The 278,641-nt window shown below is 43.1% G+C and overlaps 6 protein-coding genes and 2 long non-coding RNA genes across 23 annotated transcripts; 5 read left to right on the top strand and 3 right to left on the bottom strand.

Moving 5' to 3' along the window:
- The first annotated feature begins 3,641 nt into the window (after positions 1-3,641).
- Positions 3,642-173,953, top strand: gabbr1b (gamma-aminobutyric acid (GABA) B receptor, 1b). 5 transcript variants are annotated; one of them, XM_056398721.1, is made up of 24 exons: positions 3,642-3,881; positions 40,172-40,252; positions 45,393-45,457; positions 45,892-46,030; positions 54,731-54,916; positions 55,229-55,246; positions 100,456-100,616; positions 112,894-113,028; positions 114,605-114,775; positions 117,906-118,007; positions 119,655-119,720; positions 121,044-121,235; positions 128,941-129,186; positions 129,279-129,342; positions 137,503-137,580; positions 147,213-147,363; positions 148,706-148,838; positions 151,324-151,440; positions 154,086-154,196; positions 155,164-155,257; positions 155,457-155,584; positions 165,765-165,893; positions 167,056-167,199; positions 167,844-173,953. In XM_056398721.1, exons 1-24 carry the CDS (start codon positions 3,878-3,880, stop codon positions 168,129-168,131), a joined length of 3,003 nt encoding a protein of 1,000 aa, XP_056254696.1. In that variant the 5' UTR covers positions 3,642-3,877; the 3' UTR covers positions 168,132-173,953. The 5 variants fall into 5 exon arrangements, with proteins under 5 accessions (XP_056254696.1, XP_056254698.1, XP_056254700.1 ...); XM_056398723.1 differs by having other exon boundaries at positions 3,642-3,875; XM_056398722.1 differs by having other exon boundaries at positions 3,643-3,881; positions 154,089-154,196.
- LOC130183388 (uncharacterized) lies at positions 60,945-62,564 on the top strand. Of its 2 annotated transcripts, none has more exons than XR_008829832.1 (3): positions 60,945-61,529; positions 61,865-61,950; positions 62,465-62,564. It is a non-coding gene; the product is annotated as an uncharacterized LOC130183388 (long non-coding RNA). The 2 variants fall into 2 exon arrangements; XR_008829833.1 differs by having other exon boundaries at positions 60,946-61,529; positions 62,470-62,564.
- A 5,721-nt stretch (positions 173,954-179,674) lies between the features above and the next one.
- tnfa (tumor necrosis factor a (TNF superfamily, member 2)) lies at positions 179,675-181,633 on the bottom strand. Its single transcript, XM_056399575.1, has 4 exons — positions 181,405-181,633; positions 181,264-181,294; positions 181,011-181,067; positions 179,675-180,755 (listed from the first exon to the last, which is right to left on the bottom strand). The coding sequence occupies exons 1-4, from the start codon at positions 181,573-181,575 to the stop codon at positions 180,280-180,282; spliced, it is 735 nt and encodes a 244-aa protein (XP_056255550.1). The 5' UTR covers positions 181,576-181,633; the 3' UTR covers positions 179,675-180,279.
- A 7,322-nt stretch (positions 181,634-188,955) lies between these two features.
- Positions 188,956-193,542, top strand: LOC130184299 (uncharacterized). The gene is made up of 2 exons (XR_008829958.1): positions 188,956-189,102; positions 189,800-193,542. It is a non-coding gene; the product is annotated as an uncharacterized LOC130184299 (long non-coding RNA).
- A 4,785-nt stretch (positions 193,543-198,327) lies between these two features.
- atat1 (alpha tubulin acetyltransferase 1) lies at positions 198,328-218,849 on the top strand. 8 transcript variants are annotated; one of them, XM_056398909.1, is made up of 13 exons: positions 198,328-198,775; positions 199,080-199,140; positions 200,530-200,621; positions 200,918-200,975; positions 201,144-201,257; positions 203,158-203,259; positions 208,181-208,226; positions 208,704-208,749; positions 211,091-211,165; positions 211,877-212,090; positions 214,385-214,470; positions 216,861-216,945; positions 218,040-218,276. In XM_056398909.1, exons 1-13 carry the CDS (start codon positions 198,684-198,686, stop codon positions 218,124-218,126), a joined length of 1,158 nt encoding a protein of 385 aa, XP_056254884.1. In that variant the 5' UTR covers positions 198,328-198,683; the 3' UTR covers positions 218,127-218,276. The 8 variants fall into 8 exon arrangements, with proteins under 8 accessions (XP_056254884.1, XP_056254883.1, XP_056254885.1 ...); XM_056398908.1 differs by lacking the exon at positions 216,861-216,945 and having other exon boundaries at positions 198,329-198,775; positions 218,040-218,849; XM_056398910.1 differs by lacking the exons at positions 216,861-216,945; positions 218,040-218,276 and adding an exon at positions 215,083-215,107 and having other exon boundaries at positions 198,333-198,775.
- A 2,448-nt stretch (positions 218,850-221,297) lies between these two features.
- si:ch211-152p11.4 (regulator of G-protein signaling 1) lies at positions 221,298-236,762 on the bottom strand. Of its 3 annotated transcripts, none has more exons than XM_056398918.1 (6): positions 236,520-236,762; positions 233,550-234,092; positions 229,741-229,790; positions 229,365-229,498; positions 225,328-225,494; positions 221,298-222,767 (listed from the first exon to the last, which is right to left on the bottom strand). In XM_056398918.1, the coding sequence occupies exons 2-6, from the start codon at positions 234,045-234,047 to the stop codon at positions 222,597-222,599; spliced, it is 1,020 nt and encodes a 339-aa protein (XP_056254893.1). In that variant the 5' UTR covers positions 234,048-234,092; positions 236,520-236,762; the 3' UTR covers positions 221,298-222,596. The 3 variants fall into 3 exon arrangements, with proteins under 3 accessions (XP_056254893.1, XP_056254891.1, XP_056254892.1); XM_056398916.1 differs by having other exon boundaries at positions 236,385-236,762; XM_056398917.1 differs by having other exon boundaries at positions 233,550-234,166; positions 236,385-236,762.
- Positions 236,763-237,304: 542 nt separating this feature from the next.
- bag6l (BCL2 associated athanogene 6, like) lies at positions 237,305-260,124 on the top strand. 2 transcript variants are annotated; one of them, XM_056399338.1, is made up of 25 exons: positions 237,305-237,603; positions 237,796-237,880; positions 237,990-238,107; positions 239,558-239,772; positions 239,873-239,944; positions 240,041-240,163; positions 242,398-242,582; positions 244,518-244,647; positions 246,371-246,574; positions 247,504-247,732; positions 248,295-248,357; positions 248,485-248,795; positions 249,156-249,234; positions 250,170-250,486; positions 250,764-251,013; positions 251,124-251,293; positions 252,092-252,145; positions 252,283-252,385; positions 253,838-253,962; positions 254,059-254,193; positions 255,150-255,212; positions 256,416-256,613; positions 257,375-257,482; positions 258,294-258,440; positions 258,810-260,124. In XM_056399338.1, the coding sequence occupies exons 2-25, from the start codon at positions 237,800-237,802 to the stop codon at positions 258,906-258,908; spliced, it is 3,579 nt and encodes a 1,192-aa protein (XP_056255313.1). In that variant the 5' UTR covers positions 237,305-237,603; positions 237,796-237,799; the 3' UTR covers positions 258,909-260,124. The 2 variants fall into 2 exon arrangements, with proteins under 2 accessions (XP_056255313.1, XP_056255315.1); XM_056399340.1 differs by lacking the exon at positions 255,150-255,212.
- A 2,369-nt stretch (positions 260,125-262,493) lies between these two features.
- c16h6orf136 (chromosome 16 C6orf136 homolog) lies at positions 262,494-276,347 on the bottom strand. The gene is made up of 7 exons (XM_056399379.1): positions 276,116-276,347; positions 274,288-274,535; positions 272,866-273,537; positions 270,564-270,652; positions 270,242-270,442; positions 269,993-270,062; positions 262,494-267,062 (listed from the first exon to the last, which is right to left on the bottom strand). The coding sequence occupies exons 2-7, from the start codon at positions 274,384-274,386 to the stop codon at positions 266,919-266,921; spliced, it is 1,275 nt and encodes a 424-aa protein (XP_056255354.1). The 5' UTR covers positions 274,387-274,535; positions 276,116-276,347; the 3' UTR covers positions 262,494-266,918.
- Positions 276,348-278,641: the final 2,294 nt, after the last annotated feature.

Consider the following 278,641-nt stretch of genomic DNA (forward strand, 5'->3'; position numbering starts at 1 on the left):
TGAAGTATCATGAACAAAGCACCTGAATAAATTCACTATCATTAACTCAACAAAATCGAGCTTAGATCGTAAAGTTAAGTCATTTAGAACAAAAACATTGATTGATCGTTAGCTATGCGCATTCACAGCTTATTCATGTCTCTGCTTGGCTGCTCATTGGTCGACTGAACGTGCTGCTGCTCTGTCCCGCCCACTGAAACACTGTCAGTCCAGAGCTACATCAGAGCTTCTTCACTGAGGAGGAGAGGAGATAATGTCAGTCCAGAAAGTCTTTATATGCTACCAGCTGCTTTTATAAAAAAAAGAAAGAAAGAAGCTAAAGGATTTGAAAGTGGACAAATCTAGAGAGAAAACCACTGAGTTTCCAACACCACTCTGTAGTAAGCCTACTAAAGGGACTTTATATGTGTTGATGAGCACCAGCCTTATTATGAGGGTTATTTCTAATATGGCAATGGTGAAGTTATTTACTTATTTATTTAGGTTTTTATTGTTCTTTATAATCTATAGTTTGAAAATTACAAGGTTTTCCATGATCTTTATATTTTGAAAATTACATGTTTTTTTTTTTAAATCCTGATTGTGAACAAATGTTTAGATTTTGTACATTTTTCATTGGTGTCAAATAATTTACTACATAGCGGTGATGAAAGCTATGTTTTGCTTTGGACCCCAATGGACTCTAGAATTGCCATTGCACTGAATATGCTGTACATTGCTCACTAATTTCTAACCGCTGTCTGTTCTGTCGGGACATTCGCTGTCTGGGCTGAATAAACAATCAAATTCACACAAATAATGCAAAAAAACATTTGGTTTACATTCTGTCTGAACACAACACCTGCAATACAACATATTTGTGTGACAGCTCCGCTTACCTCATTTGCATAATGAAATCCAAGTACAGTTCAGGCAGAATCAAGATAATGAAAATGCTTATTAACAGCAGGTGTAAATGCAAATGCCTGTGATCAAATGCCATCCTCTGGATTACATATCCAGATGAGGACCATGGGTTAACACCATGGTGCTGGAAATCCCACACCACTGACGATCACACATATGTCATCATCTGTTCTTATGAATTCAAAAAGAATGGTGTGTTGATGAGACTCAAAGAAATGGGGAGGGACAGAGCAGGCTCACATAGCAGTCTGTAAAAGTTCACCTAAATCGTCAGCTGCTCCATCGACATAGTAGTTATGAAAGAACCAAACTGAAGCTTATCCAAAGGTAAGTGACATGAAAGGAAAAAAATAAATATAATTAGTAATAAAGTCATTAATTAATCAATGATGGAACAAAGTCTGGACTCTCTGGATCATGGATGCCTCGCTGTAAGACATCCTTAGTCACTACATCATTACAAATGATACAATGTGGTCCCGAAGTGTAGCTAAGTTTGTGGTCAGTCATAGTGTAATGTAAATGTCACAGAAATAATGTCATTGTCTGCCACATTCTTCATTAAATGCATATACACTGAGTGGTGTCATAGCTATGTTGTCTACGGGCAATTTGGTTTGTTTAGATGCTACTGGTGACACGATAATGTTGCTATACTTTGGGCAACGGTGTTTACCATTATGAAATAGCCTACTGAGGATCAGCTTTGTTGTTGCTGCTGTTACTAATTTATTGTATTATTATTATTAGTGCCACGGGTGCTCAGCTCCGAGGCACTCCTCTAGAAATTTTCACCTTTTTTCTGAGTCACCTAGCTCTCTCATACCTGCACGTGGAAATGTGATTCAAACTATAAAACGGACGAAAACTTGTGCTCCCTCCAAAACACAACAACTGTTTTTACATAACATGTAAACTTTTCAAACTGTGAGCACTCAAAAGAGGAGTGGAAATCACTTTTTCTTCAAAGTTAGAGTGAAAGCGTCAGTTGGCTAGAGTGCGTGAAGCAGTAAAAAATAACCTTTATTTTTATTTTTAACTCGAGCTTGCGGCCAAACCGTAAAAAGGAGACAAATAATTCTTTCTCAAAATGTAGACATAGTTGTTGGGATTCATAAAATGTAACTTTGACAGGCAGGGTCTAAGAAATTTCCGGCTTCAGTGTCTCTCACGGTGTTGTGGGTTTTGAAAAGAAGTAACGGTTTTCTCATAATTTGCAATTGTTTGAAGCCATATAGAAACCAAATTCTGGGCAGATTTTCACATTGCCATGGCAACGGCAGCCACTGACCTGACCTCTGACAGCCAAGGGCTGCGTGATGTCATCGCTACAGTGACACAGAGAAGATTTTTAACCCTAACCCTAACCCTATCTCGGCAGTAGCCACCGTGGCACAAATTTCCCTGGAATTTTCTAATTATTATTATTATTTTATTATTATCATTGATTTTCCTTTGTGTGTGATAAACAGTGGAGATCATCAGTCCAGTCTGTCTGTTTAATGGTTTATAACCATAAACGTCTCCCAGTTAGCACAATGAAACTTCTCACCCAACATGTCCCTGGGTCCTCAGCCCAAGTCTGGCACATACACTTCCACATCTGGGCAGATTCCAACTGTTATCCTCTATTGGCTGATAGCTGGAAGATTTCCTCTGTGTGCGCCAGAATGATTCCGGCATCTACAATCATGTCGTATATGGGCTGGATTTGGGCTGTGGAAAGTGGTGTATCCTGGGCCAGAAGAAAACAAGCATCTGGCCCAAGTGTAGGCCGGATTTATTTTGTGTTCAACTTCAAACAGCGTATTTGTTTACCTTATTTAAGTTTTAAGTTTTATATTTCCTGGGGCTTGTTTCACAGACATATTTCAGATCAGTCTTAGTGTTGGTCCTCTCTTAATGTTGCTCAAAATAAAGACTGACTTATTTTAAGCCAAAAAATATTAGACAATTTACCCCCAGGCTAACTCAGGTCTTCGAACAATGTTACCATGGTATATGGTAGTCAGTGACACCTGCGCTGACCAGTAGCACCCAACAATAGGAAAACATGGCTCATATGTGTGGTTTGCTAACAATGAGAGCAAAAAGAAGGGAAACAAGTTTTTAGAGACCACAGTTTTTTTTTTCCAAATCAAATATTCAATTTATAATCAATCTAATTTCTTTTTATTGTTTCACTCTTCAAGTAAAATGTCCCTCTAACTGTTGAATTGTTCCTAAAGACAAACATTTTCTGCTGGGGTAAACGAAGCTGAGCGGTTATACCAAAGACTGGTTTAATATAGTCAATAACTAAAATGCTTTGTGCAACAGATGAATTTAGATTCAGTCTATCTGAAGTCTGACTATTCTATCTAAGACACAGTCAAAGTCTGCATTCGTGAAACCAGCCCCTGAATTAATGCAGTCATTTTGCCTCATTCTTGGTTGTTAATGATTAAAAACGACGGACGTATCACTGCTAGCCGCCTTGTTATAATTAGCATCTCGTGACCGAGATCAACCACAGCTTTTGTTCTGTTGCTTCGGGTTAAAATAACTTTGAGGTCCGATCTACAGTCTTTTCCCACAGGAAGTGAATGCAGCATCTCAGGCTGCATCTCTCAGTGACGTCACCAGAGAGCAAGGGAGTGGGTGAAAGAGGGAGGGAGCTACAACGTGAAACGCTGTTAGTGTGTGTGTCAGGTGTGTGTGTGTGTGTGTGTGTGTGTGTGTGTGTGTTGTGTGTGTGTGCGCGCGCGCGTGTGCGTATTTGTGCGTGTGTGTGTGTGTGTGTGTGTGTGTGAACACACAGTGCCGTGCTTTTGGAGACGGCTCTACAACCGTCAGTGAGCGGACAGGATCTACTGTGGCCCGCGGAGCTGCCGTGTGATGAGCTCTCACTTTTCCACTGTGCTGCAGACACTGGCGCTTCACTCTCTGCCCTACCGTCTGTGGGAACCCGCCAACACAGCTGGCATCTAGTATGTGTGAGTACGACTCTAATACACAATGTGGTTCATATGTGACATGTTGAACTTTGGCGTGAACGCCGTAGTTTAAATGACAGCGGCGCTGTGGCAACAAACGGGCTTCAAAACCACATCTGCACACATGTGGGCGTCACTAATTCACAGCTGACACCAGACAGTGAGTTTGGCTTTAATGTTGCTGCACTGATTGCTAATCACAGGGCAGCGCCGGGCTGCCATGTTCTCACACTAACATAATGCTGTTAAGGCGGGTTGTGTTCATTTTCACATCACACGGTCCCTCGCAAGGGAGCCCCTATCCTTGTAGCAGTCGCTCGTGGGCATCATTTTGCGCTTGCACGTGCGCTCTCATCACCTGCGCACGCGAACTCCGATGCGCTTTCACGCACGCGCGGCAGCCTCTACATCAGTGTGTGTGTGTGTGTGTGTGTGTGTGTGTGATCCTGAGACTTCAAAGTGGTGTTGCTCTCTTCATGGCGATGCAGTGTGGTCCATTTATCTCCCTCTGTCATCAGCACACAGAGGCTGGAGGTGTGCAGCTGTGTGGATGATGAGGTGAAGCAATGACTGCCAAGCCATCTCTTGGTCAGTGTGGCAGAGCACAACTTGGCAGTGATAATCAACCAGTCAGCTAAAGTGTGACCTCTAGGGGAGCCTAATGATTCACTGTTAGAGATAAGCACTTACATGCTGATGTTGATCACAACATATTCCACTTCACTGGTTTCACAAAGACAGACTTGACTGTGTCTTAGATAGAACAAACAGTCAGAATTCAGATAGACTGAGTCTTAATTCATCTGTTGGACAAATCCGTTTAGCTCTTGTCTATATTAATCCGGACTGTGGTACAATGAATTCTGGGTAAATTAAGACTTATTTCAAGATCAAAAAAAAAAAAAACAGGCGACCAAGGAACCACATCCAGCTCTGCTTACCCCAGCAGAAAATGTTTGTCTTTGGGGAGACTTCGCCAGCTACAAGGACATTTTACTTTGAAAATTCAGTGAAGAGCGAAACAATAAAAAAAAAAAAAAAAAAAATCTGATTAGGAAAAAAAAAAATCTCTGTGGTCTCTAAAACTTTCTCATAACAATGTTAGCAAACTACAAATTATGAGCCATGTTTTCCTTTTTTTATGGTGTTGAATGTTACTAGTCAGCACAAGTGCCATTGGTCGTTACCATGGTAACATTGGTCTTAGACCTGAGTTGGTCTGGGGATAAGGTGTCTAAGATGTTTTTGGCCAAAAATGAGTCAGTCTTTATTTTTGTGAAACAGTCTGACTAACATTAGACTGATCTATGACTGAACCAACACCACAGACCAGGCTAAAGCATCTTTGTGAAACCGGCTGCCAGTGTTAATTCCCAGTCAATACACAGTATGATTAGGGGAATGCTTTTTGATTGGCAGCTTCCTCAGTTAAAGCAGTGTGTTGTTTATATTTCATTAATTCTGCTTATGAACTTATCATCCTCAGAAATACCAAACTACATCAAAAGCAAAAACCATCTTAATTTTCAGCAGATTTTTTTTACACGTTAAGTGTAAAAACATTTTCAGGAAGTGAGGTACCTTACCTTCATTTTGTTATTCCACCACAGTTCATGGCCTCCAGATCTGTTTTACCAGTTTGCACAGCGGCTAGCAGCTCACTCTGTGTGTGTGCTCTGTAAGTGCATGTGATGACATCACTCTTTGTAGTTGTGTGCGTCCTCAGTCCAAGCAGAAAGACAAACTCGACCGGCAGTGGAAAAGGGCTCAATCGGCTTTTATTAGCGGATTTACCTGTGTTTAAAAAATCTGCTTATACCTGATAATGTTGGTGAAAAAAGGGTATCAGATGACCCAGGAACTGTTGCGGAGAGATCGCAGTGCTGGACATCTCTTATTATTATTATTATTATTGGTCAAGCACAAACCTCAACTGCAGCTTTGAGGTTCAAATACTTTGTCCAGAAAGGATGGACATTTCTTTGTCATGATTATTAGCTGTAAAAACAAAGTTATGTTGTCAGCCTCCTGACTTCTCTGAAGAGTGTGAAAATGGAGTGACACCACAAGTGTGAAAGAGAGGAGTGAAGATGGAGACAGCTAGCCGGTGAAGGTTGCTGTTCTAAAGCAGAAATAAATATCCATCAAAACACTGTGGAGTTTTTCAGAGAGTTTTCCGTGTCTGCGTGTCTCCTTCACATCCATTCACACATCACAGCGAAGCGTTTCCAGTCCTCCAGCTCACACCCATCTGATGGAACAGATACGCTCCTATTTTAATCAGTGTTGCCGTCTACACACGCTGCGTAACAGCTCGCTTGTCACTCACTTCCACTCTGTTTTTCTTCTGTTACAGACAGGACTGTGAAAGTCACTTTCAGGGTTTGACTTCGCCCCTGACTTTAGTTCCTCTGCTTCTGTATTTCCTGGAACTTATTGGTTGAATAAGCTGGTTGTATTTTATTGTGGATTTGTTTTTTGTTTGTCACTGATTTTAGGTCATTAGTAGCATCAGTTTTAGGAATTGATAGTAGATCATCTGTGAGGAGAATTTTTTTAAGTTGGACAGAGAAAAAGTTGTGGTTGTTGAACTTTCTCTTCAAACTGGACAAACTCAGGGGTTTTTAAAGTCTTAATTCATTATAGAAAATTAACACATTAATCGCACTCGATGATGCCCCTTAACACAATTGAAATGAAACAATCGCTTCACAAAATAAAAGCTCGTTCAGACGCTCCTCTACCACCACAGTCCCAAATGTGTGACGAGGACAGTTAAGACCAGGAACCAGCAGGTGATGTGAAAACGACAAACACCTCACACAGTTTACCTGGCTGCTCGACATTTGTGGAGAAACTACAATAAGTTTGTGGACTCAACTGAAATCTTTAAACATGAAACAACAGCATGATGCATAAACTATGCAGGGACAGATGCAGTGATGGAGCCTGAATTTAGATAATTAATCTCAAAGCATGTAATTAATTAAATTTTGAATTGCCAGAATGAATACATGTATGTATAACGTGCATGTGATTAATCTGTTTGTATTGAGCTGGATCGAGGGACAGTCAGCGTCACGTTATTGTGTCACACATCACGCCTCTGATTCCTGAACGCCGGCATGCGATCTAAAATTACACAGGGAGGCAGCAATATGGCGGCTTTGTTTGGTTCAATGTAAAGAAACAAACAAGGGTTGTTCCTCATGGCAATATAGGAGGATCTCTGTGTGAAAGGGGCTGCAGACACACCAGTACTGGTATTTCACAGTGTAAGTGTGCAAATTTACTTTGGTTAGAATAAATTTTTGGCTGGACCGCAACAGCAGGGCCAGCCCTATAATTGTGATGTCACTGTCTGATGATATTTCAACCACTGGTCAGCAGAGTCTGACCGCAGTCCTCTGAGCTGCTTTGGTTTCCCAGCTGCTCAGGAACTGCAGGGAAGAGGAGAAGCGCTTCCAATACACTGAGCCACGCCTCCATTACAGCAAATAAGCTACTTTCATTACATGTATCATTATTACTGAAGGAGGCAGAGGAATAACTAAACACCGAGCAGAGAGAGCAGAGGGAGGGAGAGAGAGAAGTCATCTGTAACGAGGCTTCGTACTAACGACAAAGACCAACTCTACATATCAAACAGAGGGAGTTAGACATGAAGACCTGCCTCTAATAAAAGTCTCTGTGTGAGAGACTAAATAAGAAAGATTGTCTGTCTCGGGCCCCGGTGTTCACCTGGTGGAGCGTCTGCCATTTGGTCTTAGCCTGTGTTCCAGCTGCTTATCTCTCTCTCTCTCTCTCTCTCTCTCTGTCTCTCTCTCTCTCTCTCTCTCTCTCTCTCTCTCTCTCACTATGACTGTAATAAAGGCAAAAGCCTGAAAAAATAACTTTGAAATAAGAAAGATATTGTGTCTCTTCTAACTTTCTCTGTGAGTGATCATGTTACAGTAAATCCAGCTGAAATCACAGCTCAGTCTTTGTCTTTCATTTATGTGTTTGATTATTTTGTCAGACGACATCACAGTTATAAAATCAATTTAACCGTAGGTCCAGACTTACAGCAGGTTTAGACCTGGTCTTCTCGAATGTTTGTAGGAGTTTTTGTTGAAGCTGAACTGGTTTGTTATGTCACTCTTTAAAGTGACAAATAGCAGCTGCTTGAACTTGCAGTGGCAGCTTCTAGCTCTCCGTCCAATACAGTTTGATGCCAACCAATAAACTTTATGTGTGTGTAACTGTATATATGTATGTATGTGGTGGAACATTTTTAGTTTGCATACATTTGGCTCTCATTTCCATTTCCAGTGGAGACATTTAGCAGCTGCTGCCCCAGACAGAGACTTATGAGAGGGCAGGTAGGGGGTGTCGGTTTCTTGCCTGAGGACACACGGCTCTTGCTGGGATCAAACCTGGCATTGTGTGGTGATGGGAGGGCCTCTAGAATGGTCTCTGCAATAGAAATCAAACACCATACAGCAGTACTCATCCACCATACCAACAACTGCTTTCACCGAAGAGCAGATTCTGTCTGGAGTGAGTGAATAGCACTTTACCCTCCCTCAACTTCAATGGCTGAAGTTCCCTCGAGCAAGGCCCCCAACCTGCCCAGGTTCTCTCCATGCAATGTGGTGCAGCTGCCCACTGCTCCAGGTGTGTGTGCGCCCACTGTTCCAAGTGTGTGTGTTCCCCCTGCGTCTAGTGTGTGTGTGCCCATTGTTCCAGATGAGTGTTTCCCGATTGCTCCAGATGTGTGTGTGTGTACACGTGTGTGTATTAGCTAACACTTGTTTCAGGGAACCTCTGCCAAAAGAGCATAACGTCCATTAAAGGCAAACCTTTACCTAGTCTGGTCCTGTGTGAAAAAACAGCAGCTGACAGAGGTCATATTTGACTTGTTGACTTGTTTTGGGAGTTCCGGGTGAAATCTTCTGCCTTTTGTACTTTTGGATAACACAACAACTTTCCTCCAGTCTCAATGTAGAAGAAAGGATTCTCCATCAAGATGGATTCAAGAGAAACAGGAACCCAACTTCACTGTTGGACAAACAGAACCAAGGCACTCACTTGAACACACTTCCCCGGATCTCAAAGCCCTGCTCCTTCTGATGACCTCTCCTCTACTCTGCCATGACTTTTCTTATTGTATTTATGTGTACAGTCCAGGCAGAGGACTGACTGACTGACTGAGTCAAAGAATTAGATTTGTTTGGCCAGCCGGGCCCCTTGGTTTAGAGCAATCTGTTGTGTCCATGCAAGATAACCGATCTAGTCAAGGTTCGCAGCCAAGTTTGAAGCGGTTGGGATGATGGTCAGCTCCTCCAAGTCTGAGGCCACGGTTCCCTGCCAGGAAACAGTAGATTGCTCTCTTTGGCTTGGGATGGAGTTTAAGTATCTTGGGGTCTTGTTCACAAGTAAGAGTAGGATGGAGCAGGAGATCGACAGATGGATCAGTGCAGCGTCAGCAGTTGTACCTGACTGTAGTCGTGAAGAGTGAGATTTACCTGTTGATCTTAGTTCAAACCTCACTGATGGTCATGAACTCTGGGTAGTGACAGAAAGAATGAGATCATGGATACAAGAGGCTGAAATGAGTTTCCTTTGCAGGGTTTCTGGGCTCAGTGTCAGAGATAGGGTGAGGAACTCTGACATACAGAGGAACCTCAGAGTAGAGCTGCTGCTCCTTCATGTCAAAAGGAGCCAGGTGAGCTGGTTCAGGCATCAGGTTCGGATCCTCCTGGGCGCCTTCCATTAGAGGTCTACCAGACATGTCTAACTGGGGGGGGAGGCCTTGGGGAAGACCCAGAACACACTGGAGAGATTATATATCTCAGCTGGTCTGGGATCGCCTCAGGAGCCCCCAGGAGGAGCTGGAAAACATTGCTGGAGAGAGGGACATCTGCACTACTTTGCTTGACCTGCTGCCACCACAACCCAACCCCGGATAAGCAGAAGAAAGTTGATGGATGGATGGATGGATGGATGGATGGATGGATGGATGGATGGATGGATGGCTACATCAGTTTTATAACAGGCAGGGTTTTGATGGGTGGGAGGTGAATGATGATGTTACCTTGTGGGGGCATGGTGGACATTGTCTCAGTCATACAAAAGGGTAGAGTTCATGTTTGTGGAGAGCATGCCATGGTTCAGATGTTTGTAGTAATCACTACAAAAGATGGAAATTGTCAATGACCCGGGAGAGAAAGCAGCTGCACAGAGATACGTGAAATGGGACTAGTTCAACAGACAGTGGAGGTTTGTATTGTATGGATGTGAGTGTTTGTCTCCAACGGTGAGGTGACCGGTACATGCTGGGAGGGTCTCCAATCCCCCCATTAGCTTGAATAGAGCTGGCTCATCATGTTGTATTGTTGCTTAACAAATGATTTTTCCCATGTTAGCCACTTGTCTGTCTTCATTCTGCTCATTCTGCTGTTGATTACAGCTCATCTGTATCAAGTAGGCTTATTATCCCCGACAGACTGAAGCAAGCTGCAATTACGTGACCGCCATCATCAGCGATATTTACTGCCATCAGACACTTGTATGACCATCGCATACTTACATGAGCATGATACCAATGGCAGTGCTGTCGTGGTAAAAGCGGGGTTTTAAAGCAGCATAGAGAGATTCAGATGTTTTTGATTAAAGCTAAATCTTTTTTTTTTTGTGCAGGGCATAATGTCGTAAGCATGTGTTCTACACCTGATTATTTTTCTGTGATGTGCAAAGATGCTACAGAAAGATCTGTAGCAATAGTCCTGCATTTTGGAAAAACTAACAGGAGTATGTGGTTAGCCTAGCTTAGCATAAATACTGCAAGCAGGTGTAAACAGCTAGCTGGGCTCTGTTCAAAATCTACCAAGATCCTAATTAAATGCACAGTCTGCAACTTCTGCCTCTGGGGGTCAACAACAGACGTTGTTTGATGAGGTGAAACAGCGTAGGATCATGGGAGTTGTTGTATTCACCATCATTAGCTCAGACTCCTGTCTGTGGCTGGCCTTTAGCTGTTTGTCACAGAGCCACAGAGAGCGCACTGACAAATACAGCTGTTAACACACATACATACAGGCAGGCACCAGCATGTGGCAGAGAGAGAGGCTGAAGTGAAGCTCCTCAGGCCTTTTATACTCCAGGTGAACTAATAGGCTGCACTGATTGGCTGCAGGTCCTCAGTTCCTCAACCAATATCATGAGGAGAGAGGATCCGGAGCTCAGGTCCACAGAGCCTGAGGAGCAGCACAGCAAACACTTTACATGCAGTCAGACACAAAAAAGTCTGTGTAACTGAACAGTATCAACTTATTTGTGACTTGCCAAATACATAAATGAATATTTCCTCATTGTGATAATAGAAAACTTTATTTGGTCAGAATTAGGGCTGAACGAAATGCAAAAAAAATCATATTGCGATTATCTTTGCAGATACTGTGAAATGAGTCATTTTTCATTTAATTTTCAATGTGTTGTACCAAACACACATTCCTTTACATCTGGAGAATATGATTTTTAGTCGGGGTGTCTCTGTAGCACCACAATGCTTTATTTCTGGTCTTTTTCCAGATCGCAGTTCCTGTGATTTGGATATTGAACTTGAACATATTGAGATTTTGATAATATATCCGTTAATTGTTCAGCCCTGGTCACGATTACATCTTCTTCAAAATGAACTTACTGTTGCAAACTAGTTGCATATGAATGACACGGTTGGACTTCATGACTTCATTCCTGGGGGGACAGAGTGTGAATTTACAGGTAGACGCTGAGGTGGATGCAGGGATTATGACGTGGTGTGGTAGCAGATGTGGCAGAGCACTGACGGCGATATTTTTATTCCTCCACGCAGGCGACAGTCAGAGCCTGAGCCATTTATAACATATATGAAATACTCACATTAAAATTTGTATATGTACATATATTAAAAATATCGATACAATGAATTTTTGTATGTTACATATTTGTGAACAATATATATTTAGTTTATTAAAACAACATACATAAGAAATCTATGTTTTTATGTGTTCTTTTGTATTAAATTTCTGCCTTATAATTACATATATAATATCAATATATACTGACAGGCTTTGGGATGGATGTATGTAACATGACTACAATATACGTACAATTTTACTGTTTCCATGGAGACTGTTTGTTTGCTGGCATTAGCTTGTGATACCTGTTATCACTTTTGGGAAGGCGGCAACATTAAAGAAGCTGTTAACTCATGCTCCTGTTGTTTTGACAGTAACGTTTAAACCCGGTGAGTGGCGGCGAGGAGCTGGAAAAGCACAGCCGTGGACAGTAGAGTGATCCAGCTGTAGGTGGTCGGAGAAATCGTAAACTGACCTGCCGGTCAAATCTGTGATGTAAAATCAGTTCCTCGTCGTTAAGGGTGTCCATTGAGTTCTCTCACTCTTCTTGGGATGTGTTCAGTTTCTTCATTTATCACTGTAAACTCAGTCATGTTGCAGTGAAGACGGAGTCAGAGGTACCTTTAGTTTTTTTTCCATACTTTGGTTGCTAAGGTCTTTTGTGCAACAGTTAAAGTGATTCCTTAAGTATAAGACTAAGATAAGGAGAAAAGGAGCAACAGTTTTTATTTTAAGGAAAGGTTTCTTGTGCAACGGCCAAGAATGTGTAATTATGACATGAACATGGCATGAGGCATATCTGCTTTGAGCCACATGTTGTAGCTAATGATCCAAAAGGGGTTGAAAAGGTAATTAAACTCGTCACCATAATGGAAATCAGTGCAGGACCTTGATCAGGCGGCTGTGCTGAATGAATGCAGGAGGGAATAACTGCAGAGGAAACATGCTGGAGGAGTAAACAGAAAGGAGAAGTCAGGCGTGTGCAGTATTCAGCAGCTTATCACAAAACAACCTGTTATCATAACAATGTACACATCAGTCCAGAAGGAGAGGTTTCACAAGTGGGAATACATGAGTGGAAGTGCAGTGAAGTGCCTCATCAGGAGTTTTTGCTAACACTGTCAGATGCGCAGCACTGTGGTGTACCTTCTCAATAGAAGAGGGCAGCGATAACAGCAAACGGTCCTTGAGGTGCTCTGTAATGGTGATGTGAGTACTGGGAGAACAGGTATTACAGCTGGCTGTTGGAAGATTCAATTTAGATTTAAAGGCGGACTGACTGATGTGTCGAACATACTGGTGATAAGTATCTGCACAGTGTTGGTGACATTGCAACACAATCAGTCTTTTTCTTTTTTATTAGGGCAAAAATTTCTAGACTATAACTGACTTCAGCCAATCTGATTGACTTCTAAGTGATCCAATAACAATAAAGAGGATTTCAGGTAAACACTCAGAGAAACCAAGTCCTGCAAGGTATGATGGTGGGTCCAGGTGGGCGGGGCTTGGGGCGTGGCTGAAAGCGGTGACTGCTTTGTTGTGACATCACAAAGTCCTGACGGCTGGTTTTAAGGCTCAGTTTCTGAATACAGGCTGTGTGCATTTCTATGTGGACTGAGGCTTTGATACTTTCACAGTATTAATATAGAAGCTAAACCTGTTTTATAATCACCTTTAAGTAATTATATGATTTTTTATTCTGGCTTTTAGAAAACATGAGAACCTACCTACACTAATAGCTGAGTTTGGGTGATATGACGTCGGTATATAACAGTGCTGCAGAGATGATTTATTTTTGTAGTCCAACCCTGAAGTCAGTGTCACCCTGGTTCCCTCCACAAAAAGCCAATGGGATTTTTCCATTGGGTTTTTGGTGAGAATAAACAACAGTTTCTGATCCTGACAGGTTCAGTTCAGCAGGATCATCTTCACTAATGAACATCACTTCATGATGTTTGAAGCCTAAATATATTCAGCAAAAGTAAAAAGCTAATGCTAGGCTATAAACCAACGACACCACGGTCACATGACTTCAACGTCACCAGCATTAAACTACAGCTTGTAGTTTGATTTAGCTCAGACCTCTTCTACAGAGTTAGTGACAGTTTGTATAAACACAACGAGGCTGTAAAGGTGGACTGGTGAGTTGATCAGTTTTCATGTTCAATGTGATGAAGTTTAACATCCCTGACAACCTCTGTAGTCTCATTTAGACACTTGTTAGCAACCAGCCTTTTTTATCAGATGTAAAAGCTTGAAGAAATCAGGACTGGAATATTTACTGATGCATTTTATGTTGTAGAATAAAATGTGAAAATGTCTTGGACTTGGAGACTTCAGGACAACAACCATACTGAACAAAAATATAAACGCAACACTGTTTTTATTCCCAGATACACACACAGATATTACTGTGACAAGATCCTGAGGCCCATCGTTGTGCCATTCATCTGCCGCCATGTTGCAGCATCATGCACACAATTCCTGGAAGCTTCAAACATCCCAGTTCTTGTATGATCTGTGTCGTCACCAGACACGTCACGCACTGAGCACGTCTGGGATTCTCTGGATCTGCAACTTCACACAGCCACTGACGAGGAGCCATCCAACAATCAACGACCTGATCAACTCTGTTCAAAGATGTGTCACTGCAGGAGGCAGATGTTGCTCACACCAGATACTGACTCGTTTTCTGATCCACGACCCCTCCCTCTCAAAAAAAAAAAAAAAAGCACATCTGTAGCCCAGGTCACACAGTTCACACCTAATAAATATCTATTTTCAAAATAAAACTGCACATTTGGCCTTTTAAAAGTGGCCTTTTATTGTGACAAGCCCAGGTCACACCTGTGCAGTTATCATACCGTGTAATCAACATCTGGATATGACACACCTGTCAGGTAGAGGGATGATCCTGCTCACTGACACTCATTTAAACATATTTGTGTTGTTAGAAATAAATCTTAGATCTTTAATGTGGTGTTTATATTTTTGTTCAGTGTAGTTTCCAGGTATTAGGACTTATTCTTGCAGCTTGTTTTTGTTCGGCGAGTCACTGGATCTGAGACTGTTTTTCTAAATTATTCTTTCAATGATAGCCTTATTATTATTATTATTATTATTATTATTATCATTGTTGTTGTTGTTGTTCCCAGATAATCATGATCCTGTAGGTTTATATTGAACACCATCAACGTAGTTGGTGAGAAATCAGAGTTGTTGAGTCAGTTTGGTGGACTGCTCCGAGTACCTCAGTACCATCATCTTCAGTCGTTGTTGCCATGGAGAGAAAGCCAGTCCGAGCTGGGAATCACAACCCAGCACCGCAGAATCCAGAAGAGAATTATTTTATGCTGCACCACCATAATCTCAGTGATGTAATAGGATTTTAAACTATGCGTGTTTCTTGCCAAAATGCACCTTGGGAGTTGAAGTTATGTCCACAGGCTTGTCCGTTTGTACGTTTTTATCAAAGAACCAGATGTGCTGTGAAACGTTGTTGACCTTTTGCCCCAATGAGCTCCAGCTCTCAGCTACATAACACTGTGTACAGAGGAACCGAATGGCACCTGTAGCCGCAGACCAGGTGTGTCCTCTGCTTCACATCCCTGGTTCTGAGCGGCAGCCTCGTCGTGTGTCTGCAGTCTGTTTGTCTGTGGACTAATGAAGAGCTGAGCAGTGGCTGCTGGGATGTGAATGCAGTGAGACTGCTGGCTGATCCATGATAATCTGAGCTGTCTGCAGCTGAGGGATGTGCTAATGCAAGTTATTAGCAGTCAGGGTCCACACACACTTATCCTGATGGACACTGTGCTAAAGCCAACTCTAACCCCTACTGACAGAGGAGAGCAGACAGTGGTCCACTGCTCATTTATCTCCTGAGTCAGTAAAGAAACTGATGCACCATGAGGGACAGAAAATGACAAAAATATAAAATGAATGCAGAAATAAATAAATAAATGCAAAATAAATACATTTTGGTAAGGAAAAATACTATTATATTATTATTTATTTATGTATTTCTGCATTTGTTTATTTATATTTAATAATGTTAATCTTCTACTACCCTGACTATGTCTCTCGTTCAGACTCTTTGGTGATGTTTTATTTCATAAAGCACCAAGCAACAGACTTTTCTTTTAGACAAACCTTAACTAGTTCCCATGAAGGAGAGTCAGCAGTACTGCCCCGAGCCTCTCTCTGCTGACTGAAGCTGAGAGGCAGAGCAGCACATTCAGTCCACACAGCAGCCGACACACACATCAATGAGCTTCTTTTCCCTCAAGTCAAAGTCACTAAGTTGGCAACACTGGAAAGACAAAGCTCCTGTTTACCAGTTGTCGGTAAGGCAGTAGTAGAAGATCAATATAACCAATCAGGCTGAGACTGAGGAAGGACCGCCTACCCAATTAACATACGGACACAGAAATGAATAATAATGTAGAAATGCGAATAAATAAATGAATGAAAGTATAAATAAATAAATGTGGAAATAAATACATAATGTATAAAAAAATATTGTGGAAGTGCGCAAATAAATGAATAAATGTAACATTTTTTTTACAAATTTATTTTGTATTTATTCATTCATACTATGTCATTTTCTGTCCTTCATACCCTCCATACTCTCTGTGGCAGTCATGTGGATTTGTCGCGTCCTCTTACACCGTGTGTCATGACATTTGTTGATTCAGAATTAGAGAGGACCTGAGAGTTCAACCCCGGACAAACAGTATCTAACATACCATAATAATCCCATTCTTTAGGTCGACGGTTGTGCGGAGCGTTAATGAGGTCAGGAGAAGGCGTCAGCGTTTCAGTAGGTAGTCTGGTCAGAAAACAGGAGCAGATTTTGGACATAAAATCCTTGGAACTCAGTTTCTGGCGTTCGATATTATCGAGGACGAATAGCGGCGGTTGTGGCGTATGATCTGTGATTAAAAAAAAAAATCTGGCCGATAATGTTGGCCAAGCCGGTGTATAGCTTGGGCTCTAATTACAACCCCTTCTCTTTAAAGTAGCACTTCACCACAACACAACAAGTCCTTGATCAACAAGGCAGCAGGGAGCTGCAGTCCCACGGCTCACAGTAGCTGTGACACTGGTCCCACATAGACTTGTTACTTTCCTCTCCTTTATTTCGCTTCTCTCCCTTTTCTCACTTATCTCTCCTCTCTATTGATTCTCTTACACACACACACACACACACACACACGCACACACACACACAGCGTTCCCATCCTTTCTTATTTCTGTGTTCCCCTCTCATTCCTGTGTTGAAATGGTGTCAGCGCTCGTCGCAGAGCAGAAAAACAAAATTCTCTGTATCTTTGATCTATTTTTACTGTTCATAGAAAGCTACCTATCTGAGCAGCTAGACTGGCTGTGGGTAATTCTTAATGGAAATGCTTCATTTTTTGATGTGAATGGAGCTGCCTTAACTTCTCATTTCCAGAGCTGGAACCTTCCTGGTCCAGGCTGAAAGTCTCAGGAGGTAAATTCTGGGGGGGACAAAAATAAAATCTAGCAGCAGTGACGATGAACAAAACAGCTCTTGTGTGAGAATTGATTGGATTTTTTTTGACAGGTTTAATTGTACGTGACAGGACTATTTCAGGCAGGGCAGATTAGACCAAATCCAGACTTTATCTCTGAGCCGTCTCCCTCAGAAGGAGAAGGGGCCGTGGTGTTTTCTCGTTTCTCTTTGCACGTAAGCCTCAGATGCTTGCAGGTATTTCTTGAGATAAACTTTGACCTTGGCTCTAACCTCTGTCCTCTCCCATGCCAAGAACGTGCTCCCCTCCTCAATCAGCTTTGCAGTGCAAAGCGCCGGGATCAGTTTTTATCACATCGGTCTGTTTCTCCTCACAGCTTTAAGATTTGCTGTGCCGCCGCGGGAAGAGTGTGCGCTAACAATGGCTACAGCCCTCCTGGCAGTGATAATGGTCATTCTCTCTGACTTATTGTCCAACAGTAGGAGAACAGTGCTGATTTATTGCAGACTCTGGTTGGTTAGTTTATTGTCTGGCACTCCTGAGCTCCTGTACTTCAGTAAGGTTCTGGACATTTGGGAAGAAGCTGTGATTTGTATTCCTCTGTGCCAGCGACGGTCAGAGCTGGAGTCATATTGTTTTCAGGTTGTCAGTCCATACGTGCCATTCACGTGGACACAATATCTCAATATCTCAGTAACACCTTGACAGAACTTCTTCAAATTTGACACATACATTCTTTTGGACTCAAAGATGAACTGATTAGAATTTGGTGGTCAAAGGTCAAAGGTCAAGGTCAGTGTGACCTCACAAAACACTTTTTAGCCACTACTCAAGACTTCACAGCAATTATGACAACATTGTTCTATGACTCTGGATAAACAGGATGCAACCTGAAACTAGTCTGAGTGGAGGAGGCAGGTGATTCTAGTTATACATTGATATAACAGTTTTCCACATTACTCTCCAAATCGGGCATTGAAGAATTCACAGCCCATTTTTTTCCTACCAATACTATTTCCAATACCTGAACTTGTGTATCAGCTGGTAGCAGTGTGTTAAAAAATGTTTTTTTTAACAGCACTGTACTACTAACTGTGTGCGGATGTGATTGCTGGCTCAGGTTACAGTGTTCATTTTGGGCCTTTTCATACTTGACAACATCTTGAAGAGAAAATGTAGAACTGTTGTAGCCGACTACTGCAGCTGTCACACTTGTACAAGGTGTTTGGACTGACACAGTGTAAGGACTAGGAACAACATCCCTGCCTGATCTCCCAACAGAAATTCACTGTGTGTGTGCGTGCGTGTGTGTGTGTGTGTGCGTGCGTGTTCGGTGCAGTGATAAAAAAAAAAATCTTGGAATAAATAACAATTCCTACACTAGTAGGACAACACCAGTACCCTAATAATATTTATTAAAATTATTGAAAAAAAAAAAAGTAAAAGTGTTTTTTTTTGTCTCAGCCATTGTTATGATAAACAATCTCTTAACAAACAGTTCTAACATCTCCTTTTCTCTTTCTTTCCCTCTTCCATCCCACTTCCCCCTCCTATTTCTCTGCTGTCTTCTCTCCTGTATCTCACTCAGTGAGTCGCAGTGATTGGCTGAGTAATGTCACGTGACCAGTGCCGTAAAGTCTGGAAAAGCTGCGCCAGTTAAAACAGAAACACTCCGTCAAAATGTAATAATTTATAGGTTATAGGTCCAGACAGGACAGCATCCTAACTTTACAATATTTACCAGAAATCGATTCATTGTCGCTCTATAACAGTAGCTGCCAGTGGCTGCGCCGTATGGTGATATTTTGTGTAGCGTATCTACTTATGTATTTGTTTGTTTATTTGACTGGGACAATACATGTTAATAAATTTCAGTACAAAATACATGATGTAACATGTCAGATTTTGGCAAAAATGCTAATTACATCCTTACATCTGAGCCAAAAACATTACAAGTCAGGTTAATGCTAATCCAACTCGAGGAAGCTAACATCTGTAATATTTAACAGCTCACTCACCTGTTTGAATTGATGTTTTTACATGTTACAGCTGATGATGGTAATAACGCTGGTAGCTTGCTAGCTAACAGCAGGAGGTTTAGCAACTGTAACGTCAGTATTGCTAAGGTGTTAAAGCTTTGCTCATCACCAAACGGGCTACCTAGCATGCTATATGAGCATGAGTATTAGCATAGTGCGCGGCAGTAGTGGAGACAGTGAAGCGTCTCTGCTCACCACCCTCCTCTGAGCCAAGTGAGTGTGTTTGAGCCTCAGTCAGACCCAGACTCAGATGAGGAGTCTGTTGAGACCAGACCCAGAGGCTAGCAGACACATCAGAACGGTTAGCGCAGTTAGCATCTTTTATTTATTTATGTTGTTTGTTAGCTTGTAACTGTCAGTGGCTGACACACTGTTAGTGGCTGTGCTAATGCTTCAGGTTTCAGGTTTATTTAACCCCGCCCCCTGCCCCCACAAGTTGACAGGATTGGTTCCTTAGGTTTGTGACGTATGAAACCCTGGCTGTCTGAATCTGTTTTGTCATTGGTTCACTGCAGTTCAAGGTGGAAACACTCAGTCATGGTGTTGATGATTATTTCACTCATCATATCATATTATAACAACAAGGTTAAACACTTGATTTTCATCGGAGGAGTCTTCAAAGTAAAAAAAACAAAACTTTTCCAGTGTTTCATTTACACAGGTTTACAGGCTTTTAAAGGAAGTTTTGTGTTGGAGTTTGTGTTACTGACAATTCTGACTCAAAAATTGTTTGTTCACAATCAGATATTATCATGTACTTGTACATGATGTGCCATCATCAGTACAAAGGCTGCAGACAGTGTGTCACTCCAGCTGGTGATCTGACCAGAGATCAGAGAAGCAGTGACGTTTAGAGATGTTATTATGCAAAGAAAATAAACAGTTGTTGTTGTTGTTTGGTAAGAAGTGCAAAAGTGTGTACAACCAGGCTACTTTCCCATCAGCCCAGTGACAGCCTTTCTCTTCAGCTGCCAACTGTGTGTATGGACGTGTGCGTGTCTTGTTTCACTTTCCTTTCCTCTTTCAAGGCTCTGTCACGAAAAAGAGTTTTTGCAAATGCATTTTTGACTTGGGATATTTCTAGTTGTACGTCTCTATGCAGGCTCTAATGACTGTGCATAGCATGTTAAGCTCAGATCAGAGGCACCGAGCTCTCTGTAAATGGTCCGTCATGTACAGGATGCTGCTGTTGTCACTATGAAGTGGGAAGCTCCCGCTGTGTTTAGAGTCTATCATTGACAGCAAGAAAGACATATATTTCCAGTCCTTTTAACCGCATCATTTAATGTCATCATTTACTTCATTAATTGGCTTTAAAATCAAAATTCAACCAGTGAAAAAGTCTTTACTATGATATGATGTTCGAGAATTTCATGACACATAAATTTCATTGTATCTTTCTGCTGCTGACAGTAGTGCTGTAATTTTCATATTATTGTTGTCAAACGTACGCGACTCCCGATGTCCTGGCTCCACTCACATAAAACCCATTTGGTTAATTTTCGGTAATGGCCACTGAGTATAGATGTAATAATGTAGTAATAACTTCTGAGTACTCCTGTAATAGTTTGAAAATAAACTCACTTGAAACTTGCTCAGCACAGGTAATGCATCACAATGAAACACCGTCTATTAGTGTTAAAATGGTGAGTGGAGTGATCTGTGAATCCTTCCTGGTGGTATCTTCATGTGTTGCAGTGAAAGTCTGATAACAACACAAATAATTATCAGATCTGGATGTTGTTAAAACTGGTCTTGAATGGTCTTTGAAAATGATTTTACTCTTCAAAAGACAAAAACAAGCAAAGAGGACACTGCATACAGAGAATATCACGATGAAGACCATCAGGCTTTCTACCCAAGCACTGCTGTAGTGTATCAGTTTGAGGGAAATGGTGCAGAGTCTCTACTTTTACGTTGGCTACTGTCAGTGAAACACCAAACTTCCTGTAGATGTTTCACATTAAAAGCCTAAAACCTTAAAGGGAGAAATGATCCCTTTTCAGCCCCTAGAAAGCTTTTAATATGAAACATATTAGTTTAATTTATAGGGACTTACTACATTCAAGTTAGTGGAGACCACAACTCACCCACAATTCCTCGGCTTTCACACCTGGGAACGACCCTCCCCCAGGAACCTTACTGACCAGCGAGTGTCGTTCAGTCTCTCTCTCTCTCTCCCTCTTCTTCTCCCTTACTTGCCCAGGAGCAGCAGCTCCTCTCTTCCTCTCGGCCCTTAAAGGAGCAACAATGCTTCCAGCCCAGGTCAGCCCTGCTCCCTGAGAAAAAAACAGCCCTCTACGGGGTGCACACATATGAAGTTGAGTACCAAGGCCCAACAATTGATGGTCACACAACAAGTCATCAAAAAGAAAGTTGAATCAAATAGTGATGGAGTTACTGCTGTGTGAAACGTACACCAGGCAGAACTGATCAGTACATCCCATTGGTGCTGCACACACCGGATTCTCCCATATCCATCAACAATGTGTTAACTCCATGTTTAACATAATGAAGTGAGTGTCCTGTGCTGGGCTGTCAGTACGTTGTTTGTGCAGGGACTGGCTAAAGCTTGTGGGTCTGTTGTTAATGAGCTGTTTATGTCATTGCGTACTGGTTTTCCATATCCTTGTTCCAGCAACATACAAGAATCATTAACATAATTCAGACAAGGTCTGAGTAGGTCTCTTATCCCCCTTTAACTCCCTGTCTGCAGAACCCAGAAAAGAGTTTGAGCTTTTTCCCTATCCAACACATCCATGGCTTCCAATCCCAACCCACGCCCTGTGAGAGTCACGAGCGTAAACACCGTCTACACCTTCCAAGCCCTCTGAAGCTTCTCTCCTCAGTTGGTGCACAATGAGCCGTGTCTTCCTGCTGCTAAAAAAAACCGCTGCATCCACCCAGTGAGGATCAAGGCTGCGGCCAGCGACACACACACACAGAGTGATGTTCCTGCTCTCTGAGGGTACTTATTGCTCACTCTTGTTCTGTGTGTAGGAAGAGAGCTGGCTTTGCTGTGACCCGGTCTGCTCGGGCTCAGCGACCTGTGGAGACTGCGATGGCTTTAAAGTCTTCAGACCTGCCTCAGGCAAGCACTCAGCAGCCAAGAGAGCCTCCTCTAAAGGAGCAGCTCTCTCAAAACGCAAACACTCTGACTGGATGACTGTACTCAAGATGTGGCTGCACTCGGGCGAACCGAGAAAAAATGTAACAGGTGTCAAACAGCACCTTAATGTAATGATGAAAATAATTCATGTGAAATGTGAAACATGGCGGGACAGAATATATTGAGGTGTTCCTGACTTTTTTCTGGTCATGGAAAGTATGTGTTTCAGTTATCATCACACTACACATAGAGGACGGAAATGAAGCTTTCACTTTCCTCGTCAGAATCCACCAGTGGCCAGTAGGACCAACACGTCAGCTTGCAGAAACACAGAAGACGTCAAACTTTGTAGATGTTAGTGACTGATTGAACCTTATCTTTCCAGGGAGGGAATCTCTTTCCAGCTTTGTAGTTCCTACCCACAACTACAGTGAGCTTATGTGTCACGTATCCTTTTTTTCCCAATAATTATAATGGAACTAGAGATGAAACAGTTGCTGGTGTCATGCTAAATCACAGTAAACATGCGAGATGGTTAGTATTACTGTTTAATTTTGATTATCACTATAACCGTGGCTGATAATCACTCATGCACAGCAAGCAACGTGGGTTTGTGTGTCAGTCAAAACATAGACAAGGCAGTGACAGTGCTGCTCAGAGATTTTTCAGTACACTTTTTCACTAAAATTAGTGGGTATGAGGGTTTTCTAAACGCAGGTAAACCCGCTAACAAAAGGTGATTGACTCCTTTTACATGAGACGAGTTTGCCTTTCTGTTCGGAGAGGACACACACAACTGCGGGGAATAATGTCAACACCGGCAGTTACAGAGCACACACACTAGCCGCCGTGCAGACTGGCAAAGCAGATCCGTCACATCTCATCCTCAGGGTGGTGCTCCTGTCAGTGTTGTAGCCTCCGTGTGAGACGCTTGGATCTGTGGTTGTCATGGTTTGCCATGGCGGACATTTAAGGTTTGAATTTATGTTTGGACTTTTGTCACTTCCTGTTTTATTTTGTAGTTGGTTTCCTTGAGTGTCTCTGTTTTGACTTCCTGTCTTGGTCCTGCTTCTGTGTGGTGATTGTCTGCCCCGCCCTAATGTGCTTCACCTGTGTTCAGTCACCCTTGGGTCTATATTGTCTCTGTGCTCCCCTTTGTCTGTGTTGGTTCATTCTGTCACAGTGCGGGTAAGTGATAGTGATTGTGTATTTTTTAAAACTTCTTTCAGGGCTGCAGCTTCACTCTTTCATCCACAAGCGCAGTAGCTGCAGGGTTTCTGTTGTAACAGAATCATGCTGACAGGTGTGTGTGCTCTGAAAGATGTTACAGCAAGGAAAATAATAATAATAAATAAACAATAATAATAACAAAATATTAATAATAATAATATTAATGATAATGATAATAACAAATTTACTATTGCCTTGTTTACAGAGTGAGCATGCAGCAGACAAACCCAGTACTGCTACTGGTTCCTTGTCCTCATCTGAGACTCAGATGTGTTGTTGTTATTATTTGAATGTTTTAATGCAACAAAAAGCGCTGCCAATTATTGAATTTGTGGTTTCCATTATAGAACTTTGTGAGATTATTTGTGCAATAGTACTTTTGAACATTTTGAGCACATAAATAATATATCTAAAAAAAATTAAAATATATCAAAATATATCTATATATATACACACATATATACATATATATTTACAGTATATGTGTAATATATATATTTTTCATACATTCTTTTTTTGATCTTATGAAAAATATTAGAAATGTTAACATAACAGTGTCATTAAGAAAAGGAGACAGAGAGACGGAGAGAAGAGACAGTCTGTGGAGTCTCAGGTAAAGTTTGTTCAGCTTTTGTTTTATCAGTGTTTTTGTGAAGTAATTAGGGTTTCCACTATTTTATACATACATTTTATACAAATACAGGACTGCAGTGGACTGCGACGATCCAGAACAGCACAGACACCTTCAATTAATAACCAAATAAATGTGAGTGTCTAAACCATAGACTGTAAATAAAGATGCACGCAGCCTCCATGACATCACCCACTGGTTTCTGGTCTCTTAAGGTCTCTTTCCCAACCCCAATAATTTCAGTAGATTCCCTAAATATAACAGACACGACCTGGAGATCTTTCTCACATGTCATAGCCTTGTGTATCCTCATAACAGCCACAGACGGTCAGTCTCTCCTCCTCCGTCACCGGCTCTGCTCTGTCGGCCTACAGCAGACGGAGGCAGGTGCCGGCAGCTCTGATCACTGTGTTCGTGGTGTTTATCAGTAAGGGTAATTAATTGGCATCAGAATAGGCTGTGTCCTGTTCCCTCCTCCGGTCCGTGTAAAACACAGCATCTTCCTCTTCTTTTTTTCTTGGCATTTCTCATCATCCTCTCCTTGTTCAGAGCCCTCCCTCTCTACCATCCTCAGATGTGTTTTAATGGAAGCAGCCTCAGTGTGAGATCTCCTGCCATCGGTCATATTAAACTATACTCACCAAACCACAACCTGCACTCCACTTCCTTTCTTCTGTGCAGTGGGAGAGGCACTCATTTATTCTCTCACCATTCAGTTTTATTACTCTATTTACATTGTTTCCTATTTCTACCGCTCTCCATCTCTCCAGTAGCCCCCCCCCTCCCCTATCTCTCTTTCACTCGCTCTCATTTGCATAACATTGTTGCAGAAGATGTCTTTCATCTTTTCAGTATCAGATTGGAAGGAGGGAAAATTACATTACCTTTCCTGTCAAATACAAAGCGCTCCATCTCAGAGTTCAGCAGATCAGGAGCAGGGCTCCTAAACAGCAGAGTCGGGGGATTTGGAAACCATTCAGAGGAGGGGAAGTGAACTGTAGGGAAGTCAAAGGTCAAGATAACCTATTTAGTCACATTTATAAGCTGTAATGCAAATTTGTATGAGTGGGAGCATGGATTGTGGCCTGTCTTATAAAAAAAATGCTCGTGTGTGTGGTTCGGTCTGGTGTGGGTGGACAGCGAGCGCTGAATCTGTGTGAACACATTATTGTCTGGCTAATGTGTGGAGTCTTATTGGATTCACGTTGAGGCCGTTTCCCTCAGTTGCCTCATGTCTAGTCACGTCGTGGAGCTGCTCCTTCCCTCCGAACTCAGACATCCCCGGTGATTTTGGCAGAATGAGAATTGGCGTTTTGGATTTTTCCTCAGAATCCAGAGATTTATCTTCAGTGAGAAAGGACGAAAGCTGTTTCAACAGGGCTCCAGATAAAAGCCGCGCTGATAAGGAAGAAGTGGTGTTGCCTGGCTCTGAATATTTAAAGCTGCCGTCCAGGACTCTGTATGCGCAGCATCTTTTCCATGTGGCTGCTTATTGAGAGGGGAATCAACACAGAGCGCCATTTACAAGTCTGTTGTAAGTCGTGTTGTAATAAAAGAGAGAATTGCACCATGACTTCTCCAATACAAGCTATTAGTCAAAGTCTCAAATCACAGCACATACAAACACAGGCTGGTCACTCATAAAGTGTTAGCAAATAGCATTAAGAGGGACTGGAATCACCTGAACTAATAATAGCTCTTATGGTATATTCAGTGTGATAATCATGACATCAGCACAACAACACGTCATGTCATACCCGGCCTGCTGACGACATTTTAACACACATACTTTTGTCATTTATATTTACTGACCTGGCAGATGCTTTTATCCAATGCGACTTAGAGTGAGGGACATCAATAACACTTCAGAGCAGTAGGAGACCTTGGTGTAAGAACTAAGTACAGTACTACATCTATTCAATGAGTGAAGGAGATCAGGTGAAGAAGTGCAGAGAAAGTTCACACCCTGCTCTGATAGACTTTGGTAGCTTGTTCCACCATCAGGGAACCACAGACCAGAACAGTCTGGACTGAGACTGTCTTGTGTGCAGGGATGTTGATACCAGACCACATTCATTAGAGGAACACAGTGGAGGAGAAGGAGCATAAGGCTGAATGACTGAGTTCAAGTAGATGGAGCAGACCCAGAAGTTACTGTGAAGGCAGCATTAGTGACTGAAACTGATTCTGACGATCATGGGTAGCCAGTGTAGGTCGATGACTGTAAAACCATAAAACCAAAACCATGAAAGTATGACCATCTAACCCCGATATTTATTGACTTTAAATCATACATTTTTTTATCAGAAATATGGCTCAGTGATGATAACGTATCTTTCTGTTCAGTACCTCAGTATAATGCTGTGCATTCATGGAGAAAAAACAAAACGGGTGGAGGAGTTTCAATCTTTGTTCACAACAATTTCAGCTTATTGAGAGGAAAGAGCTCAGCATTAGTTCAGATATGATTGAAGATGAATCATTTGATCACTACAGAAGTGTGATGTCTTCACCTGAGAAAACAATCTTGCCCCTGTTTTTATGGAGGAAATTCTGCTCTGCAGAATCTCTCCTTCATTTCTACTGTTTTCCTCCGATTTCCCCTCCCCTTGTGTTTCCCTGTGTTGTTTTCCCTGGTGAATCCTTTGTCTACATTTGCCTCACATTATCATCCCCGGACTTCCTGGTTTGCCTGCCAGGCTCGGCCCTGGCCTGTCTCCGGTGCTTACTGTGCCCTGGCTCTGCAGACTGTGCCTCCACCTGCCCCGCTCCACAATCTTCCATCAACTACGTTAGCACATCCTGTAATAAACTTCTTCTGTTTGAACTTTAATGGTTTCTCTCTCTACATTTATTACATTTGGCTCCACAACTTTTAAACATCAAACCATTTTTCTGTTAATGAGGCAAACATTTTGTTCTCAAGTGAATACATCACACATCTGGGCTTTTCATAGAAATACTAAGTGCTAGTACTTTTAATGATGCTGTCTTCTACTGTGGAGTTTGTTTCAAAGGAAAGGCATGTGTTCTTCTTGAACACTCTAAATGTAACCAGACCAGTATTGGCTCCATGGTCGGACTGGGAAAGAAATTCAGACTTGGACTGATCCACTGGGACCGACCGTATAAATGACACTGACGGAGCTGGTAAAGACTTTAAAAACTTTATGGATGTTTTGACGGTCCACCGGCCGACCAGGATTTGAGCCAGTAGTCCTCATGTCATGTGTTTCTTCTTCAGTGGAGAAAATTCTGAAGGTGTCTTTCACCTGAACGCTACGCACTGCACTGTGACATCTCACCTGTGGTTGGAGCCTGTGTTTATAAATGTGGGGAGGCACAACTGGCTAACAGGAAGGACTCACATGCACTAACATGCACATGCATATGCACTAACATGGAGATGCTACCAGACACAATACCAAAACAAAGACCAGCCAGGACGCCATTACTCCACTTTATCTATACATAGAAGATAGATGTTTGCTGCTGTATTGAGGTTTAAAATCTGTTTACAGAACCTTTAACACTGACCTTCCAAAAGTGAATCTAATTTATCAACTGAATATTCTTTGCATCTTACCCTGTCATCTATAATACAAGCACAAGAACCTATACATCTGCAACCGATTGACAATACATTTACAAATTATTTTGAGCATATAATCAACTCCTGTTTATTATTAACTGACATTTTATAATATTTCATTTTTAAACTCAAAACTAGTTCACATGAGAAACCTGGTCTGAAGATGAAATATTGTGAGTAACTCATTTAAGGCCTCGATGGAGAAGGTTTCATGGGAGGGGAAATTCAATCATCATGATGCTGAATATATTTACATCTATATTTAACAAAAGCTTTCCACTTGTTGAAATGAACCAAAAATGGAGGTTTAGAAACTTTGGATGACTCCAGGTGTAGGAAGGTCATCTACAACAAAAATTACATTAGATAAAAAATGTGTTTTCCCCATGTCATATTACCTCATTAATGAATCATTGAACAAGAAAAACAGTCTCCTCAGTTATCAGATGGTATAACAAATTTCACTAACTTTCACTTTCACTTTCATATTGGTCCTTTCCTGGCTGAAAATCTAGAAGGTACAGATGAATCCGTCTTGGTGAATATTAAGGAGCAGTATCCTTGCATTAGTATGTTTGACCCTCCTGCCTCTTAAGACATTATACTGGAAGTGAAAGACTCTTGTAGGGCATGATGAAATAAGATCTCTTCTGGTGAAGAGAGTAGTTCTCTATTATTGAACCTCATGTCTTTATCCCTCAAAACAGGTGTAAGGTAGTCAAAGTCATACCACTTTTCACATTAGGTGATTCCAGCATGCTTACTGTATTACACTGTATCTCTTTTTCTCTGTTTACTTCTCAACCTGAACAACCATACATGTCATTTTTTTTACCTTCTGATACAACCCATAAGAGTGTCTCCTGAAATAGCCCCCCCCCACCTAGTTTCACATGGGAATCGAACACCGCTCTCTGGTGTCATCTTCATCCATCACCACAACCTCCTCCTGACATGGACTTTCTCTCTCTTTATACTATGTCACTGCACTTTTACATTTGCTCCTGTCATCATTACCATGACCACTAGATGTTGCCTAGCTACAAAGCCGAACTATTGGTATAGTTTTTCCACAGTTCTAGAGAAACCAGTATATTCAAGAATACAAAAAAAAAAAAAAATTCATGGATGGAGCAACATACTGTAGAGTTATTAATATCTCTTTGAATATTTCTAGATTTCTCAAAGGTCTTTTACACTGTCAAGGTCATCACAACATCCTTATTGCAAAATTACAAAAATATGACTTTCATGATGTTGCTCTAAAATGGCTGCTTGAGTATATAGGATAAGGACAGAATCTGTTAATAAGGTACAAACTGAGCTACTTTTTGGAGTACCTCAGGGTTCTACCCTTGGGCCTTGACTTCTACAACAAGACAATGATCCAAAGCAGTGATTCCAGACCTGTAGAAGCTGTTGAACTATAGCTTAACTGATCGCTCATTCTGATTGGCTGAATATCCACATCGGCTCTGAAAGGTCTGAGGGTCAGGAGACAGAGAGTCTGCCCTGCACCTGCTCGGTCGGCACTCGTATCACCAGTAACGACATGTGGAAGTGAAAAGTAAGTTTTATTTTGACTTTTTCTTGCTCAAGAGAAACAGGATGTTTTTAAATGCAGTTTTGGTGTAAGCGGAATGAGTAAGTAAGAATAAGCAAAGTAAGTTGAATATGTTGCTTAATTACACTTTTATATTATTGTAAATGTTATTAGAGGTAGTTTATTGTATCAAATTTGACATCTTTATTGAAGGATGTGTGCTTTAATGCAGTTTTAGGTATAACTGGAATTAGTGGAGTTGACCTACAGTTAAATAAGTTGCTTAATTACACATCTTACTTGCTGTTTGTTATAGTTTCACCCTCATTATGCTTATTGCTGTCATAATTATTATGATTGGTCACTTTCAGAATATGAATATAACATCAGTTTTATTTTTATTTCAGAATGTCTCCTATGTGTAAGAGAATTTTAAGTAGTTAAAAAACATTCCCCTGATTGAGAACACGGAACATGGCAGCAGGTAGGGTGGACATAAGGACCTCACCCTGTGCGGTGAGCAGGTGCACCTACCTGCTGAGGAGATTGGACCGCCACATTAGGCAGGCCCACACGGAGCTCTCTATGTTATTGGAAGCCAAACAGAACGAGACCCTGAAGCTCCTGGCTACTCTGAGGGCTACTAACCCCAACCCTCCAATGAGAACCACTCCGGACCAGGATGGGGAGGGCTTGGAGGAGATCCTGGATGAGCCTGTTCCCATCTCCGCAAAGAGGGCTTGCTATCCAGGGTGTCAAGAGAGGCTGCGACAGATGTCAGATGTGGCTCTCTCTGAAGCTAGGCAGCAGAGGGACCAACTCCTCATTGACATTGGTGTTCTGTGCGCCAAGGTCCAGGCCGAGGCAGAGTGAGAGGAGGCAGGCCCATCTACCTCCATAGAGCAGCAGGAAAGCCAGCCGCACACGGCTGTCCGACTGGCTTCATGTGAGCACCTGTACCTGAAGTGATCTGCAGGAAGAGGCTGACAACTCATCCATCAGGAACAGAAAGAGTCTGCCAAGAGGGAGACACACATGAAATGAAAACAAAAGGCTCGTTGTTAATGAGTTTGCTTCAGGGGTGGTAATGATTTCATTTGCACTTCATGGTTATATAGAATTTGCACAGACTTTTGCATTCACCTGTGTACACCAGGAAGTCATGTGAAATGTTCACCACTGACTGAGCTGCAGCGATGCTCCCTGGGAGGTGGAGAGGAGAGAGTGAAACTTGTCTCAGCCAAGCTCTCTGATGTCATAATACGTCAGCGGAAGTCAACTTGGCCGCTCCACCTGGCAGCAACAACACACAGACCACTGGCAGTACACACTCTGCATCCCTGTGACTCATACACAGAAATAAAGTTGGGAATATGTGTAGTGTTACTTTGGCGGAGTATTTTTAAACTCTGTCATCGGTTCCTTGATGTGTTCATGAAAAACAAGGGATTTCATTTTTCTGCTGTTCAACTATCGGAAGCTTTGGAAGAGGAGCAGCCATGTAGATGGTGTAGGGGTGGACGATAAGGATAAAATCCTCCATCGACTAATAATGATAATTCTGATGAGGAAAGATTCAGTCAAGTGAATTTATTTATAGGCCGCATATTAAAACGACATACGTTAACCAAAGTGCTTTACGGCGATTATATGATGGGATTGTTTGATCGATGATTACAATCAAACAAAACACAGAATTGATCAAATAAAAACAGATATAAATAAGAAGATATAAGTAAAATAATAAAATAAATAAAAAAACAAACAAATAAAAAAGAAATGTGGTCAGTCGTGTTGACGATGACAAATAAAAGGCTACAGAAAAAGAGCAGGGTTTAAAGATATCAGTGTTGCATGATCAGTAGAATGGAGAGCAGTGCTTGGTCAGCGGATCTGAGGTGTCTGGGGTGGGATGGGGGGACGAGCAGTTCAGAGATACCAGCTGGTGTCGGTCCATGCAGGGTAACCAGCGAGGAGAGGCCAGTACAGGGGAGGTGTGTGAGGATTCCACTGACTGATTCCTACAGAAGACTGCAGCAGTCGAGGCGAGAGGAAATAAAAGCGTTAACTGTGGTCTCGATAGCTTCCAACAGACAATTGATTGTAATTTTTCAAGTGATCTACGATGGAAGAAGCCATGGACTTTACATTCAGTGACAGTGGTTGCGGTTGTGGAGATTAGGGCCTCTGTTTAGAATTGAATCGACAAGTGATCTCTATCAAACAAAAACTAAAAATTGATCTTCTTCTGCTTTCAGTTCAGTCCTGAATGTTCGATCATTCAAATAAAAAGCGCTCTGAGAAAGTATTATTTAGCGTCTGTATCGTTAGGAGGTTGGATGTGGACCACCAATGTTTTTTAGAATTTCAAGTGGGACATGAGCTGGACAAGGTTGGAAAATACTCCTCTAAGGTACATGAAGGTTTCAGATGTGAGATGATGATTGTAGGAGGGCAGTGAGACCTGATATAGTATAGTGTCACACTGCCTGTGTTGCATGAGCGTGGCGGCTGCCATCACTGAACGGCAGTGGAGAAGCACACGTGTGTGTGTGTGTGTGTGTGTGTGTGTGTGTGTGTGTGTGTGTGTGTGTTCTGCTGCATCTCTGCTGCTGCAGCTCTGTCTCTCTACATTGACTCAACAGGTTACTGGAATGTTGGATTTCTCATTATAAACTAATTTCTGATTGATTCTTCACAGAAAATGTCAGGGTGTGTGTCTGTCTCCACATGCAGCTGCTACAGTGTGGAAAAATGTATTTTTTCATGTCTTTGTCGTATTCAGATTCAGGCTAGACAGAGACAACAATAGTGGAAGGTGTCCATTTTGTGTGATGTTGCTGGTATGATGTCAGTATGACAGCGCCAGGTCTTTTCTCTGTCTGTTTTCGCTGGGAGATGCGGCATGCGTGCAAAATAGGCAAGAGGCTGAATTCCTAGATCACGCCACGCAGCCAGGATGCGAGAGACGCGTCTCACGCAGCCGGTGAGTCCACTCTAATCTGTTCACATGGGCGCCAAAATGAAAATAAACACGTTCTGCAGCTGCCCAGTCACGCCACGCATCCAGTGTGTTCCTGGCCTCAGTTTTGCTGTTAAAGTATCTTAGAAACCTGTGTGTGGCCTCATGATGATTTGTGACTGCAGGATTGAGGACTGTTCTTATTGTATTAAATAAAACTGTGGGTCTATTGGAGGTGATAGTTACAGTACTTCACAGTAAGTGAATAGAAAAATGTGCAAACGCAAACGTGCAAAAAGTAGAATGTAATGTGTGAGGTAGGACAGTCTCATACTGTGTGTGCAATGAGACCAGTCACAGTCAGGGCATAAACAAACGTGGACAAGAAGCCACAGCGCTTTATTTCAAGTGTTTTCAAATGAAAAAGAGAAGAGATTTAAAGGATGAAGACAAACCGGTTGGTTTCGAACATGTACTGTATGTCTGGTTAATTTCTCTACCTGTGATAAAAAGCAGCACACACCTGCTTCCCTAAGGGACTATGGGACACAGTGTTCGAGACGTGTCAGTCCAGGCGAACCTCCTAAATGTAACAGCAGCAGTGAAATTCTGGTCTTTATGATGGAAAAATAAAAATTCTGTACCATCCCTTCCCTCGAGTCATGACATTTAGCCTCATGTACAGCTTGAGAGTTTGCTGTTGAGCTGTTTGATTGAATTCTTCCCTTGTAGGAGGAAACTACAGACATCATTGGAGCTTAGCATAAATCATATTTATGTTTTCCTGAAAACGTGGAAACATGGAAAACTGCATTCTTCAAAATACCCTACACTTTTTGTGTGTGTGTGTGTGTGTGTGTGTGTGTGTGTGTGTGTGTGTGCGCGCTCTGATATTCAGCTTGTGTTATCAAACAAGCAGAGAGGAAGTGGTGTCTGGTGTTTTTACAGCCTGTCAGTGCAGGGAGACGATGGTGTGATGGTAACCAGAGGAGACAAACCATCATCAGTGGTTAAATGTGGAGAAGCATCCACACACGAGAGAGAGCGTGTGAATGGTTGCCAGGCAACAGAATTAGCCAGCATCTATCCTCCTTTTCCAGTCAGAGGAAAACTGCCTCTTGCTGAATTAGTGCGGCTCAGCATGAATGTTTCTGTCCAAACCCGACCTGAGCCCGAGAGAGCTGTGACCGAGTCCGACCCAAACCACATCACACTTAGTGTGAACTGAAGGAATTGAATTGAGTTTGTTTTATCCTGTCACATGGTTGCTGTTACCATGGTTGCAGCTTGCTTGTTTACGCTGATTACACGTGACCATTCATCCTCATTATTAGAAAATAAGCTGCCTATTGAGCCAACATGACCGAACCCGACGTGAACCCAATTTCCAAGTTTTTGTCCGAACCCACTGAGTCCTGTCAGGCTTGGTTCAGACTTGCTTCAGACTTGCTTCAGGTTTGGGTCAGGCTCAGGTTAAGCTTGGGTTGGAGTCGGGCTTGGGTTGTGCTCAGGTCAGGCTCGCGGCGGGCTTGGGTGGAGTCGGGCTCAAGTTGTGTTCAGGTCAGGCTCAAGTCGGGCTCGGGTTGGAGTCGGGCTCAAGTTGTGCTCAGGTCAGGCTCGAGTCGGGCTTGGGTTGGAGTTGGGCTCAGGTTGTGCCCAGGTCAGGCTCGAGTTTGAGTCGGGCCCAGGTTGGAGTCGGGCTCAGGTTGGAGTCAGGCTCGGCTTGGAGTCGAGCTCAGGTTGTCTTCAGGTCAGGCTCTGGTTGGCTCGGGTTGGAGTTGGACTCAAGTTGTGCTCAGGTCAGACTCAGGTTGGAGTTGGGCTCAAGTTGTGCTCAGGTCAGGCTCAGGTTTGAGTTGGGCTCAGGTTGGAGTCAGGCTCGGGTTGGAGTTGGGCTCAGGTTGTGCCCAGGTCAGGCTCGGGTTTGAGTCGGGCTCAGGTTGGAGTCGGGCTCGGGTTGTGCTTAGGTCAGGCTCAGGTTGGAGTCGGGCTCAGGTTGTGCCCAGGTCAGGCTCGGGTTTGAGTCGGGCTCAGGTTGGAGTCGGGCTCGGGTTGGAGTTGGGCTCAGGTTGTGCTTAGGTCAGGCTCAGGTTTGAGTCAGGCTCAGGTTGGAGTCGGGCTCAGATTGGAGTCAGGCTTGGGTCTGGCTTGGGTAAGTGTACACAGTTTACAGAGTACGGGTCAGTACACTGAAGCTGTTTCCCAATTCAGGGGCCACATCTTCAGAGGACTTGGTCTACGAAGGTGTGGCCCCCGTAGCCGTTGCAGAACACGAAGGCTGAACTGAAATGGAACAGTCTGGCCTGTGGAGGATTTTTACTGTGCGTCACCAGCTGTGCCCACCCTTACTGTTGCTTTGCAAAGCATGGCTCTTGTTGCCAAGCAACCTTTACAACACCTAATTTATTTCGCAAAAACTTGAGGTTTTTAAGGCCCACGGTTTTAACAGTTGTACATTTAGCTCGTGTAATCCTCAGGCTCTCTGTCACTGTTGTTTGCTTTCACTACTGGTGCGCAATGAATCTTGGGATGTGTTGGGCTGCGAAGGATCCACCTGTTTCATCCTGCGTTGTCCAGGGAAAGAAGGACACATTTCTCGGCTGCATTTGAAGGAGCCTTTGAAATGAGAAAGTCCGGTCACGGTGCTGTGATGCAGTCAGTCTTCAAATGCAGCTTCTGAAGGATGTGGCCCCAGAATTGGGACACAGCTTGTCTGCCAATTGTTAATGATTTTGAGTGTGTGCGTACTTGTGTGCTAATTGTTGCAGGGAAAGTTTTGGATCAAATGGGATCATTTCAGAACGATGTCTTTCAGACATCAAACACAAGGATTCAAGGACCAGTGTGAAGGATCTATCGGAATATTGCTAAATTTGTTTTACTTTAAGTAAACCAGAGGCCTGTCCTACGAGGTAAGTTCAACATACCCAGGATATCGTTTCATTATCTGGCTTCACTGAACCTAACATTGACCATCCTGGCAACCTGTACTATGAAGCTGGTTATCAACTGGCACAGTTACCTGTCCAGGTACAAGCTGGTTCATGTGAAAGAGGCGGAGTTGTTCAATATAAACAACATCATCAGAACCATGAATAAAGTATTAATATGATATGAGAAGAAACTCTGATACCTGCAGGTGAATTCAGCTATAGTAACGTCATAAAGTGAAATTCAACGAGGTGAAATGTAAACATTACGATCACATGACTAGAATAAAAAAGAAACACCAGAAATAATTTACAATGATTAAAGTCAAATTGAGGACAAACTGTAGATAAGAACATGAGTTATCATCAAGTTTTTCACAGTATTTTTCTCCGTTGTCTGATGATGAACAAACTGTTATGAACATGTGATGCAGATAAAACAGTTAAAGTCAGACAGTTTCTGCTGCAGAGAGGAGAGATAGAAAAGAGAAGTAGTTGATGTCTGATGAGTCAGTCTGACTGAAATGTTCATTTAGAATCATGAAACATTGAACAGTGTGTGGATCATTGTTTAGTTTTGATTTCTCCTCATGTTGTTCTGAGCTGCAGTGATGAAGAGGAGAGTAAAATCTTCATCACTGTCAGGAATCCTGTGTTCAGGTCAAATGAAGCTAGAATAGTTATTATGTAGTTATTTAGTGATAAACTCTCCTGTGTTTGTTAGAGGCTCTGTTTTAAAACCAGAGTAACACATGGAAAGATTCAAACAAAACATCCACTGATCAAATACAAACCACTTTATTGTAAACTCTTTTGTCCCTGTCAGGATCCTGTAGGAATAATGACTCAGTTTTTTCCAGTGATTTGATTGGTCAGTAGTTTGGCTGTTGACCAGTTTTGATCTGATTCTGTGAAGTTAACCTGCTTTGGAGCAGGTTAGGAGTACAGCATCAGTTACCATGGTGATTTACCCCAGTAACACGTGAACCAATGTCATAGGACTGACGACCCAGAGTTACACCTGAAGTTACCACGATAACCTCAAATACTGCTTCGTAGTATCGAACTCTGGTTTCTTTATAATATCTATTTGCAATAAAACCAAATCTAATATCAAACACCACACATCTCTTTAGGAGTGTGTGAACGTAGCCGCCTCATTCATTTGGATGAGGCCACTCTGCTAACTCAGTGGGATGCTGACGCAGGTGTACTGAACAGTACAGCCTCTAGGGGGCGCTCATGACGCATCAGGAGTTTAATCTTTCTCACTTCAGCATGACTGAGAAAACCCTTGTTTTCAGACAAATGTCAAGGCGCTGTCAAAATTCTTGAGCAGCTTTTAAATGAGCCGAATCCTCTCCTGAGCGCGGTTTTACCTGTGCACTGCAGCAGAGCATAGAAACAGTCCTGCAACAGCAAGCCTTACTCTCTGACAGCCATTTCACATTTCCCCTCTGGGCAGGCAGCTATAAATGCAGTTACACACTCAGTTCATAGTCATTTAGTCATGTGGTCAACTAGATAGGGCTGCTTGTTGTGTTATTGTGCTGCTGCACTCAGGCATCCCCAGAATGTACCACCTCTGTTGTTTCAAATGAGAATGAACCGGAAATTCATTTTGCATTGTGCCGTGGCTGATTGACAAATGGTGAAGGTGACAAAAAAAAGCTTTTTAATCAAATTAAATGTTCTTTTCTTAAATTCAGAGAAGCAGGAAAATGTATGGGTGAAGCGAATGCTGCAGTTTGCCAGGTTTTCCACTGTCAGAGAAGCAGTGTGAGTGTTGGGATCATTTACATGCACTTTCTGGAGCCTGATAGCACATTAGTCAGTCACTGCTGCTGCTGCTGCTGTCTCTGCTCTGCGCCTTGCCACCATTTGTGATTTTTTTTTTAAGTACCAGATGGAGAGAATAGAAAAAGAAATGCCTCTGCTCTCTCTTTTATTCTCCTCCCGACCCCGCTCTTTATCAAGCTACCACAGTTGGGTCAAAATAAATGATCAGTCCCTTCAATTGTGCTGCAATTACGCCTCCACAAATGGCCAGGATGAAGTGGAACCTATAAGTCCTCGTGTGTGCAGTGCTGCGAGCAGGCTAATGCAGCCCTTTGTGGGTCGATGGCTTCTCAGTATACTTTTATATTGATATGAAAGCCCATTCAAAGCCTTATGTCATTTTGGGCTGTCACTAGTTTAAAGAAAACACTCTTACACTGAATATAACCAGTAATATTATGTGCATACTGGGGGTAACTTACTGATTAAGGTACCCTACGGATTCCTTTAACCATCTGTTGTGCAAAAGAGCAATGTTTATAAATGGGTCCCATTAAAGCAGACGCATCCAGGCTCTGGCAAGGCTGGAGTACCAACTGGGCACAGCAGCAGGCTGATTTAATTGAAAACTTCAATTGAAATTTAATTTAAAATACACACCACTGTGTCAAAAATATAGTTTCAAGGCCTTTATCCTGTTCTTGTCCAACATCTCTCTGGAGTCTGAGTTCTGGCAGCCACTTTAGAGATAGTCTTGACATTTGTTTTATAAATTTCACCTGTCTAAAAACATTAATCCTAAAGTGCTACATGTGTTTATACTCAGCACAAACTCAGTACCAATAATCTCTCAGTAAGAATGCAGAGCTGCCAACCTGTTAGCATTTTGACATTGAAGAACGCTGGTACGATTTGTCACTTTAAACTCTGACAACTGAGTTCATTTGTACATGTGCAGTACTCAAGTCTAACATCAGGGGGCAGCAACATCCAGTCTGATGAGCAAGAGAAGAAGAAGAGTTCAACCAATCATAGCGCTGGGCTCAGTCCTGCAATTGTCAAGCAGGAATAACCGTCAGATGTCAATCATTTCAACACAGAAACAGGTTTTAACAGCTCCTCATCACGTCATCGCTGCTTCCTCAGGTGAGGGCGGGGCTTTAACTCTGCCAAGGTAAACAGGCTGTGGTGGACGTGGAAAGTCGACATTGTGAGTTAAGTCAAGTTAACGCAGACCTGCTAAACTATTTAACGTTGGTACAATATACAAAATAAATTATGTGAATTTTTAATAAATAGTTGAATCAAATTCACTTATGTTCATCAGTTTGTATAAGCACACCTGTCGTACAATAAAACAGTGGTTTCAAGCAGCTGCACTGAAACTTTAACTTTCACTGTATATTATAATGTATCCCAGTGTAAGTGATATTTTAGAGACACATGGTCAAAGCTCCAAAAACTTCAGGTGAAAGTATGTAAACCTGCTCCCTGCAAGTCAAGAACCAGGGTTCAGCCTCCACTGAGCTGACACTTACCCCCGTGCACACACACACACACACACACACACACACACACAGCTGACTGCTGCTGAGTGTAAACATGTCCTTTCATTAGAGTTCCTCTCCAGAATATGTGGTTGTATTGTTTTCTTCATAGCTGACTCATATGTTGAAGAACTTGGTGATAGTTGGTGAGTGGGGAAATGACCGTGTGCAAAGTGAAGATGTGTGGAAGCATGTGAACTCATTATGGTACCTCGAATATTCTCCCAAGGGTGGCAGTTTCTGAGAATGCCATCACTCTTTTTTTTTTTGTGTGTAAATCAACAACAAAAACATAAACAAACAACATTTGTGGCCAAGACTTCTGAGCTCTGAACCTGGTGAACGTCGCTGTTGGCTACACACACAGTCACACAGTCATACAGTCACACAGTCATACAGTCACACAGTCACACAGTCACACAGTCACACAGTCACACAGTCATACAGTCACACAGTCACACAGTCACACAGTCACACAGTCACACAGTCACACAGTCATACAGTCACACAGTCACACAGTCACACAGTCACACAGTCACACAGTCACACAGTCACACAGTCATACAGTCATACAGTCACACAGTCACACAGTCACACAGTCACACAGTCACACAGTCACACAGTCACACAGTCACACAGTCACACAGTCACACAGTCACACAGTCATACAGTCACACAGTCACACAGTCATACAGTCACACAGTCACACAGTCATACAGTCACACAGTCACACAGTCACACAGTCACACAGTCACACAGTCACACAGTCATACAGTCACACAGTCACACAGTCACACAGTCACACAGTCATACAGTCGCCTCCTGTAGGTGATTAAATCGTTCAGAAGTTCCATGTGGTTTGACTACTAACATGTAAGAACACTTTTTTAAAACACGTGTTAAAACACATGTCACAAGCGGTGTTCTGACAACAGCTCCTGCCTTATGGAAACTCTTTCGGGCAAGACTACCCTCTAAATAAATAGGAGTAAGCTCAGGAGCTGCAGTTTTTCTGGATAAAAAGCTGTATAACGTTTATATTGCTCAACAGATTTCAATGAGTTGGTTTTATATTCAAGGGTTAATGACCTACGGTACTAGTCAAAAGTTTGGACAGGTTCTGGTTTTTGCTCGACAGCTGGTTTGGGGTTCAAGTCTGTGGAACTCAATCTGGGCATTGATGAAGAGATGGTATTTAGATGCAGGTTCCAGGTATTGTTGGTGATCATGATTGGTCAGGCAGATGTGACATCACAACCAGAAAGATTCCTACAAGCACAACATGTTCAGGTTTTCCAAAATAATAATCTACACTGATGAATATTGTATTTTCTTCTCTACTACAGATAGCTCTGTCCTTCACTGTCTGATCTTTGATTGATGCTCACTGACTGTAAATAATAACAAGCATGAGATGCTTTGTAGTATATTTGAGCCCTGAGCAGTGGCTGCAGGTATAACACAAACATGATACATCATCATCAGTGTCTCAGCTGTGTTTTTTTAGCTTCCTCTTTTTGAATGTGTCCTCCTGTCTCTCTTTTCTTTTTCAGGTCGAAGGATGGCACTGTCCTTTCTTCTCTTCTCCGCAGTGTTGCCCCGACTCAGCGTGTCTGCGTACAACACATCAGCCGGTAATGACTGCGCTGTCTCACATACAAGTGTATGTCTCTGACACAATGTCTCCAGTTGTACAAAATGACTGTGGCTGCAGCAGAGCAGTGGAGGATCTGTGACCCTGCTGGTCTGGTGTGTTTTTGTTGGTAATCCTCTTGGTGCTGTTTTGTACAGTGCTTAAAATAGCTAATAACCTCTGCGGTGTTCAATAGGAAGGTTTGTTTTGCCAATTTTTTGCTTTTTGCAGCAAGTACAAAAAGGCTGACAACAGCACAAAATATCAGACAGATAATTTGACTTGTAGGTTAATTAACCAACAGAACATGATGGAGTCTGTGCTCCTGTTTTTAGAGGTGAGGGAAATTCTAGTATTATCTTAATGTTAGCACTAATTAGCAGGTATCTGTGTCATAACTGGCTTGTTAGCTTAGCTCGTTAGCCAGCAAATGAATTAGCCTTAGGTTAGCCTTCGAGCAAGACTCCTAGCTGTGCTAATGATGCTAAGAGGAGCGTATGCTTGACACAAACCCTCATGTTTTGAATTCTCCCCCTCCCCCTGCCCTTCCTCTTTACCCATTGTTGGATAAGGCGAGAGTTAGGGGCGGAGTCAGCCACTGCCAAGATGGCGATGGTGGAGCAGCTCACTCAGAGCTTCAAAACTGCTCTTCAGTAACCTGTGGGTGACGTCACAGAGGCTACATCTATCTTGTGTGATGACCACTGCTCCATCTGTTATTGGTTGTCTGGCTCTTCCTGTTCCTCCTAACCTGCAGCTGTTTCAGCTCATTTTCAGTATCTGCTGACGCTCCTGTTCCCTCTCCGTCGTTATGAAGTCTCTCTGTCTGGTTTGTTATTGTTCACTCAGCTCCTCACCATGTGGAACCATGAATCTGAGGTGTCCACAGGTTCTTTCAGAACCTTATTCATGTAGTTAGTCGTCACTGGAAATCACTGGTGTTATCACTTTTATAGCATTGAGGTTTGGGCCTGTATTCTCATTGTAGTCCGTCCTACCTGTTTGTTTTTAATCATATAAGAGATCACATACTCATACACTTCAACTTCAAAATAATACAATTATTGTAAGACAGTAGAATTTTGAACCATTTAACATTTTATTGACATAGCAGAGTGGTGAACTCAGTCCAGTTACATACTGTATGTGTTTAGTATTCTACAGTTGTGACTCCGGTCCTTTTCCCTCTGTTATATCAGTCAGTTTCTGAGCATGAAATTGCTGCCACAGCTCTTGAGACTCATACTGGACAAGCACCATTTCCCACCTCTAACAGCCCGGCTTGGCAGGCAGGCCCAGCCCCACATTTAAAAACTGATCTGCAACCAACGGGAGCTGAAAGCACTAATGAATATTTGCTGTAAACTCCTGGTACTTATGGTGCTTTTATATCCAAGCTCATGCTTTGACACTAATGCTCACAGGCAGATGTCAGATCTCTGTAATACAGACATAAACCTGCAGTCAGATTAGTGAGCTGTCATTTCCTCTTTGTGCCGAGCGTTGGAGGTGGTGGTGGTGGGGGGGGGGGCTGTTTGCTATGGGAGTCACGTCTAGTGGTCTTTCCTGGCCTCTGGTGAGAAATGCGGTGAATGTTTAGTAATTAGGGTTTTACACTGTGGGTGAACCTGTGTGGAGTGGCAGGCTCCAGATGTATTATCCTCCGGGAAGGCAAGGCAGTGAGAGATGGAGAGACCGGAGATAATCAGATACACGGAGAAGACTTGTGATGTAGCTTTGGTGAAAAGGAGGTTTCCAATGAACTGGCAGGAAATAAGAAATGCCAGCACACAGAGGAGGCTAGGTGGAGCTGCTCTCCTCCCAGGACTGATTGATTTCATGTGCTTTAATGGATGGCCATAGTGTAAAGTAAGGTGGTGGGTGTTGTGTATCAAGGTCACTCCCCATCTACATCAAAGCTCGGCTGACATCTTCATCAAAGAGTCTGTTACCATTCTAGTGGACTTTTTTTCTGCCTGTTTCTCCCACACAAACCGGTTTTTATTAAAAGGCTGCTCAGGTTCACAGCTCTGAGGGGCTGATACCTTCCATGTGGTGTTGGCAGTGTGGGTGTAATTTATGAATTTCTGCCCATATCCATCAATAATATGATGATCTGATCAATTATCTGATCAACAGACAGATTTCCGTTATTTTCCAAGCTTCAATGCCAACCTTCACTTATAGTCTCTCAGTTAGGAGCCAAGCTGATTATCTTTGGGTTGTGAAATGTTTATCAGACAGAAATTGCAATCAGAAGATATCGTGTTGGACTTTATGAAATTGTGATGGTAGTTTTTCTCCTCTGACACTTGGTTATTTTCAGCTGTGATTTATTCAGAAATTCCTCTCTGACGTTGCTACTTATGGAGACTGGGGACAGTTGCAACACTTTGTGCATTTCTCTCAGTCACTCAGAGACTATTTGGACCAGACCAACCAAACTGTTATATATTATATATATATTAACCTCACATCTGTCTGCTAATTACCCATACCATTTACACATGATTACATACAACTGTCATTCACTATATTCATTGAATGGAAGAATTCTGATGTTGCAACTGACCCCAACCCACTAATTAACTTTAGTTTTTTGTCTCAGTAAGCATACTATTCTGAAAATATACATTGTTTTACAATAATATTATTTATCTACTTAATGACATTTAACAGTTATTGAGTTTTGTTTTACATAGAACATCGAACCTGCTTTGAGTCAAAATAGACACAATTTATGTATTTTATTGCTTATGATAAACAGAACAGGCAAATATATTATAAAACCATGAGAGGCCACAAAAAAATCCCCAAAATAACTTGTTTGTTTTCTCTTATTTGTTAAATAACAGGTAAGTAGATGATGTGTTGAACCAGCTCCCTCTGAATGGGCCCCTGTTGATGCCTAGATGATGGATTTAATGTGTTGGTTGCTGTGCTGTAGCAAAATTGTAACTGTTGTTTGTTGAAGTTGTTCTACAGTCATGATTGACAGCAATGCCAGCAACACCTAAAAGTTTCCTTAAACCTATATTTAGTTTGATTCCCACATGCAAGTGGTGGAAGGATTCTGAAATTCTGATTCTGAGGTACAAACATCCACAATCTCGTATCGCAATACAGGACGATGGGACCGATGGACGATGTAAAAGCGATGGTGTTCCACAAATCAACATGATTAGTTTAGTTTGCTTAAGATGGATAATAACCCTGAGAATGCAGACTACATTCTGAATGAACTGAACCGAATGTGGATATGAAGAATCGTTACATCCCCCGGGAACAGCGACTACATTATGTAATAATTATTTAAGTTCCTGGAGTAGAAAATGAAAAGCAAAGGTAAAGAATGAACTGAATATAATCATGTCACAGGGCAGATGTTGATTGTTAAATGCTGAGTAGGATGAGACATCTAAAGCTCCGTTAGCAGATTTTGTGTGGAAATGTATTTCATTTTTCATTGTAATGTTGCCGTAGCACCAGGAATAAATGTTTGTTGTCAATATCTTACATCTCAAATTTAATAATTCGACCTGGGTTGAACCTAAGGTCAGCAAGTCATCAAAATCATTACAGCCAAGAAAATTCTCAAGAATTCATCATGAGAAACTGCAGACAAATAGGATCTCTGAGAAACGCTGTACAGAAATTTACACACCTAGTGCTGGTGGCCATCACTAATCACTGAATTTCCTCTGATGAATCTGCTCTGAAAAATACAAAGCGTGTAAAAAATACAGTACCTCTGAGGCAGAAATAATTGGGGTGGCAGAATTAAATTTCTGTTCCTTTGTCACCTTCCAACTCTCAGATGTTTTCTGTAGCCTAAACCTTTAAGTACATCAGTCTCAGACAGCCTGAACATGCAAATCTGTCTTCTTCCCGCTAGTCAGGCCCCAGCTGGCCCCATTAACCGTGTTTCCATCCCACTGAAAGCACAATTTCTTCATGTAAAACCATCGCTCAGTCAACAAATAAGCTCTACTGGCAGCAACAAGGACAGACCTCATATGGATACCGTGTTACTGGAGGAAAAACACGGTTGTGCCTAATGAGTGAGCCTTCTGCTGGAAGCCAGGCTGCTGGTCTTTCAGCATGTGCTGAAAACATGACAGAAGTCTCCATCTAGTGGTAGGACGGGGCCCTGACCGTGAGAAAAGCTTTTCCTAACATTTCAAAGGAGTAATAGTCTGAAAGTACTTTCTGAAAGCTACAAAGCATTGTGTTTCCCGTTCTCTTTGACTCATTTCTTACTCATCTGTCCATATTGTTATGTTATTCACTAGGAACTATTTGGATGATATAAGACTTACAGTGACAAATGAAAAGAAATGTTTTATTTTTTATTAGGTCGTCATCAAGAAAAAGACTTATAGTGCACATAATATCACGGTTTGCTTTTTGCCTCTTGATTCCATTGTGAATTCAGACTTGAAGTGAAGGAAACTTTAAAGGGTAAAGGCAGTTTAATGCTTGAAATGAAGTATGAAGCATTTCTAAAGGGAAAAGTGACCTGTTATAGATCTGTTATAGATCTGTTATACACCTGTTATACACCAGTCATAGACCTTGTGTAGGCCTGTTATAGACATGTTATAGGCATGTTTTAGACATGTTCCCTCATAGCCTCCTGTTTAATCTGTAAAACTGGACTACACTGTGTGTGCAGGATCGAGTCAAAATAAGCTTTTGTGTGTGTGTGTGTGTGTGTGTGTGTGTGTGTGTGTGTGTGTGTGCGTGCCTGCGTGCGTGTGAGAGCACATTGTAGTGACGGACTATCTCCCACTGCAGCAGTGTGGCTGTTGGTGTTTTAAGAGCTGTTGGAAACAATGGAGCTGTGTGGCTCAGAGGAATCAGATAAATCAGGCTTTGAGACACACACAGTATCTGTTAGAAGGTTTGGTTTGCTCTTTTCATGGGATTTGATAACCATGAGAAAAATATAACAAAAATTCACCTGGAATTATTCTTTGAAATGTGGTTTTAAATCTCTGAATTCTGTGTGGCTCTCAGGATCCGGCAGCAGCGCTCAACTGTCTTGCAGCTGATGAACAGGCAGCAGATGGAGACAGGCAGGAGCTGGAGGGATGGCTGGGTATTTATCTGCTCCACCTCACAGTGTGTCTCTCTTTCAGGTTGTGCTATCATCCGCCCTCCCCGAGATGGAGGGATAAGGTACAGAGGCCTGACACAAGAGCAGGTGAGGAATGCAGCTGCAGATACAGTACATACGTATATATGTGCATGAATTACAGCATACAGCATTAGTGCTGTGGAAACGTAGCCTACATTACACTGGATGTGTCAGGACAACAGGTAAACATGGTGGGGGTGTTGAGTTTGCATTCACAGCAAACGAAACCAGATAAGTATATATAATATATAAAAATAGAGATGTTACTGAAATATGATCAAATATAAGAGAGAGAAATAAGAAGTGATGGCCTGCAGCTGAGAGGAAGAAGAAAACTCTTCATTCTAACTTGATTAACAAGTGTTTGATACAATAGGACATCTAGAAACCACCGCCCACCACAAATCCATCCACTACCTAGAAAAACAATGTAGACAAATCTGTGCTGTGATATTTTTCTACTGGTGCACTGATGTGTGTGTGTGTGTGTGTGTGTGTAGATCCGCAGTGTGCAGGTGCTCCCAGTAGACTATGAGATAGAGTACATCTGCAGGGGCAACAGGGTGATCGTGGGACCCAAGGTCAGGAAGTGTTTGCCCAACGGCACTTGGACGGACCTGAGCCAGCACAGCAGATGCTGTGAGTGTTCACTCTGTCATCCACTGTGTGTCCGTCACTCATGCATTCATCTCCCACCTGAAACATACATGCTCCATCACTGAGTCCTCGGTCGTCTGCTCTCTGAGGGAAAACGATGTGCTGGTTTCCTGTTGAGGAGAGATCTTCTGAACTCCCTTTGTCCTCACAGGGAACATTCAGATTTTCTGGACGACTTGGACTTCAGCACTGTTAGTTTTAGTGTGTGAACTCGCCGATTTGTCCCCGGTTCGTACCACAGAGAGGAACAGGAGAGAGTAACATGTGAAGGAGATTCTTCTCTCTTCCGGTGTTCATCTCGTTTTCTTAGGTCTAACTTACGGTCCCAGAGTTCAGGCCATAATGACCTTCACTGTGTTATACAATGGGTTACTGTTTACACACTGTTATGGCTGATAGTGGACATCCGGAGACACTTTTATCCTCTGTTGTTGTGGTAAGAAACATGTGGTATTAATTAGGTAAGAACATGTAGCAATGTTGATTTTGTCCAATAGCATCTTCACACATGAATTTTTAGGATGAAGAATCGTCTTATACGGAGTAAGGTGTGGTAAAATGTTGCGACCATGTGAGACCTGGGATATTCATACCCATAGTCAGACAAGGCATCTTCAGAGCTTGGCGTGGCACCGCTATGGTTCACCTGCTGTCGCCCGCTTGCAATAAATACTTCAGCCATAGACATCTGAACTCCCGGTCATTGTATTTTCTTCAGCTAACAACAATTTAAATCACAACACGGAGCAAAATGCTCATTTGTGCAGTAAAACACACAGTAAGTTACAAATGGTTCATTCGTCTTCCACTGGAAGACGAATGAACCTCCATATCCACGCTCCATATCCACTCTGCTCAGCTGTTTACAGAAGCTGCTCCTTATGGGGCCAGAGCAGTTGAAAACAAAACCTGAACTGAAAAAGGAAACAATGACATAGAAACACTTATATTGGAAAAAAGATTAAACCTAGTATATGTCTGGACCTCCTATGGTCAAATCTTGATTTTATAACTGTGACTTCCTCTGACAAAATCACCAAACACATAAATGAAAGACAAAGACTGAGCTGTGATTTCAGCCAGATTTACTGTAAAATGTTGTTTGACAGAGAAACTTCTTTTTTTTGAAAGTATTTTTTTAGGCTTTTCAGACCAAATGTAACACATTCCACCAGCTGCACCACCGGGGCCTCGAGACAGCAATCTTTCTTATTCAGTCTCTCACACAGAGCACAGCCTCCATCTGTAACCCCAACATAGTTTAGTCTTTATTTACTTAGAGGCAGGTCTTTATGTCTAACTCCCTCTGTTTGATATGTAGAGTTGCTCATAGTCATTATTACCAAGACTCGTTACCGATGACTACTCTCTCTCTCTCCTGCTCTCTCTGCTCCGTGTGTCTCATGTTTAGTTATTGATCTGCCTCCTTCAGTAATAATGAGACGTGTAATGAAAGTAGTTTATGGGGTCAGGTGATAATGGCTAGCTGAAGGCTGTGTCTTTGCGGAGCTCCTGGTCCCGCTCTCGTCCAACTATTTTCATTTTAAAAGTGTTTTTTATCTGCCTTAAGTTACACCAATGATATCATAACATGGCAACTAAACCTGGCGGACAGTCTCAGAGAGAAAGACCTTCCAAACTGAGGCAAACAACCTACCCGTGGACGATCTGGTCGCCACCCTTGAGCTCCACCTGGCGCCAACTAGACGACTCGGAGAACCAAAGCAGACATGACTACATACGAATCCTGAATCTGAAGGATGGTGCGGAGGGTGACCATCCTCTTGAATTCTTTGAATCCTGGCAGCCAACAACGCTTGGTTTGGCTCCATGTTTGACAGAGGTCTTTGGTTACTGTGTGGTGTCCCATCTTTGTAAATTTGGTTGCCAAGTTAGACTGCCTAGGTGATATCTGGTTATACCTCTGCCTATTTAGGGCGGGAGCCAGGGCTTTTGGGAGAATTTTGTTCTCCTGTATTTCCTTTCCTCTTGTACCCTCTCCATAGTGATGGCCTCCTTTGGTGTCGTGTCCCCTACTAATACCCATTTGGTATATCTTTGTTGTTTTTGTAAGTATGAGACCTGCTTGTCATATTTGATCTCGTTTTCCTTTTTGGGGATGGGTTCTGGTTCCTTTTCATGTTTGATTGTCGTTTGGGGATGGCTTCTTCTCACATGACAGTACTATCTATTTCTGCCTATTTTCAATGTTGAAGACCAACAGATTCTTGCAGACATATATCTTGCTATACATGGAATCTACTAAACAATTAGGTTGAGTGTCACAAAACTGATAACATGGAATGTGAAGGGAATAAATAATGTAGTTAAGAGGCATAAAATTCTCTCATCCCTTAAAAAAAGAAGGGGCCCACCTAGCTTATTTACACGAGACCCACTTAAGTGACCTTGAACATTTGAAAGTGAGGAGAGACTGGGTGAGTCAAGTTTTTTACTCTTCTTTTAATTCCAAAAGTAGGGGGGTGGCAGTCTTGCTACATAAAAGGCTACCTTTTACTTTAGAAAAATGCATACAGGATTCTGAAGGAAGATATGTCATAATCTCAGGTTTCTTATATGGAGAAAGGCTTACTCTGGGATGTATTTATTCCCTCAATACATTTGAGGCTTTTTTTCTATTCCAAATTGCTAGCTGATGTAACTTCTAATATCTCACCTCTTGTAATCTTGTGTGGGGACCTGAATGCCTGTTTGGAACCAGAGTTGGACCAATGTCCTGTCTAATCCATATGCCCGTCCAAAATGGCAGTAGCCGCCAGGGAGCTATGCAGTGATTTGAGTTTATTTGACACCTGGAGGTTACTGAACCCAAAAGTGAGTGACTTCACTTTTTTTCCCGCCCACTTAACTCTTTTCAAGGACTGACTATTTTTGGACCTCGAGCCAGGCAATGAACAGGGTTAAAACATGTAGTATAAAAGCCATGACACTTTCAGATCATTCGCTTGTTGGACTGGAACTTACACCTTCCTATTATGACCCCGCTGCACGTCACTGGCGGCTCATCCCTTTCTTACTCAGTAATCCACCTTTTTAACTTTCTTGGTGGAACAACTGGCGCTGTTTTTTTTCTACTAATGATACCTCTGATGTTTCAGCATCAACATTATGGGAGACTGCGAGGTCTTATATCAGAGGAGTAACTATCTCATACACCGCAGCTAAAAGAAGTGCTCAGACAACAAGATTGTAATGTGATTCCATCATTAAAGGATGACAGGGGAGTTAAATACTTTGAAACTAAACATATGGTTAATATCATGAAAAGTTTTTTACCAAAATCTGTATTCTCCAGAAAGCCCTGATAATGCCGAGGACCAGGCAAGATTTTTAGACCATATAGATCTCTGAGTGCAGGGACCATCTTTACCAAAGAGGAGGTCGGGTAGATTGTAAATTGCTATCAAAATTCCTTGCCAGGAGATTGGAGTTTTATCTTCCTTCTCTGATTAAGCCTGATCAAACAGGTTTTTGTCAGTAACATGTTTTCACATTCAAATGTTCAGCGTCCTCTTAATGTGATAGAATATGCAGACTGCAGTCAATAGAGAATCCTATGTGTAGCTTTAGATGCAGCTAAAGCTTTTGATAGGGTGAAATTCGAATATCTCTTTGAGGTCCTTCAGAGGATTGGACTAGGGCCTGAAGTGGGTAAGGCTGCTCTACAGTGCCCCCATGGCGAGAGTGTTGGTCAATGGCTGTGCCCCAGAGGCCTTCCATCTGGGACAAGGCATGAGAAAATGTTGCCCCTTGTCCCCGCTGCTATTTGCATTAGCTTTCAAGCCGCTTGCAAACGCCATAAGGTGCAGGGACGATATCTCTGGTGTCAGCATTAGCAGGACTGTTCATATGCTAGCACTTTATGCAGATGATGTTATTCTGTTCTGACTGTCCTGAAACTTCTGTTCCTGCCCTTGTCTCGACTGTAGATGCCTTTGGCAATTTCTCAGGTTACAGAATTAATTATGATAAATCCGAAGCTTTGCCTCTGGGTGACTTTGGGGATAAAAATGCTTTGCCCAATTTTCCATTCAAATGGTCTGATTCTGGTTTTACGTATTTAGGTGTTAACTTAAATAACCTATATAAGTTTAATTTTGCCCCCATTATATCTTTAATTAAAAGTGAGTCTGCTCAATTGGTGGTTTGACCTCCCCCTCTCCCGGTTGGGTAGAGTCAGTCTAATTAATATGAATGTCCTCCCAAGGATCCTGCACCCCATTATACAGAACAAAGCCTTTCCCCCAGGACAAGGTATGAACATATTTCAATGCTGGTCACGGTGTCAGGATTGTTGGTGATATGTTTGAAGATGGAACATTTTTGAACAAATCAGAACCAAATATGGCGTACTGTCTTAACATTTTTATGGCTATCTTCAGGTCAGATGTTTCATTAACAGTCTTGATCTCCCTGAAACCCAGCCAATAGCCTCAGCTTTTGTCTCATTCTTGTTACATATTCACCAATTTAAAAAAATGATATCTTCCATCTAAAACTACAGTCCCTCAATACATGTAACATTGACAGAATTAAAAGTAGGTGGAACAAGGACTTGGGGACTGAGATAACAGGCTAACAGAGTCAGTACAGCATCTTTTATAGATTACAAAGCACACAGCAATCCCTCAAAACTTGTTATCCTGGGATCTCGGCCCTCTGTGTTAAGTGCAAGGTGGTCGGGTCTTACATACATTGCATCTGGCGCTGCCCTTTGATATTTAAATTTTGGGAAAAAGTCTCACAGGAAATTAACATAATTTTTGGTAAGAACATACAAATAAATCCTAGTTTGTTTCTGTTAAATCTTTCAGGAGAGTGGCTTTTTCTATCAAGTGTCCAGCAACAAGCTTTTTTTATTAGCTAGGAGATGCATTCTATTTCAATGGATTAAGTCCAGACCTCCAACTGTTAACCAGTGATATGGAGAAATGTTTAAAGTTCTGCCAATGGAGCGCTTGAGGTCACTTTTAAAGGGGAATGAGAGGTCTTTCGATAAGTTGTGGGTGCCTTTCCTAAACCACCTGCTGGACTGTACAACAGACTTAGTACACAGAGGGGGTTGCAATGTAGACCCTCCTGCACTTCCTGCATCAATCATACTTTAGACTGTCCTCCTGTAAGAAACAAGCCCACAGGTCGTCTGTGCAGCAGGTTATTATGATCCATAGTTACATTTTGTTGCTAGGCGACAACTAGTGGTCGTAGTTATGATGACAGGACCAAAGGGAAAAGTGCGGTGACATAGTATAAAGAGAGACAAAGTCCACATCAGGAGGAGGTTGTGGTGGATGGATGAATATGACACAGGAGAGCGGTGTTCGATTCCTATGTGAAAGTAACAGTTATGTTGTTTCTATTATTGTAACCATGACAACAAAGACTGTTTAACATAGAGGATGTATTTATTTTAACCCAAATCACCATCTTTTCCCCAAGCTAACCAAGCCAAGACCGTTATTATAGTAACCATGGCGACAAAGGTAGGTACGCTGGTCTCGGTACAGTCAGCGTTTTTATTATTGTAACCCCACAACCCTGGTCCAGTACACCAGGAGAAACTCCTATTGGTTGTATCAGAGGGTTGAAAAAGATCGGCCTGTGTGGTTGTTCAGGTTGGAGGAGTTGTTGACATAACGAGCCAATGTCACTGTTGACATGTCAGTGTTAGAGAAAAAAATCCCTTAAGTTTTCAGACTGCAAATGAACTGTCTCAGTATCACACAGACCGTGTGATATGTTTTTGTATTGGCAGAGGAACCTGCAGCTCATGGCTTTGTTACTGTTGCTTCTTTGGTTTGTATTTTTCCCTCTCGACCTCTAAAATCAGAATAAACTCTGCTGACTTATACTTGGTATCTGATGTTTTCTGTAACACATATCATATTTATACATAGATGTAAAGGTCTGTGTATGTAATATTTACACCTATACATCTTTATCTTGTGACAGGGTAAATAACCCAGATCTACGCTGCCTTTATGAAGCAGGTAAGATGTTTGTCTTCTGTGGATATGCAGCCTGGGCACAGCACACAGGTCACTGTCACAGTGAACCGGTCTCTTCAGTCTCAGCACAACCCTGTTCAAAACCTTCAAGATAGTACTGTATTGTATTGTATTGTATTTTCTTTTCGTGTCATGTGCACAAAGAGTTCAACCTTCTTGGATTTATAAGACACAAGAAGTTTCATTTCATCAATAAATTATAGGAATTTTTTTTACTGCTCTTTTCTCCCGAGCTTGACAGATAAAATCTTCTACAGAAAAAGTTCCTGAAACTAGTTGAGGGTGTGGCTGTTTTGAGTGACAGGTGGGTAAGCTTCTGCTTGCTACAAACCAGCATTCACCAAAATCTCAGTTCCACACACGACCCACCAACTTTTTATGTTAAGCAAATAAAATTGCATCATCTGCATATAATAATATAATAACAAACTCACAATCTGATCACCAGTAGCTTAGGATAATTTTGTTTTGAGGATTCAGGAACAGGTTTAATATCGGTGTAGAAATAACACCTCTGTCAAATTCATATAACACAGTAATCAACCTCAGTGACTTCAAGACTCGACACTTTCCACTTTTTTTTTATACAAACTCTGAATCAGAGCAACATATGCCATCCTCTAGATTGACCTCCGTGGGTATTCACCCAGACCTAATCTTTTAATTTTACTCCAAAACTGATGGGGATTATGAGTCCGGGGAGGATTATATCAGCTGTTGGCTGGACTGGGGGCACTGGATAGATCCAAATCAATGAACTGAATCTTAATGACAATGGTACATTGATCAGTCACTGCTGTGAATATTAAACAGTTAATAATCATTAAATACCCTGAAAGTGAGATGAAGATGGGCATTGATCTCATGTCTATGTGTGCAGTGCAGAGCTGGACATGGTTAGCCAAATGAATGATTGGCTCATTTACAGCTGTGCATCTAGTAACATCCAATCAGGTGTACATCACGATCATTATAACATGACACTTCCTCACTGTTATTCCAATGATCTTGCTCATGCCAGCGCAGTTTGCTGCAGCTCCCTCCGCCACGACAATCTACTCTTTATGTTGTATTTCATGCAGAGGCACGCCATCAGGAGAGGCAAACCAGGAAAATGTTTGGGGTCCCCCGAGAGGAAAAGGGGCCAATCAAGGATTGCCACTGATTTTGTGTCGATTGACTAAGATTTGTGTTCACGTTTGGGAGATTATCTCTGTCAGCAGAATCCACATCACTGCTTGAATTCACAAAGACCTCCTTTAAACCACAGAGTCTTTCTGTGTAACCTCTGTGTCCCTGAATGAACCACAGTTGAATGACAGTCTGTGGTTTTAGGGGAAGTTACGGGGCTGGAACTCTATCTTGACAAACAACAGCCTGTCTCTGGCTGTAGTGCCGGTTGCCAGATATGGTCAGTGAGCTCAGGTTTTAGTTCTGGCCTCTGTGCAGGGACAGTGCTACCAAACCTGGCAACTTCACTGTGGGGGCAAAACTTTGAAGAAATTGTTCCAGTGTGTCCTTCCTCATTTTTACATTTCTGTTCCTGTAAAGATCGAACAATTAAACATGCAAATCAGTGAACTTCAGAGGTGTTGGCTAGCTGTTTCTCCATTCTTCTTTATGCTTATTGAGGCTAGGCTAACCACAACCTGACTCCAGCTCTGTACTTTACACACAGACATGAGATTGATATAAATATGAACATCTCACATGTAAATGAAATTAAAGTCAATGTAATTCCTACATGTTGAACTATTCCATTAACATTTGAACATTAATATTTAAAATCTAATATATGTATTTTGAGGTTATTATCCAGTAGGTCTAAATTACGATACTGTATTAACAACGTTCTTCAGGCCATTCTGAAACCACCAGAAATCCTGTTTCCTCCTGGGTCTGATCTCACAGTAAATCTCCTGGTCATGAATCCTGTCCTTTGATACACACTTCTCACTATATTCCAGTTGTTCTTTGTCTGTTTTTAGCATGTGCTACTGTCAGTCACTCCTGAGTTTATCCTCTCGAACCCAATTAATGCCATGACCTGCCTTCATGTCTCACTGCACCTCCTTCGCTTCATCTTCTCTTTTGCCGTCACCATCTAACAGGTCAAAAGATTTTACTTCACTGTGTGTTGTAAACCTTTTATGATTTTCTTTAAAGCTCCATATTGTATTAAGGTAGATGTCCATGTGTTGTTTGATTATAAAGCAGGTCTAGGTTCCACAGAGAAATGCGCACAGCCTGTATTCAGAAACTGAGCCTTAAAACCAGCCGTGTCGTGGATCACTCAGAAAACAGTCAGCTAATCAGAGGAAAGGTTCAGAGTCTCCTCTCTTCTAATTGGCTCACCGACCTGTTGTTACTAGAGCTCCAGAGAGAAGCCTGAGAGAGGAGACTACAACTACATTGAGATGGTTTTTGGTTCTTAAAACCACAAATTTATCTTATGGATCAACACTTCAAATAAAACACAGGAGAAGAGGAAAAAATGGAGCCCTAAAGCCACTGTTTGCAGGTTTTGAAATTTGCTGCCCCTTAGTGGCCATTTCAAAAACCAGACAGCTGTTTACTGCTGCTACCACTATTACACGGTATCAGATCCTCAGGACAAGTGTAATATGCGGTCTCCTCTGTGTCTCTGTTCCAGTGCTGTTGTGTCCGCGGGTATGGACGTCATTGGAAAATGGCCGGGTGTCTTCTCGGCCCCTGGGGCCCCCAGTGGAGGGCACAGTGCTGCACTACAGTTGTCTGCCCGGCTTCATCCTCATGGGGCGAAACTCAACACAGTGCAATAAGATGGGCAAGTGGGACACGCCCAAACCTGTGTGTCACTGTGAGTGCCTCCACTCCCTCCACACAATAACAGCAGTTCAACACAAATGTCCAATATTTAGTGTAAAGGCACCACAATGAAAGACGTCCAGGCCTGACAGAGACTGAATATGTTCATTTTTACAACATCTTGAAGCACCACTATTCACATGTTTGTCACATTTTAACATTAAAGCCTCCTTCAGCACACCAGACATATAGAGCCGAGCGAGCCCGTGTGAAATGACCGGAAATGAAGATGTGTGATACTTCAGATAGACTCTGTGTTACTCGACTGTTTGTTAACTTTGTGTCACCTCCTCTTTTCTCCCAGACGATCGGCACTACAAAGGTAAGAACATCTTCATTCTTTACTTATGAGGTTTAGTAGTAAAGTGAAGTGGATGCTGCTTTTTTTTTAATCATATCTTTCAATTTTGCAACTAACAGTTTTAGTTCATCCATTAGCTGTCAACATAACTGAAGAGTCTGCAAGTTTTAGTCCCTGTTGTGTGGTTGAGAGCCTTTGAATGACACTGCTGCAGTGACTGGCTGGACTGGAGACCAGTGAACTGCTCAACCCTGATGAATGGTTTGATTCATTCACAGATGATGGAAAGGAAAAACGCACAGGTTGAAACCAGCATGAAACATGGACATGCAGAGAAAATATTAAATATATTAGAGTTTTTCACAATTGCTAAAAAATCTCTTGAAACCTTCAATGCTTTTCTCAAAACAGTAAACACTAAACCCAGCTGTCAAACTACATTCACAAAACCTCTTATGCTTCTTGCAAAATCAAACCATCACCTCAGAACAGTTTTATCAGATCATACACAAACCAATCAAAAAAAAAAACACCACTGATCATTCATTACACACTACATACAACAATGGAAAACACAGTTTTCAGAGAATGCAGCTCCAGAAATGTTTATTCTTTATAATGGATGGAAGGCATTTTATGTTTTATGTCTCATTTCTTCAAAACACTGAACACAAATCCAAAAATAGCACACATAAGATGCAAAGTGTCACATACCTGCTGCAAAATGAAACACTGCATTAAAAATATCATAAACACATCTCAGAATCACATATTTGCATCAAACACGTTTCTCATTATAGTAAATTTTTGGATTTACAGTAATGCTGAAGTATCAATTACATAAATCTGTTCATACTTTTTCATACCTGTTCAAACATGTTTATACCTGTTCATATCTGTTCAGTGACCATATTGGTCTGGGCAAGGCTGCCCTGTAAACAAATAGGAATAAACAGAGGAGCAGCAGTTTTTCTGGATTAAAAGCTTTAAAATTTTTATATTTCTCACCTGATTTCAATTAGTCGTTTTTTTATTCAAGGGTTTATGATCTACATGCAGTTAATTAGATAATGAAAGATTGGGCTGGAATCACTGCTTTCCATAAGGAGCTGCATATCAAGGTTAGGTTTACATGAAGATAGATAGATAGATAGATAGATAGATAGATAGATAGATAGATAGATAGATAGATAGATAGATAGATAGATAGATAGATAGATACTTTATTTATCCCCTAGGGGAAATTCATGTGTCCATTAGCTCATTGTCGATAATAATATAAAAAATAAATAAATAAATAATAATAATAACAGTTAATAATAAATAAACAATAATAATTAGATTAGTCCACTTCCTTTGGCGGAGGTGTTGTATAGCCTGATGGCAGTGGAAACAAAGGATCTCCTGAACCTCTCTGTTCTGCAGCGCAGTGAGATGAGACATTTGCTGCAGCTGTAGCTGCTTCTCTGTCCTGCCAGAATGTTGTGGAGAGGATGGTAATGTCCAAGATGGCCTCCATCTTACATTGCATGCATCTCTCGACAATCATCTCATGTCTGACATGCTGCTGCCCCAGCAGACTGCAGCATAAAAGAGTACACTGGCCACCACTGACTGATAAAACATGTGCAGCATTTCACTGCAGAAGTCAAAGGGCCTGAGCCTCCTGAGGAAAAAGAGCTGGTCCGGTTTACTGTCCAGGTGCACACCTAGGTATTTATAAGTGTGCACCACCTCAATGTCCTTCCCTCGAATGCTGACTGGCTGAACTGTGGGCCTAGACCTCCGAAAGTCCATGACCATCTCCTTGGTCTTGGAGGTGTTCAGAAGGAAGCAGTTCTTGTGGCTCCATTCACTGAAGGTCATCGTCAGATCTCTTTTCTCCTATTCCTGCTCGTTCCTGATACGCGCCACAATAGCTGTGTCATCCAAGTATTTCTGGATGTGGCAGGACTGAGAGTTGTATTTAAAGTCGGCTGTATACAGGGTGAACAGGAACGGAGTCAGAACAGTCCCCTGTGGAGCCCCAGTGCTGCTCATCACTGTCCCTGAGACACAGTTACCCAGCCTGACGTACTGTGGTCGTCTTGTAATGTAATCCACAATCCAGGACATGAAGCAGGGATCCACCCCCATCCCTTCCAGCTTGTCTTTAAGAATGGGGGGTTGGATGGTGTTAAATGCACTTGAGAAATCAAAGAAAATAATCCTCATGTCACCACCTGGCTCATCCAAGTGAGTATGGGCCGGTGGAGCATGTAAAGGACAGCATCATCCACTCCAATATGTTCTTTGTAGGCGAACTGTAGGGGGTCTAGTGCATGTTCAATCTGTGGCCTCAGAAGGTGGAGAAGCAGCCGCTCAGGGGTCTTCATGATGTGTGATTTGAGGGCCACCGGTCTGTAGTCATTGTCTCAGCCGGTCAGCCTACTTTATGGACCGGGACAAGACATGATGTTTTCCACAGGACCGGGACCCTCCCTGTTTGAAGGCTTAAGTTAAAGATCCTCTGGAGAGGCTCAGGCAGCTGGGCTGCACAGTCCTTTAACAGCCTCAGACACACAGCATCCGGGCCTGTTGCCTTTCCAGGATGTAACCTCTTGAGCTCCTCCGCTGTAAAGGACAGGAGACTTGACCCCAGTGTGGAGGGAGTTGCAGCTGCAGTGTCAGGTTGTGGAGGAGATGCTGTAGGAGAAGCTGCAGCTGAAGCAGTGGGAGAGAGAACAGGTGAGGCTGTGTCACACCTGTTGTAGAACAGGTTGAACTCATTGGCCTTGTCCACATCACCTGATGTTGCCTGGCTGTTCTTCTCTTTATAACCAGTGATGGTCCTCATCCCCTTCCACACCTCTCTGGTGTTGTTGTGCTGCAGCTTCCTCTCTACTTTCTTTTTGTAGTCCTCCTCCACCTGCTTTAATTTATCCTTCAGCTCATGTTGCACACACCTGAGCTTCTCCCTGTCTCCATCCCTGAAGGCCTCCTTTTCCTGGTTGAGGAGGGTCTTGATGTTACTGGTGATCCAGCGTTTGTTGTTTGGAAAGCAGTATACAGTCCTTGCTTGTATTACAGTGTCCATACGGAAGTTAATGTCGTCTGTGGTACTTTCAACCATTCTATCAATGTCAGGGTCCTTGCTGTTATCATTTTCCTGTGACTCCAACAGGACATTCCAATCTGTGCACTCAAAACAGTCTTTTAGAGACTCACTGGCCTCCGGGGTCCAGTTCCTGAATGAGCGAGTGGTTGCAGCCTGTCTCAGTACACAGGGCTTGTAGGAAGGCTGAAGAAAAAACAGGTTATGATCTGCTCTGCCAAGTCGTGCAAGAGCTGAAGCAGTGTAGGCCTCCTTGATGTTTTCATACAACAGATCAAGTGTCTTATTTTCCCTTGTGGAACATACTCGCTCCACCGTTCACACCTTACACAGAGCTATTGTAGCGTTAACACCACAATTAGAATTTACTCTCATTGAAATGGGGCACCAGTCCTCAAAGGAGGACAACAATGAATTACTTCATTGATTAATGTATCAATCTCATATCAGAAGCCGTGACTTCTCAAATCAATGGATCTCCAGTCTCTACGTCAAAAGAATACAACAGGACAACAACTGGGTGTAAATAAAGGAGTTTATTTAACTAAACTACTATGTACAGAGTAAATGCAAAGGTTTAATAATCATAAAGATGAAAATAATAATGAAATGAGCAGTGTGATGAGTTGGCAATGGTGGGAGAGAATATGTTATGGCTATACACTATGACTATACAGCTAATGATACTACGTCTACGAATGAGATTTGATGGTTAGATATTACTATATTTCGACATCAACCCAGTCATGAGCAGAGTGTTAAGACCGGCCTACTGTGAGTTGCGCTGTAGCTGGAGACCCTTGGCTGGAACCCAGGTGGCTGTGGTTGCCGTGGTAACCCTGGAGACGCGGGGTCTAGGTGGATTCTCCTGGACGCTGTGTCCTGTTATCATGGTGACGGGTTCTGCCAGTGTCTCAGCAATTCAGCTCTGGTGGAGTTTGCCAGGAGACTTTCTGTCTCTTGATTTTTGGTCGGCTTCTCTGCAGGCGGTCGTGGGCAGATGTGTTATCTGCTGGTATCTGTTGCGGGTTGATGCAAAATAAACTCTAAGGCGCTTCATTTTGGCTGGATAACTTTAGAGGAGACTGGGGTTGACCAGATCACTCTAAACTGTCAGTTGGTCTTGGCTTGGCTTATAAAAATAAAAGATTGCGCATGTGGACAAAAAGAATGTTACTTGGAGCATGTGGCAGAGAGAGATAAAAAAGGATGAGAGATAAAGGATGCGGACAGAATGATAAAGTGCAACATGGCTAAGAGCCATGGCTAAGATCCATGAGTTTGTGGCTAGCAGCTTACAGCTAAGAGCTGATGACTTAGAGCTAATGAATTAGAGCAATGTGTGAATTGATCACGACTGTTTTATCCCCTAGGGGCTGGCGCACGTTTCAGGGGCATCACCCGTCTTCTCCTATGTAATCAACTTGGAGAAGAGAGTAATAGCTAATAGTTTATAAATGTGGATTACACAGCAGTTCTTTGACTGTAATAATAATAATATGGACATTCTGGATGTCATGTAGTGTGTGTTACCTTGTGTGAAGGATGCTGACAGTATGGTCACATGAAGGACCTTGTCTTAAAGTCTACATGTTACATTTCAAACATTCTATGGGATAGAAGTTTGGGATTAAACTATTGCATAGAAACATCTCATGAGTTACAGAACAGCTAGATATTTAATTTTACATTCTTCCTCAGATCTGTGTCTGTGAAGAGAGTTCTGCTGGTCACTACCCAGGATTGGAATGTGGGTTGTAGTTTATGACTCTTATCTAGAGAGGGGCAGAGGAAGGGAGGTTGGTGTGTGTGTGTGTGTGTGTGTGTGTGTGTGTGTGTGTGTGTGTGTGTGTGTGTGTGTGTGTGTGTGTGTATGTGTTCATGCATGGTACAGACAAGCCAGGATTCACACCTTAGTGATAATCAGACCTTTTGGTGTTACTTTTCTATATAGGAAACAACAACTATCAATAAACAGAGTCTTATTGTTACAAACTGGAGATTTTGCCTATGTTCTCCAGTTGCCTGGTGTCCATTTGTTGATCCTCTGGTGCTGACCCTTTGACCCTTGGTCTGGTTCTGTGTCTCTCTGACATGCTAAAAGCATGGTCTGATTTTGAGAGAAGTGTCTTATAGTTTGATGTTGGGAAGAGTAACAAAGTGCCAATTTTAGGTCCATAACTCTGCATGTCCTTATAATGAACTTCTTTAATGGCTTGAGACTGATGCCAGACCAGGTATGTACGCTACACTATAGAGGAGGCAGGCTACTTGTATAACATTTAGTAAATATTACATGTGTTGTAAATAGTAGTTTAATTTACTAAAGTAAGGTTAGTTTTAATAGCTCCTTATGACAATGAATAATTTCCCACCATGCCAGTAATCCAGTTAATCTAAACCCAGTTAATCTAACGTTGATACACGGCTCGTTATGGAAAACAGTGATTACAGCCTAAACTATCACGATACTAAGTAACTAGTGACCAAACTTTTATTTTCACTGCAGATTATAAACCCTCGAACATAGAAAATAACTAATTGAAATCAATTGAGAAATATGAATTTTATAGAGCTTTTTATTTACAAAAACTGAAGCTCCTCTATTCACGAGTAACCGTAAGTAGGCATAACCTTAAGTGGGGGTAACTGCAAGTATTGCAACCTGCAGACGGATACTCTTGGTTCATACCTGTTCATATCTGTAACTCTGTAATATTTAAAGCTGGAGTAGCTAATCTGTTTCAGAAACACTTTTTATTATATTTCTTTAGATTTTAGATTTTCTAAATATCCCGATAGCAATGAATAAAATAAATGCTCTGACAATAAACAGAAAAAAATTCGTCCTCTGTGTCAGTCACAGGGCTGTAAAAACTCTACCTACCTGTCTGTCAACTCCACTAGCGTGCCTGCGCAGTGCACTCGTGCTTCCTGCTGCATGACCGAGCTGCTTCCGTGTCAGACAAGCGGCAGTCGCAGGTGAAGAAGAGGAAGAAAATGCACAGCAATGGCAGAGAAAGTTCAACCAGTTCCTCCGAAGGCTTTGATGTCAGCAGCAGCTTCACTTGTAAAAGGAAGGCGGAAGCAGTAAAAAGCTGCAACGAAAATAAACAATAACAAGAGTTAACACTGATGTCGCTTTACAACGATGGCAAGAACTGAGGAGACAGAAGAGCTAAAAAGGGATGGATGGTGGCTGTATTAAAGGTAATTACCTTGTTTGTTGTATGTTGTTTTGGGAAGTGGCGGGGGGGGGGGGCGCGCGTTACTAACGTAGGTAGCTGTTTAAGCATAGACCAATGTATGTTTTATGTATTAGCCAAAGCTAATGTTAGATAAACCTGGGTGTAAGCAACATCAGCTATGGTAGTAGACAGGGTAGCTAACTTTATATTTACACATCATGTTGCCTTGTATATAATCTGCGCAGCCTATATGTTCGGTGATGTCTGCACTGCAGTTGTGAGCAGATGTGGTTTGATAGTATTTATCTTATGTCTGTCATGGCTACCAATGGGACTTTGTGTTTTGTGTTTTTTTAGTTTTGAGAAAGACTCCTCAACTTCCACGACTTTACAAGAGGGATTGATGAGACCACCACCCCCGCTCCAGAGTTTCTCTCCCACCGGTGAGTGCAACTTCATGTGATAGAAATGTAGCTTAGCTCTTCAATCCTCTTACAATCAGGTCGTTGGCGACCCGTTTAGAAATGTACAAAGTTTTTAAGAAGGTGTTATTAAGGTGTAATTGCTTAGACCACTGTAATTGATATAAATGCTTCCTTCTGTCTTGTGTAGCTCTTTTGTTTTACATACATGAGGATGCTCCTGACAATATTGGTTCTAGCAGTCATATTTTAGCTAGCTGAGACCATTTATCATACTGGAAAAATATTCTTGAATTTATTATTCGTGTACCTATGCTGGTCAGACACTGTCCATAACTGCTGGACTCAATGTACTAACCTACCCTCTCAAATAAGTATTTTGTAAAACCATCTTCCCCCAAGTCAAAATAATCTGAGACTTGTATTTCTATGTAGCAATAGTCCTGTGTTGTTATACGTTCTATAAGACATTCAGATCTAATTATGTAAATGTCATTTTTGTAGAGATGATGGCTAATTGATATTCTTTCTAAAGGACAGCCACTGCCAAAGCAGAAGCAGACTGCCACATGCAGAGCCTGACCTGTCAGCCAACACTGACCTCTGCTTATAATCAACAGTAAATATATTGTGTATGGCAATGTTACAATGTGTATATATCATATGTTGTCAATAGTATTTGAGTATATGTTTATGTCCATAAAAATCCAATAAACAAGTTACATACCACATTGGATTATTATTTTTTGTGAAGCATACAAATAGATATGTCATTGTTAATGCTGTAAGTGTAAGGAAAAGGCATGTATCATTTTAAAGATTTTATTCAAAAAGGCCAGAACAGATTGTGCACATAAATAAGAATGCTATATAATAAAATACAAATTTAAATATTTACACAAGTAATGTATAAAAAGAAAAGATATTACTTGGTATTGTTACATCCTCCTGGGAAAAAGGACAGCAAAATACTACATGTATTGAGTGACAATGCACAGATTATTGCCTGACAGTGCTATTGCAGTTTACACTCTACTAGGGATGACACCTTGGATCTGGGTACTGGTCACATATTTTTCCAGACACAGCAACTAGGGATAACAACTGTGACCCTGTCCTACTGCTCTGTATTGCTACAAAACAAACTGTCTTAAAGCTGCACAGCTGAACTGCTGGTTCATCTCCCCTGGGTCTGGATTATCAGCCACTGCCCACATGTCATTCCAGATGTGTCTGGCAAGGTGCTGGACCCCGTCGTGCAAAATACAGTACCAGTCAAAAGTTTGGACACACTTTCCCTAGCTTTTGACTGGTACTGTATATGATTCCATGTGTGGCAGCATGGTACCGCATGAGTTGCGATGTTGTGATGTCCTTTCTACATCTGTGGACATTTCTGGTTAATGCACCAGGTAGGATGACCTGTTACCGGAGGTCCTGGTTGAGGAGCATCTGCTGATGTCATTTGTAACATATCAACCATCAATCTTGGGTCACAGAGCTCAGACAGAGCTCCAGCAGGAGATGCCACTGTTCCAAGTCCAGTTCTCGAATTCTGGCCTGTGCAGCAACAGATAAAGACGATTAAATATTATAGAACAGAGCTTTATTGAATTTTGTAATGGTGGTGTTGGTCAGAAAAAAACAGAAATAATTTGCTACTATAGATACCTGCTCATCTACACCTGCTCTACCTCTCCCACGATCTCCTCTGCTTCACCCTTTCCTCTGAGGCAGAGCCTGGCCTCTGTGATATGAGGTGAAATCAGAGCTAGCAATACTCTCGTCCTTGAAGCGCTAACATGCAAAACGTAATATGTGTGTCTGATAAAAATGTCAGTGTAGCTAAGTAGGTGCTGCAGTTTTTTCATAGACATGTCGTTGAAAATTCAAGGTAAAGGTTGAAAAGACACGTTAGCTGTAAAGCTAACTTAGTAGTGTAGCTAACTTTGTTGATGTTTCTAGCTTTGCCTGATATACAGCCTTATAGCAGGTGGCTACTAGCTAGCCACCGATAAGTTGTTGCATCAAACTGTATTTCCAACAAAACATTAACATACGAGCTTGACAGCATTGAGTACGAGCAACAGTCATGTTGGTTGTTTATATTCATTGTGGTAATCTTATATGTTGTCTTACTTGTGAATGAGTCATTCTGTATTGGGATATCACAAGGACAATCATCGCCACACTCCCCTCTCTCTCTCGTCCCCTCGAGCAGTGTGGCCTTAGAGGCAAACCTGAAGACATGATCAATGAGTCTAGCTCTAATCTCATAAGAGACGGGGCTCGCCTTTACTCTTCTTGCCCATTCACCTCTTCCTCCTTGTCCTCATTCCAAGCCTCTCCATCCTCTTGCTCTCCTTGCAACGTTTGGATCTATTGTTCAAAACAGGTGCTGCTGTTTGACCTTTGGCCTATTTATAGGACTATTCCAAAGTGGTGATTGGTTTGTGATCAGTTAAACAATAAATGTTTGCTCATGTGACAAGTGGGTGTGTGACACTGGTGAATATGCGCAGAATTTTGATTTGTTGTGTTCAGAAAAGGCAAACAAGTTACTTCCTGTTAGATTTTATAGTAAGAGAAAAGAGTGTTAGCTCATGGTTTTGCAGATTTAGTTTGTGGTTTTGCTCTTTGAGTTAAATAGTGTGATATATAAAGATTTTATGTGTAAGAATTTTAAAACTGTAATACTGTGAAAGAGACATGTTAAAGGTCCACATAGTATAAAGGTCTCTAGCCATGAGTTGTTTGATTATAGATCAGCTCTAGCTTCTATATTAATACTGTGAAAGTATCAAAAGCCTCAGTCCACAGAGAAACTCACACAGCCTGTATTCAGAAACTGATCCTTAAAACCAGCCGTCAGGACTTCTGGAACTTTGTGATGTCACAACAAGCAGTTACCGCTCTCAACCCAGCCCCAAGCCACGCCCCTCTCGACCCACCATCCAACCTTGCAGGATTTGGTTTCTCTGAGTGTTTACCTGAAATCTACTATATTTTAATTGGATCACTCAGCAAACAGTCATCCAATCAGAAAAGAGGCTCAGAGTCTCCTCTCTTTTGATTGGCTCACCGACCTGTTGTTACCAGAGCTCCAGAGAGAAGCCTGAGAGAGGAGACTAGAACTACATTGAGATGGTTTTGGTTCTTAAAACCACAAATGTATCTTATGGATCAACACTTCAAATAAAACACAGGAGAAGAGGAAAATATGGAGCTTTAAAGCATATTATGTGAAGCCTATGTTGTATTTATCTAAAGCTTGAATATCCCAAATAAACCTGTCTAACTCAGACAGCTGAAGTCTTACATCAGCAGTTTGGACTGCATTTGTGTTGTGAATGAAGATGATGAGTTGCATTATAGGAAATGTGGAATGTCCATGTTTTGAGGGTTTGATCCATACAAGGGACTAAAGGTCAGGATGTTTCAGCCTCAGCTGCTTCTCTTCATAGATGCTAACAGTAAAACTGGCCTCATCACTGCTGGTAGGTGAGTCATCCTCCAGTGACAGCACTCCCATCTGATCTCATGGTGACGATATTGTTCCACTGACAACGTGACAGAGCTGTTTCCAGGTGTTTTTATGCCTGTGAACATCACAGGTCTTTGTTCGGAGGAGAATTCATTAAGCTGTCTCTGTGCTGCTGGTACTACCCTGTCAATAACCATAGAGAAAACAGCTGCTGTTGCTAATATGTGTCTTGGCAGGCATGTTCTAAAATTAGGACTTCTATAGGAGGCAGTACTTATAGCAGTAAGACTGGCTATGGAAACACAAACAGGATTTTATAACCAGCATGACTATAAAACATGCATATCATCATTCATCTTTAAGGTTTTACCTTTAGTTTTTTTATCTGCTCCAGTTTGAGATAAATACAGTGACCTCCATCACCACCCAGCTCATGGCTGGCAACAGTGAGGGGAGGCCCCGCAGATATAGTAACCAATCTATTTACTCAAACACTAACTAAATGGTGTGAAGAGTAAGCAGAGAACTCAGTCATGTCAGAAGTGTGTGGATGAGAGAAAAGATGGTGTGATGCATGCTGGATGGTGCAGCAAACCAAACACAGGAAGGAAGCTGAGGCTATGTCCACACTACTTCAGTATTTAAGTTTTAAAACTTTTTACTCCCGGTGTCCACACGACTCCAGAGTTTTCCAGTTCCTAAATTAAATCCTTGAGTCCCGCTGAACATTTTTGCCAAATTTGAAGAAGTTCTGTCAAGACGTTACTGAGAAATCATGTCCACGAGAATGGGACGTGAGGACAGACCTGAAGACAATATGTCTTAGACTGGCTCAGACTGTCGCCGGAGTGGAGGCATGAAAATGAGTTCAGTGAATGTATCCAGGCAGAACAGTGACAGAGCCGGACACTCATTGACTGACAACAGCCGAGTGATTAATAATGAATTATTCAGTCTGTGCAGTTCACAGCATCTCAGTGGGACTGAAGTGCAAGAGTTTTTACCATTTGACCACTTTTCCCTTTGCGTCTAGTGTGACAGGGACTGATTTCTAGGAATCCTTGGCTGTGATTTACGATGTTTTTATCTGCTCAGCAGTATAATCAAATGAACCCAATACTTTGGAATAGGAGCTTTACAAGCAGTACTTCCTGGTTTCTAAGGTGCAGCCTGATGAATGTAACCGTCACTGCTCCAAAGACTTCATCTCCAGAGACCAGTGTGTGTCTGACGAGCCCTGGACCTCTCCAGGGAAGAGTTAGAGCCAGACAACCTGACTGGCGCACGTAGGCAAAGTTGCCACCTTCTATGTGAAGAATTAAAATAGATATTTTCTTTAAACGTGCAGGCTTATGTTCATGAATTATACAGGATAGATTGATACGGTTATTTATGTAGAGGTTTGAAATTATGCATAGTCATATTAATAATCTAGGCAAATAATCATATTATTAGCGACAGCGGTTAGGACTACGCCTTTATGGCATGTGCTCCACCAGGTGGGCCAATGTCATACTGCTGTATTTACCAGTAGAGGGCAACCAGTGACGCTGGCGTATCCTCTCACAGCTTACATAGCTGGTCAGTCTACTGCTCATGGACACACTCCCTTCCACCTGTTGGCTCTAACTGGTTTGTTTTAACTTGACATTACGTTTGTTCACAGCACTTTGGATTTTAAATGATATGTATGAAAAAAAACAGGACAAATTGCAGCATTTTATTTTGAAATACAGGATGATCCAATAGTATGTTCCTGCAGTACCAGAGGCTGCAGTTTCAGGACCATATTTCTAGGACCATACTTTTTCACACCAGTGCCACCTAGCGAATAGGAGTACTGCAGTTTCAAGACTGTATTATAATGTAGTTTTAAAGGTTTAAAACACTACTTTCTGTCTTGTGGTCGCTAACAGTTGCATGTTGGGAAGTGTAATTAGCATAATTAGGTAATTATCAAATAAAATAAAGCTGGAATCATATGCTATGGCCTTTGCAGTCACTGGATCTCGACCAGATATTTGAAAGGTTGGAGAGAGGCAAGACACAAGGACGACTCTGGGGACAGACTCAAGATCATATACTGTATATATATTTTATTCCATAATAATCAATATAGAGAACACAAATAACGTGTTATTGACATTTGACTTCTCCTGCAGTGTCAGGACCACAGTTGTGTATTATTGATAATGATTTATAATTGTATTATTATAAATATGATAAATGGCTAATAATAATAAAGTAATTAGTTCACTACTCTTAATATATCTATAACAGCTGTCATACTCACACTCTCATGGTCGTCCATCTGCTTATTGAAGTGCTGTCCTGTCGTCCTCTTCGAGTTCTACAAATGTGGTCCTCTGAAAGTTTCCAAAACTGCAGCAGGGGTTTTCTGCAAGTCATTAAAAATAAAATTAAGGAAAATAGGGTCTTACAATGTCTTACATTTACTGTAAAGTTGTTGTGGGTATTTGCAGATAGCGTGTTTAAGAATGGTAGAAAAAATGTCAATAAGCCAATAAGAATCATTTTGTAAATCTGTTTTATTATGGCGTTGTGGTTTCATGTCACTTGTTCCACGCTGTTGTTGCTTTGTTGACAGACACAAATTTATTTGTAAGATGTGGTTATGTCGACATGCTAGGGGCCACTAACCTAATAGTTTGGTCAGCAGGTAGATATTGTTCCAATATCAACTTCACAGTAGCGTCTAGTAAGTCTTAGTACTGAGCAAGTCTAATGTAGATGTTGACGTTTGTGGCCGTTTGTTAAGTCTGTTCATCAGCCTAGGTTTGGAATTGGGAAAGTGCCGACAAGTGCCGAAAATGCCTGGAGGAAAAAAGCTGTGGAACCCACATGCAATCCAACAAGCACAGGCGGTATGATGCGTGTCAGATGATCAGTATGTGAATGCCTGCATTTAGCACTTCAGCTTCTAACTGACTAGTGACTCAACAGACATTATCAAGCAAAATAGTGGCAAGTGAAACACGGAGATCTGAGGTTTGTGGATGCTTCACACTGTGAGCAGGCACCATTTTGCCACAATGCTCCCCAATTCAGACATTGCAAAGTCGTTTAACTGTGGTGAGGATAAAGCTATCCTCATGTGTCACATGTGCAGCCACATATCAACTTTTTCATAGTTTGTGTTTGGTGTCAATACCAGTCACTTGCAAGTATGTGTCAGTCAGTGTCAGTCTAGGTTCTAGGCTGTTCGCCCAGTCATTTAAGTGAGAAAAGTAAAAGCCATAGTGCATAGTGATAACAAAATACTACAAAATACTAAAAACATGTCATTTCCCCATGTCATCTAAAAATTCATATGAAATTCTGGATTTAGAAAATGTTTAGCAATGATATAGCAGTGACGGGAAGTAACAGTTATTTCTACCAACATGCAAAATTGATGGTGCGGTTCTTTAATATTGCTGCTGCAGGTGTTAAGATATTTTATTGCTGTGTTTCTATTTGTGTCTACTATGTGCTGTTGAACTTCCATGACGAGCCTGGACTAAATTTCATACTCTTCCTCTATTTTAAAACAGTGTTTACAGGAGAACAAAAACAAAAGTCTGAGTGAAAGAAATCATTTCCACATTGCTCGGGCCTTCCTTTTCATTTATTGAGATCTTACAAAGCATTGATTTTGAACTATTTAATGGTGCAGGATCCCTGAGACTGTGCTTGTACCACCAGGTGGCAGCATGACACTGCCCTCAGTAACACAATGCAACACAAGAAGATTAAGACACACGGCGACAACAGCAACAGCCTGAGTGTGAATTCAGTGTCACATCTGTCATCATGCCACGGTGCTACTGCTGCTGGTTCTCAGGACGTTAACGCCCTCTATGCTGCAGGATTATCCCGTAGTGTTGTGTGCAGTAATAAATGGCTGTGTCTGTACCACAATCTGTCAGAGACTTGCAGGTATGCAGGTAGATAATGCTTTTATGGGGGCGTGGGCGGGGGCGGTGGCGGGGGGGGGGGGGGGGGGGGGGGGCTGGAAGGATGGAAGAAACGAGTGATGTTTGTTATACCAGGGTGAAATAAAGGAGGCGAGCTGAGTGAGATTGGGGCTGCAGGAGATTTATGTCTCTTATCTATTTAGTAAATGGTTTTGTGTGGAGGTTTTGAATGAGGCAGGAAAAAGCTCTCTGCACTTCCATTACACTCCCACTGACTCCAGCTGAGTCCTCTCTGCTCCCAGGATCTCTGGGGATGCACTGTCGTCCTGTCTCCTAATCCTGATGAACAGCCAGCAGCTCCTCCATCCTTGGATAATAGTGTGACTGTGCTACATCTAAATCAAAACAGCAAAATATACAGCAACATCAGTGACTTTCTCAGAATTGAGATGGAATGAAATGAGAGAAATGGACGCTGAACATTAGGCACTGAGAATTAGGAAAGACATTGGTTTTGGTTTTGCAGGGATGCAGGGGAGGTGGGTGGGAGGGGGAGTAGAGATGACATTAATATACTCATTTACAACAGCAGATATATTTTGAATTAAATGTAAAGCCCTCCGCATTACATAATGAGGACATGTTGTCAAATATATATCTGGCAAGTCCTAAAACTTGATACTGAATGTATCACTAAAATGTTCACCATGCCTGCATTATTAACTCATTGTGTCTATATGTAGACTCTAACAGCACGTGGTTAACGGTCCATGTAGTATAAAGGTAGATGTCCATGTGTTGTTTGATTATAAAGCAGGTCTAGGTTCTATATTAATACTGTGAAAGTATCAAAGCCTCAGTCCACAGAGAAATGCTCACAGCCTGTATTCAGAAACTGAACCTTATAACCAGTCGTCAGGACTTCACACAGACCTGGACTCACAGACCTGTTTTTACTAGAGCTCCAGAGAGAGGCCTGAGAGAGGAGATGTCCTGACGGCTCTCTATTCCCATTGACAGCCTGGGGTTGGGTTGGTTGGGAGGTTCTGGAGAAGCCCATTCATGCCACAGCCCTAGATGGCCACCTTCTCTACAGGGTCACACATCAATCAACTCCTCTTCACATGAGAATGTCAGGTAATTGCGGTGAAACACTCACGTTTCACCTATTTCATCCCAACAGCCTGTCACCTGCTCCTAGCCTGCCAGTTGCCTCTGAGTTTCCAGATCTTTCCAGTGTTCCCAAGGAGTATTTGGATCTGAAGGAGGTATTTAACAAGGCCCGAGCCACCTCTTTCCCACCACGCCGCCCTTATGACTGTGCTATTGACCTCCTGCCGGGTCCTTCTCCTAGGTGCAAACTCTTCTCTCTAGCTCCTCCTGAGACCAAGGCTATGGAGAAGTACATCAAGGAATCCTTGGCAGCAGGAATCATTTGGTTGTCATCGTCTCCTGCTGGAGCAGGGTTTTTCTTCATGAGTAAGAAGGATAAATCCCCAATTATGCCATTTGGTCTCACAAATGCTCCTGTAGTCTTCCAAGCATTGGTTAATGATGTTCTCCGGGACCTGCTCAATGTTTATGTTTTCGTGTACCTGGATGACATTCTCATCTTTTTGATATCCAGACAGGAGCATGTGGTGCATGTACAGCAAGTCCTCCAGAGGCTCTTGGAGGACCAACTCTTTGTGAAGGCCGAGAAGTGCGAATTCCACACCTCTGAGGTATCTTTTCTGGGCTTTGTCATCAACACAGGGGGAATCTAGATGGATCCAGATAAGACCAAGGCAGTTTTGGACTGGCCAACTCCTTCCACAAGCAAGGAACTTCAATGCTTTTATGGGTTTTGCAAACCTCTACAGATGGTTCAACCGAAACTGCAGCCCTTCCGGTGGTCCTCCGCAGCTGAAGAGGCTTTTGGTGAATTGAAATCACGTTTCACCTCTGCTCAGATCCTGTTCGCCAGTTTATTGTGGAGGTGGATGCGTCAGACACCGGCGTGGGGGCACTTCTATCTCAGCGGTTGGCTGAGGATCAGAAAGTTCAACAATGTGCGTTAATTTCCTGGAAGCTGTCCTTAGACGAGAGGAATCACGACACTGGGAACCAGGAGCTATTGGCAGTCAAGCTTGCACTGGAGTAATGGAGACACTGGTTCGAGGGAGCAGAACAGCCATTTGTGGTCTGGACAGATCACAAAAATCTTGAGGACATCTGTTCAGCCAAGCGGCTGAACTCTCATCAAGCCAGGTGGGCCCTCTTCTTTAACTGTTTCGATTTCTCCCTCTCATACAGACCAGGCTTTAAGAACCTTAAGCCCGACTCTCAGCAGCAGAGTTCTCCATCTCAGCCTGAAGGTATCCTCTCACCTGCATGTGTCATCGGTGCGGTAACCTGGGAGGTGGAGGACAAGGTAAAATGCTCCCATTCTATGCACCCTGCTCCCAGTACTTGTCCTGAGAACCGGTTGTTTGTCCCTGCCAGTCTCTGTTGTCAGGTTCTCCAGTGGGGGCACTCTTCTTGCCTGGCCTGCCACCCTGGGGTGAGACATACTTTAGCTCTGCTACGACAATGCTTCTGGTGGTTATCAATGGAGAGGGACACAAAAGGAATGTGTTGCTGCTTGCCAGGTCTACTCTCAGAACAAAAGCTCTCACCAAGCTCCCTCAGGCCTTCTTCATCCTCTGCCAGTTCCTCATCGCCCCTGGTCCCACATCTCTTTGGATTTTGTCACCGGCCTACCTTCCTCTGATGGTAACATGGTCATACTCACTGTCATTGATTGGTTTTCCAAATCTGCTCAGCTCATTCCGTTACCCAAACTACCCACTGCCAAAGAGACAGCTGAGGTTTTGATGCAACATGTGTTGCATGGTATCCCAAGTGACGTTGTATCAGACCAGGGGTCACAGTTCACCTCTTGTTTTTGGTCTGAGTTTTGTAGGCTGCTGGGGGCCACCGTCAGTCTGTCATCCACCCCCAATCCAACAGTCACGCAGAACGAATGAATCAGGAGATGGAGACAGCCCTGTGCTGCCTTGTCTCCTGTAACCCCTCCTCCTTGTCCAAGCAGCTCCTGTGGTTGGAGTACAGCTATAACACCCTTCCTAGTTCGGCTACCGATCTCTTGCACTTCCAATGCTCCCAGGCGTTTTGGGTTCACATCAGTCTTTACTCGTAAACATCACACACGATCTACCTTTATACTATATGGGACTTTAACATGTCTATAATAAAATTAGTCATGCAATAATAAATAATCATTCTAGAAAAGTGGACAATAAATGTTGTAGTTATATTTTTCCTATGAACACATGTTTAATAAAGTAACTACCAGGATCTTCTCAGTTTTCAGCTCACTGGACAGTGATGGGAACTATACACAACAAGCTTACAATAATTATCCTCAGGTCTTTTTGCCTGCAGAAGGTCCTGTCAACATGCGTGTTACAGTGAGCAGATATTGAAGAAACACCTCAGTGAACACATCCAGTTTTGTTTCCAGTGGGCCACAAAAGGTCAGTGTGTCAGCTGAGCTGTCAGCTGCTCAGTAAACAACGAATAAAATGTATTACTGACAGAGCTGCTGGCTTGTTATCGCTCCCTCCTGTGTGGCTGTGCAGGAAATCAGGCTTTGAAGACGGTATAATTGCAGTTTGTCAGAGCTCCTGGAACTACTGCTTCCATTTATGGATTGCAGATGTTCTTTTTTTTTTTTACTGTGGTGTTTATCAGTGTGAGGTTTGTGCCACAGAGGGCGAAAGTCAGCATAATGTACCGGAGCAGTGACTGTGTCCTGTGGGTATTTGGATGTCGGTGATGCTGTATTGTGTTTCTCAGGCTGTTAAATTGGAGGCAGCAGTAATCCAAGATTTAACAGTGATTTGATGTGGAGGCCTGGAGCTGTAGCTGAGGCCAGCAGGTAGCAGCATGCATTAGCATCTTTTAATTAAGACTGAACACCCAATATCTCTCCACCATTACGCCTCCACCTCCTACCTGAGACCAACCTGGCGAGGGAAAGGTCAGCTGTGTGTGTGGGTAGGAAAGAATAGAGCTTTCCTTAGTTTTCCTTCTAAACATTAACATAACTATACCTATAAAAGTAAAGAGGTAATACTCAAGTCATTATTCTCTGAAAATACTCAAGAACTGAACATCAATTAAAGATAAGACAAAGTGATCTTTGTAGTAAACATTATCGTTTAAGTAAAACCTTATTATATCATATCATAAAGTATAAGGCATTTGTAATATATATACAGAGCAGCTAGAGCACTCACTGTGTATTCAGACTGAAAATGGATAGAGCAAAAAAATTTGCTCTGGCTGCCAAGGACGCTTGAAGTTCGTGAGCGCTCTGACGTCGATGTCGTGGAAGCAGCTAGCAAGTCCATTCAGAATGTTTAGTCTGCAAAGCTAGCTAGCATGTAATGCCCTCCTATCTTCACAATGAATTATAGGCTACACTTCACCAGCTCACCTGGAACAATGGCTGCCAAACTATGTCATAGCTCATTACCATAAAGATGTCTGGACTTCAAGTCAGAGTGCGCAGGGGGGCAACTATTTCTCCAGGGCAAAAGGGAACCCAGGACAGTGCAGGGCGTGTGCTTCAGTGAACTGAGGTGTTGGGCATATGTGTATTTTAATATTATTTAATGACCCAACAGGTAAAACTCCTGAATTCCTGAGTGAAGAGGGTGAGAGGGTAAGAGGTAAAAGGGTGTCTATTATAGAAGCTGGTATCATAAAGGTAAAGGACTAACTTAACAACCACACCAAATTAAATAATAAAGTGTGTATTGATATCAAAACCTATCCCTACAACTAATCCTCCATTGTTTCACTGCTCATGACTGAGCACCAGTGTTTGCTAAAATTATATATAAGACATTTTATGCTGCTAATGAAATGACAAGCTACAGGGCTGCCAACCTTTCAGAAAAGCTAGGAGTGAGAAAGGGGATTTTTTATTTTTTATTTTTTATTTTTTATTTTTTTTCAGGGGTGGGGGTGGGAGGGCATTTCAGGACATCTAATCATCCTAACCCACTAAACCACCTAACCATTAACAAATGAACATAGAAATAACAGCTCCTGGCAACCAGAGGGATCGCTTGCTTGGTGGCCAAAGATCACAACCTCAGTATGTGGACAGGATGGATTCAGTGAGTGAGTCAGTGAGAGACACTCCTCTAGGCCATTCCCACACACTACAGATCCAGGAATATACTAACTTTGTATAAATAAACATACACAGACAGAGCAGGACACAAGACACAGCATGGCTCATTTTGTCAATATGTTATATTGGTCACTGACAGAATAAAAAAAAGAAAAAAATATATATATACATAAAAGACTGAACTGAACTGAACAAAAACAAATTAAAGTGCTTTTTTTTTAAACAAGCTGAAATAAATACATAATAAATAAAAACAAACATATCACAAATCAGTGTTGTCCCTCCCTCTTCTTCCTTCTCTCCCTCCTCTTCCTTTTCTCCCTCTTCTTCCTAAACAGTCGTGTTGGTTTAATTAATCTACACAAGTATGTCTACCAATTGCAATATGATATCACAATTCTTGCCAGAGGCTTGTACTACGAAGCAAGATTTGAGGCTATCAGGGTCACTTCAGGTTTAACTTCAGGTTTTCAGAACCTACCGCAGTCGTTCACTTGTTATCAGGGTAATTCACCATGGTAACTGATGCTGAACTCCTAACCTGCTGTGGTGCAGGTTAACTTCAGAGGATCAGATCAAAACCTGTCAAAAGCCCAGCTACTGACCAATCAGATCACAAAAAGTGAGTCATCATTCCTACAGGATCCTGACAGGGACAAAAGAGTTTACAATAAAGTCATCAATAACAATGATCAGTAGACATTATAAAAATCAGTGGAATCGTTTCCCTGTGTCAGACCAGCATATATCCATTATGTTCTATAACAGAGTTTGCATGGAGAGTTTATCACACTAAGTACATATATGATAACTTATAGCTTCGTTTTAATTGAACAAAGATTTTTTTAATCTAACAGGATTCCTGACCGTAATGAAGCTTTTACTCTCCTCTTCATCACAGGAGACTCTGTGACCACAACTGGAAATAAAAACTAAACCTCTGATAGAAAAATTAGCCACACGCTGTTGAATATTTCCATGATTATAAATTTGATTTATAAATTTAAAACATTTCAGTCAGACTGACTCATCAAACATCAACTACTTCTCTCCTCTCTGCAGCAGAAACCGTCTGACATTAACTTGAACTGTTTTATCTGCATCACATGTTCAAAACAGTTTGTTCATCATCAGACATTATACTCACTGATAAACTTCATGATAATTCATACACTTATTTACGATATATCCGTCATCTGACTTTAAAAGTAGCTTAATTATATTTTGAAATATTTTTTTTTATTGCAGTTGTGATCATATTGTTTACATTTCACCTTGTTGAATGTCACGTCATTAAAACTGAACTTACTGGCAAGTATCAGCGTGTCTTCTCATAACTTAAGTACTTCATTCATAGTTCAGACGATGTTGCTTATAATTAACAACCCCGCCTCCTTCGCGTGAACGTGCTCGTAACCGGACAGGTAAACCCGGGGTTACCTGAGCCAGTTGATAAGCAGCTTTGTAATACAGGTTATCAGGACGGTCAATGTTAGGTTCAGTTAACACAGATGATTAAAAGTTACCCTGGATATGTTGAACACACACACACACACATCCTTTAGCCAATATAACAACAAAAATAAATGTTTAAATTTGATGTAGCTAACAGTAGACCAAAAAGTTTATTTTAAAATTAGACTTTTAGAGTATAATTGTCCCAGATTTTGACAGGCAATCATTACAGCGGTCTTCTGATACCACACATAAAAAATGCTAAGATTTTAATTGGTGTATAAAGAATGCGAATGATTTATCAAGCTGCAGCATCAAATTAACATTTCTTCCATGCCTGCAATATGTTTGACTTAAGCTTTCACAATTGTTAACAAAAAGACTTAGCTGGGCTTGTCTTAACTGAGCCAGCTTAGCAAGACTATGTCAGTTAGTTTGTGGATTTCAAAGTTACACAGCAATTAAGCTGTAAAGAATACCCACTAAAACTCATCCAAATACTCATTAATAAGTGACTTACACATACACTATATTGCCAAAAGTATTGGCTCACCGGCCTTGACTCGCAGATGACCTTAAGTGACATCCCATTCTTAATCCATAGGGTTTAATATGACGTCGGTCCACCCTTTGCAGCTATAACGGCTTCAACTCTTCTGGAAGGCTTTCCACAAGGTTTAGGAGTGTGATTATGGGAATTTTTGACCATTCTTCCAGAAGCGCATTTGTGAGGTCACACACTGATGTTGGACGAGAAGGCCTGGCTCTCAGTCTCCGCTCTAATTCATCCCAAAGGTGTTCCATCGGGTTGAGGTCAAGACTCTGTGCAGGCCAGTCAAGTTCATCCACACCAAACTCTCTCATCCATGTCTTTATGGACCTTGCTTTGTGCACTGGTGCACAGTCATGTTGGAACAGGAAGTGGCCATCCCCAAACTGTTCCCACAAAGTTGGGAGCATGGAATTGTCCGAAATCTCTTGGTATGCTGAAGCATTCAGAGTTCCTTTCACTGGAACTAAGGGGCCGAGCCCAGCTCCTGGAAAACAACCCCACACCATAATCCCCCCTCCACCAAACTTTACACTTGGCACAATGCAGTCAGACAAGTACCGTTCTCCTGGCAACCGCCAAACCCAGACTCGTCCATCAGATCGCCAGATGGCGAAGCGAGATTCGTCACTCCAGAGAACGCTTCTCCACTGCTCTAGAGTCCAGTGAAGGCGTGCTTTACACCACTGCATCCGACGCTTTGCATTGCACTTGGTGATGTATGGCTTGGATGCAGCTGCTCGGCCATGGAAACCCATTCCATGAAGCTCTCTACGCACTGTTCCTGAGCTGATCTGAAGGCCACATGAAGTTTGAAGGTCTGTAGCGATTGACTCTGCAGAAAGTTGGCGACCTCTGCGCACTATGCGCCTCAGCATCCGCTGACCCTGCTCCGTCATTTAATGTGGCCTACCACTTCGTGGCTGAGTTGCTGTCGTTCCCAATCGCTTCTACTTTGTCATAATACCACTGACAGTTGACTGTGGAATATTTAGGAGCGAACCCCCCCCAAACACAGAGCTAAAAACAGAGGGAATACTGAACTTATGTGGACACAAACACCATTGTGTTGCTCTGTGCCTGCAGGATGTTAAAAGGGATGCTAACATGTTAGCAGAAGGCTATGACGTCATGTGTGTCATTTATCTTACTGTAAACTGCTTATCTATAGTCTCATGATGTGATTTCCTTTTGTTGTTAAATGTCCAGGCATCACATGTGGACAAGCAAAGTGTTGATGTACTGTTTGCTTCTAATTCCCATTGTCATTCGCAAGCAGAACTGCACATGTGAGAATACATGATGCATGCGCCATGATGCGATTACATCATTTAGTTATCAGCACACATATGCTCCCCTGCTTCATCTGTTATCCGACATTTATGAGCTACCTGTGTGTGTGTGTTTGTGTGTGTGTGTGTACAAACTGTATGACTACAGTAGGTGTGTTGTTGTGGGAGTGAATGGGAGAAGACCCTTCTGTCACAAGGTGACATGGGAGGATTTACTGGGTGCACCAAGATGGCTGCCTCCAGCTGCAACCAATCAGCCACTTATTGACTCACCCATCAAAGCAGGTGTGTCTAGGCAGAGAGTATGTGGTGATTGGGCCACAAGATGTGTGGGTGTGTATATATATATATAACTGCAGGTATCAGACGACGTGGGGACGGAGAGATTGCAGAAGGAGCAAGGAGGCCGCTGAACAGAAGGGAAAAAAAAAAAAGAAACGGCCGTGGAGGGGACCCAGGCTGGCAGGAATCTGGAGGAAACCAAAGCTAAGTGACTCTCTCTCTCAGCCACATTTTTCTCTACTTGTTCGGATAAACTTCCTGTTGATCAGCTAAACCGGCGGACCAGTGGAGTGCTGTGAGACTCAGCCCTGGAAAGCATGCTATATTAATATTTTTTTTTCTCTCTTTATCATTGTGTGGAGTGCGACCTATTCTTTTCCTTTTGTGTGCTGAGGACTCGACAGTCGGATAGGCGGGCCGGAGCCTAGAGCAGCCACTGAGAGTCAGTGGACTGGACTTGTATTTGTCAACAGAGACTTGGAGAGAGAGAGAGAGAGAGAGACGACCGTCTGTGCTGGAGCCCTTCTAACCAACGATCCCCCCTTCCTGCCTGGATGGTTGAACGCACCTGTGCCCATCTACCCCCCCCCTTCTCCAAACTAGACTTTTTACAACCCTCTTTTGATATAAATAAAAAGAGACTGTTTTAACCTTTTAATTTTGGCGTGTTGGCATATTTGGGTGGGTGTGGTTTACTCCTCTGAGTAGCGCTTGGGATAGAATTGACACAGGCAGTTTCCGCCTGTTACAAGTGGCGTTGTCGGCAGGATTGCTACTCAGAGTTTGAGTGACCAGAACCCCTCAATATGTCTGACGAGGCACCAGTAGCACGCCCCCAAGTGATGCCTGTTTTCATGGGGGCCCCGTGGGCCCAGAGGTTTGGAGGTCCAGGGTCTGAGCCCAGCCTGCAGGAGTGGAAAAACCAAACAAATTATCTGGCTGGTTTGCAGGGACTGAGTGAGACACAGAGACTGCAGTTTGTCCTTGGGTCACTAGAGGGTGAAGCAAAGAGGGAGGTCCAGGCTGCACCAGAAGACAAGCGCCATACCCCCGCTGCTGTTTTTGAGTTTTTGGCTGAGCTTTACGGAGATAACACCCCAACCGCCTCTTTGAGGGCACAGTACTTTAACTGTAGACAGGGGCCAAAGCAATCTCTCCGTTCCTTCTCATTGCAGATACGAGAGCTGTTCCTCCGACTGAAGGGGAGAGAGGACCATGGTCTCGGTGATGGAGACGCATTATTGCGAGACCAGTTCCTCTTGGGGCTCCGTGATGGCCCAATTCGCCAGGGCCTTAAGCTACAGCTTCGTCAAAGTCCAGATTTGACCTTCACGGACGTCCGGAAGGAGGCCTTGGCCTTGGAGCTGGACCAGCTAGAGATGGCCGAGCAGTCCACATGTATGGCCACAAGCAGTGCCAGTGCCCCCACCCCTCCACTTGCAGTCCACTGGAAGCAGGAACTCCGGTCCGAGATAATGAAAGATGTGCAAGAGCAGATGGCTGGGTTTTCCAAGACTCTCTTGGAAGAACTTCGCCGAAGTCGACTGCCTGGCCCCCCTGTTCCACATGAGAGATCCTACTCGGAAGGTACAAGAGAGCAGGGGCGACGCTCAGGCCGACCCCCTGGTTCAAGGTTCCAGTGGGATGACCAGGGTAGGCCTATTTGCAATCGGTGTGGTGTAGCAGGGCACATTAGCAGGCAGTGTACACCTCGACGCACCTCTCAAGAGGGTTTTTAGCTTCACCAGCCACTGTGGGTCAAGTGGCTGGGACCCCCCTTACTGACCCCTCACCTTCTCCCAGAGACATTTTAGTTGGCCAGTGCCCTATTGTGGAGGTACACGTCAATGGAAAGAAGGTCAGATGCCTAGTTGATACTGGTTCTCAAGTTACTCTGTTTTCACAAGGCTTGTGTAATGAACTTTTTGGTGTCCAACAATTACAGGGGTTGGAGGCACCGTGGCTGACCTTGCGGGGTGCAAACGGACTGGACATCCCATACATTGGATATGTAGTGGCAGACTTCCAGGTGCAAGGTGTCCCGGTGCCAGAGAAGGGGGTTGTTATTGTCAAAGACCACTGCCTGGGTGCCCACCGAGCCCTGCTAGGCATGAACGTCATCTCCGCCTGCTGGGAGGCGCTGCTTGAAAACCGGAAGGCCCAAATCATGCAGACCACTGCAAGTCGAGAATGGGAGCAGATCATTGCAGACTGCCAGAGGATTGAAGCGGCCCAGTTTTCAGAAATACAAGAGGACACTGCCCGGGTTGCCTGCCGCTATGCCCTCACCATCCCCGCCCAGAGTGAAGCAGTTGTTTGGGCGAAGGTGCCTGCCCGGCCTTACGGACCAAATAACTGGGTGATGGTGGAGTCACACAGCGAGTGCCAGGGAATTGAGGTGGCCCAAGCTCTCGCCACCGTGCACAGGGGCCGTGTGCCTGTGAGGGTTCGCAACACCAAACCCTACCCCGTCAACCTTCACCGTCACCAACGTCTGGCCCTTGTTACGGCTGTAGGACCCCAGCAACTGCAAGAAAATGGGGACGTCTGCTTCAACCAAGTAAGTCCAGGGGTGGTTGAGGTGGGCATTATGCGGGTTGACCAAAGGGATTGTAAAATAAATGAGGAAATGCCTGAACACCTCTGCTGTGAGTCCCTACAGGGGGATGGCTTGGAACAAAACCAGCAACAACAGCTCCAATGTTTTCTGGCTAAGTGGCAACACGTCTTTTCCACCCATGATGAGGACTATGGGTGCACAGACATTGTTCGACATCAGATCCCCACAAGTGATGCAGCCCCCATCCGTGAACGGTACAGACCTGTACCCCCCACCCTCTACCAGGAGGTTCGGACATTGTTGCAGGGCATGTTGGATGGAGGTATCATTCGGGAAAGCAGCAGTCCCTGGGCAGCTCCAATAGTGCTGGTGCGGAAGAAGAATGGAGCTTGGAGGTTTTGCGTCGATTATCGAAAGCTCAACAACGTAACCAAGAAGGACGCCTTTCCCCTCCCACGGATAGAAGACTCCCTTACCACCTTGACGCAGGCTGCCTGGTATTCCACCTTAGACCTGGCCAGTGGTTATTGGCAGGTCCAGATGGAGGAGAGAGACAGGGAGAAAACAGCGTTCACCACCCCTTTTGGGCTCTTCGAGTGGGACAGGATGCCCTTTGGCCTCTGCAATGCTCCAGCCACCTTCCAGAGATTGATGCAGAGGTGCCTAGGGGGGCAACTGGTTGATTCTACCTTGGTGTATCTTGATGATGTGATTGTTTTCTCACCAGATTTTTCCTCCCACCTCAAGCACCTCGAGGAAGTGTTTCAGGCCATGGAGAAATATGGTTTGAAGCTGCGACCAGAAAAGTGTCAGCTGTTTCGGAAGGAGGTAAAGTTTCTGGGACACTGTGTCAGCCACCAGGGTGTCTCCCCAGATCCAGCCAAGGTGGTGGCAGTTCAAGAGTGGCAGCCCCCCCAAACGGTCAGGCAAGTGCGAGCTTTTTTGGGATTTGTGGGTTACTACAGGCGTTTTATCAAGGACTTTTCAAAAATTGCCAGGCCCTTGAATGCACTCCTGGTGGGCAATGGTCGTCCTCGTGGCCGGGGGTCTCCCCCAGTGGCATGGAGCCCTGAATGTGATGCAGCTTTCCAACGGCTTAAACAGGAGCTGCTGCAGGCTCCAATTCTTGCCTATGCCGATTTTTCCCAACCCTTTGTCTTATACACTGATGCAAGTAACTCTGGGTTGGGTGCAGTACTGGCCCAGCGACAACATGGAGAGGAAAGAGTCATAGCCTATGCAAGCCGCAGCCTTCACCCAGCGGAGAGGAACGATTCCAACTATAGTTCCTTTAAACTGGAACTTCTGGCCATGAAGTGGGCCATGAGCGAAAAATTTAAAGACTACCTATGGGGTAATAAGGTAATTGTGGTGACTGATAATAATCCTCTGGTCCACTTGCAGACAGCAAAACTGGGAGCTGTAGAGCAGCGATGGGTGGCACAGCTGGCCAACTACGACTACCAGATACGCTATCGTCCAGGGAGGGAACATACTAATGCGGATGTGCTTTCCCGGCTTCCTGTTGCCAACACAGCCGCTCAAGCTCCGACTCCATCTACTGGGCCTGACGAGCTGCTGGTAGGGGTGGTGGAAGCACCAGGGTCAGACAACGTTGTCCCCGCCAGCTGGGGGTGGGACCCACACCGTTGGAGGGAGTTGCAGAAGAGTGACGACAACCTGGTGACAGTTTCAACTTACCTGGAACGTGGTGCCCTACCCCCAGCAGCAGAGAGGAGGACACAGACACCAACTGTGAAGAACCTACTGAGCCAGTGGGGTAGGCTGAGTCTGCGTGAGGGGGTACTTTGTCGTTCTGTACATGATGCAGTTACTCACGATGTTGTGTTCCAGGTTGTTGTGCCACAATCTCAGATCCAGTTTCTCCTAGGGGCCTACCATACGCAGATGGGCCACCAAGGCCAGGAGAGGACACTATCTCTGGTGAGGAGGAACTTCTATTGGCCAAAGATGGAGGTATCAGTGAACACATATATTCAGGGCTGCACACGATGCATGCTCTTTAAAGCAAGACAGAATGGTAAAGCCCCCTTGGTCCCTGTGCTGCCCAAGGCTCCCCTCCATATCGTTGCCATGGACTTTTTGACCCTGAGTCGACCGACTGACCGCTACCAGAACATTCTGGTAGTTACAGACTTATTCACCAAATATGCTTGGGCCATCCCCACAATTGACCAGACTGCCTCCACTACTGCCAGGGCCTTGTGGGGTGCTGTGTTCCAACCATTTGGATGCCCTGAGATTCTTCATTCGGACCAGGGCCCGAACTTTGAATCGCAGGTGATCCGGGAGCTGTGCCAGCTCTATGGGTGCCGGAAGACTCACACCACGCCATACCATCCACAGGGGAACGGAGGATGTGAGAGGTTCAACCAGACCCTGTTGAGTCTGTTGGGAACCTTGGAGGCTGAGCAACAGAACAGGTGGGTGGAACATCTCCCCCCCTTATTGCAAGCTTATAACAACACCATTCATAGCACCACAGGCTATGCCCCCACTTACCTCATGTTTGGGAGACATGTGCGTCTACCCGTTGATCTGCTTCTAGGCACAGGACAGTCGGATGGAGTCCAGAGCACGTCGGAGTGGGTGAACCAACACCATCAACGACTTCACTCTGCCTATCAACTGGTAACTGAGCATGTAGCCGTGGCTGCTGCTAGGAACAAGCGCCTGTATGATCGAACAGCCCACGATTGTCCGCTGCTACCTGGAGAGCGGGTATTGGTCTGGGAAAATCGGCGAAGGGGAAGAGGCAAGCTGAGCGACCGGTGGGAACCTACCCCCTATGTGGTGGTGAGTCGTCGGGGACCTGACTTACCTGTTTACACGGTACGACCTGAAGGGAAGCCAGGTCCAGACCGCGTACTGCATCGCAACCTGCTACGACCTTGCCCTAACTACCCGGTGGCTGCAGGAGGGAGACAGGCCAACCCAGAAGCCCCATCAGGACTTTTGATGGGGTGGGCAGTAGTCCCTGTGGGCCCTGAACTTGCTGCCGAAGGGAGAGACCCCCCACTACCGCCCCGACGCTCCCAACGAGACACCCAAGGTAGGCCCCCGGAGAGGTATGGCAACTGGGCCTCTTAAACGATAGTTCTAGGGACTAGAACCAATTGGTGGGGGAAGGTGTCACAAGGTGACATGGGAGGATTTACTGGGTGCACCAAGATGGCTGCCTCCAGCTGCAACCAATCAGCCACTTATTGACTCACCCATCAAAGCAGGTGTGTCTAGGCAGAGAGTATGTGGTGATTGGGCCACAAGATGTGTGGGTGTGTATATATATATATAACTGCAGGTATCAGACGACGTGGGGACGGAGAGATTGCAGAAGGAGCAAGGAGGCCGCTGAACAGAAGGGGAAAAAAAAAAAGAAACGGCCGTGGAGGGGACCCAGGCTGGCAGGAATCTGGAGGAAACCAAAGCTAAGTGACTCTCTCTCTCAGCCACATTTTTCTCTACTTGTTCGGATAAACTTCCTGTTGATCAGCTAAACCGGCGGACCAGTGGAGTGCTGTGAGACTCAGCCCTGGAAAGCATGCTATATTAATATTTTTTTTTCTCTCTTTATCATTGTGTGGAGTGCGACCTATTCTTTTCCTTTTGTGTGCTGAGGACTCGACAGTCGGATAGGCGGGCCGGAGCCTAGAGCAGCCACTGAGAGTCAGTGGACTGGACTTGTATTTGTCAACAGAGACTTGGAGAGAGAGAGAGAGAGAGAGAGAGACGACCGTCTGTGCTGGAGCCCTTCTAACCAACGATCCCCCCTTCCTGCCTGGATGGTTGAACGCACCTGTGCCCATCTACCCCCCCCTTCTCCAAACTAGACTTTTTACAACCCTCTTTTGATATAAATAAAAAGAGACTGTTTTAACCTTTTAATTTTGGCGTGTTGGCATATTTGGGTGGGTGTGGTTTACTCCTCTGAGTAGCGCTTGGGATAGAATTGACACAGGCAGTTTCCGCCTGTTACACTTCCAAGATTAAAACACCATATGTTGTGTCACCCTCACCAAGGAAGACTATTAAATAAATGAGTGTGTGAGAGAACAAGATAACAGGAGTAGGGGAAGTGATCAGCGGGCTAAGCGTGGCGGGATAATTAACGTGCCACGGCCCTGCTGATTTAAGATGCCCTATGAATTATTTATGTGGCTGTGACAGAGTGCTAATGACAGGAAAGGTCAGAGGGCACGGCAGTATTCAACAGCACACTGGTACCCGGTTTATTCATCCTGAGCATTTCAGATCACACTACTACCCAGCGCCATAAAAACCACTTGACTATAGAGACGCTAGTCTCAGGATGGCGTCCTCCAACACATCTGTTACTACACTCAGTTAGCAGTCACGTCTCATGATGATAACCTCACCATCCATCTGCTACAGATGACTGTTCTGACAATGTTATAGCCTTGAGATAGATTTAAAGATTTGTTTATCACCTTGAATGAAAATCCTTTCACACAACTTTATTAAGGACACATTATGACAAAGCTCTTAAATGGTCCATTTCACAGCTTCTAATAAATTAGCAGTCAACAATTAAAACCCCACAATAAAAAAAAACATACTCCTACCTACAAATAAAAAATATTTTTTTTACAGTGTACCCCAAAAACAGAAAGTGAAACCTCTCCCAAAGCCTCCATCCACCCGTGCAGCAGCCTAAATAAAGCAGCCAAATAGGGACAGGAAACCACCAGATGTTCTAGTTTCTGCCTGCAAGCCCTCCCCAGTGCTGGGGTCCAGGTGAGCTCAGTATCTGTTTGTAGCTATAGCTGCATGTATGATCCTCCACTGGAGGTCAGCCATCCGTTTTTTGACAGGAGGCTTGTACAGGAGCCGCCAGCAGCCTTTACAGGAACATTCTGCATCAAACACCTCAGTCCATTTGGGCTCCCTGAGTCCTGTCAGAGAGCCGAGGTTCAGGACCTTTACACAGCTGTAGTTCAGCTGCTTCTTCCCACAGGAGATGAATTTGCCCAACGCTGGAGTCTTCAGGGAGAGAAAACAGGCCGCTCTTCTCTCTCAACTCCCCCACAGCACGACTGATGATGAGGGAGGGGAACAAAGTACTCGTGGCCGTCACTCCACTGTTCAGCCAGCGCCTGTTCCCCAACGAAAGCCCTCAGTAAAGCAGACAGAGACTGCCCAACCTCATCTACGACTCCCTCAGTACTATGGACGACCTGATGTTGGTCACCTCAGTCAGCAAGTCCAATGACATCCTCATTAGATCCTAATTAGCTTGATGACCCCGGCCTCAACAAACCGAGTCCTCAAAGAGGCTGAGGAGATCACGCCATTGGACAGGAAGCTGTTGTTGAACAGCAGCTCCTCAAACAGCCACATTCCAGGCCTGGGGTCAGGAGGTCGGGTGTCCTCCGTGCATCAACCACTGACCTGTAGAGCGACGTGAGTCCAGGTAGGTCACACTGGGAGTCCAGAAAGAACAGCTGTCTATCTAGGCCAAGTCGTCCAGAAGAGGTAGAAGAAGGAGAAGCAGAAGGAGGGGGAGAAAGGGAGTGAGGAGAAGAAGAGCAAAGAGAAGAAGAAGGAGAAGAAGGAAGAAGAGGAAGAAGGAGAAGAGCAAGAAGAAGGAAAAGAGGTAGAAGAATAAGGAGAAGAAGAGCAAAGAAGAAGGAGACGGAGGAAGAACATGAAGAAGAAGCAAGAAGGAGAAGGACAAGAAAGAGAACAAGAAGAAAAAGAAGAATCATCTTAAAGAGTCTTCACACTTTGAGATGACCTGAGGCCACCATGTTTATTACCCTCTCACAATATGGAAGTTACACATGATAATATTACTTTTATTTTAATGATATAGTTTGACAAAAATTCTGAACTCAATGTCTGTTGAGAAGCTTTTTCTGGAGCTTTCAACCACACCTCTTATCAATGAACTTCATTAGCTTTACTTACTCACAGTTTGCTGAGTAGAGTCTGGAAAAAAGTGACGTAGAATAAAAAGCACAGGAATACACAGGACTGACACGGAGACCACAGTTTGTTTACTCTATGAAGTCAACATTGTTGGTTTTATCCATGACAGTTCCTCAACCTTAACCACGTGTTATTGTTGTAACCATGACGACGGAGGTCCTCTAACCTTAAAGTCATAATCATAAACTTTTCCACATTAAAATGTCTCAAAACAACTAGACCTGTGTTATATATGTTACATTTTCCTAAATGTTTCCATCAATTCTCAAACCAGAGGAATCTGTGATTTTAATGATGGTAACGCTCCGTTTCATTGGTCGCCTGTCAATGACATCATATCCTCTGTGATCATGTGTCAGTGTGTTTGTCTGACAGAAGCTCAACATTGACTTTTATCTAGTTTTAAGCCACATACACTTTTTACACCTTTGGTGGTTTCCAGCTCTATATTTGAAGCAGATGAAGGATTTTAGTCGTCGGACGTCTGGATCTGAAGTTATCAGAGAAACAAGCTGAGGAAATGTTAGACAGCTCAGCTCCCAGCTGCTGGAGACGTCCTGTCCTGTCACTGAAGAGAGGAGGACACCTCTGTGGATCATTCAGCTGCTGGTAAAAACCTGCTGAACAACTCCCATGATCCCACGCTACTTCATGATGTCACCTGCTGTCTTTTGTTTTTGTTTTTAATGACAGACCCCTAGAGGCAGTTGGAAGTACTTATTTATTTATTATTTATATTTCTCAACACCTTTTCAAGCACATGCAGTTAAGGATTCTAAAACAACCTTAATTGCGTGTCAGTGGTAACAATAATACCATGGCGTTACCATGGCAATTAAAGTCTATTGTGGTAGTCAGCTGGTACGTTCTTCTGGGTGGTCTCTGAGGGTCTATGGTCGTTGGCGTAACATTAAGAATCTTTTCCTTTTTTATTCTTCCTGGTTTCATTAATCACTCTTTATGATTTAGTTCTTTTCTTTTGGAATTTTACATAAGCCATTAACGGCAAACACTTCTTGGGAATACAAAAGTGACAAGGGCACAGATTAGGAAAGATATCTATTGTTTGTTATTTGGAGTGGCTTAAATGAACAAAACTTCAAGTAATTTCACACATTTACTGCACAGTAAAATCCTCCCTGTAGAATGCTGTGACGGTCTCACAGGGGTGAGGAGGACAGAGTTCCAGTGTGAGAGTTGGCGAACGGCCTGAGCAACTTGTCAAATGCATGTCAGTCCCACATTCTGATGCTGTTATTAATGCTGTGATTTATTGGCCTGTCAGATGCCTCTCTCCTCATCTAGCTGAGGCTTTACAGGGTCAGTGCAGGTTAAGTGCCTCGCCTGAGGGCAGGAGAGCTCGGATGTGAGTCGCTTTCCAATACCCACAGCCTGCCTCGCTTCCAGGAGGGATGTACAGACTGCAGGTTTACTTTGCCCCGAGTAGGAAGTAACAGTGCTGGTGTTAAAGTGCTGGGGGCATTAGGTCTAACTGAAGAAGCATTCACTGTAGTGCCCATGCATATTTAGAGACAAGCCACACTGGCACTGATGAGCCTGTAACTTTGTGTCTCCAAATGTAGTTGAAAATCTGCTCCAGTGTGTTGTCAGATATGTGAGCATCCACTAATCGATGGGTCACCTGACCAGGCCAGTCAATATCCATGATCACCCCGGAGAGAAGAGTCTGATCTCTGCAAGCCAGGTTTGAACATAAGAAGACCAGGTTATCATGGATGTATAAAAGACTGTAAATAATATATAACTCATCTGTTTACATTTTATTAAGGGTTAAAGTTATGTAGAATTGAGGGTGTGGCCTCTTTGAGTGACAGGTGGGTAGGCGTATACCTGCTACAAACCGACATGAACCGAAATCTCAGCTCCACACATGCCCCACCTCTTTGACTATTTTTGGATTAGCTGGGAGTTAGGGGCGGAGTCAGACACTGCCAAGACGGCGACGGTGGAGCAGCTCACACTGAGCTTCAAAACTGCTCTTCAGAACCGTGTGGGTAACGTCACAGAGGCTACGTCCTCAGAAACTCAACTGTTTGTAGTCCCTTAGTCAGCTTAGTGGCTAGTGACCAACTTAGTCAGCTGACTGACTAAGTGACTGACAACAAGGGATGTCAAACAGTAAAATGAAAAGTCTCTCTTCTGAAACACACAGATACAGTCTTACTATAGTTCTTGTAAGTTGAAGCTGCTACAGCTCATCTACTCAGTTCATCTGTGCTTCGTGGACGTGGTCAGGTCTCTAGATGCTGTAGAAAGATGACGTCCCCTTTCCAAATCTGGACTACAAAGCTTTGACCGGTTGATTGTTTCTCCACCAGTCCTGTTTGAATCAAAGAACAAATCACAGAGGTGGCAGCGTTCCAGAGGTCACTCTGCCTGTAACATTTACTTTGTAGTAAATACGTTCTTCTGTCTTAAAAGGTAGTCGATGCAAGTGAAGCACATCACTGACCCCCTCAACTCTGCTGTTCTATAGAGCAACAGTGGCACTGGAACTGATGCATGCTGCAGCAGAGTAAGTAAGCTCTTCGGGGATAACACAGTCACTATAACTATGAGAAATAGAGGAGCCAGAAATAGCTGAACAGGTTCAGCCACATGCCCACAGACAGCCAGGGAGATTAGAGTGTGTTTTATGGATGCACTGCAGATCACATTAACATTATTACATTCACAGCGAACGAGCAAAGAGAACGATAGAGGAGAGAGAGGAGCTGGAAGGGAGGAGATGGAGATGGAAATGGGAGAGAGGGCAAACAAGATAGCAAATGGATAGGGGAAACTGCAGGAGTGAAATGGAGCAGAATGAGCAACGAGTGAGTGTGAAAAGAAATAAGGGGAAGCTCAGCGAGATGGAGGTGAAAGGTAAAAGTTGTGTAAGTGAGAATCAGAGATGTTGAGAAAGTGGGGCATTAGGAGGAAGAGGAGGGTATATCATATTCTGTATCTGGGCTGCTCCTAATTACTGGAGACCGGTTGCAGAAGGCTGGACTTGCAGAGAGGGTGGTCACCAGACGGTGGGCAGATCCTGCCGCCCCCACAGCAGACAAGGATCCGCATGGACGAACCTGGGGCTGCTATTACACTCAACTACCCACAGTGCCACAGTGGAGGCTGAAAGTTCAGCTCTGTGGATCGTTTGGGGTGAAGGCCGAAGAGGAGGGAGCGACGTGATCATAATATATGACCAGATCAGATCAGCTTCCATAACAAATTCCACCCTGCTGTTGCTTTTTGTGAGCATATGCAGTTCTGAAGCCTCTGTACCGGTGACTGCCATGGAGGATTTCAGTCTGTCCCGTTCTCATGAATCCTATATCTCTGTAACACCCAGAGGGAATTCCTTCAAATTTGCCCAAACTCATTCTTGTTGTATACTGTAATCATCAATTATTTTTAAATGCAGGATTTAAAGGCTGCTCTTGGTTTTTAAAAAACTTTTAAATCTGAGTTGAATGAAATCCTGGGGGGAAGTCTTGAAACATCTGAGAGTCGACTGTGTGAGCTGATAAGAGGAGAAGCAGTGGGAGGTGTCGGCCGGAGCGGAGGAGATAAGAATATGTGCATGGGGAAGATGAGAGGGCGGCGACAGCAGGACAGAGAGAGGGAGGAAGAGGCGGCAGAGGGTGAGGAAGAGCCACTCAGGGTTTGCAGGGACAGACGGTTTAAACAGCAGGTGTGTTAGAAAGCAGCGGCCGCTCATATTTCACACTCCAGTTCAGCAGAGCAGATTGGTGGGGTGGGGGTGTTTTTTTTTTTTTTTTTGGGGGGGGGGGGGGGGGGGGGGCTAATAGCCATAACTCCATCACTGCCTGTTTCTCCATTGGTGCAGTGTTGTTGTAAAATCTGCAGCTCTTATCTGTGTCAGCCCACACAGCAGTCACATGAAGGGTGACATCACGATGCCGCTGCATGTTGTCTGAGGCTTTTATTTTGAAAACTAGGAGGAATATATCAACAAATGAAAGGATGCGGCTCATTGAGGCCAGCGTTAGGAAGGTGAGGGGTGTAACAGGATTATAGCCAATGTTAATTAAATTAATGTCATCATCTAAGTCATTCTTGGTCGTTACTGAGGCGTCACATCTGAATATGTTGTCGTCAGTAAGAAGCTGGTGTGTAGAATGTAACATTGATTCTGTGGCTGAGCAGGAGCGCCCTCTGTTGGCGTATCTGTGGATGACGCAGGTCAGACAGGTGTGACGTCTGATAACACTCACTGACTTCATAGGCAGAGGTCGTTAGGTTATGCACCAACAGACTGAATGAATGGTACTGAAAAGTCATCTAATGTAATAAGTTCCATTACTCTGATGAAGTCATTAAAACAGTTACATTACTTGACTGGGACACATAGAGGGAAGGAGAAATGGCCAGCTGCTGTGGCGATGACGGAGAGAGCAGCTTCCTGAAGTCTTTCCGTCACGGTGAGGTTGAGGTTGAGGTTCTTTTAATATGGTGGATATTTTCATTTTTATACTTTTCTTCCTTTACCGAACACATCCATCCACTTTCTGCCCCTTATCCGAGGTCAGGTCTCGGTGGCAGCAGGTCAAGCAGTAGTCCAACAACGTTATCCAGCTCCTCCTGAGGGATCCCGAGGCGTTCTCAGGCCCAACGAGATATATAATCTCTCCAGTGTGTTGTGGGTCTACCCTGGGGTCTCCTCCCAGTGGAATGTGCCCAAGAGGCATCTGAGCCAGACACCCGAACCACCTCAACTGGCTCCGCTCGAATTGTGTGTCCAATCGAATCTGTGTGTCTCAGTGACCCTGGGAGCTGTGATGATCCAGGGGAGGGGTGATCTTAGAGAGGGTGTCATCTCGCCTGGATTAGGGCGAACAGGTCTTCACGGTGCGGATGGTTTCAGACAGTAGAGAATACAGCTGGAACAGTGACGCTACAGTGATGACTGATTAAACAGAAGCTAACAGAACAGTGGCTAGACAGGAAGTGATGTCAGGACTTGGGCTCTGTACAGCATGTGAGCTAGCCGTTTTTAAGCTAGCATAAACACGTCCCGACTCTGCATTTAAAAGACAGTTGAGAATTTTTCAAAAATTAACGTGAGTTTTTAAAAAAAATGAATGGGTGAAAAAAGATTTTACTGTGGCTTAAAGAATAACGGAGCCTTATTGTCCCGTGTTATTTTATGTAAACGATTGATAGGGACAAAAATCTTTACAATCTGTCTACGACGATAAACCAACCACTAAACAGCTGCTGCAGTCTAAACAACAGGGCAAAGAATGTGCACTAAAGAAAAAATCTAGAAACAGCCTGTTCAAAGTCACCAGACTCCATTGACAAAAACAATCATTTTATACCACAGAACACAGGACTGATCAGTTAGTTTGTTCATGTTATTGAGTGACTTTCAAATCCTGTACTTCAGTAAAAACATTTTTCACAATTTTAACCATAAATTGTTTGTAAAGTCAGTTTCTCTCACACGTGTCGAGCCTCTAAGACTTTGCCCGGTAATGCTGGCACGCTTTTGTCATGGACAGAAATCTGTAGCTGGGAGTGGAGTGGTCATTTTTAGCTCCCACTCTCCTCCAGCACCTCCTCCTGCCTGCAGTGATCTTGGCAGCCTGTGGAGCCATTTGTGCTGCCCTCCGGTGATCAAGCAACCTACGCAGCCGAACATGCTGGCCCGCGTGACCTGACAACGCGCACGGCCAATCACAGAACCCCAGAGAATCAATGGAGGCCTTGCAGCCTAAAGTGAAGTCCCGCCTTAAAAAAGACGCCTGCAGTGCCATTGAGTAGCAGAGCGCCGAAGAAAAAGGGGTCTCAGGACCAGATCGGTCTAATATGATGCAGATGGTGTGAAATGTTAATGAGCCTTGCTGGGCTCGCACTGACCTCAGAATAGGACACAACCGGCCACTGGTCACTTCAAGGCTACAAGACTTCTTGTTCTATTCATATTTATTAGGACTTACTTTGTAATGCAGGATATTTTTAGCTCTCCAGCGCCACTGTATAATGAGAATTAGCAGCTCTTGGTGCACCACAGGTGGCCTCTCCTGCTGAGCACACTACATTAGCTGAAATGAGTAATAAAGTAAGACGTGTTATTTGACTGGGATTGAAACTCCAGGCTCTGGATGTTTCTCTCTCATCTCATTGTCACTTTGAGCCCTGCTTTATTTTAGAACAACCCTTAAGGCTTACTGCTGAGCCAGGACAGAGAGCCCATGAATATCAGATGTAGCCTGCAGCTCCTGGAGTCCAATCAGGACCATCGCACAGGCAGCCACTTAAAGATCCCTCCTCTTCGATTCACCCGCGCAGCGCTCTGACTGCCTCTGTTTAAAACCCAGAGCCGGAACAAGCTCAGCCGCTTTCATTACCGTCATTAACAGATGTCAGCGACGGCGTACGCGAGGTGTGAGGGTCCACGGGGAGGATAAAAAGCTCTCTCAGTCTTCAGGACATTGCTGCGTGAAGCCGACACAATCCGGTAATTAAGGTTTCACCTTAATTCACCTCCCCCGGTAACAAGAGTAATTTAGTTTAATGGCACTGGTTGCATGCAACATGTCCCTCTTTAAAGAGGACGCCTCAGCAGTGGGCTCAGGAGGATGATGCCTGCTTTTGGTTACTGTAGCACTTACCTGTATGTCATCACCTCAAACCATGTGGCGTGAGCATTTTTCCAATAAGCATGTGTGTATGTTACACGGTGCAAATATATACTGTAGCTTCCAGCCACTGAAAAGCTGCCTCCTGACCAGTGGAGGTGCAGCTCCGGACGTCAGCGCTCTTCTCCCAGCAGCTTTCATTTTGCTTTTTGTGACGTTTGTCTCTGGAGCTCTGCTGAGACCTGCATGCCAATGTGGTTTCATGCAGCCAACCCTGACTGGACCCAGTCTTGACAGGGGGGGGGGGGGGGGGGGCATGTCTGTGCACGACATGCAAGCAAAGACAGCCAGCCTCATTTGTATTGCAATCTCACCGTATTAACCTTGTTCAAATCATGGTCTGTTAAAAATCCATCTAGTATAAATGTAGATGTTCATATCTTATTTTATTATACAGCAGGTCTAGGTTCTATATTAATTGAATTAATATAGTTAATTAATTTCAATATTTTGTATTAAAACTGGGCCTTAGCAACTCTGTAACTTTGTGATGTCACAACAAAGCAGTCAACAATTTTAGCCACACCCTAAGCCCCGCCCACCTGGATCCACCGTCCAAACCTTGCTATATTTTTATTGGATCACTCAGAAAACAGTCAGCCAATCAGAAGAGCGGCTCAGAGCCTCCTCTCTTCTGATTGGCTCTCACTCACCTGTTGTTACTAGAGCTCCAGAGAGAAGCCTGAGAGAGGAGATGTAAAACTGCACTGAGATGGTTTTTGGTTCTTAAAACCACAAATATATCTTCTTATAGATCAACACTTCAAATAAAACACTATTCAGGCTATTTTTCTTTTGCTTTATGGCTTCTTCCATGAATACAAGAGGCCTCTTAACATAAAACTTAAATACAGGTCATCAAAATCATCTCTGCTCAGTGTTTCTGCTTGGCCTGTTGTTTGCAACCCTATCACACAGTCTTCATCAGTAGATGGAGTTTGGAAGTGTAGATGTTGAAACTGTCCATTATCAAAAGTAGCTCAGGTCTTCTCTGGACCTGGTGTTAACTTCCATCCAGCAGGTCTGGCCTGGATCAGAGCTGCTGCCATGTAAACATACTGTGCATCATACAGTATGCAGATTAGAAGGTAGCTTTTTACAGCTCCAGTGGTAGAATCTGGAGCACAGCAGCAGCATAAGTAATGGCAATATGTCACACGTTATATTGTTTGGAAGCTACCCCCCAGGGCTTTAGTGCATGGGCAAATATAGAAATGTAAAACTTGGTTAGAGAGAGGAGAAACAGAGAGAGAGGAGATGATAGAGGAAAAGGCCAAACAGAGAAAAGAAGAGCTTAGAGAGTGAAAGAAGAGGAACCGTCACAGGAGCTTTGATCCAATGTTCTACTTAACAAAACTGGGCCGACTGCGTCTGATCACTGTTTGTCAGGAGGTAAAAAAAGAAAAGAGAAAATACTATCAGATACAGACACATGCTAAATATATGAACAAGGCTGGATTACCAACCGCTCTGTGGCCCCAGACATGCTCACTTTTGGTGAACGATGAACTGAACATATCTGTTTGTGACCAGAGGATGTGAACGTCTGCCGTCACTCTGGCGAGACTCAATGACGCTCACACATCAGAAGGTGACAGTAGTGAGCCAAAAAGCTGTCTGCCAACCACCAAAAAAACATCAGAGGAAGAAGTGTTACTGGCATGTATCAGGTGCGGTGTCTGGTGAGTTCATAGTTCACAGTTCATATGAACATTTGAAGAATTTTATGAACAAAGCAGTTCAGATTCAAACTGAAGAAATCTCCCGCCAGGTCAGATTTGGGTTTTTTTTGTTTTTTTTGGGGGGGGCTCCACTGTGACATCAAAGTACGCTGGTACGATTTGTCACTTAAAACTATACAAAAAGCCGGTGACAACTGTGAGTTCAATTGTACACCTGCAGTACTCAAGTCTAACATCAGGGGGCAGCAACGTCTAGTCTGATGAGCAAGAGAAGAAGAAGAGTTCAACCAATCATAGCGCTGGGTTCAGTCCCGCTAATGTCAAGCAGGAATAACTGTCAGAGTCAATCATTTCAACACAGAAACAGGTTTTAACAGCTCCTCATCACGTCATCACTGCTTCCTCAGGTGAGGGCGGGGCTTTAACTCTGCGAAGGTAAACAGGCTGTGGTGGACGTGGAAAGTCGACATTGTGAGTTAAGTCAAGTTAACGCAGACCTGCTAAACTATTTAACGTTGATAACGTTAGCTTAATGTTACGTCACCTGCAAGCTAGCTAGCTATCAGGCATTTAAATTAGCAGAGTAACATCAAGTTTAATTGTGTGTGTCGCAGATTGTTAACGTGGCTCACACCTTGCATTTTATATAAACGTGAGGATCGATGAGGAGGACACTGACAGTGTTTTACATCACAACATGAATTATGTACCTGAGAAATAAAAACACATGATACAATATACAAAATAAATTATGTTAATTTTTAATAAATAGTTGTCATACAATAAAACAGTGGTTTCAAGCAGCTGCACTGAAACTTTGACTTTCACTGTACATTATAATGTATCCCAGTGTAAGTGATATTTTAGAGACACATGGTCAAAGCTCCAAAACCTCAGGTGAACGTATGTAAACTTGCTCCCTGCAAGTCAAGAACCAGGGTTCAGCCTCCACTGAGCTGACACTTACCACTGTGCACACACACACACACACACACACACACACACACACAGCTGACTGCTGCTGAGTGTAAACATGTCCTTTCATTAGAGTTCCTCTCCAGAATATGTGGTTGTATTGTTTTCTTCATAGCTGATTCATATGTTGAAGAACTTGGTGATAGTTGGTGAGTGGGGAAATGACCGTGTGCAAAGTGAAGATCTGTGGAAGCATGTGAACTCAGGCAGGTCTGGATACAAAGAGGGGTCCACACCTAGTTTCTTCCCGGTGACCCCCTGATGGGTTAATATGTCCCTGCATGTGAACATGCCCCCACCTTTAGCTTCATCATGCTTTGTGCATATAGCACAGAAATGACCTTGACTCGTGCACCACTGAAGAAGAAACAGGATTAGCAGAATGAACTATCCTAAGCTCTTTAATTGTATTCATTGAACACCAGCAGCTCTGCTTTTACCCACTTCATCACGAGTGCTCCATTTTACAGAATTAGCCTATTATTTAAAAAGCCGGGGAATCACTTATCAGCTCTGCTCAAAGTGCTATTCAAATTTACTGACTCCAAACGCAGCAGGAGTCATAACGGCGCCTCGTGTTCCTCCGTGTTTCATGTCCATGGAAACCGGTTTAACAGGTTGTGTGTGTAGAGCTGTGGGTAAATGACGGCGCAGTGTGTTGACAGAAATGAGCTGGAGCTCAGGGATGTGGGACGATATGTACCTCCATTCTCCAGCAGCAAGGATAATCCCAGAGAGATGGCAAAACAGATGGGAGGAGACACAGAGAGATACACATCAACCCACCCGAGAAAGAGAGCCGGTCAGGTAGAGAGCTGAGGCGGGAAACAGAAGTGATAGACATCAGACTGCAGCGGGAGGGAGAGAGAAGCAGAGATGAGAGGAATGAAAGAGGCAAATAATGAGAAGCAAGAGAGAGGGATCGGTGTCAGCCCATCACTGTGCAGATACATTATTAAAGATACACCCAGCACACATACACTCACACACACACACACACACACACACACACACACAGGGACAAAATGGAAGGCATGGCCGCTCTCAGGAAGAGACAGTAATGAAGAAACGTGTAAATGTGGGAGTGTGTGGGGGAGAGGCAGAGCATGATTCATTATGGCTCAATACCATCTCTGAAATGTGCTTTGCTACATTAAAAGACTGTATTGACTCATGAGGAAGACCACGATGAAGGAGCAGGATGGATGAATATTTAAAACAAGCACAGGTTTGTGCCATTACATATGCATGAATGGAAACATATTATAGAATCATAATAACTTACATATTTTACAAACACATTAACAGCACATGTCACAACACTGGTAAATATATTAGGCGAGGCAAGTTTATTTATAGAGCACCATTCAGACACGAGGCAATTCAAAGTGCTTCACAGAGACATGGAATTACATTAACAATAAAACATGACAACAACATCAAAATAACACTCAAAAACAATAAAAAACAAATTTCAATAAATAAATACGCAAATATTTAAATACATCAGATCAAGTAGGAAATTTAGGACACCATTTTAAAAGGGGTGCTGGAATGATTGAAGACATTCAAACGCACAAGATTAACGATTAAGATTATAAAACTAGAAACTAAACTAAAAATGTGTTGATATATATAATATATAATATAATAACTAAGCTATTAGTACTAATACTAACGTAACTAATACTAATACAAAAAATACTGATACCAGTAGTACTATTACTAATAGATAGAGACAGTTCACTTACACTGAGCTGAGCAAACTCCATCCTCTGACAGAGATCGTGATGCGTTTACAGACTCAGAGTTTAGAAAACCAATTAACACCACAATTGAGTGAGGCAACATACACTGAGCAACGCTACGCTCAGCCACAACATTAACCACAGTCTTGTATTAATAGTAATACTAATAAAGGTAATAAGCTTTATTTGTATATCACTTTTCTTAACAAAGTTACAAAGTGCTTCACAAAAGCATAAAACAACAATAAAACAATAAAATGAAATTCACACAGATGAAAGTTTTTCTTTTAAAAAACAAAACAAAAGAGGAATATGGTGGTCCAAGTCTGTCTGTCTGTACGGATCAGCCCAGGTCTGTGAATGAGAGTTCACCTCCAGCACCAGTGTTTCTGTGATAAACTGAAATCAGCTGAAAGTTTAGATGAGTCATGAACCAAACTGGGTTCAACCAGTAAAGGAGGCAACTGCCCAGGGTCCCAGACCTATTATCAGGGAATATCCACTACTAAACCACAATATAATTCCTGTGTTTCCTGTATTTTTACCTTGAGGCCCTGTTGGTGTACGTGGACTTTGGGACCCTGGGTCAAATCAGTTTTCACAGTTATACCTTTATTGTTTCAGTTGATATTATGTAAACAGATATGAATCTAACACAGTAATGACCCAGTAATGTCAGTTACGCAGCAGCTAATGTTAGCTAGCATTAGCCACCAGAATGAGTGACACAGTAGATGAGGTGTAGATGTAGATAGAGTGTAGTGCAGTGTAGATGATGCCTGGTGCTTTTCATGTCTGACACTTCTAATCATGTAAGAGGAATGATGAAGTTATAGTGATGGGCAACAGATAGATGGAGGGGGTGAGGAGTGTGAGGTGGGGTGTGGTCACCACCTGTCCTGGTTTTCCCAGGATTGTTCTCTTTTTTGAGTGACTGTCCTGGAAAATTAATATTGTTTCCCAGGACATGAATTTTCCCAGTTTTTGTGAAAATGCAGTTCTAATTTATAATTTCATATAGTTTCAAATAAAATCCCATTTCTTTCCATCTATTGCTCTTCTGTTTTCTTCCTGGTCAAATCCGGGGTCTGTAAACATATGGAAACAGATACAAAAGTGACGATGTGACGATGCCTATACTTTCATATGAATGGTAGCAGAAATAAAAATTAAAAAGAAAAAAGTGATGCACCTGCTGCAACACACTGGTTGTTCAATTCTTTTAACTTCAAAAGTCACCATGGGGCATTGAACAACACTCTTTAGTGTCTCCTGGAAACACTTCCATTGTATTGTGAGTATTTGCAGCTCATGTGTTGTTAAACTGGTAAACAAAATCAGGCGAACACCCACCCCCCCACCCCCAAACACACGCACCGACACACACACACACAAATAAAAAAATTAAATAAAATAAAATAAAAAGATAAATAACTTGTCCCAGGTTCCTGGTTTTTCCTGGGGGGGGGGGGGGTCAATGGGGGCCCACAGTTAATTTTTGCCCTGGGGCCCGTAGTGTGTTGACCCGGCCCTGCTTCCTGTGTGATTGAATTGAAGTGGATGAATGAGTTTGAGGGGACGAGCTGAGCCTCCATCACGGTGTTAATGAGGCTAAAATGCGGGCGCTACAGAACTGTGGTCGCCGCAGTGGTAATTACACTGTGAACGTGAAAGAAGCAAAACCAGAAGTCCACAAGGTGAAGTCACTGACAGGCAATTAACGTTAGTCCAGGCGGAGTGGGCGGGGGGGGGGCTTGTTGTCGGATGAGCGGGAGGAGGAGAGATAAATGAGCGGGACGGTGTTATGGGATTGCAAATTCAAAGTGGTTTGTGAAACGGAGAGAGTGAACATCCCTCCTCCTCCTCCTCCTCCTCTTCCTCCTCCTCCTCCTCTCTCGCGCTGCTGCAGTCAGCCTCAGACCTGCGAGCTCCACACCGCTCCCGCCGCGTCCTCCTCTCTGCTCCTGACAGGGGTGAACCGCAATCCAGCAGCACTCCTTCATCCGGAGACCGAGCCCGCTCCTCCCGCTACACTCCGCTGAACACGCGGCTCTGACACAACACGCTGTGCGCGTTTAAACGAGCCTTTTCGACAGGGGGGGGGGGGGGAGCCGTAGGTGGGTAGATGAGGAAGGGCAGATAAACGACGAGAGGATCCGAGCTCATGAGCTCGGTGTGGATGTTTGTTCGTGTTTCATAGGCAGGGAAAGGCAGGCGGTGTTAGTATCTGAGAGAGAGAAATCACGGAGCCTGTGCGAGTTTAGTTTCAGCACCTTGGACAGCGCGAGGATCTCAAGTCTGACTTAATCCTCAATCTTGATTTCACATCCAAGTTCAATTGAAGCAGCAACTCCAGCCACTTCCTCTGTGCTGCTTTAGGATTTAAATCTCTGGCGCTCCTCTGCAGACATGTTTGACATCCAGGTCATTTGTTAGTCTTGTTTGTTCTGCAACAAACAGCAGTCTAAATTCAAAGTGTCCGCTTCAGGTTCATCGGTGATGTGAATGTGCTCCCATGTCTGAGGAGAAGCTCGTGGAAATTGATTGGTCCTGACCCGCGCACATTGCACCCCCGCAGGCTCACAGCTGAACACTACCGGAGGAATAAACTGACATCATCTAGCTCCGCTCAGCCTCCAGCGTCCACCAGCCATGGCTGGGCTCTGCCAGACGCTGCTCCGCAGGTCTGTCCTGCGCCACTCTCTGACCCTGACCCTCTCTGTCCTCCTCTCCTGCTGCTGCCCTGCTCTAGGCAAGAAGAAGCTCTACATCGGAGCCCTCTTCCCCATGAGTGGAGGCTGGCCCGGCGGACAAGCCTGCCTCCCCTCCGCTCAGATGGCGCTGGACCTGGTGAACAAAAGGACCGACATCCTGCCGGACTACGAACTGGAGCTGATCCACTACGACAGTATGGTGAGTAACTAACAAACGGAGACTCACTTATCCCATCTTTCACCACTTCCCATATGCTGATCAGACTCAGGGCTGGTTTGATCTGTCACAACAGGCATTGAACTCTTCACCAACAACACAACACAACAAGTGTTGACACAGTTTCCCTGGAGACTGTGCAGCATTCATGCATTCATTAGCATCACGTTTCTGCTTTACAAAAAATGCATGTGAAGGTGAAGTGAAAGCATGGACTGCATGGGGACACAGTTACTGTTTTTATTCATAATTTTGGAAGGAAACCGGCTGCAGCATGAGTTTATTATCAGCTCATGAACACTGACTGAGTCTTAATTAATAGACCTAATTACAAAGTGTGAGACTCATATGTCTCAACATTATTACAAAACAGACTATAAAGAATGATCTATTCATGATTTATTAACAGCTGATTAAAACACTAGTTACAACAAAGGGAATTTATTTTGGTTAAAGCACAGATTGCTCCTGATGGAGTTCACACAGCTCCACACGGTCATGACACTTCCCTCCTCACGTCCGGCCATCATCAGGATAGTTATCCGTCCTCTGTGTGTTGCGTCCTTCTGCAGCCCTGGGGAAATGTTTACCTGCTGCACAGTGGCGCAACAACTGCATCTGTGTGTGTTTGCATACGAGCAGCGGCTAAACAGCCTGCACGCGCTCAGACGATCACCGACGCCGGGAAGCGGCGTGGTGGAAGAAAACATGATGACACACAGAACAGGAGTCTGACATTGAGGTGGCGCGCTGCAAAGTAAAGGTGATCACGAGCAGGGAGTGAAGGGTTCATACGCAGAAACATCTGCCGTGTGTTAGTCACAAACAAGCAGCACTGCTGTTGCATTTCACAAACCACTGCTGCTTTGCATTGCCAAATGCATTATGGGGGAAATGTTGATTACAACGTGTTTTCCAGGAAGTGTGATTTCCCACCTAAATAACAGGGCCATGACACGCAGCATTGTCGTCATGCGTCTCATGTATTGTTAGTTTTTGGTTAGTGTGTCCTGTGTGCTGTTTGTTGTCGACCAGAATCTTTCCTAATGTTGTTTCAGCTCGAACTCGCCGCCTTCACAAACACCACCATTCAAAGGTTTTCCTCCCACACATTTCCAGTTCATGTCACCAAAACTGAATCCTTCTGTAGATGTGAAACAGGTGAACAGAGACAGACTGGTTGTTCAGGGCTTCATCCTTCAGCCACATAATGAGCCACAAGACCAGCACAGTCTCCAGACCCCATGGAGCTGGTCTGGGACGAACTGGACAGAAGCTGCTGGAGGAGTGGAATATTTAGATTCAGTATAGTCCAACGAGAAGATTCAAATCTTCAGTTGTTTATTTGTTGTGAATGTGAGGAGAAATGGAGGCAATCTGAAACCTTTTTGACTGGTACAGGAAGTGAAGATGAATCCAGATCCAGACCACATGGCCCTGAGTTATGTATGTAACTGCGGTTCAATGAAAACTGGACGGCTTCCAGAGACAGTGTGTAGGATCTGGCTCTCCAGGGTCTGCCGTGGTCATGAGGAGTGAAACTCTCCACACAGCAGAGAGCTGACTTGTTTTTCTATAACTTCTCCTCTTAAAGTGAAGCATGACGAGCATGATACAGACTGAGACCATAATCCCTTTACACATGTTGTGACTGTTTAATGTCCTGTCTCAAGAGTGGATCCACAGCAGAGTATTAGGGCCACATTGAGGAAAACAAAGAATATTAATACGAATATTATGAGAATAAAGTTCTAATTTTGAGAATAATGTCATAAAATTAAGAATGTAAAATGTCAAGAGAAACAAACGTTGGGACAATGTTTAGGAATATTACATCAACCAATCAAACAGGTGAAAGGACAGTCAGTGGCAGCCTGAGCTTCTTCTGGTTGACTGTCTAACTATAGAATAGTATTTTTGTTTTATTTTTGAAATTTCAGATGTTTTTTTCCTCAATGTGGCCCTAATACTCCATGGTAGCATTTTCATGCTTTAGTTGTCAGGAGCGGAGACTGGGGGAAAACAGCTGACAGTTAAACTACAGTCTGTAACTTCTCTCAGTCAAAACAACAAAAGATGGCGTTTGGTAGGTCGTGAAGTAGCGTGGGATCATGGGAGCTGATGTCTTCACCATGAATGCCATCAGCTTCAGGAGAGGAGTGCACGAGCGGGGCGGGAAAAAGTAGGTCTTAACTCTCATGCCAGTCTCACTTTGTGATGTAGGCCAAGCCTGACTGACCGTGGTCATGGCTGCACGTCCACCTGAATAGATTCGAAGCGGTAATTGTTGCTAAGCAACACACTTCGCTCTAACTTCTACCTTCAGACAAGCTGGAAGAAGCTGTAAAATCAGATCACAGTCAGCACCACGTGTTTCTGTCCGCTGCTGTGTTTGAGGTGAGAGCTCCTTGACAAGCTCAAACAGGGTTTCTCTGAAACAGTCAGTCAGCTGATTGACTGTTTCTCCTCTTACCACCCTTTTGTTATTCATTCTTTAAACAAAAAGCGCTGCCATTGTTGTTTTCTCTCCTGTTTGTATGATCAATGATCCTTTATATATCCGTATATCCGTTATTGTTACCATGGAGACTAGTCTGGCTTTCCAGTTATACCTGCTCCATACTGGATGTAAAGGTGCAACACATAAAGGGCTGCAGTCTAAGTGGTTCACTAGTCATAACTTTAAGTTGGTCTTAACTTTCAGTTCAAGTCAGATGTAACGTTACACCCAGGCCCACGCCCAGCTGGTTCACTGTGCCCCAGGGGCCAGTTGCACCAACTGGTCTTTACTAAACCTGGTCCTGGCGTAGTTGGTCTTTGTTAAGACCAGTCTTTAGAATAGACTTTAGCTTAAGTCTTCACTATGTCCAGTCTTTAGTCATGCTTGTTCATGTGACTGTCCACAGCTGTCTCCCAATTCAGGGGCTGCATCTTTCAGAGGCTTTGTCTTAAGACTGGTTGCGTCACAGCAGCGTGACCACACTGTCCCATTTCATAGGTTCCTTCAAATGCAGCTGAGAAATGTGTTCTTTTCCTGCAACAAAGGATCAAACAGGTGGATCTTTCTTGTCCAACCTATCCCAACATTTATTGCACGCCAGTTCCATCTCAGTTCAACAGCTAACGTTACAGCCAAGGGACATAAAACCCTGCTTTGTGATGCAATGGTAAGGGCAGGCACAGCTGGTGATCCAAAGTGATAATCCACCATAGACCAGGCCGTCTCATTTCCACTTGAGCTTTGTGGTCTACAATGGCGATGAAGGACCACACCTTCGTAGACTGCGTCCTCCAGTGGGACACAGCTCATGTGTCAATGGCTATTACTTTGTACCATGCGTTTCTAGGATACATTGTTAAAAATCCCCCATCTTGCTAATTTGTAGCATTTCTGATTCAGGGTTTTTCCTGTATAGAGAATTAGTAGGCAGCATCTTTAGTTCTTTTAATATGAAAAAAAAGTAAATTCATGTTACTGACTAGATACGGTTAATGTGTCAGGACTGATAGTAGGTGTAGTTCTCAGCCACAAGTGGAAGGTGCTGGTGGAGGAGAGGATCACAGCGCGAGAGAGGAGTCAAGGCGAGAGTACCAAGTCTTTAAGAGTGTATTAACGAGTGTATTAAAGCCAACGTTTTTATTAATCTTCCCAGATGTTCTGGAAAACACAGAGTGATTGGCTTTGACCCGCAGTGGCTGGAGAGATAATAAAGCTATAATTATTGCCCACCCCCCCAACCCCCGGTCGTACGGCTTAGTACCACCCAGCCTGATTTTCAGCCAGGAAAAACCCTGTGATTTTGGGTAAATTTCTCACTAAGTGGTGAGTTTGTTTTTTTGTATAATTATTTATACTTATTCAGTTTCATTTTCTTTATATTTGTTACCATGAGGAAAAAAGGTGAATGGAATAAAGTCGTAGAACAGGTGTATGTCTTGGTTAGCTCCGCTAGTCTGTCCCCTTCAGCACCATGGCGCTGTCCATGGTGCTGACACAAACCACACATTTTTTCATCTTATATCTGCAGTCAGTTTTAGGCCTAAAAAGACAGATGCTTGTTGTAAAACATATAAATAAGGTGCGCCATTGTCTTCACAAACTGTCATGTCTAAAGTTGTTACTATAGAAACAGCTGAGATTGCCTGCTCCTGACGAGGCATCAGATTTACCCAGCTGAGCCCAGACAGTGCAACTGGTGTAACTGTTAGCGGGGACAGAGGGCAGAGATGTTAGTGGCGGGACTTCCCTTCACACATATTGAAGCCTTTACAGATGGTCCAGAATGCAGCAGCTCATCTGGTCTTTGATCATATGTCACTCTGCTATTCATCAACCTGCAGTGGCTACCCATGGCGGTAACTTCTGGGTCTGCTCTGTCCACTTGAACTCATTCATTGAGCCTTTTTGCTCATACTCAGACACTGTGTTCCTCTAATGAATGTGGTGTGGTATCAACATCCCTGCACACAAGACAGTGTCAGTCCAGACTGTTCTGGTCTGTGGTTCCCTGATGGTGGAACAAGCTACCAAAGTCTATCAGAGCAGGGTGTCCCTCTCTATCTTCAAGAGTCTGTTGAAGACTCATCTCTTCTCCTCAGAACTCTAACACCCTAACATTTCTAACTAGCTCTTACTGTTAACCTTCCCTGATCTTCTTCACTTATTAAATAGATGTAGTACTTAGTTCTTACACCAAGGTCTCCTACTGCACTGGAGCTTGAGTGATGTCATTCATTGTAAGTCCCTTTGGATAAAAGCATCTGCCAAATGAGTCAATCTAAATGTTAGGTTGGACTCAGGTAGGGCTGACTTAGCTTAAGAGCAGCCAGACGTCCAACAAGTAAAATCCTTCATCTCAAATATAGAGTTGAAAACCACCAAGGTGTAAAAAGTGTATCTTAAAAACGTGACTTTAACTGTATAAAAGTCAACAAACACAACAGTGACACGTGATCACAGAGGATATGATGTCATTGACAGGAGACCAATGACAATACAACGTTACCATCATTAAAATCACAGATTTCTCTGGTTTGAGAAATTGATGGAAACATTTGGGAAAATGTAAGAACACAACTCAGCAACATATAGAACAGAGGTCTAGTTGTTTTTAGACATTTTTATATGTAAAAGTTATGAATTATAACTTTAAGGTTATGCAGATTCATTCATTATAAACATTTCCTGATAAAACAAAAGGATTCTGGGTAGTATTACATTTCTGCTGTTATGCTAAAAAATAGAATAGAAAAGAATGGCAGTAGTGCCACAAATGTTGTAAATAAAAAAATAAAATAAGACAAAACAAACACACACAATAAAAAGCTTAAACATTAATTATAAAAACTGGTGTAAATAATAAATAGTCAGTGTTGCACCAATTGTTAGAGCCCAGCCACAAGGACTCTAAGAGGGTTCAGTTCTTTGATGGTACTTGGGTAAAAACTTTTTCAGGAGTCTGGAGGTGGGGGTTAATGGACCTACGGCACCTTCCAGAGGACACATTGGTTTGTGGCTCGACGTAGGCATTGGGATCTGTATATATAAATAACGTTAACAATACTTTTAAAGGGTGAACAAAACTCCCCATGCACAACCAATATTAGCGGTCAGGTGCTGGTTGGTCACAGAAAACGACTGAAGTAAAAATCAACCTCAACCACTGCTCACTGAGAAAACCTCACTGCCACTTTTATTGAGAGCGAACGACATGTACCGCCTGTGGCTTCTTCGGGGTCACTCAGTAGAATTACTCAAGCAGTCACAGGTGTGATAAATATCTATATTTTAAAAGTAATATTTTATAAGTGTTTTAAAAAATGTTTTCAAAGATAAACATTTTCCAAAAAACATAACAATAATATTGCACGTTATAAAAAAAATGTACAGCTACTTTTAAAGGGCTTTAAAGGAAACAGACGGGTGTCATTTCCCCTGACGGTCAAACATCCATCAGTGACCCTGATGCCGCTTTCAGGTGTTGATCCTGTTTTTTCGGGGCGTTCGGGAGCGGTCGGTGGGAGCAGTCGGTGTAGCAGCAGTTGTTACCTCACAGCCCGCATCAGTGACACTGACACGCTTCTCGATGCCTATAGGAATCACTGAACGGCCAATTATGTTGTGTAGCTGTTACAGGAGCCTGGAAGTCAGTTCTTTGATAACATGAGCTTTCAAGGCGGCAGGAGACACAAGTCATGCCAAAGAGGAGCAGCTGTTACAGGCTGAGCCTTCCCAACAGGGACACGGTGAACACCTATACAGTCTATGGGCTGTCGCTGACACACATCCTCACACAAAGCCGCTTTAACTCAGAGTGTTTGACGGGATTCAGGGTTTGGGGTTAATTACATGTTGCACCACATGATTAGAAATAATAATACACATCAAGGATTACAGTTCTTTGCTCAGTGTTTGTGTTTGTTACTCCTCACCTGCAATTAGTCAAATACTGTAGATGTTTAAGCTTTATGAAAAGCTTTGAACCCCTCACAGGAAAATAAAAAGCCCTGGTTTCTATTTCTACACATCTGTGAGACTGAGATATGTTGAAGCACCTCCAGTGTCACTGTGTGTTTATATTCACTGCCAGATTATTATTTTGAGCAGTGTCACTCTCTCACTCTGCCTGTATACACACACACACACACACACACACACACACACACACACACACACACACACACAGTATACAAGCAGTTAAATGAACGGTGACAGGCTGGTGTTTTTGAAAAGCATCACTCTCATTGGCTTGTGCTGCTCTGCATTGGATCCTCACTTCAAAAAGCCTGGAGAGGGTGTAGATAAGGGGGAGTGGGGGTGGGGGGGGGGGTGGAGAGGTTGGCATGACAACAGTAACCAGGACAACTGCAGTTCAAACAAACACGGATTTGGCTCCAAGAGAAAAAGGCGAGATCACGCACCTCGTATCACTGCACAAACAGGAGCAGATGGACGGCTCCACGGTTCGAGCCGGACCATGTGAGAGAGCCACAGTTCGCCAAATGTAAGAAGTCTCATCGATCACAGGCCCCCATGCCCCCCCGCTGCCCTGCCAGGCCAGCCGCACATCACACCCAACATCCTCTGATGGCTCTCCTGCTGATCACAGTCGAGGTCAGCCCACATGCTGCGAAGGGCCTGCGTCATCAGGTGGTGAGCGGAGCAGAGTGTTTCTCAAGATTTTAACCCGAGACTTGGTGAGGGGATGAGGATGGGATGGGGGGGGGGTTCTGACAGACCTGCTGCAGAATCTCATTTGAATGTGTTGGTGATTTCCCCTGAGTGCCAGGGTTAATCAATGTGGCCCACTTTACAAACCAATCCCTCTGATTCAGGACCGGAAGGGTGGCGGGGTGGGGCGGCGTTCTCCGAACCACTTGTTCCTGAGCCCGTTGACTCAGTGTCATCAGGTGGGGAGAGGAAATCCAGCACATGGTTCAGCAGCCTCCTTTAACTCCACAGGACAGGTTGTGGACCACTTCAGGAGCTGGTTGCTAGGGAACAGCTTCAGGTTTACATCCTGCCAGCTGCTGCTGTTGGCAAACACTGCAGCAGGAAATGAAGTCCTGGCTGTTTAAAATATTTCTGTTTTAACTGAAGTGTTTCTGGCCTTCAGAGCTGGTCCAGACTCAGCGAGACGTTAAAAGACAATTCAAACGTTGAGGTTCATGATTTGATGTGAAATTCTCTTCATAATTAATTCCGTGGCAGAATATGATATTTCTGATCCCAGGCTGTGAACAGCACTTCCCCTGTGAAATGACCTCTTAACTTTGCTGTTACTGTGATTACGACTGAAACTCTGGCGCTCTTGACGTTTCCTGTGCCATGTGACGGGTGATGGTACCTGCTGCAGCTGAGAGAAAATCACAACATTTAGTCGATCCAATGAATTCTCTTCACCTTTTGTGAAAGTAAGAAAAGAAAATATATATATAAAATAACAATAGCTGTTTTAGGACTGACTGGCGACTAATCTAATTTTATTTTACAGCTTTTTTTTCCAATGATTATGAAAACAAGATAATTGAGATAAAACATCCACTTCCTGGTTGTGTTTCAGCATACGTTAGCAACGTACGTAGGAGTGCGTCGTCTTAAGCAGATTGCCAGTTCAGACACTTTCTAAATATAGTCTGGAGAGACAGCTACCTGTTTGGCTGCGATCCCACACTCTGATATCTTTAACTTATATTGTTTATAACTGAAAAAACTGCGATGACCCAACACATTTTGTTTTAAAATCTTCTTTTTTTTTTATTCTATGTTTTTTCTTTTTTGGGAGTGCTGTATATTAGCTTTACTATCAACAAGCTGCTGCCTGGGTTGTTGTGTTATTTTGATCTAATTTATTTTTATTAATTTTTACCTTATATATTTAATGGTATATATTTTGATATATACAAAAATAAATATCTCATTTATTTATGTCTTTTTTTTATTTGTTTATTTATTTTTCCGTTGAATTGTATCTAAAGTATCTAAAAAAGAAGTCACTGGAGACGATCACAGCTCAATGCAATAGAAGAAGAAGCGAGATCAGATCTGGATCTGAAGTGAAGACGGAGAGCCTGTGCTCCATCATATATGCTGTAGATCCTTCTTAGGTGGGTTCTCCACCTATTTTCTAAAGTGAACCTATCAACGCCATGGAAACAATGGTGTCCAGCCCCACATGGAATTTCCCCACACCAGGCCTGCCAGGGTATAGTGGTGGTGCCAGCTGTGCAGAAGCCTCCTGTCTATCCTCAACCCAGGTCTCCTGTCTATCCTCCACCTGGGCCTTGCTACACCGTTGATTATATAAGTTTAACACTCAGTATATTTATAATGCATAGTATATTTTAGTGAAAATCTTTCGGTATTGTTTTGATTGAGAGGCAGAAGTTACCGGCTGTGCGTTTAACAAAATATGAATCATAGCAGAGGATTTTTACAGAGTTTAAAACATGTCTGTAACTTCAACCATGTCCACTGTCCCTAGATGTGTTCACTACATGTCTTTATCAACATGACCTGAAGACACTGACTCTCTGTCAGTGACTGAATCGCAGTTCGTTACCTCCTAATTAAAAGCTCATTAAAGACAGAAACATTGATTGTTATCTGACGACTCTGCGGTTACATAGATTTAAAGTGATAGTTCAGATTACCTGACGCGAGGAACTGATCTATAGTCAGTGTGTTACCTTCTGTAGAGTCAGTTTAGAGAAGCAGCAGGACAGAAGCTGAGTGATGAGCTGCTGTGGACAGGGTCTGCAGAAAAAATGTGTTTAAGCCCCTTTAGCAAATACCCACAGAAAAAAAAAACAAACATACACAAAAACAGACTTTCTTGTGCTTTTATTTTGTAGGCAAAATCATCGCTAAAGAGGAAGCGATTCTATTGGTTACTGTTGCTGCCATGACAGAGATCTATTTTAGCACCAGGTGCTGATGTGTGTGACTGATGTGACTGATTGTGTCATTCACTCTCAACATGGATAAAAGTATAATAAGCTTCTTCAGGTGGGGCAGATTCTTCTAAATGTGAGACAGTGTCAGTCTGATGTTGTAAAATTATATTTTAAAAAAAAAAACCCATATCAAAATTATCAGGCGGGCCAGTTTTGGCCCACAAGCCATCAGTTGCCAACCACTGTTGTAGAGCTCAGAGTCGCTGCTGAGGAACCATGATGCCTCCACTTATTGCTGGACCTACTGAGGTGCAGGTGAACAGAGATGTGACCGAATCTATGAACATTCCTGACAAAGAACGATGGACAAGGATTTACAGCGATCAACTTTTCTATTGGAGTTAAGAAAATAAAACTTTAGTCAGCTGTGTGAAGCTCAGTGAAAGATGGATGAGAGGATGAGAAAAGCCTTCCAGCCACAGGCCACGGAAATGTATACTGACCTTCTCGTGAAGAATTTTAATTTCAGCTTCGGGTTCAGCTGTCTCTCCATGCATGTGCTGATCTGTGTGGCGCTCAGCTGCTTAGCTGCTGTCCCTGATTCATGTCATGAAAATACTCAGGCAGAGCATTATATGTGTGTATCTGTGTGTGTGTGTGTGTATATGTAGCTGGCTAGTTCACTGTGAAGGACAATGATGACCTCTTTCTTACACCTGCCTACCAAGCTCTGATTGGTTGATTTGGGGCCACTGTGGAGTAGAGGGAGTTATTTCAGGTGTCAGGTGACTGACAGCTGGAAGGACTGGCTGAATCACCAGCACAAAGGAGCAACAGAATGTCTGGTTCACTCTCTATCGATGAGCAGAAGATGACACATGATGAAGTTTGGAGTTTGGAGTTGGAGCTTTCTTTCCGTAGCAACAGGGTATTGTAGTTCGGTTCTAAGTTGAAATGATTAAAACAGGTGGGAAAATGTGCTGCCTGTAGCCTTTGAGGAATAGACCACAATACCTTCGCCTCAGATAGGCCTCAGAGTGTGTGTGTGTGTTTGTGTGTGTGTGTGTGTGTGTGTGTGTGTACTTGTATCAACCCTGGGTGACTGCTGCGTGTCGAAGAACATGACACGTGTTAATCACATGATGACAAAAATACAGTCATCCAAACCTGACCGTCCTTTCATGATTAATGACCACCACGCACTCGCCATTATCATTTAAATAGCTTATTGATTTGTCATTGACTATAGGCTTTGAATGGAAAGCGAGGGACATGTTAATATCAGGATAATGGGGCTTGACTGGTGGGTAAATGTTTCCCCAGCGTGACACAGATGAACGCTGTGTCTGCCTCCCCGCACGAGCCTGTCAGGACCGAGGCGGAGGTGACCTTGGAACGTGCCTTACCTTGCCCCCCCCACCCCCCCCCACCCCCCCACCACCACCACCACCCCACCCCCACCCCTGTTCAGCTGCCTTGGCTCTCTGTGTGGTCATATGGAGCATGTGTGCTTTGGAGTACAAGGAACATACCCCAGCAGTAGACTGATTTATTGTAAACCCCTACCAGGGCGTCTGCAGGTCCTTCAGACACCCGACCAAAGGGACACGCAGCAATACACACCATTTATACTAACACACAGGCTGCACCAATTTCCACCTGTGGTGTGTCATCTTCCTGCAAACAACAACTTACGCTCTCACAGTAATTCAAAAGATGCTGTAATCACACAAAAAACTCTACTTCCCACACAAACATAATATATGACATATGTATGTCCTTATACCAAGAGTGATGCTGCCATGTGTGTTATATATACTGTACGTCACCTATGAGGGGATATATTATTATCACATTTATATACATCCTGGATAGGTGAAGTACAATTTCCACATGTTCATATATTAAAAATATCAAAATGAACTTTTATGTTTTATATGTTATATGTAAATTTCTATATGCTTGTATATGTATTTCATATTAATTCTAAACATACAGTATATGTCTATCTTTTATATCTACATATACTGACAGGCTTTGGGATGGATGTATATAACATCTGTCTACCATCTAACCATAAATACATATTTGTATGTGCTAGACAGAGATATCAGTATATGAAATTGTTCCAATTTCTAATTGGTTTCATATGTAATTTTTTATATATATGAACAAATTATACATACAAATGATATACAAATATGTATATATATACAAATTATGTATGTAGAAATCATATATGAATCCTTTTATAATATATATATACTTATATACGTTACAACCACTTATATATACATATAGATATATATAAATGGTAACGTATAACGTTGTAACATATAAAAGTATAAAAGTAACGTATAAAAGTTCATCATATAGATATTTATTTATATATGTCCATATACAAATTTTACAATGGGTATTTCATGTATGTTATAAACTTATATCTTCATATATGCACAGGATGTATAAACTATATGTGATGATAATATATCCCCTGATAGGTGTGTTACATTTCTGTGTGACATCTGAGCTACGTAGTGATTCTAATAGATCTGTTCACATGAACCCGGTTTGTTTGTGAGGTAGGTAAGTCCGATTATTAGTTTTATTCCCAATTAGATTAATTAGATTAATAAAAAAACCTCCACAGTTAATGTGCTCTCTGTTGTTGATTTAACTATATTCAAACCTATTCCAAGTGTCATTTAAAATGTCTTTTTATTGTGAGACCCTGAATAGTCACATCCCTTTGGACCATGGGTCCTTCTTATTTGACCCATGTTGTCAGGTCACGCTCTGCATTACCTCTGCAGGGATGTGGGGCACAGTGTGTTTCTGACAGTCCTGCTCTCTGTGTCCACAGTGTGATCCAGGTGAGGCCACCAAGCTGCTGTACGACCTGCTGTACACAGAGCCCATTAAGATCGTGCTGATGCCGGGCTGCAGCTCCGTGTCCACGCTGGTGGCCGAGGCTGCTCGTATGTGGAACCTCATCGTGGTAAGAACCGTCTGCTTTCTGTTTGTGGGTCTGTCGCATTTCACCTAACCTGCAGTGACGTGACAGCAACATGAAGGGATGTATTTACATTAGAGAAAGAATAAAACACAACAGAAGAAGCAGTGGGAAGCATGAGCAGTGATAGTCACCACGACAAGACAAAGAAGAGCTCCAGATACTGAAACACTGCTGCACCCATCTGTGGGTGCTGCTGGGTGAAAACACAGGAAGACATGCTTCACACCAGAGATATACAGTCAACAATCTACACCCGGAGACGGTGAACTGTCACAGTGAGATGTCACAGTCACGTTAGAGGAGCAAGCGTTAAACACAGTGGTGATACTGCAGGATTACTGCTCCTCCGAGAGGCGGCCCTGTCACACAGGAACAAGGGCCAGTGTTCAAAAGCCTTATTCAAAAACTCTGCTTCTTTTTAAATGATCACGTCAACATCATTATATTCACTAGTCCTACCAGCGTTGCAGCTCCAGCTCCACCTGCTGCAACAGTAAAATGCTGTGATGCATCAGTTTGAACAACTTTACGATGAAAGGCTGGAGATGTTCGCCGGGCTGCTGGCTGGTTACTTTATTACCTGACACTCTGGGTGGTGAAAAAGCTCGTGACTTGGGGTGGGAATGATTAATCGATGATCGATAATTGATCGTTAAGAATTTTGTGGATCACATGCAATCTGATTGATCTAATGTGTGTATCAATGAGGTTGTGTTGTGTAGTGTGTCTTGAAGCAATGCAATGAATTTCACTACGTGGGAGCAACCAGCCGGGGCACAATTTAGATTTTCAACAGAGAACAATGAACACTCAGCTTTATGAAGACAGCGAGGCGAGGTTTGATGTGGGAACACTTCGAGCTGAAAAATAACGAAGCTCATTGTAAACATTGCAATGTCGTGGCTTTGACTTTCTTTGGCTCAGAGCCTCGGGCTCCGCCGTCATTAGGAGCGCCTCATATCTTTTTTCTTTTGTTTAATAGTTAAACAATTACACTTTAACTGCCGTGTTTAAGAGGATTGTTGTTAGGACTATAATTTCTTCTTGGAATAAAGATTTCATTGAAGAAAAAGACGCTTTCTTTAGTATTTTCTTCCATAGGCATTTTTTAATATAGAAAATTGATGAATCGATAATTGATTGTTAATTTGATCGAGGAAATTTCTCCAAGTGCCCATCCCTACTCCTGAGACAGTGAGCACTTTATTAGGAACAGCACACTAACACTGGGTAGTTCCTCAGTTCTTCATGTCATGGCTCCACCAGATGTTGAAACTTTCCTCTGAGACTCTGCTCCATGTCCACATCATTTATGCTGATCAGACGAGGCGTTGTCTGTCTGTCTATCAGCTGTCTGTCAGCTGTCTGTCAGCTGTACATTCAAGCTGCCAATCTCCTGTTCTACCACATCCAAAAGGTTTTCTACTGGATTCAGGTCTGGAGACGGGGGGGGGGTGCTCCTGTGTATTTTAGTGTTGTTTCTCTTTGTGTCCATTTCCTCTTCAGTTCAGGATGACAGTATCTTTAACGTGCTCGTCTCTTATCTCCTGTGTCTCAGCTGTCGTATGGCTCCAGTTCTCCGGCTCTGTCCAACCGCCAGCGTTTCCCCACCTTCTTCCGCACCCACCCGTCTGCCACTCTGCACAACCCCACCCGGGTGCAGCTCTTCCAGAAGTGGAAATGGACCAAGATTGCCACCATCCAGCAAACAACAGAAGTTTTTACATCAGTGAGTCACGTGTTTAGCTAAAAGTGTTGAAAGACAAGACACCACAATTTCCAAAATGTCTTCCCAACTCTTTTTTCTTTCTCAGCCCATCAAAAACCAAACGCACATGAGCAGAAGTGTATGGACTAGATTAACGATGTGTTTATTTGCTGTGATCTAAGCTGCAGTTGTTAGCATGCTCTCGTAACAGCCAGCAGACGTGATTGGTCACCAGCTGGAAGTTAGAAAACAAGACTAGGTCAGAACCTAGTATTTCGCTGGACTGCACATGGTCAAAATGGGAAACTGAGGATGCAGTTGCAAACTGTTTTGGAACCACACCGGGGACTTTGTTTTCCTCACCTGCAGAAGGTAACAGGTCTTTTTTATTTCTAATTCTCTCTGTTTAATTTGTACAATTGGTCAACTGCATTATGTATAACAAACTAAACACTTCCTGCAATTGTTTCAAATTAAAGGCTCTGTAGCGTTTCAGTGGACAGAAACCCTAGGGCTTTTATGGCTGTGCTGCTTTAAGCGTATTGTCTCATTTCTGGTTGCAGGTTTTTCTGTTGTTCCCATGCTATTCAGATCTACTAGTTTCTTTATCTTACCAGTTACCCCAGGCAACACTGCAGGTGGTAAACGCCCCTCTAGTAGAAAAAGCTATTTTGAAATCAGCTATCATTTTGAAAGAGCTATGGCCAATGGGGAAGCTCTAAATCAGTCTCGTGGCATTTGGCTAACCAATGGCGGAACTATGATCAGTAAGTCAGTCAGTCAGTCAGTCTGGGCTGTTCCAGATTGTAGGGCTGGCCCTGCTGTTGGTGTCCAGCCAAAAAAAGCTTGTTTGTAAAAGTATTACCAGCAAAGCTTTTCAAAGCAGCAGTAACTCAGGAGGGTTGTTAAGGTTTTGGCTGGACCACAGCAGCGGGACCTGATTGACTGAGTGAGCATATTTCAGCTTAATGCCATATGACTGAGTTGTAGTTTCCCCATTGCCTGCTTCCCTTTCAAAATGATTTGGCACAAACAGGTTCTATTAGGGAGTGTCAACAGCTGCGGTGTTGACAACTTAGCTCATTGTCTCTTGATTGAGAGACGTTTTTTTAACCAAACTGGTCTGGACCATATATGGATGCTGCCCAGGTGGATCAGGGTTACACCTCTTGTTATGGGCAGTCTATCAAGCTGCTGTCATTTCCTGGCTGCTCGGGAACTGCAGGGAAGAGGAGGAGCACTTCCAATACACTGAGCCTCGCCTCCATTACAGCAAATAAAATGCTGTCATTACATTTATCATTATTACTAAGAGAGGCAGAGGAATAACTAAACACTGAGCAGATAGAGCAGGAGAGAGGGAGTGAGAGAGAGAAGTCATCGCTAACTGCTAAAGAAACAGATCTGAATAACATGTAAACAACAGAAACACCAGCCACTAGAAATGAGACAATACTCTTACTACAGTACAGCAATAAAAGCCCTGTTAAGAAATAATGGTTTCCATTCAACTGAAGCGCTAGAGGACATTTTATTTGAAATGATTACAGGAAGTGTTGAGTTTGTATTAACAGGTAATGCAGTAATTTTAACACGATGGACAGGAGCAGCTGAAAACAAGGGACATAGGGAGTTAGAAGTAAAGACTTGTTAAACTTCTGCAGGTGAGGTAAATAACAGCCCTGCCCACTTTTTGAGGAAACAAGAAAACAAAAATCATAATCATACAGTTTGTCTAGAACACACTAAAGTTCACTCTCATGTCTAGATGCACATTTACCCACGATGATATGATCTTAAGTGAAGACGTGTCTGTGTGCCTTCAAAAATGAACATAATTAGCTTTTACAGCACAAAAAAACCGAGGCTGAAAATGATGCAGCAACATTGAAGTGACAAAACCTGTAGTTCCTCTAATGGCCACTAGAGTCTGGCTCCAACAGTGAGTCAATCCCCATAGACTCCCATGTTAAAATGTCCAACTTTACAGCAGAAATAAACATGTTTACAGCCTGGTACAAAAAAAGTTTTTGTCTATAGAGCTAATTTCCTCCTTCATGTCAACTGTTTATATAACTCACCTGTTTACATTTTATTAAGACTTAAAGTTATGTACCTCTTTGAGTGACAGGTGGGTGAGTGTATACTTGCAAGTCTTGGCTCCACACACGCTACACCTCTTTGACCATTTTTGGATTTTGGAGATAGGGGTGGAGTCAGGCACTGCCAAGATGGTGACAGTGGCGCAGCTCTCTCTGAGCTTCAAAACCGCTCTTCAGAAACCTGTGGGTGACGTCACGGAGGCTATGGCCATCTTTATTTATAGTCTATGATAAAGTCACTGGAGGATAATGAGAAAAAGAACAGCAGTTGCAGGCTGTGTACGTTACTAGCCAGCGAACAGCTAACAACTAGCATTTATAGAGTTGGCTCTTTGGGTGTCTGGGATGAATAAACAATGTAAAAACACTTCAACTGGAGAACGAGAGATGGATATGGTGTGTACAGTTCTTAGGCAGCAGATGATGATGAGTTAAAAGGTGTGAAGATGGATATCAGGGTTATGGTGATAACACACTGCCATGTGAGTAAAAAGTATATATAAAGTATATATATATGTATAAGGTTTCTAAGTATCCTGCTGTGACTGCTTTCCTTCACCTCAGCTCAAATTAATGTCACAGAAAATAACATAAAATAGCACGTTTACTTTAAGTAGACCACCTGAGAAGGCTGTTTTCAACAGTGATTTGCCTTCACAGACAAAGTTGGTGAAGAAAATTGTGTCTTCTCATTTGCTCCGTCTGTCTCCTCCCTTATCTACCCCATCTTCTATTACATCTAGCTCCCCTCACTTGGTTTCTCTCTCCCTCTGTCTTGTCACCTGCTGTTTTATCTGTTTGTTGTTATCATCACCCACACACCCACTATCATCTGTCCAAACCACCGACTCATCTTCCCCCTCACTTCCATGCTCCTGCTTCAATTGCTGTTTACTGTTCTTTGAATATCTTTTCGCGACCTACCATTCCATTATCTCTGCTCACTCCTGTTTTGGTTTGCTGTCTCTCTTTTTCTCTTGTCTTCTGTGTGCTTATCATTGTGTGTATGTGTGTGTGTGTGTGTGTGTGTGTGTGTGTGTGTTTTACAGACCCTGGATGATCTGGAGGAGAGGGTGAAAGAGGCGGGGATTGAAATCAGTGTCCGTCAGAGTTTCCTCACTGACCCTGCTGTGGCCGTCAAAAACCTCAAGGTGCCGTATCCCAGAATTCCCTCCTCACACAGACCAGTCCGTCAGGCTTTGTCAGGCCTGTGGACCGTCGCCAGACTCCATGTAGAGTCATTCAGCAAGGCACTGCATCTCTATAGCTCAGAGGGCCCAAATCCACTAGTTTTTACTGCATGTGAGGTTCACACTGTTGAAGCCACAGACCTGCAGGGTGTGGGGAGTGAGTGTGTTTTACTGTTATTGGAGGTGCTGGTCCTTTTGGGGGATTTTTCATTAAATATCAGACAGATAATTTGACTTGTTGGTGGTTAACTGACCAACAGAATACGAAAATGTCTGTGCTCCTGGTTTTTTTTATTTTCTAGTATTCATTTATTTATATGTTAGCGCGAATTAGCAGGTATCTCATACTCACCATACCTGGCTTGTTAGCTTAGCTCGTAAACTAGCTTACTAGCCAACAAATGAATCGGGTTAGCTTTCAAGCAAGACGCCATGATGCCCAGCTGTGGTAACTATGCTAACAGGAGGGTATGTTTGCCGCACGCTCCACCTCTTTGCCAATGTTTGGATTAACTCGGAGTTAGGGGGCGGAGTCAGGCACTGCGACGATAACGTGGTTATTCACTTTGCTTCAGTGTTGTGCCTGCATGTGGTTAGCTTAGCACAGCATACACACGGGAAACAGCTAGCCTGGCTCTGTCAAAAATAGAGAACAAAACTATAAAAACAACAGCTTGTTTTTAGGGGAAGTTGTGCGCTTGATGAGCAGAAAGTGTGTCTATCCGCTCAGTGTTCCATTTAATGTGCGCAGGTTTTAGTCTTGGTCTCAGCACTGTACCTGACATGCTCACCGTGACAACAAGACTTCAGGAAGCTGCACACAACCTGCACTGCAGCTGCTGTTGGTCAACAAATAGTTCCAGCACACAACTCTGCCAAACGAGACACTGTGTGTTAATAAGCTAAGCTAAGCTAGGCTAACCACGTCTTGACTCCATCGTCTTATCTCCCTCTTCGCAGAGGGAAAGCAGGTAAATGCACCAGTTGCTTTAAAGAAAAATTGAAGCAGGAAACCCCCATGAATATGAGAAATAGCAGAGTTTAGTCTCAGGACAGCCTCTAACTGCATCACTACAACAGTGTGGGAAAAATAAGACACACCATGACACACCACTGAGCTGCTCCAGGTAAAGGTCGGTGCTAAGCTGCTCTTTTTTGTTGTTGTAGTTTTGGGGTTTTATTTTATTTGTCTGCTCATGGCTGCAAATATCTGCACATAGTGTTTAATGAAAGCACAGGGATCTTTCAGCCCTCCACCTACTTCCCTCCCTCCACCTGTGTCAGCCTGACGTGCTTCCTTCCTGGCGCGCACACACACACACACACACACACACACACACCACACACACACACACACACACACTCTACAATGACCTTGCCCAGCATGTCAGCCTAGTTTTGGTGTGCAAGATTAATTGGCCATTGCAGAAGAAACCATGGTAACAGCATGAATGTAACCCAGTGGAGAGGAAGTGTACCGCTGTGTGGTGCAGAGCTGGGAGGAGAGTTGGCTCCGGTGTTCCTGTATCCACGCTGCAGGGCCTTTAACTCGTGCTTTTCATCCCCACCCCCCGTGTGACTCTGTCCTTTTTCTTTTCCATCTCCAAGCGCCAAGATGCCCGAATTATTGTCGGCCTGTTCTACGAAACGGAGGCCAGGAAGGTCTTCTGTGAGGTATTGTATATTTCATTTATGACAGACTTGGCTGGCATGAATTTAAAGTAATAAAGACATGTCTGTTTTTTTATAGATAAAGAAAGATTTTTTCATCCACAGCTAGCAAGTTTGTTCAGGAGTCTTGTTCATGCAAACTGTATTTAAAGGGCAAAGCAAACAGACATGTCAGCAGGTATCTTTGTGCCAACTGAAGAGACAAACACTCATGTTTTCAATTAGCAACGTTAATGTTCCCGACTGATTCGCATCAAGTAGTGAAGCAACACTGTTTTGCATGCTAGGGCGCTAGTTAGCATGAAATTCCCTCCTGTTTTCACAAAATATATCAAAATAGTTTTACGAACTGACTGACTGAACAAACATCCATTTGGACTTAGGGATGAACTGATTAGAATTTGGTGGTCGGAGACCTCACAAAACAATTCATACACTGATTATGACACAATGTAACTCAAAGGTCTATAAGGATAAAATGAAGTGATGCAACTTTATATCTAAACAGTCAAAGGTAAACTTCACTGTGACATCATAATGTTCTGCAAAAACACTTCTGGCCATTATTCAATGCTGTAACTCAGAGACTGTGACCGTATTTCCTGTAACTTGGCGTAACAACCACAAGGAAGTGATTCTAGTTTTTATTTAAGTCCCTGTAAACAAACAGGGACACGTCGTAGATGTTGATAAGAACCATAGTTTACATGGTTGTGTTCTCTGGTGTTCTCCAGAGTGCAGCAATTCTACATTCTGATTGGTTGCCACCAAACCGCATCATAGCTCATTACCATAAAGTTGCCCACACCGCCCTTGAGATGCCGCCAACTGGCTTGCCGCTGTTCACCGCCAAAGAGACACAGGCTCGCATAGAAAATGAATAAATTCCTGTCACTTTGACAGTCTCGCAACTTTCAGTCTGAACATACAGTGAGATGATTACATGCTCGTGTCTGTGTATATAGAGCTATTCTTGTGCACATGCAGAACACAAATAAAATGGGGAACCTCTTGATTAAAAGTTCTACATGGAACCTTAATGTAGTGTATTAAAACAGAGCATGTGGTTCAGTCAGATAGAACCCTGTGATTCTGTCTATGTTTATTTGAAACAAATCTGCTGTAGAAAACCCCATTTAAAATGTGGTAGAACTGTGATATTGTACATTTTATCAGCTACATGTCAGTCAGGTTGTCTGAAGGGACATGGTGGATGTTCACCTGTCCATCACTATATCAAATATTACTGAACAGATAGTGACAGAAGTGATGCAGCAGCTGCTCCTTCATCATGTCCTTCTCCTTCCTCTCGCCCTCCCTCTGCAGGTCTACAAGGAGAAGCTGTACGGCAAAAAGTATGTGTGGTTCCTCATCGGCTGGTACGCAGACAACTGGTTTAAGATCAAGGACCCGTCCATCAACTGCACCGTGGAGCAGATGACAGAGGCTGTCGAGGGTCATGTGACCACTGAGATCGTCATGCTCAACCCAGAGACGGTGCGAGGAGCCTCCAACCTGGTAAGACAGATGTTACCTTACAACATGCTCAACAGACTCACCTGCACCTGCAGAGGCTACTGGGAATTTGTGATTTATGATCAGTTTTTATATTTCGCTGAGGCAGCAAAAAAAATATGGCTATAGACTTTTAAAATATGTCAATATGTCAAAATAAAAAAAGAAAAACTAGTTTCTAAAAACAAAGATAACATGTTTTACCTGGATCCACTAAGTTTCAAAGATTAAATAGAATGAAGTTTCACTGTATTGATACTGTAGTACAGCAATCGGCTTGAGTAGGGAACAATAATAATAATGATAACTTTATTAATACAGCACTTTAAAAACAAAGTTTACAAAGTGCCCTGACAACAAAGCAAAAGCCAGAACAGGCACAAGGCTCAGAAGACAACATCACACCATAACAACAACATAACAACGTAACAGCAATGTAGCAACAATGTAGCAACAATATAACAACAATATAACAACAACGTAACAACAACGTAACAAAGTAATAATAATAACATAACAACAATGTAATTATAACATAACAACAACTTAACAACAACGTAACAAGAGTGTAACAATGTAACAACAATTAAACAAAATAACAGTATTGTAACAACAGCATAACAACAAACCAACAATATAACAACAACAGAAACAACAGCAACAGCAACAACAATACAACAGCAATACAACAACATAAGGGGGTATACAATATGATTAAATATAAATAAAAACAATTGAAGAGAATAGAACAAGTACAAAAGCAATAAAAAACAATTAAAAGACGACATCACATCAACGTAGGTCTATAATAAGTATATATAATACAATAAGTGATTTCGAGATTTCCGAGAAGCTCAGGCTGCCAGCCGCCTCATATGGAGTTAACATTTCTGTTATATTGCTCAGGGATTTACAAGTGATCAGTACAATCTTAAATGTCCAATATAGTATAAAGGTAGATGTCCATGTGTTGTTTGAGGTCTAGGTTCTGTAAGTGCTCAGTCCACAGAGAAATGCACAAGGTAAGGTAATTAAAGTAAAAGTAACATGTGAAGAAAGGCTCATTTTACAGTGTGTTTGCTGCAGGGATTGTAAACCGTATCTGTTGTTTAATAAATGGTGGAGAAGCTTGGTGTTTCTCTGCTCGCTGTGTTTTCCAGGACACTGCTGTGTACACCGGTGCAGACACTAACATCGCCTGACACACAGAGGACAGACTTTTATTAGCGTGCTGTCTGAAGGTTGTGTGTGAGGGAGCAGGGGAGCACTTTATTGATCAAAGTTTGTTGAAGTGACAGTGGCTCAGACATCATTCGAGGAAAAACAGGTTGCTGCCTTCTTCTTTTCATCCTCCACTCCGTGTCTGCACAGACTAGATCAGGCTTCCTCTAGCCTGAACTCCACTGAAGTAATGCATTTTATGTATGCTAGTCTTTGTACTGACAGCACACAGAGATCAGAATGGGATGGCTTGTCCTTCTCTTCCTGGAGTTGGTGGTTGGTGGACAGAAAAAAAAAGTTGCTTTGGGCAAAAGTGTGTGCCAAATTACTCCAGAGTCTTCCAGCCCCATAAAAGTGACTTTCAGAAACGCTGCTGGACCTGTTTTATTTTGAAAACTCTGGGGTTGTGTTGCAGTCTGGAAAGACAGAAACTGAGACCTTTGGAAACAACAGTGTTGACACCTGCAGTCGCTCCCTGATTGGGTCTCATCAGCCTCGACTATCATTGGTGAATACAACATGATAATGAATTATAACTGTCATTTATTGTATTTTACTGCTGCAGTTTAGTTGTATAGAAACATCATTTTTAGGAGACAGGTTTGGCCACCCTGCTCACCCTGCCTGCAGTGTCTTTCATTACTGTCAGAAAGTTCTGATTTGTAAAACACGGTGAGAACATGGAAGAACCAGGAAGCTGTTCAAAGCTGAGGTTATGAGAAGCCCCAGGTTACAGGTGTTTAAGTTCCTGCAGCTGTCAGTGACGGGGTTGAGGGCAGATTGTAGGGAACCAGCAGGAACCTGACTGAGCAGGACCAGAACCGTCAGTTCTACATGTGACAGGGAACCAGTGAAGGTTATGTGAATCCCTCAGGAACAGTCAGAAATAAAAGTCGTCAGCACTGACTGAAGATTGACTGAAGATGTCTGGGCCCACAGCGAGCAGCTGCAGGCTGATGTTCTGGACGTTCTTCAGATACTTCTGTCAGCGTCTGAACCAACGTAGCTGTGATCAAATACTTCTTTTGTTCCTGTGGACCTGCCTCACAGCGGTCCTGAACCGGGTCCTGGTCCTGGTCCTGAAACATGCTTGAAATTATCCTTGATGTCCCTGAGACTTCAGGCAGACGGTAAATAAAAAAGAGCGGGATGGAATAAACAACACAGTAACAGTAGTGCTGCTTTCATGGTGGCAGGCAGTTATGACTTATTTATAAAGAACTTGTCTGGGCAGAGTTTCAAAGTGCTCGACAGTAAAACTGAGTAAACAGTAAAAATGAAGAAGTTAAAAGTGACACTGAGGAACATACAAACAAAACAAAACAGGACAAACACGTGTGTTTGTGTGTGTGTGTGTGTGTGTGTGTGTGCAGACCTGCCCACCTGTTGGCATGTTTACATCAAAGTATTTGTTGTACACAAGATTTGTCATATACCTGCAGTACTCCTGTCAATCAGCAGGGGACATCAGCATTTAGCCTGCTGAGAAAAAGAGGAAGAAGAGTTCGACCAATCATAGCGCTGGGTTCAGTCCCCCAAATGTGAAACGGGAATAACCGTCAGATGTCAATCATTTCAACACAGCAACAGGTTTTACAGCTCCTCACCCCGTCATCGCTGCTTCCTCAGGTGAGGGCGGGGCTTTAACTCTGCGAAGGTAAACCGGCTGCGGTGGATGTGGAAAGACGACATTGTGAATTGAGTTAACGCAGACTTTAACGTTAGCCTAACGTTCGATATCATGTCTGCTGATCGTGTCTCTTTGCTCTATACAACATCAGAAAAGTCAGGTCTTACTTGGCTCAGTACTCTTAGTCCAGGCCGTGGTTGTCTCTCTCCTCCACTACTGCAGTGGACTCTGGCAGGTCCTCCCTTTGTGCACAGTGAAACCAATACAGATGGCCCAGAATGCAGCAGCCCATCTGGTCTTTGATCAGCAGTGCACATGGAAATCTGCTGATCTCATGAGATATATTTTGTGAATTTTTGACAATTCGTCCTCAGAGAGAGAGGTAGGGTCCAAAAAGACTCGGTGCTCATCGTCTGGGGAACAGGACTGTGCTCAGTATCTGTTTCCAGTAGATTTTGGTACAGGGGTAAAGTCTGCTTTGACAGGATGTATATTTTAGCTGCCGTCCAGCGCCTGCGTTTTGTTTAAATAGCAAATACGCTTCCACCCGTCTGTGGACCTATGGGCGTGTTGGTCTTAAATTGAGGTGAGGTCAGGAACATTGTTGGCACACTTTTATCTTGAGGCAGCGGAAAGTGACTGACCAGCAAAAACCTGATCTGAAGTCAGTGGTTCAGTATTTCACTGTCATTTTAAGGAGCATCGTCAAGAGAGTAATATACACCTACATGAGCAGGTGCACGACATGTCTGTTACGCACAAGCACAGTGAGCTGAAAATGTGCTTCAGATGTCGGGATAAGTCAGGTGGATCATTACAGCACAGCCTCAGTAGGTTGGAGCTTCTTGGTGAAATGCTGCGTGTTGTACAACACTGCCATGCGTCATGGCATGAGACTGCAGAGAAGCTTCTTTCCTACTACCTGCTGAATCCTCTCCAGTGTTCCACAGTCTTCACTTCAATTTGTTCACAGTTTCATAATGATTTATTCACACTTCTCATAATATCACATCAAATATTTCTGACCTGATTTGTGCCGTTACTTCACTTTTAGAGCTTCTTTACCCCTCAGAGTCACAGACCTGCTGCATGTGTCAGGACTGGTCTCACTGATCTGGACTGGTCTCACTGATCTGGACTGGTCTCACTGATCTGGACTGGTCTCACTGATCTGGACTGGACTCACTGATCTGGACTGGTCTCACTGATCTGGACTGGTCTCACTGATCTGGACTGGACTCACTGATCTGGACTGGTCTCACTGATCTGGACTGGTCTCACTGATCTGGACTGGACTCACTGATCTGGACTGGTCTCACTGATCTGGACTGGTCTCACTGATCTGGACTTGACTCACTGATCTGGACTGGACTCACTGATCTGGACTGGTCTCACTGATCTGAACTGGACTCACTGGTCTGGACTGGTCTCACTGATCTGGACTGGTCTCACTGATCTGGACTGGTCTCACTGGTCTGGACTGGTCTCACGGATCTGGACTGGACTCACTGATCTGGACTGGTCTCACTGATCTGGACTGGTCTCACTGATCTGGACTTGACTCACTGATCTGGACTGGACTCACTGATCTGGACTGGTCTCACTGATCTGGACTGGACTCACTGGTCTGGACTGGTCTCACTGGTCTGGACTGGTCTCACTGATCTGGACTGGTCTCACTGATCTGGACTGGTCTCACTGGTCTGGACTGGTCTCACTGATCTGGACTGGACTCACTGATCTGGACTGGACTCACTGATCTGGACTGGTCTCACTGATCTGGACTGGACTCACTGATCTGGACTGGTCTCACTGATCTGGACTGGACTCACTGATCTGGACTGGTCTCACTGATCTGGACTGGACTCACTGATCTGGACTGGTCTCACTGATCTGGATTGGTCTCACTGATCTGGACTGGACTCACTGATCAGGACTGGTCTCAGTGGTCAGTCACAATATGTGATCAACTAACCGCAAATAGAATGTAACTTTGTGTGAAACACTGAGTCATTCCAATACGCCCAGGTGGAAGCGTGTGGCTTTTAAAGGGAATTGGAGATGCGCTGTGATTGGTTTATTGTATGTTATGGCAAAAACACTCCCATGAATAATTAATAGACTGAGTACAACTGTTTTTTTTCACTGTACACAACACCACGGCTGACTGCAGTTACAGTCCTGCTTGGCTGATGTGTATTGGATATTTTCTGTGAGCTGTGAACTGTTGCTTTTCTTCAAACTAAAGACAGCATACTGCAGATTGGCACAGTGCGTTTTTCTATCTGCCCTTTGTAATAAACGATGACGGATGAGGGTTTTTAATAGCTCTTAATAATTAAACTGAGGAGGTTTTCAAAGGCTGTGCCCCATGAGACAGTCTGAAATGAAGGTGATGATTGTCTTCACTTCAGGCGCAGGTGTCACAGGAGCTGACAGGTGGATTCACAAGATGGCGCATGCAGGTTTGAGGGAAGTTTGGCGGAAGCAGGTAAAAGAGTTTGTGAAGGAGCGAGTCAGCGATTTCTCTCCTGTATACAACGTCAGATAGCCTACACTCACTGGCCTCACAAAAGGCAAATGAAATAATAATAATAGTGTATAGCCTCAGAGTCTCCTCTCTTCTGATTGGCTCACCGACCTGTTGTTACTAGAGCTCCTGAGAGAAGCCTGAGAGAGGAGATGTAAAACTACATTAAGACGGTTTTTGGTTCTTAAAACCACAAATATATCTTCTTATAGAAAGAAGAAGAAAAGATTGAGCTTTAAAAGAAATGAGGTTGATGTGTTTTTGACACAATGTTATCTTTGGCCTTAAACTCTAAAAGAGACATTTTCTCACTGTTGGTTAAGACACAGATGAAGCCTGTTGTCTTTGGCGTGTGGCGTGTGGCGTGTGGCGTGTGGCGTGTGGGTATGTCCCAGCAGCAGTATGTGCTGTACAGGAGCTCCCAGTGTAAGAGCCCTCATAAAAAAACAATCAAAAATCAATAAACAGTGAAGGTGTGATGTGAAGGTCGGGGCCACAGGTGCAGGGTCTCTGCCCCACACGCTTTCATTTTTCTAACCAGTGATAACAACATAATGGATTCAACTCACAGCGAAGAAACTGTCTGTCCTCCGCCCCCCCACCCAACCCCCCCAAAAAGCCTGCCATCTTGCATCATTACACAGCATGACTGCAAACCCTTTCATAACTGTGTGAAGGTCAGCCCGATTGTTTAACACCTCTAATTTGTGATAATTAAGGCAATTGTGTGGCAGAACTTATGAACCCATAATGAAGGTTCAGTGCAAATAGGCAAATGCATCATGGGCGCACCACTCAGCTTTTAGATTAAAGGGTAAAAATAAATGATTTTCTTATGAGGGAACACAGAGCTACAGACGGTCCAGCAGGGGGGGGCCCTCTGAGCTGAAACCATCTACAGCTGCTGCTCTGCGTTGTTAGAAGAAGACGGCTGACAAGGCGAAGACTGAGAAGGACCGGTATTACAGGAAGTAGGGGCAGGCCAGCAGCTACAGTAGGTGGTAGGTGCAGAGGGATCATGTGACTGGAGAACAGCGGGAACAGATACTGGGCAGGTTCAGAAGAGAGTTCAGTAAACAGGAGTGGACAGAATGAGTTCATCTGAAGTTGTGGATGTGATACATTTACCATCTCACTGAGGCTGTTGGAGGTGTGGCCTTTGGAGGACTGGACCTGAGCCTCATCCCCAACTGAGGTGGTCTCGTCTGCATCAGTGTGAGCTCCTGCCTAAAGCTTCACGGAGACTTAAACTAACCGACCTGCCTGATTGTGAGACACTGGACAGGAAGCACTGGTTGTGTTTCTAAATGCAGACAAATGGAGGCCACATCTGTCGCATCTGAGCTTTAGCAGTGGCTTATCGACATAATTCATGGAAAGAGGCCTAATTATGTTGTTACACCATCTTTTATTTAGTCAGCTGCACATTCAAGCTGCCAATCTCCTGTTCTACCACATCCCAAAGGTGTTCTACTGGATCCAGGTCTGGAGACTGAGGGGGGGGGGGGGGGGACACTGAAGTTCACTGAACTCACTGTCATGTTGATGAAGCCAGTTTGTGACATTGAGCATGATCCTGCTGGAAGGAGCCATTAGAAGATGGTGAACTGTGGCCATGAAGGATGAACATGTTCAGCAACAATACTCAGATAGACTGAGACATTCAGAGCAGACCTGTCCAGTGTTGGTGAGTCCGTGTCCACTGCATGAATAAGCAGGTGTTCCTAATAAAGTGCTCGGTGACAAGCATCCTCTTGTGCTAGTATGAGTTGACTAGAGTATTGAGTATGACTGTTGTCTGACAGGAGAAAAAGGCAGAGGTACTGTGACACCTGTAACTCCTCTTTCAAGCTACAATAGCAACTCCTGTCGATGTCTGTACAAATATCATGAACAGCTTTGAGTGTGCAATGTAATTCACATTTGAATAATTACTTCTTACTTACTTCTTGAGCCTCTTTTTTTTTTTTACAACCTGTTTAACTGTCTGACTTCTCATGTTTGTCGAATTATTAGACCTGCAGTATTTTTAGTGATACTGCTGAGTTAGTGAATATTATCATGACTGATAGAACTGATGGTCCAATCCACAAAGATTACACAAAAGGAGAGTAAGTAAATAAACAGACCTGCCCCAGTAGCTTTTGAGGTATTCATGAAGGTTCCTATTCAGTCTCAGGAAGGACAACAACTCACCTCTGATTCCATTAATATCAGTAGCAACTGTGAATGTTCTGATGTGCCGTCGACACATTCAGACCAGCTGATCCAGATCCAGATCTTCATCCATGTGTAACCACCCCCTCGTCATGTCCTCTCCTCCCCAGACCTCTCAGGAGTTTCTCGCCCAGCTGATGTCTAAACTCGGGGGCAAAAATCCAGAGGAGACGGGCGGCTTCCAGGAGGCGCCGCTGGCCTATGACGCTGTGTGGGCCCTGGCCCTGGCTCTCAACAAGACTGTGGGGCCCCTAAAGGCCAAGGGTCACCGGCTAGAAGACTTCAACTACAACAACCGAGATATCACCGCGGAGATCTACCGAGCCATGAACACCAGCTCCTTCGAAGGAGTCTCAGTAAGTGGAAAAGCCAGAGGAGTCAGAGAGGGGCCAGTAGGAAGGATGGAGGGGGGGGGTTAATACATTAAAACTCTGTGTTTCTCTTTCAGGGTCACGTTGTATTTGATGCTCAAGGTTCTCGAATGGCCTGGACTCTTATTGAACAGCTTCAAGGTAGGCCATAGCACAGCCCCACTGTAAAATGGATTTCTTATTAATAATCAGCTGATCAGCTATAATCTGCACTGATCTGGTCCTTTCCCTCAGACTGTGAATATATTGTGTCTGTGTGTGTGTGTGTGTGTGTGTGTGTGTGTATGTGTGTGAGGAGAAATAACACACTGTTTTATATTTCATGTGGCCACACTATCTTTTTTTTGCATGTGACATAAGAAGTGTAGAAAAACGGAGCTTCTGTATAAAAAAGTTAACAGCTCCTTGAATATTTTATTGATAGTTGGAGAATTTCCTAAAAGCCACTGCCACGTCGCAGCTGAGTTAGTTTCTGCGACACAGAGCACAATCTGCTGTTTCAGTAAAGTCGCCTGATCCTCACTACTGAAGTGACTCACAATGGGGAAATCCAGGAAAGTCTTTTTTTTTTTTCGAAAAGTGCACCATGAATTGATTTACCATTAAATCAGAAATTTTAAGATTCACCAACAATAGTGGTTTAAACCGTCAACCTCCTCCAAATCCGTCTGTCACTTCAGCACCACGGACAGCGTCATGGTTTCATCAACACACAGCACAGTCAGGTTGTGGGCTGGAGAGGGAGGATGGAGGTTAACAACAGTTTGTACATTTGGTCTTTTTGTTAACAAAGGGGGTACCGTCCCCCCCCCCCCCCCCACCCCCATCTCCCAACCCCCAACACCTACTGGAACATGAGCCTGGCTCACTACTTACCCTGGTCGTGTCTCAGCATCTTGAGCGCTGCCGGCAACAACTTAACTGGAAAAATCTGTCAAATTAGCAGGTATCTTTAACAAATACTAACAGTATAACTGAGTATAAACAAAATGACAGTGTCAAATATGACAAAAACACCAGCTGACTCTTTAACGTATCACAGGGTACAGCAGACAGACAGTTGGGCTGTGACGGTAGGAAGTTTTAAAACAGAATTTACATCACTGCATCACACTGTCACCGTCGCCGTCGCTGTTTAAAGACCCCGATAAGTATTGTGGTGCTACAGAGATGCTCTGGCCTGCCATGCTTGTTTGGTAGAATCCCCAGCAAAAATCACATCATCATCATTTTTTATATTTTTTTCAGTGAAAATTGAATGAAAAACGACCATTCACATGGAAATCTGACTCATATTGCAATAGCAACATCTGCTTAACTAATCGTAATATGATTTTTTTTTTTTTGCGCATCGTTCAGCCCTTGTTAAAATGATCTTTTGGCTTTTACTAACTGGAGCACAGACACTGAAGAGCAGTGGTTGGCAAAACTGGCCCGAGGCCCAAACTTGCTCTGCGCCCCCTGATGTAGAGAGAATGAAATGAAGCGTATAAAGCTGGCTCCAGCTATGTGCAGTTTGCTTTACAATGAGTGGCTCATTCACAGCACTGTAGCTCGTAATATCCAATCATATTCACTCAGGTATCACGGACACTATAACCTGACACTGCCATCAGGATGAGTTGATATAACAGATTTACTGTCTCAGGAAACAGAGGCTAACAGTGTCTGTATTGTTCAGTCTCCAGCCACAGGAAAGCAGCAGCCTCTGCTCTACAGTAATCACATTATTACTCTGAATGAGCTCTCACGTTGGACGGTTGCATCACTGAGTCTTATCTGTGGTGGTGTGGGGCTGCGCCCGGCTGGCTGCCTTTTGATCACTGAGCCTGTGTTCTCCTATTCACTCTGTCTGTGCTCTGTGTTCCTCTGACAGCGTTGAGATCTGTCGCTGTTGGGAGGCTCTCTGTGTTCTTGGGTCTGATTAAAAATTTAGCTTGTTTTGCCAATTGTCTTTGTTGGTGCCGGCCTCCGTCGACCCACGAGGGGAGGGTCAACGATGAGCCGCGGTTTGTTTGATGATAATTGGAGCTGTGTTGGCCCTGGGCGGTTCTTTGGTCGAGTCTGAGCTAAGTGGAAAGATAGACATGGAAATAAAATGCTCATTCAAGCCTCTTGTCGGCTTCTCAACATAAACATTGATTGGCTTTGGTAAAGTCTTCAGCTCCACAGTTGTAGCAGTAAATACTTGTTACTCAGGCTTGGAAAAGGACAGGAAGAAGAGGAAGTTTGTGTTCCTCTCTGCTGCTGTTGGTTTCTGTGGAGAGAGGGTCTGGAGCCACAAGTACAGTGACTGATCAGCTCCAGCTGCTCTGTGGTAGTGTTTGTGGAAGTGGCTACACTTGTGACACCAACTCCAAACTTCTCCTCACCACAACGTCTTTTCCAGACTGAATATGAACATGTATCTATTTTCTTCCGCTCATCTGAGGTGGGGTTTCGGTGGCAGCAGGTCGAGCAAAGTAGTCCAGACATCCCTCTCCCCAGTAACGTTTTACAGCTGCTCCTGAGGGATCTCGAGGCGTTCCCAGACCAGATGAGATATATAGTATAATCTCTTCAGCGAGTTGTGGGTCTACCCCGAGGCCTGCCGCCAGTCGGCAGTTGGTTTTGTAGACGTGCTTGAAAAACTTCCAGTGGGAGGAGTTTCTGCCCCAAGTGAGGGAGTTGAAATACAGTATCTTGGGATGTTGTTGATGAGTGAGGGTAGAATGGAGCGGGAGATCCACAGGTGGATTAGTGCGGCGCCAGCAGTGAAGCGGGTGTTGTACCGGTCCGTTGTGGTGAAGAGGGAGCTGAGACTGAAGGCAAAGCTTTCGTTTTACCGGTCAATCTTCCTTCCGACCCTCACCTGTGGTCATGAGCTCTGGGCCACAGTGTGAACCAGACCACCTCCAACTGCATTTCAGTCACAGCGGGCCTCATTCACAAACAGTGTGTACCAAAGTCTTACGCACAAATCCAGGATTCGTCAATGTTTTCTGTTCAGACTCACCATGATTAAATGCAGCGTCTCTGATCTTCAGTTTAAATGCCGAATTTTACAATGTCAGACTGAACACTGCCGTTATGAAATCCCAGGCTTCTCCATGTTGGACACTTAAACATGATCCTACATTGAAGCCACTAATGCAGCTGCAGGCTAGCGCAGTGTTTCTGGAGCATATCTACATCTTTCTCAAGCAAATTGAACACACAACACTTCAAAACATGTAATTATTTATTAGTTGTATAGATATTGAATAATGGTTTCACTGTTTTATTAACGTCTTTCATGCCTGTCGCTACATCCTTCACGGCCTCCAGGAGAGCCAGCTGGTTTTGGATAACTTTGTCAGGACGCTGAGACATCGTCCTTCAATACAACATCTTCTGGGCTTACAATAAAATTTGAAGTTTAGTTTGCTATTTTCATTTTAATAAGTATTACTAAGACGTTATTTAAACCTGAAAATCATTGAGGGCAAAGTAAGAGTAGATATAATTAAAAATAGATAAATAAAAAAATACCAGTTAAAAAAAGAACATCAAAAAAACATGATGACTTCATTAGTTGGACCTTTAGGTAATACCCACCAGGGCAGCATGAGCTCACCACTTAAGATGTACTGTTTTCCAGGAAGTTGTTGTTTCACTTCCTGTATTATTGAAGAGACTGCGGCTCTTTATAGAAAGCCAGCGTTCACGCTCTGTGTGCAGGCTGCCACCAATTCAATGGACAGAAGACATTCTCGATGAGCAACCCAGGAATCCAACATAACAAATATATAATTATATGCACGTTTGCTTTCCAACAAGGCGTTGGGTTTGTTCTACACATGCAGCATCATTTCCTCTGAGTTTTATTCCTCTGATGTTGGAAAGGTCTGAAACAATCAAGACTAGGACCTGGATTTATCAAACCTCATTGAGACTGACAGTCTAACAGTTGTTGTGTGTGTGAGCAATGACACACCTCTATTAGTGACTTCCTCCCACCAACAGCCAGGTGTAGGGCTGCGCTCGAAAAGGAAGGTTCAAACTGAGTGAAATGAGTTGAAGTATCTGAGCAGCAGCCATAAGAACTGGTGCACTTCTCTAAATGATAAGGAAAGGAGCTTCCCATCTCATCTCCTTTAGCATAGAAACACTGGAGCTTCCTTTACAAAAGGAAAGGAGAAATGACACACACAATTCTCTTCTTTCCTTCACCTCCTGATGTTTTCCATCGAGGCTGAGGAGTGATTAGAGAGGAGATTATTTTGACTTTTCCATTGCAGCCCTGAGTCACTCTTAAGAGCAAGAAATCACATAACTGACGGGAGAAGGAAGAGCCCAGATATAGGCTGTGGTCCAAAATTCTAAATAATCTCCTCTCTAACCACCGACCTGTGTCAAACATCATTAGGTGAAAAAAAGATGTGAAGGAGAGTTTAATAAGAATCTGACTGCACTTACACTAGCATTGTTTTAATAAACTTTATTTATAATATATATATATACTGTATATATATTTTGTGTTTTCTTTGTGGTTTCTTGTCAGAGTGGTTCTTCGGGATGGAGATAAAGATCGCTTTCTATGCGCTTCAAACATCTGTGCGTTTCCGTGATGCTAGTCGGGAGGTTTTTTTTAGACAGGAACTGTAGCTTAACTTCAGTCTCAGGAGGAAGCTCTTCTTCTCCTTTGTGGGACTGAGGGCAGACTAGACACTACACTGACTCATACAGCATCTAGTGTGTCTAAGTTGTATTACAACATGGTGCGGGACGCAGCTAGTTGGTTAGCATGCTCATTTCAGTTGATATCTCTGAAATACAATAGATGGTGGTCTTGGTCATGACATCATCACTGTGGCTCCTTCACATACTATCGATGGTGTTAGTTCATTTTTTGAACATTTTAAACTGAAATTCTGGCCAGATCTTACACATTGCACCTTTAAAGAAGCTCTGGTGTTTGCAGTGCTAACAGAGCTAAGATAGGAATCGGTTAGAGAGGTGGACCAGCTCTGATCATTGCTGCTGTTCAGATACTTCAGATCATTTTACTCAGCCATAGACTGACCCTACATCTGCCATATTGTGCATCCTGTAAAAAATCCTTCCTCTGCAGGAACACGTACATGTTCACTTCATTTGTTTGAAATCTTTAAATCTCTAGGAACAACGAACAACAGTCTGTTATATTTATAATATCTAAATACAGCAACAGGGATGAAATAACAGGAAACTGTGTGAACACTGACGAGGGAGACTGTGAATCAGATCAATGTCAGAGTCAGTCGTTTGTTTGCAGCTGATAAATGACAAAGGAAAAGAAAAAGTGCTGTAACAGTGTTTCAGCCAATTTGTCATCATCATTATTATCGTCATTATTATTAGTACCATTTGGGTGAAGGATTTTTGCTTCTATGTTTTGGTGAATACACCCGCCTGGTGTGTTCTGGATTTGAATCCTGCAGTAGACTCCACTGTAACAATTCAATCCAGGATCCAGGAATGACATGTCAGTACTTGTTGATGTGGAGATTTGTCTTGACCAGACTTATCTTTTCCTCATTTGGAATTGTACTGGAAAATGGGTCCAGCGTTCTGCAAGCGTCCACTGTTCTTCTGACATAGATGTCCTCACCAGCTTCTTCTTACTGGGAAAGGAAGTCCATGAGCAGGATCACACTGCCTCCTAACACCCCAGGTCTCCCAACTAACTAATGATCTGAAAGTACCTGTGAAAGACAGGTGTGCCTCCACGGGGTGTATAGCTGCTGTGACTGGGACACATGAGTGGAACAGCAGTAATGTTCTTAGTTACAGCTTTTTGTCTTGTATGTGAGACTGGGAACTTGAAGCCAAGTCTCTTGAGTGGCGGGCAACTGCTTTCCTTGGTTTGGACTGTGCAGAAGACCAGTCAGATGAGATGCAGGTGTTGGAGTCCTGTTTCATTTTACAGTCCAATCACCATCCAACCTGGCAAGTGAGCATGAACATCTTCAAGGAGCTTTTCATGACCACAACTGCTGTGAGGAGCTTTGAGCTCAGTCCACAGCTTCTCTACTGGATCCAGGTCTGGGATCTGACTGGACCACTCCAGAAGGTGGATTTACTCTGATGTTTAGGGTCATTGTCTTGTACTGAGCTTCAGCAGGTGGACAGACACCGTGACATGATCCTGGAGGAGACCTTGATAAACTTGATGTGGAGCAGGTCTAAGTCCAGAGGCAGCAGAGATCCAGATCCTGATGCTCCCTCCACCCTGCTCCACCTGTGGGAGGATGTTTTCATGTCGACGTGCAGAGACCTGTTTACTCCACACACAGAGCTGATGTCGTTTTACAGTCCAACCCCAGTCTCATCAGTCCTGACTTGGGACCTTGGCAGAGGTGATACCTTCTGACTGATGGAAAACCAGAGAAGGCGACTGGAGTCGAGTGGAGCCAGTACCATGCAGGTGAAATGGGCTGTTAGTAGAGTTATGTTAGTCGACTGGAGGAATCAGGCCTAATGATTCCCTAACAATTAGGAGTGGAGACCAGTGGGCGGTGGTTTGATGCCCCTGCTCTGTACCTCCTTGTGCTACTGCACTGGGATATAAAGTGTTATTATAGCAAACCACAGGAATGTGCTACAGCTGATGACAGGGCAGTTTCTCACATGGGCAGTTTTTTTTTTTAATTTAAAGAAGCTTGCGGGCATCCCTCTGGCTTGGATTTCATTAATGAAATATCTTATAAAGCGTACTGGCTCTTGGAGTGGAAGGACAAGGGCCCAGGGCATCTGTCTGTCATGGTTTCTCAGAGGAAAATAGAAAGACATGAATGTCAAAGTGATATTTGTATTTGAAGTGAACCAGAGCTTCAACTGGAATCTGAGTCTCGGTACTAGGGAAGCTGGTGTCCTGTGAAAGCGATCAGTGTGGACCTCAAGAAGCATAAATGGATAGTTCAGCATTTTGGGATGTACCCTGATTTACGTTCTTTCTGAGAGTGAGCTGATTTCTACAGATTATTAGAAGAATCAAACAAAGAGAATCAATCCGGACAGGAAGCATCAATAAGATGCCCTTGAGAATGGGTTGATCTTGAGATGAGACTGAACAGAGTTTACTGACCTGACACCAGAGAGATCAAAAGCTTGGTCACCATGAGTCTTGTTCTAATGTTTTGAGAGGCCGAGTGGGTCAATAGGGTCTTTAAGCAGCAACAGGGACGGCAACCCCCTTTGTTAACAAAAAGACCTAAACGCACTAAATGTTTTTAACCTCCATCCTCCCTCTCCAGCCCACAACCTGACTACTGCGTCAGGCTGACTGCTGTGTGTTGACGCTATCCATGGTGCTGAAGTAACAGACGTATTTATACAAACTCCACATCTGATATTGAATTGTCTCTAAAGCAAAGATCAACAGCTCTCAGGTCATTTTAAGAGACATGTTGTAGCAATGTTCAGAGCGACCTTGGTTTCCTGAAGAAGTAAAGTAGCTGTTGTTAGAGTTAAATGTTGTTTAGTCATCTTTGATTTCCATCAGTGAGGTACTGATGCCATATTAGGGACTTTAAGAAGCGAAGGTTGAAGTGATGGGTACGGCACCTGTGTACATTCCAACACATGGTGTCGTAGCCATCACTTCAACATCGCTGCTTAAAGTCCCTAATATGGGGTCAGTACCTCACTGATACATGGTGGCACCAAGGATTTAAAGTCATTGGAAGGATTTTGAAGTGTAGTAAATCCAGCTTTAGTTGTAGTTATAGTTATAGTTAGTAGTCGTGCAGCTGACTTTTGAACTTTTGTTACTCAGAGAAACCAGGTTACATGTATCGTTAATGATCTCCATCCATACTAACTTACCTGAAAACACATATCCATATACAGGTCCTTCATTCCAGCAGCTGTCAGACTCCACAACTCCTGCTCTTCCTGACCATGTGCAAACTTGCACTTTTTCATGTACATATCGTGTGTATTGTGTATATTGTATTTATTAGTGTATATTTGGTATATTTTTGGTGTATATTTCCAAAGATGTTTATTCTATAGATGTTTATTTTTCTGCTGTGGTAAATGAATTTCCCAGTTGTGGGATAAATAAAGTTAATCTAATCTAATCTAATCTAATATCACATGACCATTCGTGTACACTGGGCATGTGCGAGCTGGTGTACTAAAACGGGTCCAACAGAGTTTCCAAAAGTCTTAGTTTTATGGTTAGGAAACTCTGGAGAGTAGACGGTAGGAGTAAACAGAAGATACATCGGAGTCCAGAGTGACCCTCTCTCTCTCTCTCTCTCTCTCTCTCTCTCTCTCTCTCTCTCTCTCTCACAGGAGGGAGCTATAAGAAGATTGGATACTACGACAGCACTAAAGGCAATCTGTCCTGGTATGGGAATGACAAGTGGATAGGTGAGGGACATTCATCTTCCTCATCCTCTTTATTTTTCTCTTCATCACTGTCTCTTTCCACCTTCTAATCTCCTGTTTTCTCTGATCCTCTCTCCTTCTAATTCCTACTTCCTTCCTCCTTCATTGCCCTCTGTCTCTCCCCTCTCTCTCCTTCCCACTCTCTTCATACGAGGTTGGCTGCAGATGTTCATCAATCAGTCACTGGGCTTTTATTTTAACGTTTCACAGCTCACCAGACATCCGAGTGATTCAGCAGCGAGCGGAGACAGAGTTAAGCTCTGTTACAGGCCAATGTGCTGCGCAGCAACAGTTTCATTCCATTTGCTAATTGAACATGAGAACCAGTTCAAAGCCACAACAGCAATGCAATAAACAGAAGATGCTAGTTGACAGACTAAACAAAACAGGAGAAAAGCAATCAGGGTGGCGGCGTAATGGGACTGGGCCCCATGACCTTGACTTTGAGGAATGAAATTGTGTTCCCTAATCAGTACACAGGGGAGCTGTGTGTGCGTCCACATCAGTTCTGCCTCCCTGAGCACTGTCGAGATGCAGATCTAACAGTGGCTAATGCTCTGAAAACTGTCGAGGATGTTGCAAGTCTGTGAAATGGAAAACGATGCGGTGGCGGAGAGGGGGCGGTGAGAGTGGACTGACCTTCACTTGTTTATTGTGTTTGCTTGTTTGTTGGACTGTCTGTCAATTAAAAGGAGAACATGTTCTCTGTAGAGCGGTGAGTGCGACAGGCTGATGCCACATAGTGAGATTGTCTGAATTTGTGCTTTTACTTGAGAACTGACGGTATTTTAAAGACTCATTAGAGATGTTCTGACTCCTGTCCTGACTTTGAGTACCGATCTGATACAACTATGTTAAAAAAAAACATTTAACAGCTGTGATGTGATTGCTGTTATTGTTGTATGGCTCAGGTTTCCACTGTCTTTCCACTGTAACATTAGTGTTTTGCTAACAGCTAACATTACACAACAGACCAGAAGACAGTTCTTCTTTGCTGCTATATAGCAGTAGTTGCCAGTGGCTGCACTCTTTTAGAGCAGAGAAGAAGAACTGATTTTAAGGAATTTTATCCAGGTGTGAAACTATAAAATGTATTAATAAATTCCACAGTATTGGATCAGTGCATAAACTCGCATACTCGCTGATATTTCAGTTAAGAATCAGTGTGGATTAAGGATTGACAGATTATCGACCTGGCAGATTATCGGCTGCAATATTCTGCATTTTTCCCGATTATCGGTATCATTATTTTTTTAACCATAAAATCATTTTTAAATGCGTTACTTTGGCTCTGATGCAGCGGAGGCGCCATGGTAGTTCACCAGGTAGAGTGTGTACTATGTGCTAAGGCTGAGTCCTAACTGCAGCGGACTGGGTTCGAGTCTGGCCTGTGGCCCTTTGCTGAATGTCATTCCCTCTCTCTCCCCTGACTTTCCTATCTATTTTCTACTGTTACTGTTGTTTCTATAAATAAAAAAAAGAAAGATACTGTAGGTGTTGCTTTCTATAATTCCATGATCACAACATGTCCCACCACACACTGAGAATCAGCTGAGAAGGCAAGTTGTAATGTGTTTGACGTCCCTCTCGTCTGCTCTCACTGTAAAGATGGGAGCACTGAGACGATGCTGGCTGTGTGCCAGAAAAGAGTTTGTGTTACCAAGCCAACAGACAGCAAGGTCATTCAAGTGGCCTCTGGCTCTGGTGTGACAAGACCTGAGGGAGGGCTGGAGGACGCGTCAGCCTCCTGTGGTTTTGGTGTTTGACCCTGCGGCCGTGCCGGGGACCATCTGGACTGATATCTGGAAGTCAGCAGATGCTTTCAGACAGCGGACAAGCTGAGTTGTACTGTAGTTTAATGTGCATGACAGCCAGTCACCCAGAGGCATTCATCAACATGTCCTCCTTCCATCCTGCCGGTGTGGTTGGTCAACAGCGTCCGTCCTGCCGGCGAGCACCAAAAACCAGGATGGTGACGTGGCAGAATTAAGCCTGAACAGGATTTGGTTGTAGATTGGTTGCTACATGCTGATGTGTCACAGCTCTGGGTTCACTTCAAAACATATTAGTTCCTCCATCTTCTACAATCACTACTTCCCCTCATCTTCTTCCTCTCTCTCCTCTTTAACTTCTCCTCTGTTTCTTTCTGACCTCGCTCTTCTTCTCTCCTTCTCTATTTCACTTTTTATTTCCCACTATTTATTCACAATCTCATCCCTGCTGCTCATTCTTTTGGTCTCCTTGACAACCACTGCTGCATCGCTGCCTCTCTCTCTCTCGTATTGCCGTGGTAACCATTATGGGGGCCAGTCGCCATGGTAACATACTGTCCCGATTCCACCATCAAGGGCAGGGAGAGGTATTAGTGTTGGAGAACACATTCTCCCAAAGGACACTCGCTTACAGACAGACAGATACACACACACACACACACACACACGCACACACACGCACACACGCTCATGTACCCTGTATATGCCTTCAGCTAACACTTACACCCACTCACATGCACAAGTGTCTAATCTTATGGTTCTGGCTCTGTACTTTTCCACAGACGTTACAATTGTAAACGAGTTGAGAAAGACATCGTCCTTAAGAATGTACATGATGTGTGTTTGTGCCACACACACCTTTGTTACCTGAGCTGCTGCAACAATGATGTTGTTGTCTTTCAAGGAAAGAGGAATGAGAGTCTGCAGTCACTTAGGCTCAGCTGTGTTTTGAATTGGATGCTAACATCTGCATGCTAACATGTTGAGGTTAACCATGTTCACTACATCAGTTTAGCTTGTTTGATAAATTGAAATTGTGACTGGATGATGATGAAAAGTCACAGCATCACTGAAGTGATTACAGTTCGTTACGGAAGCTGAGAAAGACCATACTCGCAAATATTTTTTTATCGTTATCGCTCGTTATCCCGAGATAACAGAAAAAAGGAATAACAGAGAAAATTATTTTTTGTTATCCAGAGATAACAAAAAATAGAATAATATCTTGTTATCACAGAATAACGAGCTTTGTTATCTTGAGATAACGAGATAAAAAAAATATTTGCGAGTATGGTCTTTCTCAGCTTCTGTAGTTAATCCTGAGGGGGACGTAGATGTCTGAAATTTCATTGCAGCTGTCGAGACATTTCACTAAAAGCCAAGAGTGTCAACCTCATGGTGCTAGAGGAAAAGTCAGGGCGTTGCAAAAGTCATTAGGCTTCATTGTCTGGGCAGCGTGGATACAGTATGTGTACCTGATTCCATGCCAGTCTATGCTGTACTTATATTAATAGAAATACTGACCCTGCCTTCCCTAGATCCCCCAGCATCAACCCACTGAAGACACTCGTCACATCTTGCTGTTCTCATTAAGTTTGTTGTTTTTAACACACATCTTAAAAGTATACATTCAAAAGACTTGTTTGTATCTTTACTTTCTATGCAAGAAAAAACATTGCTGAAATGGATAGACTGCAAACCTCCAACAGTAGCTGTGTGGCATAAGGTTATTTTTGATATATTACATATGTAATATTTGTTATAGACATATTTGTGGCCCCCAGAGGATGATTTATAATATAATGTTTCTAGTGACTTAAGGGGCCATTTCTAAGTTTTCTCTGCTGAATGTGGTTTCTTGTCAGGTGGTGGTGATTGTCACCTGACAGGAGCTTCAGCCATTGTTGTCTTTATAATCCAAGATGTTATAATACATCCTCTGAGTGGCTAGTTCGTCAGGACAGACTGGAGGCCACAGTGAGTCACTATCAGAAACTGACAAAATGGGCCGGGGCTAGCTGATTAGCATGCTAACTTCAGTAGAATAAAAGACTAATAGAGTTAACATTGGTGTATCTTTCCTCCTCTGGAGACAGCTGTTGGTGAGGAAAGGAATGAAGTTTGATTCTGAACCCACAATGTTTCTTGTGTACTGGTAAGTAAACAGCTGTTAATGCTAACGATAGCTATGTAGCAATAGTAAAATGTACAAATAGCTCCTTTAATGACCTTTCCCCCAAGTATACACGCAGGTCAGCACCTGCAATCTGACTCCAGTCCTCAATGAAGTTTGGATCCCAGTCAGCTGGTCAGACACTTTCAGAGCCAGTATGAACTGTTTTCATGTACACACGGACACCTGGCTGTTGTTGTAAGACTGATTCAGACAGCCAGGGTTTCATACGTCACAAACCTAAGGAACCAATCCTGTCACGTTGTGAAACCTGAAACCTTGTCAGTACAGAGAGAGAGTTAGCATTAGCACAACCACTAACACTGTGTCAGCCACTGCCAGTTACAAGCTAACAAACTACATAAACAAATACAAGATGCTAACTACGCTAACCGTTCTGATCCGTCTGCTAGTCTCTGGTTCTGGTCTCAGACTCCTCCTCTGAGTCTGGGTCTGACTGAGGCTCAAACATGTGGCTGAGTCTCTCTGATGTTTCCTCCTCTAACCATCTTCATACTCTCTGCTCTTTCACCTGTCCACCTGGAGCAAGCAGGTGGTGGGCGGGGCTCAAGGCCTGATCCAGGTTTCTTAATCAGGAAGTCAGGAGATGAGCTTCAGACCCAGATTTTGATTTTTTTTTTTTTTTCACTTTTTAAGTTGAAAAATCACATTCAACAAATTATGAATCACAGCAGAGGATTTTTACAGAGTTTAAAACATGGAGAAGAACTTTAATGTAAAAGTGTCACTCTGCAACACAGGGACAGACAGTTCTCACTCCATGAATGAATGAATTCATGTAAATGCACCTCCTCAAATGTAACATGACCCCACTTTTTCTGATGTAATCTACAGAAAAACAATATTGTCTTATACTATAGTTAGCACTTACCACAAATGTTCAAATAGTGGTTTTGAGATAAGCTAATAGCAAAATCAAGCTCATGCTACAGACTGACTGTAATTAGGTGATGATAACAACAGAAAGTGTGATAGTAAAGGATCATTTTTATCCACCTCTGTTTTGAAAGACTTCTCTTCCTGCCTCACAGTTTTTTGCGTTGTGATCCCTGAGTCTGACATGAATCAAAAATAGCTGCCGTGTGAATATCAAACATGAGCTTTTGATGTCAGACTCTCAAAGTCGTCCTCTGCATCCAACTCTGAAGTGTGACACATACGATCCTCGGCTGCACATGAACCAGCAGCCTCCACAGCAACACGTTTGTGAGGCAGGAGAAGCTCCTGTTACTATTCTGACCTTAAGACTCCATGGCAACATGGTTGTTATTAACATCTCATTCAAACACGCCAAGGCTCACAGATCTCTCACTGCATCGCCTGGGGCTCCTCTGTCACCGCTCAAGCTTCAGATGCTCTTAAAAACACAGCTAAGTAGGCAACACTGAGCACACACACACTCCTATTCTTACACATGCTCCGCCACGCAGAGCCCACGTCGTAAATGAAATGTAAATTTAATGGAAGCCAAATCTCCTTATATTCCTGCTCCAGTTTCGCAGACGAGCGCAGTATCTGTGGTGAAAGATATCAGCCAACAGCTGCCTGCTACTTGCAGATACATGTGAAATAACAGGATGAGTCTGTGTAACTGCTCTGCTTTTTATCAAGCATCATACCTGCTGCTCCAGTTACAGAGAAGTGTCAGTGTACATGTATGCTGTGCGTGGGCGGCTTACAGACATTTTTCCCCTGGGGACTGTGAGCAGCAGAAACTGTAAGGCTGTGTGTGTGAAGATGGCGATACCATTTTGGCCTTCACACCTCCGTTTTATGTGTCACCGTGGCTGATCATACACTACAAGTCATGTCATGTCATTGACACAAGGGTGTGTGTAATCCAGCTGCACAGGAGTACTCCACTCATTTAGCACTGCATTCTTGTAACACAGTCATACTCAGATCCAGCAGGACCAGAAATATCCTTTTTTCCACACATTCTTTTGCCTTGTCAAAACCCGGTGCCTACATTACCCACAATGCAACCTGACTGGTGTCAGTGTTCTCAGAGATCTGTAAGTGTCATTCCAGTAGCAGCTTATGTATCCCAGAGGTTCTAGCCTCAAGCAGAGATCAGAGTTTGATGAGTAAAAGTTAGTGGAGTTCGCCTTTAAGGGCAACACACAGTGAACACACCTGAAAACACCTGAGCCCATTGTTTTTAATTAAAGTCCACAAACTGGTGGTGTCATGACATGTCGTCGTGGGTTCACTTGACATGATACTTCACAGGAGCTCACTCAAAGTTCAGTTCACACCAATTAGAATTAATTAGTTTGTAGAGCTACCACTAACAGCTATTTCTATCGATTAATCTATTGAATATTTTGATCAGTCTAAACGATTCATTTTCCTCCAGAAAACTGACACTCTGACATGGTCACTAAGCTCAGATTCAGGCCTAAACATTTCCTCTAACACTTATTCAGTGTAACTTCTCAGGCAGCAGCAACCACTTTATGACTTTATGAGTCTTTATCAGCTACAAGGACCAAAGATATTAAAAAGCTCTGTCTACTAATGAAGAGACACTTACACATGAAGTATTCCTTCACATGTTTGTGACTGAGCTCACTGTGCGCCATCAAAAATAATAATCACAAAAGAACACCGGTTAAACAAGACTTAGAGTGAAGAGATTTGAACTGTGATGTGCTCATCTTCCCAAATGATGATCATTTATATATGATGATCATGTGTGTAGTTTGTCTATAACCCGTGCTGTGGAAATGATTGACCTGACATTTAAGGCATTGAAAAAGGAGCTGTCCAGATCACTTTAGTATTTATTAAAGTTAATAATAATAATAATAATAATAATAATAATAATTCTTTATGTATTTAGTACTTTAATACACAGGTCGCAGCTCAAAGTGCTTTGACAAATATAAAAGGAGAAAAGGAGTTAAGATAAAATAAAATAAAAAATAGTAAAAAAAATAAAAAAAACTAATAAATAATAGATAATAAAAAAAAAATAAGTCAAAGTTAACATCTTTGACCGTGTTCTGACTGTCAGTGTTACAGCACCGCTCTCCTCTACAACAGCTGAGCACTGCAGTGCAGCATTTCACTCACACGCCAGTGGAAATGAAAGAGTGTGTGTATATGACTGGGTCTGTGCGTTGGTGCAGCTGAGTCTTGAGTTCTGATGTCTCACTTTTGACAGTGAATGAGTGACGCAGAGTGGTTGTGTATGCATACACACACATGCACAGAGTATCTTCTTCTTTGGTTTCATTTTGTGGTACGTCAGGACACACAGGGAGGTGTGAGCTTCAGCATGAATCGATGGAGGACAGTTTTTGGGGTCAAATACAGCAGCTACTGGAGGAGCTGGTTTCAGGTTATTGGAGGTTCAACCGGTTATTAAATCCAAGGTTTCTGTCATCAGGAGTGTGTGTGATGGAGGTCCATGTGTGAAGGCTACCTCTGCTCTCACTATATAACCAACCTCCCCTGTCCATGCCAGACAACCCTGCTGTATCTGCTGCTGTCCGCTTGGTCCTGCATCTGCTAAGACGACCTGGGTATTGTCTTCTTCGACCCCAGCATACATCCACTTCCTGTCTGTCTGGCCCAGCGTTTGACCCACACTTTTTCCTCTGGTCTTTGTTCTTGCACTCACGAATATGCTCCTCCCACCTCTACACGTCATCTTTAACAGAAGAAGTGCAGCAGACAAAGCAGCTCTTCTTCTTGCATGGATGTCACCTACCGTACCATAAGCCGGTATAGCTGAAGGCAAAGCCAGGCTAGCTTGCTGGGAGCTAACGTTAGTGCTAACTTGGTTTGTTGAAAATTCCGAACAGCAGCTTGAATGAAATTACAGCCAAATGCTTTCAGAGTTTACCAGGAAGTCCAGCGCTGCCACTAGAATTCACTTCACGCTCTGTTACGAGACAATTTTTTAAGTTGATGAATTAAAACAGTAACAGAGCATTATAATTTGAAGACAGGCTCATTTTAATCAGTAGTCTGTTTGCTGCAGCGGTCGTGTTTACTTCTTTTCACTTCAAAAATCAACTTAATATGGAATTTACCCAAAACATACACCTGTATATGCCTGTCTTTAGCAGCCGTGTAGAAGTGACTGGTCTGTTTGTGTTTCGAAGGCATTCGCACTCTAACACGCTATAATTTACTCCTGCATTTACCAGCTGTTATTTGCCTTAATTGCTCTGGGCAGGTTTATATTTATGAAACTGTGACATGCACACTAATTGATTAATTGATCGCTGTGCGCTGAGGGGAGGCTTGTTTTGATTTCATATATATGCTCGGTGTCAGACGAGATTGTTTTCATTAGAGGTGAAGAGAAGCCTGAGATCAGCCCACAGCTACTCTCACACGGCGTACTCTCCTCGCTGCAGCCGGAGGCGATCACAGACCCTGGAGGGCCACAGGCAATTTACAATTTACAGATGTCCCCTAAATGCCTCACATGCAGGCAATGGGTAGACGCTAGCTAGCACATGATCAGGGGCAGCAGCGCTGTGTAGTGTTTTTATTGAAGGTTTAAGGGGGTTTATAGACGTCATTGCAAAATGTGCCAATATGAGGGGCCGTTCGGGGGCCCCTTTTCCCCTAAGAGGCCCCAAATATTTGCCTGGTTTAATTGTCTCTCCTGACACCTCTGTGCACGTCTGCCTGCAACATGTACAATATCCAGTTGCAATATGGTTGTATTTAAGCCACTTACATATGTAGCGGACTAGCTATCCAGGCTAACTGAAATTAATCTGATGCATCTCTGTTTAAAAACATTCATTCATATTGAGTCGGTCCTTCTTGCCTCTTTGTCATAAAGGTTCTTTTCTTTATTTCTCAAATAAAACCTTGGGGCTGGATCACAGAAACCTCCTAACGAACCTACCTTAACTTTTTGGTAACCATGGTGATTAGGGTTAGGACCTGCTAGGACAGCTAGGAAACGTTTACAGCCGATGTTGGACTGAGTATCTAGGATTTCCTAACCTGGGATAAGACAGGATTCCTAAAGTTAGTCAGGATTTGATTCTGTGATAACATGAAACAGGAAGTTACTGTAATACGGCTCCTGGTCTTTCACTGGGGAATGATTTGCTGTCATTTGCCCACGTGGTCTTCATCAGGACACTGTTCATCAGAGCCTGCTCAGCTTCATCATCCTCTTTGCGTGTAGAAACAGAAGCTTTGACTCTCTTACTTTGATATCAGCGACTTTCAAATAGATTTATATCACAGCTGATGTTTTATCTCACACTGATGAGCATATCAGTATTTCACAAGTTGGTACAGTCTCATTTCCCTGAGCCCTGTGCATTGCTCTGATCAGACCTTGTGCTTCATCACATCAACATTGCTTTGTAAAACAGGGAAATAGTCCATGAATAATACAAAGTAGAGGTCAGTGGATGAAATGAACCGAGAGCTGAACAGTTGAGCTCTGTGTGAACGTTAACTGAACCTTGGTAATGTAACTGTGCACTGTGTGGGATTCACTCACAAACATGAACAGGGCTGGGCGCCGCTCTGAGAGTTAGATCAGAGGTCAGAGCAAACACTGGTGATGCATTTAGCTTTTTCTGCTCTGCTAACCTCTATCACCTGCTCCGTTCTGTACAGTCTTCCTTCATCCTTTACATCATCATCCTCTTGTTTTCCAGGCTCAGGACCCCCTGCAGACCAGACGGTGGTTATCGAGGAGTTTCGATACCTCTCCCAGAAGCTCTTTGTGACTGTGTCTGTCTTCGCCGGGTTGGGAATCCTGCTGGGAATCATCTGCCTCACCTTCAACATCTACAACAGCAACGTCAGGTGCAGAGGCTCGTCCGGACTAATCAATATTCTTATATGAACAACGGCTCAGTCACTCATCAGAATCGGAAAAAAAAACTTTATTGATCACTGCAGGGAAAGTGCTTTGTTACAACTGCATGACACACATTTAAGAAAGAAGCATATAAACTACTGCCAGACCTCTCAGCAGGTCCAGGGTGTCTGGACAGCAGACAGAGAGAAAGACTACTGTATGCATAGAGTTATATACTATAGGAACTATTATACAGTAATAGACCATAATGCCTTTCTGCAAAATAATTGTTACAATACACAAAAGTGGACTGCACATAGTTGCACAAAGCAGTTTTCGAGAAGTGAAGCCGCCCGTCCCACAGCCTGATACCTCTGGAACACCTGCAGGGAATTTCTTCAGTTGCGTCACAAACTCAAGAATGAACTGACGAGAATGTGAATAGGTTTTAAACACACATTTACCGACTGAAGCGTCTCACTCAGAGGAATAGCAACCGGTGGATGAGACGCGACAGACCCACCTACGAGTCTGTGCGCTGGCTAAAAGCCTCGCTCTCAGTTCAAACAGAAACACACTGTCATCTACTGGCAAAGAGCTGGGGGGAATTGGCGGGAGAGGGGTATCAGATATAATATACAGAACTTAATCCACATGAAAACACTTTCAAGGTAAAAAAGATGTGAAGGGGGCTGGTCCTGACGGACAAAAGGCACAAGTTAGTAAAACCAGTGTGAACTGTAATCTGTGAAGCTTGGTCTCTGTCTCAGGACCAACACTGTGATAATGATGCTAATCTAATCTGTGGAGTAATTACAGAGCTCTGTGTCTATGTTGATGGTGTGAGGCAGACCGCTGGATCCAGACTGACTATAGTCTGGATTCCTGACACACAGATACTATTCTGGACTGGGTGATGACTGAACATGACAGTGAGGGCCTTGTGTGTCTGTTTTATATGTGCACTGGGAGATAGAGCCTGTGACGGACACAAATACTCTGCTGAGCATGTGTGTGTGTGTGTGTGTGTGTGTGTGTGTGTACACTTGTGCAGTCTGTCTTTTCTCATTGTGACCCTGAGATTGAATCTTTGTTTTTCTGGTTTGGTTCGACCGTTAATATCAGCTGGACTGTCAGTGGATGTGTGTAAGTGTTTGAAGTGTTCACTGTTGGTGTGTGAGCTGTAGCTGTAGAATAAACTGAGCCGACGTGTGACAGATGAAAGCAGGTGAAAACCTTAGTTACAGTGACAGCAGCGAAAGCACGTGACACGTCACCTCCGGTGTGAGAGAATCAAACAGCTGACTGCGCTCTCGGCGAATGTGTGCGTCTGTGCTTCTGCTTCAGGTACATCCAGAACTCTCAGCCATACCTGAACAACATGACCGCGGTGGGCTGCATGATGGCTCTGGCTGCTGTCTTCCCTCTGGGCATCGACGGCCTTCATGTCCACAGGAGGCAGTTCCCTGTGGTCTGCCAGGTAGGTCCAGTCCAGGTGCCGTGCTTTAGTCTCACACATTAAACTGAATGTCAGGTCCCGGTGGTGAAGAGGGACGGGTATATAAGATTTGAAAGGTAATTTAACGGAACTCTTATTGATCTGGTCCTTTAACTTTACTCTTATGGATCCGGTACTTCAACGGTTCTCTTATTGATCAGTACTTTAAGGGAACTCTTATCGATCCCGTCCTTTAGCTGTTCTCTTATTGACCAGTACTTTAACGGTTCTCTTATTGATCCAGTCATTTAACGGTTCTCTTATCGATCAGTACTTTAATGGTTCTCTTATCAATCTGGTTCTTTAACGGTTCTCTTATTGATCCGGTACACTAACACTTCTCTTATCTGTACTTTTTGTTATTTTGTAAGAGAAAGAAAAAACTAATGAAGAACAGAAGGAACTTTATTTTCTCACATGTGCTCTATTAACATTCTTGACTAATAACCTTCAACAGCACTGAACAAATCACTGTTATAGACTGATTTGATAATGATGGAAATGTAAAACAAATGTTAGTAGTGTAGTAGGAGTGACCTTTAGTTCTCTCCACTGTCACTAAGAGCAGGGTCACAGGACACACACACACAGACACACAGAGAGAGAGAGGTAGAGAGAGGTCTCCTCTGTGTTGGGAACAGTGAAAATGCATCATAGATGAATGTCTTCATCAGAAACAGAGTTGGCGAGATAAGATGTGAAAGAGAATGTTTATGTCGCAGTAATAAATAATAAATCTTTTTTCCTAATTTCTCCAGTACAGAGATCAGAACCGATAACGTCAGAGCTTACAGATACCACAGTCTTCGAACATGAAGCCCCGGGATCTGTTTAATTACCGAGTTTCAGTACATACTGATAATTCTCACTGTCAGTTTGACTGATGGTTCCAGTGATGAGAGCTGCACATCACAGATTAACGAGTGTCTAACAAAACAATCCCAACTCGAGACCCACTGGATCGTTTAAGGATATTGCACATATTGTCTTCATTAGCAGATGGAGTTCTCTCAGTTGTCATGGAGATGGATCTGTTGACATGTGACCTCAGTAGCTGATGTTGATACCCTGATGAAGACACTTCTCTAAAGAATGAGTGATCAGTAAACATGTTTGTAGCACGTATCATTACACAATATCCTCAGGTGTAGGAGGCTTCAGTAACAGGCATCCTGAGTGGAGCAGGGGTGGGGTGGGGGGGTGGGGGGGGTACGGGGGTAATATACTGTTTAGAGGTGTTGACAGCCTGTCAGCTAACTGACATATCACAGCCGCCGTCTCCACAGCAACTGATACACACTGTAAGATGGAGGAGGCTGCTGTTGGTGAGCTCCTGTGTAGAGGAGACGTTTGTTGAGCTTTGTGAAATGAGCAAAAGGAGGTCCAGAGTATATTTAAAAGGTCTGTACAGTCTAAAGGTCTCTGTCCATGTGTTGTTTGATTATAAAGCAGGTCTAGGTTCTATGTTAATACTGTGAAAGTATCAAAGCGCTCAGTCCACAGAGAAATGCACACAGCCTGTATTCAGAAACTGAGCCTTAAAACCAGCCGTCAGGACTTCTGGAACTTTGTGATGTCACAACAAAGCTGTCACCGTTCTCAGCCACGCCCACTTGGACCCACCATCCCACCCTGCAGGATTTGGTTTCTCTGAGTGTTTACCTGAAATCAGAAGAGAGGCTCAGAGCCTCCTCTCTTCTGATTGGCTCACTGAGCTGTTGCTACTAGAGCTCCAGAGAGAAGCCTGAGAGAGGAGAAGTAAAACTACACTGAGATAATTTTTGGTTCTTAAAACCACAAATATATCTTCTTATGGATCAACACTTCAAATAAAACACAGGAGAAGAGGAAAATATGGAACTTTAAAGCTTCTTTAAGCAATTTTCATAACCAGGGGAGAGAAGACAATAAAACTCACAGAAGTAAAGTCCTGATACACTGTTAAGATTTCAAGTTGTTGGCTTATGGCAGCTGTTGCAAACATCTGGCACATTCAGCAGACACAGCAGGAGTTCCACCTTAAACCACAAATTGCTGTTTGGTGTATTAAAGTTATAATCTATAACTTTTCCACATTAAAATGGCAGAGCTGTGTTCTGTATGATGTTGAGGTGTGTACTCAGAGTCAGACCGGACGACAGATGATTCAAACCCCAGACATATTCTGTAGTTTTCAGTTTGTGTCTCAGCTAAGCTCCGTCTTAAATCCCCTCTCTGTCCTTTAATCATAGCTCTTCCCTGTCCTGTTGTCAGTTGTGTGACTCTTGTCTGACCCAGTGACAGACATGTAGCTGTGCGCCGGGACAGGGTGAGAGACAGACGCCTCAGAGGAGGGCTTTGAAGGTCATTTTTGAGAGGCTATTAAACAAGGCTGATGGTTAATGACTCAGGAGCTGCTCTGATTAATCTGTTTGATATATTAGTCAGTTTAATTACCAAGTCTTTCATCTCTTTTCCTCTCTGCTAGTTTCGCCTGTGGCTGCTGGGTCTGGGATTCAGCCTCGCGTACGGCAGCATGTTCACCAAGATCTGGTGGGTCCACACCGTCTTCACCAAGAAGGATGAGAAGAAGGATAAGAGGAAGGTAAGAGTAACAGGGACCTGAAGCTGTGGATTTAGGTACTGGGGGTGAACGATTAAGTCCATTGTCAAGCCCGGCGGGGGGGGGAGAGATTAGGCTTTACAATCATTGTTCCCCTCAAGGGCAGCCTCCACGGTGAGAGATGATGTATTCCCCGGGCGAGTGTTATCTCTGTACATTTATTGTCCGCCCTGCTTCCCGCAGCGGGGCGGTCGGCCCGCTGCTCGGCTCTGAGCGCTGTATAGCATCGATTTGTGGTGCTGCCTGGCCAGTGAACTCCAGTTGATCCCAGTGGTGGAAGGCCTCTCCTCGCCCCCCCACCCCCCCACCCCCAGCCACGCCCCCACCCCCACTCTCCTGTATGTGAGAGGAGACGTCGGATCAGGCGGACGCTCCTGCCGCAGCCCGTTGCTGAGTGTGTATGAGTATTCTTGGCTGGTGAGGGACCATCAGGCAGGATTATTGTATCAAGGGTGGTGTCAAAACTGTTTGAGCTCACTTTGACTGCAGCCGCTGTAGCCTGGCTTCTGAGGGCGGAGGAGATGCTGCTGTAATTCAAACATCCACTGCCATCTTTATCACAGCAGGTAAACAGCATACAAACAGAATATAATTAAAGCTGCAAACAGCGTGATGCGGGCCCTCGCCCTGTCGTGAACCTCAGGGCTGCCGCCAACCTACATTATATTCCTGTATATCAAGTATCAAGTAATTCCTGTATATTCCAGTTTTCAGTAGGTGACAATGACATCTTATTACTTTGCAGATGTGTTCAGTGTATCAATGTATATCTGAGTTATAACAACTTTCTGTTTAATGGTGAAACATTGAAATTCACCATGGCCACAGCTTTCACATTGAGGCATCATCGAGGTCTTGATCCTTTAGACCAGCTTTGAGGTGGGTGTGGTCAACCTGCTGGCGGAGCACATCAAATTGTAAAACATGGCATTTCCTCTCACTTCAAGGGGTGCTATGATTATAATTGAATATTAGCATGAGATGCATTTAGACTCTTTTCAATCATATACAGTTTGGGGCAGTTTGGACAATATGTGCTGCAATTTAGCATTGCAAAGGTCTTAAGATTAGACCGACCAAATATAATGTCAATTCTCCAGGAGCAGTTTGACGAGTATGACGACGCAAAAATGACACCAAAATAGCTGAGTAAATTCAAAATGGCTTGTGCAAGAGGCTTTTTTTGTAGTCCTTGGCATGTTGCATGTACTTACCGAATTTCACACATGTAAGTAAACACAGGACGAGGCGCCACTTCGTTGAAATTTTCTAGGTGGTGCTATCGAGCCACTTCGTCGTGCATATGTGCAAGACTCATAAAATACGTACATTTTCAACAGGCCTGACGCATGTGCAAAGTTTCAGTCAGAGTTTTTGAGCATGTTTGGACCCTTAAAAACGCCACTTTCATTCAGGAATAATAATAAACAGAACAGTTCCAGCAGCACCAGTCGGTGCTCTGGCCCTAATTAAAGCACAATACATCCGCAGAGGGACTGCTGCTGACCTCTACTGCTAAATATAAACCCGGCTTTATGGTTGGGGGATGGGTGGGGTCATGCTGGGGGATAAGAAGTCAGAAACTGACACATAAGTGGGACCATATGTGCACAGGTTCTATGAACAAAATGGCGCCAGGGATGAGGACTGAAAGGTGTGATTTACAGATGTACGTCAGGTGAACCCATCCCGCCCGGGATGAAGAGCAATGCACAGCTGCTCCCCTAAACTTCTCAGTGAGGGGTATCTGAGACTGTCCCATCCAGTCCCAACCAGGGCCGAGGTGAAGGGGGTCAAGTTCAGGGGGAAGAACTTGGTCATGGTCCCACATCTTAATCTCCACTTACTGTTACATAAAGGACATGCTGCTTCCTGGACTGGCACTAAACATTTCTTAGAGATACTCATTAGTTCCACTGTGAAGCCCCTGGGCTGATGCAGTGCTTCATAAGAAGGACGAGCACGCCCGGAGAATGGAGAGGATTCTGTAGAAGTAGTAAGTAGGACAGCAAGAGCCTATTTAAAGTCAATAAGAAGTAGATGCATAGAAGATATTTCCTGATGCAGGATGCTCAACTGTTGCCAAGTTACACTCGCTGTCAAAGGAGTGAGATGGAGGGGGTATGAGCTGCGGGATGAGGATAAGTGCTGTAGCTGTAGCTGTGATTGTTTGGATGAACAGTGCAGATCATTGTTTGGTGGTGGAGACGGATCAGATCCCACCGCTGCCTCTGTATCTGTTTTCATACTCGCCCCAGCTGAAAAGCCCCAAAGCTTTGATCTAGTGGAATAATGCAACAAAATCAATAAGCACTTTATAGTGTTGGAGCTGTTCCTGCAAAATGTGTCTGTCTCTGGGGCTGAATACATAAAGGAAGAGCGTTATTTACTGTGCGCTCTCATCAGTATGGTCTCTTTGTCTCTCCTCCTGTCATGGCCCAGTGCTCTGAGGGCAGATTGGATTGGCCTCAGTTAGTGATGGATCATTGTTTTCTCGTCCAGCTTTAGGCAAGTCTATTTATGGCTTCATAAATCCCTCCCTCACAAAATCAGAAAAAGAGGATTTGCGCCTTTTCCTGATCCCTCTCCGTGCAGCCGTAGTGACCACCACCCCCCCTGTTTCCCAGCAGCACCTGGAACCGTGGAAACTTTACGCTACCGTTGGCGTTCTGCTCGGCATCGACGTCCTGTCACTCATGATCTGGCAGATCGTGGATCCTCTGCACATCACAGTGGAGGTATGATCATCCATTCATTTGGACAAAATCATTTTAAATCCCTTTTAAAAGATGCGCTTCATATCTACTTCTGGATGTGCTGCGTCTGAATAACGTCAGGTTAACTGGGAAGAAACTGTATAAGCAATAAAACAAGTAGAAGACGAGTATGGAAGCTCGGGCTGTATGAAAATGAGTGAAATTTGGATTTACATTTTTTCTGTGCATGATGTATGACACAATAAAAAATCCTGATGAGGAAATTGGTAGTTTGGTGCAACCTAAACATTTGAATCGGAATTTTAACTTTAGCACATTTCTAATAAACATTTCTGTAATGTCAGGCTTCTCTCACGCCATTTAATTTAAATTAAATGTTGTTTTAATTATGATTCATTTCAAATGCAACAATCCATTTTGAAAATTCAAGTTTAAGTTTAAGTCATGTATTGGACCTTGCGAATATTTATCATTTTTGCTTTTGCAATGACTCAAACAATTCGTTTATCAAAATTGTTCAAAATGTATTTTCTTTTTTTTTTTTAACTAATTACATAATCAGTTGTTTTCATTTTACGCCTTTTCAGACATAAAAATGAAAAAGCATTCACCTCTCTCAGCCACGCCCCAAGCCCCGCCCACCTGGACCCACCATCCAACCTTGCAGGATTTGGTTTCTCTGAGTGTTTTTACCTGAAAGCTGCTATATTTTTAATGGATCACTCAGAAAACACTCAGCCAATCAGAAGAGAGGCTCAGACCCTCCTCTACTCTGATTGGCTCACTGAGCTGTTGCTACTAGAGCTCCAGAGAGAAGCCTGAGAGAGGAGATGTAAAACTACACTGAGATGGTTTTTGGTTCTTAAAACCACAAATATATCTTCTTATGGATCAACACATACAGTAAAGCACAGGAGACCTTTAAACGGATTTGATCTCATATGTTTGTTGACGTTGTACTGCATCACTGCTTTTCACCTGGGTGCAGAAATTCACCAGAGAAGCCCCCAAAGGAGACCTGGATGTTTTGATTCAGCCTTTACTGGAGCACTGCAGCTCAGAGAAGATGAACACCTGGCTGGGTGAGTGGAGCACCAACCTGCAGCACTGTTTCTGTCCTTCATCTGTCTCTCTGCATCTTTCTTCCTGCGTAACACAACACCAGTGAACACCTGATGAGTGTCTTTAATTTGATAACCTTCTGAAGCAAGTCTTGTTAGAAGTTCGCTGCAATATCATATTGCAATATTTTGGTATGTTTTTCTTTTTACGCGTCTGCAGGCGTGGTGTACGGTTACAAAGGCTTACTGCTGCTGCTCGGCATCTTCCTGGCCTACGAGACAAAGTCCATCTCCACAGAGAAGATCAACGACCACCGGGCTGTGGGCATGGCCATCTATAATGTTGCTGTGAGTTCGCTTAGTTGTGTGTGTGTGTGTGTGTGTGTGTGTGTGTTGTTTCGAATTGTCAGATTGCCCAACCCTCTTAAAAAAAAACATTAAAAAAATAACATAAAATATCAGTAATAATATCAATAAGTATATTGAATAATTGGAAAGGAGGTAGAAACTCGGCCTTTACCTGAAATTGTTCCAGACGAGAGGTGAACTCACACAGAACGCCTGAGGTTTCTTCCTCTGCTGCGTCGCTGCGACTGCCAGCTCTGCTGTTCTAGTTTGCAGGCGACTCAACTGTTGGATTTCTTTTGATTATAAATGAATTTCTTATTTATTTTTGACCGAAAATGTCACTCAAATGCCACTGTCTCCACGTGCAGCTTCCAAAATGGTGCAAAAATATATTTGTATTTTAATGTCCCCACACCGGAGACAGTCAGAGCCAGAGGCAGTGTGTTTTCAGGTTGTTCGTCCCATTCTCATGAACGTGATATCTCAGTAACACCTCGAGGGAACTCTTTCAGATTTGGCACAAACATTCAATTGGACTCAAGGGTTAACTGATTAGAATTTGGTGGTCAAAGGTCAAAGGTCAAGATCATTGTGACCTCACAAAACACATTCTTGGCCATAACTCACAAATTCATTCGCTAATTATGACACAAACCGAAATGTCTAACAGGATAATATTAAGTGATGACATTTTATATCAAAAGTGTCAAAGGTCAACTTCACTTTGACATCATAATGTTACAAAAACACTTCTGGCCATTACTCAGTGCTGTAACTCCGGAAGGGAAGACTGTGACCATATTTCCTGATTGGTGGAGGAAACAACTGTGAGGAGGTGATTCTAGTTTCATGTCAGGGTCATATTCAGATTCAGAGAGACATTGAAACTATAGTGGAAGGTGTCAGTTTTATGTGATGTTCCTAGCATGCTGTCAATATGACATGAATAGGTCTATTCTCTGTCTGTTTTGGAGACTTTTATAATTTAAAAAGAGTGATCAAAGTCAGTGATCCAGAGGCTGACATTATTTTTACAAGTAGTGTGGGTCAAGGTTCAAAAAAACACTGGATCGGACAAGTCCCATAATGCTCAGCAAACAGTGCACACATTAAAGGTCCCATATTTCCCTCTTCTCCTGTGTTTTATTTGAAGTGTTGATCCATAAGAAGATATATTTGTAGTTTTAAGAACCAAAAACCATCTCAGTGTAGTTTTACATCTCCTCTCTCAGGCTTCTCTTTAGAGTCTAGTAACAACAGATCAGTGAGCCAATCAGAAGACAGGAGGCTCTGAGCCTCAATATGGGACCTTTAAACCATTTTAAGGTAGAATTATCAGCTAAGACAGAATCGGCCCAAAATCATCTTCTTATCAGATCCATGCTGTAAGCTGAACTTTCAAGTGCACGGTGAGACAACATGATGACATCATCAGGCTTTATGTGTAAATTAGTTGACTGGTCCTTTAAAGACCACTGCACGTCGCTCATGATTATCCTCGTGTGTGAGCAGGGCTGCATTCACTGATAAAACACTTCACATAAGTTTCACATCGTACTGGGGATGAAGGTTTGAGTTTCCTCCAGACGCTGCTGTGGGAGATGTAGAGGGACCATTAAACATGGATTTATACCTCAACTTACTGAAAGGTGACTCGTACAACAGCATTCATTCACCACTGGCACAGGACATTGAATGCACCATTTCAGAGTAATCTGAGAAATAAATCTGAAAGCAAAATGTTCCTGTGGACTGTAACTCTGTGCCTGGCCAGCCTGTCTATATATAGGTTCCATATGAAAAGGCTGATTAGTGTGTGTGTGTTTGTGGCTGTCGCTGTTGGCAGCCAGACTAATGTGTTTGTCAGTACTGTGCCTCTCTGCAGGCTCTGTGTTAGTCTGCAGACTTGGTCTTTCACTTCCAATCCTTCAGCAGCAGAGACTCTCTCAGCAGGCGCGAGGACTTCTTCTTTGACCTCTCCTCCTTTGTTTCACGCTCTGCTGAGGAAGATCTGCCGTCCTCGGTGGCAAGACTCACCTACAGCATAATACGCTGTCTTAAATGAGGGCGGAGCCAGCCGGTGGGCTCTGCAGCCCAGTGTGTGTGTCCTTAATGACGACGCCACCACGTTCTCACATTCTGCATTAGGCTCTGCAGAAACCGCAGAGACCTGAAGTGACAGGGCTGTGATGTGTCCTCATCATCAGGAATGAAGTCACATGTCAGAAGTCCTCACAGACACATGTTCACATCTGTGTTCCACATACACAAATTCTTCTTCTACCAGCTCTTTCTGCTGCACTTACAATTAGCTCACAATAGCATTGCATTATTTTAGTGCACATACCTATAGCATCATGTAGCTTCACATAGCATGAAGTAGCATCACATAGCATTGCGTGGCTTCACATAGCATCACAAAGCATCAAGAAGCTTCACATAGCATCATGTAGCTTCACATAGATTCACGTAGCTTCACATAGCATCACCTAGCTTCACGTAACATGAAGTAGCATCACATAGCATCGCGTGGCTTCACATAGCATCATTTAGCTTCACATAGCATCACGTAGCTTCATACAGCATCACGTAGCATCACATATCATTACATAGCATCACATAGCATCGCGTGGCTTCACATAGCATCAAGAAGCTTCACATAGCATCACATAGCATCATGTAGCTTCACATAGCATCACGTAGCTTCACACAGCATCCCGTAGCATCACATATCATTACATAGCATCACATAGCATCACATAGCTTCACATAGCATCACACAGCATCAAGTATCATCAAATAGCATTACATAGCACCACGTAGCTTCACATAGCATCATACAGCATCAAGTAGCATCACATAGCATCATGTGGCATCACATAGCATCACAAAGTATTACATAGCATCTATAGCATCACGTAGCATCCATAGAATCACATAGCATCACATCGAAGATAGGTTGGACTATGAAGGAACCACTTGTTCGAACCTTCAGTGTCCAGGAAATGAAGGATGCATTTGAAGGAAACTTTGAAATGGGAGAGTCTAGTCACACCGCTGTGTTGCAACCAGTCTTCAGATGCAGCCTCTAAAGGATGAGACCTCTGAATTGAGACACAGCTGCAGTCTGTATCGAAAGCGGCGTATTTGACCTTCATCGCCATGGTTAAAGTAATAAACAGTCATGGCTTTGTTAGGTTTAGGAAAGGTTGTGGTTTGGGTTTTGGTTACTGCCTTAAAATTACACAACAACATAAACAGCTGGTTTCACATTAGTTTCATACCTGTGTTTCGTTGACCCGTCCGTCAACCTTAACCTCCATTAACATCACCTGACCTCCTCCTTTGCCCCTGTCATAATTACTATGGCCACGAGATATCACCTAGCAACAAAACATAACTACGGGTCATAATAAGCTGCTGCACAGACGACGTATGGGCTCGTCTTTTACAGGATGAACCTCTCAATGAAACATACTGCTTGACTTCCAGTCTGTACTCACACATGCTTGTGACTGAAACATGACACGTCTGTGATAAGTTAAAAGCGGCTCATGATATCCGCTTTTGGGCTTCAGTGTGTTTGAAAGTGCAGGCAGATGAGGTGTGACTGTGACCAGGTTTCTAAAGGATTTTCATCTGCCCATTGTGAATAACTCTGACATCCTCCCCTCAAGTGTTCTTTAAAGACAGCGCTGCTCTCTGTGTCTATAATTGGCTGGCCCGGGGGCTCTCTCACACAGACGCATGAAGTAGTCAACTGTTCAGGTTTTAAATGTGTGTTGAAGAACAACAAGTTCTTTCACTGCAACCACATTTCACTTGACGGATTGTAAAGTATTCTGCTCTGCATGACAATTTAAAAGACGAGTAAGGCATCTACTGCTGGTTGCAAATGCCACACACACACACACACACACACACACACACACACACACACACACTCAAAGTGGCTTTTTAATCAACGCCATCTCCAGCACGGCTGATTTTGTGAATTTTATTCCCGTTGTCGTATTTTAATTCATCTCGGAGGATTATCCATTATGCACTGAACCCAATTTAAGCCTAAACTGAGTGGGTGAAATGCAAATTGGTACAGGGAAAAAAATGTGTATGTGTTGGTTGCTGTGTTTCCTCTCTTCTTCTTTGGTCTGTCAGATTACCCTCTCTCTTTAAAACAAATTAGTTTGATCCCAGAGCTGCTGTCTGCTGTCTCCTGGTTAGCTCCAGGATCTATTTCTGGGATCTACTACATGTTGTGGATAAAAAAGCTGCTTTTTGCTCATTGTGGAACAGGAAATGGCCCATAATTCATTTGAGGGACTAGAGAATGTAATTCCAATAAAATCTGTTTTCACTGTGGAAAACCAAATAGTGTCCCCCCTCTACTGTATTGGAGTGGACATCAGGAAACTGAATTCAAATCCTGGACAAATAAAAACCAAAAATATCTGCATGGCGAGATATCATCAAAGGAAAATGACAAAACATGTCTCTGCACAACCAAAGCTATAGACTGGACATCTGGACTTAGACCCTGTCGAAGTTAATTCACGAGAACCTGCTGCTGTGAACAAAAACTTTCAAGTCTCAAGTTTTTACCTGGTCACATGTCTCAGAACTATTGATGACCTGATGACTGACTCAGATTTGAAACTTGACTTGTAATCGATAGAGTGGAACCACATGATTGGATAGAGACAGCCCAGGAATTTCATCATATTAGGGACAAGGCAGTTTGGCCTTTGGTGACACAAAGAGTTTTAGGGCACAAAGGCCATTGAGTGATTTGATGCCTATAAACAAATAGCTTGACTTTCTGATAAGAAAAAAAAAAAAAAAAATTACACAAATGACATGAAAGTAAATTATTTTCTTAATATAAATAAAAAAGACATATTTTAAGATACATCACGTATCAATTTATCAGAATCTATAAATATGTAAATATATTTCATTTCAGAGAAACTTTCAGCAGAAGAATGTAAGAACAGTCTTCAAGTGTCAAACTCACATCAATCATTTTGTACAGTAAAGGTATTGAAGTTCAATAATGTTTCTAAAGTTTCTGTCATTTTTGGAGGGTTAGGTTAGGTTAGGTTGTGACCACGTCCCGTTGACAGGGACTGGAGCTTGACAGTCTGTCCTTGACTCAGCTACTACTGTTCTGAGATCAGTCATGATTTTGCAGTATCATGCACATGTGTGGAAGCTAGACCTGCGCATTAAGACGCAGCAGTAGCAACTATACAAGTAAATTACACTGATTGATGAAGTTTGAGACAGAATATTGTTACAGGAGTAGAGCAGCTCCTTCAGGAATAGATCAGTACATAGGTTGTGTGCGTATTGGGTGAGAGAGAGAGAGAGAGAGCGTGAGAGAGACAGAGAGAGAATGGTGATGCTAGCGATCAAAGGAGGGTTAAATAATTAGTTAGCAGTTAGCAGTACAGTTTATGCATGCAACCAAGCTGCAAAGACTGCTGCGGTGATGCTGTTAAAGCAACCTGGAGATTTTATTTTGAAACATTTTTTCGCCTGATTTTGTTGCTACATCCTGCTCGTCCATCGCTTCCCCCCATTTCACCTCACAAACAGAATAAACTGAAGGTTTATTTTGAGACTTGTAGTAGAGGTCAGGCCCGGCTAACACTCTTCCTGCCATCCGCTGTTGATCCCGTTTTCATATGTTTACAGACACAGAATTAGACATAACCAGAAAGAAAACAGAAAAGCAGTAGAAAGAAACAAATGTTTTATTTGAAACTAACAGTGTTTTCACAAAAACTGGGACAATTCGTGTTCTGGGAAAGAATATTAATTTTCCGGGACAGTCGCTCAAAGAAGAGAACAATCCTGGGAAAAACCAGGACAGGTGGCAACCCTATTTAGAGCACTTTTTATTTGAATGGTAATTTTCTCTTCCTCTTCCTCTCACCTTCCTAACCAGTTATCCATTTTGGCTCTCCAGTTGTTGCAGTGGATGTGATCTGTTAGTGCACAATCAGACTGAGATAGTATATGATGTGGTCCAGCCAGCAACAACAACACGTATCTGCCCCATTAATTCCACCACCCCAGATTTTATAGCCACAAAGACCAAAAACACAAGTTTGCTAGCACAGTGGATTTATTTGGTTGGATGCATACTTCAAAATGTTACGCCGGATAATGTTGCCTTCCTTGCTATATTGTTACAAACCTATGGTACTCACTATTGTCTCTGTCCCTGCAGTTTCGTAGAAGTCATCTAAATAACTATCTGTCTGTAGTTTTCTCTCTGTTGTGGCTATGCTTTAACCTTTATGTCTTCAGTGCATTTGGAGGCTGCGCCACTTATCATCACCTGGCTTTACTGCAGCTACCTGTGCTTTTCTCTGTGGAGCAGTGAGTCCTTCACAAGCTGGAGTCACTCACCTGTTGACTGTTCATTTCGTGGGTTTAGTTAGAGCGGAGACGCTGTCTGGTCAGATAGCATCAGTACTGTAGAGGACTCTAGAGGACGGTTTAGATGGACCCGCATTAATCCTGGAACTTACTCACTCCTCCTGACAGCAGCTGACTGAAGGTAACATTCATGTTACCTCCACCATGAGCTTAGCTTCATGCGTGCTGCCTGCACGGTTCCGTAGACTGTCTCAGCTGTTTTGTTGCTGCTCATTGGATTGTAGATGAATTTATCCCATGATTCTGTCTCCTCCGGGAACAGGACTCTTCCAAGTGCAGCAGGTCAAACGACTAATTCATCCTCTGAACAAACTGCTTTACTGATTCGGAGATCTTTATTGTTTCATTTGGATTCACTGATCAAAAACGTAATACATTTCATCATGGCCCTGATTTTCAAAGGTTCCTTTTTGTCTGCCTTTTTATGGTGAAAAATATTTTTCATCACAGTTTTCATTCATGAAATTAACACTGGTGTGGAAACAGTCTGTCTCCAGGTGAATGACAGCGGTTCGCTCTCCCTCCGGAGACCCCGGTGCACAGAAATGCAATTTGTTCCAGTGAGGTGGCTGAAATGAATCAGACGAGTTGTGTGTGAGCGGAGGGCAGGATTGTGTTTTGTGCGTCGCTGTGTGTAAGTAATGACACAGCAGAGAAAATGCGGCTGCTGCTGGGGTGGATGGGATTTTTTCAGCTTCTGCACAGAGATGACTGACTGTTGATCAATATACATCGATTTCCACCTTCACCTCCACCTCTCTGCTGTTTTATCTGATGCCGTGCTCAGTCGCTCCGTCCCTCACTCCTCCGCCCTCGCTCGCTCTGTCTGATTCATCTCCTCCCTGCATCATCTCTCTCTCTCCTTCTTTCTCCTGTCTCGCCGCCACCTCTCTCTCACTCCTGTTCGTCCTCTGATTCTCATGAAGACAAATGAAGAGGGGTGGAAAGAGAACTGGAAAATTCACTTTTAAATACTGTTACTGAAAAGAAATTTGACTAAAGTAGCAGTAAAATGACTTGTGTTACAATGTTAAAGTGGGGTTAAAATATGGTGATTACAATAACATATGATAAAACTATTAAATTAAAGATCATCTTGAGGCTACAGGTGTGTATTGGTGTTTCATTACACCGCTCCCAGATGAGCAGGTGCATCGAAATTAACCAATAAATTCCAGCCAGGCTCTTTGCTGCCTGTGGACACAACTGGTAAAATTACAATACACATTCAGTTGGCAGTTTATTAGGAACACCTGAAACTAAGTTGTTGATTCAACTGTGTGATCATTGTGGAGGATGTAGAATGTGGAGCTGTTGAGCTGTGTTACATTATACAGAGGTGTATCTGTTCTTTAGCCTACCTTCTATAAAAGGGACAAAAGAGTAGAGACACCAGAACACAGCAGGAGCCCGCAGACTTTATTTAGCAATATGAAGATCCATAAATCAAAAAGCTGCTGCTGTTTATTAGTGGAGCACACATGCAAACCAACTGTGCATTTTATGACTAAAGCATGAAAGCTTCAGCATATATTCTACATACCCCAAGGCTTTATTTCAGACATGAGGGCAATTTATATCTGACCTCTGGTGAACTTGAGAGGTCATTGACCTCAACATATATTCTGATATAATCAGAAGCTAACATGCTAGTTTGGTCTGGACCGCACTCATTACTCCAAGGAGCTCTGTTCTGTCCCGGAGGTCAGATCTGAAATGTCTCCACATCTGAATAGAAACTTCATGGTTTATAGAAACACTGGAGAAAGTTTCATGCTTTAGTCACAAAATGCACAATAACCTTCCATATACAAGTTCATCTGCTGCACTATTACCAACAGAATAAAGCAGGGACAACATAGCAACACAGTAGTTGTTGATGCTGTACAGTGTTGCACACACACCTGTCTGTGTGTGTGTTAGTAGCTGGTGGCTGGGAGGAGAGGTAGTTCCCTCACAGTGTGATCAGTGTCACGGTAACCGTTAACTAGAGCTAACCAAATAATGAAGACTAGATGTGAAAAAACATTTTCATTAACTGATAGAAAAATAAAAGCGAGGCTTTATAAGAAAAAATAACATAATAACTGAAATTGTGTTGTGTGTTTACAAAACCAAAATAATTTTGTTTTGTTATTAAGTTATACAGAGAATGTCTGTAGTTTTCGTCTTCATACATCAGCCTGGTACTTTGGGTGAATATGAAATCTAGCTTCCAGTTTTTTATTAAAAACGTTGTTTGACCTCATTAAAATGTCTAATGTCTAAAAACAACTAGACCTGTGTTCTATATTTTACTGATAAGGTGCTGTGGCTACCACTAATTAAATGCCATTAGTCTCCATTGTGTCAAGAAGGAGATATTTCAAATAAACAAGAACTGTTTGCATGGTTAGATAACGCTATAGAAAGTAAATATCAATTAAACAAAACTAGAAAATAAAGAAGCATAATGCTGGTGATAGAAAATAATATAGATGCATGCACAAGAAGAACCACTAGAGGGCAGCATGGTTCAGCTGAAGGTCATTGATGGTTCTGTCTAAAGCTTTACCTTTAAATAACAATTCCCAGGAGAGTCTTTACAAGATATTCTCTCATAGTTTTTTTGTCATTATCTCCATGGTAACAGTGAGCACAGTCACATTATGTTCAACAGGTCAAGAAGCATGAGCAGTCAGACGATTGGAAGCCTCTAAACTAAAGCTGTAGCTGACAGTCAAAATAGTAATAGTATAACCCATAGGTAATGGTATTATCAATGATAATAATAATAATAATAATAGCAATAACAATAATAATAATAATGATGATGAGTGTTGTAGTGTCAGATCTCTATTTGTATAGTATCTGGTTAATTCTCAGTTGATCAACACATTTATTGATGCACTAACCGTTTCAGCTGTAATCTAAACCACTTTATTAGGAGGTCAAACTGAAAGTGAGAAATGTCATCATGTTCCCACACATGTATGTCAGACATGAACTTTAGCGTGGACGATGTATAAACCTGGTTTATCGATATAACCTTAGAAATACAGACCTGTTACCTTCTGCAGGTGAGGTGAATAAGGCCCCGCCCCCATTTAGAGGAAGCACAGTATCTGATTGTGTTGTGGATCCACTGTAAACGCCGCCTGATGATGTCATAAAAACTCTTCACGCGTAATCATTTTTGAAGGAGCAACAGCCAATGGGAAAAGTCCAATGCTTGACCGACCAATGGTGTAACTTCATCTCTCACTCACTGACTTGCAGGAGTTCCAGCCAAAAAGGTGTCTAACTCCTGTTTTGCACCAAAGTTAGCAGGTTCTTTTAAACACGCTAAAAGGAGGAAGGATAAATACATAAATACCTGAGTCTACTGCAGAGTCATGTGACCAGGAAGTGGAAGCTGATCGTACCCTTTCACATCGCTAACAAAAGCCTGATGTTAGCGGGTCTTAGCAGGTTTTTTGTCCAGTGTTTTGAACCCTAAATTTATATCCTTGAATTCTCTGGATAAACAAACAGTTCTTTGTGACAAAAATAAGGAAATACAGTATTTACTTTCTATAACTGAAAGAAGACATGAATAGAGGGGCTGAAGCTTTTTTTCCCAGAATTCCCTCAGCTACAGCCCAGATACTGACAGGTCAGCTCACTCTGCGGGGGAAACTGTATTCATTTATTTATTATAAGTCCACGTGTTTCTTCTTCTGTAATGAAAGACCTAAACATGTTGTTTCCTCAGGTGCTGTGTATGATCACGGCGCCGGTCACCATGATCCTGTCCTCCCAGCAGGACGCCTCTTTCGCCTTCGCCTCCCTGGCCATCGTCTTCTCGGTCTACATCACGCTGGTGGTTCTGTTCGTCCCCAAGGTAAAAAACCTGCGCTGTCCCGCTCTCGTCATCTCCTCCCTGCAGATTACAGCAGCAGTTTAAGTGTCAGACGTAATGAATTGCCTTTCATCGGTGATCTAAGTCATGTGGGCCGGTGTAATAGATCACATAATGACCTGTGGGATGGATCTGCCGTGCTGCGTCAGCATCAATTCCTGCTCGGGTCTCTGTCAGCGCCGGCTGAATCCGTGTGTATCGATCCACTCCTCTGGAAACCATTTTGACTGTTCAATATTTTGCAGAGAGGAAAGCTTTCTCGGCCAAAAGAATGTGGACACGCAAACACTACATCCATATTTGATAGTTAAAGGTGTAAGGTACCACTTCACAGTAAGACCCCCCTTATAAAGTATTCATGGATGGTTAATAACTGTTTTTTTAATGAGCTTGTTAACACTTTATAAGTCATTTATAAGCTGTTATAACACATTAGATATAAAGGCCAACAGTGACCTGTTGCTTGCTAAATAGTGAGCCCACATGTCTCTGTACTGTTCAGGCTCAGATCTCATTAGTTACTGAGCTTTCTTTGTTTTCTCCATCATCAGCATCTGTAGCTGCTGCTTCATCACATGTTTGTTCAGTTACTGTCAATGAACCAGCTTCAGCATCTTAATGGTCAGAAAGTTTCATTTGACAGATCAAATTATGGCAGATCACATGATCATATCAAAGCAGATTCCTCCTCTGAGGCCGTGGTAGTGTTGTTGACATCTTGACATGTTCTCAGCAGCCGTCCTCATTCTAATCACAATTCACTTCAATTCAATTTTATTTCAATCAGGAGAGACTCATTTGTGTAAATGAATAAACCTTACACCTATAAACAACTTGTTTATAATTGTTTATTTATGATTTATGAAGTGTTAACAACATAATTAATGACCGAATTATAAACCATTTATAAATCTTTTATAATTGTAGTGTTATTGTGAAGTGGTACCATTTGGGTATTTTTTGTTTTCTAGACATTTTCTGACCTCTTTAACCATTTTGGAATTGATAAAATACCCAACCTGATTTTTCACGGGACTGAGGTTCAAAGAAAAACCATGATTCCTGCTCTAAAGGGCACAGCCTGAAAAGTGAGCCCTGATGAACTCCTGTAGTATACTAAGGAAAACGTGTGTGTGATCTACAGATGCGGCGTCTGATCACGCGTGGGGAGTGGCAGTCGGACGCCCAGGAGACCATGAAGACCGGCTCCTCCACCAACAACAATGACGAGGAAAAGTCCAGACAGCTGGAGAGAGAGAACAAGGAGCTGCAGAAGATCATCCAGGAGGTCAGACGTGTCTTTTTTCTTTTTCTTTTTTATTCCAGAGCTTTCAAACCTCATATCACAGCCTTCCTCAGCAGACAGAGTTAGCTCAGTTCTTGTCACAGCTGAGGCGTCTCCAAGACAACCTAGCAAACGCTTTCGACTGACGAATCCCGTAAGATGGTTGAAAGACGTTCGGGAAGACTATGTTTGTTTTTTGTCAAATGTTGAAGGTCAAGAAAAAACTTTACTTTGCACACATTCAAGTCCCTGTACTTCTGTTGTTATGTGTGAAGTCTGGCCCATATATTCTCCGGTTTTGACTGACAACCGGAAGATTTTCTGTGTGCACGCTAGAATTGGTCCAGATGTGGAAGTAGCATCTGACAATCATGCTGCATATGGGCCAGAAGAAAGTATGAGCCAGATTTATTTTGCTATCTCAGAGAGAAATATCTCACAATCTGGGTATATGAGACTAAATGGGATCCACTAGATGAATGTGAGCAAATGTTTTCTTGTGAAGTGGATAAGCCATATATTTAACCTGACAGAAGTCTGGGAGCTTGCTCATCCCCATGGTTCAGTGTTTCCAGACAGCTCCTGTCAAATGAAACAGTGTGTTGATCAGTTGATCAGTGAGTCATTGTTCCCATCTGTCTCCGTAGAAAGAAGAGCGTGTGTCGGAGCTGAGGAACCAGCTATCTGAGCGACAGGCCCTGCGATCGAGGAGAAGAGCCTCCACTGTCACCAATCAGAACCACAGCCCCCCGCCTCTCAGCATCCCCCACAGCGACCCCAGGTCCCTTGCCCCTCCTCCAGGATACCCCGCCCCCACCTCTGACCCCCACCCTGTCCCTCCGTCCTTTGCCAACTCATCCAGCCTCTACCAGCCGGACAGCAAGATTAGCAGAAATAACTGCCACACCAGCCGGTTACAGCTGCTCTACAAGTGAGGTGGTGGTGAACAGCAAGTGAGGTGGGGGCAGTAGTGACGATAATTGCTACATGGAGATGGAGAAAATGAAGTTCAAAACCCTGTTTGAGAATAAATCAGAGTCTGACTCCAAAACTCATACCACTAATCAGCAGAGGCTGGAGGATGACCAGTGAGGCTTGACATCTCCACCTCTGTCCCTCCTTCAGATCTGATCAACCTTATTTTTCTGCTGTAGATACATTACATTGTTTATTATAAAATGTTGCCTCTGTCATCTGCCAGTGGTTCATCATGTGCCATTCAGAGTTTGAGAAGAAAAATGGCTCAGAATCAACCCTTCAGTCAGTCAGCTGCAGCTACAACCTGTCAGGTGTTTCCATTGTAACACTGCACATAGAGTAATGGTGGCAGATTCACCATCAGTCAATGGTGAGACAAAAGCAGCTTCTCATTTTTGGCAGCTGACTTTATTTAACGATTTATTTTCTAATCAAGTTAGCATTAACGTTACATCCATGAGCTTGTTGAAGATGAGAACATCATATGCACATGATGGATACATACATGTCACTGTGCTAAAACACTGCGGCTAAAAAAGTCTGTATCTCCACCAACTGACGATCCATGTAAGAAGACATGGAAATAAGGGAGCAGGTTAGCTAGTAAGCCCAAGGATTATTGTGCAGTATTATACAGAAAATATGAAATCAAACAGTTATTTTTTTCTAACATAGATATAATTTATAGGTCACTATAACCACTATGTTTTACTGCTACAGGGGAAAAGGCCTTGAGGGTGAAAACTAACCAGGGAGTTTGGTGTCTCCTGCTATCTCGGATAAACCTGCACTAAAAGCTGCTAACATTAGCCTAAACTTTGATATAGCTGCATCCAGGACCGGCCGCCACACTGTATATTGCAGTCCTGAATGCAACCCCTCAAATTAACAAATGACTCTCACTGTACGTTCAGACCGAAAAGCAGCGAGAACATCAAAGTGACAGGAAGTCAGTCATTTTCTATGTCTATGTCTCTTGGCATGGAGCAGCAGCATGCCCCTTAGCGGCGCGCCCTGTGCAGTGTGCATGTCATGGCGAGGCGAGGTCCAGACAACTTTATGGTAATGAGCTATGACACGGTTCGGCAGCAACCAATCAGAGTAAGAGCATTCCCTAGTGCTCCACTCTAGAGAACACAACTGTTTAATTGTTTCCCATCAAGTATTTGTTCACGAGCGCAACAGAGGAGAAGTTGATAATTGCGGTGGTGGGTTTCCCTCCTTTACGACGTGTCCCTGTTTGCTCACAGGGACTTAAATAAAAAATAATAGCACATGGACAAATGTGTTTGACACTGTAGGTGTTCCAGGTGAGCTGATGAAGTGTAGCCTATAATGTATTTTGAGATAATAGGAAGGGAATTTCATGCTAACTAGCGCCCTAGCATGCAGAACATGTTGACAACTTGATGCGGTAACGTTAATGTCGATAATTTAAACGATTTCATGTGGCTTACATATACACTACTTGTAGTCAGCTGGCACAAAGATACGGGTTGACATGTCAGTTTCATTTGCCCTTTAGATTAAGTTTGTAAGACCAAGCAGTCTGAATAAACTTGCTAGTTGCATCTACGTCAGAGTGCCCACTAACTTCAACAGCGTCCTTGTCTGGGCAGTCAAAATGAATTTTTGCATCTCGCCGAAAGTTACTGTTAGCAAATACACTTAACCTTGGATGTAACGCTACATTACTAGTAAGCTAGTTAGCCAAACATGCTTACCTTTGCTGCGTTTATTAAGAGCGATATTTTCCATACAAAGTATTAAGAAGGGAGTGTTTTTTTATACATGGTGTTTGTATAGATTTAGCCTGCATCTTTTAGCATGATATCATGTATGTAGCCTTCAAGCGCAGATTCAAGATGCCTCATTGTCAAACAAATCAGTTAGAAACACTTTAAAGTCATTATCAGTGAGTCATCTCATCATGAGATCATATCATGAATCAGAAAACCCTGATGAAATCTTTTAGCCACATTTGTCATTTTTAGCCGCCAAAATAAACTAGAAATGAGAAACTGCTTTTCTGATCTGATATTGTGACACAGCATTTATCATATCTGTACCTTACGATATTGTTTTAATAGGCTGGACGAACACACGGACTTCATGACAAGTGGTGAAAGTTGATGACTGACTTATTGGTTGTATCCATGACATGATGAGCTTTGTCACTGTAGCTCTTCTTGTGAAGTGTTTGATGGTGGTTTTTATATCGATACCAGTCTCCGTTCAGGGAGACTGACGCATTGTACATAATTCTGTGTTCATGAGAAACCCCCTCACTGTGGATGAACCCAGGCCTTTGGATTCAGGGCTGAAGAGAAAGATAAGCTGCTGTCATTGACTGTGAATTACATTTAACTAAAAGCATTCATTGAAACACCTTCATGTGTTTAATGTTTTGTCTGGGTGTTTCATTTTCTTCTGGAGAAGACGGATAAACACCAGAAAATTCAATGCAGTAGTCCAGCTGCTTGGAATCTGTTGGTTTGTAATATTTAACCTCGATTGCTGTATGAGAAAGATATTAAACTGGTGCATTGAAGTACAGAGCAGCTGATACATGAGGTTTGTATTCAATTTACTGTACTGTAGTTCATATTTGTATGTGACGTTTTGACATTTGAATCAAAAAACCTTGTTTTTTCTTGGTATGGTTTTTTGAAGACAGACTGTATTGAACATCAGATTTACATCACAACTACACTTTACTTCCTGTGACAGTATTTTTAGGGACTGAACCAAAACAAAGCAGCACCAATTTAACTTACTGTTTCCGAATCATCACACGTCACGCACTTAATTTAACAAGAAATAATTTAAGCACATCCAGTCATTAAAGTGAGTCAAGAGGACCAGAGTCAGCCAGTGAAAACAAGGAACAGGACCATGTTTAGATTCATTTAGGGACTCCACAGCTCAAGATTGTCAATAAAATATCTTAAATTTTAAATAAAAAACAAGACCAGATCTAAACCTAGTAATTTTCTGGACCACTTCAATAATCACTCAGAGAAAAAGTTAGAAAAGACACAATACCTTCATTGTTTTTTTTTTAAGTTCTTTTTTAAAACTCCTCTTCCCTGCAGTTCCCGAGCAGCCGGAAGGCAGAGAGGCTTGGTGGACTGCGGCTTGTCACTCCACTGACCAGTAGTGGAAACATCATCACTCAGTCAGTCAGTCAGTGACATTCCAGATTATACGGCTGGTCTGGCTGTTGCAGTCATGCTAAAAACTACCAGCCTGTTGTAAAGCTGCACAGCAATCTGTGTCTGTGCGACTCTTTGCCACAAGTGTTAGGTGTGTTTGCATTTTCTTGCCTTTATTCTGAAAGCACAGAGAGAGACAGGAAAGTCAGGGTGAGAGAGAGAGGGGAAGAGATGCAGCAAAGGGCCATGGGTCAGACTCAAACCCTGGCCGCCGGCGGTTAGGACTAGGCATGTGGTCCGCTCTTTACCAGGTTAGCCACCAGATGTGTTAGTTTAATCCCAGGATTAGTTGATAATTTCATACGTCATCATACTGCCTCCTTTTACAAGTTCAGTTTGCTTCAACACCTCACTCATTTCCTCCACAGCCAGAAACAAACATGTTCTGAGCTGACATGAGGTTTCATGCAGTGTTTCACTTCTCATGTGAAAACACAGCAGCTTTTTGTGGGGATTCTGTGACAAAAAGGAAGAATTACTGATACAGTTTCAGCGAGAGGGTTTTCATGGCAGAAAGTGAAACTACAACATGTGCTCAACTTCTCTGTATCTGATAATAGAGTTAACACGCTTTTTGCTTTCTGAGCTTCATGTTGTGAATCAGACTTTTGATGCGTTTAATACTGCTCAGATGGAACTACTGTTGTTCCAATTAGGGCTTTGGTTGAATGTCCTATCTCCTTTCCTAACCACTTTTCCTTTGACCTCAATGGAAAACGTCACGAGGTAAAGGAAATATGTAAAGGACAGTTCATAAGGACTTGTACCATAAATGTTGCTGCAAGGAATTGTGGAGCAGAATTATCTCCTTTCCTTTTGTAAAGGATCGTCCACTTTTTCCTATGCTAAAAGAGAATTTCTTTCCTCAGCATTTAAAGAACTGTAATAGTTTAAGTTAAATACTTTAACTCCACTTTAAGCTCTTGCTCAAACAAAAAAAAAATAAAGACAGAAAAATAGAATAAAGCCTTCTTCACTCGGGCTGTATAAATGCAGTATTTCAGCTCTGAATTTAAGCTTTGGTGCTCAGAAGGATGTTGGATGCACATAAGCAGCAGTAAATGGAGCAACCATACCGCGCCGGTCTAGTTTCACTTGATTGAACTACAAAACCAGCATTTAAAGTTATAATTTTTGACAGTAGAGTCAGTAGTTATGTTTTATTGACAGTGGCAGTTCTGGTTTAAGATTGACAGGAAATAATGCACGTATGTAATTGAGCTCAGTTTTATTTGGTAACCTCAGTGTTAACTCTCCTGCAGCCACATCATGAAGCTTCTGCTCATTCTAACATTATGTTTCCTTCTGCTGCTTCTTCACATTAAAAGCACGCAGGTTGGATTTATTGTGAAACACGGAGATTTTCTTTGGCTGCAGTGTACAGAGATGCACCGGCTGCTCTTCTCTTATACTACCAAAGTAGCTTCTCAACGAGTGTTTGCTATAGTATTAAACCACACTTATTGTGCCCATGGCGGCTATGGGTGTCACCATAGCAACCAGGATTGAAATCAGTAGGTCCTTCAACCCAACAAATTAGTTTTTAAGCATCACAAAAGGATTCACACAAAAGGATCAGTGTTTTGTGGTCTGCCTGCTCTGTGTAAGGTTTGTTAGGATTCAGGCTCACAACAGTTTAGTTTGGTTTGGTAACGGTGGTTATGGTTAAAGGAAACGAATGAATGACTGTCAGTAGGAAACAGGAAGTTAGCTGCCGTCACTTTAACAGCCTCACCCTGCCTCATCTTTGCTCCTGACACTTCCTCCACTTCCCTGTTAACACAGTTTATGATTAATGCTGAAGCTTTTGTGAGGATAGTTGTAGATACGGGAGTTAAGTAAGAAAGCATGTTTTTGTGATTTGGGTGGAGAGACCCCTTAAGAGATTTTTCTATTCATGATGTCACTGTTCTACATGACCAAGTTGAAATGTCAGATGTAGCTCTGTACAGGACAGTCTGAGGCTGGGGATGAATTTACATGCTCAGTAATGTGAGATGCTGTTGGCAGCACAGGATTAACTGTGTAACTGTGTAAATTAACACAGTACCCGCTTCTCCCTCTGTTTTCATTGAGCTTTTCATCTCAGTGTCATGTTTCTTAATGAGACATGCTCATAGGTCCTGTTTCCACTGTCCTAAACTCTCATGACACATATATTGTGTGCTGAGGTATAGAATCGGTCTTGACTCCCGGTTTAGTCTCATGTTCTCTCTGTGTGGTAGCAGTGTGTGGCTAATTTGCTAATTTGATCTACAATGTGAGGCACAGATGTATAAACTGTGAAAACAACGTGACCATTTGTAAATATCTGCTGTAGGTTTGTCTGTAATGATGTATTTAAACCATTGATCTGAGCAGTGAAGATGTCAGTGATGCTGATAGTGCGCACACAGACTGTAAATAATGATGATATAAATAATGATGACATTCAGCTTTACATATACAAGCTGTATTTTAATGTGGTACAGTCATCAAAGTATATTTCTACATGCTGTAATATCTGATGTCAAAGATGATTTGAAATGCAAGAATGAAAATAAAACTAGTTGTTTTTCTCAAAATATCGTCCATGTTGAATGTAGACGGATTTTATGCTATGATGAATTTGGTGCAGACACTCATGTCTGTAGACCATTTACCCCACTGATCTTCTGACTTTTCATCTACTGTATATATGTTTGTCTTCTGGTTCCGAGAAACTGTAGCTAATGAAGCTACAAGCCACTTTTCACTGGGAGCAGTTGAACTACAGCAGAACTACAGCAAGCTACTCTGCATAAGCATCCTCACACATGAAGTGGTTTCACAACAACAAACTCCTGTTAGATAGATAGATAGATAGATAGATAGATAGATAGATAGATAGATAGATAGATAGATAGATAGATAGATAGATAGATAGATAGATAGATAGATAGATAGATAGATAGATAGATAGATACTTTATTTATCCCCTATGGGAAATTCATGTGTCCATTAGCTCATTGTTGATAATAATAAAAAACAGTTAATAATACAGTAAATGAACAATAATAATTAGATTAGTTCCCTTCCTTTGGCGGAGGTGTTGTATAGCCTGATGGCAGTGGGAATAAAGGATCTCCTGAACCTCTCTGTTCTGCAGCGCAGTGAGATGAGAGGTTTGCTGCAGCTGTAGCTGCTTCTCTGTCCTGCCAGAATGTTGTGGAGAGGATGGTTGGTATTGTCCAAGATGGCCTCCATCTTATATTACATGTGTTTCTCCAACAACAGTCCTGAGTGAGTCCAGACTCCTGCCAAGCACAGACCCAGCCTTTTTGACCAGCTTGTCCAGTCTCTTTGTGTTCATGTCGGACATGCTGCCGCCCCAGCAGACTGCAGCATTAAAGAGTACACTGGCCACCACTGACTGATAAAACATGTGCAGCATTTCACTGCAGACGTCAAAGGACCTGAGCCTCCTGAGGAAAAAGAGCCGGCTCTGCCCCTTCAGGTAGATGGCATCTGTGTTCAGAGGTTCAGTTTACTGTCCAGGTGCACACCCAGGTATTTATAACCAAACCACCTCAATGTCCTTCCCTCTAATGTTGACTGGCTGAGGGGTGGGCCTAGACCTCCAAAAGTCCATGACCATCTCCTTGGTCTTGGAGGTGATCAGAAGGAGGCAGGTCTTGTCGCTCCATTCGCTGAATGCCATCGTCAGATCCCTGTACTCCTCTTCCTGCCCGTTCCTGATACGCGCCATAATAGCTGTGTCATCTGAGTATTTCTGGATATTCCTGTGTTTACATAGAAAATAGTTGTTTGCTGCTGTATAATTGTTTAAAATCTCATTTACAGAACCTTTAAACATCCACATGTTACAATCGTCTTTGTGCAAATGTTTGCATGTTGCTGACATTAGCATTGAGTACAGCCTCAGAGAGCTGTGCGGCTGCAGGCCTACACTTGTTATAATGGTTAGTTACATTACAGAAATAGAAACCACTTGTGGGTTACATCAGGGACAATTCAAAACCTTTATTACATATGGAGCAAATCACACTTGGAACGAAAGAACAGAGGAGTTTCACTGTATCTTCCTCAGGTTGTGGTTGTGGTTGGAGAGGTGCTGCACTGGCATGCGCTGCATTGTTTGCACTGCATTGAGTACAAGGCTTCGACAGTTTCCATATGAATCAGTTTCAAACGTAAACCTTGATCCAGGCCTGAGTCATGTCAGCATGGACTGAAGAACTTGTTTCACACACTTGAGAGCTTTGTTTTAAATTTGAACATTAGTTTGATTATTTTATAATTGATGTCTGTGTTCAGGGATTTTAGTACTTACAAAGCCGACAGTACAATATTTACCTACTTACGTCTTCATTTCTCATTTTATTAATTGTCTACTCAACCAATTCCAAGTCTGTGCATAAAAATAACCGGCCTGAATGGGCTAGCTGATGACACCACTGTGTTGGGACAATGAGGACAATGTTTACCTGCTTCATCCAAGTGCCTTTATTTATTGTATAGGTAGAGGACGCGGTCTCGTATTTCTCTTGTTTATTTCTCTTGTTTTATCTTGTTTCCTATTGCTGCCGGTCTCCAAGAGCTACAAAACACAATTTCATAATGAAAATGAATGTTTCTTGCGTCTTACAGCGGCTAGCCTATTAGGCCTACAGGTAACAGGGGATTAAAGTAAACAGAATCATATCCATATCCTCATTGGCACATCTAGCACGGCCGTGTGTTTCAGCACAAACAGGACAACACACACCACTGCTGTGTTATCAGCTGTTAGGGCCAATTCACCACCATCAAAGTAGAGTCAGTCAGAGTGCTCGGCTTTCTCAGTCTTCAAGTCTCTCCATAAATGTTCAGTGGGGTTGAGGTCAGGTCCATGACAGTCAAGACTCTGGGTTTTCTTTGGTCTTATAGTAGTTCAAAGACGGGGGAGAACGTTTCTGAAGAATGGAGTGAATGAATGAATGAATGAATTTATCTGATAATTTGAAAAATCACACTAAACATATACATTACATAGATTAAAAATAACAGACGATGAAAACACAATAAAGCCCAAAGACTTGTTTCCATTCTGGTGTTTTGGAGTAACACTGACACACCACAACATAAAGAACAACACAACAACATGACAACACAATATCAAATAAATAGCAGGTGGCAGGATACCCATGTTTTCTTGGTCCCAAAAGTAAAAAAAAGGTATGGAATTGTCTTGTAAAGGAAAGCTAAAGTAGCTCTCTCTTAACAGTGAGAAATAATTAAGTATTTTGGTATATTTTATTTTATTTTTTAATTTAAGTGAGCAACCCCTTGATGTAAATGATTGTAATCAAAATGACTTTGAACTGGAGCTCAAGCTAAAGTGTGAGGACCTGAATTGTCCGGAAGGATAGCATTTCTGGCCGGAAACTTTGATTCATCTTGGTGATAGCTTTTAAAGCCATATCTTCACCAGATAAGCACCTGTCTAAAATAAAGCCAAGGTTATTTACATTCTCTTTTGCAGCTACATGAAACACTCCAATTTTGACAGTAAAGTCTGGTGACATTGATAATTTCATTTCAGAACCAAAAAGAATGGTTTCAGTTTTTCCCAAGACCAGACAAAATGTATTATCTGAGCTGTCTACTTACATTTTGAAGTTCCTCACTAAAAGGAAGGTAGGTACAGGTGCAGCAGGTGCAGGTACAGGTACAGGTACAGGTACAGGTACAGGTACAGGTGCAGCAGGTGCAGGTACAGGTACAGGTACAGGTACAGGTGCAGGTGCAGCAGGTGCAGGTACAGGTACAGGTACAGGTACAGGTACAGGTACATGTACAGGTACAGGTGCGGGTGCAGGTGTCGGTGCAGGTGCAGCAGGTGCAGGTTCAGGTACAGGTGCAGGTGCAGGTGCAGGTGCAGGTGCAGGTGTAGGTACAGGTGCAGGTACAGGTGCGGCAGGTGCAGGTGCAGCAGGTGCAGGTGCAGGTGCAGGTGCAGGTGCAGGTGCAGGTACAGGTGCAGGTGCAGGTACAGGTACAGGTGCAGGTGCAGGAGCAGGTGCAGGTACAGGTGCAGGTACAGGTGCAGGTGCAGGTGCAGGTACAGGTGCAGGTACAGGTACAGGTGCAGGTGCAGGTGCAGGTGCAGGTACAGGTGCGGCAGGTGCAGGTGCAGGTACAGGTGCAGGTACAGGTACAGGTGCAGGTGCAGGAGCAGGTGCAGGTACAGGTGCAGGTACAGGTACAGGTGCAGGTGCAGGAGCAGGTATAGGTGCAGGTACAGGTACAGGTGCAGGTGCAGGTGTAGGTGCAGGTAGCAGTCAGGTAGGAAAACACGTCCAAACCAACATGAGAAACATGAAGACCTTGATGAACTGGCAAATGACCGGGCTGGTATATATACAGGTGTCTAGGTAGTTGAGGCAGGTCAGGTGACATCTAGTGGTTAAAAAAAAGGGGGGGGGGGGTCTTGTTCCTAGGATGGTATAGGGGGCCCCATCATCTCAGAATCCATCCATGCTAAGTAGCTTTATGTATTTTAATACCGGTGTTAATATCTAATATTTCCTATGACTGTTTTCTTTTTCTTTTTCTTCTCCACTTCTTCTTTATTTCTCTTAGTTTCAGCACTTTTAGTTTTAATGTCTTTCCTATATTTTTTTTTTTTTCTTTTCTTCTTATGCTGTATTGGATTCGATAGACAAATAAACACTAATACTCATTAACAAATAAAATACATTTCCCCTCCTCTTACACACATATAGAAATGTGCACAATTTCTTTTCATTTACATTTCATTTTTTTGACAAACAAAACATCCAAATGAAGGAAGCTGTAAAACAGAATGATTACATCAAAAATGTATATTTCAAAGGAGAAAATGAAATAATGGTGTAATACACACTGCTGGAAGGTGGTGCTGGTGTAGAGGCCCCTGGAGGAGGGAGCTGTGGGATTGCCACATTTCCGGGGACTTCCCCTCATTGTAGCTATTGAGGAACTGTTACTCCACTGGAAACTTTCACACTGCCCGTGTGATCTGGGCTGTGAATGAGTAGGCGTACAGAGCCAGCAAAGTCACGGTTTCTTATGTAATTCAAAAGTTGTAAATGTCACCCTGTCAAGGGCATGCTCTGGCTTTTTCATTCAAAGAGTAAATATAGCAAAGTATCAGTATGTCAGGGGCATCACCAGAAAATCACCTGGATGTGTCATCATTAAGGCTGGGTGTTTTTTTTCCATCCACACACTTTGTCATGTAACAAACAAGAAAAGGGAGAGATACACAAATAAGCCATGTTTTATTTAAAAAAAAAAAACTAGAATCACCTCTTCATGGTTCTGCCTCCTCCACTCAGTTTCAGGTCACACTGAAAATATGAACCATTTGTGTGACATTTTGTCATAATTGCTACGAAGTCTTTGACTTTGAAGAACTGTGACCAAACAGTTCAGTCCTGGTTTAATCAGACCAGGGAATGTGGTTTCTCTCAGTCTCAGAGTCCTTTAGCTGCTTCTCTACAAACTGTCCCTGAGGACAGGCTTCGTCTGGACTCTCTGACATAAAGTCCAGATCAGTGGAGAGCTGCGGTCAAGGTCGTCCTTCTGGAGGTTTCTCTGGAGTTCAGAATGACCATCAGATTCTTGGTGTCCTCTCTTCTCCTTGTCTCAGTTAGTCCAGGTCCAGGTCTAGTAGAGTCCTGGTTGTTCCAGACTTCTTCATGTAAGAATGACAGAGACCACTGTTCTTCTCATGAAACCTTCAATGTTTTTGAGCCTGAACACAGTCCTGTCTCTGAGCTCTGCAGCAGCTCCTTCCTCCTCATAGTTTCTGCTCTGATCTGCATTGTCAGCTGTGAGACCTGATATAGACAGGTGTGCGTCTTTCACATCATGTCCAATCAGCTGAGTTTACCACAGGAGGACTCCAGTCAAGGTGGAGAAACATCTCAGATGGTCCAGGAAAATAGAGGAAGCTGAGTCACAGTAAAGTGTCTGAATACTTATGTCAGTGTGATATTTCACTTTTAATTTTTAATTAGCAAAAATGTCTAAAATTCAGTTTTCTCTTTGTCGTCATGGAAATTTGAGTGAAGACTGATGAACTGAAGGTTCACCACAGTGCATTAATTAAATGCTGCGACTCTTCCACACCGGCATCAGTGGATTCTGTCTTCCTTCCGTATCACTCAGTTATTTGCTGTTTAGTTTCACTGTTGTTTGTTTAGTCATTCCTTTTTTCTTTTTTTTTTTTCACATCTTTTAGTTCAACATTTGAGGTCTCATATAATGCCCACAGCTCAAGCACACATGCTTTTTTTTTTCATAAATGATTTTTTTATTCAAAGAATTCTACAGCATCTCAGGCCACACGGCCTCCCACACCAGCAAACAACAGATCAGACGGGTATTTGTTCCAATAATTTACTCAATAAATTAGCCGTAGCACAAGTTTCTTGTGTTTACCTTAAAAATGTATAAAACGCATGAAAACAAAGAGCGATAAATAAATATATATTTAAATAGATAAATAAATAAAATGAAATAAAAATAAATATAATAGCATTGATTAAACACATCCTCTGTCAGCGTGTAGTGACACAATAAATAAAAACACATATAGTTACAGTAAATTCGCAGTGCAGTAAAGGCCTTGAGGTGATTGTACATAGTACAAAACATTGAGCCGCAGAGATATCGCTGCTGATACATGGACTATACAGTCATTTCTTCTGTACATTGATAGAGTTAACACAGCAAACTTTATATCGAGAGTTTGGGTCTGTACTGACAGGTGCATTGACTGTTCAGTGCAGTGTAAACATTCGACGGTGTGAGTGGGTCCAGAGCTGCAGGACTCACCATGGAGCCATCTTCTTCTTCACCTGTAGCCCTCGGTCACCTGTCCTCACAAGGCAAATACACCGAAGAACGTCTTCCCTGGCTCATCCTCCAGCTTCAGCAGCATCCTCTCCTCCATCATCGTCTTCAGCCTGTCCCCTTTCCTCAGGTTGAACACAGCCCCCATGTACACGGCGGTGTACCAGTTTCCCTCCTCGTCCCCGTCGCTGCTGGCCGTCTTCTGGCAGGCGGTGCGGAGAGAATGAAGGATGGTCTGGTAGGAGTTCTCTGTGTTGTCGCCTCCGTACGAGCTGGACCAGCGCTTCACAGTGTGGCTCAGGTGGACCATGGGCTTTGAGGTGGCGTCATCGGCGTCACTGCTTGTGCAACTGACCCGGAAGGACGCTTGGCTGTAAACAAAGTACAGGCCGGTTCGAGGGATCACAATCTCGTTGTTCTCCAGCTTCAGTCCACCTGTAGCATGGGACTGGTCCACGTTATTCTTCCACTCCACTGAAGTGCTCAGATTCTCGTTGTGTTTACCTGTTGAAGGATATAAAGAGACGGTGATGAAGGTGATCGTGAATTTCTGACAGCTGGAGTGAAAAATAAATTGATTCTTGCAGGAAAGGTTTATAACGTGTTTTCCACAAGAACAGGGACAGGTTTACTTAGAACCTAAGCAGTCCCTAGAATGTCTTCAAGAGCCCCTGGAGCTGGAGAAGCACTGACCCTGACCCTGATCCCGACCTTTGCTTTCAGAACCACAGGTATTCTTTGATGCTGAATATATTTTACCTTCTAAATGAATGGCCGGTCTTCCATTGGAAATTTGCCTCAAGGCGAGATGAATGTCTGCAGAGAAGAGAAGACAGAGGTTCATAAAATGTGACGGAGCGCAGCAGCTCCACGCTGGGACTGCAGAATAAGTCTCTCCACTGTTATGTTGGTTTGACAGCAGCTAAAGATGAACTGTCCGATAAAATCATCAGGCATTCAATGTTCCAGTACAGAGCTGAGCTCATGAGAGAATTAATGGTAAAGTTCTCACCGTTGTCGTTTTCGTCTTGTCTTGTCTGCTCCTGTATCAGGAAGAGAGGAATAAAGAGACGTTACAGAAAGTCCAGGTTCAAATGAGTCTATCTGGATGTGAGAGGCATTTCAGTCATTCAGAGACTAATCTAATTCCCACCTTGGTATGTGTGTTAAAGAAGAGGACGGCAGCGGCGGCGAAGGCGAGGCAGAGCGTGAACGCCAGCAGGGCCGTGGTTAGCTTTGAGCCGGGTCTGACACCCTGCGTCGTGTGTTTCCTGGCCTCTGTGGAGACATCGACATCCAGCTGCACTTTGCATTCACCTTCCATCGTTCTGAGAGAGTTCCTTCGATCACTTCAGGTCCAGCTGAGCTTCTTTGAGAGCTTCCTTTCGTCTTCTGCTGCCGCTCTGGTTTTTGACTGAAACTCAGCAAGCGGCTCTTTTTTAAACAGTCGCCTGGGGGGGGAAACTCCGGTGATGTCACTCATGAATGGAGATATACACACCACAGACTCCTACCCTATATATGACTGTGTTATCCCAGTAGCACACACTTGTATACACACACACACACACGCACACACACACACACACACACACACACACACACACACTTGTAAAGTAACCCCTGCACACACACCCACAAGTCTACAGATACTATCACAAAGACAGGGATACACACTCACATCCTGCTGCTCACAAAAGCTACACACACACACACACACACCTCGTCAACCATTTTGGCCAAATCATATCAAATTTGTTTACATGTGTTGCGGTGCTCAGGTCATCGCTATGTGAGTCAACTATAAGGAGGTGTTGGGTGACAAGCCACAGACACATCACTCAGTTATTCATCAAAACGTCTATTGCTGTTGCATTATCCGCTGGAGTGAACAGTGTTTGATGTAAAAATGTATTGCAACTTCTTGTGTAATTTCCTCTTTGTTTAAAAATAGGCCGAGGGGCTTCACAGTTCTGTTTTAAACACATGTAAAATGTTTTAAAATGAAAATAGGCCCATTGAGTGGCTGTTCTGGAGCTTTCACTCTCATGGTATGATCCTCATCAGTAGGTGGACTTTTCTCTCCTGTCAGGGGATTGTAAGTGATCGGGGGTTTTTCTGATCAGTTTAAGGACCTGACAGGCAGTGAGCTGGTCTTTCCGACGGTAACCGTCTTTCCACAGGTAACCGTCACAGGAAACAGGAACATCCTCCGACCGCTGCTGTCATAAGAGTAAACAACAGTAAACAAAACTAACAGACCTCAGACCTCAGTCTGAGGCGGGACTGATGTCCTGACGATGCAAACAAAAATTTGATCTTCACATTTTGTATATTTACAGGGTAGTGGTTTGATAAAACTCCAAAAAGCAAAACCATGTGTGACAAAGGCCTCGTCACTCTAAATGGGGGCACATGGTAAAACTCTGGTTCACACACAAACAAATGTTTCCCCTCTGTTTCCGTGGTGAGTGCACACACCACACTGGACATTCGTTCATACATCATACCCCTCCCCAACAATAACATAAAAGAAATGCACCACACACATATAGTTTTATTAGTAAAGTTTATTTCATTTTACCATTGTTTGCTTGTGGTTCCCTCCTTCTCTCCTCCGAGGGCTAACCAGTAGGGGCGGGCGGATCGATTTAAATATCGATAGTATCGATACTAACGTTGATATTGGGTATTGATCGATACTTGTGTGATGAGATCGATTCTTAAGTTTCAGTTTATCTTCTGTAGAACTCCAGGCATTTACAGAGTGACCGACTGGCCGTATAACACCGCTCTTCTCTCTCTTCACTCATGCTCAATTAGCCCCTCCCCTTTCCTCCGTTCCGCGGCTTCCACTGCTACACTCACTCACTCACCCACCCACTCACTCACTCACTCACCACCCACCCACTCACTCACTCACCCACCCACCCACTCACTCACTCGATCACTCACTCACTCACTCACTGCCTGTGGCTTTTTATTTGCCTGAAAACTTTGTCCTGTGTTTTATTATCATCATAAACATGATTAATTAAAGGAAAACTTACAAAATAATTAAATAATCATGAAAATTCAAGTTTTCCTTCAAATTTGCATATTAATGATGCATTCACTTAATAAATTATGATACATTGCTCCCCCCTACACAAAAGTACATGGTAGTAGTAAAAAGTATCGGTATTGGTATCGGTATCGGCAATACTGGCCCTGTATTTACTTGGTATTGGATCGATACCAAATTTTGCAGTATCGCACAGCCCTACTAACCAGAGCAAATGAAGTGGGCTGTGTTATATAGTGGTGGCAGCTTCCTGTTGGGCAGGTTCATTCCATTGTTCCCTGAGTGGTAGGGGAAGTTTTTGCCTTGACCTTTAATTGACTGCTTATTTGTGGTGATTTATTATTGATTGAAGAATGTTTGATGGGGGAATGTATTAAATGATGTGTATTTGTTTTGCGGGTCTATTGTGGGCCCTATTGCAGAGGTAGTTGGTAGAGCAGAATAGTAATCTGTGATTTAATTGGGAGTTGGTTGGGCTGGGGAGGAGCTTAGTGTATATAATGCCTCGGCCAACACCAAGCTCGGGAGAGAGTGAGTGACGCACGCCAGAGCAAGCACATTGTGGGTGTGATTTGAGCGTCCTTTATTCTAATTGACACTTGTGTTTTGTACACTGTAAATAAATGCACGGCTTAACAGCAGCTTGCGACTCCAGCCGTCATTCTTCAACAACAAGAATCCCACATTTGTTTGACACCATGTATATTCTCTTTGCAAAATGCACCAAATTATATCAAGAATGATCTGTACCAGTGGCGATTGCTCTAAGACTGCAAGGGAAGCTCAGCTTCCCCTAAAATGTCAACAAAATAAGTGGTCAAATATGTACTGTTGTGTGAACATTTCATTGACTAAATATGCGCTAGAACACGTTCATCTTTTGTTCAGAATCAGCTACTTATCACAGGTAACCGACACGACTTCTTCTCATTCATCCCGCAGCGCCACAGAGCTTTACACAGTGTAGACGCCGAGCGTCTACTGACTTCAATGTGGAAGCAGAGAGTGGGTTGTTCCACTGCAGCGAAACTAGACGGTCATTGGATAAATGCTGGATTTTGTCCCGCCCATCGGACGCTCAGCGTCTCTGGGGGTCTATAGGGCAGTGGGCTGGCCCAGATGCTCGGCTTCTGCATGATGATTGGATGATCTGTCTGAGGCTGAGTCCCTTTTTGATTGACAGCGAAATGAGCGAATCAGCGATCTTGAAGTATAAGCATCCACCGGAGCAGTTTTCAAGTTTTTCATTCCGTTGTTCGGAGTTGATCTGGAGACGTTACTGATCCTCAGCGACTTTGTCTTTGTTAAAAACGACTGGCGTTCTGTTTGGCGACTCTCTTCTGTCACTCTGCGAATTTACATATAAATAAACGGACACATTCTATGATGTAGGCCGAAAATGAGCTTCCCCTCCTTATAAGACCAGCAGCCGCCACTGATCTGTACATATATCGAATTAAACACAGAAACGTCATTCAAGTCTCCTGCCTTGGTCCAGCTGACTCAGCACTTTCAGGGGGGAGTGTCTGGAGGTGTGTCTGCAGGTGGGGCTGGGGCAGGCCATCAAGAGTTCATGCACAGTCCGGAAGCTCCTGCCTAGGGGTTTAATGCCAGCGGCAACCTACAAGGTTTAAAAATGAAGCAGACACAGAAGTACCAAAAACTGCACTTCTTTGACTGGACTGGCCTCAACACACTGCAGTTTAAGAAAACACATGCGGGTACAAACAAATTCAGAAAACTTTTTTTTTTTCACAACACATGAGCTGCAAATTTCCAGCACACCATGTAGGCGTAGTCCTTATCGCAACAGCTTGTGTTCCAGTCTGACCCATGGCCTTTTGCTGCATGTTATCCCCTCCCTCCCTGTGACTTTCCTGTCCCTATTGCTCACTTTCACTTTCAGAATGAAGGCAAAAAATGAATAAACATGAATATATTTTAATACCTCCATGTGCAAAGTTTGTTTGTGTTTGTCTGTTTGCATGTGTTTTCTGAAGTCCACTGTAGAAGAGCGCAGATGAGGACAAAACACAAGCAGTCAGGCAATCAGAGGTAACTAACTACCTCACTAAAACCACTTTATATGGAAAATAACAGCAGCAACAAGTAGGTTCAAATCTGGATCTCTGTGTTCTCTTCCAAATGAATATAACCCGGGGGATGTTTAAAGCCTGTATGAGCATCTAAACCACAACGCATGCTGCAAAACAGTTGTAATAGCAACCCTCACTGTGACAAGACTGGGTCAAAGTGTATGTGTGTATGTGTGTATGTTCAATGTGAGGACGTAATTAAAAATTGTTGTAAAAACAATGTAAATAACTGACTCCACTGTGTCCTGCTCTCTCCTCTCTGTGCTCACATATACAGTGTGGAGACTCTCTTCTATAGAAAGAAGTTAAATTCTCCAGATTCGGTGTTTTTTTGAAGAAAAAAAAGTAAGTTTAAAATAAGTTGACAACACCGCTGCTGTGAATGCCACCTGACAGAACCTGTGCCTATTTATTTTTGAAAGAGCAACAGCTAATGCGTGTTCGAAACTCCAACACTCAGCAACCAATGGTGTAACATGATCCCTCAACTCCATCATGGACATTCATGTTTACGTCTGGAACACACTGCTGCGTCTCTGCTGCTGCAGCTCTATCTCTCTACATAGAGTTCAATTCATTTCTGATTTATTTTTTCTACAATGTCTCTGTCTCCACATGCAGCTGCTAAAATTGTTAAAAATATAATTATATTTTTTCATGTCTGTGTCATATTCAGATTCAGCCTAGACATAGAAACTATAGTGGAAGGAGTCAGTTTTACGTGATGTCGCTGCTATGATGTCACTATGACATCCACAGTCTTTTATCTGTTTGTTTCTGCTGAGACGCATCACACATGGAAAAATAGGTGAGACGCAGAATCTCTAAATCTTGCAGCCAGTGTGTTCCTAGGCTTATGGGGCTGGTGCTGCTGTTGCATTGCAGCCAAAAAAGCTTAACTGGTGTGAGCTGGCCAAACTGGTGCAAGTGTCAATGTCCTATTTCCAAAATAACACCACAGCTCAACTCAGGCAAAAAGACACAGAGGATTTTGGGATCAACAGTGTGACAGCCCTCTGGCTCTGCCATGGCCTCTAGGGTTGCGTCTTATCCGTGGTGCTGCTTGTGCTGTGTGTCTTCGGGTTCTGGTAGGCGGAGTCCACATGAGCGCACCTGGCCAGTCCATCCAGAATGCATTTAAGATCATCCGTCCCCACTTTCTCTCTCTCTCTCATTCCATCATTGGATCTCCCCCCTGCACCACATGCTTTCTTTTGGTTTGGTTTGTACTTTTTATTTTGCATCGTACAACACCACCCTTCCATACATCCGCTCACTAACACTAACACTTTGGTTTGATGTTTGATGAGTGTTTACCTCCGTTGGTCAGACCTAGATACTACTAGCTACCACATCCTGTTATTTCACTGCCAAAACATATTACCTATATATCTGAATATACTGAGGTGAAATACACGGTGTGATCATGGCAACACTTGAATTCCTTATCAGATCACAGAATCAGCTGTAACACTGGAATTTTGACTGCGCTGAAACAGCTGATAACATGTCATCATGTGGTCACTCCCTGCTCACGCTGTCCTCTTCCTGATGGATCTGTTGCAGCGTGAAGTCAGTGCGTTAAATGCAATAATAATTTAAAATAAATAATTTATCCCAAACATACTGTAATTAATATATACACCACAGAGACACAGTAAACTGCCGACAGCTGTTGTTGACCACAAACCTCTAAAACTGCTGCTTCAGGCTGGTCGTCACCCGTGGGCCTCAGCTACACTGCTGCCATTTCTAAAAAATAGAGAGTAGAGTAGAGTAGAGTATGAGCAGTCACACATACTAGTCGGTGGTGTTCATCTGATTCTCATCAGGAAACTGTGTCACAGCAGCTGAATGTGTTCTGTAGAAAAAGATGACAACGATACAACTGACCACAAACACTGTATTACTGTTAACTGTAACTTGACACACCTTGCCTTTGTTATGGTGGCCATTCGCAGATGTAATATATGTACATATAAAAAAAAAACATTTATGTAAAAATTATATATGGATCTATTATCATATACTGATATCTATGTGTAGCCCATACAAATCTGTATGTTTATGTATTTATGATTATATTGTTATGGAAATATATACGTCTATATTATAAACAGTAGGGTCTTAAAGTCTGAGACCTCATTCCCAGAATATGAAAATACCATGTTTAAAATGAATGACAAAATTATGTGTGTGTGTGTGTGTGTGTGTGTGTGTGTGTGTGTGTGTGTGTGTGTGTGTGTCGGGTGTCGTGTGTATGTGGTCAACCTCTCCTGCTCTGTGGCGTTCCTAAACGCCTGATGATAATCTGCTCATCCAAGATTGTTCAGCCTGCTTCAGTGGTAGCATCTCTCCAGGCCTCTCCTAACCTGTTTTTCTTCTGAGCCTCAGTGATCCCTCAAGCCAGACCAAAACCTAATAAACACCTTGACAACACTCCAACCGAGTCTTGAGTCTGCATCTGGGTCCAAATATTACCTGAACCATCACATTATTTTGTTCTGTTTTACATCTCCTCTCTCAGGCCTCTCTCTGGAGCTCTAGTAACAACAGGTCGGTGAGCCAATCAGAAGAGAGGAGGCTCTGAGCTGACTGTTTTCTGACTGAACCAATAAAAATGTAGCAGATTTCAGGTAAACACTCAAAGAAACCAACTCCTGCAAGGTAGGATGGTGGGTCCAGGTGGGCGGGGCTTGGGGCATGGCTGAGACCGGTGACTGCTTTGTTGTGACATCACAAAGTTCCAGAAGTCCTGACGGCTGGTTTTAAGGCTCACTTTCTGAATACAGGCTGTGTGCATTTCTCTGTGGACTGAAGCTTTGATACTTTCAAAGTATTAACATAGAAGCTAGACCTGCTTTATAATCAAACAACACATTATACTATATGGGACCTTTATATAAATATACAGTATATATATATATATATATATATATATATATATATATATATATCTACTGTGGGTAGGAGGCCTACACTGCTTCAGCTCTAGCACGACTTGGCAGATCAGATCATGACCTGTTTTTCTTCAGCCTTCCTACAAGCCCTATGTACTGAGGCAGGCTGCAACCACCTGCTCATTCAGGAACTGGACCCCGGAGGCCAGTGAGTCTCTAAAAGACTGTTTTAAGTGCACAGACTGGAATGTCCTGTTGGAGTCACAGCAAAATGATAACAGCAAGGACCCTGACCTTGATAGAATGGTTGAATGTACCACAGACTAAATTAACTATGGACACTGTAATACCAGCAAGGACTGTGCACTGCTTTCCAAACGACAAATGCTGGATCACCAGTAACATCAAGACCCTCCTCAAGCAGAAAAAGGAGGCCTTCAGGGATGGAGACAGAGAGAAGCTCAGGTGTGTGCAACATGAGCTGAAGAGGAGATTAAAGCAGGCGGAGGACTACAAAAAGAAAGTAGAGACGGAGCTTGTATAAAAGGCCTCAAAGTTAATAGTTAGAGTATTAAGTCCTGTTGCCCATATGGGGCTTCTCTGTCTGATGTGCGGTTCAGTATCTGTATAGTCAGTGCTGGTAATCTATAGGGTGAATCAACCCACGTGACGGTGAGACATCGTAGCTGACGTCATGCAGTAAAAAAAAGCTGTGGGCTTCAGTCGAGTGATGAGCTACGGTTGTGCAGTGCAATAACTTTATTCTAAGTGATCTGTGCGTGAATGAAAGAGTGAGTATTTATCCGCTGCATTACTTGTGGTATTGTATTTCCTTGTGTTGATGTAACCAATAGATAACTTTGGTTAACCAATGTGGAGGAGAAGTAGGAGATTAGGTGCACCATGCGATCACTATGCTAATGATAGCCGAGTTTATGCACGCTCGTTACGGCTCACCTGACTCAGCACGTCGGGTCGAAATGTGTCATATCGAGTTCCAACATGTTCATATATTTATTAACTGTTATTCGTATTGTTCAGAGTGTTTTATGATTGAGCTAACATACGGAGTGGTTAGTGTCAAGGGTTATTACCTGTATTGATAATGAGGTTATGCTAACTCGGTGACAGGATGTAGCGTGTCTGTAGGTTTCACAATAAAAGCATCCTGTCGGTTCGTCAGCGGGAGGATTTAACACGAATCATAAATAACAGGAAGTGTTATGTCAACATTAGCAGTAACTTAACATAGTATTAATATGTCTGAGTAACCTGTGTAATGATTGTTTGGGGTTTGGTGTTCCTGAGATAGTGTAAAGGAGAGAGAGAAGTGTAATTGTAGCCATTTGATTACTTCTTCTGTTTACAATTAGTGTTTACATTAGTTTGGTAATATTATGCATACTACTGTATATGGGTGAGTAAGTAATGTATGTATATGTTTTGTTATCCTTCATTCAATTGTAATTTGTTATTCTTTCTTTGTAGAAAACCACACAACTCTAACTTCCAGCTGTTATTGCATGAACACTGGAATACCTGTATGTGTTGCTGCAAAGGGAGAAGTAAAGAAAGGAAGTAAACAGCATATCTACGTCTCTCAGCCCTTTATTCATCTGTACTCTGGAAACTTGGCCTTAAATGGTGTTCTGGCCGACACCCCGGGGTGAACCTAGTGACAAACACTGAACTAGCGCCCAATCTGATCATATTATCATTATCTCCACTACAGAGCTGCAGCACAACACCAGAGAGGTGTGGGAGGGGATGAGGACCATAACTGGTTATAAAGAGAAGAACAGCCAGGCAACATCAGGTGATGTGGACAAGGCAAATGAGTTCAACCTGTTCTACAACAGGTGTGACACAGCCTCACCTGTTCTCTCTCCCACTGCTTCAGCTGCAGCTTCTCCTACAGCATCTCCTCCACAACCTGACACTGCAGCTGCAACTCCCTCCAGTCTGGGGTCAAGTCTCCTGTTCTTTACAGCGGAGGAGGTGAGGGCGGAGCTCAAGAGGTCACGTCCTGGATTGTGGATTACATGACAAGACGACCACAGTACGTCAGGCTGGGTAACTGTGTCTCAGGGACAGTGATGAGCAGCACTGGGGCTCCACAGGGGACTGTTCTGGCTCAGTTCCTGTTCACCCTGTATACGGCCGACTTTGAATACAACTCTCAGTCCTGCCACATCCAGAAATACTCGGATCACACAGCTATTGTGGTGCGTATCAGGAACGGGCAAGAAGAGGAGTACAGAGATCTGATGATGGCCTTCAGTTAATGGAGCGACAAGACCTGCCTCCTTCTGAACACCTCCAACACCAGGGAGATGGTCATGGACTTTCAGAGGACTAGACCCACCCTTCAGCCAGTCAGTATTTGAGGGAAGGACAATAAGGTGGTGCACACTTATAAATACCTAGGTGTGCACCTGGACAGTAAACTGGACTGGTCCCTGAACACAGATGCCATCTACCTGAAGGGGCAGAGCCGGCTCTTTTTCCTCAGGAGGCTCAGGTCCTTTGACGTCTGTAGTGAAATGCTGCACATGTTTTATCAGTCAGTGGTGGCCAGTTTACTCTTTTATGCTGCAGTCTGCTGGGGCAGCAGCATGTCAGACATGAACACAAAGAGACTGGTAAAAAAGGCTGGGTCTGTGCTTGGCAGGAGTTTGGACTCACTCAGGACTGTTGTGGAGAGACTCATGTAATGTAAGATGGAGGCCATCTTGGACAATACCAACCATCCTCTCCACAACATTCTTGCAGGACAGAGAAGCAGCTACAGCTGCAGCAAACGTCTCATCTCACTGCGCTGCAGAACAGAGAGGTTCAGGAGATCCTTTGTTCCCACTGCCATCAGGCTATACAACACCTCAACCAACGGGAGTGGACTAATCTAATTATTATTGTTCATTTATTATTAACTGTTTTTATTATTATTATTATTATTATCAACAATGGACACATGAATTTCCCATAGGGGATAAATAAAGTATCTGTCACAACTGAACTAGGAAGTGAACCCAAATGCACGACTCAGAGACAAAGTATAAATTAATAATAAAGTAGCAAAAGAAAGTCGCTCTAACAGAGGAATATATAAGCAAAGTGCGCCAATAAAAATCGCTCTTTTGAGGAAAACCAAAAAACTCAAGACACAGGAAAAGACAAAGTATCAAAATACTCTGCAGCAAGACTATGGTCAAATGTAGTATCGAATTTAAAACCTGGCGTGGGAAACGTGGCTGGTGTGGTTCTCTGGTAACATGACAAGACGAACTGACACAGGACAAAGGGAAACGCACGGTAATGGGAAACAGGTGGAAACAATCAGGGCGGGGCAGACAATCAGACTAGTGGGAAACCCTTGTGTGGTGTTCAGGTCTGTGGGACCCATTTTCATTTTTTATCAAAAGAAAAATTATATGATTAAGTATTTTTTCAAACCCAGACTCATTGGCCTTGGCTCATTTTCTGTGAAGAATATTTATCAGAACACATTTTCAATGACCACACATTGTACACCCCCCTACACATTTTATATTAACCATACAAGTATATGCTGTTTACTGTATATTGCTTGTAATTGGGATGAAGTAAACATCTGTTAAGTATTTTAACAGAAAATTGTTTGATTGTGTTGAATTAAACCCCAACAAATGCAGCGGGTCCACCAGACCCGCCAACACTGGCTGAGTAACAAGAACATGAACATCACACAAGGGTTAAGTAGAAATGGGTGAATTAAATGAGGGGGAAATGATACAACTGACCACAACGACTTATTGTGAACTGTATCTTGACAAGTCATTCAGTGAGAATGACATTCAGTGAGAATGAGTAATCTAGCTTTTCCAGTGAGGGTGACTTCAGTAGGAGGGGATTACACCTGCCAGCAACAAAACAGGAAGGATGTGGAAAAGATTTTCCTTGCAGAAACTGCCCCTTGTGTGGTCTACAGCCTACTTTCATATAAATTTACTAAATTTTCTACATCTCATTTTGCACTTGAATTTGAAACTGAATTATTGAGAAAAACTCCCCTCGTGTTGCTCAACGTCACCCTTCTCGTTTTTTTGTGTTTTTAGATTCGCCACAAGAAGCAAACTCCCTTCATGTAAAAAAAAAAAAAGACCTGATACTCTCACCAGAGCTGCAGAGGAATAAACAATCTTTTTTTAGATTGGCCCACAGCTTCCTCATTACTTGTTAAGAGCACATACAGCCACCCGAGTACAGTAGTTCAGTAGTTCCTCTGAAATCTGAAAACAAGGTGTGCATGTGATCTATTTAATTTTTCAGACCCTAACTTGTTTTAATTTCCATGGGAAGTTCACAGGAATCTGGTGACCTGCACCAGACTTAGCCAGTCAAACCACAGTGGGTACGCCACTTGAGGTTTTATTTCTCCTTCGCTGGGGGAGTTACTTAAAGCTGTTGCACAGAATCTCTTAAAAGGTTTCCTTAGTTTAGGCATTACGAGCAGTGAATTTACAGACAGACATGAAACACCTCGGCTAAACCTGGAAAACATCATGTGGCATAAAACTGTAGTTTTCTTCCTTAGTTTGGCTGCTAAGGTCTTTTGTGCAACGGTTCAACTGATTTTAAGTGATTTCTTAAGTGTAAGACTAAGAGAAGGAGAAAACCTGAAATCTGTGTTCTCCCTGCTCCCTCCTCCGAGCCCTGTCTCATCAGCATGGCTGCCAAAATCAAGTTGCTAGCAATATTAGCCAAATTTATTACCCCCTGATCTTGCACCTAGCTATAACGCCCCTGCTTAGCATTTCACCTGCTGGGTCTTTACTGGATCACCGAATATATATGTTCTTATCAATCTATTTATCTACGAGACACACCGAGCAGAGGGAGAGAGGGAAGTCATCGGTAACGAGGCTTCGTACTAACGACTGGGACCAACTCTACATATCAAACAGAGGGAGTCAGACATAAAGACCTGCCTCTAATAAAAGTCTCTGTGTGAGAGACTGAAGAAAGATTGTCTGTCTCGGGCCCCGGTGGTTCACCTGGTGGAGCGTCTGCCATTTCTTAGTCCATGTTCCAGCTGCCTCTCTCTCTCTCTCTCTCTCTCTTTCTCTCTCTCTCTGTCACTATGACTGTAATAAAGGCAAAAGACTGAAAATTAACACAAAAAAAAAGATATTGTGTCTCTTCTAACTTTCTCTGTGAGTGATCATGTTACAGTAAATCCAGCTGAAATCACAGCTCAGTCTTTGTCTTTCATTTATGTGTTCGATGATTTTGTCAGACGACGTTACAGTTATAAAATCAGGATTTCAGGTGGTCCCGACATATGAATACAGATGTAAATTAGCATTTTTGCTACAATCTGGCCTGTTTATATTGTGTATTTTGTACTGATGTTCATTAACATGCATTGTCCACAGTTTGCTTTATAAGACTTTTGTAGGAATTATGAATGATTTATAACTAGTTTATTAATTAGCTTGTTAAAACTTTATAATTCATTTTTAAGCTGTTATAACACATTAGCTAAAAAGGGCAACGGTGACCTGTTGCTTGCCAAATAGTGAGCCCACATGTCTCTGTACTGTTCAGGCTCAGATCTCATTAGTTACTGAGCTTTCTTTGTTTTCTCCATCATCAGCATCTGTAGCTGCTGCTTCATCACATGTTTGTTCAGTTACTATCAATGAACCAGCTTCAGCATCTTAATGGTGAGAAAGTGATGATATGATCATGATCATATCAAAGCAGATTCATCCTCTGAGGTCGTTGTAGTGTTGTTGACATGTTCTCAGCAGCCGTCCTCATTCTAATCACAGCTGTTGATCACATTGTTCTGCTCAGTGGAGATGAACATGGAGATGCTTTCTGCTGGTTGCTCTCTTCTTTAGGACTTTATCATCCAGGTGGAACACAGGTGGGAACCTTCTTTACTTTCCTTTGTCCCACTGTTCACATCTCTGTGATTCTCCCTCCATCATCTTCATGTTTCTTCTTCTCACAACCATTTATTATCATTTACAAACATGTACAACTGCTAAAAGGTTAAAACACATCACCATTTATTAATGAGTTACTATAAGGCTCCTTTTACCAGTTAGATATGGTAGTAACTCATTAGTAAGATTAATGAGTAGTAAGCATTAACTTGGTCTTGACAAATAGTGAGCCTGCATCAATGTATGAAAACTGTTACAACTTATTTATAATTGCGTATTTATCTATAAAGTGTTAACAAGCATATTAATAACCTAATTATAAACCATTATAAATCCTTCATAAGGGTAGTCTTATTGTAAAGTGGTACCAAAAAATTGTGTTAACATTTCAGAAGTCTTACTTTAATTCATTAATCCTGGTGGCCCACTGTCAGTCTACATGAGGCCATGGTTTGATCTTCCAGCACCTTTCTCTCCGTTTTAGGAGCAGTAGAATGTGTGTGACTCATACAACAATGTGAGCCACATAAAAAGGTGGCGGTGTGGAGGAAGTCTTAAGGTGCATCATTCAGTGAAGGTAAGGGAGGTTGATTGAGGACAACAGGGGGAAAACCCCAAATCTTCCCTTCTTGGTTCATTTCACCGAAAAAGAAAAGCTCAACAAAATCCCTTCTGTCAATGAGTGGGAGTAAGTCCCTTGATTGATACGCCTCATTCTTCACACACATTCTTGCATCTTAGTCATTCTTACACCAGCAATTTTGCCCTGTGCGTCTTTGTCTATCATTCTTTCTTTTTAAGGTAATGAGGAAGCGATGCAAACCAATGAACCTGCTGACCTCTCCAAAACAAAATACATGCCGCTCCAGAGGAGTAGAAGTGATTTCAGTCATATGGGGATCTGAAATAATGTGATGTGATGCTTTTGGGAAAACAGAAACACCAGAGTTAGGCAACAGCGGCTGGATAATTAGTCAGTGTGGAATTCCTGTTGAACTTTCTACTTGTCTGGGCGAAGCTGATGGACACTCAGGGAGGATCAGGAGGGAGGGAAAGGTGAGGGTGGGGGAGGAGGAAGAGGGGGAGTTTTGTAGAGGTGGATCAAACCAGGTAGATAGAAACTGTGGTTTCCTGTCCCCGTTTCTGAAGTATACTTCTGAGCTGTTTGCATAATGTTTGTTCCTGTTATGACATCTGTTGCAACACAAAACCAATTTCCACATCAATGCATGAGGGGTATATCACAACACTGTGACATATTCTGGCCACTACTAACAGTGTTTTGCATGAATATGCAATTGCTGTGTGTTCTAAAAAATTTGACAAAAACTCTGGAGGTAAAATAGAAAACCCTCTCCAAGATTACTCCACCACTCCTCGTTCTACTCTTGCGACTGTGAGTAAAAGTATGACCTCTATTAAAACCACTGCTGCTTCTTCAACACAAACTTATCTTTGCATTTGATTAAGGACTTGAAAAGTAGTGTCAACATTTTGTTCAATTAAACAAGAATCAAACAAATATGAAAGACTTAATGTCAGTGTAACCCATAACAGTACAGGCTCTGTTAGAACAGACCACAATAACTACATTTAAATATATATATCACCACTTGGTGTAGTCAGGGATTCAGACTTAAAATTTAAAATGCTGCATCAAGACAATAACTGTCGATTAAAACCTCAAAATAAAACAAGAATCAGAGACTTCTTGTCTGTTCATCACTGTTTTTAATTCTTATTTTTACATCTGCATCAGTCATTATACTATTTTAACTTTAATAATATTTCATTTTCAGCTTATTTCATCAACCTTTTTGTTGTTATATACTTTGTTGTTTGTCTCCGCGTGTATGACAAAGCACAACGAATTATCCTGTATATGAAAAATGCCAAAGTAATACAGAGCTCCTGCTGTAATGCTAGTACTGCTTCTAAGTGCTACGTCTGCTAACCACAGATGACAGGCGGATGGAAGGGAAAGGTAACATTAAGTGTGGTGATGTTCCTCTTCTATACTTTCAAACCTTTTTGTCATAGATTCTCATGCTGGGTGGAACTCTACTGGAGGGATAGTAATCCACTCTTCCAGAAGATATTCCCTCATCTGGCGTTCTTTTGATGACAATGATAATGATAATGATGGTGGTGGTGGTGGAGATCGCTGTCTAACTCCTAAATCTCCAATAGACCAGCTTGGTTGAAATCAGGTGACTGTGAAGGTCACATTTACTATTAAGGGAGCCCTTGTGCCCTGGAAAAACTTGTAAACATCATGGTTCTCCTTCAGGTTTTTTAATTGGCCTATTTCACACATTTGAACTACTAGTTTCCTACTGTTATTTACTGATACCAGCACCACTTCTTCTACTAGTAGATATACTGTATCTCCACATTATGATATATCGTCTTATTTCTATGGGGGAAAACACAACTAAAAAATAAAACAGTGATAAAAATGTACTGAAGTAAAGTATGGAAGATATAACCGTTGAAACACATGATGCTATAAAAATCAACAGACATTGTGTAACTCTTCCTCTGTCAGGATTCAGCATACATTCACCTACAGCACCACCGTGTGGTAGTACTGGTTACTGACAGATGGTGCTCCCAAACATGACACTCATACATATGAACAAAACAGTAAGATGGTTTATTTTCCTTTATACAACAGTTAGTTCCGACTAAGTAACTTGATTGGATGAGAGGCAGAGTGCTGATTGACTACATGTATCACTCCGCTTTACGGGTGTTGTATGAACCGTAAATCAGCGTTACATTAACGGTCGTTATCTATTTTTAGATTGTAACAAACTTGCAAAGATGAAAAATATTTCCAGAAATAACGTTTGAATTAAATGATGTCTGGTCGTTGGAAGAGGGTGAAAGGAAGAAGCCTGGATACTTCAGCGCACACCTCCAGAGTTGCAAGCTAATGTGCAGGACCGGAAAATGTTTATGTGTTGCTTAGCAACAGTCCAGTACAAGTCCCGTTGCGGAACTATTTGTGTTGCTATATACTAATCACAAATAATTAAAAATGACAAAAATGAGAAGGCCGTACAACACTTTGTTTCCAAGAAGCAGATGTTGAGTAAGGGCCAGAGAGTCACAAAACCATCTGAGTAAATTTTCAATATACACAATTGAGGGTTAAGAGGAACCTCATTGCCTATGATAAGATTGTCTGGAGACATTCTTACAATGAAACAAAGAATCTTCATGACTGTTACATTTAGGACAGGTATCAGTGATGTGAGTTAAAATGATGCAACCTAGATAGGATAATGTCTGTATATTGTATTTGTACTGTCTGAGTTTCAGCTAAAGAACATGTCTGATGTTCTTCCTCAGATAAATTCTCTCCTCCAAGCTTGCAGTAAATTGTGTGAAGATTCTTTGCAATTACTTACAAACATACCTGTCCCTAGAGTCTACAAATTTCAAAGTGATATCTTCTAGGCTGGATAGAGGGGTAGGTCTTCAGCTATTATTCTGCCTGGCCAATACTACTTGAATATATTTAAAGAAATATTTTTGCTGGGATACCATATATACCCTTAGGTTCTTCAAATGACATACAACTACTGTAATTACTACAAAACTATAGTTTTCAAAACTATAGTTTTGAAGTAACTCAGTTTTGTTGTGTTTTTTTCTGTTATACTTTGTGTTGTGATTCTATTGAAAGGTGTTTCTAATATTTGTCCACAATATTTACATATCAAATTTCAAAACTATTGGAAATACTTTTACTGAGATAGACTGGCGACCTGTCCAGGGAATGTAAATACAGGGACTGGAACCTCTAACCTAAATCAATATAAACAGACTTGATGTGAAATTTAGTTTATTGTGTAAACAGCCTGACAAAGTTAAACATCAAACCTCCTGCTGCTTTCATTCATTTTACCGTAACACTACGACGAACATGTTCCGGATCAATTGTTGTAAAATTATATGGCAAGTAAAAGTTGGATGACGATGTAATTATTGTCCAATACGGGTTCAGGTTTAAGTCGGAGCCATTTTCAGACATAATTAAATAATCAATTAATCAACGTCACACGGGTTCTCTGGGTACAGTGCAGCTCGGTGCTGTCTCTTTTACAGACATTACGGTTTTTGTTGCCGGGGAGTGACTCTCAACCATAGACACAATGGAGCTGCAGTGACAGTGTAATTAGCGTGCGCCTGTTGTTGTAACTGCTACAGCAGCGTTGCTTAGTGTCAATGTTGAAGTTTTGTTGTCTTCGGACTGGTAGCAGCTAGCTGTTGTTTTTGCGCTAACCGTTCAGCTTGGTGAGTGAGATAGCCCACAGCCCCGTTAGCCAGCCAGCCAGCTAGCTAGCTAAGCACCTGCTGGAACTCTGCTACTGGGGTTCGCTGCTAGATCTTAGCATATAGCTGTCGAGCTAATCAGGCTGAGTGCTATTATGGAGTTTCCTTTTGATATTAACCAGTTATTCACCGAGAGGGTCTCGATCTTGGACCAGACTCTTGTTGCAGGTCGTAAATCAGCAGGAAGGTAAGTTAGACGATGTGATTCCTTTTCTCTTTGTTGTTAGCATGTTACAGTGCACTTACCAACATAGAGTACCTTGTCTGGATCCCCTTTATACAGAGAATGTAACACCAAACTCCATCCAGAAATCTGCCAATTAAAGCGGTCCCTTATGTAAATGTGCACAAGTAAAATACAATTCAAATGTTGCTTTGGTGAATCCTTTGCTGTGTCTTCACATTTTTTGCTCCCTGCTGTTTGACAGTGATGCCTAATTGAGCCACTCCTTGTTTCATCAAATTTCATGCTACTGTGTTAATCCTTGCAGGCCAGATCTTCAAGCCCATATAGCCACAGTTATTGATGAACTTGGGAGAGCCTCAGCAAAGGTGGGTTTCTGGAGGTGTGGGAGTTATTCGTATGATTTAATGTTTTCTATTTGTTTGTGCAAACTTATTGTAGACCACCACCACTTTCTACTTCTGTGACTATTCTTATATATACCTATAAGAATAGTCACTGAGTCAGTGACTATTCTAAAAGGTATATATGATAATAGTCACTGAGTCAGTGACCACAGAAGTAGAAAGTGGTGGTGGTTTACAAAGATATGGATCAAAGGTGATCTGGTCAGATGAGCTCTTCACAGTGTTCTCCACAGGTGGGAAAGGTCATGTGTAGCATACAGCAAGAGAACTGTACAGGCCTGAATGCTGGACCCCTATGGTGAGGGGTGGGGGCTGGCATGGCTTGGAGGGTCACTGCAAATCAATATGAAGTTGTTCTGAATGATCACCTTTATCCTATGAAGCATCTCTATCCTGATGAGAGGGGTCTCCTCCAGGATGACAGTGTCCCCATCCACAGGTCACGAGTGGTCAGTGATGGTCTTATGAGAATGATGTGAATCATATGCTATGACCTTCACAGTCATCATATCTCAGTGCAGGGGAACTATGGGAGATTTTGGAGTAACGTGTTAAAACACCATTTGAGGGAATATCTTTAAGAAGAATGGTGTTGATCCTCCAGTAGAGTTCATAGACTTGGAGCAGTGAAGCTGTTTTGAAGACACATGGAGGAACAACACCTGCCTGAGACACTTCAAATTGGTGTCGCCTTTAATTTATCTTGATTTGTTGAGGTGCTATTGCAAGAATTAATTTTGATGCTTAATTTTGATGTTGGTCTTGTGTCTGAAAGCTGAAAAAGTTTTGGTACCTGCTTTGCTACAAATATGAAACACTAAATGTCACCGTCACCCATAACGGTTTAGGCTCTGTTAGAACAGACCAAAATAGCAAAATTAAACTTCTGGCTCAACATATGCCTGGGTCCTCAGCCCGAGTCTGGCCCATACACTTCCACATCTGGGCAGATTCTGGCTGTTATCCTCCAGTATTGTCTGACAGCTGGAAGGGTTTCTGTGTGTGCGCCAGAATTGGTCCAAATGTGGACGTAACATCTCACAATCATGCTGTAAATGGGCCAGAATTGGGCCGTGAAACTGGGTGTATTCTGAGCCAGAAGAAAACAAACATATAGCCCTAGTATGGACTGGATTTATTTTGCTGTGTGGGTAAGTTTGTTTTTACTGCTCTCATTACCTCATTTTGAGCAGCAAGCAGCTGCTTAATTTTGGTGTTGATGTTGTGTGTAAAAGCACTGTTTTGATACGTGCACTAATGTTGAAAATGTTCAAACGATACCCAGCCTTTTGTGATAGTTCTGTTTCTACTTATGGACTCATCGGCAGTGTGCTTGGTTGCTCTCCACAGGCCCAACAGCTCACAGCACCTATAACCAGTGCTTCCAAGCTGCAGTCCCAGAAGCATCAGCTCTACCTGCTGAAGGATGGAGAGAGAAACGGGTACATATCACATCCTTCCCACTCACACACACACTTTCCACTGTTTGTCTCTGGACTGGCTGGGCTCTTCAGGCAGCCCTGCTCAGTTCACCAGTGTTGAGTCATACTGTGGTCACAATGCATGTACTGTAATGTTGAGACATACAGGACACTGTTTAATGCTCATGGCAGCAGTTCACCTCAAATCACCCAAATGGAAAACAAGGTTGATGAGTGAAAAGTCAGTCAGAGCACAAAGTCTTACTCAATGCACTTCACTCTACAAACTCACTGCCCCTCCTCTCTCTTAATTACAGAGGACGTGGTGTTGTTGTGGGATTTCTCAAGGTCGGCTACAAGAAGTTATTTCTGCTTGTGAGTCACCTATTTTTTTTAATTTTTTTAATGGGCTTCTTTTTTTTTTTTTTTTTCAAACTTCTGTCTTTGCAGGCCAGCTATAATTCTGCATGTTTCACTAATTTTATATTTATTTGAACCTCCTTTATCAGCTGTACAGGTGTGCTTGTTGTTTTACCTCCACAGGACCGACAGGGTGTGCACGTCGAGGCGGAGCCGTTGTGTGTTTTGGATTTCTACATAGCAGAGAACTTGCAGCGACATGGCTACGGATTGGAGCTGTTTGATTTCGTGTTGCAGGTGAAGCCTTCCTCTCTCAGGGGCAAATTACTACAGACCAGACTCAGTGTAGTGGAGGGTGTTATTACAGTCACCTCTTTCCAGGCTCCTCAGTTCAACAACATCAACAGCTTGATCGCTTGCCAAGACAAATGTGATGAAACATTTTTGCTGTGACTGCATTCATGCATGATGAGGTTGCAAAAGGAGGCTGACCTGTGTGAAAGCTTTACAGCCTGACCCATACTGATATCAGTATTTTAATAGTTTATAAAACTATGTGCATGTGTTGATCAGGCCAATTTATCTGTCTCCAGTGTTCCTCTACATAGAAAAACCCTCTGGGTCTCAGGGATAATTTCACAGTATTTTAGGTTGATATTATCCATTTGAATTAGAGATGAAACGGTATAAAAATTTAATATCACAATTATAGTGACCAAAATTTTCACGGTTATCAATATTATTGCGGTATTGTTAAAATGTGCTGAAGTTTTTCAAAAAGTAATAACACACAACTTGAAATCAGTTCACCAAGTGAATGTATGTACCTAAACATTGAAATAATACATCTGTGTCTCAGATGAGGACAAGGGACCAGTAGCAGCACTAGGTCTGCCTGCTGCATGCTCACTCTGTAAACAAGGGAAAAGCAAATGTCTTATTATTATTGTTATTATTTTCCATGCTGTGATGTCTTTCAGAGCACAGACACTGTAAACACACCTGTCACCTGTCCAGCATGGTGCTGTTAAACCAGAAACGCTGCAGCTACACTGCTCAGGGATGAAAGAGTGAGCTGCAGCCCCGAGATAAGTTTGAAAACACACAATCTCAGATCAAAGTGTCTCACACGGAGGCTCCGACACTGACAGGAGCACCAACCCAGTTTTATCCACTTTGTATGGCAGCTAGTAGATCACTCTTTCTCTGCTGTATCTGTGTGTGCGCTCTGTGGATCGTGTGACATCGATCCGAACAGAAAGGCAAACTCAGCTGTAAAAGTAGTTGCCTTTTTAAGTGGGTTTACCCACGTTTGGGGAAAAAAAACTCTTACACCCACTAACTTTAGTGTGAAAAGGTTATGGAAGGGTGAAAACCCTTCCGAGGAGCTGTCCCTGCCTTCTGCCATGTTATATTGACTGACACAAAACAAACCCACTTTGCTTGCTGCGCATGTGTCTGCGAGACTGTTGCTGGCTGATGCGGTATAGAACCTAACATGAGTTAAATTAACCACTGGAATCGACCATGGTTATAGTGACAATTAAAATTTAAACAGTGATACTAACCGTCTGGCATTTCAAGCGTGAAACCAGTAACTGTTTCATCTCTACTTCATGTCTGACACATCATGATTTAGTTTTCCTAGTTTTTTAGTTTTTTCAACATTCTAGTTCAACACATTTAAAGGCTAAAGTAGCTGCTCCACGTGACCACAGTCAAAGGCAGGTTGAGAACCTTCTGGTATAGAGAGAGGAATAATGGCGCACACCTTGTGAATTCAGATGAAGCACTTATGATCTGGGAAATGAGGGAAACTCTCAGCATCACCTCACTGGTCAGCCTCCTGTTTGTATCCATATTACAAATGACCAAACACTAATCAGCAACTACATGTTGGGTGTTCAGTGAAACACAGTAATGCACCAGCTGTACAGAGGTGTGAAAGTTCCCGTCTTTTGTCCTGATAATTCAACCCAAGTTTCCTGTCCTTCTAGTGCTCCAGCTGTCAGTCACCTTCATTTATGATTCTGACAGAGAACGGGGTTTCAGGAATCCTGGTTGTCTGAAATAGTGAATTTCACAGCTGGATTGTTGAAAAATGTACCAGTGTAGCGTATAAGTGCCGATGATGCCGACGGTTCATTTTCATGTGCTGTTTATCAGTGGTTGCATGTTTTCTCTTTTTCTGCTGTAGCACAAGAATTTAGAGCCGGTGCTGATGGCGTATGACAGACCCTCTCCCAAACTCCTGTCTTTCCTGGCGAAGCACTACTGCCTGACACAAAGTGTTCCACAGGTACAGTCTCCACTCTCCTATCATGCTATCAGTGTGTGAATGGTTAATTCTCTCCTATCTACTGCACACTGTACTAAAACAAGTCTGTCCAACTTCCACTTCTACAGATGACGTCTCTTTAATATATTCATATATTTCCTCTGGGGCTCTGGTGACACAGAGAAAATGACACACGCTTTAATCTGACAGTGTGAAAATCTTTTCTTTCATGTGACTTTCAGTGTGATTGCTCCACTTAATACAGTTATATATAGACACTGCCATCCCCCGCCTCTTTCCTTCAGTTTTGGCTGTTTGGAAGTAGATCTGTCACTGTGAGTGTTTAAAGTTTCTCTCCAGACATGTTTTCAAACTATGATCCATATTTTGTTGAACATAGTTTTCACACATAAAAAGTGGAGAAAAAAAACAAAAAAACTGGTGCTCAAGCTCATCTACACAGTGTTAGTGGTTGTGCCAATGCTGACTCTCTCTCTCTGTACTGAAAAGGTTTCAGGTTTATTTAGCCCTGACTTAGCTCCCGATGTTAGAGCAATGTGAGCACAACTTACCAACATAAATTATTATTATTAACAACAATGAGCTAATGGACACATGAATTTCCCCTAGGGGATAAATCAAGTATCTATGTATCTATCCATTTATCCATCCATCCATCTATCTAAATAGATGTCCATTAGACAAAAGCTTCAAACATTCAACAAGACACCGTGGTTTGACCTGGTGTGATCTCACATTCTTGTGAATAAGATATGTCAGGAACGGCCCGAGGGAATTTAATTACACCTGCCACAAACATTCACTTGGGCTCAAGGATGAACTGATGAGAATTTGGTGGTCAAAGGTCACTGTGACCTCACCAAACACGTTTTTGACCATTTTTCATACATCACAATTTAACACAAATGACAAGTTGAAAGTCTTCAGACCTTTTACTTTGCTCACATCATGTTACAGCTTTACGCTAAAATCATTTAAATCCATTTTTCCCTCATTAGTCGTCACTCAGTTCTCCATGACGACAAAGAGAAAACAGACTTTTAGACATTTTTGCAAATTTATTAAAAAGTAAAATTGAAATATCACATTGACATAAGTATTCAGACACTTTACTCAAGACTTAGTTGAAGCAGTGATTACAGCCTCCAGTCTTTTTGGCTCTGATGTCTCAAGCTTTGCACATCTGGATGGTGACAGTCGGTGTACAGACAGTTTCAGGTCTCTCCAGATGTTGGACTGGGTTCAGGTCAGGACTCTGGCTGGTCCACTCAGGGACATTCACAGAGTTGTCTCTCAGCCTCTCCTGTGTTGTCCTGGCTGTGAGCTTGAAGTCATTGTCCTGTTGGAAGGTGAACCTTCAGCCCAGTCTCAGGTCCTGAACTCTGGACCAGGTTTTCATTAAGGATCTCTCTGTACTCTGTTCAGTCCCACTGTCCCCCCCGCAGCCTGATGCTGCCTCCACCATGCTTCACTGTTTGGATGGTGTTGTTCAGGTGATGAGTGGTGCCTGGTTTCCTCCAGACCTGACTCTCAGAGCTGACACCAAACACTTCAGCCCTGGTTTAATTAGACCAGAGAATGTGGTTTCTCTCAGTCTCAGAGTCCTTTAGCTGCTTCTCTACAAACTGTCCCTGAGGAGAGGCTTCGTCTGGACTCTCAGACAGCCTCAACACAACCCTGTCTCTGAGCTCTGCAGCAGTTCCTTCCTCTGCATGGTTTCTACTCTGATCTGCATTGTCAGCTGTGAGACCTGATATAGACAGGCGTGTGCCTTTCTACATCATGTCCAATCAGCCTAGCACAGATGGACTCCAGTCAAGGTGGAGAAACTTTTCAGATGGTCCAGAGAAATTAGTGAAACCTGAGCTAGAGTCAAGAGTCTAGTGTCACAGTAAAGTGTCTGAATAAAATTCAGTTTTGGCCTAGTTATTAGTTTTTTTATCAAGCTTTTCATGATTACTGTGATCAAAACACAAACACGTACTAAGTGAAATTGTGAAAGTCTTCAGACTTGTCAGTTTGCTCACGTTATGTTGCAATTGATGAGGGGAATATTTTTCTCATCATTAAGTCTGCAACATAACAAAATGTGAAAGTGGGAAAACTTTCTGAGTGCAGTGTAAATGGGCCAATAAACACTACTAGCTCATTTAGCAGAATTCTCTACATCACTAATATCTAGTACAGTTGGTCTGTAATTAGCCATGAACTGCAAAGGCAGGAACACCAAGGTTGTGATTCTGTTCCTGGAAACCTCATCTTTATGACATAAGATTAACTCTGGGCTCGTTCATTTGCTGCAGGCAGTTGATGCGATCTAGGGCAGAGCTTTCTGTGAGGTGGCAAAAGTGTCACCCTTTTCCTCCTTACCTGGTCAACACTTGCTGCTCGTCCAGAAGAGGTCTGATTAACTCTGTGTGATACTGCCATGTTAATGTGAAGACAGTAAATCGAGCCATAGATAAATTTAAAAAGACAAAACACATCACAACCTAGTGGTGCTTTTTCTTATTCTTTTAAAGAAGTGGCTAAGATTTGAAGTTCATTCTTGACCTTGGAAACAGCTGTTGAGTTTTTGACTTGCAGCCCCTGATTTGTCAGTATCTTGTGCTGTATAGCAAACATTTGGTGTCAATAAAATGGCAAAAAACATAGTCTGCAGAAGAAGATGTGGACTGCTGTTAGCACAGATGTAAACTTGTAAAACTCCTAATTAAAATGATCAGGATCATCCTCTAGGCGGCGTGTAGGTGCTCAGCAAATTTCACCTGCCTGTTACAGTATGAGGTGTTCTATGTGCACACTTGAACATTAGGCTGAAATGTAGAGGAAGGTTCAATGAGTGTTCAAGGGTTCCCATGCATCCTGGAAAACCTGTTAAACAGTTGACCAGTTTTCCAGTCATGGAAAATGAGAGAAAAGTAAAATGACCTGGAAAATATTGTGTTGTCCTGAAAAAGGCAAAGTTATGTTCAGGATCATGTTGACGTTCAAATGGTTGGCTAGTTTATGGACAACAGTATTTTGAATAGGCTGCCATCAGTTTTGCTTGGTAATGCTGTGAATGCACCTAGAAGTCACATCACATTCTTTATATCCTTTAAATGTATGTACAGTAAGTCACTGTTGGCTGCTAACTGTGGTAGTTTTATGAGGTTAATAGGTTAATGTATTCTTCCTAACTTGTTTTAAACTGTTGAATAACGGGTCAGCATGTTTGGTTCAGTTGCTTCCTAGCTTGTTTAGCCTGTAGCTAAAGGTTTAAAGTTTGTGATTCAGCTCTAGCAAAGGTTTCAAATGTGTGTTGGGTGTGAGGACCCACGTCACATAAAAACTATAGATATCCCAAGCTGATCAAAAGGGTCAGTATATCCAGGCATATTTTAATGAATTGGTATTGGCTCAGCATTTTGGCTGTTGGCTGAACTCAACAATTTTTTGTTTATGAAAATGTGTGAATGTGAAAAATATGTGGGCACCCAGGGGCAACTGACTCTGAATTCTGATGTCTAGGTTGTCAAAATATACAGAGTAGGTAAGCTCCAACACTCTTTCTTATTAGCAATGATCACTGTCCAACACATTCAGGTAGCAGCTTCTAACGTTTGACCAGGTTCCTGTCACATTAACTGTCGCCCAGTAGACTCATTTTGATAACCTGTTTAACCTGTTCAGGCCAAAATGGCTCTTGTCAAATACTTGCATACTTGTACTTGTCAAAGATCATTTGTGAGGGAAGAAGCTCCACTACACCACGGTATGATCAAAGTGTTTTTGTAGTTCCAACAGTCAGATTTTAGTGCTACTCTTAGTGCTTACTCTTTAGTGAAACCACCAGCTGATCACCTCATCAGTTTCAGGAGCCACATTCACATAGACTTTAAATAAAGATGGATGTAGCCTCTGTAACGTCACCCACAGGTTTCTGAAGAGCAGTCTTATAGCTCAGAGTGAGCTGCTCTACCGTTGCCATCTTGGCAGTGTCTAAGTCCACCCCTAAGCCTTAATAAAATGTAAACAGGTGACTTATATAAACAGTTGTCATGGAGGAAATTAGCTATAGAGACCAAGACTGTTTTTGTACCACGCCGTAAACATGTTTATTTCTGCTGTAAAGTTGGAGTCAGACTTTAGTGGTCATTAGAGGAACTGCGGTGTTTACTCAAGACCAGCTCAAGTTCAAGGAAAGGTGTAAAAGGGAGTTGGCACAGTGTCTCTGCCAGAAAAGGGGCTACTGTCTGTCCTGTTTTGTGGCAGCTTGCCTTGATCATGTTGATGGCTATGGGAAACTCACTGCTTACCACACCTGTACAACAAGCTCAGTGAATTGTACACTCCCTAAAACAGCCTAACCCCTCCAACTAGAATTACCACCTCATTTGTGTGAAGGTTTGTCATAATTGCTGTGTGAAGTCTCAACTTATAGCTAAAAAGTGTTTTCGGCGGGCACACTGACCTTGACCTTTCACCACAAAAATCTAATCAGTTCATCCTTGAGTCCAAGTGGACGTTTGTGCCAAATTTGAAGGAAGTTCCTTCAACGCAGTGCACAGATGTTGCTCTAACAAAGCCAAAACCACATTTTGTGAGGTCATGTGATCTTGCCCTTTGACCAACAAAATCTAATCAGTTCATTCTTAAGTCCTAGTGAATATTTGTGCCCAATATTCCATGAAGACATTACTGAGTTATCATGTCCACGAGAATGGGATGTATGTATGGATGGACAGACAACCTGAAAATATTATTCCTGTCACCAGCGTAAAAGCATAAAAAGACAGGGGGATTAGGCTGAACACACAAGGTTACAGACACAAACTGAGTGAGTAATACCCTCTGTGTTGTTGTACTTTCTTACCTTCTTCATCAACCTTTTACTAACAGTTTGTGTCATGCTTGTCTTTGTTTTTATTCTGTCCAGGTCAATAACTTCGTGGTGTTTGAGGGCTTCTTCCTCAACAGAGAAGGTAATTTTTTCACTACTCTGACCCTATTGCTGTGGTTTTTGTTGTTGTGAAAGGGATTATGTCTTTGTTTTTCTTCTGTATGATAACATGAGCTAAAAGATGTGGGCAAGTGGGTGGCTTCAGACATGACATCCTTACTTGCTGAACCTGTGATCGGCCAGCGCTCTTGGTATTATTACATCCACCCTAAATCTGCTTTAACTGCTTCTTACCTTTGTTCTGCAGAACTGCTCCACATACTTTTGTGCATATGTTCTTGAGTTCAGTTACATGACATCTTTTGCATGCTACAGCTTCAAAGTGAATTCTTGCTTTTTGCATCACAGCAAATTCATCTTTTTGTTGTGGGAAAAAAAAAAAAAAAAGAACCCACCCTCATTAGAGAGATACAAGTCTGAAGAAAGGGGACTCGACCCCAAAGTACTGATCTGCTTTTATTCCAATTCCAAAATCTTTTGTTTCACCAAACTCTCCCAGGCTCACCCTCCTCTCCTCTGACGGATCAGGGGATGTACAGCTTTTTGTAAGGACTTTTCTCTCTCTTCTTTTCTCATGTGTCCCCAGCATCTTGTACCCCTTCCTTTGTCCCATAATTAGGTCCATGTTATACGTATGATGCTCCTGGTCTCATTTATCTTCTTCCTCTTAATTTTTCAGTCAGTTTCAGTTCCTCTTTCCCATCACATGTATTTATCTACCTACCTTTATAGGTACAATATATATTATGCAGCATATCATATATTCAACCTACTGTCGTAGCTGTCAGAGAGTATCCACAGAGAGCCACAACCTGTAGACCACCTCAAACCCCCACAGACCACTTGACCGACAGGAGAATACCTGCCTGTTTCCTGACCCTCCAGTGTCTCTGAATGTCCGTCAGTTTGTTAAAGTCAATTTAAGGTGCTTTGTGTGACACTCTGCCATCAATAAACCACATTAGTGTAATCACTCTAAACAATAAAACCATTGTTAAGAAGATTGGTAGCCTCTATACCAGTGTCTACACTGCATTTTGTAATGCATGCCATTAGCCTGGATTTTAAAAATTGCACAAAACCGGAACCAGGGTCTGTCTGCAGCTTGCTCCCTACAAAACACAGCCAGTCCAAGGCCATAGGTACAGCTGCAGCCCTGCAGAGACAGGCACACCCACTGTCTCATATTGGTGCTGGAATAGGAGCTTTTTAAATACCACAGTCTGTAAGACAGCATAGAAAAGATGTCATGGTATTCCTTTTGGGGATGCCTGTTTTGAATTTTTTTTCAGACCGATAGCCAACGCTCATTAACTAACCATTAACCATTAACCGACAATATTAGAATGTACTATTTAGAATGGAATACCAATACAAATGTTCTTTTCATAAAATGGGGCTTATTTTTACACGTGCAGAACTGGCATAATAGCCTAGACTCCCTGTGTCGGAAAATATTTTATAACTTAAAATAAATGGCAAATAGTAGCTAAACTTTCTAATGTATAAACAGTTTAACAAAAGGAAAACACATTGAATCCTCCAGTGCAGAGAGCGCTGTAAGGAAAACCTCTTCCTCCGCTCTCGGCTAATTAATGATCAAAAACAGCCAACAGGTGAACAAAACTTAAACTTGTAATTGCATTTTTCAGACCTCAAAATAAAATAAACAGGCCAGGTCTACCTCAGTCCTCAGCATAGTGGACAGCTTGTCTACTGGTGTTTGTTCAGAAATAGCAACATGTCAACATGCTGAGGAGTTAGTCTGGTGCGTAGTCCGATAACTGTGAGACCAGATGCGGAGAATACCCGCTCAGATGGTACCAATGTCCCAGGAATGCAGAGATGGCACCTCATTAGAGTGGCCAGCTTCAGGAAGTGCATCTGATTAGCTTTCCACCGGTCAAGATTATTAGTATCCAATGAGGGGGATTGTCGCTCATATATGTATATTTTTTAATTGTTTAACTGATATTATTAATCAGTCAAAATTCTTATTGTCGGTTAACCGTAAAATGATTAATTATTAACATCCCAAATTCCTTTAGCATTCCTTTAGCATTTAGCAAGCTCAGAGTGAGCTGCTCCACTGTCGCCATCTTGGCAGTGCCTGATATTACTATTGATATTATTTCATAATAATAACACTCATAATAATAATGGTTGTGTTGTACTTGGTGTCTGCTGTACTGCTTGGTACTCTTGGACATGTTTTGTAGTGACTGTAAGCTAGAGAGATCACTTGACCAATGTAGTCAAAGCTTTTAGAGATGCAGTGGAAGAAGATGGTGGAAAAGTTGTTTTTTTTTTTTTAACAAATACAGCGTGTAATGAAGCTAGTGAACGTCTGAGACATGTTGTAAATGTAAGAAACATTGGTACTAACCCCATGGCCCATGTAAGATGGAGGCTGCCAATCATTTTAACCAGAGTTTCATTTATTTTTATCAAAGGCACCACAGTGAATGTGATTAAGACTAAAACAGCATGTTAAGGCTACAAATCCACTTCTTAACAGAATCTGAATACTGGACTCTGGTGATCTTACACTGCTCAAGTGACTGAAGAACAACTATTTCCCACGGCCTGTCTTGTCTTTATGACACATGGTCCAGTTTGATTTTCAGGTTGTGTGAACAGACCTGCTCTGAGCTGTTGAAGATCTCAAGACCAGTATGTAAATTGTGTTTTCGAGTGGATCCTCCCTTTGAGCTTTCACCACCAGTATCCCAACCTTCACCACTAGATAATGTCACAGTCCTGGCAGAGGAAATGCTGTTAAGATATAGTTTGTAGAGGACGGTATGTAGGGCTGTGTTTCAGGAGGGAAGAGACCCTGTCGTGTTCTGTGTTTCTGTTCTGCTCTGAGTGTGTTCTCCTCCACAGCTGCCCAACTGAGAAAGGTTCCCCTAAAAAAGCCGGACGGAGAGATCAAACCCTACTCTATAATGGAGAGAGAAGGTAAACAGTTGTTTTTTTTTTTGTTGTTATTTGCTGCAGTATGAGGAAAATATTCAGATATTTTTGTTTTTCATAAACCTTGCAATTAAATACAGTAATTACTTGTTTAGTTCCTTGTTGGTACATCATTTTTAATTGTAAAGGAGACAAGGCACTGAACTTCATATCTTTACCTGCATTATTGTATGGAGGAAAGGGCAATGGAAGGAGAATACCAGGGAAATGGAACAAGCATGAATGAAATTGCAAATTGTTAGGCAGGTTATTTATTTCTCATTGACGTGTAGTTACTCCACCATCAAGACCTTGGTTTACTGTTTTCTGTGGCTCTTGGGAGTTTTCCAAAGTCTGACAAAAATAACCTACATAATACCATCAGGGTGAATATTTAACAAGCATGGAGGGTTGAACAAAAGACGCTGTAGAGATGCATCAGGATCCAGTGTTTTAAGAGTTAGACCCGTACAAGGGACAAAAAGAGAGAGTGGGAATATTTCAGCCTCTGCTGCTTCAGTTTTACCCTCCTGTCTCTTACCTGTCTGTTCAAGGTCTTCCAGCTTTTTAGCAGTGCATTACTAAATCGCTGGACTAGTTAGTCATTAATAAGATGTGTGTCCACTAATCATCGCCTGTCAGTTGATACTAGACAAAAATAACTGCAGCGTAGGTCACTGATGTCAGCTGATTGCATCTTCTCACTTTCCTGTGCAGTGGTACGTCAGGAGCAGAGGGCTCTTCCCTGGCCATTTGCTCCTCCTCACTCCCCCCAGCGGTCGGTATCCTCCCAGTGCTCGCACTCCCTCAGTGTGGGATCCTCCCCCAGCAGGGTGCCCCTTCGAGCCGCCCCAACGTCTGCCCTTGGGGCCAACAGGGACCAGAGCCCACAGTCCCCTCTCGTAGAGCGCTGCAGGGCAAAACGCAGCAGGTAAGACACAGCACACCTCCAGTCCCTCTGACCTCACGGGTGTTACAGCTTGATCTGTATCTGTACAAGCCTCATGTAACTCTGGGGTGGGATCCGCTCAAGTGGAAATGCAGTCTGTACAGTGTGTTGGCTGGTATTTCACACCAGTCTCATTGTCTCTGCACCATCCTACTGTCACTGAAGTGTTTTCTTAAATCCCCTGAATATTCAGTGGATTCATTTTAGTGTTCAAGGTAGAATTTATTGTTGTTTTCTCTGTACAAAAAAGACCCAGTATACAGGGGAACAGATTAGCATCTCTTCAATGCTCTACTGTACACAGTAATAACAGATATATGTGCAAAAAGAGGACTCTAGCTAAATAAGAGCTCTATTTCTCAGACACTCTAAAGCAAAAACAAAAATGAAAAAACTCTACCCTCACTGGCACTAAAAGACAAACAACACAGGAAGCAGCACCCCTGTTCCTGATGGCACTAACAAACCATACTTTCCTACGTGTGGGTCAAATCAGTTTTGGTTTTCAACTCAGACTTGGCAACAGACACAACGAATGCCTTAATATAAATCTTAACCACAATCCCCACAAAGTTTCAGTGGCACCGAGAGGTACATAGGCAAGCTGTCTAAGGCCAGGAACACGCTGGATGTGTGGTGTGTGTGCGTGGTGGCAGCAGAACAACTTGGTTTTCATTTTGAAGCAAATGTTTACAGGTTAGAGCGACACACTGCGCATGTCACACCTCGCGGCTGAGTCGTGTGATATACAGATTCAGCGTCTGGTCATCATACTGGTCTGATTCATGAAATGCTTTAGAGGAGATTTCAAAATATCCAGATAAATATGATGTATCATGATACAGACTAAACATGCCAAGATATTATTTATAGCCCATATCGCCAAACCCTACTGGAAAATTAGGTGATTGCTACATTCAGTACGATTTATCTTCTGGGGACCAAGACTGTTCAGATTTCATCTGACGGTTTTTATGAGACCATTTCTTTGGAAGGAAGTAGTTCCAATGAAAAGAAGAATAAGTTCCTCTCAGAGTCTACCTCAGGCTTGATTTTGATCTTGTCAGCCTCTGGTGTACTACAGAGAAAAGCTTGGTGCCGACACTGACTCCTCAGTCGTCATGGTCCAAGGCTCGATCAGATCCTGTCTGAGCCCTGAGTGCCTGCATACAAATAAACACAAGTTAAATCACCCATGGATGGCCTCCTGGTCGCCCCGGGTCACTGGGCTTTAGTCATTGCGCTGCTCCATGTGATACCTGCTTGCGTGTGCTGTGATTTATCGATGTTGAAATGCTGTATGTGTTACTTTGAACAGCCGTTGCAAATGAGGTGTTGTGGCTGCACAGTGGGGGGGGGGCCTTACAGTGTGCAGAGGGCCGGTCTCAGTGCCAGTTCTGCCCCACTTGGCAGATCCATGCTACATTCCTCTCATTAGTCTCTTATTGTGTGAAGCACAAAGACTCTTGCTCTCTCCTGTTATTTGTTCTGCTCAGCCACAGCTTTCTAAACACTGTCTCTTTCTCTCTCTTTCCCTTCCCTTCATTTTTTTTGTTCACCATTCCACCCCACTGATCTTCTTCTGCCCCTGTGATGAATGCTCTGTCTCTTCTTTTCACTGTCATCATCAACTGCTAATACAGTTCCCTCAATAGATCCCAACTGGGCTTCCATTGACCTGCCTCTAACTGGCACCATTGACTTTTCCCTTTAAAGGAGTGGCTGTGGTGTCTTAGTTTGACAGAGCCTGTCTCTGTGACGTGGAGAACGGGAGTCGGCTGTTGTTACAATGATTATTTGGCTCAGACAAGGCGAGGCTCCTTCAAGCCTTTTTAAAACGTGACAGCTCTGTCTAATCTGCTTTGCCTTTTTTTAGAACCAATTAAAACATGTGCCACAAAACTGCAAATGTGAGGTCGCTTTTTGTCACACAACTGTCACACAAATACATTAGTGTTAACCAAACAAACTGGTTGGTATAAGATAAGGCTGCACATTCTGTTCCAGAGTCTTATTTCCATTCTGTGGCTTTTTATTTCTCATGTTTGGTTTTATAGAAACACCCTGTATGTTTTTTTTTCTCTTTTGTTCTAATTTGTAATTATGTCCTTTTTTTCCTTTGTTCTTTCTTTTCTCACTGTTGTCTTACCTGACTGTCCTTTGGCTTGCACTTCCATCCCTCCTTGTACTCCTGTCCTCTCTCTGTTTCACCCTGCTCTGTGTTTTTTCGGTTTTCTTCTCATCCTCCTTGCTGGTTGTTGCCATCTCTCTGGTAGCCAACAGGGTCTAGTTGCCAGATGCAGCCTGTACAGTCGGCACCTGGACAGCAGAGCTGTTGGACTGCTGGACTCACACCTGCTAGGTAAGGTTCAGTGGTCTCGTTGAAAATGATGCTTGATTACATGCTGACGGTGGATCACCTGTACACACTGTCCTCAGATACTCTCCAGATGTTCAAAGGATGATGTTAATAAAGTGTGTGCAGATGTTTGACAGTGTGCAGGACATTTTAATACGACTTTACTGTGTGCAAGAACTTTGGCATAATTATTATCTGTTGGAATTTATTTGGACGACAAAATAATCTTAACTCAACAACCACTTACTAGCTTTGTTGGAGCTTTCAGACACCTACCAGTCTTCTTCAGGCATCTTCAGTTATGGGAACATCAGTCACATCATAACAAGTGGTCGTACATGCCACCTGAGGAAGACTGAGATGTGGTAGAAAGCTCCAGAAATGGGAGTGAGTGGACCTTGAGTTAATTTAACAAAGACAGCAGCTTTAACATACCGACTTTCAAACCAGCCGAAGTCTAACTATCCATTTATTATTTATTATTATTTTTTATTTCATCATGCTTCTATGGTTACAGTCATGATGTAACGTAAGTCTCGACTGCGCCCATCAGCCTGGATTGATTTAAAGAAATAGTTCACTCTATAATGGAACTGTCACCGTCCACTCTTACAGAGTCAGCTGATGTTGTTTGGAGTGGCTGACCTGGGGTAAATCCGTCTTCTCGTGCCCGTGTATTTCCTTGTGTCCTGTTCTTACACTTCCCTCCCACCCATGTCAGTGCTGACGGATTATTTCTAACATCGACCTGTACAAAGAACCTGTGTAGGTCAGAATGAGTGTTGACCCCGGCACGTCTATTTAAAACTAATATCCTGAATGAATGCTGATAAAGCATGACCCAGTGCTGAAGTGGTTGCAGCATATTAAACAGCTGTCATGTGGTAATATACTTATGTAAATAAACTCCGTTAAACTCCTGTTCCTGCATGTGGATCCCACAGTATCCCTGATCCAACTCTGACAGCTAAACACGGATCTGTTCAATACATATTGTATATAGATTTATATTTTCATGGCATCGCAAAATATTGAAGATAGCATCAAATACACTCAGTGAGCACTTTATTAGGAACAGCACACTAACGCTGGGTAGGTCCTCAGTTCTTCATGCCATAGATCCTCCAGATGTTGAAACTTTCCTCTGAGACTCTGCACCATGTTGACATGATGCATCACATCATTGCTGCTGATCTGTCAGCTGTACATTAGTGCTGCCAATCTCTTGTTCTACTGCTAAGGTTCACTGAACTCACTGTCATGTTGATGAAAGCAGTTTGTGACATGGAGCATGATCCTACTGGAAGGAGCCATTAGAAGATGGTGAACTGTGGTCATGAAGGATGAACATGTTCAGCAACAATACTCAGATAGACTGAGACATTCAGACCATGATTTATTGGTATTAAGAAGAAAACATTCCCCACACCATCACACCACCACCACCAGCCTGGACTGTTGACACCAGGCAGGTTGGTCCATGGATTCAGACTCTGACTCTACCATCTGCTGCCTCAGCACAAATCCAGATCCATCAGACCAGGTCTTCAACTGTCCAGTGTTGGTGAGTCTGTGTCCACTGCAGCCTCGGGTTTCTGGTCTGGGTGACAGGAAGTGGAACCTGACGTGGTCTCTGCTGTTGAAGGTTGGACGTGCTTTTCACTCTGAAGCTTTTCTGCTCAGCACAGTTGTAAAAGAGTGGTTATCTGAGTGACTGTAGTCTTTCTGTCAGCTCCAACCAGTCTGTCCGTTCTCCTCTGACCTCTGACCTCTCTCATCGACACAGAGATGCTGCTCACTGGATGCTTTTTTTGTTGCTCCACTCTGAGTAAAAACTCTAGAGACTGAGTGTGAAAATCCAGGAGATCAGCAGTTTGAGAAACACTCAGACCAACAATCATGTCACAGTCAAAGTCACTGAGATCATGTTTCTCCTCATTAACTGCAGCTCCTCACCTGGATCTGCAGGAGGTTATACAATAAACTGCTGCCATGTGACTGGATAATTAGGTGATTGTCAAATAAACAGGTGATCAGGTGTTCCTAATAAAGTGCTTGGTGAGTGTGTTTGTGTTTATAGTCAAACAACTGTTTGCTCAGTCAGCTTAACAAGTCCAGTATTAGCCTCATTATCTCAAAAAGTTTCCTTGATGACAGTGTGTGTAAAGTATAAATTACAAGACATTCATTTTTGGGTGAACTATCTCTTTAATGAGTTGTCATAATCAGATATTGCTTAATACTAACCTGTGTTTTTTGAGTGGAAATTTAAAGATGCTGAACGTTGCCATTAAACCTTCCCTGGGTGAATTGCACATTACTAGAGTCAGGTGCAGTACAGCCAGGCAGCTCTGCTCTCCTTCCTCATGTGTTAGTACCTTGTGCCTCCTCAGGTATGAGACCAGTGGTGGATCAGTCATACGCACTGGGATACACAGACACACACAGGTTGGCCAGTATTCACACACCACTAAGCAGGTATTTACACTACTGCACTAGACGTTTAACTGTTCATTGTCAGGGAGGTTAACAAGCATGACAGCGAACGAGGCGGTTCACAGCGACTCACCCTACGTGCAGACATCTGTGGCCCAAACGCATAAACTGCTTAACCTCCTAGGACCTGGCGTCCACATATGTGGATCTCACATTTTGGGTTCTCTAGACCACAATACTAACTTTTTCTCAACAAGGGCCTGGTGACCACATATGAGGATATTATACTGCCACTCAGTAATCGAAATTTAAAACTAATGTCCTCATATGTGGACATCATTTTTCTCAGGTCCCAATCAGCCTAAATAGCAAAGAGAAATTAAAAATGCACGCCATGCAAGAGTTCGGGTCTTAGGAGGTTAAAGGAGCCTGTCCTCACCAGAAACTGGTCGTCTGGTCAGAAACTTAAAGTCGGAATTATGGTTCTATGATACATGTAAATAGGACTGTAGCATGCTGTGAGTAACCATAGGTTGTAGAGGCTCACACAGGAGGTGACATATGCACTTAAGTAACTATGACCAACAATCAAACACACATGCTCCTGGTGACACCTGTGAATGTTTAGTCAAACACAGACACGCCCACTCAGCTGCTGTCACTCAAAAACTGACGCCTCCAGCCGCTGTCAGTCAAATACAGACACGCCCACCCAGCTGCCGTCAGTCAAACAGATCCGCCTCTCCAGCTGCTGTCACCCAAAAACTGATGCCTCCAGCTGCTGTCAGTTAAACTCAGACATGCCCCTTCAGACTGGCTGAGAGGCAAAGGAGTATTTTTGATATTTTTTTAACTTGCTTTTTAATTATATACTATTATACAATTTAATAATAGATGTGATGCAGCTGGACCAAAACCAAACCACAACTTAACCATTAAGGTGGTTGTTCAAAACAAAACGTTACTATCTAATGACCAGTTCTGTCAGTCAGGAGGACTGGAGTTGAGAGTTGTCAGTCACATATGTCTACACTTTGGGTGATTATGCACCACATTTTATTTGAACTTTTAGGCGACATGTTTGTACCTTCATCCTTATCCTTCTTCCTCTGAGCCTGTACTCTCCCCTCTGCCAGGTTCCAGCCTCCCTCATCCAAGAAGGATGGCCTCTGCAGCGAGACCTCCTTAAACAGCAGAGAGACACAGCTGGATACAGATGCTGAGGAGACCAGTGCGTCGGACAGTCCGCAGGGTCCAGCAGGGGGCGTGTTATTAAACCATAGACACCTGTTGGAGAAGGAAAGCGACAGGAGCCTGCGAGGCTGGTCGTGGACTGTAGGAGAGCACTGCTACACCGCCCAGTGGGTGAAGCAGAAGCAGGAATATAGGAGCACCCGGCCCTGGTGACCGGGAGCCGGTTCTGTGACGTTCGTTCAAAGTTACACTTTGTTTAAATGTTTCTGCAAAAAATTGAAGCTTGGCCAAGTGCGGAAAGCTTTCATTTTTTAATCTTTGCTCAAGGGCCCAATCTCTGCTCTGGATACATGCACTCCCAGTGTTGGTGGTTTTCTGTCTGGAGTATTGTGAGTTCTGTCTTGGCTGGTCTCCAAGATGAGTCAACCATTTCCTCGCTATTAGTTGACTAAACTGATGCTAGGAACCAAATATGGAGTGATTTCACTACAAAAGCCAACAGCCAAACCACGAGCACAAGTTGGTCTGAAGCTACATTAAAGCAGCAGCATGGAAGAAGGAGGAGCAGTGACTTCTGCTGGCGGCTTAAGGTTCCATGATACATCCAGTAGCTCCTGTGAGACAATGCCAGTCAGAGGGGTGAATTACAGCTGAGAACAAAATGCCGTGTAAAGATTTCTGAACTTATCCCAAACTGACCCAGAGTCTGAAACAAAAACATTTATTAAAGCACTTAGTTTGCTTTAAACCAAGAGCTTGTCACTGTCTTGACAGGGGGAGTGGCTGTGTCGTCTGTTACAAGTAGTACTGGTAGAATTTTTATTTTTATTTCATATTTTTGAGATCTGGTGGATTTAATGCTGGCGACGCCTTGTGGCTGTAGCAGCTATTAAATGACCAAGACATATGCCGAACGCCTTGATTAGCAACAGAATAAAAGGGTGCACCCCACCGAGCTCGGCTAAGGCTCTGTTCGGAGCTGGTATTAAAAGTTAGGTCTAAGTTCAGGTGTTGAGAAGCATCTTAGGTTTTCGTTTTAAAACAGCATTTTAAAATGAAAAACGATCTCTGTCCACATTAACACACTTGAAAACACATGACCTTCACATACACTGGGCATGCCGGAGACGGCGTAAACAGGAAATAGATTGTCTACCCTGCAGTTGATTAGCTGCAGAAAATACTACGACTGAGGGACAGCAAAGACAGTTGTAGCATTAAAATGGAGATTTTAATTGAACAGCAGCTGCTAGCAAAGACAACAAGGTCAGTAACACTGTAATTCATTATCATATTGTATTCACCACTGTTTGTCTGTCCAGATGCAACACAACCCCAGAGCTTTCGTATGTGGAGCTGAGACTTCGGTGCATGCTGGTTTGCAGCAAGCATAACCACCTGTCACTCAAAGAGGCCACACCCTCAATTCTCCATAACTTTTCCTTAATAAAATGTCAACAGAGTTATATAAATAGTCATCATGAAGGAAGAAACTAGTTCTAGAGACCAAAACTGTTTTTGTACCAGGCTGTACACCTTTATTGGACAGTTTAACATGGGAGTCTATGGGGACTCCCCTGCCTCTCTCTCTTTCTCACACACACAAACCCATTGACAACAGACCTGACTGGAGATACGTGAATGGCAGGTGTGAACAGGTTTCACACTTGTTTCCCTCTCTGTCCCCTGGAGGATTTGGCCAGCCGACTTTGGTCCTCCTCCCATTTCAACAATCTGTGCCTTGAGCTTGGTTCGAGTTCATTTATGTAAAAAGACATATACACAAACTAAATCAAAACACTTCATGGATGAGATAATTTACTGTGTGTGACATCTCAACAGAAGAGCTGCGTTCTCAGCAACATGTCGCTCTCTGCTTGCGTCTGCCCTCTGACTTGAGGTTGATCTTTACAACCTGCGACTGTGAAGATGGAGACTATCACAGCAGCCGTGGTGTTTGGTGTTTGCCTCAGTCGGTAACATATGACAATGAAAATGATTCAGTCAAGACTCTTCACAAAATCCACCGGCATACAGCCATGGAATTACTTCCTGCTTCTCAAATAGGTCGTGCCAGTGAAGGCTGTAGGCTGTGTCAAGAAATCCCATTCAGTTCAGCACCTAAACCTGCAGCCGTGTCCGTGGCCATGCACGACGAGCTGCTGCTTACGTGCATCCACACGGAGTCACTTCCTGCAGCTGTGTCAGTCTGTCCGGGTTTTTCAGGCACATCATTGTTCTGTCAAACTGAACCAAAGGAGGAAACACACCTGAATTCACAGTAGCTGTGAAATATGCTTTTAAACCAGTTGAGAAAGTGAAAGCCAGATTCACACAGTAGCTATCATGGCGGAGCAGTTAGATTTTGATACCACATGTTCCCACTGGTCCTGCAGAGAAAATTACGATCAAACCACCTTCAGAAACTGGTCTAAAAAACATTTACGAACAAGCTGCAAGGAGTATTTTTAGTTCGAGCTGCTCTCGCCATATGTCATCATCAGCGCCGCAGCAGGAGCACTGTGTAGTGCATGCTGGGATGTTTTATGGAGCATTTCTGTCAGTAACAGACCAGAAAAGCAACAGACTTGTTTATTTAGTCAGATCCAAACCCTGCTCTCCTTCAGCTATGACCCAAATGTTACTGCAGCAGCAGCTGCACCGGCTCTCAGCCCAAATGTCACTGAGTTTTCCCTCTGTGCTGGTCACCTGCAGCTGGCTTTCATTGTTTTGTTTTGGTAACTCAAATCCCACTTACTGCCTTTTTTTGTGCTTTCAGTTGCACCCCATGGTTTTTATCATCAAACACAAGCTACATACTTAGTGTACACTCCGCCCACTGTTGATTTAATATTGAAGGTGTATTTAATATCTTTATTATTAGCTGGCCAGGAAAAGTGTCTGACTACCCCAGGAGGAACTGGAGGAAGAGGCTTGAGGAAAGGGATTCTGGGTAACTGGACCCACAAAAGAGACAGAAAACACAAAGCCTGGAACCAGCTTCAGACTGTTTGCTCAGGTCGACGACGCGTTCAGCATGTCTCTCTATCTGACTCAGTATCCCGGCAACCTCCGCATGAGCAGGGGTCGTCCCGCCTCCACACACACACACAAACACACACACACACACACACACACACACACACACACACACACAGATCTGCATGGCCGCTGAAGAATCAACACACACATCAGACACATACAAAAGCAGGATTTTATTTCTTTAAAACTCTGGTGTGATTCTGTGTGTCTTTATGTTCTTCCTCACCACATGAGGGTGTTTACATGTTTTCAGGCTAAAGCTGCTCAAAGTACTCTGATGCAAATAACCCACTTCAATTACCCAGCTGCTTTCTGAGGATATTGTATGTGGTAACTGTAGGAACACACTGAATCCGTTTCCTTGTCGGACTCGCTGCTGCTCAGCTTACCCACCTGTGCCATAGAAGTAACTCACGTAGTACTTTGACCTTTTCTAGCCAAGAGCTCATTCTTGCTGAACTAGTTTTTCCTTTCTGTCAGCAGAGGAAACGCAGCCTGAGCTCACTGGACCGTGGGGACATTAAGTACTTACGACAAGGATGTTTAATGATTGAAACGAGAGCTGCATAGTTTCACGGGTCATGTAAAGAGAGGAAAGAAAACCACCTCAGCTCTGTTTTTCCAAACTCTCAGGACAGACCGTGGCTACTGCCGCAGCTCAGAGCCAACCGGCCGAACGAAGGATGCGTTTAACATCCTGGGAAATTAGCTTCTTTTATTTAGGGTTAGCCTAGCTTAGCATAAGGACTGAAAGCAGGGGGAAAACAGCTAACCTGGCTCTCCTCACCAAAGTGAAGAAATACAGCTACAACGCTCAGAAGTTACTAATTAACGTGGTGTTTAATCTGCACACAAAAACAGAAATCATGTCAAAAAAGGAAAGGGGATTTTAGTGGGAATTTGTTGATTCGTTTCTTGACGAGCAGCAGTTTATCCATCCGTGCTGTGGAAGGATAAACTGTATATTTTAGTGTTTACATGAGGTGCCGCTGCAGTAATGTTTCCACCTACAGCACACATCAGTAAAAAAGAATCAGATTAACAGCTAAACACAGCTTTTGGGCTCTGATGGCACCGAACCTGACGACCCTGCTGTGGTGACAAGTAATTCAGCTTTACAAGTGCTGGTGGCTACTTCCTCCTGCTTCCGGTCTTAAAGCTAAGCTAGGATAACAGTATCCTGACCATCCTGACAGGTCAGCACTGAACACAGACATGTCAGATATGTTGATGCTGATCTGAACATCTCACTGAACTCATCTATGAAGCGGTTGATGCACTAATTTATCAGATTTACATGTCTACACACAGCGTCCACTGAGCATCAACATTTTGCTCCAGATCTACTTTTCTTTGTCTTCTGAAGACGTTTAGTTCTAGGATCTACAGTGATACAGGAAACGCTCGGGTCCGGCGGCTCATCGGCATCGGCCAGGTGAGTCGTCGGCCCGTGGCCTCTAGTCGGCCTCTCGGAGTAAGGAGAGGTAGACGTCGGACTGCAGGAAGCGGGGATAACAGTCTGTGTCCAGGAGCGAGTAGATGCGTTTCTGTGCGTGGGACAGCGAGGCGTGAGACGGCGCCTGCAGCAGCTGGATGGTCAGGTCTCTGGTCTTACTGTCCAGGTTCACCTGCAACAAGACAACACAGTTACTGCAAAATAGTCTTTCTAAAATGAGTGTATTACAACTAAAGCTGCTGTTTTAGTTGGGAACGTGTCGGTTTAGATGTTTCCGGTCTCTCGGCTTGTGTTTGTGACTGTTGAGACTTTAGAAAGATTTACTCAGTATATCCCGCTGATTGGATTGTGACGGGTTTAAAGTGCCACTGTGTAGCTTAAAATAAATAACACAATCCTTCATGTACAAATGAAGTGAAGGAGTTTAATTCATGAATAATAAAACACACCTGTGCTTAAACTTAAAAAGTAAGAAAAAAAACTCAAAAAATTCTGAAGCTCATCTCCTCTTACTTCCTGATTGAGAAACCTGGATCAGGCCTTGAGCCCCGCCCACCACCTGCTGGCTCCAGGTGGACAGGTGAAATAGCAGAGAGCTTCAAGATGGTCAGAGGAGGAAACATCAGAGAGACTCAGCCACATGTTTGAGCCTCAGTCAGACCCAGACTCAGAGGAGGAGTCTGAGACCAGAACCAGAGACTAGCAGACGGATCAGAGCGGTTAGCGCAGTTAGCAGCTTGTAACTGGCAGTGGCTGACACAGTGTTAGCGGTTGTGCTAATGCTAACTCTCTCTCTGTACTGACAAGGTTTCAGGTTTATTTAGCCCCGCCCCCCGTCTCCACAAGTTGACAGGATTGGTTCCTTGTTGATGATTATTTCACTCATCATATGTCTTGTATTACATAAAAACATCATATTGATGTTAACATCAGAGGGGTCTTTAATCCTCTTCTCTCAGGGGTCTTGCAGCCAGTCTTGTCTGGTCTGGTCTGGTCTGGTCTGGTGTGGTGTGACCAGACTAATTTTAGCTAAACAGTTGAATGGTTTTATCACAACTCTCCAGCAGGTCACAGGGTGGTGACTTCTTCAAAGGCCCAAAGAACTCACTTCCTCCATTAGCCTTTTCCTGTCAGCACTGGGGTCCTGCATGAACACACTGTTTTCAGATGGAAGAAGCTGATATCCCCTATCCATGCATCAATCACAAATTAGCAACGTTCGAATCAGAATCTGGGGCCGGTTTCACAAAACACATTAAGTTAAGATTTTCCTTCAAATCTGTGACAAGGTTTCCCTGAAATAAAAACAGTTGCACAGAACACCCTTAAGTCTTCACTTAAGTAATTAAGCTTTTCTCCTTATCTTAGTCTTATACTTAAGGAAAGGACCAAAGTTCACTGTGGTGATGTTCCCATCAAAACAACAGGAGGATGGGAGAGCGGCTTCCCAAAAGAGATACGAGGTATAACAAGTGTGAATGGCAGCAAACAAAAAGTAGAATTTTACGACTGTAAAATCTCTTTTTTTCCTTAACTAAGGAAAACTTTTAAGAGATTCTGTGCAACACCCTGGAGTAACTATCGGCTAAGGGAAATGAAAGTGTCATTCTCCAGAAGAAAACTTAAGGTGTTGTATGGGACCGGTCCATGATGACAGTTGGTGGGATGTCTGGTCACTGTCACTGTCACTGTGTGATTAATCTCACATAGTCACACCTATCTCCACAGCACTGTGTCTAATGGGCTGGCTGCAGCTACCATCATTCTGCTACAGGGGGAAAACTCTCTGGCTTGTTTGCATTTCTTTAAACAAATCACAATTATTGTGGGCGGCATTGAGCCCAGAACACAGCAACAAACATTTCCACATGTGGAGGTGAGCACTGTGATTAAAATGGCCGATTCCCTGCAATGAAAACGCCACAAAAAAAAATACATTAAAAAAAACATAAAAGAAGGAGATGCCTCCTGGAATAATGGCAGGCCTACACACAGTGAGTCAGACCACTGTGTGACCAAAACACACAGTGGGCTTTTGTTTCCATCCCAAGTTTTCAGGGGAAGTTTTGCAAATTGGAGGGAAATTCATCTTGCAGTTCAGCTCCCTGCACAAATTATAGTCTTTCTTAACACCAGCTTTCAGCCCAGAGTAAAAAAAATTATATATGTACATATATTAAGAATTTTTATATAGCACACATATGTTTCTCATATGTTTATATATGTTTTTCTTATTAATTTCTCATTCATTTTAAACATGTCTCTTCACATTGTGGGAAATTAGACTTTTATAATATCAGACTGTTTATAATATCAACACATACTGACAGGCTGTGGGATGGAGAGCTATTATATAACATGTCTACAATATAAGCATAAACGTATATATTTGTACAGACTAGATATATACAGTATGTCAATATATATGTTTATATATAATCTTCACATACAGTATATGTACATATGAAATAGAAAAGTATATTTCATATATGGAAATTCAATATATGTACATATATCACATTTGTGTGTGGGCAGATTCTGGTTGAACTGCACATGAATGCAGCCACTGATGTTAGGCTGTGCGCGAGCTTCTGAAACACACCCAACACATTGTTTGGAGGCAAACGCATAGTTTTGCCTAATGAAACAGCTGAGAGGGAATTCAGTGGAAAGACGTGACAGGAAGAGAGGCAGCGCAGGCAGCGAGACTGAAGATGAAAGCAGGTGCGTACCTCTCGGGAGGCACCCGGCTGGATGTAGGTGGCGCAGATGTCCTTGGCCCTCCTGTGCAGGCTGAAGTTGTTGGATGAGTGTCTGTACTGTTCACAGGCCAGATAGAACTGCAGATTCTCCTCACTGAACTCAGAGCGCAGGAATGCTCCAAACACTGAAACACCAGCTGAGAGGAGGAGGAGGAGGAGGAGAAGGGGGTTAAGTGTGGCTCAACTCACCACGCAACATCACACTACACGTTACAAGAGGACGACACCCACACACACACACACACACACAAACAACACTGACACAACCATCCCTCAGGCCTAATAAGGACATGACAAACACACAAGTAGTGTTTGACAGGATCGGTGCAAAAGCTCGGCGCACACCCGTCGCCTCGCCGGAGTCAGTCTGAGCGGCCAGACATCAGCGACTGCTCCCAAACTGCTGACACCACACGCACGCACAACATGTCACAGTTCACACACATCAGCTGCACGAGACAGCGCTCCAAATTAGCACGGCACTGATAAGGAGGCCAAGTCACACAGAGCGCTGGGGTCAGTCCTCAGGCAGCTCTCTGAACATGTGGCATGGCTGAAGTGCAACGATCACCTCCAAATAACAAATGTGAATGTCAGGAACGTGAACAATGAGCTTTACTTCATATCCATTGATATTAGACGTCTTTACAACAGCACTGTGTGACACACTCCTCCTCTTACACATGAAAAGTTGATTTAATGATCAATAAAACAATACGCTTCAGGAATATAGGAAAAGTTACATCTTCTTTACAGGGTAAGTCTAGTGATGTTTTATATTTTTGTTATGGTCAAAAACCTCATGTGCAGCCAAACCAATAGATAGTGTGTGTGTGTGTGTGTGTGTGTGTTACAGCCTGATGTATCTGATTCGTCTGAGCCACAGAGCTTCACTGTCTCCAGAGTATTCAAACACGTCACTGAGTCACTGTTGCAGTACGACATTACGCACAAACTGTCCCTCTCCCACAAAATAAGCACCAAATTTGGGTTAATCCACCGCTGAAAATAGTCCCACACAAATGAACTATTCTCTCCTGTTTAAGTAATGTTTGTTATAAAACTACAGAGAGCAGCTGTTTGGAGAAATGACTGAGCCAATTTAAAAATTGAAACTAAATACAGTTTCTGTGAGGTGTGGTCGGTGGGAATCGTTGAGCTTGGCTTAGACAGAGGAGGGAGGTCGGAAAAGTGTTGAGGGACCAAACGCATGGTTGGTTTTGGTTCTGGATGTTTTTTTTACTGCTTCCATTAAACATTTGTCTGTTTGAGAATTCACAAAATCAGTTTGAGTTGTGAAACTGAATCGATTTATGAGGTAAAATTCTTCTCATTTCGTTTTCAACATTGGTTGCAAATACAGCTCCTGAGTTTTATTGACTTTTATCTCGTTTTAACCAGATGAAGGATTGTAGTCATCAAACATCTGGATCTGAAGTTGTCAGAGAAACAAGCTGAGGAAATGTTAGACAGCTTTAATCCCTTGGACAGGTTTGAATCCCCTGGTGTGTTTGTTATGGGGAGGAGGACGCCTCTGTGGATGATTCAGCTGCTGGTAAAAACCTACTGAACGTCTGCTTCATAAGTTATCAGAGAAACAATCGGAACAAAGGTTAGCATCAATCTCAGATCGCAGCATCTAAACAGGCAAGGCAACCACTTGAGGCCCCTGAGGGCTGACAAATTTTACTCCACAGCAATGTCTCAAAATTTGGCTCTTCGCTCCTCCCTAAACAACCAATAGTAGCAGTAGGAAACCTGCCTAAAGGAGCCCCATTTAGATTAAACACAATGGGGATCAGTGGTTGGTCATTAGGTACGCCCATTCACAGCTCATTTATGTGTCTGTCTGGCTGCCGATTGGTCGACTGAACGTGCTGCTATGTCCCGCCCACTGAACACTGTCAGTCCAGAGCTACGTCAGAGCTTCTTCTCTGAGGAGAGCAGATCAGAGGAGGAGGTCAGTCCAGAAAGTCTCTATATGCTGCTAACTGGAAAAAAAAGTAGCTGAAGGGTTTAAAAAGTCGACAAATCTAGAGAGAAAATCACTGAGCTGCCAACACCGCTCTGTAGTAAACCCCCTTAAATGAGCACTGGTCTCATAAAGTGGATTATTTACAATGTGACAATGTTGAAGTGAGTTATTTATTTAAGTTGTTATTGTTCTTTATATTTTGAAAATTCCTCTGACGTGGACATTTGAAATAAAATTTATCAATAATTGATGTCAGATTATTTACATAGCGGTGATGATCACTGATGTGAGGGGCCCCCTGCCGATTTTTTGCCTACAGGGCCCCTCCTGACTCTAGAAACTCCACTGGACTCAAGCAAGTCTGACGTCTCAGCAACTTCACACTGTGTTTTATGAATGGAAACACATTCAGATGAAACACCAGAACAAGCTGTGAGCAGTGATGTGAAGCACATTGTCCCCTGGCATTCAAAATATGCTGTAGTGCCGACTGTGTTATCAGGGCGTTCAATCAGGGCCTGGACCGATTCAGCTGATATGGATGACAATATGAGTACGTCAGTAGATACTGGAGGAGAGGAGAGTGCTGAGCTGGCGGAGGTTCAGGTTTGATGTCAAACTGGTCAAACCTCCTCCAGCTGCAGAGACTTTCAGACATACTGTCGCAGTGATGTATAAGTCCTGGTGTTTACTACCTGTTCTATTCATAGAAGCAGCGGGTGGTGGGGGGGTGGGGGTGGTGGGGTCAGGGGAGGTGCTGGTTACAGTTCACAGTAAACAGTGACGCAGAGACAGATCTGACTCTCAGTGGCTCAAACATCTTTCGGCCGCGGCAGAAATGGTCAGAGGAGTTCAGGTTGGAACCTCTGATGAAAAGTGCAAGAGATTAAAAAGAAAAAAACTACCATCTAACTGTAGCTGTAAGTTCCTACATGTGAAACATGTTGCCCAGTGTCAGAGCTCTGTCTCCTCCAACAGGAGAACGACCCAGAACATGAGTGACACTACTAGAGTCACCAGCCAAGTTACAGGAAACATGATCACAAGTGAACGTTTATGCCACAAAAAGAAGTTCCCTCGAGGTGTTACTGAGATGTCACGTTCACAAGAATGAGACGGAAGACCTCAAGAATTATTGCCTCCTCAGGCCGGTTGTACAAAACACCTTAAGTTAAGATTTTCCTTAAAGTCTGAGTTAAGATTTCCTGAAAATAAAAACAGTTGCACGAAACACCCTTTTATTGATACCCTTCTCCTTAGGGTAACAATAAAATGTTCACTGAAGTATTTCAGGTTTTTTTCTTTAGTCTTACACTTAAAGTCAGTTGAACCGTTGCACAAAAGACCTTAGCAGCCAAACTAAGGAAAAAACCAAAAGGTACCTCTTATGGTGATAAATGAAGAAAATGAACACATCACAAGAAAACTTCTACTTTCCGCAGGTCAATGATCGCTCTACAGTTTTAAGCCACATGATCTTTCCGGTCAGGTTTAGTCGAGGTGTTTAATGTCTGTCTGTAAAAATCTCTTTCATTGCTGCAAATGCCTCAACTTTTTTCTTCAACTAAAGAAACCTTTTAAGAGATTCTGTGCAACACCTTTAAGTAACTAAAACGTTAAGTGTCATACTTCAGCAGAAGTTTTGTGCAACCGAGCGTCTTTGGAAGGAGAGTTGCAGCTGGGGGAAGGAAACCCATCAAACCTGAGAGAACCTGAACAGTTGGTTCAGGAGAGTTCAGCCAAACTACCGGCTGAGAAGCACTGTCCTAAGTCCATGCCAAAGCAGCGACTCTGTTCCATTAAATATGGGATCAACGATATTTGATGCCAGTCACTTTTGTCCGTTTCAACTTATTTCTGAGTAAATTGTGGGAGGGTCAGGGTTCCTCTGGACCAGGGCCGTATGACGGACACACAGATGACATTGCCAAACTCGGGCGTCACATCTACAGAGCTGTGTATGAGCACCCATGCCTCTGGTTGGTTCCGTGATTTAAATGGAAAATAATAAACTCCATCAGTTTGCACTTACTTTGGCTGGCCAGCAGGGCGTCCAGGGACTCGGCCCACTTCTCCAGCTCCTCTTGACTGATCTTCCTCTTCTTGCTGTGGCCCACCTGACTCCACTGACGCATGAAGAGCAGACGAGACCTCCTCTCTGTAGCACTGTGGACCAGGACCAGAGAGGGACAGGGGAGAGGTGGTACCAACAAATACCATCACATCCAAGAGCCGATGTCAGGACGACAGCTTCACAACACTCTCGTCATGTAATAATACAATACTAACTCGCCACTGTGGTCACATGGTTTTTCGGTTATGTTTGTCCAAAACAGCGAACGATATTGTCTTCAGTGTGGTGCAGAGATCATAATGGAAAATCAGCAGGATATGAGTGTGATTCTCACCTGTCTTTCTGTTCTGCATTGCACAGGTTGGAGTTTGAGGAGTGAGGACTCTGAAACAGAAAGCACACAGTTAGCTGGAGATCTCCCACCAGCGAAGCGTCTCTCACTGTAAAACTGATTACAGTCCTGCTCAAACTGGTTCATTTGCATTTATTTCTGGAGATATTCTGAACCTTCATGTAACATGTGCCTCTAGCGTGTTACATTAACCCTTGTGCATCCTTAGGGATGTTTCTGTCTTTTTCATTTTTGATGTTTTGATTATTTCTACAGTGTGCAATGGCAAATACATTTTTCCAAGGGTGAGTATTTTTGAGGGGATGTTGGAAATTCCACCTCAGCTCCTGTGATATGAATCTAATACACTGTGTACACAACATAGTTACACTCAGGACCTTAAGGACAAAAATGTTGAAACCTACAATTTTTGATCTCTCTGCCATTACGACATAAAATCACACTATCTATTTTATTAGGCTTTCACTCTAAATTCCTGGATCCAAAGTTTTAGTTTTATTTAGTTTTAGGAATATTTGGCCTCAGGAGCAAATACATACATCGGCACTGTAGACCACTGAAATATGTATGCATCTAAAATGGTGTGAGTGATTTGGTATGAATGTCAGAGTGTGGTGTGAATGTGTATATTGAGAAATTAGTATGTGTGTGTTTACATGTGTGTGTGTGTGTACAGTTAGCGAGTGAAAATATATTATACTGCAGATCACAATTCCCACCTCGCTGTCTCTTTTCCTCTCTCTCTCTCTGACACACACACACACACTTTTACCCACTGACCCACTCACACACCCATGCACAAATTTGCAAGTGCATGCGCAGGCCTTCAAACTAAATAGAATATAAAACATTAAAACTTATAGGCGCAGTACAGAGTTACAGTGTGTGTGTGTGTGTGTGTGTGTGCATCTTTGTAGGGTGTACTAGGGTGCCTATATGCAAACGTATACGGTTACATGTCCATATAAACCAGGAGTAAGTGGTTTTAATTGCATTATTATTGTGATAATCAAAAAAAAAATTCCACAAAGCATTTAGTGTATGGAATACAGTGGCTTTATGTAAACAAACTGGGATTTAAAGGGTTAAAATGAACATGATTGAATATTTGGTCGTTATGATGAGGACTGATGTTGGATAAAAAATGAATTCAGTGAAAGTGGAATATACTTTTATCATAGTTTTTTTGATGCCGAAATGTTTGTCCTCCTTTGTGTTTTATCGTAAGAGCTTTCAATGGTTTACTATATCTAATAGCAAAATCTTGTGAGTAATTTTGTCTTTATGTTTTTGTTGTAAAGAATACATATTTGTGTCATTTTTGATGTTATTTTATATCTCATATTTAGTCCATGGTGTCCATGGTAACGATGCAGCTATATAAAGTCGATTACCGGAGGAACAAGTCAGACCAGGCTTGTATCCCCTTGTGACATATGAAACCCTGGCTGTCTGAATCTGTTTTTATGAGACTGTCATTGGTTCACTGCAGTTCAAGGTGGAAACACTCAGTCATGGTGTTGATGAATATTTCTCTCATCGTATGTCTGTATTACACTGCTCAAAAAAATGAAGGAAACGCTTAATCATCACAGTATAACACCAAGTCAGTTCAACTTCATGGATATCAATCTGTCCATTTAGGAAGCACAAGTGATTGTGAATCAGTTTCACCTGCTTTGGTGCAAATGAAAGTGACAACAGGTGCAATGGAGGCAACAGCAACACAACCCCCCAAAAAGGGAATGGTTTTACATGTGGTGGCCACAGACAGTTGCTCTCTCCTGATTCTTCTCTAGTTTGTGTCCTTGTCACTACTGGTGGCATGAGGCAGTACCTGCAGCCCGATCAGGTTGCACAGGTAGTCCAAGGAGAAGGCTTGCTGCGTCTCCCAGCACAGTCTCAAGAGCATGGAGGAGATACCAGGAGACCGGCCGTTACACCAGGAGAGCTGGACAGTTGTGCTGCCTGTAACATCATCCAGCATGAGCGGTTTGGCGGCGGGTCAGTGATGGTCTGGGGAAGCATATCCTTGGAGGGTCATAACCAACAGTACCCTGACTGCTGTTAGGTACTGGGATGAAATCCTCAGAGCGATTGTCAGACCTGACGCTGGTGCAGTGGCCCCTGGGTTCCTCCTGGTGCAGGACAACGCCCGGCCTCATGTGGCCAGAGAGTGTAGGCAGTTCCTGGATGATGAAGGCAGGCCACAGACTGTCCAGGAGCTCAGTGATGTCCTGATCCAGGTCTGGGAGGAGATCCCCCAGGACACCACCCACCGACTCATCAGGAGCATGTCCACACGTTGTTGCGAGTGTATACAGGCACGCAGGGGCCATACACACTGCTGAGTCACATGATGAGTTGGATCAGCCTGTGATTTCAATTTGTTATTTTGACTTTGGGTGTGATTGTGAATCCCGCCCTCAGTGGGTTGATGATTTTGGTTTCCATTGACTGTTGTTATGTCATTTTGTTTTTAACACATTATACAATGTACATCAGTAAAGACTTTCAACTTGAATAATTCGTTCATCAAGATCCAATGTGTGATTTAAGTGTTCCCTTCATTTTTTTTGGAGCAGTGTATATAAAAAACATCGTATGGATGTTAACATTGGAGTGGTCTTTAAGATGGAAGACTCCACATCAACTTTTGATCTCACACTATAAACTATAACCCTGATTGTGGAATAACATCTGTGACTGTATACATATACAGTATATATATATATATATATGGAGGAGACACTTTTAGGACTGGAGGGGCAAATAACAGCAGCATGTTTGTATGTTGGTGTTAAATTGATCCATGTCCAGTATTACAGATGTGTAGCTGTTGTGTTTGCTCGAACCTCCAGTACTAGAAATTTTTGTCTTTGTCTTTTCAACTTTAAATTATATGTACAGTCACTGTATGTGTGTTTATGTTGGTTAAACTGTTAACGGTGAATTAACCAATCAAGTTAAAGCAGCAATTATCAATATTTCACTTTAAGAACGGATTAAATCACTATGTGTAATGTGAAAAGTGTCATCCAAACTCTTTTAGCTCGTTGTTTTGGTTCCCCAGCCCTCGACTTTACTGTTCCAGCTGCACACAGCTGTTTGATGAACGCTAACGCTGCTGTGTGTCTGCTGGACGTGTTTGCCAACATGAGCACAGATCACAACTTTTCTACGAACGCGTTTCAGTTGCAGTTTTGTACAAAATAGAAGCGATTTCTTAGAAAAGTCAACAAAGCGCAGCGGTGAATGTTCTGTGTTTCCACTGAGCGATGTCATGTGAATGAAGCTGGGTTTTCTCCTCTCACCATATTGTCACGACAGATTTCCAGCGGTTTGCCTCTCTGTTGGAACTGTGTTTCCATTTCAATCTTGCTAAATATTGTTTTGTGAAAAACCACCTCAGGTGAATGTGTAGATTTTTTTGGCGACATTTGAGAGTTATTTTTGAAATTCAAGTGTTTCCATTTTTGGTTTTTAGGCTTGTAATTTCAAATTGCGCATTAAGCAGGTTAATGGAGACGCACCTACTGAGAAATCTGTGAACATCATACCTGCTTTTACTGTAGTCAAAGTTTTAAGCCTTTTACTCACTCACTACCTGACTCAAACAGGTCTCTGCAAATCCATTTTATAGCACACTGAATCTAGGACCTTACAGGAGGCAGCAGTAAGATAACGTTTGCTAAGATTTGGACCAAATGTTCAAGCCTTTAATGTGGATAATGTACTTTTAAGACTCCTGGCTATATTCTGCTGTACAGTGCTGAAACTTAATGTCCCACCTGCCCAAACAGACTCCTGAGGTGCAGTTTAGCAGCTGACAGTTTGGGTTTATGTTGGTGTTTGTGATGGGATATGAAGGAGAACGGGTTGGAGGAGGACGTAGGAGAGGAGGGCGGCAGATCATCCCTCGCCACACTCTCGGTGCTGCCCTGGGCGGCCGGGGCCAGCTGGCTGTCGCTGTAGGCCCTGCAGCCCTCGCTGATGACACACACTCCAAGGTGGCTCTTGTCCAGTTTGCCCAGCTCGCTCAGGTGCTCCGTGCTGACGCTGAGGTCCTTGGTCAGCTCCCTCTTGCCCCCCTCGCCGGCGCTCGCTCTGGGCTCCTGGATGGCGGGCGCCAGGCTGGTCGGCCTCCTATACGCCTCATGTTCGTCCACGTGAGGTGTGTAGGTGCCGGTATCCCGGTTCTTGTCATAATCTGCGTTCTTCAGTGCCACCCTCTTCCACGGGAGGAAGTCGAGATCCAGGAGGGATCCCTCGGAGCTGAATCTACGCATGGTGGCTGTATGAGTAGTGATGGAGACGTGGAGGAAAAGGAAGTGCTGCAGAAAAGTGAAAAAAAGACAAGTAAAAGGCAGAAGTGAGGGAGGAGATGAGAGGTGCAGTGGAGCACGGCCTGTTGAATAAAGCAGAGAAGGTCGAGGAGGGTGATAATTTGATTATGAGTCACAGAGACTACAAGCTGCTCCGCTTTCCAGTTTCTATTCACTATACCCTCAGTGAGCACTTTATTAGGAACGGCACACCGACACTGGGTAGCTCCTCAGTTTTTCATGTCATGGATCCACCGGACGTTACAACTTTCACTCTGCTCCATGTTGACATGATGCTTCACATCATTTCATTCATGCTGCCAATCTCCTGTTCTACCACACCCCAAAATGTGTTTCTACTGGATCCAGGTCTGGAGACTGGGGGGGGCGACACTGAAGGTCACTGAACCAGTCCATCCTGCTGGAAGGAGCCATTAGAAGATGGTGAGACATTCACACCATGACTGATTGGTGTTAAGAAGAAAACATTCCCCCACACCATCACACCGCCACCACCAGCCTGGACTGTTGACACCAGGCAGGTTGGTCCATGGATTCAGACTCTGACTCTACCATCTGCTGCCTCAGCACAAATCCACATCCATCAGACCAGGTCTTCAACTGTCTGCTCAGCACACATCAGTCATGTCAACATGGAGCAGAGCCTCCGAGGAGGTTTCAGCATCTGGTGGATCCATGACATGAAGAAGTGTGCCGTTCCTAATAAAGTGCATATAGAGTACATATATACATTGCTGGTTTTGTTCATCAATCCTCAGCCATTAACGCTTAATGACAAATTTTTGCAAATGCATTAAAAATCAAAATCTGAATACAAAAGTCTTCAGACCCTTAATTCAGTTCTTTGTAGAAACCCCTTCAGCAGCAGCTCCAGTGTGACTGGACAGGAAGTGTCTGTGAACTGTCCTCTTCAGGTCTCTCCACAGATGGTCTATGGGATTTAGGTCTGGACTTTGTCGGGGACACTCAGGGACAGTAAGAGACTGGTCCTGAAGAGTCTCCAGTGTTGTCTTGGCTGTTTGCTTCAGGTCACTGTGGATCTGAAAGGTGAAGTCTCAAGTCTCCTGGACTCTGGATCAGGTTTTCTTCTGTATTGGTCTCATTCATCCTTCCCTCTGGTCTGAAAACTCTCCCTGTCCCTGCTGCTGAGACCCCCCCCCCCCCCCCCCCCCCCTCCCCTCCCACTGTTCTCCTGGGAACACTCAGAGCTTTGCGTCCTCTGTCTCACCACGGTTTGATCACAGAGGTCTACAGAGAGTTCACTGGACTTCATGGTCTTTGTCCTGCCCTACAGGTGAACTGTGGGACCTGATACACACAGGTGTGTGTCTTTCTAAACTCTGTCCAGTCAGCTCAGGTGGACTCCAGTCCAAGTCTAGACTCATCTCAGAGATAATTAAAGCAAACAGGAAGCGGCTGACCACGTCCTGGAGCCACAGTGAAGAGTCTGAAGACTTTGGTAAATGAGAGATTTCAGTTTTTGATTTTTAATCAATGTTGTCATTAAGGGTTATTGAGGTTAGACTGAAGGGCAACAATGGCAATTTTATCGATTAATATTAAATCTATAACAATACAGGGTGAAGGCATGTGGACATCAATCATAGATTCAGGCAGCTGGTGTAAATTACAGTTTGTATCCAATAACTATGGAAGCACATTTACACCAAGTAAAAAAAACCCCAGATGAAACAGCACAGAAATGATGACAGTAACAGAACATTATGAGAGAGGCTACTTGGTCAAATTCTGGCTTACTATGTCAGAATTATGGTTTAACAGTAGTATTTTCATGATTCCTAACTTAACAGCAGTTTTTCTTCTTTTTCTGGTGCAACCTTAATAAATAATATATTAAATAATATTTAAAAAGTCAAACTTAGGATATAGAGAGTAACTAAAATTAGTAAATAATAAGTAAATTGTGACATCAAGTCTCTTATTTCACAACGTTTCGACCTTTTACTCAGCGACTCATAATTGTAACTTTAAAACTCATATAGTTTTGTTATGATCCTGGCGGAATTGGGCCGCCATTAATACTGACTGAAAAGGTGAAAATAAACACGGTCATTGTTAACAGCAGAACTGTCAGCTTACAGGAAAGTGACCGTGAATGTTATCACTGTGCCAGTTCATATGTTTAAAATCCAGCCCTCATATAACCCACCTTTGCTCACCTCTGCGGTGATAAAAACAACAGCTGACATTTGGACTCATGAGGATTGAGAGTGCCAACACTCTGCTGTGGTTAATTAACGCCTTGCAGCGTGTGTTTACCTCTTTGCCCAGCGGTTAAGCTCTCTCCATGGCAGATCGTTAGGTTTCTCCAGATCTCACGAGTAACATGTGCCTGAACTGAGGGCAGTGGATCCAGCAGTACCAACACAAGGTCCTGAAAGAAAGAAATCCAACCTGTGGTGCTCCGCTGCTGCTGCTGCCGCTGCCTCCAGATTTGTTCTCAGCTTGGCCAGCCGCACCTCAGACCTCCCTCCTCTTACAGCGCGTTCACACGCTCACACACATGAATTCAAAGGGATCGCGGAAGGAAGACAGACATCAGGAAAAGTTCCACAAACTTTCCACCAGTGACATTTGAATGGCTCAGACGGGCCTCCCCCTCCTCATGACTGCTGCCACACCTTCACTTCTGTCTCAACTTGTTCGTCAGACTGACGCTCCTGAGAGGAGCCGCCTGCAGCACGCGCACACACGCGCACGCACACACACACACACACACGCACGCACACGCACACACGGACAGACTCACGCACGCACACACACACACACACACACACACACACACACACACACACACACAGAGGATACAGTTTGATGGAGACAAGAACACTCAGTGGGTGTTGTTATGTTATTAGAAAAGTCTGAACAAAAGAATAAAACAGCACTACAACAACCAATAATAGTGCACGTTTAATATAATATAATATAATAATGTTATTATTGTTATTATTATTATTATTATTATTGATACTAATAATAATAATAATAATAATAATTCGTTTATTTGTTTTTCCCTCTAAAATGGAAATGATTTGTATTAGTTGTGAAAATGGAAATAATTAGCATGACAAACACAAACACTTAAACACAAAGTGACAGCTATCAAACTGTCAAAACTCAGCGCTCAGGCATGACACAGGCGCCTCTCGTCTACGTCATCGGGGTCCTATGACGTTGCATTCAGTGCCGTGGTTTATTTAGGGGTTTATTTAAGCTAGTTAGCTAACGGATCAACCTGAATGCGCACACACTCAGAACAACAGTGTCATTTTTTTTTCAATTGCCTCGGCTGTGGAAATAGACTCCAAATCAAAAGTACTACGTCAAACCGGTTTCCCGCTGAACGTGGACAACGATCTTCTCTGGGAGATTAGCTTGTTATCGCTCTTAGCCTCCCGGTAACTGGGATTAGCAAACGTTAGCTATCTAGCTAACAAGCTAATAACAACAACAAGGCTCCGGAGCTGTCTGAAAGCAGGTGCGGTCTCATTATTTTACCACGTTTATTAGTTGGATGCAAGATAAAGGTTACTAGCTTTATGAAGTAGCTGCAGCTTGGTTCCTCTTTCCCCCATTCCCCATGTCAAAACTGCCCCTAATGCACAATAGTAAACAGTGGATGGCTAAGGCTCAATTTCCAGCTCTAACTTTATTATTTTCACACATTCAGAAATATGGCAGAGCCCAGCGACATGATCGAAGTCACCGTGAAGACTCTGGACTCCCAGAGCAGGAGCTACAAAGTCAGAGGCGAGGTAATGCTCTTACTCTGATTTAAATACTGCTCTGTTTAGACTCCCCCGTCCCCTTCCCCTCCCGTTTCAATGCAAGGTAGTGTGTTGTGTGTTGTGTGTTGTCCCCCAGCTGACTGTGAAGCAGTTCAAGGAGCACATCGCATCCTCAGTGGAGATCCCAGTAGACAAGCAGAGGCTCATCTACCAGGGCAGAGTGCTGCAGGATGACAGAACACTAACTGAATACAGTGAGTAAATGAAACGGTGCGCATAGTGCTGCAGCACGGTTTGGGATGAACAGTGAATGTGTTTTTCTAACCTGCTGAGGACAGGGAAGTTTATTTATTATTGCTTTTGACCTCAGCAGTGTCAAAATATGATATTTGTATTTCTGTGGTTAGCCGGTTAAGATATATTTTTTTATTTATATTCTTTATTGCATTCCCTTACAGTGGTTATTTCTCAACAGAACATCAACTCCATGATATTTACAGCATACAGTATACCCCATACATATTCGTATATATATATATATATATATATATATATTACCTTAGCTGATCACACTTAAATTTAGGCAGATAAATAAATTAATAAAAATAAAGAAGAGCGAGAGAAAAATATTATAATGAATAAAACAGTTTTAACTCATTTTAAACAATATAGCTGTTCTTATTACTTTCTCTTCCCTCCGCTACTCCTTTCCCCCTCACCCTTTATTTATTACACTAATCCTGTCATTCATTATCTCCATTTTATTATTTCGTCAATCGTGTCATTCCATTTGTTTAATTGTGGTGCCGCTGACTTCAGACAATTTTTTGTTATTTGTTTAAGTGCTGCTACTCTTAATATTCTAAAAAGATGTTTATCAGTTTGTTGAGGAAGTTGCCCGTTGAAATAGATGTAGCACCACTTTTAATGTGGATTGGGGCTAAACCTTTTCACAGCTGTCAGTTAAACATGTCAAAATCAGGAGGAAAGAAAAACCTCAGCTGCTGCATTATTTTTGCAATAATTGCAGTTAGTAAAGCAGTTAGGTGGAAGTGAAACAGCTGAGCACTAGGACTAGAATACTATGTGATGCAACTAATGGTTATTGCTTAGTATTGATTTTTTTAAAAGCGGGTCTATGAAATGTCAAAAATAATGACACATTACTGTTACAAATGATATACATATACATACAAAAAATCAAAAGCAGTGATAGTCAAAAGCAGGACAGAAATAAGGTAGAGTTACAGAGGAAGTGCAAACAGTATGCTTCAATGTAAATGAGGACGATTAGATGGAGCAGATGCCGTATAGAAAGACTCACACACGCACACCTGCAAACACAATGAAAAGGTGATTTGGAGATGATAAAAAGACGACATCACATAAAGGCAAGTCTGTAAAAATTAGTTTAGGGAAGTGATTTAAAAGAAGTTACTGATTCTGCTTCATCTCCTCAGGCAGGTCATTTTAAAGCCGGGGGTTCCTGATGGAAAAAGCACGGTCACCTTTAGATTCAAGCCTCGACTTTGGAACAGTCAGAAGGGCCCCGCCCGAGGAACTAAGGATCAAAGCGCAAATAAAATACTGAAAATGCCGGAGATAGTTCATTTATCATTTGAAATAGAAGAAAGCAGTAAATCATACTTAAACAGTAAATGTTTTTAAAGTATCTAATGGAGCCTCCCTGTGTTTCTCCTTCAGATGTAGATGGGAAGGTAATCCATCTGGTGGAGCGTGCCCCACCTCAGGCCACCATGTCCGGCTCTGGGGGGATGGGTGTTTCCTCCGGCGGGGCAGAGGGCAGCGGTAGCCACGCCGCCTCCCAGGGTGCACCGCATGACCGCAATGCCAACAGCTATGTGATGCTGGGGACCTTCAACCTGCCCGTCAACATCATGGACCCTCAGCAGATACAGGTGGGCATGAACGTACTGTACGCAAACCGAAACCCTCACTGCGCTTTTCCGAAGGGAAGAACAGTTTCATGCTTTGTTACAGCTGGGATTTGTCTTGTAGATGTCAGTTCAGCAGATGATGGCTGGAGTCGGCGAAGCTGGGAGGAATACCAGGGTCAGCACCAGCTCCGGGGTAAAGGCTCATTAATCACAAGTCATCATTTCATCAGGGTCTTTAGCCCTTCCGTCTCTCCCCTCCTGTAAGGTTGACACGTGTTTGTATGTGCAGAGCAATGGCTCGGTGGACGTGCAGATCAACTTGGACCAGTCGGTGCACAGTGAGCCCAGGATGAGGCTGCAGCTGGCTGAGAACCTGCTCAGAGACGCTCGCTCTCTGATCCACAGACTGGAGGTCCAGTATACTCGCTGCTTTTGACACTCACTGTCATTCCTCACATGTCAAAGCCCGCTCATCACACGCTCACTGATCATTTTCACAATAGGTTGTTCTACTCAGAACCGTCAAGACTCTGTTACTGCTGTGTATTTTCTGTTTATGTATGTCCTTTTAATTCTGGCACTACAGCTCCCATCATGCTTTAGGTGATGTAAACATCAGACATACTGTAAGCATCACAGTTATTGATTTATTCTTTGTAAAGGGAGATAAAGACAAAGAAAGTGATAACAAAACAAGACGTAACATAACATAAGATAATGTAACATGATGGCATACACTGTTACAGAGAACACCTGCCAGCTTTTTGTTACTGCTATAGATTTAGATTTATGACTTGTATATATTTTGATTTATTGAGAGGGAGAGAGAAGTAGAGAGAGAAAAAATTTGTAGAAAATAAATAAATAAATGAGGTGTTGATGTTGCTGGTGTTGACTAGATGTATTTTTTTGAAGTTTTTTCTTGGGCATTTTTGCCTTTTAACTTTGCTGCAGTGAGAGAGAGAGAGAGATAGAGACAGGAAAGTTGATGAGAGAGAGAGGGGATGAAATTCAGCAAAAGGCCTTGGGTTGGACCGGAGCCCGGGCCACAGGACGTGTTTTGAGACATGGGATGTAGTGGGAACTAGAGACTCTGGAAAAGGATGAAAGTTCAGTGGACTTGATGCTTCTCTGAAAGTGATGTAAAAGGCAGTGAGGATCACCCGTCACCTGCTCTGCTGTGCAGCCAGTAACAGTAATGATGTCGGTACTGGTGATAGGAATGTGACACAAGTGTTTTAAAAGGGGAAATAGTGACTGTGCATCACGCACATGTAATGTAATCTACCCAGTCTAATCATAACATCCAGTACATTTTATTCTCAGAGTCTATCCTCTCACATGTCACTATGACTTCATCCATGATATCATAACTGTTTCCTCTTCAAATTAAGACTTTTTAAAATATAATTTCTTTTTTTTCTGGTAAAGTTCTTGTGATTCCAGTGTATTTCTAGACATTTTAGATCATTTAAGTTAACATTATTTTTCAGGCATTTTTGCCTTTATTGTGATAGCTGCAGTGAGAGAGAGACAGCAAGGTCAGAGAGAGAGGGGGAGAGTGGGGGAGAGGATGACATGCGGCAAAGGGCCACAGGCCTGACTGCTGCGCTTGGGACTTAGCCTTCATCCGCTCTTTAACAACTTTCTTCTCAAAATCTCATATTTATTTCCTGACAGCGGCTCCTATAAGATAAGATAGTCCTGTATTAGTCCTGAAGTGGGGAAATTTGCAGTGTTACAGCAGCAAGGTGGAAAGTACAAAAGAAATGCAAAATGAAAATATTTTTAAAAATGTATAAAATACCTGATAGCACAGTGCATGAGAGAAAGTCAGAGAGAGAGACAGAGAGAGAGAGAGTTAGAGAGGATGAGGGCCACGGGGTGCACTGGAACCCAGGACACTGTGGTTAGCACCAAGCCTGTGTGGTACGCACTCCACCAAGTGAGCCCCTGTTTGTCAGTGTTTGTTGTGTGAGGTCACTGAGTGCAGTATGTTGTACAGTCTGACGGCAGCAGGAAGGAAAGACCTGCAGTATCTCTCCTTCACACACGGCCGTGCAGCAGCCTGTCGCTGAAGGAGCTGCTCAGTGTTGTCACGGTGACCTGCGTGGGATGGGCGATGTTCTCCAACAGGGTTGATAGCTTAGCCAGCATTCGCCTGTCGCCCACTACCTCCACTGGGTCGAGGGGTCATCCCACGACAGTCTCTTCCTGTCAGCAGTGGAGATGCTGCCGCCGCAGCAGACCACAGGAAAGAAAATGGCTGATGCCACCACAGAGTCATAAAATGACTTCAGGAGTTCTCCCTGCACTCCAAAAGACCAGAGACCTCGTATTATGGAGATATTACCCTGTGGTGAATCTGCACCATGGTGGGCCATCATCCAGCACTGTGTATTGTTTCCATTTGATTTTGGATGATACAAGAGATGAGTTAACGCATTCTTTAGCTGTGCCTGTTTCCCCAGGAGCTCACCGGCTCATCAGATGGCCGCTCTCCATCACTCCATCACTGAGCCAACAGCATTGACTGTGCGTGTGTGCGTGTGCGTGTGCGTGTGTGTGTGTGTGTGTGTGTGTGTGTGTGTGTGTGTGTGTGTGTGTGTGTGTGTGTGTGTATTGTGATATGTCTGCGTGTTGTAGGGAGTGTCCGGTGACAGCAGCTCCCATTCAGAGCCAGAGGTACCTCAGTCTTCTTCTTCCCCACCGTCGTCTTCCTCCTCTGCCAGAGGAGCTGCAGCCTCACAGCCCATGGACACCAGCTCTCCTCCTGCTCCATCATCCTCCACCTCCACCCAGACTGAGGGAGCAGCTAACACTGGCCCCAAGTAAGTCAGAGCCTGAATGGCCCCATCAACAGCTGGTATCAACATGTGATCTGCATCTGGATACTGACACCTGATCTATGGGAAGGTGTGTTCTCATGATCTTGATTGTGCCTGCATTAAAATAAGATTTCAATATGCAAATTAGTTAGTCAGCAAACATGGCATATACTAGCCACTGCTGCTACGTGTACTTTTGACCAGGTAACAGAAAGAGATGGAGTTTGGTATTCATCCAATCACAAGTCAGTATGATCTAATGCATTAACACCAGATCCCGATCACATTAATGTCAAGGTGTCAGGTGGGATAAACCTTTACACCCAAATACAGACTACAACAGTTTAATGAGTTTGTGCAGTTTAATTTATTCAGTGAGTTATTCTTTGTGAATTTCAAAATAAATGAGAAAACTTAATTTTGAAGTAAGTGAAGTAAGCTAAAATAAGTAACTCTGCATCCCCGGTCTCAGACATCTAACACCTGGTGTGAGGAAGGAAGTGACGGAATGGAAAACACCTGCGTCCACATTGTCACTTTGTGAATCAAATGGTTTAATGTATTTGGACCATTTTGTCTGGACAGTTTGAATTAAAGAGCTTTGATTCTGACCTAGCAGCTAAAATATCACAGTGGTAAGCTGCTGCCTCCACCCCTCACACCGAGACGGGTCACATCAATTAAAACTGAGGGGGGAATCTAACGGCGCTGCAGCACTTTATCTTATCTATTGTGACTGGACTGAGTGACTCTGACGTGTTTAAAATCGCGTGCAGAACAAATCACATAGATCCAGAACAGAGAGTTCTCCTTCAGATGAAGCTGCTTCTCAGTCTAATAACTCTACACGTTTATTGACGTTCATATAACTTTTCATCGCTAAGAAAACCGACAAAGAACATTACATCGCTTTCAAACCTCAAGAAATCATTACAGTGTCTTATTAGCTTCTGCTTCAGCTGTGTGTTCCTGTGACAACCTGCAGGTCTCAGCATCACCTGTCTTAATATGAAAACACAAGCCTTTTGGTTTCTTTTTTCTTTTCATTTTAAACTAGAATCACCTCCCGGTGGGTGTCTGCCTCCTCCACTCAGACTAGTTTCAGATCACATCCCTGTTTATCCAGAGTCAGAGAAAATATGAACCGTTTGTGTGAAACTTTGTCATAATTGCTGTGAAGTCTTGAGCAATGGCTAAAAAGTGTTTAGTGAGGTCACACTGACCTTGACCTTTGACTTTTGACCACCAAAATCTAATCAGTTCATCCTTGAGTCCATGTGAATGTTTGTACCACATTTGAAGAAGTTCCTTCAAGGTGTTAATGAGATATTATGTCAATGAGAATGGGACAGACAACCTGAAAACAATATGGCTCTGGCTCAAAATCAAATAACATCATGATATAATATAACAGTTTTTTTTTAATGTGAAAGGAAACTCAAATCACCCAAAGATACACGGAGCCCTCAGACTGTGAATCAGCTGTGGTGTGATTAAAATTACCCATCCATTGTGTCCAGCTTTACCATGCTTTATTCACAAAACTCTTGAATGAATTTGAGGAGGACATAGTAATCACTGTATATGAGAGTAAACTGTGCAGGTCCCACAAGGTGTTTTTGACATTGACATTTCTGATAGTTTCTGGTTTTCTGAAGCAGAAAGCGTGGCGCTGATTTCTTAAAATATTTTACTGCCCAGTTCACATATGTAAGATATGAATAACATTCATCCCTCACGCTCAAAAACCAAAACCATCTGCACTCTGTTTGCATGTTCCAAAATACCACATGCACACATTCATGCTGATTCCACCGGAATCAGTTGATAACATGGAGGCCACCAGGTTACCAGACACCATCCTGTCAGCTTTCTAACCATTGTTCTCCAGCAGGGTCTCTGTAGTGCTGACTCCTCCTGTGCTGTGTTTGTCCTCAGTCACCCGAGTCCAGCAGAGTTTGTGGAGGTCCTGTCTGAGGTCAGGAGGGTGGAGGAGAGGTTACGCCCCTTCATAGAGAGGACCCACTCAATCCTGGGAGCAGCCACATCAGCAGACTACAACAACAATGTAAGGAGGGAGTGCAACAGCAGCAACGGTTACGTCACTCACAGTATGAGAAGAAGTGACATCCAGAAATAAACTCATTGACATTTACACAGCTCAGCAGGAAAACCTTGGTTTCATGTTATGTGCTGTGTCCCAGTTCCATATGCTACATAACAACTGTATGCAGTGGCTGCGGTCAGCAAACTTTATTTGGCATCTCCTCTAGTGGGAATACACAACATGATCAATTCACTGATCCCCAGTCTGATCACTTCTCACTCGACCCAGACATTGTTCTGCTGTGTCATCATCAAGGCCGTCCCCCTGCTGTCTCTCTCTGATCGCAGCCCGAACAAGCCAACATCAGCCTGAACAAGCTAACGTTAACCTAAACAAGCTAATGTTAGTCCAAACAAGCTAACATTAGCCTAAACAAGCTAACATTAGCCTAAACAAGCTAACGTTGTGTGTGGAGTGTCGCTACAACAGATTACACAGTAACATTTCAGGACATGAACATGTTGACAGCATGATGTTAATATTAAGTTAACAACTGAAACAGCTGTTTGCTCCTGTCATCAGAAACACTGTGACACCGTGTGTACCGGCTTCTGGTCGTCTATAACTTGATGACCCATTGATCCGCGTCAAACACAAGATATCTCCGTACACAAGTCAGATTTTTTTGGCAGTGGACCTGTGGCTGCACCTGATGCCATTCCACATGTTGTTGTTATTGTTTACTGTGCCTGGCTTCGTCTTCTCTTCCAAGTTTGATGTCAGACAAACAAGTACCATCACATTTTCTGAATCTTCGCTTCTCATGACATCCCCATTGCAACAACATGATTTACACTTTGCCTAAAACATTTCTACAAAACTTTACAAAACATTGTGACCATAACTTGTTTTTTGGATCATGAATTTACGTCAGTACATGCAGAAGCAAATTATTATTAAATAAAAAGAAATCATGTTGCTGCCATGTTCGCACTGTGGTTAGACTGATCTGAGAACAGAGTAAATACAGAATGCAGGTTTTTAATAGATGTAATTTATTAATAAAACAACCCTGTGCTGACAGCAGTGACTGTGCTCTTGAGAGTGTTTTGGGCAAATAAAACTGGGAACCAGCAAAAGCTGCTGCAGAACAAAGCTGATTGTCAGCTCATCCAGCTGTGATCCAGCTGTGGCATCAGATGACTGTTCAGAGGAAACCATGTCTCATTTCACTAAGTCCTGTTTCCTCACGTCCTCTCTCCACCTTCAGTGGGAGGAGCTACAAGGACGCAAGCGAGGAAAACGTGGATGCACCCGTACTCACAACTGCATAGATGTAGATTGTAATATGGCTTTGGGACACGGGTGCAGATTTTGGATGTGCCACCAGTCATTTATTTGAAGTCATGTCTGTCACATACTACACCTACAATGTCCCCATCAAAAGCTGGTTAAAAACAATGACATAGAAGTGACAACAATACAATTCTCCCTAATAATATGACACGAAAGCAGCTGACCTCTTGACACAGTGTGACAGTACAGAGGTGCCATATATCTGCAGGTGCTCAGAGAACGATGCCTAGGATAATTCTTTTTTGGAACCTTTTCTTGACATTTTCACCTGCACGCATGAAGCACTGTAATCTCATGTACTCAGCACATTCAGGCTCAAGCTGTATGCTTTCAGACCCAATCATCATATGTTCTTTGTTCTGTCCTCTGCTCTGGTTCATGTTCACAGACACAAGAAAGAGAGGAGGATCAGCGCATTCTCAACCTGGTTGGAGATGCCCTGCGTCTCCTCGGAAACACCTTGGTTGTCCTCGGTGACCTACGCTGTAACCTGGCGACCTCTCCTCCACGCCACCTGTATGTGGTCCGCCCCATGGCCCACTACACCCACCCAGTCCTGCTCCAGGCCGGTCTGCCACACATGCCCATTCCAGTAGGTTCACACCACGCTGAGTCATTGTGTCGGCCAGGCAACAAAGTAACTTCAGTTCAGCTGAAAAGAACAGTGTCATTTATAAAGGCTCATCTAATATGATAGGTCTTTTTTATGCTCAGCTCATTATGAATAGGTTGTGGGTGTTGCTTGCTGGGATTTCCTGATGTTCACAAACATCTGTGTAGTTTCTCACACATGCTAATCTTTAACCAGGCAGCTGGCAAAGCAGCGCTGGTAGCGATACCTACCTGCAGCTCTGAGCTTCTGGCTTCATGGTGCAAAGGAAGCCAGACACTGAACTGGAAGCGAAAACACAGAAATATTCTAACTGTTGCTCCTCACTGCAAACATTCATTAGAACATAAAATATTACTGTATTCAGTGATTTGTTGAGTTGCTATTGTTAGTAAATAATATTCATGTATTATCATATTCACACACTCAGCACTTTATTAGAAACATCATACTAATACAGATATGGCTGAAAAAGGGATCTATTATTAAAATAATTGGCAGTTAATTTCATTTTCTGTGGATAATGTAATTGTTCCAGTTACGTCCTCCAGAGTATCACAGTGTCATACAGAGTACATTAAGAGTATTGCTTATTTATACTGTGATAAAACATTTTTATATAATTTGTTGTTGTTTCACACAACTTGCTGTTATTGTACTGGCCAGCTTAATTTATATCACTTCCTGACCTGAGGGCCCGCCCACCAACATTATCTAGCTAATACATGTGACATGCATGGTTCCTTCCTGAGAAGAGCTGAAATTGGATCTATACATTTATCTATTAGCTGCCTGAATAATTTGTCTCTGAGCAATAATGTCTCCATGAGGAGTTCCCTTTAGATGCCTTACGACAACTTTGTGCATCACTGACAGTGGCAAAGAGAAATAAACATGTCTGTCTCCTCCAGATAAACTTAGGAACAACAGTAACCATGACGTCTAATGGGAGACAGGTGGCTGAGGGACAACGCCAGCCCTCTCACAGTTCTGGCCAATCGGATCAACAGGCTACCGACCAGGCCCCGCCCGTTCATTCCAACGGGGCCGCTCATCAACAGGGACAGGGAGGACCCCGAGTGATCCGGATCACCCATCAGACCATGGAGCCTGTGGTCATGATGCAGATGAACATCGACGGTATGTGTGCGGCCACGTCAGCTGACTCTCCATGTTAGTGCTACGGTCACATGGGCTTCTGTGATTTGTTTGAAGGAGCCAGTATCGACGGTGGCCCTGAGAGCTCAACACACTGCAGCTTAAGAAAAACAAAGTGCTTCAGGAAACGTCTTCCAGTTTCACAACACATGTTCTGCAAATACTCACAACACGAGCAAATACACAACTGTCAGCCAACATCGGAGCATAACAGCCAGAATCCGCTAAAATGTGGAGGTGTATGGGCCAGACTCAGGCCGTGGACTCAGGCCTATGTTGGGCCAGAAGTTTCATTTTGCCGTCTGAGATGTGTTTCCTTAAGTTGCAGTGCGTCGAGCTCTCCGTGCCACCGTAAGTCTCCCATGTATTTCAGTCAGACAAGTGAAACACAGAACTACTTACAGTGAAGATCATCGGTGAAAGAGAAATGAATACAGAATTAAATGAATTTGATATAAACAAAGGAAAAGGAATATAATGGGATAATTTACTTTTAATTTATCGAGCCAAACTGACGGGTTTCTGCTCTCGTTGCGTTGGCCAGGTGAGACAGCAGCTGGGCCTCAGGTTCCCGGACAGCCAATTGCTGCAGGTCCCGGCCAGCCCGGTGAGTGACGCTCTGTGATTTGGTAGTTTGTTGCTATGGTAATAGCTGTCTCTTCCTTGCAACGCTTTGGGTCAGATGAATTTTATGTGGATGTGCTCAAAGAGGACACACCTGTCTCTGTGTTCAGGAGTGACACCGGTCCACTTCCCAGGACTGCCCCCTGAGTTCATGCAGGCCATCGTGCACCAGATCTCGCACCAAGCTGCCGCCATGGCTGCCGCAGCCTCAGCAGGACACCCAGAACAGATGGCGTCAGGCCCTGGCTCCACGCCCGGCGCTGAGGCAACTGCTTCCCAACAACCCCCCCACCCTGCTCAGGCCAGGGTGGTCATCACCAGACCTTCCTTCTCCCCTCGCATCCCTCAGCCTGTGGGAACCAGGGGAACCACCATCAACCTGAGGGCCACAGTACCCACAGCTGGCCAACAGCCAGGACAGGTACCACAAAAACGAATCGTTATTTTTAGAAGTGATTAATCAGAGAGAAATGGTCGATATAACATTAGAAACCATTTAAAAATGCCCGTTAAAATTTCCTAGAGACCATCAAACGTGGACCAACAGTCCAAAACACAGAAATATTAAATTGACTATAATGTTAAGATGAGGAATAAGAGCATATGTTCACATTTAAGAATCTTAAACACAGAATTTTGGGATTTTCTTATTAGTTAATTTTCTGTCGATAATCATACTAACATTTGCAGCTATGGCAACGTCCTGCAGTGTATCACAGTGTCATACAGATGAAGTGTTAGCAAACAGCTGCTTGTTTACCTCTGCCCCCCCTGTGAGCAGGGCACACCTCTGGCTCCCTCCTCCCTCACCCAGATGATCAGCGGTCTGGTCGGACAGCTCCTGATGCCGGGGCAGCCAGGTCGGTATCCGCTGGTTTCAACAGTCAGAGCAGCTAACAAACCAAATGTTCTCTTTCTCACTGACGGTTAGTCAGCCACATGTATCCCAGATTAACAGCTGTGTTTGTGAACCAGTTCTTAATGATTCCTCCTGACCTTTCAGCCGTATTCCATGGCCCTCTTCAGCAAATGCAGCCTGCTCAGGTATCGCAATGTTTGATCTCCAGATATAACTTGACCAAAGCTTGTACCTGGGTCATGTGATGTGTGAAGACCATAGGTTGTGTACAAAAGCTCAGAAGTTGGTGAACTCTGAAGATTTGTGTTGCCAGCATCAAAAGTGAACCTAGAGCCTTGATTCAGACTCTGGGCCCAGACGGGTTTACATAAGCTCTCAGACCTTTATAGAGATCACGTCACTAACGTCACATCCCACTAACATTTGAAAATCTTAGAGGAAAATTTGGGATCCCTCAGGCTCACTTGTTGAAATATTTTCCAGATACAACATCAGACCCCTGTGTTAAAGGAAAGATCCCAATAATTTATAGGAAATTGGTAAGTGTGTCTTCAGAATCCTCAAATTATAAAAGAATGGCTAGAGGGTCAGAGGATTCAGCTTACAGAGGCCTCAAACTGTGTGTGTCTAGCGGTCGGTCACGGTTGGTCTGTGAGTGTCTTTTAAACTCACTGGCTCTACAGCTGATTTTTAGAGAGAAGCACAACAAATGGACCAGGCTGATATTGGCTTATTGCAGATAAATTGGTAACGTGTCAGCTGATTAGTCTTATCTCATAGTTTGTCCATCAGAGGGAGCTGTGCGGCTATGCTGTCAGCTGATATATCGTCAGCAGATCTGAATAAACTTTAGATACTGATCTCAGTACTGGTCTCTAAAAAAACCTGTCGTGGTTCAGCGAGCCTTATTTTGTCCAGGTCTTCTCACTCCCCCAGGTGATCCTGTTTCCACGTCCTCGTCGACCAGCTCTCAGTCCTCCTTCTCTACCTCGTCTTTTTCTGATTCCCACACCGTGTCCCCCCCACCAACCTCTGCCAACACCTCCGGACAGACAACCACACGCACCACCAGCACCGCCTCCGTGGGGCAGCCGGCAGACAGCAGTCCTGAGGGAAATCTGGCCCAGCTCCTCGGCTCTCTGCTGGGAGGAGCGGCTGGGCTGGGGGGTTCCGGCTCTGGGCCGACTCCCTCCATCACTGTGACGCTGCCGGGGGTGCCGGGCTTCTTCCAGGGCATGTCGGACTTCACACTGGTGAGTTCACCCGCCATTGTAAGCCCCAGAGGTTGATGCTCAGTTCAGACGTCGTGTTTACTCTGGAACAAACTGAAAATTGAAATATGATACAATAAGCTATAGGTCTTGTTCCCTTGGACCTACATTTGTGTATCAGTTCATACTTTACTGCTACACTGTCGGTACAAAAACATACTGCTCTATGTTGGAGGCTGCGTTCTGTCACCGTAACAACCTCCTGATATGTACAGGTTTGAAGATGATGGTTAAAAGTGTTTGTTGTTTTCTTCCTCAGCCCCATACCAGTGGCCCTGCCGCCCCGGCCCCGCCTCCATCTACCAGTGCCGCCCCGCCCCAGGACAGCAGCAGTGGAGCCGCAGACTCTCTGAGCCCGGAGCTGTTCACCGGCATCGTGCAGGGAGTCCTCTCCACCATGATGAGCTCTCTGGGGGCACAACAGGGCAACGGAGAGAGCATCGCCCAGTTCATCCAGAGACTGTCTCAGACCAACAACCTGTTCACGCCTGGTTCTGGAGATGCTGTGGGTGAGTCAGGAAACGGGAGGACGATTCAGGCCACACATCACCATTCACATTTCACACCATTCACCGTCACTGTCATCAACTTACTGATGAACCAGCTCTCATCCTGGCAGGGTTCTTTGGCGACCTGCTGTCTCTGGTCTGTCAGAGCTTCTCCATGGTGGACATGGTGCTGTTGCTTCATGGGAACGCCCAGCCTCTGAGCCGCATCCGACCCCAGCTCACTGACTTCTTTACTGAACACTACCTCCAGGGCCGAGAGCCCACCGATGCCAACATCGCAGTAAGTGCTATAGAGAGAGTTCCTGACTGTTTGTTCACAAGCTGAGCTGTTTCCTAGTAGACAGGCTGTAATGGCAAATGATGGGAGTGAGTTGGGTTTTCAGTGGGCGAGTCTACACAGAAAGCATTTCCGCTGTCTTCTTCACTTATCTGTGGTATTTCTTCCGCCGGGAACACCTGCGTTGTCAGTCTGCTGCTGCTGAAGCACGTGTGTGTTCACACCAGCTGCGCCTCTATTTGTTTTCATTATTCATTCATTTCAGATTCATTTCTGACAGAAAATGTCACTTAAATGCAGACATGGACAAAGTACACAACTCCATTACTTGAGTCAAAGCATAGATACCTCTGATCAAATATTACTCCAATACAAGTGAAAGTTGTACAGTGCTTCATTTTAAAATACTTAGATGCAAAAAGTACATTTTTGCATTTTTGTCAACACATTGTTGTGTTATTCAACAGTGTATTCACAAAACCTAATGACTCTGAAACAGCCTGCTGACTGAGTGCAGAACCTGTAGAATACAAATCTTGTAGAAAATGCTACAAACCCTGTAAAAACGGCCAAAAAAACACAATTGAATCAACAAAAGGAACTATTGCTCTTCACCTGGGTCTGTGTGTGTGTGTGTGTGTGTGTGTGTGTGTGTGTGTGTGTGTGTGTGTGTGTGTGTGTGTGGGGTGGGGGGGGGGAGACTGGTCAGACCTGATGAAGGATGAATACAGAGAGGTGCTTCAAGAAATCCTTCATTTGATTTTTCACATTTAGGAATTTAACACTTTGTCCTCTCTGCAGACAGCAGCTGAGGACCTCATCAACGGACTGGAGGAGTACATAGCTGAGAGCTTTGTAAGGATGACCTCTTTCTCACACACACACACACACACACACACACACACACACACACACACACACACACACACACACACTCTCTCTCTGACTTCTGCAGTCCATCTCATGCGCTGAGCTGTGTGTTGTGTGTCCAGGCCACGGTGACAGTGCGGGAAGGAGTGGACATCGTTCAGACCAACCTGTCCTTCCTCAGACAGCAGTTCACACACATGGCCTCACACATCCTGCGCTGCAGCGGTAAGTCAGTTATCAAGAAGGGTCAGTGACCGAGAAAACTCTAGGTCCATATTCATCAAGCGTCTCAGAGAAGGAAATCAGTCCAAAGAGCAAAATGTTCTTTAACTAGTGAAATCTGTGCTGCTGTTCAGCAGAGGAGATGTTCACTGATGACGTCAGAGAAGAGAAACATGATCTCAGTGACTTTGACTGTGACATGAGTGTTTCTCAAACTGCTGATCTCCTGGATTTTCACACTCAGTCTTTAGAGTTTTTACTCAGAGTGGAGCAACAAAAAAAGCATCCAGTGAGCAGCAGCTCTGTGTCGATGAGAGAGGTCAGAGGTCAGAGGAGAATGGACAGACTGGTTGGAGCTGACAAAGAGGCTACAGTCACTCAGGCCCTGTTCAGACCTGGTATTAACCTTTGTCTTCAGTGATCCAATAACAAGTGTTCAGTTCTAAGTTCATCAGGTCACACCTGCTTTAAAATGTGTCTCCACATGTGTCTCGGTTGACCACTTGTGATCGGATCTCACTTTCTGCTTTATATGCAAATAAACAGGTATGCATTGTTGTTTTTGGCCAGTCCACAGACGGGTCCGTCATCAATGTGCTTGTGTGTGTTTGAGAGAGAGCGAGGGAGAGAGAGAGCAAGCGGGACACACAAGGGTTGAGCAAAGTAATGCGCTGTGCACCGGTTTTATAACGAAATCAAGTTTTTTCCATTTGAAATAGTAAAATATTTTCCATCCATTATGAAAGTGTGGCGGGACTAATCAGACTGCGGCAGAGGATGTCAGTTGATGTAGGCCGTCCTTCAAGGTGGCCAGGTCTCCAGACCTGGATCCAGTAGAACACCTTTGGGGTGTCGTAGAACAGGAGACAAACTGCACAAATGACGTGATGCATCATGTCAACATGGATCAGAGTCTCAGAGGAAAGTCTCAACATCTGGAGGATCCCTGACATGAAGAACTGAGGAACTACCCAGCGTTAGTGTGCTGTTCCTAATAAAGTGCTCACTGAGTGACTGCACCATATGATGCCAAAATGAGTAAATAGCTAAAATCTCGTCGCATTTACAACTATTTTATTTATTACATTTACTAATCCGCCGTTTTAGTCGACAGTAAAAACATCAGTGAGGCCTGTGATGATAAATGTAAATATAAATGTAGTGGATCTTTAGATTCAGCTGCACGATACGACCCCGGAGGCTGTTTGAGGAGCCTTGACTTTTGTGCACTGTCACCACCTGTAACTGATCAGACACAGTGAGGTTGCTGCAGAGATTGTTGTTTGTCCAGTTCTCTGACGTGTCAGCACAGAACTGATTTCTTACTCTGATGCCTGATGGATGTGAGCAAATGTTCAGGGTGTTATCCGATGGTCATGGAGGATCCTGTAGTCTTGACATTTGTAAACTGTGTGTGAGCGGTTTTCTGTCTCCTCTGGCTTGTTCCCGGTGCAGATCACACGTTCGGCCCTCGTCTGCTGCTGCTGTGCACTCAGGGCCTGTTTGAGTGTCTGGCTCTAAACCTGTACTGCCTGGGAGGAGAGCAGAGAGCTCTGACTGCAGTCATCAACCACCGCATCGTCAGTATACATCATTTAGACCTTCAGCGTGATGCTTCACCGCTGTGATGCGCTGCGTGTCACTGCATGTGTCTGTGCCTCTGTGTGTTTGTGTAGAGGAGGATGTCTGCAGAAGTCAACCCCAGTCTGGTCAACTGGCTGACCGGTATGATGTCTCTGAGGCTGCACGTCATCCTGGAACACAACCCAGTCACTGAGGACCAGATCCAGCACTACGTCATCTACACACAGGTGATCCGCTCTGTCATAACGATCAGTGCCACTTCACAGTAAGACTACCCTTATAAAGGATTAATAAATGGTTTACAATTATGTTACTAATTCAGCTGTAAACACTTTATAAATCCTAAATAAACAATTATAGCAGTTTTCATACATTGATGCAGGCTCACTATTTGCCAATTATTATTCATCATTAATCTTACTAATGCGTTACCACCATCTATAACTGGTAAAAGGAGCCTTATAGTAACTGATTAATAAATGGTGATGTGTTTTAACCTTTCACCAGTTGTACATGTTTGTAAATGATAATAAATGGTTGTAAGAATGAGAAGAAGAAACATGAAGATGATGGAGGATGTGAACAGTGGGACAAAGGATGGGTGAGCAGTTCACCAAGTAAAGAAGGTTCCCACCTGTGTTCTAGCTGGATGATAAAGTCCTAAATCTGCTTAGATATGATCATGTGATCTGCCATAATTTGATCTGTCAAATGAAACTTTCTCACCATTAAGATGCTGATGCTGGTTCATTGATAGTAACTGAACAAACATGTGATGAAGCAGCAGCTACAGATGCTGATGATGGAGAAAACAAAGAAAGCTCAGTAACTAATGAGATCTGAGCCTGAACAGTACAGAGACATGTGGTCTCACTATTTGGCAAGCAACAGGTCACTCTTTTTATCTAATGTGTTATAACAGCTTATAAATGATTTCTAAAGTTGGAACAAGCTCATTAATAAACTAGTTATAAACCATAATCCTTTATAAGGGGGGTCTTGTTATAGAGTGGTACCTGAGGGTGTAAGCTGGATTCATTTATAGTATCAAGTATCAAATTCAATATGCACATAACAAAATAATACATGTGTATGAACGTTGCCCTGCCTCGACAACAGTAAGTTCAAACCCGAGGTGTGAATACCGAGGCCCAGATTCAGTAACACATGGGTGTGGTTTCAGGGGGATGTGAACCAGAGGTCAGAGGCTGAAGCGCAGCAGCCGTCAGAGAGTCCCAGCGTGGAGGTGAGCCTGGTTCTGTCTCATTTTAAACACACTGACCCGAATCTCTCCTGCCAGTCAAGCCTCTTCTACAGCGACCTCTCTGCTGTTAGTGCAGATTTCCGGTCATCATCAACAAGTCCCGAATGTTAACCTGTCTCTCAATACCTAGACTCCTCTGCGGCTCTCAAATTGGAATCGGGCCATAGTGTGACACCCACAAACCAGCTGTCATGTGGAGGGGCTAACCTGTCTCACAGGAGGAAAGAGAACAGAGCACAGTGCAGGTTCCTCATAGAGATGTATAGTGACAGTAATAACTAGAGTGACACTCAGTAGATCAACACCGCCACCAAGACTAAACAATCCTACGCATTAAAGACAGTGATAATAACTTCCTGGCTCCGCCCCTTTAACCAGATCTAAAAGTAATGAGTTCTTCTCTGGCCCCTCCCCCATCCCTCCATCAAGTCTGGTTCAGATCAGTTCAGAGGCCTGTGCTACGAAGCTGCTCATCAACTGGCTCAGGTAACCCTGGGTTCACCTGTCCGGGGAAAGAGCGCGTTCATGTGAAAGAGGCTGAACCATGAATGAAGTTCTTAATATGATATGAAAAGAAACTCTGATACTTGCCACTTATAGCAGCTTCCAAAAGGGATGTTCAACAAGGTGAAATATAAACAACATGATCAGAAAGAAATATAATTTCCATATCTAAATGTAATTTTATTAAAGTCAGACTAGAGCTATATTGTAAATAAGTGGATGAATTATCATGAAGTTTCTCAGTGAGTATTTTCGCTCTTCAGTCTGATGAACAAACTGTTCTGAGGTTTTACAGGATTGCATATAACTTGACTTGTTTGACTCTCATCACAGTAACTTGAGAGTTCCTCCCTCCTCTGCTGATTCTAGCTGCCGTCCTGCACAGTCGCTGTTTCAGTCGTACAGATCATCAGAACCAGGGAAAGTTGTTATATAAGAATATAAAATATTTCTATCACTTTGAACAGCAGGTACAAATGGAAAATGTTGATGTTTTACTATTACTAAGCTTGAACACATGGAAAACAATTTGGATTATTGTCTAAACTAAGATCAACACTGTGCTCTCTACAAGTGTGATGACACTGTGTGTCTGTTAGACAACGTCAGTTCTGTGCAGCACAAACACACGTCAGTGTGACGGACTGAAAAACTCATTCGATCTCTCCACCCCTCTGTCAGATGGAGGAGAGTTTGTCTCCGGCCGCAGCCACCACAGCAGAGGAGGCCATGGCTACCTCAACTGACGGCGGAGAGAGGGGAGCGTCTCCTGGAGACAGCACCGCCTCATCAGGGGACGCTCAGTGTCCTGCTGGGGCCCCAACAGGACGAGAGGAGGCAGCCCCCGAGGTGGAGCCGTGGGCAGCAGCTGTTCCGCCTGTAAGGAGTGAGGCTTTCCCTCTGAGTTACATGGAAATACTGGGAAAAGTACGGTGGGTGACGAGAGCAAATGCACTGCGATGGCCCAAAACACTAACATCAGGAGAAGCCAGCTGCAAATTCAGAAACGATGCAAATTCAAAAACAGACGAAAATACAAAACAAATACAAGAACAGAAACATGCTGCAAATACAGAAACAACGTGTGGAACACCTTGAGTATAAGCTTGAGCTTCGACCCGAGAGGCCAGACCTACGACCAGACCTTTGACCTATGACCTTGGACAAAAGGAAAGATTATGAGGAAAGAAAGAAGAGGCGACATAAGAAAGTGATAAAAGTGTTCTTTTTTACATTTTGCCGTAGTTTTTACAATATTATAAAAGAGCAACAGAAAATGTAGATAGCGTTAGCTTCTGCTTTGTTTCTGAACTTGCAGCTGGTTTCTCCGAATGGAAGAATTTTGGGCCGTTGCAGAACGTTTGCTCCGGTCTGCCGCCGTAGAAAATGCCTTTCGGGGTGCTCACACACTATGCAGGGAAATAAGAAAAACACATAAAGATGAATGAAACCTGACACAGTGACAGGACAGACTGAGACTGACAGAGGTCACATTTATATCAGTGTGTGTCTCTTTTACAGCTGCTCTTAAAGTGTGTTCATGTCTCATGATGTTGAAAAGTGCAAAGTGCCTCTCCTTCACTGTAAAACTGTGGCCGTCAGTTCATTGGATTATAACTGTACCGTAATGTCTCTGTCAGGAATGGGTTCCCATCATCAGACACGACATGCTGTCTCAGAGGAAGATCAAAGCCCAGCCGCCGCTGTCTGACGCCTACCTGCACGGGATGCCCGCCAAGAGGAGGAAGGTGAGCGGTGCAGTCTGAGTGTTTATCCTCCGTGTTTCAGCTCTTTTCTGACTGTTATTAAGTGAGGAAGGTGAAAAACAAATAGAACTAACCGTGAGGAGCTGTCTCTAAATACTTTAGTTCAGCACAGGTTGTGAATATGAATATATAATGATGGTAAAATGAAAATCAAGCTATATACAACTGTTGACAGCAAAAAGCAGCTGTGGCCACTGGCTGTTACTCTTCAAAACAGTCTATACCCAATAAGACAGAGAGCCACATGACACAGGCCTGTGTCCCACAGTGTGAGGCTAATGCAAAGTAACATCAAACTGTTTGCTTCATAATCTATCACAAACAACTCCAACTCAAACCTTCTAACAACTAACTCTCTATGGCCCTATTCACACCTGTTCGCACCTGTTCAGATGTATTAACAACCATCTCAGGTGATCTGAGTTCAGGTGTGAACGCACCTCAAGATGCATTGAGGACAGTTTTGAGATGCGATCACTCAGACCATATTCAGAGGTGGCCATATTCTTTCAACAGTGTGAATGTGAATGTGTCATGGGCCACATTGTAGGACCACGTACTGACAGTCTGATCAATAATCAGTAATTACTAATAATAGTAATGGAGGCTCTGGAGGCATCACTGTTGTCAAAGTGCTGCTATGAAGACAGAGCCAGGCTAACAGTTTACCCCTGCCTCCGGTCTGTCTGCTAAGCTAGGCTAAACCCATCCTGATCCTGTCTCTGCCAGCATGTTTCCAGAAATGTCAGAGTGTGTCTTTTAAGAGTGTGACAGCGATGTCTCCAATCCTCAGACCACCCAGTGTGAGGGACCACACCTGTCTCTGTCTGACGCCGTGAGTCGAGCTGCTCGGATCGCCGGAGTCCTGCCTGTCACGGCCCCGAACAGCCTGCAGGGAGAGCTGGAGAGGCCAGAGCTGCAGGAAGCATACACCAAACAGGTAGTGATGTCAGATCACATCTCATATAAACCTCGAAAAACACACACACACACACACACACACACACACACACACACACACACCATACAGATCATATTCTTTTCATTTGTACGTCTCTATAACTGCTTATTGTTTTTGTTTTCATTTACATGTCTGTCTATTATGTGTTCCCTTCATGTCACACTTGTTTTTGTTCTGCAAAGTCACTAATAAAGAAAACTCAATCTACACAACTGTCCATAAACACATCACCTCAGGGCATTCTGGGATAGGGTTACACCCACAACCCTAACCCTAACTCCACCCACGTTATCCCATTATATAAATCAGGATATTTCACTAACCTGCTGTGTCTCTGCGTCCTGGCAGGTGAAGAGCGACATCAAAGAGCGTGTGCGAGACGATCCGGACTACAGCTCCCAGAGATTCCCCAACACACACCGCGCTTTCTCTATAGAAGACTCCTAATCCTCTCCAGCCATGTGCCACAGAGGGCCGAGGCCAGGTCCAGAACAGAGGAGCGAGGCCAGGTCCAGAACAGAGGAGCGAGGCCAGGTCCAGAACAGGATCTGTTCCTGGTACATGTAGAATGGTAACATCCCATCGTAGACGTGGCCTGTAAGGACGACAGCTGCTGAACGGTTCCTCCTCTCTTGCTGTAGTTTGGTTAGAATGGAAAAACCTGCAGACTGTGGCCCCTCCATGGCACATGGTCTGAGGAACTATACGCTCTTTGAGTCACCTCAAGCTAAAACATTCCCTCTGCTCTCTGACACCTCCTGAGAAACTAATGATGGAATCACTCAGTCAGGTGTCAGAGTACTAAACGCTGAACATAAGATCTGCCAGCAGCAGCTCAGTACAGAAGAGGACTGGAGGAACAGTGGAGAACTAATCCTCTTCTGTCGGTCTGAAACAGTCTGAGCATCGCAGCCTCAGACCGGTGTCAGGACCGTTAGGACAAGAACTGACAATTCAGTCGTAATGTTCTGAGAAAATAAATAAATAAATAGAAATAGTTACACTATGAGAATAGAGCTGCAATGTTACAAGATAAAAGTTATAATAATGTTGCAAAGAAAAAGTTGTTGCAAAAACAAAGTGATACCATGACAACAAAGTTGTAACGCTGCAAAAAAAAAAAGTTGTAATATCATGAAATAAACCTGAAAAGTTATTAGGAAAAAAAGTCACAATATTTCAAGAGTAACATCATAAAATAATGAAGAGTGAACTGACAGTCCGGTCCTCTAGATGCAGTGTGATCAGATTTGTGTTTCCTGACACTCCGTCATACTTAGCACTTCTGTCCTACGTTGCACATGTATTTGCATTATATATTAAACTGTAAATGAGAGCAAACTGTATATAGTAAATGGGGAGTGATGTCATAGAGCTGTGTCAATGTCAGTCAGGTTAGTGCTGTTGCCATGACGTCAGGTTTTTATCTTTTAGCATCATGACAATAAACGTCACGGATGATTTGTTTATGTCTGTATCAGCACTGACAGAGGTGTCTGTCGTCTCTAACCACGTATCCTCCTGCACTGTTGTTACCTGCCACAGCCTGATGGTGGTGATGTGTGTGTGTGGAGCACGGCTGCAGTCAGTAGAGGTCTGTCCAACTGTGAATGGTTACTCTGTGCTTGTTAACATCACTCAAATAAATCAAACTTCAAATCAGTGTTTCCAGTCTTTATTTACAGAGTCTCAGGTTTAGAGTCGCACAGTGTGTCCAACAACAGATGAGACAAGTCCATGGTCCACATGTGTACCATGCAGCAGCTGTGTGAGGCTGTTTCCCATCCTCCTGTGTGTCTGCACAGGAAGTGTTTCATCCTTTTGCTGCTGTCGACACAGATGGCGTAACAGCTCGTGGTTTACGCCCGAAAACACGACCTGGGGTGTATTTTAATGTTTCACAGTGTGACGACAGGGTTCAACTGTCTTCAGGTCAGAAGTCTTTAACACGCAAGCATCAACCCCAGAGACTGAAACATGAAGCATCAACACTGAAGGACCAAAACCTGCAGTTCCTCTAACGGCCACTAGAGTCTGGCTCCAACAGTGAGTCAATCCCCATAGACTCCCATGTTAAAATGCCTGGTACAAAAACTGTTTTTTTCTCTAGAGCTAATTTCCTCTTTCATGACAACTGTTTATATAACTCGTTTGTTTACATTTTACTAAAGTTATGGAGAATTGAGGCCGTGGCCTCTTTAAGTCACAGGTGGGTGAGCGCATGCTTACCACAAACCAGTATGAACCGAAGTCTCGGCTCCACATCTTTGACCATTTTTGGATTAGCTGGGAGTTAGGGGTGGAAAAACAACAACAATGACATGAGGAAACATCAGTGCAAAACACAAACCTGTAATATTAGTGGAATAGAAAAAGAAAAAGAAGGGGTGAGCTGAGGGACAGGGATGGTTGAGGAGCTGTCACCACCATCTAACACTAAAACTTTATTTCCTCTGGCTCCTGCCATGCTGTTTCCAGCCGTGACATCCAGGTTTTATCTCATGTTTTGTTTTCTGGTTCAAGGCCTGTGCCACAGAGCAGGACTCTAGTTAGTGAGGTAAACCCTGGGTTTTCTACAGTGGTGGTTCTCCTCTTACCAGGGGACATCGGCATGGTAACTTGCACACTTAACCTGCTCTGGAGCACATGAAACTCATATAAAAGCTCCGCCCACTGACCAATCAGTTCTCTTGGAAAATGGCGTCACTGGCGGTAGACTATGGCATGGAGCTCAGTGGATCGCTCAGGCTGCTCAGAGACCATTTCTTATGAGCGACCCTCAATATTCCAGAGGGTTCCTCCTCAGCAGGAGTGGACCCTCCTGTCTTCTTCATTTCATTTTTTTCCTGTTGGTTGCAACAGTGTCAAATTTCACTGTGCTTTCGAACACCGACATCATCCTACAACAGAGACCAACACTAAAGCTGACTAACTGCTTTAATTATGTTTTTGTTTCCTTTTTATTTGACAGCCTGGGGCTGCAGCTGTCATACAGACATCTAAACAACACACGCATCTGATGGAATACACAGATGTAACTATAGATCTACTTGTGCTGATGATGAGCGGTGATACTATAAGTCATTAAGTTACACATTCACAGTCTGAGATTTTTTACTAGATGTCCTTCTTGTGTTTAACATCTTCATATTTTTCTATTATAATTTCCTCTTTGTCACTCCACTGCCACTAGACTTGTCCATGTTTCCATGTTTGTGATTGGCCATATGCTGCGAACTCCGCCCCTTTCATCTGAACACACTCTGGAAAACCTGGGTTGACTTGTTGAGCTGATAACCAGCATTGTGTGACTGCTTAGCCTGACTGCAGTTGTTAGGCTCAGTGAAGTCAGATAAATAGATATCCTGGATCTGTTGACCCTGCTTTGTAGTACAGGCTCCGCCTCCATGTCTGTTTTCCTCTGAGGTCACGTTTGGTCACATCCAGCTGACGCGGGTGGGAAGGTCATTGGTTTTGCAGGAACTGAGTAATGAACCAAAGCGTTGGAGATTCTGACCTAATGATGCGCCAGAGGAAAAGTTATTGGATGTCATTGGGGTTCATCCTCTGATGGTCAAAAATAATTGTACCAGATTTCATGGTGATCCATCCCATAGTTGTTGACATATGTCAGTCTGCATTCCTGGAGCTACACTGCTAGTGTGGCTGAAAAGCGTATTTACTTCTCCAGCCAGTTGATCCTGCTGGGAACAGGAATGTGCTCAGCTGCGTTTTTAGTTAGCTGTTGATTAGATTGTGAGACATCTTCAACACAAAGCTGACCATTTCTCCTGAGGGTGCCACAAAACAAAATATCTGCGGTATCCAAAAAAAAGGGAAGGGTGCACCCCCTGGGGAGCTGACAGTAAGGTCAGAAAGGTCTGAGGGGTTCATCCTCTGGAACTGTGAATATCCACAACAGATGTAATGTCAGCCTGGTCAGTACTTGTAATATCCTCCTCTGGGCCAAAGTGGACCCCCAACACACTGGCATCACCATCACCATCCAAAAATGACAAATGACATTAACACTGATCTTTATTCATCATGGGATTGTTTATTCACACAATCAGGATTCACACAGGAGTTATTGCAGAAGTACATACGGGAATTAAGCAACACAGAACCCGACGAGTCATGTTTCTAACACAGGCATGACTGATAAATACACACCAGAGCATGTCCGATCCCTGATGTACCACAGCTACTGTTACAGCATGCTTTATTGCTCGGTTTGGAGAAGCACTAAATATTTTCAAGCAGTGTGAAACTTTACAGCGAAGTCACAGCAAATGCTTGAGCCCCCACCTTGAGTATATACACCAACTCATTTAGGCACAACTTCACAACCAAGTCAAAGTTCAAGAGAAACTGTTCCTATACGGACATCTTTGCGTTTAGCAGTGATGACAAACATGGATGCATTTAGTACAGGTCAGAGCTTTTTTTTTTTTTTTTTTTTTTTAAAGGAACAGCTGGAGGCTTTCATCACACTTTAGTCTATAACCATGTATTCATGTGTTCATTCATGTTGCACAGAGCTAAGCAGCCAGTGTGGCACCTGACAAGTTTTTGCTGACATTAAAAAAAAGCATTAGTCGTCTCAGATGAGGAGCTGATGAATTTCCAGTGCAATGACCTGAATATAGACGTTTCTTTACTGTTGCCTTTCATTAATTTATGAAACAATTTTGTTGTGAGATTGGACAGTGACATTTGGCTCGTACTCCATTATGACCCTGCTAACATGTATATTGAGCTTTATGAACACCAACACGACCAAAAGTGTTTGCCCAATCTTTGAAGACTCACTTTTTATTTTTAAAGTTACAGTTGAATACACTGCTGTTACTGTACTTGGATTGATTTTAGGTTTTTTTTTTAAATCCCACAACCACTGTGTGATAGTTGTGTGTAGTGCTAGCACTCAAGCTGTTGTTGGTTGGATGTGTTTGTCACTCTGAAGCGTTCTGCTCAGCAGAGTTGTAAAGAGTGGTTATCTGAGTGACCGTAGTCTTTCGGTCAGCTCCAACCAGTCTGTCCATTCTCCTCTGACCTCTCACATCGACACAGAGCTGCTGCTCACTGGATGCTTTTGTTGTTGCTCCACTCCGAGTAAAAACTCTAGAGACTGAGTGTGAAAATCCAGGAGATCAGCAGTTTGAGAAACACTCAGACCAACAATCATGTCACTGTCAAAGTCACTGAGATCATGTTTCTCCTCATTAACTGCAGCTCCTCACCTGGATCTGCAGGAGGTTATACATTAAACTGCTGCCATGTGACTGGATAATTCTAATAATACGCAGGTGTACAGGTGTCCCTAGTAAAGTGCTCAGTGAGTGCATTGTACTTCTGAGCCGAACGTTTGTCAAAAACTACAGTAAGCAAGAAACTACTGAGCCTTTTTTCAGTCTATATATATATATATATTTTTTTAAAGATGATCATCCTTAGGAACCTATGGGTTTCACACAAACAAGGGCAACCCAAGTATTTTCAACTTTTTTTGATGATTTGATGATTTGCGAGGCTCTTATATGAACTTCACAGCTTCGCAACACTGACAGACACATCGACCATGAGAAGGCGAAAAAGGTTGGAGAGATTTCATAAGTGTGTAAGAAAATCCTGTAAGGGCAGGCAAGACGAACAGAAACGGGGATAACGTTGCACTTCCTCCCCTCAAAGACATTCATGGTACTGCACTGGCTTGTGACAGAAGTAGCTGTATGTAAGTTTTGCTACTGCTACAAAGCTAATGTTAGCATTAGCAGCTGTTTACTTACCAGTCTGGAAGAAATGTTGTGAGTTCAGCATCAAACTTCATTCCTTTCTATTCCTTTCAACAGCTGTCCCCAGAGGTGGATACAAACACCAATGTTAACTCGTCTCTATCACATCTTTTCTTCTACTGAAGTTAGCATGCTAACCAGCTAGCCCAGGCCCATCTGGTCACTTTCTGATAGCGACTCACTGTAGCCTCCAATCTGCCGTGAAGATGTAGCTGCTCAGAAGACAGTTGTAGCATTAAAATAGAGAATGTTAAGTGAACAGCAGCTGCTAGCAAAGACAACACGGTCAGTAACAATGTAATTCATTATCATTCACCACAGTATTCAGTATTCACCACAGCTAGTCCAGGCTGATGAGAGCCAATCAGGAGAGACTGTGGGTGTGACGTCACCGTTTCCAAAGGTCTCAGTTTCTGTCCGTGCAGATACAACACAAACTCAGAATTTTCAAAATAAAACACAACCCCAGAGTTTTCAAAATAAAATGGGGCCGACAGAGTTTCTGAAAGTCTCTGTTTTAGGAGATGGAAAACTCCGGAGTAAATGTAGGAAAAGAGACAAGTTTTAAAACTCAAACGTAGTAGTGTGGACGAAGCATGAGTGTGGCCACACTTCTGTCACTTTTCATGTGAACAAATGAGGGCAGCACCATGAATACCTTCCAGGAAAGATTCATTGCTTCAACATTACTAAGACATAGATCAGGGAGGCAGCGGGCTGCAGCCAGGACGAAGTGGAACAGGTAAAAATCTTAAGTCTGCAACCTTTTATTATTATTCAAAAATTGTTCTTTTTTTCTGTTGCGTTAGTGATTTAATAGCATATGATCTGTACAGTGTCAGTGTGTGTGTGTGTGTGACAAAGTCTGATTTGAACATCTATAATCTAAGTGTTATCAGTGTGTCTCCCTCTCTGAGCGTATTTAGTGAAATGTAGTGAACCAGAGGTTCCAGCAAAGACACAAGGCTGCCATCACGCACATCACCTGTGATTTACACAAATAGGCTTCACTTAACCAAAATAACCTCTTTGATCAGCAGGATCACGTCAACAACACTTCCCACCAGAAAATCTCCCCATCGAGTTAAAGTTCAAGTCATGATTGAGTGTTGAGAGGCCCAGATCACAGCGAGTCTTATTTTATTCAACTATACCATAAGTGTGCTTGGACCCGGACCCAGACCCAGACCCAGGCAGAACCCACAGCTAGGAACTGAAAATGAGCCGATTCTCAAAACATCGCATGACATAAAGAATACATCACAAAAGAGATATTGATGTTAATGATGAAGTCAGAAACCCCCCAGGTGTCCTGGGACCAAGCTCAGGTTGAAAATCACTCCTCCACATGAAGCCACTGTGATACTGAAAAATAGTTCATAAAAAGATGGATATCAATCTGATGTCTGCATGTCACGTACGTAGCTGGAGCCAGGACGCGGTTAGCCTAGCTTAGCGTAAAGACTAGCAGCAGGGGACAGACCTAGCCTGGATCTGTTCACAGTTCAAAACACAGCAAACATCTCTAAGAATGATTAGCATGTTGTAGCTCGTTAGTTTATTGTGCACACAAACACTAACCCGTTAACGTGAGCGCCAAGATGTCCTGCAGCCGCCACGCAGCCAGTGTGTTCCTGGCCTTATGCAAGATGTGCAAAAAGAAGCCGATAGAAGCCGCCATGTGTAATTGTTCATACACTATGTTGCTGTTGCACTGCGTTAGCAACACACATTACTTACATTTCTTGAGGTGTGTCTAAACTGCATTAATGTAACTGCTTTGTGTTCATTCTTAATGTAAACATTAATATTTCTAATAATGCACCAGGTTAAAGGAACAATTTACAGCATTCATATCCAAGCAGAACTGCTGTTGTTCATATTCATATCGAATCAAATCATATCAAATTGGGAAATCAGTGTTATCTATTTATCTTGAGCTGAAGTTTGAAGCTTTGTAGATTTATGTCCTGACTCTCTACAACCAGGGTAAAGTTAGCATAAGAGTAGACACCGTTATGACAATAGGACCCAGGTTGAAAAGTACGGTCATTTCCCTTGAACACACAGATATAGAATCGACATCCACCTTCTCATCTTATTTGCCAAAATGTTGAACTACTCCTTATAGAGGAGGAAGAGTGAAGTGACTTCACTGGCAGCTGCACATGGCTGCAGCACGTGAGATGTGTGATGCTACGGCAGAGGTTAGCGCTGCGCTACAAAGTTACTCATGTTCCCTCACGTGGAGTCTGATCACAGTGTTCTGATCTGCAGAGTTGATCAGTTTAATATTCAGCTTAAAAACAGAAAAACTGAGTTTCACATTCTATTTAGAAATGATTTTGTCTCATGTTCAGATTTTTTTCATTTGTGTGGGAAAGTTGGAAAAATTACACCTGACTGGCAGAGACGACAGCCCTGTGACACCGGGAGCCTGTGTTCAAGTTAACCAACAACAGCTAAAACTACATTTAGATAAAGGAAAAGCAGTGGAAGGTCTTGACTTTGTGTTTTAATTCAGAAGCAACTACACGAGACTTTAGAATTAAAAAAACGAACCTTCCATGTTAATGTTCCTATGTTGAAAATGAACAAAGCTTTTCAGAGTCACACTCTGTTGATTCCACCGGCCGTTATTCCTCTAATGGTCATCCTGGGGTCAGTTTCTGCTCTGTCGAAGCGAGGACAGGAGGAGGGGCAGCAGGTTGAGAGCAGGTCGATGCTCCTGCACCCCCAGAGCCACCAGAGCCCCCGCCAGGAGGGAGGTTACTCCGGGAAGGACAGGGGGCTGAGCGGGCATCACCTGTAACACAGAGACAGAGGACAGTCAAACAGGAAGCTGAGAGTCTGTAAACAAAACACTGAATCTTCGGGCGCAGAGTGCGCTGTGTATAACCATCATGTTAGCCTCTCCTGTGTAAGACAATATCAACTCACCCAGACTTTCTAATGTATAAACAGATTAATAAAATGATAACACACATGAATCCTCCAGGGCCCAGTGCACTATGTATAAAAGCCAAATAAGGGCTGCGCATTTAATCAAAATATACTGCACTGATGGCACATCCATACGTGCTGTGTCTCCCAGCACAGTCTCAAGAGCATGGAGGAGATACCAGGAGACCGGCCGTTACATGAGGAGAGCTGGACAGGGCCGAAGAAGGGCATCAACCCAGCAGCAGGACCGGTACCTGCTCCTTTGTGAGGAGGAACAGGAGGAGCACTGCCAGAGCCCTGCAGCATGACCTCCAGCAGGCTAATGGTGTGCAAGTTTCTGACCACTGTCAGAAACAGACTCCATGAGGGTGGCATGATGCCCCACATCCTCTAGTGGGACCTGTGCTCACAGCCCAGCACCCTGCAGTTCGACTGGCAGGTCTGCCACTAGCAGCCCATTCTCTTCCCAGATGAGAGTAAGTTCACACTGAGCACATGTGACAGGTGTGAAAGAGTCTGGAGACGCCGTGGTGAATTTTATGCTGCCTGCAACATCATCCAGCTTGACCGGCTGGTGGTGGGTCAGTGATGGTCTGGTAAGACATATCCTTGGAGGGTCACACAGACTGCCATCTCACAGCCAATGGTACCTGACTGCTGTTAGGTACTTGGATGACCTGACGCTGGTGCAGTGGCCCTGGGTTCCTCCTTGTGCAGGACAACGCCCGGCCTCATGTGTCCAGAGTGTGTAGGCAGTTCCTGGATGATGAAGGCATTGATGCCATTGACTGACCCACATGTTCCCCTGACTTAAATCCAGTTGAGCACCTATGGCACGCTCGCATCAGTGCATCCAACGCTGCCAAGTATTGCCACAGACTGTCCAGGAGCTCAGTGATGTCATGATCCAGGTCTGGGAGGAGATCCCCCAGGACACCACCCACACGTTGTCAGGAGTGTATACAGACACGTGGGGGCAATACACACTGCTGAGTCACATTATGAGATGCTGTGATGAAATTCTGTGATTTCAATTTGTTACTTTGATTTTTGTCATTTTGTTCTCTATACAATGAACATCTATAGAACATCAGTAAAGATTTTTAACTTGAATAATTCCCTCATCAAGATCCGATGTGTGATTTTATGTTTTTTTGAGCAGTGTATAATGGAAATCACAATATGGCCAAGTGCAATATCCAAATTGCAGGAGCTGCTATTTTTTTGTTGTTGTTAGCACCATAAGCATTGTGCTTCGTGCTACAGAGACGGCCCGACCTACACATTTTTTCGGTGAAAATGAAATGAAAAAAAATGACCATACCAACTGAAATTGCGATAGCTGCAAAAATAATAACAATAATAATTTAGCATATTTTGCCCTACGCCATGTGAGCCTCTCCCGTGTAGAAAAATATCAAACAGTTTATTAAAACAAGTAGCAAATCGTAGTCAGACTGTAATTTATAAACAGATTAACAAAACGAAAACACACATGAATCCTCCTCTGCCGGTGTCAGCTGTTTAATAGATACTGAATACATACAAGTTAAAATGAACAAGACTGGGTCTACACCTATAGTATATGTCTGGACCTCCTATGGTCAAATTGATTTTATAACTGTGACATCGTCTGACAAAGTCACCAAATGCATGAATTAAAGACAAAGACTGAGCTGTGATTTCAGCTGGATTTACTGTAACATGATCACTCACAGAGAAAGTTAGAAGAGACAGACTATCTTTATTATTTAGTCTCTCACACAGAGCACAGTCTGGATTCACAATAGTTTAGTCTTAATTTACTTCAACTCCAGAATGTAACAGACTTATTAGAGGCAGGTCATGTCTAACTCCCTCTGTTTGATATGTAAAGTTGGTCTTTGTCGTTAGTACGAAGCCTCGTTACAGATGACTTCTCTCTCTCCCTCCCTCTGCTCGGTGTTTAGTTATTCTTCTGCCTCCTTCAGTAATAATGATACATGTAATGAAAGTAGTTTATTTGCTGTAATGGAGGCGTGGCTCAGTGTATTGGAAGCGCTTCTCCTCTTCCCTGCAGTTCCTGAGCAGCTGGGAAACCAAAGCAGCTCAGAGGACTGCGGTCAGACTCCACTGACCAGTGGTTGAAATATCATCAGTCAGTGACATTCACAATTATAGGGCTGGCCCTGCTGTTGTGGTCCAGCCAAAAATACAGCTAATAGCTATATTAGCTCTTTTATCTATTTAATATACTGTATTAAATACATTTATTTCTATTAGTTCCGTTGAATTGTCACTTTTTCTTGTTTCTTCCATTACAGATGGCTGCTGGCAGATGCTGCTGAACTTTCTTAGGCATCTTACACTCATAAGGCTTTACTGCATAGGTCACATTCACCCATTCATACAGCACCGTGTTCCACACACACACACACACACACACACACACACACACACACACACACACACACACACACACACACACACACACACACACACACACAGGATTCAGTATCTGGCCTGTTGACACATGTGGACAAATGTCCTTCCCATGAACATCTTTGGATTATCTTCTGATAACATTTCAGCCAGCGACAGTGATGAAAGTCAGATGACTGATAACTTCAACATTCACTTCATCTTCATTCCATCAGTTTTAAAGGACAACAAGAGTAAAGCTTAACTCCTTTTCCATCCTGCTACTGGGGATTTCTCGTTCTCTCTTTCAGAAACACTCAAAAAAAAAGAAAAAAAATCCACTGCAGTCACTTGTTCATGTCAGCAGGTACTTCATGGGAGTAAGCTGCTTACCTTTTCAACTTTATGACAATGAATGAGTCCATCTTGCCCGATGTAAAAAGTAGAGAATGCATCATATGACCTACAACAGATGACATTTGGATAAGTAAGATTGTAAAGACTTAAACACCTGAAGTCAAACATTCTGTATGATGCATATTTTATTTAAGCAAAGGCTTTGAAAATAGTGAATTACAGGCAGACTAAACCTAGTAAGAGTTGGTAACAGCACCACCTTCAGTCTCTTGTTCTGTGCGTTACCTGTAAAGGTGAGTCTTGTCTTTGCGATAGAAGCGCAGCAGCAGAGAGTGGACGGGAAGGCCTCTGATCCTCCAGCGAGCCTTGATGGTCCCGTCCTCCATGTGCTTGGTGAGCTTCAGCACCTCCAGCCGAGCCTCGGCGTAGTAACAAAGACACAGCAGGCGCCACAGGGAGAGGGTGAGCTGGTACAGCACACGGCCTCTACACCAACACACACAGCGACAATCACAACCAGAGAAACCTGGATACAGTATGTAGTCAGAGGAGAGCAGTGTCTGTAATGATGCGTCACCATTAGCTCAAATTGAACAAACAGATTCACCTGGTCTTGGTATTCAAGAGGCCATTGATGAATTCCATATCGCTCGAGTACATGGTGTAATCGTGGTTCTTTATAAAGAAACTGGGAAGCTGGAAAACAAACAAATGAGTTCACTCAGTGTGTAGTAAGTACAACTACAGTCGAGAGCAATCTGGCACAAGAGCTCGACAATACATTCTATCTTTATGAAGCTGGCATTCAGCTGTTAAAGCAGACCAGCAGCAGCGTCACAGCGAGAGCGCCACTCATGCCTACGTTTCACAGCACATGTGTTATAGATGTAGTAGATGTTTTATAGTCAATTTGAAACACTGGAAGGATGAAATATATAAAAGAGCTGAATCAAAAACCGGCTTCCGTTCCAGAAATAAGAAACCGTCTTCAACATCCCACTGACATTTGTAGCTACAGTAAAAAATGAAGATCCAGCCTTGGAACAGAGCCAGTCTAATATTCTCGTTATATCACTGTCATTTTGGTTCATGCATCTGCTCAACACTCAAAAGAGCTGGGTAAACTGGATGTTGGATCAGAGGGTGTAGTGATATATTCTCAGGGGTCATAGCGCTGAGACAGCTCAGCCAATCACAGAGGAGCATGACGGCAACAGCTCAGCAAGAAAAAAGGAAAAAATACTTCACAACACTTTAGTTAAAAAGTTGGTCAGGAGCCAATGATGCACAGAATTAATGACCCTTATTAACCCAACACAGTGAAATTTCACATGGTTCATTAATATTCACAACGAAACATAACCACTGCAACTTTGGCATTAGTCTGTTACTGTTGGATATTTGCTACAACTATTTATTTTGTTCTCACCGATTCTTGAAATCGGCAGATTTCAGTGCAGTGACTTCGCTCCTAACAAGTGGCTTTATTATAAGACCTAATTTCAACCAAAATCCCAACAACGTGCTTTGTGCTGCCTCATCAACAAGCTTCCTACCTGTCCCTGGTCGGGTTAAAATATATACTTACATTCATTCATTGTAAAAATGAAAATAAAAAAGGTACAAGCGTAATTTGATCAAACTCCAACTGGCCAACATGATTTTTCCATTTTAATTGTGAATGTCTATAACACACAACCTTTCCCTCTCAATTTATCATCATTCCAGAACTGAGAATGCAGCTGTCAGCAACAGGGAGCCACTCTGGATACATGAATGGGGGTCGGTTCTGGTACTGTATTTTGTGGGTGCACGTTTGCAAAATGGGACCCATGTAGGACACTGATCACGGTAAGGTCTAACTATCCACAATTCAGTAATCTTACAGGAGGAGCTGGTTTGTTCCATTTGAACCCGGACGTCTGAATTTACGAGTTCCCTGTTGGAAATTTCAGCTGGAACGCTGCACTGAAGTTGGATTTCTGACTCGTGCGATCAGAAACCTCAAACCTCAAAATCCAATGGCTGCTCTGCACATTAACGAGAGTGAACGCTGTAGAAATTTACTGTTTATTAGCACTTCTGTCGTATTTGTGTCTTATTAAATCAGCACTGTCCAACTTCTATCGGTGAACATGTTGCTGCGGTGTTTGAATGCGCAAAATACCATTAATACGTTGTTGCATGCATTTTATCCTTATAGACATTTGAATTAAATTGTGTCATAATCAATGTATGAATTCTTCAGATATGGCCAAAGACATGTTTTGTGAGGTCACAGTGACCTTGACCTTTGACAACCAAAATCTTATTAGTTCATCCTTGAGTCCATGCCAAATTTGAATAAGCTCCCTGAAGGTGTTACTGAGGTATCGCCATCACCAGAATGGGACGGAGGCATAAACACACGTGTTACTTAAACGTTTCATGTTACTGGATGTTTGGGTTTAGAAGTCCTCACTTCCCCACCTCACCACTTCAGACCAGCAGTGACAGCCAGTGACGCTGCAACTTTAATTCACGCACAGTGAGTCTGCATAGAAAGAGCTGCAGCTGTGTTTTTACACCGGTCCATCTCACACACGTCTGAAAGAACACACACGCTTCTGTTGTAATCAATACAGCTATCACCAGAGGCCACGGAACACCTCGCTCACTCGTGCTATTTGCTCGTAATAAAGTCCTAAAGCGTGTTTTTACACTTCACATCTATTTACTTATGTTTTACATGCGACACTGCAGTGATCGTATGTTGGTGCTGAGCACTGCCAAAACACTGATGACCTACAACTCCATACTGTGCCTGAACGCACCCTGTGTGAGAGACAGAGCACTGACGCTGATGCTGCTGCTGCTAACACTATGCCTCCTGTGTAGATCATGTTATCAGACACAGTGTGTATTCTTACCTCTATCCTCAGTCTTTCATACATCGTGGCCAGTTTCTCCTCTCCTTCACTGTCTCCTTCAGTGTGCCCCCCCCCTGTAAGGCTACACAGAGTGGTAGGATGCAGAAGAGGCAGCTCCACAGGCTTGTTGTCAAGTCCAATATCCTGGTTCGATTTCAGCCCACTGCCAGGTACCGGCTCTGTGCCCGGGCAATGAAAACAATAAAACTGAGAGCCGTACATGAACGGTGCAGGACACTTCTCCGCTTCAAACAGGCTTCTGAAACAGCCATGTTCTCTCTCTACAGCATCAACACCGTTTCTCCTGAAGCTGTCCATGCTGATGTCATCCTCCCTGCTGCCATCCACCGTGGTTAGGGAAAAGGAGAACTCAGAGGACTTGTGAGCCCCCAGAGCGAGGAGCTCTCCTAGTTTATTGTGACCAAACAGAGGGATCTCCAGCAGGGTGTGGAGGCCGTCCGACTCGCCCGGTCGCACAAGCACACACACACTGAGAGCCTCCTCCCAGTCCTCTTCGTAGTAACCCCCTCTCTGAGGCTGGCTGGCATTGTGGAACGGGTGGGACAGCACCGGCTGCTTATTGTTCTGATATCTCAGGCTGTTGGGCGGCGCCAGGGCCCATGATGCACTGGTCAGGGGCCGTGTCTGACGGATCCACAACCAGTCGAAGGCCTGAAAGGGCAATAAGGGCTTGTATGTTAAAAATCATTTCACCATACAAACAACATTTGCTCAGATACTGTGTTGATGCTGACATTTCATTACAATGGCAGTGTGTGCATCCTGTACAGAGACAGGTCCAGGACATGGTTAGGCTAGCTTAGCACAAAGACTGGAAGAAAGGGGAAACTGCTAGCCTTTAAATTAAAATACAAACAACTATAAAGCTGTGTGAATTATACTGTAAATTGTATCTAATCCAGGGCTCCAGACTAACTTTTCCACTGGTAGCACTAGTGCTACTAACTGTCTCAGCTGGTATTAATTATCATGGTATGGTATTAATCAATAACCTTGCATGTTGATTAATAGTTGAGCAATTATTCTCATCTAACTGCTGAAAAGAAGAAGGGAGGGGATCAGAGCTTTTGGTGATGCATTGGTCCCTGCAGGTTTTGAGTTTCTTACTGTCGTTGTACAACTTTAACCTTTTCGACCTGAACTGTGTTGACCCACAACCACAGCCATAGCGCTTTAAAGTGGTCCTTTTTCTTCTTTACTGGCTCAGTCGGTCTCCCTCTGCCTGCACTCTCATCATCCGTGGTTTTGCAAATGTGCACTGATGATGAAAGTGCAGGTAGAGAAAGACCGACTGAACCAGTGAAGAAGAAATAAAAAGTATGCCAGAGGGTCACGCGCACAAATATTGTCAAACCTTCACCAATTCAAATGTGAAATGAAAGAGGGGATCAAGCAGATTACCTGGCTGAGAGTCCAGCTCTGTTTTGTGATGGGTTGCCTTCTGCCATGGCTGCGGACACAACCCACCCAGAAGGCGATGCCCCCTCTGCTCACAGCCATTCACCACAGGGGCCGAGGCAACCCCAGTCACAAGCTAGGCATCACCCGCAACACACAGGACGCCGCAAAGACACACACACCGTGTTCTTAGGACCTTATGACTGTGGACGACTCCCAACTACAGCAGCAGGTTTTCCACCTCCACAAACCTAAGACCACAGAGAGGAGAGGGCAGAGCTAGTGACAGTGAGACCCCCAGAGTTTCCACCAGGACACTGGCCATTTATGCCGCTTTACTTTGACTTACATGAAAGTAAACTGAATACCTTTTGGAATTTGAAAAGTTGGTCAGTCAAAACATGCATTCTGAACATATCACTTTAGGGTCTGAGTAATTGTATTTTAATAGATAATGAAAATAATCCATAGTTACAGCCCTAATTGGGACAGAAGATAAAATGATGATGACACTATGATAACTTTTCAAAGCTGTAAATTTTTGTCACATACTGTAATTAATTGCTGCACAGTGTTTGTAAACTCATCGCTCTTGAACTTTCCTGGATTGTATTTCATTGTCTCACCAGTAGTTGACGCAACAATCAATGCAGCTCTTTGTGTTTTTTTTTTATTTTATTTTTTTTTATTGCAAGACCTGGTTTGCTGTGGGCTGTGAAACCAAGAGAAACAAGAGCTGACAGATCCAAAAAAGCTGTGTGGAGCTGAGGGGATCTGCAGAGTGGGTGATAATTCTCTGTGGTTGGTCACTATGAGCAACATCTTTCATACTATAAATAGTCATTTGATCCATTGTTGATGTACAATAATTATGTGCAGCTTTAAAGACAGGAACAATATCATTTTGGCAGATACTTAATGTTGAAGTATCAGTATAGGAAATAAAAAGGTCAAGCAAATTCTAGTTGAAAGCACTGATGGGGTTTTCTCCGACTTGGGTCCACTGAGGTTTTCTGAGCCAATGCCAGGAGCACATGACCTGCAGCAGACCACAAGTTTATAATCAGAGACTGCATGGTGACAGAGGCTGACTTTACCAGACATGAACATACTACAAAGTAAATGTTTCACCAGACTGCAATCTTACAACTTGTGCACAAGTGAAAAGGAGCTGTATCTTCATTATAAACCTACTTAGTGAAGAAAATTGCTTGAAGACCTCACGCAACCATCATTTGTGAGCTGTGGTTTCTGACATTTTAAATACAATTATAAACGGTTCACTTAATATAAACTTTATAGTGATCAATAAAGAGTAGCGTTAGTCGCAGCCCTAATACAACGTCCTACAAATACATCAGATGTCATTACTAAATATCCTCAGCTAATGAGCTAGTGCTGGTCATTTGTAGGCATGGCAACACTTTCGGGTTATTTCAGTAAGAATCAAGAATCCCCATTTGGCGACAGAACAGAGACAACACTTTACTGTTGTAGTTTTAAATAAACTGCTCTAACAAGGAGAGATTAGCGCCACTATTTCTCACTATAGCCTCATCCTTTATGTAATGTCATTCAATTAGAGTTGCATTTTAAGTCGCTATTGATCACTATTCAGTTACATTTTAGAAGAGGCCGTTTTCTCCACAAATAGCCAGGACACAGGGTCGACATATCGTCCCTTAAACGTTGACACTACCTTCCATGCTGTTAAGCTAGCGCTGGCTGCCCACCGTGACAGCCAATGATAGCTACTAGCTTGCTAGGCTAACTCTCTACCAGCTATAGTGAGCTAGCCACCGGCTTGGCAAATGTCCACCTGTAAGGTTACCTTTTACAGACGAAAACCCGCTGAAGTCCTGCTAGATGCAATGCTCCTCCAGGAGACGTTTTGTACGGCAATGACGGGTAGGTTAAGGCTAGTAACAAGCTAGTTAGCATTACTTAGCTAACTCACACAAATGTCATTCCAGCCCTGTATGTCCTTGCCGGGCCAAACACAACTCACGCAGCCAATGGTAATGCAGCCAATGATAATGCTGCTTTCACTGCTGTTGGAAACAGGGCTACTGCCCCGACGACCACGAACTTCTTCTTTTTGTAATGGTGGGTGGCAACCAACGTTAAGGCGTATTACCGCCACCTACTGGAGTGTGGATCGGAGTTACTGTAAAATGAAAAAATAAATTATATTTATTAATCCAGTTTATCTCTCTCTCTCTCTCATTATTTAGTTATTATATAACTTACCTGTTTACATTTTTATTAACTCTTAAAGTTATGCATAATGAGGGAATGGCCTCTTTGAGTGACAGGTGGGTGAGCTAGAGACCAAAACTGTTTTGGTAACACATGTTTATTTATTACCAGGTGAGCCACCACTGGAAACACTAATTACTATTTGCAGCTCATGTGTTGTTAAGTTGATGAAGATGTTTTCTGAATTTGTTTGCATGTATGTGCATCTGTTTCCGAAACTGCAGTGCATTGAGCTCTCAGGGCCACCATACTTTTTTCTTAGTGAGGTTCCTATTCCTATTGTAAATGAAAAGGAAATGAGCTTCAGTGCTTCCTATCTTATCTCCTTCAACATAGTACAATTCCTTTAGGTAGCAACCTTTGTCACATATTTGTAGTTTAACCCCAGAGCATCTATTTTATGTTTGTGACACGATCTAAAACTTCTGGAAATCCTTGTCTGATTGACTGAGCTCACACCCGTCGCTATGGGCGGGCCATAAGGGGCCTGGCCCGCCCCCAAAAATGCTTGTGCCCCCCCCCCCACTTGAGGCACAGATCTCTTAAACAGATTACTTTAATTCTTATTTTATATTATCATAGTAGCCAATTTTGTGTTGAGAAATACTAATGTTGTATTATTTATCATTAAAACATTAAAAATATAAAGAAACAATGGTGTGATTTTGTTTGATTGATGGGAATGTACACTGCAACAGCCTATCACGGCCTTACAGGAAAGGAAGTTACGCTACGTACGTGAGGTAGCCTGCGTCAATGTAGCCTGCGTCAATGTAGCCGCTCAACAGTTACCGCGCATTTTTGAAAGTGAAGCTGGATGAGTTTTCACCGGCTTACTATTACATTTCTAATTCATCATGGATATTCGTAAGTGGTTGAAAAGCCCAGCAACAGTCTCCTCTGCCAAATCGGATACGACACCGACGCCTCCTGATGTCGCTGGAGAAGGAGACCGTGGACGACAGTCTGAGCCCGTTGCTAGTAGCTCCGTGGAGCCCGACCCTGGGCCTGGCAGGACCTGCAGCGGCCACGGAGCGGAGGCTACTAGCAGGTCAAGTGCAACCGCGACTGGGGCAGTTATTTGGGCCACAACTGCCTGTTGGATCAGTGGGTGTGAGTGACCTCGGCACGGACAAACCCAAACAGGTTGTGTTGAAGAAATATCCAGGCAAAATGTTTGGTTCAAAAAAACGATCATTTTCCTCTAGCTGGTATTTGAACAGGGACTGGCTTGAGTACTCGGTGGAAAAGGACGCTGCGTTTTGTTTTGCCTGCAGGAAATTCAAATCTGTATCATCGGACGCGACCTTCTCCATGAAGGGATTTAATGATTGGAAACATGCAATTGAAACAGGCAAGGACTTAAATAAGCATGCAGCTTCAAAAGAACATTTAGCCTGTGAAGCAACGTGGAGAGATTCAGAAACACGTGGACAGGGAAAGAGATTTCCACTCTCTTAAATTCAGAACAACTGGCTCCCAACAGATTCTACATGTCAGCCGTAATAGATATGCTGGAGTTTTTAGTGGTGAATCAATTGCCGTTACGTGGAGATAATGCTGGTTTTAGATGGGTTTAAAGTCTCTGTGCGTGTGTATGTGCGTGCGTGTGTCTGTGTCTAATGGCAATGCATATCCCTCTGTTGACTGCTTTGAAATGCAATGTTTGAGAGATGCTTCTGGTGTTACATCTAATATGTTATATATTTCAGTGTTTTATGGATATTCATAACGTTGCTTCTATGTAATGTATTGCTTTAAACTATGAGGACTGATGTTGTCGGCTATACCTGGTCATATTGCTGTTGGTTATGTTTAACGTGATGATTACATGATGCGCGAATACAGTATAGGATTATTAAAAATATACGTACGGTAGGTTAATAATAATTGTGCCCTCCCATGCATTTCTTATGCCCCCCTTAAGACTGATGTCTGGCGACGGGTCTGACTGAGCTAAATATATATTTCTTCTCTTTCAAATCAGTGAGGAATCATCATGAAAAACAAGCATATTGATTTTATAGTTAACAATATCACCATCATAACATAATACTACATGAATATTGTTTCAATAACCCCATCCTCCCATCGTGTA

Source organism: Seriola aureovittata, chromosome 16, assembly GCF_021018895.1.
Source record: "Seriola aureovittata isolate HTS-2021-v1 ecotype China chromosome 16, ASM2101889v1, whole genome shotgun sequence".
In the NCBI taxonomy this organism is placed as follows: Eukaryota; Metazoa; Chordata; class Actinopteri; order Carangiformes; family Carangidae; genus Seriola; species Seriola aureovittata.

Bases quoted from the DNA above. Each gene is read 5' to 3' on its own strand.
- gabbr1b (XM_056398721.1), top strand. The intron at 129,343-137,502 runs GTAGGCCATAGC...TCTCTCTCACAG, and splicing joins TCTTATTGAACAGCTTCAAG to GAGGGAGCTATAAGAAGATT. The intron at 151,441-154,085 runs GTAAGAGTAACA...CCTGTTTCCCAG, and splicing joins AGAAGAAGGATAAGAGGAAG to CAGCACCTGGAACCGTGGAA.
- tnfa (XM_056399575.1), bottom strand. From the start codon at position 181,575: ATGGAAGGTGAATGCAAAGTGCAGCTGGATGTCGATGTCTCCACAGAG. The intron at 181,295-181,404 runs GTGGGAATTAGA...TTCCTGATACAG, and splicing joins TCTTTAACACACATACCAAG to GAGCAGACAAGACAAGACGA. The intron at 181,068-181,263 runs GTGAGAACTTTA...TCTTCTCTGCAG, and splicing joins ACAAGACGAAAACGACAACG to ACATTCATCTCGCCTTGAGG.
- atat1 (XM_056398907.1), top strand. From the start codon at position 198,684: ATGGAGTTTCCTTTTGATATTAACCAGTTATTCACCGAGAGGGTCTCG. The intron at 198,776-199,079 runs GTAAGTTAGACG...TAATCCTTGCAG, and splicing joins GGTCGTAAATCAGCAGGAAG to GCCAGATCTTCAAGCCCATA. The intron at 199,141-200,529 runs GTGGGTTTCTGG...TGCTCTCCACAG, and splicing joins TTGGGAGAGCCTCAGCAAAG to GCCCAACAGCTCACAGCACC.
- si:ch211-152p11.4 (XM_056398918.1), bottom strand. From the start codon at position 234,047: ATGCGTAGATTCAGCTCCGAGGGATCCCTCCTGGATCTCGACTTCCTC. The intron at 225,495-229,364 runs GTAAGTGCAAAC...TCCTCCTCTCAG, and splicing joins CGCCCTGCTGGCCAGCCAAA to CTGGTGTTTCAGTGTTTGGA. The intron at 222,768-225,327 runs GTACGCACCTGC...GTCTTGTTGCAG, and splicing joins AGCCGGGTGCCTCCCGAGAG to GTGAACCTGGACAGTAAGAC.
- bag6l (XM_056399338.1), top strand. From the start codon at position 237,800: ATGGCAGAGCCCAGCGACATGATCGAAGTCACCGTGAAGACTCTGGAC. The intron at 239,773-239,872 runs GTGGGCATGAAC...TTTGTCTTGTAG, and splicing joins TGGACCCTCAGCAGATACAG to ATGTCAGTTCAGCAGATGAT. The intron at 244,648-246,370 runs GTAAGGAGGGAG...TCATGTTCACAG, and splicing joins CAGCAGACTACAACAACAAT to ACACAAGAAAGAGAGGAGGA.
- c16h6orf136 (XM_056399379.1), bottom strand. From the start codon at position 274,386: ATGGCTGTGAGCAGAGGGGGCATCGCCTTCTGGGTGGGTTGTGTCCGC. The intron at 273,538-274,287 runs GTAATCTGCTTG...TTGCCCTTTCAG, and splicing joins AGAGCTGGACTCTCAGCCAG to GCCTTCGACTGGTTGTGGAT. The intron at 270,063-270,241 runs GTAACGCACAGA...CATCTGTTGTAG, and splicing joins GACAAGACTCACCTTTACAG to GTCATATGATGCATTCTCTA.